General features: G+C 36.9%; 16 protein-coding genes and 3 long non-coding RNA genes across 37 annotated transcripts; 9 read left to right on the forward strand and 10 right to left on the reverse strand.

Annotated features, from left to right (window-relative positions):
• Positions 1–21,845: 21,845 nt before the first annotated feature.
• Positions 21,846–47,265, forward strand: LOC106083428 (limbic system-associated membrane protein). 3 transcript variants are annotated; one of them, XM_013246422.2, is made up of 8 exons: positions 21,846–22,277; positions 22,525–22,647; positions 35,927–36,136; positions 36,233–36,555; positions 42,719–43,114; positions 43,606–43,767; positions 43,867–44,062; positions 46,918–47,265. In XM_013246422.2, exons 2-8 carry the CDS (start codon positions 22,578–22,580, stop codon positions 47,100–47,102), a joined length of 1,542 nt encoding a protein of 513 aa, XP_013101876.2. In that variant the 5' UTR covers positions 21,846–22,277; positions 22,525–22,577; the 3' UTR covers positions 47,103–47,265. The 3 variants fall into 3 exon arrangements, with proteins under 3 accessions (XP_013101876.2, XP_013101875.2, XP_013101877.2); XM_013246421.2 differs by having other exon boundaries at positions 21,846–22,073; XM_013246423.2 differs by having other exon boundaries at positions 21,846–22,060.
• A 176-nt stretch (positions 47,266–47,441) lies between these two features.
• On the reverse strand, positions 47,442–61,157 carry LOC106083427 (immunoglobulin superfamily member 10). The gene is made up of 6 exons (XM_013246419.2): positions 60,773–61,157; positions 60,207–60,686; positions 50,994–51,443; positions 50,704–50,781; positions 47,892–48,026; positions 47,442–47,830 (listed from the first exon to the last, which is right to left on the reverse strand). The coding sequence occupies exons 1-6, from the start codon at positions 60,948–60,950 to the stop codon at positions 47,535–47,537; spliced, it is 1,617 nt and encodes a 538-aa protein (XP_013101873.2). The 5' UTR covers positions 60,951–61,157; the 3' UTR covers positions 47,442–47,534.
• Positions 61,158–74,057: 12,900 nt separating this feature from the next.
• On the forward strand, positions 74,058–88,475 carry LOC106083417 (pickpocket protein 19). Its single transcript, XM_059368984.1, has 10 exons — positions 74,058–74,128; positions 74,218–74,578; positions 75,556–75,692; positions 79,639–79,735; positions 80,192–80,382; positions 82,243–82,325; positions 86,451–86,498; positions 87,050–87,137; positions 88,102–88,202; positions 88,267–88,475. The coding sequence occupies exons 1-10, from the start codon at positions 74,058–74,060 to the stop codon at positions 88,359–88,361; spliced, it is 1,272 nt and encodes a 423-aa protein (XP_059224967.1). The 3' UTR covers positions 88,362–88,475.
• Positions 88,476–89,877: 1,402 nt separating this feature from the next.
• Positions 89,878–90,810, forward strand: LOC131997673 (uncharacterized). The gene is made up of 2 exons (XR_009398334.1): positions 89,878–90,368; positions 90,439–90,810. It is a non-coding gene; the product is annotated as an uncharacterized LOC131997673 (long non-coding RNA).
• An 851-nt stretch (positions 90,811–91,661) lies between these two features.
• LOC131997672 (uncharacterized) lies at positions 91,662–101,974 on the forward strand. Of its 2 annotated transcripts, XM_059368891.1 has the most exons (4): positions 91,662–92,039; positions 92,099–92,249; positions 101,456–101,532; positions 101,603–101,974. In XM_059368891.1, exons 1-3 carry the CDS (start codon positions 91,872–91,874, stop codon positions 101,482–101,484), a joined length of 348 nt encoding a protein of 115 aa, XP_059224874.1. In that variant the 5' UTR covers positions 91,662–91,871; the 3' UTR covers positions 101,485–101,532; positions 101,603–101,974. The 2 variants fall into 2 exon arrangements, with proteins under 2 accessions (XP_059224874.1, XP_059224873.1); XM_059368890.1 differs by lacking the exons at positions 101,456–101,532; positions 101,603–101,974 and having other exon boundaries at positions 92,099–92,371.
• On the reverse strand, positions 99,797–103,066 carry LOC131997674 (uncharacterized). Its single transcript, XR_009398335.1, has 2 exons — positions 101,917–103,066; positions 99,797–101,849 (listed from the first exon to the last, which is right to left on the reverse strand). It is a non-coding gene; the product is annotated as an uncharacterized LOC131997674 (long non-coding RNA).
• An 837-nt stretch (positions 103,067–103,903) lies between these two features.
• On the forward strand, positions 103,904–105,224 carry LOC106083443 (coiled-coil domain-containing protein 25). The gene is made up of 3 exons (XM_013246451.2): positions 103,904–104,025; positions 104,521–104,612; positions 104,682–105,224. The coding sequence occupies exons 1-3, from the start codon at positions 103,953–103,955 to the stop codon at positions 105,141–105,143; spliced, it is 627 nt and encodes a 208-aa protein (XP_013101905.1). The 5' UTR covers positions 103,904–103,952; the 3' UTR covers positions 105,144–105,224.
• Positions 105,210–112,752, reverse strand: LOC106083442 (G protein-coupled receptor kinase 1). Of its 4 annotated transcripts, none has more exons than XM_059369535.1 (16): positions 112,517–112,752; positions 112,044–112,308; positions 111,888–111,964; positions 111,739–111,812; positions 111,570–111,671; positions 108,281–108,355; positions 108,148–108,209; positions 108,023–108,074; positions 107,763–107,954; positions 107,529–107,684; positions 107,143–107,469; positions 106,894–107,003; positions 106,579–106,797; positions 106,288–106,494; positions 106,034–106,196; positions 105,210–105,883 (listed from the first exon to the last, which is right to left on the reverse strand). In XM_059369535.1, the coding sequence occupies exons 2-16, from the start codon at positions 112,154–112,156 to the stop codon at positions 105,704–105,706; spliced, it is 2,109 nt and encodes a 702-aa protein (XP_059225518.1). In that variant the 5' UTR covers positions 112,157–112,308; positions 112,517–112,752; the 3' UTR covers positions 105,210–105,703. The 4 variants fall into 4 exon arrangements, with proteins under 4 accessions (XP_059225518.1, XP_013101902.1, XP_013101903.1 ...); XM_013246448.2 differs by having other exon boundaries at positions 112,044–112,311; XM_013246449.2 differs by having other exon boundaries at positions 112,044–112,311; positions 112,503–112,752.
• Positions 112,753–115,555: 2,803 nt separating this feature from the next.
• LOC106083426 (serine/threonine-protein kinase Genghis Khan) lies at positions 115,556–138,983 on the reverse strand. 4 transcript variants are annotated; one of them, XM_013246417.2, is made up of 18 exons: positions 138,896–138,983; positions 138,147–138,371; positions 137,781–138,052; positions 136,474–137,715; positions 135,786–136,411; positions 129,310–129,452; positions 129,063–129,243; positions 128,879–128,985; positions 121,795–121,910; positions 121,537–121,678; positions 120,968–121,479; positions 120,198–120,903; positions 117,691–117,894; positions 117,339–117,524; positions 117,169–117,262; positions 116,885–117,099; positions 116,677–116,789; positions 115,556–116,487 (listed from the first exon to the last, which is right to left on the reverse strand). In XM_013246417.2, the coding sequence occupies exons 1-18, from the start codon at positions 138,906–138,908 to the stop codon at positions 116,437–116,439; spliced, it is 5,148 nt and encodes a 1,715-aa protein (XP_013101871.1). In that variant the 5' UTR covers positions 138,909–138,983; the 3' UTR covers positions 115,556–116,436. The 4 variants fall into 4 exon arrangements, with proteins under 4 accessions (XP_013101871.1, XP_059224968.1, XP_013101870.1 ...); XM_059368985.1 differs by having other exon boundaries at positions 117,169–117,259; positions 120,968–121,678; XM_013246416.2 differs by having other exon boundaries at positions 120,968–121,678.
• Positions 138,984–141,459: 2,476 nt separating this feature from the next.
• LOC106083409 (cofilin/actin-depolymerizing factor homolog) lies at positions 141,460–143,320 on the forward strand. The gene is made up of 4 exons (XM_013246372.2): positions 141,460–141,567; positions 142,579–142,769; positions 142,852–142,957; positions 143,075–143,320. Exons 1-4 carry the CDS (start codon positions 141,565–141,567, stop codon positions 143,219–143,221), a joined length of 447 nt encoding a protein of 148 aa, XP_013101826.1. The 5' UTR covers positions 141,460–141,564; the 3' UTR covers positions 143,222–143,320.
• A 2,797-nt stretch (positions 143,321–146,117) lies between these two features.
• LOC106083410 (THO complex subunit 5) lies at positions 146,118–148,347 on the reverse strand. The gene is made up of 5 exons (XM_013246373.2): positions 148,168–148,347; positions 147,376–148,095; positions 147,093–147,299; positions 146,498–147,034; positions 146,118–146,430 (listed from the first exon to the last, which is right to left on the reverse strand). The coding sequence occupies exons 1-5, from the start codon at positions 148,252–148,254 to the stop codon at positions 146,194–146,196; spliced, it is 1,788 nt and encodes a 595-aa protein (XP_013101827.2). The 5' UTR covers positions 148,255–148,347; the 3' UTR covers positions 146,118–146,193.
• Positions 148,348–148,905: 558 nt separating this feature from the next.
• On the forward strand, positions 148,906–151,409 carry LOC106083408 (UDP-xylose and UDP-N-acetylglucosamine transporter). Of its 4 annotated transcripts, none has more exons than XM_013246369.2 (6): positions 148,906–148,971; positions 149,479–149,570; positions 149,630–149,846; positions 149,925–150,056; positions 150,467–150,658; positions 150,712–151,409. In XM_013246369.2, the coding sequence occupies exons 2-6, from the start codon at positions 149,488–149,490 to the stop codon at positions 151,114–151,116; spliced, it is 1,029 nt and encodes a 342-aa protein (XP_013101823.1). In that variant the 5' UTR covers positions 148,906–148,971; positions 149,479–149,487; the 3' UTR covers positions 151,117–151,409. The 4 variants fall into 4 exon arrangements, with proteins under 4 accessions (XP_013101823.1, XP_013101822.1, XP_013101825.1 ...); XM_013246368.2 differs by lacking the exon at positions 148,906–148,971 and adding an exon at positions 149,024–149,047; XM_013246371.2 differs by lacking the exon at positions 148,906–148,971 and adding an exon at positions 149,058–149,372.
• On the reverse strand, positions 150,329–151,021 carry LOC131998126 (uncharacterized). Its single transcript, XR_009398588.1, has 3 exons — positions 150,936–151,021; positions 150,699–150,815; positions 150,329–150,585 (listed from the first exon to the last, which is right to left on the reverse strand). It is a non-coding gene; the product is annotated as an uncharacterized LOC131998126 (long non-coding RNA).
• Positions 151,410–156,497: 5,088 nt separating the features above from the next.
• LOC106083433 (E3 ubiquitin-protein ligase RBBP6) lies at positions 156,498–166,042 on the reverse strand. 2 transcript variants are annotated; one of them, XM_013246429.2, is made up of 13 exons: positions 165,728–166,042; positions 165,427–165,661; positions 165,194–165,370; positions 164,982–165,127; positions 164,759–164,920; positions 164,294–164,697; positions 163,709–164,127; positions 162,335–162,472; positions 161,886–162,239; positions 161,756–161,830; positions 159,110–159,175; positions 158,936–159,046; positions 156,498–158,870 (listed from the first exon to the last, which is right to left on the reverse strand). In XM_013246429.2, exons 1-13 carry the CDS (start codon positions 165,891–165,893, stop codon positions 156,713–156,715), a joined length of 4,611 nt encoding a protein of 1,536 aa, XP_013101883.2. In that variant the 5' UTR covers positions 165,894–166,042; the 3' UTR covers positions 156,498–156,712. The 2 variants fall into 2 exon arrangements, with proteins under 2 accessions (XP_013101883.2, XP_059225285.1); XM_059369302.1 differs by having other exon boundaries at positions 164,982–165,370.
• Positions 166,043–168,177: 2,135 nt separating this feature from the next.
• Positions 168,178–168,854, reverse strand: LOC106083415 (small ribosomal subunit protein eS26). The gene is made up of 3 exons (XM_013246377.2): positions 168,779–168,854; positions 168,445–168,622; positions 168,178–168,376 (listed from the first exon to the last, which is right to left on the reverse strand). The coding sequence occupies exons 1-3, from the start codon at positions 168,779–168,781 to the stop codon at positions 168,216–168,218; spliced, it is 342 nt and encodes a 113-aa protein (XP_013101831.1). The 5' UTR covers positions 168,782–168,854; the 3' UTR covers positions 168,178–168,215.
• Positions 168,855–170,954: 2,100 nt separating this feature from the next.
• On the forward strand, positions 170,955–179,920 carry LOC106083448 (23 kDa integral membrane protein). Of its 3 annotated transcripts, none has more exons than XM_013246468.2 (6): positions 170,955–170,971; positions 171,185–171,479; positions 171,994–172,182; positions 172,373–172,558; positions 179,207–179,407; positions 179,480–179,920. In XM_013246468.2, the coding sequence occupies exons 2-6, from the start codon at positions 171,414–171,416 to the stop codon at positions 179,693–179,695; spliced, it is 858 nt and encodes a 285-aa protein (XP_013101922.2). In that variant the 5' UTR covers positions 170,955–170,971; positions 171,185–171,413; the 3' UTR covers positions 179,696–179,920. The 3 variants fall into 3 exon arrangements, with proteins under 3 accessions (XP_013101922.2, XP_013101920.2, XP_013101921.2); XM_013246466.2 differs by having other exon boundaries at positions 170,965–171,054; positions 171,137–171,479; XM_013246467.2 differs by having other exon boundaries at positions 170,965–171,054.
• Positions 179,921–191,308: 11,388 nt separating this feature from the next.
• On the forward strand, positions 191,309–192,789 carry LOC131998034 (uncharacterized). The gene is made up of 4 exons (XM_059370005.1): positions 191,309–191,314; positions 191,394–191,522; positions 191,955–191,997; positions 192,315–192,789. The coding sequence occupies exons 2-4, from the start codon at positions 191,441–191,443 to the stop codon at positions 192,610–192,612; spliced, it is 423 nt and encodes a 140-aa protein (XP_059225988.1). The 5' UTR covers positions 191,309–191,314; positions 191,394–191,440; the 3' UTR covers positions 192,613–192,789.
• Positions 192,790–200,970: 8,181 nt separating this feature from the next.
• LOC106083441 (uncharacterized) lies at positions 200,971–234,985 on the reverse strand. Of its 4 annotated transcripts, none has more exons than XM_013246445.2 (6): positions 234,623–234,985; positions 222,899–223,082; positions 207,617–207,748; positions 206,504–207,401; positions 205,822–206,347; positions 200,972–202,583 (listed from the first exon to the last, which is right to left on the reverse strand). In XM_013246445.2, exons 2-6 carry the CDS (start codon positions 222,936–222,938, stop codon positions 201,531–201,533), a joined length of 2,649 nt encoding a protein of 882 aa, XP_013101899.2. In that variant the 5' UTR covers positions 222,939–223,082; positions 234,623–234,985; the 3' UTR covers positions 200,972–201,530. The 4 variants fall into 4 exon arrangements, with proteins under 4 accessions (XP_059225689.1, XP_013101899.2, XP_013101900.2 ...); XM_013246446.2 differs by lacking the exon at positions 234,623–234,985 and adding an exon at positions 228,850–229,097; XM_013246447.2 differs by lacking the exon at positions 234,623–234,985 and adding an exon at positions 223,368–223,444.
• Positions 234,986–237,646: 2,661 nt separating this feature from the next.
• On the reverse strand, positions 237,647–249,491 carry LOC106083414 (senecionine N-oxygenase). The gene is made up of 4 exons (XM_013246376.2): positions 249,023–249,491; positions 248,779–248,950; positions 244,094–244,629; positions 237,647–238,203 (listed from the first exon to the last, which is right to left on the reverse strand). Exons 1-4 carry the CDS (start codon positions 249,398–249,400, stop codon positions 238,036–238,038), a joined length of 1,254 nt encoding a protein of 417 aa, XP_013101830.2. The 5' UTR covers positions 249,401–249,491; the 3' UTR covers positions 237,647–238,035.
• Positions 249,492–251,636: the final 2,145 nt, after the last annotated feature.

Raw genomic sequence — 251,636 nt, forward strand, 5'->3', positions numbered from 1 at the left:
CAATATTTCGTGGTGTTACAAACGGAATGACTGAATTAGTATACCCTCATCCTCTCCTATGGCTATAAAAATCCGATATAAAAGCAATTTTGGTTATGTTCGCTCGGCTAAAACTGAAAAATTTCAAAAAAAAAAAAAAAAAAGTAAAATCGTGCTAAGTTCGGCCGGGCCGAATCTTATATACCCTCCACCATGGAACGCATTTTTCGAGTTCTTTTCCCGGCATCTCTTCTTAGGCAAAAAAGGATATAAGAAAAGATTTGCTCTGCTATTAGAGCGATATCAAGATATGGTCCGGTTTGGACCCCAATAAAATTATTATTCGTTGGAGACCTGCTTAAATGTCAGCCAATTCGAATAAGAATTGCGCCCTTTGGGATTTATATGGGAGCTTTATCGGGCTATAGACCGATTCAGATCATAATAAACACGTATGTTGATGGCCATAAGAGGATCCGTCGTACAAAAATTCAGGCAAATCGGATAATAATTGCGGATTAATAATAAAGCTCAAGAAGTCAAGATCCCAGATCGATTTATATGGCAGCAATATCAGATTATGAACCGATTTGAACCAAACCATGGCACAGTTGTTGGATATCATACCAAATACTTCGTGCAGAAATTAATTCTAATCGGATAACAATTGCGCCCTCTAGAGGCTCAAGAAGTCAAGACCCAAGATCGGTTTATATGACAGCTATATCAGGTCATGGACCGATTTGAACCATACTTGGCACAGTTGTTGGATATCAAAACAAAACACGTCGTGCAAAATTTCATTTCAATCGGATAAGAATTGCGCACTCTAGAGGCTCAAGAAATCAAGACCCAAGATCGGTTTATATGGCAGCTATATAAAAACATGGACCGATATGGCCCATTTACAATACCAACCGAGCTACACTAATAAGAAGTATTTGTGTAAAATTTCAAGCGGCTAGCTTTACTCCTTCGGAAGTTAGCGTGCTTTCGACAGACAGACGGACGGATGGACAGACGTACGGACATGGCTAGATCGACTTAAAATGTCATGACGATCAAGAATATATATACTTTATGGGCTCTTAGATGCATATTTCGAGGTGTTAAAAAACAGAATGACGACTTGTAAATCTTCATAAATATAAAATTTTTGAAAAATATTTTATAGAATTTAAACTTTGGAAAAAATTCCTAAAAAAATCAAATTTTGTAGGGAAATAAAATCTTAATTGAAATTTCACATATAAATCAAAATTGTAACAACAAATTGCTATACAAATGAATTTTTGACAAAACTTTGCAAAATTACTGATAGATATGAAATTCGTGATTTTTCGAGCATATAGAATATATTCGAGATCATATTCAATGCTTTATATTAGCAACAACAATAGCAAACAATTCATAAAAGTTAGGCAAGTGTCTGCTACTTTCAAAACACTTTAACTGGCATAGTGGATCGCGATTTCTGATACGCCATGTATATTCATCAATAACTTTTTCAAATTGATTAAGGTACCCTACATAGCCAACGACTATTGAGTATGATGTAGAGTACAAGACTCAATAAGTCCTCCAAATCTCCTTGGCACAGCAAGAGTGAAGAAAGCCTTACTTTCTACTATTCCGATGCAAACTAAGAACACATCAACATTTCAAAACTTTTTTTTGTTGCGCAAACAGACGATATGAAATTTTGACAAAATTTGACAGAAATGAAATTTTGACTATATTTTCAATTAAAATGCAATGCTGACAAAAACTCTATAGGAATAACATTTTTACAAAATTTGTATCCCCCGAAATATAAAGTTTGTTCTATTCACCAATATGAGGTAACTTTGTGTGTTCACAGGGGATCTCTCCTAGATGGTGTGAAGCTATCGCTCTCATTGCAATGTCAGGACTTTGACAAATGACACACTTACGTTTGATTTGTGCGGATGAGGTGGAGTTATAGGCGGTTTAGCACCTATTGTGGTACTGCTCCGAAATTGCGGGGTTATTTACAGGATTATGGCTAAATGAAAACTTTTTTATGTATAAATTATCTTCAGGTACATAGTCCTTATGCCATTCTTGACTCCTATAGCTTTAAATGGTAGATTGGAGGGAATTCTTCAGCCCGCCTGGCCGCTGTTTTGTCATGCATGTCGGCTCCTTTTTCATTCTAATGTCTGATATTGTACTGACGTAAATTTTATTTATGTTCTTTTGCGGTTTTTGAATCTTTTTGCGACGAAACAATGGATCTAAGGTCCCTGAGTGAAGCTTACAATGATGGAGGTTGTTAGATGCGTATCTAAGTTTCAGAACCATAACAGCAGAAAACACAAAAATCAATTAAAAAATATTTATTTTAAAGTCTATATTTTTGTAAGGCGAATTCAAAAATTAATTGGCATATCTAGTTCTATCAGCTGGGTTGATGCGGCCACCTTATAATTACGACTTGATTTAGACAAAGTTTCATATGAAAAAGAAATTTTCACAACATTTTCGTATGTAGATAAAATTGTAAGACATTTAAATAAGAACAAGTAACATTTTCAGACAATAAATCTAATTTGTATGGGATTAAGACCCTAAATTGGGCAGCTATATCTATTTAGTCTGATCTGACTCATATGTGGGTTCGATGTCGGGAGGCTTAACCCAACTCACTATTTCAAATTTCAACGAAATCGAGTAATAAATAAAGCTTTTATGAGCTTCAGACCTTGATCGGCATATTGGTCTATATGACAGCTATATCTAAATATTGGGTTGCCCAAAAAGTAATTGCGGATTTTTTAAAAGAAAGAAAATGCATTTATAATAAAACTTAGAATGAACTTTAATCAAATATACTTTTTGTACACTTTTTTTCTAAAGCAAGCTAAAAGTAACAGCTGATAACTGACAGAAGAAAGAATGCAATTACAGAGTCTCAAGCTGTGAAAAAATTTGTCAACGCCGACTATATGAAAAATCCGCAATTACTTTTTAGGCAACCCAATACATTCCAGTTTTTACTATGCAGCTTCCAGACCCTTAAACGGCAGATCGGTCTATATGGCAGCTATATCTAAATATAGTTCGATCTGAACCATATTTGAGGCGGATGTCGGTAGGCTAAAAACAAGTCACTGTTTTACCCTCTGTTTCAAATTCCAGCGAAATAGGGTAAAAAATAAAGCTTTTAAGGGCTTCAGACCCTTTATCGGGAGTTCGGTCTATATGGCAGTTATAACTAAACATAGGAGGCCTAAAGCTACTCACTGTTCCAAATTTCAGTGAAATTGGGTAATAAATAAAGCTTGTATAAATATTTTCCGATCTGTACCATTTTTGGGTCACACGTCGATAGGTTTACAGCAACTCACCGTTTTAAATTTCAACGAAATCGAATAAAAAATAAAGCAATTATGGGCAAATCGGTTTGTATAGCAGCTGTAATTTGGCCCGTTTAAGAACTTAACCAGCGTGTATCAAAAAGACGTATCTGTGCTAAATTTAAGCTCAATATCTTAATTTTTGATGGCTATAGAGTGATTGGGGTGATTAGAGTCGGAAATTGATATTTCAATGTGTTGCAAACGGAATGACAAAATGAGTATACCCCCTATCCTACGGTGGTGGGTATTAAAAAAATGTTGACATTATTTTCGAAATTGTTAAGTTGGTACAAATCATCCTTACCTTTGCCTTACCACTTTGCTTACTATTGTTATTGTACAGTGTAACGTATACTTTATAATATTTCGGTATAACAGTCCACGTTACGTATACGTCAACTGGTACATTTTATTGTGAGAACTTCTCATTTAATGTGCTTTTATGAGACCTATCTGATTTGAGGTTGCAAAATATAGAAAAGGCAAATTTTTGATTTGATCCCTAGTCCAATGTTGTCCTCCCCTCCTATAGGTGTGGGTGCCTTGGCACCTGTAGTCGAGAATAATGCTTCAAGCACACAACTAGTCGTCAGACTAATTAACGAGGAAGAGACAGATAAACCAGAGGGATGCACAGTTCGTCCCCAGCCTTTAAGTAAAGGTGGTGTTTCTGGCTCGGATTCAGACAGTGTTAATGAAACAGTCATCGCAGCCGAATCGAGAGATGTGGGCATCGGGATGACAGCAGAAGTAAGCGATGGCTTTGCTAAGCTCACAAGCAGACCGAGAAGTGCAGAATGCTGGAAGGGATAGAACTGACATTCCAAGCAATTCTACGGAAGCTGGAAAAAGAATCAGATATTACGAAGAGCATAACACTGCTAAAATACTGAAGAAGAAAAAGAGCTCCCCGCTTTCAAGTACTTTGGGAAAACCAAGCCATGGAAGGCTAAGATAGGCAAAGATCCTAATATTGAAACACCAGGCAGTGCAGGGAATGGAAATCCAATTAAGCTTAACAAACAGGGACTACCGACTTTATAAAAAGTCGGAAGACTAGACTAGGTAATGAACCTAAACGATGACATCAGGCAGTGCAGTGACAGGAAAGTCAATGCATTTTAAGAAACAGGGAGCAGACGATGAGATCATCACCTACTCCTAAGATGCCCATTTACTGGAGGACTAATGATTGAGGTAATCCAGATAAACCTCCACCGGAGCGGGATGCTTCACACGATCTGATGAAGAAAATCAGCAAGAGCAGATTCATATTGCCTTAATTCAGAAGCTTAATTCAGGAATATTGGTACCTTTCTTAATAGGATTATGGAGGAGGTAATAGATGTGAAGATATGTTCAGAAAATCTGATCGATGAGGTTCAGGATTGGAGGGTCTCCATGGAACACTCTTTCGCTGACCATCGCTACATTAGGTTTAGAACAGCACGGCAGCGCCGAATCCGATAAGCTTCCGATATAAATTGAAAACCAACTGGAGAAAGTTCCGAAGGCTACTCAGAAGAAGACTTGGCCAAGATAATTTAGATTGTCAAAGCATAGATGAGATTGACGAAAATGTCAACAGGATGACGACTGCACTGGTGGGATTCTTCGAAGATAGTTGTCCTCTTCGGGAAAGGAAATCAGCCCAACAAAAACCCTGGATGACCGGGGAGATTCACAATATTGGGAAAGAGGTTCGCAAACTTTTTGACAGAGCACCTCGTAAAAAAGCGGAAGTTTATTGGGATGTGCATTACACATGGCTCAAGGAATACGATAAGATTACCATGGCGACAAAACGTGCCTCCTGGAAACATTTCTGCGAACAGGTCGATAGCGTTAATGACGCCGCCAAGATAAAAAAGTTTCTCTCAAAAACCCATGTCCAAACTGAAACTTTAGTAGACGACATGAGAGTGAGAGCAGAGACAACGGAGCACATGTTGAGGCTTTTATTGAAAACCCATATTCCACAGTATACGAAGGGAGTCACGGAGACACCGGAATCTTGGAATAATGACGTTGATCGAAGGTTTATAATAATGGAATTTATGGAGAAGGAATCCTTGAGAAGCTTCAAACTATTTAAGTCTCCCAGACCTTATGGAATATTTCCGGCGTTACTGCAGAAAGAGGCAGACTATCTGGCGCCTCGTCTGGCCAAAATTTTCACAGCGTGCCTACGACTTTCATATACTCCGAAAGCCTGGCAGGAGGCAAGGGTGGAGTTTATACCCAGGCAAATTATGCGACACCAAAGGCCTACAGACCCATAAGTCTTACGTCTTTTCTACTCAAAACCATGGAACGTATTGTGGACACCATGATAAAGAGTATGACATCCAGCGAACTGCTCAAATACAAACAGCTTGCCTATGTCAAGGGAAGGTCGGTGGAGACTGCCCTGCACGAGGTTGTGCATAAAATAGAAGAATCCTTCGATGCCAAAACGTACTCTCTGGCGGTATGCATTGACATCGAGGGGGCTTTTAACAATGTGTGGAGCGACACACTGATCCAATACTTATATCAGTACTGGGTGGACCCGGTCCTTAGAGGCTGGATAAACCCTATGCTAAGAAACAGGTGGATAAATTATGTGTCCCATGGCATAAATATAAGGGAGAAAGTGGCACAGGGCACGCCAAAGGGGGCAGTTTATCGCCACTCCTATGGGTGACCACCATAAATGATCTATTACGGATGCTGACTGAGGAGGGATTTGAACCCGTCTGTTACGCAGACGATGTTATAATACTTCTAAGGGGTATGGATCCGAACGAGCTATGCAGAAGGGCCGAATGGGTCTTGCATATGGCATATGACTGGGCTAGACCCAGAGGTCTTAATGTTAACCCAGAGAAGACTGAAATATGCCTGTCCTCGAGGAGGACGAAGATGGGTCAATTTAACGCACCACGTTTCCTCAATGAGACGATTTCGATTTTTGACAAGGTCAAATACTTAGGTGTGATCTTGGAGAGGAAACTGAATTGGAAGTGTCACATTCAGGAGCGTACTGAGAAGGCTCACATATGTAGACGGGCGTAGGCTCGAAATGGGGCCTAAATCCGAGGATAGTCCACTGGTTCTACAGGAGCGTGATTAGAACAATACTAACTTACGCCTCAGTAGTTTGGTGGTCTGCTATGGAGAAAAAGTGCACCATAAGGACCATATAACAGGTTCAGAGAACATGCTGCCTTAGCATAGGCGGAGAGATTAGGACCACTAGAGCACTGGAGACTATTCTAGATATCCGACCCATTGACATACAGATTAAGTGTGAGGCAGCCATTGCGGCTATGAGACTTAAAGCGATGAGAGAATGGATTGAGGATGGGAGCAGCGCATACCATCGCGGTATAATCGAGACGACGATAGTAAACCTGGAAGGAAGGCAAGAGGTTTCCGATCGGATACCTGAGATGAACCTTTAAGTCGAGTGCGAGGCACTGCTTCTATCGGCACAGTCTTGTATTGACAGAACCCTAGTATTGCCATCTGGAAGATTATGTTACACTATTGGATCAAAGCTTGAGGATAGAGTGGGACTGGGGGTTTACATTGAAAACCCAGGGACTGAGATCTTTTTTAAACTGCCTGATCATAATACGGTCCTGCAGGCGGAGATCCGGGCGATCACGGAATGCGTGAAGTGGTGTGATGCTAACGCGAGGACGTTGAGTGTGAACATCTTTACCCACAGTAAAAGTGCCATAAGGTCAATAACAACCAGAACGGTAAGGTCACGAACAGTCTTGCAGTGTAAGTAGGAGATTAACGCCTTCTCTGAGGATGGCAAAATCCGCATCGTTTGGGTGCCGGGCCACAACGGAGTAAGGGGTAATGAAAGGGCAGACAATTTGGCGGTGAAGGCCAGAGGACTGCGGTCAATAAACTTGGTTAACCCAAAGCCTTTCGGCTCGACTCAGTCCGAGTTAAGGGAGTGGGCGACGAATGCGCATGCAACATTGTGGAACAGCGAAACGGTCGGTAGGACGGCGAAAATCCTATGGGGGGATCCAGATCGTGAGAAGAGGAGGCTATTACAGAAGGGAAGCAAGTAGGAGGTAAGTTATTGGTATCATAACGGGACACATAGGACTACGAGCTCACTTATGTAAAATCGGTGCGGCAAGTGGTAGCATGTGTAGGGCATGCGGGGAAGATGATGAGACGGTGGAGCATTTCCTTTGTCATTGTCTGGCTTTCGCGTCTAGCAGATACCGGTACTTAGGTGGAGACACAATATCAGACATGAACCAACTTAGGGGAGTGGTATTGAAAACAATTAACGGAATTCCTAACTTAAAAGTTTCTTTTTAGAGGTTACTTTTTTTATTTATTTTTTTATTTATTTATTTATTTTATTTATTATTACCAATACTAAAGATAGAATCTTATATAATAGTATTGGTGTACAATGTGGTAAATATATAATTGGTTAACAATACGATTTGAAATGAAGGTAAAATATAATAATAATAACAAAGTATAAAAGAAATGATGAGGTAAATTTTGAGTAAAAGAGATTAAACAAATAAGTGATATTAATTTACAATCTATTTTTCAGACATACAACTATAATTTTAATTTGGTTTGCATTATGTTAATAAAATTTAGTTTGAATTTAAATGAGTATGTAATAATGACTTAAACTGCCGTATGTTGCTGGTAGTTTGAATTGTTGGTGGTAGTTGGTTCCAAATGCGGATCGAATTGATAAAAAAGTGATTCTCAGATAGTTGTCTATTATGCCGTATCTGTATGATTCGGTTTCCCCGGTTAGAACTGAAAAAAGTTAATCGAGCAAGAAGATAACTAGGAGCTTGCTTGGTAATTATCTTATGTAGCATTGTAATCACTCTGAAACTTAGTAGATTTTCCAATGAAAGCCCAAAAATTTGTCTGGAAAATTCAGATATTCTGTCGCGTCTTCCTCTCCCAAAAACATATCTCGCAATATTGTTGAATGTTACATTTAATCTTCTCATCGAGGCACTGTCAGTTTTGGCAAAAAGTTCGCAACCATATAAGAGCGTAGGTATTAGGTAGGTCTTAGCAAGTGTCATTCGAATATGAAAAGGAGTGAAAAAATGCGAATGCCACAGATTCCTCAGCATTCCGTATACTCTACCGGTGGAGATGTTAACATGATTCGTCCACGTCAAGTGTTTATTAAATGTAATGCCAAGGTTCCTGGCTGATTCTACTACTTCAATATTAGATCCGCCTAATACTAGTGGATTATTAACAACTGGATTTAGGGCGCGTTTATGGACAATCAAACATTTAGATTTCCGAGAGTTGATGCTTAGACCATTGGCCCTAGCCCAATCGTGCACTATCTTGAGATCTCCATTAATCCTTTCTATACATTCATCAGATTTAGATGAGTCACAGCTGGCGTAGAGCTGCACATCATCAGCATACATATGTATTCTGCAAAAGTGCAATCGTTCAGGCAGATCGTTTGCATAAATGCAGTACAACAATGGCCCCAAAATAGATCCCTGTGGTACTCCCCGCACTAGAGGCAGGAAATCAGAAAGGCAGTCTTCATTGTACACCGATTGCTGCCGATTGTGGAGGTAGGACGTCATAAGGCGAATAGCTGGACTGGAAAATTTAAACATATTTTCCAGTTTAAAAAGCAATATCTCATGACTAACAGCGTCAAAAGCTTTAGAATGGTCTAGAAGTAATAGGAAAGCCATATGACCTTTGTCCAGACTCGAGCGAATGTCTTCTGAAACATCGAGAAGCGCACTTATGCATCCGTGTTTCGGGCGGAAACCCGATTGTCTATCCGTCAAGAGATTGTTATTCGATAAAAAGTTACTCATTTGATCATGGAGAAGACGCTCTAACACTTTCGAGAGGAAAGGTAAAATAGCAATGGGCCTATATTCATTCGCATCCTTCGGAATTGGTATTACCTTAGCGTATTTCCAGCCAGAAGGGAAAGTAGATGTCGTCACTATCCAATTAAAGAGGTTCGTGATATGCGGAAGTAATGTCGGTAGTATCATTCTAACGAACTTGGGATCTATACCATCCAGTCCAATGGAGTTAGACTTTATACCATTTAGAGCTCTCAATACCTCTCCAGAGCTAAAACAGGTGAATCCAAACATGCCTTCATCGATCTGCCCAGTAATCCCGCTGTAGTAATTCAAGTCCCCCGGCTGGAATGAAATGTTTGTGAAACGACTGTTAAGCTCGTCCACATTCTCGTGGACCTTAACATCTCGCTCTTTTCCTACAACACCTATTTCGCGTATTACCTTCCACTTACTACCAGAATCGATTGACTCTGAAAATCGCCCTTCAAAATAACGATATTTAGCCTGCCTTATTTTCTCCGTCACTCCATTCCGAAGTTGTCGATATTGCATATGAAGAATTGGCAGTCGGAAACGCTTCCATCTGCTATATGCTATGTCACGTTCTTCCATAGATCTTTTAATGTCATTTGTGAACCAGGGTTTCTCGCGAGTTGTCTTTCTTCTCGTTCTCAATGGAACTAGTTCGTTGTACAGATCTAATATTCTATCCTGTAGGAAGGATAGTCTGTCATCAACGGTTTGAAAGCTATACATTCTATCCCAATCTATGGTTGACAGGCGGTATTCCATCAAATCAATATCAATCCGTTTAAAATCGCGATAGGTATATGTCTCATCTGAAGGATTGGAGTGATTAAAAACATCGAGAGAACAAAAGACCAAATCATGTTTTGAAAAAACTGGAGCCGAAAGTTGCTCATATAACAAATATTCCAATTGCCTGTTTCTGAAAATAAGATCTAATAATGTATTAGAGGAGGCTGTAAAATGAGTGGGAGTAGTAGAATTAACCAGTGTGAGACCAATAGATTGCATTTCATCGACCAAAAACTGTTCATGTAGTATGTTACTGTTAAAATCGCCCGTTATGGCAATGTTTTCATATTCCAAAGTAATTGTAGATAAGATTGAAATAAGTGGCATGATGTCAACATTTCTATGAGGTCTGTATACATTTCCAATCAGCATTTTCTCACTTCCACTCTCTAACTCTAAAAACATATATTCTATGGAGTTACCTTGCGTCGATTTGTCTATTACCCTGCTTTTCATATGGTTAATTACGTAAATTGCAACACCTCCCGCATGCCCTTCTCTATCGGCGCGGTATAGCCGGTAACCCGGTATATTGAAGGCTTGACTTAATATATCGTTTCGAAACCATGTCTCCGATACACAAATTATATCAACGCATGAATTTTGAAAAATGTAACGAAATTCGTCAATTTTTTTATTTAAACTTTGTGCATTTATGTGAACTACTTTAAGACCGCTTGTCGCACTTGAAAGAATACGAATCATAGCATGTGTATTGCATTTGGAACTCCAACCATTATCATAGGATGCACTCATATAAATACGTTAATATATCAGCAACATAGGCATATTTATTCGCAAACAACATAAAACAATATATATAATAATAAGAAGAGGTATTATATCTATGACTTTCAAAATGAACTATAAAGCTATTGGCAAAGTTAAGACAGATAAATTGTGTAAGTCCAAATATATTTCCTAGTTTTTTGATATATTACTATTCTGGTTATTATCCAATGTGTGTCCTGAATAAGTTTGGAGATTATTCAGGTCGGTGATGGATGTTACTTGACATAAACGATCCGAACCACAAAGTTTTATGTTGACCAATCCACGCCTTGTGAAGACGGAGGCAATTATTTTTTGTTTTTTGAGTACCAAGGCTTGAAGGAAAAGTTTATGGTTCTTGGGAGTCAAGTTTTCGTTAACAAAGAACGGTGAGTTTGCATTAAGATCTGGCATGTTTAGCATATAAAGTTTTAATGGCTGTTTTAGGTTACGCACGCAGTTAAAAACTGATTTTAACATAAAATTACGTTCATATGGCGATTCTAATTTGGCAAGTATAGTCGTATCTGGGTTACTTCTAGTTTGTTGTGTGATTTTCAGGCGGTGAATGGATTTCAATTTAGGCGGATTAATATTAATGGTGTTGCATATGTTATAGAAAATTTCTGCCAGATTTTCATTTTCAATATATGGAATTCCGCTTATGCGTAAGTCAGAAGCTACTAAGGCATTATCGCGTTTATCTATTTCCATCTTCATTTGATTCAGCTGGGTTTTAAGCATAATAACGTCAGCCGACACTGTTTCCAGTTGTTCTACCCTTTTAGTTAAATCACATATCTCTCTTTGCATAGCATCAAATTTAGTTTCAAAAATGTGTACTATTCTCTTTTCACTCTCTTTAATTTTCTCATCTATTTTATTGCAAATCAATTCATTATGTTTTGTCATTTGTTTGTCAATAATATGCCAAAGACGTGAGTTGGAATCGTACTCAGATAGCTTCGGAGTTTTAGTTGTTTGTGAGACTGCGAGAGTATCGATTGCTGGTCTTTTTGGCGCGGACTGCACTTGTTTATTTATCTCATTCCTTAAACAGCTATCGGTTATTGGTGAGACACAGCTTGGTGACGATGCCGACGACATGACGTTATTGTTGTTGTTAATATTTTTTTTTTTTTTTTTTTTTTTTTTTTTTTTTTTTTTTTTAAGTTAATTTGTGCTTCTATGTTCTCGTATCCGCGGAGTGAAAACAGAAAGATAAATGAGAGTTTATGTTGAGAGTTATCTATCGGTAGAGATTTATCTTATTTTTCGGCAGAGCACATATATGTATGTATGTAGCAGAAGGCAAACGATTTGTTTATATTTATTTATTTTATTTTGTGTATTTTGATTGTTTTTTCTATATTCTGAATATCATTCAGTGTTGCCACTGAAGAGGAAAGTGGATATTTAGCGTTTAGATTATAGCACAGACACTAAAATTCTTTTTATAATTGAAACTTCGAGGAGCTTATTGAAACACGTCCGTTCTCTTCAATAGTTGCGTTCTTCCTTCATAGTTTTTAGAGTGCACAACAAGCCGATTAGTGGCATGGGGTGGATTAATATCTGCACCCTCTTTTCAACCTTACCTAACCTAACCTCACAAATGTTGCCAGCATTAGGAGGGGAAAACCACCGTTGAAATTTTTTTTTTCTGATGGTCTCGCCAGGATTCAAACCCAGGCGTTCAACGTCCTAGCCGGCCATGCTAACCTCTGCGCTACGGTGGCCTCCGCCTTCTAATTCTCTAATATTGGGTTGCCCAAAAAGTCGTATAGTATAGTCGGCGTTGACAATTTTTTTCAACGGCTTGTGACTCTGTAATTGCATTCTTTCTTCTTTCAGTTATCAGCTGTTACTTTGAGCTTGCTTTAGAAAAAAGTGCCCGAAATTTTGTTTACATTTCTTGGTTTGGCGTAAATTTTAATATGGGTACCACATGTATTGAAAGAAATTCATTTAACAAACCGAATCAACGATTGTGATATGCACCTTAAACGCAATGAATTCGATCCGTTTTTAAAACGAATCATAACTGGAGATGAAAAATGGATTGTTTAAAACAACATTAGTCGAAAACCATCATGGTCCAAGCATGGTGAACCAGCTCAAACCACTTCAAAGGCTGATATCCACCAAAAGAAGGTTATGCTGCCTGTTTGGTGGGATTGGAAGGGTGTGGTATATTTTGAGCTGCTTCCAAGGAACCAAACGATTAATTCGGATGTTTACTGTCAACAATTGGACAAATTGAATACAGCCATCAAGGAGAAGCGACCATAAGTGGTCAATCGTAAAGGTGTCATATTCCACCAGCACAACGCTAGACCGCACACATCTTTGGTCACTCGCCAAAAACTGAGTGAGCTTGGCTGGGAACTTTTGATGCATCCACCATATAGCCCTGACCTTGCACCATCAGACTACCATTTATTTCGATCTTTGCAGAACTCCTTAAATGGTAAAACTTTCGGCAATGATGAGGCTATAAAATCGCACTTGGTTCAGTTTTTTAAATTTGCCAGGAAGATGGCAAAAGGTTATCAAACAAAATGGCAATTATATATTTGATTAAAGTTCATTCTTTTATTAAAAATGCATTAACTTTCTTTTAAAAAATCCGCAATTACTTTTTAGGCAACCCAATACATCCGCCAGCTCGTATTCTGCACCTTCTCTATAGATTGTGCGGACATTCTAGGTGCAGATCCGCAAATCATGGTCCTTTTTTCATTTGCGTGGGTCGCTAACGTTTGGGGGTGGGGGTATGTTTTTACTGTTCCCTTGTTTCTCATAGTAGTTCTCATAGTTTTCCAGGGGTGGGTAACAAGCCCAGCGACCCAACCGCATGGGTTTTGTGGGATTGCACATGTATCCCTCGTTGTGGTGAGCCGCTTGTTCCAAGATTCGACGCTCACCTTCAACCGCCCCTAATCTGGGAACAGACGCTGATGTTGGCCATTGGTTATTTGAAGACTCCAATATCTCGCCTTGTCATCTCGAGTAACATAGACACTCTGTATTTAATTAAGGGCCAGTGTCACCTGACTCCTCAATGAGACTCTTCTCTCGAAAACCGCTGACTGCCCGCAGCCGCATTTGCAGCTACTCCGCATAAAGATGCTCATGTTGGCCATTGGTTATTTGAAGACTCCAATAACTCGCCTTGTCATCTCGAGTATCATAGGCACTCTGTATTTAATTAAGAGCCAGTGTCACCTGACTCCTCACTGAGACTCTTCTTTCGAAAATCGCTGACTGGCGGCAGCCATATTTGCAGCTACTCCGCATTAAACAGAGCTTTCCACCATTCGCAACCGGTGGACGTGCCCGGTAGCTTTCAGCTAAGCTATCCGTGGACGATGGAAATCACACAAGTCGGAGTTCAGTGTCGCCCAGGTTGAAATAGGTTTTTACAACAGATTTCCTTTATAGAACTGTCAAATAAACCAATTTGGAATCTACATTAAGTTTTGTGAGTACGGCCGTTAATATACATAATTGGCTTGTGAAATTAAATTTTAATCTAAATTCTAGTTTGCAAAAGATCATTATGGTACATATTATAATTCTCATGTCATTTTCACACCTCAAATCTCAAATGAAATGCCAACAATTTATTAATGACTAATAAAAAAGATGTTAAAAGAAAACAAAGCAATGAATGATTATCAATATTCGCTAAGGGTTTGTTGTTGTGAAAAATTGAGATTCTGTTGTTATGAATATAAACATTTAATATTTCAATATGTTTTTCTAAAATAATAAATGGGAGCTGGACAGCACCTCATTCAATAAACAACACTGAACACCTGCACCCCTATCTGTAGTCATAAGCGGCAAATCTTAATCACGATTTCAATACAAAAAAGACAGCATTATTTCCATATTGGCATAGAAGGTACCAATGTAAAATTAATTGAGGCTGTTTGTTGAAACAGAGGGAGAGTAATACCAAATAAACGTTTTAAGAAATTGTCTTCCTCCCATAGCAAAGACTGTTTTCGAGAGTTTGAGAGATTTGTTTCATTACCTCATAATCTACTATTCAATTTCGATTCTATTCTGCCACCTTCAATCACCTGCAAGAGGTTTGTTGTGTTTGTTGTTAGGTATCTTGAAATGCTAAGAGTCTCAGTGAAGAACTCAAAACGAATGTCATTTTCATGCGGCATATGTACCATAACAAAGCCGGCCAAAATTCAATTTTGCCGCCTATTTGTATTTGCCCACATCCAAACAAACCACATATGATATTAGCCAACACTTTACATCAGTCAGTATTTTGAACACTTCCTAAAGTTCCCCCACACTGTATTTGCCATTATGCTCCACCTCGTTGTTCACGCAGTGCTTGGACAATTGATCATAAGCGCTCAAAGCAATTTGTGTGCCAAAAAAAAAAAAAAAACAAGAAAAAAAACCCAATGTTGAAAATATAAAGCAATAGAATGTTATTTTTTTTTCTACAAATAATTATTTTAATAAATTGTAAACAAATCTACATAAATACCTCTATCCACATGCATACATACGTTCAGGTGTGTACACAACACATAAGTACACAAAGCAAGTATGTAGATATCTTGGAGACTCATTGTCGTTCTCTTCAGGTGCTACTGCACAAACAAATGAAACGAAGCAGTGCTTAGTATGCTTCTCAAAACACTGGTGAGTAAAAGTGTCAAAAAATATTAACAGCCTAAAATAGTTAATGAGGTTGAACTTTACGATAAGTAGAGAGGGTAAGTTGGAATTACGACTGGAGTTAACATAAAATGGAACTAAAATTCAAGTTTATAAGCATGAAGCCCAGCTGGGGGCGAATATTATAAACAAATGTAAAAAAAAATTTCGCGCACTTTTTTTCTAAAGCAAGCTAAAAGTAACAGCTGATAACTGACAGAAGAAAGAATGCAATTACAGAGTCACAAGCCGTTGAAAAAATTTGTCCGCAATTACTTTTTGGGCAACCCAATATATGAACTCCCTATGGCATGGACTATGGACTATGACTTGGAATGTATGTAGGAAGACAAAAACGAAATACTCTTGAAAAATTTAAGCTAAATTGGATAATAATTGTGTAATCGAGGTGCTAAAGAAAGCAATTCCGAAATTGGTTTAAATGATGAGAATTGGAACCACCCCAACTAAAGTACATTGACAAAATTTTCTATGAAAAACAATTTAACAAAATTTTCTACAAAGAAATTTAAAAACCAAAAAACTTGAAAAATTAAAGTATTCGGCAAAGCCCGGCCGGGATTCGAACCTGGGCACACGGAGCAACAGCAAGAGCCGTTGTCTAGCGTTCGAAGTCATCAATACTACTTCCAACAGATGCACAGCATCATGTGTACTACAGAAGTAGTGTAATAAACACAGAAAAAAAGTCTGTCATTACACATAAACACATGCATTGGGAAAAAGTACAGCTAATAGACAGGGTTGTCGAGCGTGGTTAATGTGGTAATTGTATCATAGGTGCATTTTCGCAATTAATACGATTCAAATACAACATATCTACGCACGGCCCTTGAAGCCATCACACCCAATATGGTTGAAGACGAAACGCGTCCCATAGTGGTTAGTGTGTGTTGGTATCTTTGGCTTTCCTTTTCCATTTGCAATCCCCGATCATTAAGCACGTCTCGAAAGAGAAACAAAAAAAATTTAAAACCCATTTGCCATAAAAATAAAATTTTGACAACATTTCCTGTCAAAGTACATTGACAAAATTTTCTATGAAAAACAATTTAACAAAATTTTCTACAAAGAAAAAAAATCAAATGAAAGTATTCGTCAGAGCCCGTCCGAGATTCGAACCTGGGCACACGGAGCAACAACGAGAGCCGTTGTTTAGCGTTCAAAGCCATCAATACAATTTCCAACAGATGCACAGCATCATGTGTACTACGGAAGTAGTGTAATTAACACAGAAAAAAGTCTGTCATTACACAAAAACACATGCATTGGGAAAAAGTACAGCTAATAGACAGGGTTGTCGAGCGTGGTTAATGTGGTAATTGTATCATAGGTGCGTTTTCGCAATTAATAGATTCAAATACAACATACCAACGCACGGCCCTTGAAGCCATCACACCCAATATGGTTGAAGAGTCTTCTGACCAAAGACGAAACGCGTCCCATAGTGGTTGGTGTGTGTTGCTATCTTTGGTTTTCTTTTTCCATTTGCAAGAAACAAAGAAAAATTTAAAACCCATTTGCCATAAAAATAAAATTTTCACAACATTTCCTATAAAAAATGTTGACAACATTTCCTATAAAAAATGTTGACAACATTTCCTATAAAAAATGTTGACAACATTTCCTAAAAAAAATGTTGACAACATTTCCTATATTAAAGAAATGATGATAAATTTTCCCATAGCAAAGAAATCTTGACAAAATTTCCTAAAACAAGAAACTTTGAGGACATTTCCTATAAAAATGAAATTTGGACAAATTTTCCTTTAGAAATGGAATTTTTAATAAAACATCATAAAGAAATCATAAATTTTGACTAAATTCCCATAGATATTAAATTTTCACAGCATTTTCTAAGCAGTAGTTGTAGTACACTTTTCTAAATAAAAATTTATTTTTGGTATCCTCGTAAATGGGAAAGAGTAGTTTTAGGTTCCTTGTCCAAGGGAAAGGGTATTTTTAGTTTCCTTTTCCAAGGGTACGGGTGGTTTTAGAATTTTATTTCGAAGGAAAAGGTTGTTTTAGCACCCTTTTTCAAGGAAAAGGGTAGTATTAGTACTCTTTTCCCTGGAAAAGCGTAGTTGTAGTACCCTTTGTCTTGTAAAAGCGTAGTTTTAGTAGATTTAGTACCCTTTTCGAAGGAAGTGTACACACACCAGGTAAAGGTATAGTTTTAGTACCCTTTTCCAAGGACAAGTGCAGTTTTAGTACTCTTTTGCAAGGAAATATGTAGTTATGTCCACTTGTCAAGGAAATGGGTAGATTAAGTACCCTTTTCAAAGGAAAATGGAAGTTTTAGTCACTTTTTTCAAGGAAAAGAGTAGTTTTAGTACACATTTCCAAGGAAACGAGTAGTTTCAGTACCCTTTTCAAAGAAAAAGCCTAGTTTTAGCACCCTTGGATTAGGGTTGTTTTAGTACCCTTTCATAAAAAAGGATGTCTTTTAGAAGTTTTAGTACTCTTTTCCAAGAAAAAGGGTAGCTTTATTACCCATTTTCAAGAAAATGGCTAGTTTTAGTACCATTTTCCAAGGAAAAGTATAGTTTTAGTACCATTTTCGAAGGAAAATTGTAGTTTTAGTACACCTGTCCAAGGAAAGGGTAGTTTTAGTACCCTTTTTCAAGTAAAAAGGTAGTTTTAGCACCCTAGGAAAAGGGTTGTTTTAGTACCCTTTCATAAAAAGGGTGTCTTTTAGTAGTTTTAGTACTCTTTTCCTAGAAAAAGGGTAGCTTTAATACCCATTTTCAAGAAAACGCCTAGTTTCAGTACCCTTTTCCTTGGCAATTGGTAGTTTTAATACCCTTTTCCAAGGAAAAGGATAGTTTTAGTACCATTTTCGAAGGAAAATTGTAGTTTTAGTACACCTGTCCAAGGAAAGGGTAGTTTTAGTACCCATTTTCAAGAAAACGTCTAGTCTAGGAGGAGAAAAGTGTTGCTTTAGCGGGAATGGGTAGCTTTGGTACAATTTTTCAAGAAAATAGTTGTTTAAGTATACTTGTCTAAGGGAAATTGTGGATTTAGTACATTTTTGCGGGAATGGGTAGCTATTTCCCAAAAAAGTGTACCGATTTTCAAGGTAAAGGGTAGTTTTAGTAAGCATGCCCAAGGGAGATGGTAGCTTTAGTACATTATTAGCGGGAATGGGTAGACAGGATCGTTTTAGTACTATTTTCCAAGATAATGGGTAGTTTTAGTACTCTTTTCCAAGAGAATGGGTAGTTTTAGTACCCTTTTTCAAGCCAAAGGCTAGTTTCAGTACCATTTTTCAAGAAAAAAGGTAAATTTAGTACCTTTTCCAAGGAAAATGGAAGTTTTAATACCCTTGTCCAAGGTAGAGGGTAGTTTTAGTACCTTCATCCAAGGAAAAGGGCTATTTAAGTACCCTTGTCTAAAGGAAAGGTTAGTTTTAGTACCCTTTCTCAAAGTTAATCATAGTTTTTGTACCAGTACCTAAAGTTCAGCATGGTTTTAGTACCCTTACCCTATTTTAAGCACAGTTTTAGTACCCTTCTTCAAGGGAATGGAAGCTTTAGTACCCTTTTCCAAGGGAAAGGGTAATTTAGTACTCTTTTCCAAAGATAAGGGTAGTTTTAGTACCCTTACCCTATTTTAAGCACAAATTTAGTACCCTTCTTCAAGGGAATGGGAGATTTAGTACCCTTATCCAAGGAAAAGGGTAGTTTAGTACTCTTTTCCAAGGAAAATGGTAGTTTTAGTACCCTTGTCCAAGCAAAGGTGACGATTTAGTTCCCTTGTCCATAGAAAGGAGTAGTTTTAGCACCCATTTCCAAGAAAAAGGATAGTTATAGTACCCTTTTCCAAGACAAAGCTTGGTTTTAGTACTATTTTCCAAAACAAAGGGTGGTTTTAGTACCCTTTTCCAAAAAAGATAGTTTTAGTACGAACGAAAAAAGTCGTTTTAGTACCTTTTCAAAGAAAAATGGTAGTTTTAGTACCCTTTTCCAGGAAAAAGGGTAGTTTTAGTACCCTTTTCTAAGAAAAAGGTTAGTTTTAGTACCCTTTCTCAAAGTTAATCATAGTTTTTGTATCCGTACCTACTTTAGGTAGCATGGTTTTAGTACCTTTACCCTATTTTAAGCACAGTTTTAGTACCCTTCTTCAAGGGAATGGAAGCTTTAGTACCTTTATCCAAGGGAAAGGGTAGTTTAGTACTCTTTTCCAAGGAAAAGGGTAGTTTTAGTACCCTTTTTCCAAGCAAAGGTGTAGATTTAATTCCCTTGCCCATAGAAAGGGGTAGTTTTAGCAGAAAAAGGGTAGTTATAGTACCCTTTTCCAAGACAAAGCTTGGTTTTAATACTATTTTCCAAGACAAAGGGTGGTTTTAGTAACCTTTTCTAAAAAAAGATAGTTTTAGTACCCTTTTCCACGAACGAAGAAGAGTAGTTTTAGTACCATTTCAAAGAAAAATGGTAGTTTTAGTACCCATTTCCAAAAAAAAGGGTAGTTTTAGTACCCTTTTCTAAGAAAAAGTGTAGTTTTAGTACCCTTTTTCAAAAAAGGGTATTTTTAGCACCCTGTCCAAAAATATAATAGTTTGATCGCCCTTTTTCATGAAAAATTTTAGTTGTATTGCCTTTTTTCACCAAATGCGTAGTTATAGAACCCTTTTTCAACAAAAAGGATAGTTTTAGTACAACAAAAAGCGTAGTTATGACAAAAAGTGTAGTTTTAGTACCGTTTTCTAAGAAAAAGAGTAGTTTTAAAGTCCTTTTCCAAGTAAAAATGTGGTTTTGGTATTTTTTTCAAAAAAAAGGCCAGTTTTAGTTCGCTTTTCCTAGAAAAAGGGGAGTTTAAGTAAAAAGGGTTGTTTTTCCAAGAAAAAGGGTAATGTTAGTACCTTAACCCAAGAAAAAGGGTAGTTTTAACAGTAGTTTTAGTACTCTTTTTCAAGGAAAATTTTAGTTTTGTTAGTAGTTTTAGTACTTTTTCCCTAGTACTGTCTTTAATACTCTTGTTTAATGAAAAGTGCAGTTTTAGAACCCATGTCCAAGGAATAGAGTAGTGTTAACACCTTTTTCCATAAAATAGAAAATAATAGTTTTAGTACCTTTGTCAAGGGAATGGGTAGAGTTAGTACTGTTTTCCGAAGAAAGAATAGTTCTAGTTCCCTTTTTCAAGGAAAAGGTTAGTTTGATTTCCCTTTATCAAAAAAGAAGGGTTGCTTTTGTACCCTTCTCCATGGGGAAGGGTAATTTTAGTATGGGGATGGATATCTTTTGTAACCTTTTTGCGAGGGGGAGGGTACCTTACGTACCCCTATCCAAGGGAAAGTACAGCTTTGATACCCTTATCCAAGGGTAAGGATAGCTTTAGTACCCTAGTTCAAGGTTAGTTTCCCTTTCCAAGGGTAAGGATACCTTTTAGGAATTTTTCCGGGAAAAGGAGTAGCTTTGGTACCCTTTTCGCGGGAAAGAGTAGTCTTGGTACCTTTTTCCATATAAAAGGTAAGTTTTGGTATCCATTTCAGGGAGAAGTGTAGATTTGGTATCCTTTTCCTGGGAAAATGTAAGCTCAATTACCCTTTACAAGTTAAAGTGTTACTTTAGTACCCTTTTCAAGTAAAAGGATACTAGGATATAGGAAAAGGATTTAAGGATAAAGTACCCTTTACAAGTTTAAGTGTTACTTTAGTAACCTTTCCAAGGGAAAGGGAAAAGGTATCTATAGTACCCTTTACAAGTTAAAGTGTTACTTTAGTACCCTTTTCCAAGCGAAAGGGTAATATCACTCCTACAAGAAATTTTGTCAAAAATTGTATTGCTATAGGAAATTTTTGGGTACATGGGTATTAAGGGTACGGTGAAATAGGTGGGTAAAACTACTCTTTCCCTTGAAAAAGGCTACTAAAACTACTCTTTCCCTTGAAAAAGGCTACTAAAGCTAATCCTTCCCTAGGAAAAGGGTACTAAATATATCCTTGCCCTTGAAAAATTATAATAATAAAAATATCTTTTCTCATGGAAATAATTTCCCATAATCTATTGCTTTCCAAAATGTTTTCAATTTTTAATTTTATTAAATATTTTTTGGTCTTCATGATTGTAAAATTTTCCCCATTGTGCTCCCTTTGACAGTTGGCAAAAAAAGGACCACCCAGATGTTTGTTAACCAACATGTATACGTCGAAAGTACACAACACTACCATTGTTTTCCATTTTCATACAATTTTGATCAACACTGTATGCGCACGGCTGTGCAAATTTGGCTGAATGGATGGATACATGTTGCTGGCCGGCAAGATGCCTGGCTGGCAGCAGAAAAATTGTTGTCGCCGTAGAGATAAAAGCCAAGTACCAATCAACAATTTCACTCTGATCTTATGTGAGTTTAGTCGGGTGTGTATGTGTCTGTGTGCGCTTACATATCAGTGCTCGTATGTAGAGATACGTTTGAACGACTATTACCGCAGTGGAGGAGTACTCGAAATAGTCTTATTGGCGCAATTACAGTTCAGTTCAATTCTGTTAGAGCGACCGAGTAGTGGTTAAACGAAACAAATAAAAATTGCTTCAGGTGCGACACCAAAGTAAGCGAGTGGCTGGCTGGTTTTCTCGATGAAATTGAAAGCTAAACAATATAAAAAACAAAAATATCAAATAGAAACAAATTAACAAATATAATAGAAAATACTAATCAGTAAAGCCTGAAACTCACGGGATTCAAATGAAAAACAAAACAACAAAAATAACTGCAACTGACGGAACGGCACGATAATCACGGCGGATGTGTTGTAAATGAAAAATAAATACCAGTATAATTTGCATATGATCGCTATAGCTTATAGTTTTGAATAGTGCATACATATTGTACTTCTATTTGAGAATAAATAAAAATGTGTATATAACCTATAAATGTCAAAATAAATAAAATAATTGCATATTTGTATGATTTTTTGTGAAAATTCTTTGGAGAAATATATATAGCACTCAATAGTGGTTTTTAAAATTCTACCCTTCTTTTCGCTTCGCTTTGTATAGCCTTCATGATTTTAGCAAACTACATAAGTTGAAGCCAACGTTATAAGAAGAGCATGACAATGGATAGGCAAACTGAGACTACGTTGTCGATTATTTGCCTAGTTTTAGGATTTATTAGCAATGGTAAGTGTTAAAATTAGCCATTCGATCATAATTAAAGGCATACTCATGCACAAACACTCACACACATGCATATGTATATATGCACTTACATATATGAGAAATGTGTGGAGGAAATGCAAAGGCCGCTGCTGCCAGCATAAGAACACAGAATATTGCAATTGTTTAAATTGAATCTAGAGCAATAACCCATACATTTGCAATAACATCATGCAGTCACACCAACATACATAGGTGCTCGCTCACTTATTTGACACTCATCGTCAACTCAACGTCATCATCCTCCTTATCGCATATATATCACTTATCTGCCTCTCACATAACTCTCGCTCTTCCTCTCCCCCCTTGCTCTTGTCATAGAATAACTGTTTGCTATTTTTTGACTTTACATTAACAACAGCACAATAACAACAATAATGGAAAGAAAAACTTTCAGTTTTCATTAGAAAATTTGTAGGAATAACAAAAAACAAACACACATTACATAAAAATAAAAAGAAATCACAAAAACACCACATATAAGATAGGTAAGGAAATTTAGAAAAAAGCTTAAAATGGAATGCTTTTTTTTCCAATTTTAATGCTTAAGCAGATATCAAACCAAACATTCATTCCCCAATGTTATCTTATCTCAGTTGACGCTTATCCGGTTCTCCTCTGAAATAATGTTCCCCCTAAATGACTTACTCCCCATGAGGCAGAACTTATCACACAGCGACAAACTCTTTGCTACGAGTGGTTTCATGCATTATAGGCAGCCAACACGAGCCACAATATGCGGACCCACAAACACCACGCACCATTTCTACCATTTCTACCAGTCTGCCAATAATGATTATGGTTTTTTGTTACACTCAACAAAAAGCACAAACAAAAATATTTACTTAGTCATTCTTTGTAGCGTTTTGAAGCCAAGTACATGGTGCATATTGTAAAGAACATGGCTGTAATCATGACATCACTAGGAAAATCTATAAGCAACAAGTCAAATCTCTCAGTCTCTCTAAACTGAAAAACGCCAAATGGGTAAAATCAAAAGGGAAATGTTGTAAAACGCCATTAACAACACATTATACCATGTTTGATTCAAATATGAAAGTTCAAAATTTAAAAATAATGAGAGGCACAGTGGGCGTTATAAATGGAAAACGGAGTAAAAATTAAAAAAAAAAAATAGCAAAATATAATAATAACATGGCAATTTTTTTTTTAATGACAAAAATTGTCCATTAATATAAAATTTCGACAACATTTCCTTTGGAAATGATATTTTGACAAGATTTTCCAAAAAAAAGAAATTTTGAAAAAATTTCCCATAGAAATTTAATATTGACTCAAATTCCCAAAGAATTGAAATTTTGACTAAATTTCCCAAAAAACAAAGTTTTTTCAAAATTTTTTTAATAGAAATGAATTTATGACAAAAATTCCCATGGAAGTGAAATTTTTACAAATATTTTTTGGGAAATGAAATTTTGACTAAAATTTCCAAGGAAATGAAATTTTGGCAAAATATCCCACACAGTTTTCTCATAAAAATCAAATTTTGACATTATTTCCCATAAAATTAAATTTTGACAAAATTTTTCTCTTAAATGAAATTTTTTACAAATTTCCCATATATATAAATGAAATTTTCACAACATTTCCTAAAAAACAAAATTTAAAAAAAAAAATCCCAAAGAAATAAAAATTTGATTAAATTTTCCATAGAAAAGATATGCAAAAAAATTACCCATAGAAATGAAATTTTGACAAAATTTCCTATAGAAATGAAATTTTGACAAAATTTCCTATAGAAATGAAATTTTGACAAAATTTACTAGAGAAATGAAATTCTGACAAAATTTCCTATAGAAATGAAATTTTGAAAAAATTCCCATTAAAATGAAATTTTCACAAAATTTCCTATAGAAATGAAATTTTGACAAAATTTCCTATAGAAATGAAATTTTGACAAAATTTCCTATAGAAATGAAATTTTGACAAAATTTCCTATAGAAATGAAATTTTGACAAAATTTCCTATAGAAATGAAATTTTGACAAAATTTCCTATAGAAATGAAATTTTGACAAAATTTCCTATAGAAATGAAATTTTGACAAAATTTCCTATAGAAATGAAATTTTGACAAAATTTCCTATAGAAATGAAATTTCTTTTTCTATAGAAATGAAATTTTGACAAAATTTTCTATAGAAATTAAATTTTGACAAAATTTCCTATAGAAATGAAATTTTGACAAAATTTCCTATAGAAATGAAATTTCTTTTCCTATAGAAATGAAATTTTGACAAAATTTTCTATAGAAATTAAATTTTGACAAAATTTCCTATAGAAATGAAATTTTGACAAAATTTCCTATAGAAATGAAATTTTGACAAAATTTCCTATAGAAATGAAATTTTGACAAAATTTCCTATAGAAATGAAATTTTGACAAAATTTCCTATAGAAATGAAATTTTGACAAAATTTCCTATAGAAATGAAATTTTGACAAAATTTCCTATAGAAATGAAATTTTGACAAAATTTCCTATAGAAATGAAATTTTGACAAAATTTCCTATAGAAATGAAATTTTGACAAAATTTCCTATAGAAATGAAATTTTGACAAAATTTCCTATAGAAATGAAATTTTGACAAAATTTCCCATTGAAATGAAGTTTTGATAAAATTTTCCATAGAATAGAATTTTTAATAAAATTTCCTATTGAAATGAAATTTTGGCAAAAATTTCCTATAGAAATGAAAATTTGATTAAATATTCCAAGAAATAAAAGTTGACAAATTTAAAGGATTTTTTACCCGTTTTTTGATGTTGTTTCTTTGTTGACATCATGCATCTTGCTTTAATTACTCAATTATTTGTGTATCTTGCACTAAAACTCCTACATCAAACTCTGAATTGCATCAAGACCATTTTTCATAAAATACTGCCAATGGAATGACATCAACTGTCAGAGTATGTCCTTGTAATAAAAATCGCTGATGGAGTATATGAACGCCATCCAGAAAAGATGAGGTCAGAACTATAATGTCCCGACTAAACAATAAAAGGAATGGCATTGTCGCCATTGAAGGTTAGATAAAGTACATGCAGAACACACACTTATAGACACACACACACACACACACATTGTGAACGATGCAAGGACACGAGTTGGTTAGAACCTGGAATGCAACAGCTTTATGGTGAATCATAAATTACCATCGTTAAGAAGTACACAAGAAAAGTTATTTCGCACATGTAATTGAGGATGACAGAATGTCCTTCAAAGTCAATATTGCATTAAATTTAAAAGGGAGCATGAAATGTTGGCAATATTTTCCATGGTGGTAAAACTTTGACAAAATAATTTATAGATATAAAAATTTTGCACAATATTTTCTATAGCAATAGAATTTAAAAAAAAAAATCTTCTATGCAAATACAATTTCGACAAAAAATTTTTTGCTGACTTTTTAATTTTTTTTTTGCTAAACAATAATCTAAAGCCGGACAATATCCTGCAATGGAATCTCAACAAAAATTTCTATAAAAATAAAGTCTTAAGAAATTCCTTGCACAAGTTAAAATTTAACAAAACACATTTAGGGCGCCCTGGTAGCCGAGTTGGTAGCGTGCTTGGATTACCAGTTCAGAGGTCGTGGGTTCGTGCCCTATTCCAAAACAAAAACATGCTCTACACCGTACTCTATGGTCGTTGGGTATGTAGAGCACCTTAATCAATTTGATAAAATTGTTGATGAAGTCACATGGAGTACCAGAAATCGCGATCCACCATGCCACTCAAAGTGTTTTGAATAACAGCACACATTTGACTAACTTTTATAAGTTATTTGCTATGAGCTTCTTTGAATACAAAGCATTGAAGAAAAAATAACGGAAATTTCTTTTTAAATTTTCAAAAATTTTCTGAAAACCGTTTTTGTGTCTTGGCAACCCACCACCATGGATTCTACTAAAATATGGGAGCTTTATCTGGTTCCCATGGATTCTACTAAAATATGGGAGCTTTATCTGGTTATAGACCGATTTGGACCGTACTTGGCACAGTTGTTGAGACGCATAACATAAAATTTCAGCCAAATCTGATAAAATTCACGGCTTGTAGGGCTCAAGAAGCTAAATCGGGAGATCGGTTTTTATGGGAGTTATATCAGGTTATAGACCGATTTGGACCGTACTTGGCACAGTTTTTGAAAGTCATAATAGAACACTATGTGCAAAATTTCAGCCAAATCGGATGAAAATTTAAGCTTCCAAGGGCTCAAGGAGTCATATCGAGAGATCGGTTTATATGGGAGCTATATCAGGTTACAGACCGGTTTGAACCGTACTAGGCTCAGTTATTAGAGGTCTTAGCGGAGCACCACATACAAATTTTCAGCAAAATCGGATGAAAATTTAAGCTTCCAGGGGCTTAATCGGGAAATCGGTTTATATGGATTATTGGACCGTAATTAACACAGTCATTTGAAATTATAGCCGAACACTATGTGCAAAATTTCAACCAAGTCGGACAAAAATTGCGGCTTCCAAGGGCTCAAGAAGTCAAATCGGGAGATCGATTTATATGGGAGCTATATCCAAATCTGAACCAATATGGCCCATTTGCAATCCTCAACGACTTACATCAATATTACGTATCTGTGCAAAATTTTAAGCGGCTGGCTTTACGCGTTTAACCGCTATTGTCATTTCGCCAGACGGACGGACGGACATGGCTAGTTCAACTTAGTATGTCCAGAGGATCAAGAATATATATACTTTATGGGGTTTTACATCAATATTCTGAGGTGTTTCAAACGGAATGACTAGATTAGCATAGCCCCATCCTATGGTGGTGGGTATAAAGGCTTATGGGTATTCCGATAAGCCTTCGATTTTTGAGAACAGGGGCGATGATTTTTTGTCAAAGTCATTCAAAGCGACTTTTCATCTCTAAATGGTCGTTAAATATTAAGAAAATAATATGATTTGTTTGTTGTAAACACAATCTTTATTAGGAAATAAAAAAAATAGGTTTACCTTTTTTCAAATATCTTAAAAAACCTTTTAATTAATTTTTTTTAAATTTTTAAACTTTTTTTGTTGCTTTTTTTTTATTTGTTTGTTGTAAACACTATATTTGTTAGGAAAAAAATACATGTTTAGCTTTTTTTCTAATATTTTTAAACCCTTTTTAATATTTTTTTTAAATTATTAAACTTTTTAAATTTTTTTTTTTTTTCAAAAAAAGTTTTCAAAAATTGGCTATGTGAATATAATGCCTTATATATTGAATACTTAACAATCAGACATTAGTTGGTTAAGGAAACCCTCCAAATGACAGCCTGATGCCGTCTCATCCCCGAATAAAAACAAGAATTTTTGCGGTGCACTGCAAATGCGATACACCGCTGCAGATCTATGATACCTCAGATATCCAAAAACCGCAAAAAAATACACCATTCACAAACCCTTAGCAGCTATATTGAAATATAGTTCGATCTGGACCATATTTAGTACTAATGCGAGGGGTCTAATACAAACCACTGTTCCAAATCTTGTCTGCATGGCAGCTATTTCCTATCTACACCAACTCACTGTACCAAATTTCAGCAAAATCGGGAAATAAATACCCATTTTTAGGTGAAATACCTACAATCGGTAGATCGGTATATATGGGGGTTATATCCGAAAATAGTCCTACTTGAACCCTAATAGGCCCGGACATCGCACTACATAACACAAATAGCTGCATTGTCTCAAATTTCAACGAAATTGGGTAATAAATTCGCCTTTTATTGGTCAAAGAACATTACCTTTGAACGCCCGATCCTCGGTTCCCTTGTCCGATTTTAATGAAATTTCATGTATTCATTATTTAGAGCATTTATATTGACGTAGTACGTTTTTTTTCAATTTTTCTAAGAAAATTTTTTTTTCATTGGATTTTTTTGTCCAGCTGAAACCAATTTGTTTGTTGTGTTTGTTTTTGTTTCTATTTAGATAAGAAAGCAAAATAAAAACCCTTTTTAATTTTTTTACGGCTTTCGTTTTGTTTGCTATTTTAAATAGAAACAAAAACAACCCTACTGGTTTCTGGATAAAACAAAAAAATACAACGACAAAATGAAACAACAAAATAAAAAGAAACTCCAAAAAAAAATATTTTTTAAAAACATTAAAAAAAAAATTAAAAAAAAAAAAATTAAAAAAAAAAAATTTGAAAAAAATTAAAAAAAAAAGTTTTTTAAAAAAAAATTTTAAATATTGGGTTACCCAAAAAGTAATTGCGGATTTTTAAAAGAAAGTAAATGCATTTTTAATAAAACTTAGAATGAACTTTAATCAAATATACTTTTTTTACACTTTTTTTCTAAAGCAAGCTAAAAGTAACAGCTGATAACTGACAGAAGAAAGAATGCAATTAGAGAGTCACAAGCTGTGAAAAAATTTGTCAACGCCGACTATATGAAAAATCCGCAATTACTTTTTGGGCAACCCAATAAAATTTAAAAACTTTTAAGAAATCCAACGACAAAATGAAACAACAAAATAAAAAGAAGCTCCAAAAACAAAAATATTTATTAAAAAAATTTGAAAAAAAATTAAAAAAAAAATTTTTTTACAAAAAATTTTAATAAAAGTTTTTTAAAAAAAATTTAAAAAAATTTTTTAACAAAAATTTTTTTAAGAAAAATTTTAAATAAAATTTAAAAACTTTAAAGAAATCCAACGACAAAATGAAACAACAAAATAAAAAGAAGATCCAAAAACAAAAATATTTTTTAAAAAATTTGGAAAAAAATTAAAAAAAAAAAGTTTTTTTAAAAAAATTTAAAAAAAAAGTTTTTAAAAAAAATTTAAAAAAAAAATGTTTAAAAAAAATGTTTAAAAAAAAGTTTTTTAAAAAAAATTTTTAAAAAATTTTTTTAAGAAAAATTTTAAATAAAATTTAAAAACTTTGAAGAAATCCAACGACAAAATGAAACAACAAAATAAAAAGAAGATCCAAAAACAAAAATATTTTTTAAAAAATTTGGAAAAAATTTAAAAAAAGTTTTTTTAAAAAAATTTAAAAAAAAGTTCTTAAAAAAAAATTTAAAAAAAAATGTTTAAAAAAAAGTTTTTTAAAAAAAATGTTTAAAAAAAAGTTTTTTAAAAAAAATGTTTAAAAAAAAGTTTTTTAAAAAAAATTTGAATGTAGTGTTCTGTTACGACTTCCAATAACTGTGCCAAGTACGGTTTAAATTGGTATGTAACTTAATATAACTCCCATATAAACCGATCTCCCGATTTGACTTCTTGAGCCCTTACAAGTAGCAAATTTTGTCCGTTTTGGCTGATTTTGCACATAGTATTGGGTTATGACTTCCAAAAACTGTGCCAAGTACTGTTTAAATCGGTCTATAACCTGATATAGCTCCCTATAAACCGATCTCCCGATTTGACTTCTTGAATCCTTACAAGCCGCAATTTTTGTCCGATTTGGCTGAAATTTTGCATACGGTGCTCTGTCACGACTTCCAACAACTGTGCCGAATACGGTCCTAATCAGTCTATAAACTGATATAGCTCCCATGTTTTTGCTGGTTTGACAAGAGTTTAGTATGTAGAAAAAAAGTATGCCTTTCATCTCAATTCGTATACATTTTCAGCAGAATCTATGGTAGTGGGTTTCCAAGATTCGGCCTGGTCGGACTTGGCCGCATTTATTTGTTTTATCTTATAAGTTAATTATTACATAAATAAATGTGGTACAATGTATTATAACTTAGTGCATTTGTTTGTAACCCCCAGAAGGAAGAGAGATAGACTCACTGATCGACTCAAATCACTTTCTGATTCGATTTAGCTTTGTCCGTCTGTTCATGTTAAATTTTGTACAAAGTACAGGTCGCAAATTTCGTACGATCTTCTTCAAATTTGGCACAGCCATGTTTTTCGGCATAGAGAAATTGGAAATTGGAAATTGGAAAAAAATCGGTTCAGATTTGGATATAGCTCCCATATATATGTTCGTCCGATTTGGACTAACATTGAAATAATGAGATAATTTTTTAACCGATTCTCTCCAAATTTGGCAGGAAGGATTTTCTCTTGACTTTCGACATTATTTGTAAATTTCATAGAAATCGGTTCAGATTTAGATATAACTCACATAAATATAAATCGCCCGATTTTCATCCCTAAAGCCGCCGGAAGCGCATTTATTAGCCAATCTTTCCAAAATTTTGTACAACTCTTTCCTCGACGACTACCGCAATATTTAAGAAGTTTGCTCGAAATCGGTTCAGACATAAATATAACTCCCATATATATGTTCCCGAAATTTGGCAGAAAAAAATTTCTTAGGACTCCTTATATTACCGGGTTGTTGAAAACATCCGCCGAGGTCCATCAAAATTGGTTCAGAATTAGATATAGCTCCCACTTTGTACTTATAGGGTAGGTGTGGGGTATTATACAGTCGGCACAGCCCGACTTTTGCCTTTCCTTACTGAATTTTTTTAAGAAAATGTAAAAAGCTTAAAGAGAGTATAGATTTGCTATATTTATTCTAAATACTCTCTCTTAATGTATACTCGACCATAGGATGAGATATACTAACTTCGTCATTCCGTCTTTAACACCTTTTAAGTCGATCGAGCCATGTCCATTCGTCCGTTCATCTGCCCGTCAGTCGAAGGTATGCTTACTTTCGAAAGAGTTAAGTTAGGCGCTTGAGATGTTGCACAAATACTTGTTATTAATGTAGGTCGAATGGGAGTGGGAAGTGGGCCAAATCCGTCCAATCTTAGATATCTCATATATTGTTATATATAAAAATCAATTTGTGTTTGTTTGTCGGTTTATTTGTTTGTTTGTGCCGTATAGACTCAAAAACGGCAGAACCGATTACCTTGTATAAGTTGATAAGTTGAAAGGAAACATAGGCTATATAAATTTTGATATCGGAAGGGGGACGTACCCTCCCCTCTTACCGCAAAGTACTAGCCACAAATAAAAGTGTACCGATCGGGACAATACGGGACTTAAATGAAAGGTATTCAGGAGTAGAGTACAAATTTCTAATTAATAATTGGGTCCATGTAACTGGGGGACCACCCCAACCCCAAAACCTCATAAAATGGGTTTATTGAACGATCATGACAATATGGGACTCAAATGAAACATATTCGGGAGAAGATTGTGGATAGGGACAGGAAGGAGTTGGTTGATATCGTAAGGGGGCGGACCCTCCCACGTTACCCCAAAAATACCACCCAAAATTAAAAGTGGACCGATGAGGACCATATGGATATTAAATAAAAGGTATTGAAGAGAAAAATACGGATATGACATTAAAAATTGGATCCAAGTACCCAGAAAGTCGCCCTAACCCCAAAACTTCTAAAAACAGACAAATTGAACGTCCATGTCTATATGGGGCTCAAATGAAAGGTATTCGGGAGTAGATTACGAATATGGCATACAAAATCAGATCGAAGCGTAGGGGGTCACCCCACATCCCAACAACGTCCCCAATGGGCATATATGGGACTCGGTTTGTTCCGAAGAATCAAAATGGCTGAACCGACTTTCTTAAAATATTCACAGCTTTTGTAGGTTTTGGTGGAGGGAAACATAGGTTATATAATTTTGATATATCGGATGGTGGCGGACCCTCCCCCATACCTCAAAAACGCCACCCAAAACCAAAATCGGACTGATAGGCACAATATGGGTATCAAATAAAATGTATTGGAGACTAGAAAATGAATATTGTATAAAATTTGGGGTCAAAGTACCCAGCGGGCCGCCCCAACCCCAAAACTCCTCAAAAAAATCCCATCAATATGGGACTCAAATGAAAAGTATTAGGCAGTAGATTACAAATATGGCATAAAAAATTAGGTCCAAGTAATGGGAGGTCGCCCCACCCCCAAATATCTCATATGGGCATATCAACCGACCATGGCTATATGGGATTAAAAATGAAAGATATTTGGGAGTAGATTACGAATATGACATTCAAATTTGTGTTCGAGTCTTTCGCTTTTCCTCCTAAAAATACGTCGAATAGGTTAATTGACCCATTATCGTAATATGGAACTCATATGAAAGGTATTTGAGAGAAGAAAACGAATTTCATAACCAATTTTGGAGCCAAGTGTTTGGGGGCTCCGACTATGGCAATATGGAGCTCAAATCAAAAGTAATTTTGAGTAAAGAAAGAATTTGATATCTACTTTCAGGGCAAAGTGCCGGTCGTCGCCCCAGCCCCAAAACACCCTCCAAACGGTACATATTAACCGGCCATAGCAATATGGGGTTCTAATTAAAGAGATTTAGGAGTGGAGCACGAATTTGATATTCATCTTTGAGTCGAAATGTCTCTCCTAAAAACCACTTCTGATTACCCAAATTTTCAAAAATACCAGATCCCGGAGATTGGTAATGCAATTCGTTGGAAATTATTTTGCACTTTCACAGTCACCAAAAACAAAACATGATTTCTATTGATGTGGTTGGGTGCCGCGGGGGCCGCCTAAACCCTCCGACCCTATAGACCAATCACAAGAATACAGAGCAATGTGTTTGGGGAGACGCCCCACTCCAAAATACTTCCCTATTATATAAAAGCTATTTGGGGAGGAAATCAATTAATTTTCGGAAAATTGACATTCATTGTCGGGATAGGACCCTTGGGTCCACCCCCAAAATACCCCCTAAACCGGAAATATTTACCAATACGGTATTAAAGGACTCAAAAGAAAGGCATTTGGGAGTAAAGTAAAAATTTGCCCAGGAACCGAACAGGGCCAAATTCCTCACACATCAATGAGTTCTTCCCGGCACGGCATGGTATCTCGCAAATGTCGCCAGCATTAAGAGGGGATAACCAACGCTTTAAATTTTGTCCAATGTTCTCGCCAGGATTCGAATGTAGGCATTCAGCACGAATTCTATATCCATATTCTGGGCGAAGTATCCCCACCCTCAAAGAATATTAGAGTGTTAACGAAGGCGCAGCGGAGCAGGCCTGTTTCGGCTAGTAGCCCTATTCCTTAAGCCTCTACAAAGCGCAATTCTTATTCGAATTGGCTGAAATTTTGCACTATGATTTTTCCTGTGACCTCCAACAGATGCATTAAGTATGGTCCCAATCGGTTCAAAATCTAATAAAGCCTTCATATAAACCGATATCCCTATTATACTTCTAGAACCTCTAGAACACCCAATTCTTTTCCATTTAGGTTTACATTTTACACGATGATTTCTCATATGATCTTCAACAATTATTTTAAGTATGGTCCGAATCGGTCCAAAACCTGATATAGCTCCCATACAAACCGGTCCCCCGACTATGGTTCGTTGGCCTCGGGAGAGCACAATTCTTATCCGATTTGGTTGAAATATTGCACGATGACTTTTCCTATGACCTCCAATAGGCGTATAAAGTATGGTCCGAATAAGGTGAAAACATGATATAGCTCCCAAATAAACCGATCTTCTGATTATACTTCTAGAGCCTCTAGAGGACACAATTCTTATCCAATTTGGCTGAAATTTTTCACTATAACTTTTCCTATGACCTGCAATAGGTGTTCTAAGTGTGGTTCGAAACGGTTAAAAATTTGATATAGCTCCCATATAAACCGATCTGCCTATCATACTTCTAGAGGACGCAATTCATATCCGATTAGGTTGAAATTTTACCCAATGATTACTCATATGACCTTTCACAATTATTTTAAGTATGGTCCGAATCGGTTTAAAACCTGATATAGCTCCTATATAAACCGATCTCCCAATTTTACACCTTAAGCCTGAAAAGAGCGATTTTCTCATCTGATTAGGCTGAAATTTAGCATGATGACAACTGCTATAATTTTCAGTATCAATATAAAGTTTGGCCAAATTTGACATCTTGAGTATATACAGAAAGCAATTCTTATCCAAACATTTAAACAAAACCACAAACGGTTTCCTTTGATGAGCTCCCATTATCTTTTTTAGTTTCTGCCTTTATATAAACAGAAACCATGCAAAGAACTTGGCAAACGCATTTCATGGTGCAGGGTATAAATGATTCAGTCCAGCCGAACTTAATACGCCTTTAATTGTTCTCTCTATTTCTGTTTCAATATTACCATTGCTTTAGATTTATCTTGATAATACATGCTTTCACTTTAATTTATTTATAATCTTATCGAAAAAAGATCGCTTGATGTCTTTTGATTCTTTACCGACCAATTGAAAAATATCAACCACTGTGCCACGTCATCAAATGCGATAATTGCCCAGCAACTCTCCAGTGTGCGATTTTTCCCAGTGTTATTGTTATGGTGTGTAAAGAACTTTTTATTGGTTTTGTACTTTTTTGCTATTTTGCGATATAGCCATGTTTAGCTCAATTATTAAAAAGTGGAGATAGACGACATGTATAGAAATATACACATGTACATATATCTATTAATATTAGTTGAACTCTATTTGAAAATGTTCCCCTAGAGCCCTCAAAAAAAAACAAAACAAAGATAGTAAACATCACAAGCTGAAACTATACAAGTACCACTTCACACACTCTTTTACATATATATACTTATAAAACTAGATAAATAAATTCTATTATTTGTTTATATACAGACAGTTAGACATACAAGCATATATAATTTGGTATTGAATTTGGCAAAATATTAAAAACAAAAATAAGCAAAATAGAGCAACCAACCAGCCAGCCAATGAGACAAAAAGTCAAGCCACCAAACCATAGCAGCCATTTAACCTTCATACCACACACTCAAGCAAGCACTAAACAATTCTTTTGCCGGCATAACGGCGACGACCTTGAAACAGAATTTGTATCTTGACAATGAAACAAGAGATAGGAAGAGAATGAGAGTAGTTTTAAAACCCACGCATTGTAACAAACACACACATACACACACACACACAACACACATACACTCATCCAATTCGACTCGCACTCAAGTGTTGTACTTGGTCATGCTTGCATCAACATCCATTGCCATAACCCCACTGCATAATTTCTTCCCTATTGAGTAGAAGTAGAAATAATAAAAAAAAATAAAAGGCATAAACACTCACAGACACTTAGACACAGTATGGCCACAGCTATACTTTGGCTATAGCCGCTCAGCATCTCATTCATTTCATTTCATAATAAAGGCAAAAAACGCTCTTTTCTTTTCGTTGTTTCGTTCTTATGCTTCTTCATCTTTTGTGTGCAAGTTATTGGCAATTGTGTGTTGGTATTAACTTCTTAACATCGACTCTGCTTTAAGCGCCTAGCCTGGCCTTGCCCGACAATGATCGTAGCCTATATCCCGATGATTACTATGACGAATTGGAAACCAGCAGTGGGGCGCCAGAGCCTTTAATAGACCCCCTGGGTACGGTGTTTGAGCCGCCATATTTTATAAAATCGGAAATTGAAATTTCGGCCTTACCAAATAAAGATGTTTTGTTACATTGTGATGTGCAAAATTTTCACGGTAAGTAACTTCCGTTAGAGACACCCAGAAAAAAAACACAGATTAAATATCAAAAGTCCCATTAATGGTTTTTTCATATCTTTTTACTATATTTAGCCAATAATGTCATCATGTGGTATAAGGATACCATTGCCATTGCCAGTGGTCAATACTCAATGAATGACCGCTACGAGAGTCAGAAAAACAATTCCTTGCTCTTGCGCCAAGCCCAACCCTCGGATAGTGGCGACTATTTCTGCACAATTTTACCTCAAAATATAACACAAACTATTATTTTGAATGTGGAAAAGACTTTAACAATTTATTGCGATGGTCGTGATGTATTGGGGCGTCAAATTACCTACAGACAAGGTGAATCTCATAGTTGTGAATGCAAAACTCCCGGAATGAAGTCTGGCAAAATAAAATGGTTTTGGAATGTAAGTAAAAAATGAAATTAATGTTTAAAGAAAAATAATGGGGTCGAACTTTATTTTACAAGTTTTCCATGAACACTGCATTAGAATCAAATATGAGAAGTTCTTGGAAATTGACATGAAAAACCCAGTAAGGAAGAACAGAAGTCGGACGGTGCCGACTGTATAATACCCTACACCTACCCTATAAGTACAATGTGGGAGCTTTGTTTTCAGATGGGTTATTAAACACTCCCTATCAAATTTCGGGCAAATATGTTTAAACTGTAATCACCACGGTTGACAAATGACAAAAAATTACCCAAACTTCTCAGATATTGTGCTAGTCGTCGAGTAAAGCGTTGTGCAAAAATTTGGCAAAATTGGTCAATAAATGCGCTTGCAGTGGCTCTGGGAGAAAAAATCCGGCGATATACATATATGACAGATATATCTAAATCTGGGCCGATTTCCTTGAAATTCGACAGTAATGTCGAGAGTCATATGAAAATCGTTCCTGCCAAATTTCGAGAGAATGGGTTAAGAAATTAGTACTTTATTGCAATATTTCTCAAAATCGGACGAACATGTATATGGGAGCTATATCTTAATCTGAACCGATTTCGAACAAACTTCTCAGATATAGTGGTAGTGGTAGTCGAGGAAAGCGTTGTGCAAAAATTTGGCAAAATTGGTCAATAAATGCACTTGCAGCGGCTCTAGGAGAGAAAATCCGGCGATATACATATATGGCAGATATATCTAAATCTGGGTCGGTTTCCTTGAAATTCACCAGTAATGTCGAGAGTCCATAGAAAATCCTTCCTGCCAAATTTCGAGAGAATGGGTTAAGAAATTAGTACTTTTTGCAAAATTTCTCAAAATCGGACGAACATATATTCGGGGCTATACATACATCTGAACCGATTTCGATCAAACTTCTCAAATATTGTGGTGGTCGTTGATAAAAGCGTTGCGCAAAATTTTGGCAAGATTGGTCAATAAATGCACTTGCAGTGGCTCTAAGAGAAAAAATCCGGCGATACACATATATGACAGATATATCTAAATCTGGGCCGATTTCCTTGAAATTCACCAGTAATGTCGAGAGTCCATAGAAAATCGTTCCTGCCAAATTTCGAGAGAATGGGTTAAGAAATTAGTACTTTATTGCAATATTTCTCAAAATCGGGCGAACTTATATTCGGGGCTATACATACATCAGAACCGATTTCGATCAAACTTCTCAAATATTGTGGTGGTCGTTGATAAAAGCGTTGCGCAAAATTTTGGCAAGATTGGTCAATAAATACCATTGCAATGGCTCTAGGAGTGAAAATCGGGCGATATATATATATATATAAGAGCTATATCTAAATCTGAACCGATTTCGATGAAATTCACCAGTAATGTCGAAAGTCATATGAAAATCCTTCCTGCCAAATTTCAAGAGAATGGGTTAAGAAATTAGTACTTTATTGCAATATTTCTCAAAATCGGGCGAACTTATATTCGGGGCTATACATACATCAGAACCGATTTCGATCAAACTTCTCAAATATTGTGGTGGTCGTTGATAAAAGCGTTGCGCAAAATTTTGGCAAAATTGGTCAATAAATACCATTGCAATGGTTCTAGGAGTGAAAATCGGGTGATATATATACATGAGAGCTATATCTAAATCTGAACCGATTTCCATGAAATTCACCAGTAATGTCGAGAGTCAAGAGAAAATCCTTCCTGCCAAATTTCGAGAGAATCGGCTAACAAATGAATATTTTACTGCATGATTACTGCAAATCGGAGGAATATATATATGGGAGCTATATCCAAATCTGAACCGATTTTTTCCAATTTCAATAGGCTTTGTCTCTAGGACGAAAAACATGTCTGTACCAAATTTTGAGTCGATCAGATGAAAATTGCGACCTGTATTTTGTACTTGTGGACAGACGGACATCGAATCAGAAAGTGATTCTGAGTCAATCGGTATGCTTAGCAATGGGTCTATCTCTCTTCCTTTTGGGTGTTACAAAACAAATGCAATAAATTATAATACCCTGTATCATAGCATTGGTGCAGGGTATAAATACGAACAAGTAAAAGCTAGCTAAGTTGGGCCGGGCCGAATCTTGGTAACCCACCACCATGGATTCAGCTAAAAATTTATGCAATATAAATTAAGTTGAAGGGCATCATTTTATTCTACATACCAAAATTCTGTCAAACCAGCAAAAAGCTTCTATGAACCGAACAAGGATAATCGAGAGACCGGTTTATATGGAAGCACAGTTGTTGGAAGTCGTAACAGAAACATCACAAGCAAAATTTCAGCCAAATCGGATAAAAATTGCGGCTTGTAAGGACTCACAAAGTCAAATCGGCAGATCTGTTAACAAGGAAGCTATATCAGGTTATAAACCGATTTAAACCGTACTTGGCACAGTTGTTGGAAATTATAACAGAACACTATGTGTAAAATTTCAGCCAAATTGGATGAAAAGTGAAGCTTCCAGGAGCTCAAGAAGTCAAATCGAGAGATTAGGGTATACGGGAGCTATATCGGGGTATATGGGAGCTATATATATATATCGAGATGAATCGTATATAACACTGTTGTTGGAAGTCATAACACTAAGTTCAAAATTTCAGCCAAATCGGACAAAAATAGAGGCTTAAAATACGAAAAAAAAAAATAAAATGCAAAACTGAGTAGTAAAACCAGTAAAGAAAGACAAAAGTCGGGTGGAGCCGACTATATAATACCACGTACATACTACTTTCAATAAATGAAACCTATGTTAAAATCTAGTCAGTCTTTAATTTTGTAGACCTATTGAATTATTGAATAGACCCTTGTAAGATTTTCTTACGATAGGACCTAAATTATGGCTACTACAGCCTTAAGGGTCATATGGGAGGAAAGATATATTTGGGAGTTAAATTTCTTCCGTCCGAATTTGAGCGCTTCTACATGTTTTATTTTTTATTATTTTTGTTTCTGTTACTTTGTTTGTTTAAATTTCTTTTTCATATTGTGCATGTCTTCTGAGTACTAATATCTTTTTATGTATCATACGCTCCTGTGCATTAAACGCTTCACGGTCGTATGATGGACATGAAGGTGATATTACTTATACGACACTCTGTGCTATGAAATGAAATTGAAGAAAACAAAAAAAAACCTAACAAACACAAGCATCTTTCGCAAAACTCTTTTGTTCTTCGCATGGCGATCGCCTTGCGGTTGATGCTGCCAGTGCTGTATAGCGCAAACAGACAAAACAGCGCTGTCAGCATCTACCGTTGGGCGATGATCGTGCGAAAAACAAAAGAGTGTTGTAAAAGATGTTTGTGTTTGTTGCTAATTGGCATCGTTGGATAAGTTGGATTTGAATAAGGGAAGTAAGATTCGATATGTTTTCCATTGCGATCGTGAAACAAGTCGTTTTAAAGAGCCCTGTTCAAATTCATATGTGTGCTTTACAATTTACAATGGATGCAACCGTAGCACAGAGGTTAGCATGTTCGCTTATGACGCTGAACGCCTGGGTTCGAATCCTGGCGAGACCATCAGAAAACATTTTCAGCGGTGGTTTTCCCCTCCTAATACTGGCAACATTTAATTGTTTCCATAGCGTGTTTTACCTATTTTTAGATTTGAGACCATGTGAGCAATATCATACGGAGTGACATATGACCAATATCAACTTCATGTACATCATACCACCGTAAATAATGCTTTCATTGAATAGAAACTTATTATTCATACAAAGATAATATTAATGCTAAGACATGACGCACAATTCAATTTGAAATAATCAAGCGAATAGAGACAAGATTAATTTAAAAACAAAAAAATATTATATAAAATTATTAATTGAAAGAAAAAAAATATTGGCATTGTCATAAAAATATAAATAATAAAAAAATTTAATTTTAAAAACTCAAATAATAAAAAAATTTATAAAAAAATTAATAATAATAAAAACCAAATTACAAATGAATTAATAATAAAAAATACCAAAATAAAAACAAAACAAAAAATTGCCTAAAATATAATTAATATTTATATATAAAATGAAAGCTTAAACGTTGTAAATATTAAAAAAAAGAATCAAATCGGTTTCCAATTTAAAATTAAAATTTTATTCATTTAGCTTAAAACTCTATTTTTTAACTGCTTTTTATGTTCTTGGGTTTGATTCCATGGCGCCTAGTGGCGTATGAGCAATATCAAATTCAGGTTCATCATACAGTCATGATGCCTTTATTTAAGGGGAGCGTATGATGCATATACAGACAATATAACTCATAAGACATGATGCACAAATTTAAAAAAAGGCTTTTCAACACGAACAGACACAGAAACAAATTCATTTTAATTTAATTTAAAAGTAAAAAAAAATTATTATTAGTAGGAAACAAGTAAAAGCGTGCTATGTTTGGCCGGGCCGAATCTTATAAACCCTCCACCATGGATCGCATTTGTCGATTTCTTTTGCCGGCATCTCTTCTTAGGCAAAAAAGGATATAAGAAAAGATCTGCTCTGCTATTAGAGCGATATCAAGATATGGTCCGGTTTGGACCACAATTAAATTATATGTTGGAGACCTGTGTAAAATGTCAGCCAATTCGAATAAGAATTGCGCCCTTTGGGGGCTCAAGAAGTAAAATAGAGAGATCGATTTATATGGGAGCTGTATCGGGCTATATACCGATTCAGACCAAAATAAACACGTATGTTGATGGTCAAGAGAGGATCCGTCGTACAAAATTTCAGGCAAATCGGATAATAATTGCGACCTCTAGAGGCTCAAGAAGTCAAAATCCCAGATCGGTTTATATGACAGCTATATCAGGTTATGAACCGATTTAAACCATACTTGGCACAGTTGTTGGATATCATAACAAAACACGTCGTGCAAAATTTCATTCCAATCGGATAAGAATTACGCCCTCTAGAGGCTTAAGAAGTCAAGATCCCAGATCGATTTATATGACAGCTATATCAGGTTATGGACCGATTTGAACCATACTTGGTACAGTTGTTGGATATGATAACAAAACACTTCGTGGAAAATTTCATTCCAATCGGATCAGAATTGCGCACTCTAGAGGCTCAAGAAGTCAAGACCCAAGATCGGTTTATATAACAGCAATAAAAGGTTCTAGACCGATTTCAACCATACTTCGCACAATCGATGGATATCATAACAAAACACGTCGTGCAAAATTTCATTCCAATCGGATAAGAATCACGCACTCTAGAGGCTCAAGAAGTCAAGAGCCAAAATCGGTTTATATGGCAACTATATCAAAACATGGACCGATTTGACCCATTTATAATCCCAAGCGACATACACTAATAAGAAGTATTTGTGAAAGATTTCCTTAGAAAGTTAGCGTCAGACGGACGGACGAACGAACAGACGTACGGACATGACTAAATCGACTTAAAATGACATGACGATCAAGAATATATATACTTTATGGTGTCTTAGACGAATATTTCGAGATGTTACAACGGAATATAAAAATATGCGTTATAAATCTGACAGCAATCCACACGTACTCCATGAGTCATCATTGCATCCCGAAGAAATTACAGTTTAGTGCGATTTATGGGCCAGCGGCGTCATTGGGCCGTACTTCTTCCGTGATGATCAATACCGACATGTTACAATACATGGGAATCGCTACCGTTCAATGATAACAGAATAATTTTGGCCCAATTGGATGATATGGATTTGCAGGACAGTTGGTTCCAACTGCCACTACCTGTAAATGAATATATCTTGGATCTAGACCAACAAGCCAGCCACGATTGATCAACTTCGTACGAATATCGAACGCGATATTGCGTTTTGAGTTTTTGAGAAAGGACATATTCCTAAAAACTTGGCTTCAAAATTGGATAGCAAATGGAATTCATCCTTCCAATTACCTTTCATATGAGGCCCATAATGACAGGGTTTGAGAGTGGGACGGTCCACCTAAGGACCCCACTCCACATTTGGATACCAATTTTTTTTTTGGGCTAATTTTAGTTCTCAAATAAAATTTCGCTTGAATCATCTATCCCATCTCCGAGATCTGACGTTTTTTACAATTAGGGTAAAGGAACTTTTGAATATATAATTTTTCTTTTTATTATTCTTAGTTTAAATTCTCTTTATATTCCAGAATTTACGTGCTGCTGATGCCGACCTGCAAGTGGTTAATAACATCATAATGCTAGACAATATTGATGCACATCATGCTGGTTTATATCAGTGTTTAGATGAGGATGGTTCCAAAAATCCCCGCAATGGCAAGTTTGAGCTAATGGTCTATTATGCACCAAAAGTGACAACCCATCGACATCATGTCAATACGGATATTGGTGAAAAAGCTGAACTATACTGTGATTATCGTGGTGAGCCAATTGCCACCACACGTTGGATGAAAAATAATAACATAGTGGGTTATTCGGAGAAACATATGTTAGGCCTTTCGGCAGATAAATTATTCAATCGCAGCACGTTGACAATATATGATGTAACTTTTGATGATTTGGGCGAATACACGTGCTTGGCAGAGGTAAGTACAATTATTTTAATCTTGAAAAATCCATTTCAAGGTGGAAATATGGAAGGTTCACTAATGGAAAGTTATGCCACTTCACGAAAACAAAAAGTGGAAAGGCCCCATGAACATTGAGGATGTCAAAATGTTTCTATCGAAAATGCCACAAATATGAGAAAACATTAACAAAAGAAACAAGTTGAAATCCTCAATAGCAAATATGGTCAAGTTTAAAAAAAAAACTGTATAACCCCGTTTACACTGCTCATTAAATCCGGATTTAAGGCTCTCGTCAGCTGATTTTATAAAGGCAAAACAGATGGTCGAGACATAAATCCAGATTTTAAGAGCTGTGTAAGCGTGGTTTATGTCGGCTGACCGCTTTACGCAAACTTACTTAGTGAACCCCGGCGTTTAACGTATATAAGGGGTATTTACATGTTGGAATTTATTTGTCATTATTTTTTTATGATTTTAACTTTAACTTTGTTTGTACTTGATTTCAGAATACCATAGGTTCCAGTGAGCTAAAAGTTCAATTAATTCTCGAACCCGAAAAGGGTCAATTTGAAGATATTAAAATTGACGGCAATGTGGTAACAATTTATTGGCTGGTGCGAAGTCTTCAGCCTCTGTCGGAGGCAATAATCGATTATAAAATGAACAGGGTATACATATATATGATGAAATCCGCTTTTTTTTATTTTTATAGCTAATCGCTGGCAAAAAATTTGCACATGTTTTTAAAGTTAATCTTATTCTTTTAGTCTGTGACTTGGAGCACTGCAGCGATGCTGCATACACATCGTCATGAGGGCGGTATATGGAAAGTTACCCATGAAATGGTATTAACGCCAGGAGAATGGCAGACCCGCATGAAGACCAAAAACACAAGGGGTTGGTCAAAATTCTCAACGCCCTATATTATTAAAATAGAGGATAAAGAAGGAGACAGTATTGATGGTAAGGATAACAAAGGAAAAGTCAACAAGTAAGAAGGTGTTAAGTACGGCCGGCCGAACTTTGGATACCCAACAACTCTGGTATATATGTAAACCACTTTTCGTCATAGTCCGGTGAAAAATGCATAATTTATGCCACCATAGCAGCTATATCGAAATATGGTACGATTTCGATCAAATTCGGCACAGACAATCAGTAGTCTAATAAGTCATTGTTTAATTTTGTAGAACAAAATATTGATCTTTTTGGTAGCTATATCCAGATATAGACCGATCTGAACCATATACGACACGGAAGAAGGTTTTTGAAGGACCTAAGACAACTTACTGTTCCAAATTTCGGCGACATCGGACAATAAATGCGCCTTTAATGGTTCCAAAACCTTAAATCGAGAGATCGGTCTATATGGCAGCTATATCCAAATCTGGACTGATCTGGGCCAAATTGCAGAAGAATGTCGAAGGCCCTAACACAACTCACTGTCCCAAATTTCGGCAACATCGGACAATAAATGCGCCATTTATGGACCCAAGACCTTAAATCGAGAGATCGGTCTATATGACAGCTATATCCAAATCTTTACCGATCTAGACCAAATTGAAAAAGTATGTAGAAGGCCATAACACTTCTCCCCCCAAAGAGGTGTGGCACGTCGTTCGGACTCGCTATAAAAAGGAAATCCCTTATCGTTGGGCTTAAAATTTGAATCGAATAGCACTCATTGATATGTGAGAAGTTTGCCCCTCTTCCTCAAGAAATGTTCATGGGAAAATTATCTTTCTCTCCAACTTAGAGGCATAGTTACAACGCGATCCGAGTTAGAATCATGGACGAGAGTAGCGTGAAAGAAAGAGGCTGTCGAAGGGTACCACCGATTGGAATCGGACATTTTACCAGACTTGTAACCAACTTAGGGTCATAGAATTGAAGAAATTAAAGGAATATGGGAAGAGCACAGAATACAGGCTACCGGCACAACACAGCTTGGAATTTTTAACTCTGATTTGTGTTTACGTAGGATATGTGTGAAGAGCATTTGGTAAGGGAGGCGAGACTTTGGAGCATTTATAGTGACAAAGCAAGGCTTTCACGAAAGAAAGGTCCTAACGATCGGTATCGAATATTATAACAGAGTTGAAGCAACATAGGGGCATAGTAACAACGCGATCTGAGTTAGGATCATGGACGAGAGTAGCGTACGTGAAAGAAAGAGGCTGTCGAAGGGTACCACTGATTGGAAACGGATATTATACCAGACTTGAATCAATTTAGGGTCATAGAATTGAGAAAATTTAAGACTAACTGTTTGATTCTTATTCTACTTCATAGATGACTGCCCAATTATTATTTTTTGAGAAATTCTTTTTTCAAAATTACTACCTTAACCTAAAAAAATTTAACATTTAAGGACACTCCTATTTGTAAGGCTATTTTGCGACTTTTACAAGGATTCACCGTTGTCTGGTCCCAAGGTCAATTTCCCAATTTTCAATGATATTAAGACGCAGAGTTTATGATTTATTAGTCTGCCATTTAAAATTAAAAATCCTTGAATTTAAGGAAATATTTTTCTCCAAAGGAAATGTTTCCTTAAAAAGTTGGAAAATTGATCATCTCGAATTTAAGTTTAATTTAGGACAAACAATTTTTAGCGCATATATGGGACTAGTGAAGCTGCGGGCAGAGCATGTGAGAAGTTTTTATTTTGGCTTGCAAGGCGAGTGACTTTTAACAACAAATTTCGGTCGTTGAGATTCAAAATAAATTGTTGCAGGAAAATTGACAAATTTCTTCGTCGGTTTTACTACAAAAGTTGTTGCTTTTAAAAATTATTGTTCTATGTGTAACCAGATATAGCTTACATATAAGCCTAACTCTTGACTTGACTGCCGTGAAAAAAACTTGACAAGGTATATAAGATTCGGACCCCCAACTTAGCACTCTTTTACTTTTCATAAATAGGCAGGATTCACTAATAGAAGGTTAGGTCACATGCAAAAACACAAATTGGATAGGCCCCATAAACATCATTAAGGATGTCAAATCTGACGATTGAAAATGTCATCATATAGGAGAAAACGTAAACAAAGAATGAATGTAAAAAGAGAACAAGTTCACATCCTCAATGCCAAGTACTGCCAAATATTAAAAAAAAAAGTATATCGGCTGATCGCTTGGCTTAACCTTATTCAGTGAATCCTGATAAATAGGGTAACCCTCGAAAAGGTTGCACAACTTTGAACTTTTGCGAAACATCCGCAAAGAGGATTAAAGCAACAGAGAAATGTTTGTGCTCTCAAAATTTGACAGCAAATGTCAAGCTTATAGATGTCGTTAACTATTTTATTTTTCTTCAAAGCAAGCAGCTCTATCGAAAAAATTAAAAAAACAAATTTACAAGAAAAAGAGAGAAAGGTACACATATTGGAAGCTTAGACTGCCGAAACCCTATATAGGTGCTTCAATAGTTTCCTTCAGGGGAAAAGTAATAAAGCATATTTAGAAAATGCAAACGACGCAAACAACATGATATTGTAAGCTGCTTGCGGCATATTCTTAGATAATTCTCATTTATCTATAGTCTTAAGCGCCACCAACCAGTCTAAGTGCGAAGTTAAAATTCTTTATCTCTATATAATTTATCTATTATCTAACAAGCCCGTTGACATCATTAAAAGGAACTTTTGTGGCGACTTTTATAGGGCTGGTAGGAAGAAGCACTGTACAATCAGAAGAAAATTTTGCGGTAGTCGGCTCTTAAAAAAATTTTTTTCTGTAACTTGTTTCATTTTGTAATCATCTCTTTTTCTTACACTTCCTCCTCTCTTGCTCTCTCTCTCTCTCTCTCTTTGCAGATTTTATTCATTCCAACGACATCATGGACACCAATGAGAAATTAGTCGTAGCTGGTTTTGGTGCAGGAGAGAAGAAAGCTAACTCAACAGATGGCGCTGCTAACTTGACGAGAGCTAACCTCCTATTACAAAGCCTAATATTATTGCTTGCAGCGTTTACCAGTAGCAGACTCATTACAAATTGATGGCCATACATCGAACAACAAACTAACTTTATAAATGTACATGTTATTATTACTATAATTTAAAAAGCCAAATAAAATATTCTAGTGCAAATTAAATTAAAAAGAAACAGAACAACCACAAATATACAACATAAGACGCTTATAATATAATAATAATAGACAATTGTGGTTTTCTTTGACAAAAAAAAAAAAACACATGCTGTGTCCAGAGTTTAGCACTGAGGCGTTAAATAAAATCTCATTAACCCACCACTCCCTCCACCTATGACCAAAACTTACCTTAATCCCCCATTTAAATGCAAGCCCAGCTTGGCAAAGATTGCCCCTAGGCCATTTGGATTAAACTTAAACGTTGTTTATTTCTATTCAACCTTATAATAACTAAATTGTAGTTTCTGTTTGGTGTGGTTGTTGTTGTTGTTGGCATTGTTGTTATTTGATACGGAATTTTTGTACAATTATGATTACAAAGGCATTTATTGTACACCAATTTAAGATGAGATCGTAGTTTGACCTAGCTAATGACGCCGCTGAAACCGAGGCTGACGATGATGATGACGAGAAAGCATACATGCTTGAATACAGTGTCTTATCTTTTTCGGCTACAATTGAATTCTCGGTAATATCGTTGTGTGTTATCTCTCCACCGTTGATATCGTCCCCACCATTGGCTAAATCATCATTGGCCCCATATCTATCCGACTCAGTTGAGTAATTGGGAAATTCAACTGAAATTTAAAAATTACTTTGTGGCCACTAAGAAAACTTAAAAATCTTAATCTGACATACCTTCACCACCGGTAGCAAAACGTAATATTTTGCTGCTATCACTCCAGCCAAAATGATTGCGAGCCAACACCACCACTTGATAAATACTGGCGGGATACAGACCATATAAGGTATAAGTTGTTGTGTAAATGGGCCCTTGAAGATAAAAAAAAAACAGATAAATTAAAAAGAGATTAATTGCTTTAATAAAAACGATATTAATTAAGAGGCAAACAGCAAAAGAGGGATAGAGAGAAGGAGAATGAGAGGGAGAGGGAGAGGGAGAGAGAAAACTTGTGAGCCTCTTTCTTTCACCACTTCACACAAGAACGGTATGAATTAAGCTGCTAGGTGAAGTAGGGAGGGATAGAGAGAAGGAGAGTGAGAGGGAGAGAGAAAAAATGTGAGCCTCTTTCTTTCACCACTTCACACAAGAACGGTATGATTTAAGCTGCTAGGTGAAGTAGAGAGAGAAACAAAACTTGTGAGCTTCTCTCTCTTTCTCTCAACACCTTTTCAAGGTTAGATGAGCATTGATAACGATTTGAAGGTGAGCATCAAAAATAAAATTCATAAGATAGACATTTCAACACCAATGAATGAATACCCAACTCTCTTGTGAATGATTATACAGTATTGTGAATTACAGCAGTCTCAAGCCAGCTGTTACAATACTTAGGTATAAGAAGCTAATAATCACATTGTTTTATTAGTTTAAAATTAAAAAAAAAGTAAGAGGTCAACTTGACCTAAATTAACAACATTCTCTTTTCTCGTTTTCTATATTTTGCTAAATCAGCTGTTGAAAAGAATAAAAATCAAAAAGTAGTGAAGTGGCTGGGCAACAAAGCAACTGCATTAAACTAATATGCAGATATACGAAAGGTCGTCGCTGAAGCACGGCTGAGACAGAACACGCTCTATACCAGTAGGCAAAAAAATCACTTTCTGTCCTAATAGAAAGGAGCAAGAAAGAAAAATGGGAAGAATTAAGAGAAGATAAACTGAAACCCTTGGGGCCTCGGACACAAAAATGTTATGAGACAAATTTGGCACACGGAGGCCAACAGCAATGATGGACGGAAGAATAATGGCAAATATAGTCCACACATTCTTTCCCCGTCACCACTGCAGAGAAGATGAAGTTCATGAAGAGCCCACCGACAACATAAGCCAATTTACGAAAGAGCAGGTAAGGAATGCAACCGCTACCTACTAAACAGAAAAGCCCCCGGTCCAGATGGAATACCGGCCGAGGTCATTAGGTTGATAGCGGAAAACAGACCGGGAATTTTTCTAGGAAATTTTAACCGGTGCCTATTTGAAGAGATTTTTCCAGAGTTATGGAAAAAACAAAAGCGAAGGTGATCCCACATCCCTCATACAGGCCACTCTATATGCGGTATACGTCCGGCAAGCTTTTGGAAAGACTTATAAACCCATAGCTCCTGGACGCCATCATTGATTGAGGTGGACTCTTTATGCGACAACATGGCTTCCGGGCAGGAATGTCCACGATCGGAGCTCTAAGTAGAAGCAGCTAGGCAAAGGAACCACCACTCTAAGCAGATTGTCCTATAGACCTTAGATGGTCTGACGTCCTTCAAGCACTCAGTGAGGACTTTAAAATAACGGCATTTCTAAGAAGAATAATGAGAAGTTACTGGCATAGCAGGGCAAAACTTATCACATATCAATGAGTGCTGTCCGATTCAAGTTCAAGCACAACAATAAAGGGCCTCGGAGGGGATAACGGCCGCTGAAAATTTATTCTGATATTCTTGGCAGGATTCGAACCCATGCGTTCAGCGTCATAGCATAACAGAATATCTATCTTTAACTCTCAGGATGGAACGAGTGAACATGAGGTCAAATTAGGAGCGGCGTAGGGCTTCATGCTTGGACCGGATCTCTGGAATACCAGTTATGATGGTTATACTGCGAACAGAAATGCCAGACGGAACCTTTCTAATGGGATATGCTGAGTATATCGCTGCAGTCATCACGGCAAGAGACAGTGCAGGGTGCAAACTACGATTGATGATGCTAAGGGCAAATGGCTGGCTGGATTCCAACGGCTTGCAAACTTACGATGTAGACGAACTACGTCTTTTACTCCGTCGCTACTCCTTACGAGAAAAAATGTTCCAGTGGGAGTGGATATGCGCATCGACGACATACTGGTGCAGACCAAAGGATCGGTTAAATATCTAGGGATCCGACTGGTTACAAAGCTGACCTATACAGAGCAAATCCGGTACGCGACGAAAAAAAGGTTGGTCTCCCGAGCAGGCACAGACTTAACGAATGCTCGCAATGGCATCCTCCTCAATGGGAGCGAAATATGGTGCCAGACACTGCAGACAGAATGCAGCGCGAAATCCCTGCTCTCGATACAGAGGACCGTAGTTTTAGGGGTCATGTCATCCAACTGGACAGTTGCGAAGCCCACAGCCCTTGTGACAGACGGAATGATTCCGTTAGTTCTAAAGGCTATGAAGCGCGCTAGGCTCTACACCGCCACACCCAGAGAGGACAGAATGAGATTCAAACGGACAATACTTATTTCCACTTATTTTTGTCCCATCCCACTGTGCGTTCGAGCATTTCTTATGTCATTGCCCGGCTTTCGCGGCTAACAGACACCGGCACTTAGTTGGGCACACCATACCAGACATAAACCAACTAAAGGGCATCTAACATTTTCTATGAAAATAAAATGTTGATGAATTTTTTACAAAAATTTTACCTTACAAACAAACTATGAGCATCTTCCTTTTCCCTCTCAAGCCATATGTTTGCCTTCAGTGATATTTTTTATGTTATTACTTACCTATAGATATATCCGATGGTATGGTCAGCTCTGTCCATTCAGGCCTATTTGCTAATGTTGTAAAAGACATTGCATTTTCTAAAACAAGAAATAAAACCCATAAAATTGAAATCAATTAAAAATTTGTTTAGTTTCGAAGCGCTTACAATCCACACACACACACCCACCCTCGCACTCTCAATTCAATTAATTAAATTGAATAATGGCCACATGTGTGCCAGCTAAACAATTGCGAGATGATTGCTGGGTGGCAGATCGTTCGCTCACACTCTCATACACTAACTACTCACCAGATGGTACTTGACGGAATTTCAGTTTAAATTCAACGATTGGCGAGAAACTTTCGGTCTGCCACACCAACGTATGCGATGTGGGACTCTGCATGTCGGGACTTATTTTAAAGGTGCAGGGCATGGGACGGAATGTTAGCTCCATATAACTACTGTGAACACCGATGGTGTTCTCGGCGCGACACTCATACATGCCCATATCACTTTCGCGCACATTCTTCAGCACCAATGTGTGGCGCATACTGGCAAAGTAGCGAGTTGGACTTGAGCCATTTATGGTGGCCACTTCAGCATCTTGACGGGTGTAATAGGGTCCCATGGTGATGAGTTTGCCCGCATGAAACCAACGCACCTTGGCCAATGGTGATGATTCTACAAAGCAATCCATTAAAATACGACCCCCAACTTTGGAGTAGTAAATCTTTTGTGGTGTACGAATTTCCGGTGCAACTGCAGTGGAATGTAGTAGCAAGAAGTGTTAAGACAAGGCTATTAAATCTCCATCACTCTTAGTACGTAAATGTATTCAAAATATTAAAGCAAAATTTAAAAAGGTTGTGGAGAATATTTTGAAAAAACTATTATTAAAAATGAAAAATTTGAAACAAAACTACATTAAAATGTATAAAAAACCATTTATATGTGTATGTTTGTGTGTGTGAAAACACAAATTGCCAAATCGTGGGTAATATATGCAATAGAAAATCCGTTACTTGAAATGGAATGGGAAGGGCTCTCCCTTCCATTTGGGAGTATATATGACCAACTATAAAATGTGGGCATGTTATGTGTACAAAACTCTCCTCTGTATGAGGAGAGTTACAAACATCTTACTATTAGCTAAGTAAAGCAGAAGATCACAATTAGATACTTAATACAAGAGAGATATTGAGAGAGAGAGAGAGAGAGAGAGTATATAGTAGTATGGTGGGTTCCACAATGTCGAGGTATATGCTACACATACAAGCGAGAGTTGCATTTAGCCTCTAACGGTAGTGTTTATTACAAGAGTGGTGTAGTCATGATATGCACACTCAGTGATGCCAACTTTGTTTTCGGTCATCAAAAACCCGAAAAGTTCAAAACGGAATAAGGACGCTTTTTGCATTTGTATTTAGAGCATTTTAGGTTTTTTTTTTAAATTTAAGGTTTTTGCTGTCGCTTTTATATGTGTATGTGTGTGAGAGCGCATTTTACTGGCGTATTTGATATACATTTTTTCACAAACTTTCAATTAAGAAATAGAACATACTTCTCTTATATCAATAAGTGCAGTCCGATTAAAGTTTTAGCCAAAAGATCAGGAACCACTTTTTTCCAATTTCGAACGGCGTGCTGTTTAACGATACCTCTTCGTAGAAAAGTCTTAGATGACCCTATACATCGCTAATGAGAGCAAAACCACAACTAAATAAAGGGAAACCCACTACTGAACATTTTTTCTAAGGTTCCACCTGAGATTTGAACTAGACACCTGAGATTTGAACTAGCGCTCACGCACGACTCAGGAGAAAATCACGACCCACGAATAACTTAAGAGTCACGGGTAAACAAATATTTTCCGTGAAGCAAATAATAACTTTTTTTCCCAAGAAGAAGATGAGCTAGACCTATTGTTATGCATACCGATTTTGTTCCGATCTTTGCATAAGATTTTTGATTTGACGTCTCAATTTGTGCGTAAAATCTCATTGAACTCCGTCTAGTTGTAAATATAGCTCCCATGCATATCCTTCATCCGATATGGCCTATTAGTGATACAGCATGCTCTTGGAATTGCTTAACAGTATCAGGTAGACTCGATGGTGTAGGGTATTATATGGTCGGCTACGCCCAACTTTTGCCTTTCCTTACTGATTTTAATCTTAAGTCGTGGTTTTCTCGTGAGTCCTGATTGGTATCGTGAGTATGATTTCACTCACTCGCGCTAACGCACAAATAATTTTAATTCAATCACACTCACGTACGATGACGTGATTGGATTTGGATCTCACCCACGAATCACGCGTGACACAACTCACGACTCACATGCACATCTCTAATTTGAACTAAGCGTTCCGACGGGTCAACCAAATCAACAGCTGGAAGATCAAAGCGAAAACATTCAATGGAAACGCTCCATTATATTGCGTCAAATCGTACACTCGTTGTGATCTTCTTGGATTTTTGACTTATTCCAAGAAAAAATTAAATTGCTAAGCCAAGATTTTTCAAAAAAGCGAAGCTTTTTTACTTTTTCTTATTAAAACAAAAATTTCACCGTTTTTTAAACTTTTTACAATGTTTGTTACGCTTTTTGCTAATAAATTGTTGGCATCACTGTGCATACTATGAACGTGGTAGATATTCCGACTGTATCTTGTATATACCCTGTGTGAACTTTTTTTCGAACGTTTCTTTAAGTCAACTAGAACTAGAAGAATAAAATTTTGAGTTATAGCAGAAGCCCACATGCAGATTATAATTTGATATTAATTAAGCTCTTCACAGTTTGAAATTGGTCGGAGTAAGTATCACATAAGAGGTGAGAAAGCATGCTTTATTATCAAAGTTGGTGTGGTGGGTTGTGAAATGTCGTGGTATGTACTATATATACAGGTGAGTTTTGGGTTCCTTACTAACATTTATGCTAGTAAAGGTAGTAGATTGGGGAATATGTCTATCAGAGGAAATATTTCCAACTATATAAGCCCACATGCACATTATAATCTGATAATAATTGAGGTCTTCAAAGTTTGAGATTTGTCAGAGTGGGTATAACATAAGAGGTGAGAAAGTATGCTTTATTATCAAAGTGGGTATGGTGGGTTGTAAAATGTCGTGGTATGTACTATATATACAGGTGAGTTTTGGGTTCCTTACTAACATTATTTATGCTGGTAAAGGTAGTAGATTGGGGAATATGTCTGTCAGGGGAAATATTTCCAACTATATAAGCCGACATGCAGATTGTAATGTGATAATAATTGAGCTATTCACAGTTTGAGATTTGTCAGAGTGGGTATTACATAAGAGGTGAGAAAGTATGCTTTATTATCAAAGTGGGTATGGTGGCTTGTGAAATGTCGTGGTATGTACTATATATACAGGTGAGTTTTGGGTTTTGAAGAGCCTTACTAGCTTTTGTGCTAGTAGATTGGGGAAAATGTCTGTCAGGGCAATTTTTTTAAATATATAAAAAAAGCAAAATCAGAAAAAATTTCAGCGGTGGTTATCCCTTATTAATGCTGGCGACACATGTGAGGTATTTGCCTCAGGTACTCAGCCGTGTTAACTTTTATGCTAGAAGATTGGGGAATATGTCTGTCAGGGCAATATTTTTAAATATATAAAAAAAGCAAAATCAGAAATAATTTCAGCGGTGGTTATCCCTTTTTAATGCTCGTTCGGAATCGGTTCGCAATTAAAAGGAGGTTCATTATCCTTGAGCTAAAATTTGTGTTCAACAGCACTTATTAATATGAGAGAAGTATCCCCACCGTTCCAATAATGGAATGTTCATGGGGAAATTTGCATATGGAAGCAGCTAATGTTAGTTGTGACCAACAAGTGGAAAGGAGGTTCATAATCGTCGTCATCAAGCAGGCTACTGTGTATGTTGGATAAATCGGAGAAACTGTTGAAGGATGTAGTGTTTATTGATATTTGTCTTAAGTCTCTGAATGTCATAGTGGGTGGGAGAAACATTAGCCGGAAGTCGATTCCATAATCGAACAGTTCGAACGAAATAAGAATTCTCCCTGTAATGCATTGTCCTCTCCAAATCTAGTTTTTCTGACAAACATCCTTACATCAAGAAAAAGAAGACGAATATCGGATGAGCACACTCCATGAAAGCACCCATAGATGAGAGCCAGACAACTGACATTACGACAATGTTCAAGGGAGCCAATAGAGTTGAATACCTTACTGTCTCCAATCAACGCCATCGCTATCCTCTGTACACGGCCCAGTTGGTCCAAGCTTGATTTTAAAGCTCCAGCCCATACATGTGAGTTGTACTCCATTTTGTCCTTACGAAAGTGGTCTAGATGTTAAGAAGATTAGTAGGAGAGAAGTAATTGTTGCACCGTTTAAGGAAGCCTATGCACAGGAATGCTTCTTTCGACACTTCGAAAACAAGTTAAGCCCAGCGAAAATCACTTTCTATCTTCATGTCCAGGCCCGCGACAGGCGGGGCCACTGTAGCGCAAAGTTTAGCATGTCCGCCTATGCACAATGTTTAAAGCAAGGGCCAGAAATCGGGAACCTCACACAGTGGGATAGAATCCAAAAAAAAAAAAACTAGTAAAACAAGTAAAATGGCTTTGAGTTCGGACAGGCCGAACTGTGGATACCCACTACCTCAGTTATAAATGGAAACCACCTTTCGTCATAATCCTGTGAAAAATTCAACTAATGCCCCCATAGCAGCTATATTGAAATATGGTCCGATTTGGCCCAAATTCGGCATGGACATTAAGTGGTCTAATAAGTACAAGTCATTGTTCAATTTTGTCCTAAATTTCGGAGACATCGGACAATAATGCGCCTTTTATGGGCCCAAGACTTTAAATCGAGAGATTGGTCGGTATGGCAGCTATATCCAAATCTGGGCCATATTGAAGAAGGATATCAAGGGGCCTAACATAACCCATTGTCCCAAATTTTGACGACATCGGACAATAAATGCGCCTTTTATGGGCTCAAAACCTTTAATCGAGAGAAGGATATCGAAGGATCTAACACAAATCACTGTCCCAAATTTTGGTCGTAATCGGACAATAAATGCACCTTTTATGGACGCAACACCTTAAATCGAGAGATCGGTCTATATGGCAGTTATATCCAAATCTTGACCGATCTGGGGCAAATTGAAGTACGATATCGAGGGGCCTAACACAACCCACTGTCCTAAATTTCGGCGACATCGGACAATAAATGCGCCTTTTTTGGGCCCAAGACCTTAAATCGTGCGATCGGTCTATATGGCAGCTATATCCAAATCTGGACCGATCTGGGTCAATTTGAAGAAGGATATCGGGGAGCCTAAACCAAATCAAAATTTTGGCAAAATCGGACAAGACCTTTAATCAAGAAATCGGTCTATAGTGCAGCTATATCCAAATCTGAACCGATCGGGACCAAACTGAAGAAGGATGTCGAGTGGCCTAGGACAATTCACTGTATAAAATTTCAGCAAAATCGAGTAATAAATGTGGCTTTTATGAGCCTAAGACCTTAAATCGGCAGATCGGTCTATATGGGGGCTACATCAAGATATAGTCCGATATAGCCCATCTTCGAACTTAACCTGCCTAGGGATCAAAAAAAGAATCTGTGCAAAGTTTGAGTTGAATATCTCTTTTTTTAAAGACTGTAGCGTGATTTTGATAAAGAGACGGATAGACGTACAGACGGATGGACATGGCTAGATCGTCTTAGATTTTTACAAGGGTCAAGAATATATATACTTTATTGGGTCGGAAATGGATATTTCGATGTGTTGCAAACGAAATGACAGAATGAATATACCCCCTTTCTTCAGTGGTGGGTATAAAAATCTTGAGAATGGATAGAGATAACTGTTTGAAATATTGAAAGTTTAGAGCTGGGGTGCTCAGGGATCATATGAAACAAGTAAAAGCGTGCTAAGTTCGGCCGGGCCGAATCTTGGGAACCCACAACCATGGATTCTGGTAAAATATGCGAACTGTATCTGGTTATAGATCGAATTGGACCGTACTTGGCCCAGTTGTTGGGAGTCATAACAGAACACAATATGCAAAATTTCAACAAAATCGGATACAAATCGCCAAGTCGGATGAAAATTGAGGCTTCAGGGGCTCAAGAAGTCAAATCGGGAAATCGGTTTAGATGGGAGCTATATTAGGTTATAAATGGATTTAGACCTTAGTTAGCTCGATTTAGAACTTACTTAGCTTGGGAGTCATAACGAATTTCAGCCAAATCGGACAAAAATTGCCGCTTCCAGGGGCTCAAGAAGTCAAGTCGGAAGATCTGTTTATATGGGAACTATACTCAAATCTGAACCGATATGGCCCATTTGCAATCCCCAACGACCTACATTAATATAAGGTATCTGTGCAAAATTTTAAGCGGCTAGCTCTACGCTTTCGACCCCCATCGTGATTTCGATAGACAGACGGACGGATATGGCTATTTCGACACAGAATGTCGAGACGATCAAGAATATATATACATAATGGGGTCCTGGATCAATATTTGGAGGTGTTACAAACGTAATGACTAGACTAGCATACCCCCATCCTATGGTGATGGGTATAAAAAGGAGGCGCTGTCCACAACTCCAGTATACACCCAGCGCATGACTGCGGTTTAAACCCCCAATTTTTACCAATGGCTCTCTTCCTGGTGTATAGGGTAACAGATACCCTTCTTGTCATTTCCAAAATGTTTGATTGAAATCGGAGCGGATGAGAATATATGAAGCTGAACTGAACTCCCAATCGAAATTCATTTTGAAATATTAGTCAGGACACAATAAGCATGACACAATTTCCAGTCTAGATGGATGTATGGACCGGTGTGGCAGATGGATTTTTAAGGTTTATCCAAGTCAATGGATCAGTAGGAAAAAAGTGATGTAAACTTCTATGTGAGGGAGTCAATATCCAGACACGGATACTTTCGTAAGTACCCTACGGGAAATGTGACCCAAAATGTCACGTGATAGGTCCTCTGGTGATAAGGACCGGTCCCAGTTCTCGTCCCCTTATATGAAAAAAACCTATCACTTTTATAAGAGTTTGTCGCTCGAGCTTACGAATTGTCACCTTTCTAAAAGGATAGGTCCTGGGACAGTTCGAAAAGGATGAGTACACTTTGCAAGTATTTTTAAGGGAGATATCATTAGTTAGCAAATAAATGTAACGGATAAACACTTTTAACACTTTAAAAAAATAATTAAGAATCATAAGTTATGAAAATTGAAACTTTTCAATTCCTGTAGGATATGTCCGGTGACAGGTAACTAATTCTCCCGTTTAGTACTGGTATATTTGGGGAAATGCCTACACATTTCCAGTAGGGTACCCACACAGAATAAGGAAGTGCATCACACTTTCTTTATCTACGAAGAAGAAGAGGTGGTTGATGATGCAGAGCATCTACACCGTCTGTTGCCGTTTATGCAACTGAAGCAGATATAAGAAATAAGAGTGTAAAGCTTGACAATAAGGATGTACAAAATAGAGGATAGCTGTAGTGCTGTATGAAGTTTTGACGCGACATTAGTAATGTAGCAATTGATATATAGAGAGGACACTTGGATGAGGTGACGTTAAAGGTGCCACAAAGTCATCTGCCTCGAAATAATGCGAGAGTGATGCCGAAGTGGTTTACATATCCCGATGGCATAAGCGTAGATAGACCTCTGGAGGATGAGCATTGGCTCCTAATCTTAATTTCTTCAAAAAATCGTAACGTTATAGCCTCTATTATAGCATTGGGGGTATACTAAGTTTGTCATTCCGTCTGTAAACCCAAGAAGTTATGGGTCCAAGACCCAATTGAAAGTTGTGACATTTGAAGTCGATTCGTTCGTCCTTCGAAAGCTAACTAACTTTCAAAGCAGTAAAGCTAACCGCTCGACCACTAACCGCCCGACCGCTCGTAGGTCGGTAGGGATTGTAAATAAACCAAACGCCCGATTATACGAGGGTTGCCTCTTATATTTCAGGATTGGACAACCCTTGTGTTGCAATCTGCCAACTGACAGTTCTATAGTAAAGCTTGACATTTTTAAGGTTATACGTTCTCAGAACGCTTTGACATACGAGCGCTATTTGTGTTGTTTACAGTAACTTAAAAGAATCATCTCGCCCAAAAAATGGTTTTAAATCGTGAACATTTTCGTGCGATTATTTTTCACAACTTTCGACGTGGATTAACTCAACAACAGTGCATCGATGACTATGAAGCTCCATCAAGGAGCAGTATTTATCGATAGTATGGTGAATTCAATCGAGGTCGTTGTTCACTCCAAGACGAATTTTGTTAAGGTCGTCCAAAATCTAATAGCTCGAAATTTTACATAAATCCTTCTTATTGATGTAGGTTGGTAGGGATTGTATAAAAACCAAACACCCGATTATACGAGGGTTGCCTCTTATATTTCAGGATTGGACAACCCTTGTGTTTCAATCTGCCAACTGACAGCTCTATCGTAAGCTTGACATTTTTGAGGTTATACGTACTCAGAACGTTTTGACATACGAGCGCTATTTGTGTTGTTTACAGTAACTTAAAGATTCATCTCGCCCAAAAAATACAATTAAATCGTGAACATATTCGTGCGATTATTTTTTACAACTTGCATACATTCAATATTGCTTGAACATTTGATGGTGAAAAAAGTTCGTTCGCGTTGGATCCCACACAATTTGCCAATCGCTCAAAAAAAGGCTCGTGTCGATTGGTCGAAAGAAATGCTCCAAAAATGCGAAACAACTACATTTTTGAGCACTCAAAACATCAATTTGATGAGTCATCCGCCGTATAGTCCAGACTTGGCTCCGAATGACTTCTTTTTATCCCGTACGTAAAAAATAAAATGAGAGGTCAACGTTTTTCAACACCTGAAAAAACGGTTGATGCATTAAGAATGCATGTTTTGGAAATACCCTAATCAGAGTGGCAAAAGTGCTTCGACAATTGGTTCATACGCATGCAAAATGTATAGATCTTAATGGGGAATATTTTGAAAAACAATTAAACGACTTTCGATGATTAATATTTCTTTTTATGTTCTCTAATCCCGAAATATAAAGGGTCACCCTCGTATTTAATAAGCTTTTTGGGGAAGCAATTCATATCCACTCAGGCTCAACATTTTGCACGATGACTTCTGCTATGACCTTTAAAATTAATCCAAGTACGACTCAAATCGATTCATGACCTAATGAAGCTCCTTTATAAACCTTTAAAGTGATCCCTCGGTTTGACTTGCACCTGAAGGAAGCAATTTTTATACAAAAATTCATGAGATTTCTTGTTTTGAGCTCCCTCTATACATTTTTAGTTTCTATCTATAAAGTGAAACCGTGCAATGAACTTGACAAATGCGATCCCATTCAAACTAAACACAAAAAGAGAATTATTTAAGGACGCTCCTATTTGTAAGATTTCTCTGTTCTATTTTCAAAGTTATTTCACACACTTTTTAAATTTTGCTTTTTTTCTTGTACTTACACAAAACCAGCAATTCCACACCATCCGATATGGGTTGACCAACACCATTGCGTGCCACACATTCTATGTTGCCGGACATGTTGCGAGATTTTATTTCCACAATATGCGTTTGACGATTGCCCACCAAATAATCGATTATGGTCTCATTGTTATAGGTCCAGGTTACCGCAGGCTGGGGCACACCTTCAGTTTCGCAAATTATTTCCAAAACAGCACCCACAGGTAACTCAATCAAACCGCTGGGCGTGGCAAAAACTTTTGGTGCATACTGTACCTCTATGGCATGGGCCTGCACCGCCTTCTCCTCAGCAGTAGATAACATTTCGCAATAATAACGTCCCGTATCCTCGGTTTGTACATCCATGACCATCAAACTGCCATTGCTCAGCAAATGATAACGATTCAATAGCAACTCCTCCATGTAGGGAGCTTCCATCAGTAGGTCTTCATCCTTTAACCAGCGTACCGAACGATAGGAAGCTACACAACACAACAAATCAATTTTGAAAACACTGAATTCGCGTGAGCCATGGATGATGGATGACACCACCTTGACATTAACTTACATTTATAGCCACATGGCAGTAAGACGGTATCATTTTCATAGGTTTTCACCGTAGTAGGTACACTGTAAAAATCACGCGTATATTCCACTTCAGCTTGGGCTGTGGGCAAGGAGTTTAAATTGTGGCCCGTCACAACAAAACTTAGCCACATAAGTGGCGCTAAATTTTTCACAAACATTTTTGAGCACCCAACAAAACACAAAATCCAAAGAGAACGCACACACAAAGTTTAAGCCAATTTTCAAGTTCCGAATGTTTAATTAAATAATTGAATTGAATTTCCTAAGTAGCTTTAGGTTTTTTTTTTTCCTTTTCTTGAATTTATTCCGTGTTTATGTGACCGAGACCAGTGTTCAATTAGAACTGCTCTTCAATTTTTGACTACCATCAGTCACTCAGATCTTGATCTTGTCACTGGGATGACCATGTTCTCAAATGATCATTTCTGTCTGTCCGTCTGTCTGTTCTTTCATATCTTTTGTATGGAGTACATAGAACACACACATTGTACTTTATACAGTGAGCCCCAAAAGAAAGTACACAAAATAATGAAAATGTTGCGATCTTGGATTTTGTAGCAGAAAAATATGTGAGGAAGGAAAAATTGAGAGAGTTTAATTTTCACTAAAGAACAAATTTCTATGAAATTTTCTCTAAAGACAAAATTTCCATGAAATTTTCTCTAAAGACAAAATTTCCATGAAATTTTCTCTAAAGACAAAATTTCCATGAAATTTTCTCTAAAGACAAAATTTCCATGAAATTTTCTCTAAAGACAAAATTTCCATGAAATTTTCTCTAAAGACAAAATTTCCATGAAATTTTCTCTAAAGACAAAATTTCCATGAAATTTTCTCTAAAGACAAAATTTCCATGAAATTTTCTCTAAAGACAAAATTTCCATGAAATTTTCTCTAAAGACAAAATTTCCATGAAATTTTCTCTAAAGACAAAATTTCCATGAAATTTTCTCTAAAGACAAAATTTCCATGAAATTTTCTCTAAAGACAAAATTTCCATGAAATTTTCTCTAAAGACAAAATTTCCATGAAATTTTCTCTAAAGACAAAATTTCCATGAAATTTTCTCTAAAGACAAAATTTCCATGAAATTTTCTCTAAAGACAAAATTTCCATGAAATTTTCTCTAAAGACAAAATTTCCATGAAATTTTCTCTAAAGACAAAATTTCCATGAAATTTTCTCTAAAGACAAAATTTCCATGAAATTTTCTCCAAAAACAAAATTTCCATGAAATTTTCTCTACAGACAAAATTTCCATGAAATTTTCTCTAAAGACAAAATTTCCATGAAATTTTCTCTACAGACAAAATTTCCATGAAATTTTCTCTAAAGACAAAATTTCCATGAAATTTTCTCCAAAAACAAAATTTCCATGAAATTTTCTCTACAGACAAAATTTCCATGAAATTTTCTCTAAAGACAAAATTTCCATGAAATTTTCTCTAAAGACAAAATTTCTATGAAATTTGCTCTAAAGACAAAATTTCCATGAAATTTTCTCTACAGACAAAATTTCCATTAAATTTTCTCTACAGACAAAATTTCCATTAAATTTTCTCTACAGACAAAATTTCCATGAAATTTTCTCTACAGACAAAATTTCCATTAAATTTTCTCTAAAGACAAAATTTCCATGAAATTTTCTCTAAAGACAAAATTTCCATGAAATTTTCTCTAAAGACAAAATTTCCATGAAATTTTCTCTCAAGACAAAATTTCCATGAAATTTTCTCTAAAGACAAAATTTCCATGAAATTTTCTCTAAAGGCAAAATTTCCATGAAATTTTCTCTAAAGGCAAAATTTGCATGAAATTTTCTCTAAAGACAAAATTTGCATGAAATTTTCTCTAAAGACAAAATTTGCATGAAATTTTTCTCAGATTCGATTATTGTCGTATTAAGGCTGGTACTATATTCGCTTTTCGCGATATTTTTATTACTTTTTTTAGATTTACGATTACTTTTTTAGATAATAGATTTTAAAGCAAGAAAACTTGCTGATTTCATTCAGAAGGACATTCCCTCATACTTATGGTAAAATTTTAATAATATTCGAATAAAAATGCAAAACGTCTAGCACTATGAGAGAGTTGGGGCGACTTTTCCAAAATGTTGTCCCGTAGAAGTGTAACGTTTTTTTCAGAATCGAAATCACCATAAGATTAAATGACATTCTTATATTAGTCACTCAGTTTATAAAATTAGGAAGTTTTGTTATAGTTGCGTATAAAATTTCAAAAATCTTTCCCCTTCTGTAAAGAAAGTACCAAATAGTACCGAGAATATTATTCAAAAAAATCATTAAGTCGCCCAATATATATTGTCAAGGTATATATGAATCCCAATTTTGAGCACTTTAGCTCAATTCTTAAGGAAAGAAGCATATGTAACGAAAGCACCAACTTTGGTACCAAAATGTATGAATATTTAATAAATCATTTAGCCACTCATTATATATTTCTTAATTGTGTTTACATACCAAATTTCCGAACTCTAGCACCATCTGAAAAGAAAGAACATAATGTACGAATTTTTAATAGATCATTTAGTAATCTATCATTTATTATTGAGTTCTAAATACACACCAAATATCGAACATCAAGCTCCATCTATAAAGAAAGTACCAATTTTGGTACCAAAATGTTCGATTTGTAAAAATATTTTTTAGTCGCCCATCATACATTTCTAAGTTTTACCCATAATCAAAATTTCAGACCTCTAGCTCTATCTGCACAGAAAGTTCCAAATTGTACCAATATTGGTAACAAAATTTACGAACTGTAAAAAGATCATAGTTACCCATCATATTTTTCCGAGTTCTACCTACATGCAAAATTTCAGACCTCTGGCTCCATCTCTTAAAAAAAAGGTAACAAATGGTACAAAAATGTACGAATTTTGGATAGATCATTTAGTCATCTATCATTTACTTAATCGTCCATCATATATTTCTAAGATTTACCTATAATCCAAATTTCAGACCTCTAGCTCCATCCGCACAGAAAGTTCCAAATGGTATTAATTTTGGTACCAAAATGTACGAATTTTGTATGGATCATTTAGTCTCCTATCATATATTTCATGCCAAATTTCAGACCTCTAGCTCCATTTTTAAGAAAGTACCAAATGGTACCAATTGCGGTACTAAAAGTACGTTTTCTCCCGTAACCAGTACTATTATTCCATTTTTTCTTTTCACCTTCATCCTTTTACACGAGATGTCGTTTAAGTCAAATTTTAGAATTCTACCTCTGTTCCTCCGTCCTCTGCAAAGTTCACCCATTTCGTACCTTTTTGGTACTTTTATATAGTCGCCCATCGTATATTTCCAAGTTTTACCTATAATCTAAATTTCAGACCTCTAGCTCCATCTGCACAGAAAGTTTTAAATGGTACTAATTTTGGTACCAAAATGTACGAATTTTGAATAGATCATTTAATCACCTTTCATTTATTTCCTTGTTATATCAACATGCGAAATTTCGGACCTCTGGCTCCATTTTTAAAGAAAGAACCAAATGGTACCAATTGCGGTACCAAATGTACGTTTTCTCCCGTTACCAGTACTTTTTTTCTATTTTTTCCTTCCACCTTCATCCTTTTGCACCAGATGTCGTTTAAGTCAAATTTCAAAATTCTACCTCTATTCATCCGCCATGTACAAAGTTCACCCATTTCGTATCTTTTTGGCACTTTTTTGTACCTAAATGTACAAACTTTCAAAATGTCTAATAGTCACCCAATAAAGGTTGCCATAGTGTAACTATGTTCCAAAATTCAGAGCTCTAGTTCATTTTACAAAGAAAGTACCAAATAGTACCAACTGTGGTACCAAACGTTCTAATTCTCCCACTTCCGGTACGATTTAAATTTTTTTTACCAAACCTTATTTTTTCGTGATGCCTTTAATTTGAGATCTTCTAGCCCTTTCCGTTCGAGCTGGGCAAATATGTATCATTTCGTACTTTTTGGTACTTTTTAGTACCTAAACGTACGAATATCAGCACATCCAACCTTATTCCGTGCCTATGACTAAAGGCCAACTTTCATGAAAAATTTCATGATTCTAGCTTTGGCCGTTTGCTCATTCTCTGGGAGTTTACTCACTCTCTGAATCTCACACTCAAAACTGCAGAGTGACTGTTATGCTGGAGCAACAACAATAACTGTTAACCAACTGTACACTGAATATGGTGGTGAGTAACCTACCACACAAACGATTACCATTAAAGGTGTGTTGAATTTCAGGTTTTACGAGGGAGTTTACTGATCCTAAGCAACAAGCTTTCGGAGGCCACCGTAGCGCCGAGGTTAGCTTGTCCGCCTATGACGCTGAACGCCTGGGTTCAAATCCTGGCAGCAACATCAGCGGGGGTTACCCCTTCCTAATGCTGCCAACATTTGTGAGGTACTTTGACATGTAAACACTTCTCCCCCAAAGAGTTGTAGCTCTGCGGCACGCCATTCGTACTCGGCTAAAAAAAGAAGGTCCGTTATCATTGAGCTTAAAATTTAATCGGCGCACACATTGATTTGTGAGAAGTTTGCCCCAGTTCCTTAATGGAATATTCATGGGAAAATTTGCATTTGAAAGCAACAAGCTGTCATAAAGAATCATCGGTCCAATTTAAGAAGTTAAAAATTTTTATTAACTTACCAAAATAAAACTAAAAGCTCAATCAATTAGGAAAATTGACCTTTACTCAACCAGGCAAAGCAGATATAAATATAAAAGCATTTTAAATATGGAGAGGAAATTTTTTAAAAATATAAAAATTTTAACATTTTTCAAATTGATTACTGAAGATTCACTTATGGCACTCACTGTATGATGGCATGTAACGCCTGTTCGCTCGCCTGCGCATTTCTTTTGCGACATATATTTTTTTTTTTGTTTTGTTAAATGGCTACGGTTATATATATTTGTTATTATTATTCAATTAAAGACGTGCCTTTGTTGCAGATGTGCAGATAAAATGCGATCTATCTGTCTGTCGGTCTATCGGCTACACAACAGTTCACAGTTCGGGGCTACATTATGTGAAATAAACGAACAAGCAGCGGCACTTAATGAGCACCCAATAACACATCTCTTCTTCATTTTTTTTCCAACTTATGTGTGAGTTAAGACTTTAAATCTAAATGAAAATGTCTTGAGCTGAAGGCAACAATGGCAGCCAGAGTCATACCTTTCGCGCAACAGCAACAAAACATTGTGCGGCCTAGCCCCATCAAAAAAATGAGAGAAATATACAACCGAAGGCTTGGTGTTTTATTCAAATTCTCCCCAGAAAAAGAAAAAGTTTAACATGAATATAAAGAATGGCCCTGCAACAAATACTGGGGAGACAATTAGCTACTTCCTCCAGAATCCAGGCAACTAGAAGCCTGCGTCTACTGGGTGACAATGTGGCAGTGAGCAAGAAAGAAAAGAAAGTTCTTGTGCATTATTGGGCGGCGCAGGGTAAACTAAACTGCTCGATATTAGCATACAAAAAAAAGCAAAAAAAACACAACGTTCATCAAAAAAAAAGTAAATCAACAAACAATGGTCAAACAATTTTCAAGAGTGTCACGAATTGAGGAATGGTAAATAATGTACTTTTAAACAGATCATATCATATAGTAAATACATATGGGACATTGCATAGAGACAAAACGAGTAGTTATTTGAGAATAACTACAAGGAATAATACAAAACAAGGAAATATTCATCTATGATCCTATAGAATATATATGTATATTCTTGATCATCCTAAAGTTCAAAGAGGTTTTAGCCAAGTCCGTGGGTCTATTTGTCAGTTGCAACCAAGATACAGTCTTTAAAATGAAGATAAGGTAAAATGATGTATTTTTTTTTTTGGTCTAGTAGGGGTCGGGCTAGTAGGAGTCGAAAAACACCCCCTCACTGGTAATTCAAATCGCATTCAATTTTGCAACTGGGATGGGGAGCTCAGGATGGACTGTAAGGGACTATATACGACCAATTCACCTTAAGCCCTTAAGTTTTATTTTGTATTTATACTTGAGCTTCTTTTCATTTTAGTTTATTTGTTTGGTTTTTATATTTGTTTTATTCTAAAATTTGTGTCATGGGTCAACAAAAAGTCTGTTTATACCCACCCCCATAGGATACATTAATTTAAAGTACTTTAACATTGACCACTAAATCCGGATTTAAGGCCTTTTCGAGATTTAAGTGCTAAATCCTGTGTATTTTTGCAGCTTTTACCATATAAAAATAAATTCTATTTTTACTGGATTTATTTTTAAATTTCAAATAAACCCGATTTCATGGCTGAATAATCGATAAAAGTACTAAAATATGCAACTGTTTTCAAGAACCGTGTATGGATGTGTGTGTGATATGCACATTCATGTATACGCATGTACGCTTATATATGTCACTTAAATTCCCAAAAACACAGTGTAAACGGACAGGATCATACAAATTTCAATGCAAACGTACAAATAGTCATTCCATTTGCCACACATCGAAATATCCACTTCCAAACTTATTTACATACACACAGAAAAAAAATAAAAATCGGTTTCAATCACGAATTTAATTGATCCAATCAATTTTTTAATTGAAACTGCTTCAATCACGAAAATGATAGTATCAATCACCGTTTTTGAAAAATTAATTGAAAACTTTTCAATTAAAAAATTTGCATATTGAATTAAAAAAATTATTGAAATTTTCAATTGATTTTTTAATGGATACTATTAAAAAAATTCTTGAAATTTTCAATTAAAAAATTATTGAAATTTTTTGAATACTCCAGTTCATTTTTATATTTGGTGCACAGAAGTTTACCTCCTGGAACATGGAATTGAGGTGCGTTGTTGGTTTGTGTTTTTGTTGTTGTCGTAGCAGTGTGTTGTGCACTGAGCCGTCAGCCCTTGACCGATGAAGGTCTCCATCGGGTTGATCCGTCACGTTAAACCGTCTGTCATGGTATTGCTATAGATTTGTCGAAATGTGGGACGTATGGGTCTTTGAAATCTCCTTCCCTTTATATTGTAGGGGACAAAATAGCCTTTAATTGAATTTACTTAAGCCCCAAATTGCAAAATTATTTTAAGATTCGATTAAAAAATTATTGAATCGACTAATTTTTTAATTAAAAGTTAAAAAAATTTTAATCACAATGGTGACTTGAAAAAATTTTCAGATTCAATTAAAAAATTAATTGAATCAATTTATTATACTCTACACCACTACTGAGGTACAGGGTATTATAACTTAGTGAATTTGTTTCTAAGACCAAGAAGGAAGAGGGATTGACCCATTACCCCATAAGACCCCATAAGTACACCGATCGACTCAAAAACACTTTCTGATTCGATTTAGCTATGTCGGTCTCATATATATGATCGTCAGATTTGGACTAATATTGCAATAAAGTGCTCATTTATCAACAGATTCTCTCAAAATTTAGCGGAAAGGATTTTCTTATGACAATTTTAATTTTACTGGTGAATTTCATTGAAATCGGTTCATATTTAGATATAGCTGCTATATATGTATATCGCCCGATATTCACTTTTAGGGGCACTGCAATTAAAAAATGATTGAAGCAATTAATTTTTTAATTGAAAACGATTTTCAATTAAATTTTGAATTGCAAATTTTTTTTGCGATATTTTTTCTGTGTATCGACTATATACACGTATATGCCGGTTAAGGGTCCTAAGCTCGTAACAGGCGTATATATTATCCAATTTCGATCAAATTTTAAACAGTGAGTTATTTTTCAAGCTTTCATCCGACTTAAATATGGTCCAGATCGGACCATATTTAGATATAGCTGCTGAAATTTCGAATAGCGAGTTGATTAAAGTCCTCCGATATCCTACATAAATATAGTTTTGATCGGTCTATATTCAGATATAGCTGCTATATAGAGCGATCTGCCGATTATGGGTCTTGACCTCATAAAAGCCGCAAATATTATCCGATTTCGATTTTCGAACTTCGATTTCGAAACAGTGAGATGCTTTAAACCTTCCGTCATCACACCTTAATATGGTCCAGATCGGACCATATTTAGATATAAGCTGCCATATAGACCGATCTGCTGATTTAGTCTTAAGCCCATAAAAGCCGCAATTATTATCCGATTTCGCTGAAATTTGATATAGTGAGTTGATTAAAACCTCTCGATATCCGACTCAAATATGGTTCAGATCGGTCTTTATTCAGATATAGCTGCCATATAAACCGATCTGCCGATTAAGGGTATTGAGCCCATAAAAGCTCCATTTATTACCCGATTTCGCTGGAATTTGACACAGTGACTTCTAGCCTCCCGTCATCCAACCAGCATATAGTCCATATCAGACTATTTTCAAATATAGCTGCCATATAGACCGATCTTACAATTTAGGGTCTTAATCCCATAAAAAGCGGATTTCTTGCCTATGACTTGTATAAGAGTTCTCGGGACCTGAATCAAATATGATCCAGATCAGCCCCCATTTGTATATCACTATGGATATGATAGTGCAGTTGCTATTAAAGAGAATGGTTATTTTATCCATGGTGGTAGTCACGGCACGGCCGAACTTTACACGTTTTTACTTGTTATACCCACCACCATGAGATGGGGATATACTAATCTAGTCATTCCGATTGTAACACCTCGAAATATTGACCTAGGGCCCCATAAAATATATATATTCTTGATCGTCTCGACATCCTGAGTCGAACTAGCCATGTCCGTCCGTTCGTCTGTCAAAATCACGTTAGCGGATGAACGCGTTAAGCTAGCCGCTTGAAATTTTGCACAGATACTTAATATTGATGTAGGTGGTTGGCGATTGCAAACGGGCCATATCGGTTAATATTTGGATATAGCTCCCATATTAATCGATCTCCCGATTTGATTTCTTGAGACCCTGGATGCCTCAATTTTCATCCGATTTGGCTGAAATTTTGCACATATTGTTCTGTTGTGACTTCCAACAACTGCGCCAAGTACGATCCAAATTAGTCTTCAACCTGATATAGCTCCCATATTAATCAATCTCCCGATTTGACTTCTTGAGCCCCTGGAAGCCGCAATTTTTGTCTGATTTGGCTGAGATTTTGCACATAGTGTTCTGTTATGACTCTCAACAATTGTGTCAAGTACGCTCTTAATCGGTCTACAACCAGATATAGCTCCCATATTTTAACAGAATCCATGATGGTCTAAATCGGTCTACAACCTGATATAGCTCCCATATTTTAACAGAATCCATGATAGTGGGTTCCCAAAATTCGGCCCTCTCAAACTTAGCACGCTTTTATTTGTTTTTATATATTTTCTTTAATTTTTAAAAATGTTATGAGTACTGTCGTAAAATTTTCATATTATCATGGAATATCCCATATATCCATATTTATGAAATCAACACCTAGGTATTAGACATCAGTGATGAATAATGTACTTACTTCGAAAAGAATATGCAAAACAGAAAGAAAGAAATAAAACGATAATCTTTTGATCTAAAACTTCCGGAGTGGAAATTTAGACATTGTTTTAAAATTAAAAAGAACAACACATTCTCTGCATCGGCGCAAAGGAAATATTAAGCAGTGTACAACACACTGCTACAACAACAACAACATAAAGCTGTGTAAAGACTTTCAATGACCTCTTCGCCAAACAAATCAACAATTAAAACATTTTCAAAATTAAGCTGAGATTTATTTAAAAGAAATGGAGGGTTGGTGGGTAGGATTTCACCAAAATCAGGTAATCATTATGACTTTTACGGGCCCAAGACCTTAAATGGGAAGATCGGTATATATGGCAGCTATAGATATCTAAATATGGTCTCATCTTTACCATACTCGTTACGGTTGGCAAGGTTCTAAACATAACTCGCTGGGCCAAATTTCGGCAAATCGGGTCATAAATACGCTTATGCGCATAAGACCTTAAGTTGGAAGATCAGTCTATAGAACGTGCGTGCGGAAAGATCTGGGCAATATTTTAACTTATTATCTTTATTTGTAAAGACAACAGACAGACTGACATGGCTAGATCGGCTAAGAATTAAACGGAATTAAGTGTCGGATTTGTAGGCTCTTTAGTTATTGTTTTAATTCATTTTTTTTTTTCTTGAGAATACAATATCCCAATTTTGTTTATCATGCAGTATATAAAATAACTTCGGGTAAATAGCGACCGCCATTGGCCATTCACTGATTAAGTCGATTTTCTAAATTCCATTCCATTGTCCATTCTTTACAACATTTCAATCGATATGTTGGCAATGGCGTGGTGTGCACGGAACTCAATCTGAGTTAATCTCTGAGAGAGATTAAGTGATTCATTGAGTCTAGTGGTGGGTGTGCTGTGGCTTCATTTTGCCAAAACCTCACGTTAGGAATTTAATATCTTGCAGGCTTGGAAGAAAAATTTCCTCGATCATATTCCTGTAACAAAGCGGAAGGCACGTTGCATATTAATAAGTGGGCGACCGTTAGGAAAGAAGATCTCGACCCCGAAGGCCCGCTGCTCCCTAGACCAGAGCATGATGGCAACTGACTGGAGAGAGAAACAAACTTGCGGACTTCAGCGACACTTAACGATCACCTAATAACACATCTCATCTTTTGTTTCCAACTTAAGACTTTATTTCCAAATGAAAATGTCTGAAGCTGAATGCAACAATGCCAGTCAGAGTCATACCTTTCGCGCAACAGCAACAAAACATCGTGTGACCTAGCCCCATCAAATAAACTGATTGGAGAGAGATTCAAACTTGGGCACTTCTCCCTCCAGATACGCGCCATCTCGATCCTCTCTCCGCTCAACTTCAAATAAGTAAGTTTCTCTTGCGCACCCTGTAGATTAAAGCAGTCATATTTGGAAATTTTCAAGTTTTTGCCTGTTAGGGCGAAGATCATTAAATTTTACCATTTTGGTTTGTTTCGTTATTTTCGAGACGAGCTCAAAGATCGGAGATTTTTTTTGCAAATGGAAAAGGAAAGCCAGAGATAGCAACACCCCGCAACCACTATGGGATGCGTTTCGTCTTTGGTTAGAAGGCGTGCGTTGTAATGTTGTATTTGAAGCATTTGGTTTTTGTGGTGAAAAACACCACCAGAGTTTTGTCCGGGTACACTCCAAGATCAATGCTAGTCGCCAGGTATCCATTGACGACAGGGCCCGTTTATTAAGTCACCCTGCAATGATGAAACGGACCAGAGACAACTGTCACCACATCGTTTGCATATTTTGGTAATTTGGTCCCCAAGTCTGGCAAGTATCTCATTGATAACAATAAGTCATAGCAGTGGTGAGATTACCCCACCCTGTGGTTTGCCGCAGTTGTAGTTGGTTTAATTTAATGATGGTCCTGAAAACAGATTGCGGATGATGGAACGCTTCGCAGATATGCAGAGTAACTGCAACTGCAGTCTCTCACAATCTACGCTTTCGAGCGGAGAGTCTCAGTGGGATTGCGGGCAGCACTGGCTTCCATTTAAATACTTTGTTACAGCCATGGTGCTCGGAATGACAAGGCGAGATGTTGAGATCTTTAAATAATTAAATACCACCATCATCAGCATCTGTTTCACAGGTAAGAGAACGGATCTTGTAGGAAGCGACTGGTCTTAGTAAGGAATGCATACGATCTCACGATACCTCCATGTTTTCATGACTGAAGCGCAGGGCTGGTAACTCGCGCTCAGAAAAAAATCTATCACTCTCAAGAAACGTAGAAATGAAAGAACGGACCCACCTTTCGTCAGGTGATGAAATTGGAATAAGCAAAAAGGGAATACCAAACCTCTGATGGAAAGACCAAGTGGAGAATCACATCTCACAACTGGGTGTCAGAGCTTGATGAAGGGACGCAATAGATAGAGGCGCTTTGAAATCTATTCTTTAATGGCATTTTCTGTTTCTGTTGAAGAGCGTCACTTTGGAAAATGCAAATCTCCAAACAATGACCACTCACAAGTAAAAGCGTGCTAAGTTCGGCCGAGCCGACTCCTGGGAACCCACCACCAAGGATTCTGCTAAAAATGTATGCAAAATAAATTTAGTTGTGGAGCATAATTTTATTCTATTGTACATACCAAACTTCTGTCAAACCAGCAAAAATTAAAGCTTCTAGGAACCGAACAAGGATGATCGAGAGACTGGTTTACATGAGAGCTATATCAGCTTAAAAACCGATATGGATCGTACTTGGCACAGTTGTTAAAAGTCGTAACAAAACACTACATGCAAAATTTCAGCCAAAACGGACAAATACTGTGGCTTTTAAGAGCTCAAGAAGTCAAATCGGGCAATCAGTTTATATGGGAGCTATATCAGTTTAAAGACCGATTTAAACCATATTTGGCACAGTTGTTGGAAGTCATAATGGAACACTATATGCAAAATTTCAGCCAAATCGCACAAAAATTGCGGCTTCCAACGGCTCAAGATGTCAAATCGCGAGATCGGTTTGTATGGGAGCTATATCTAAATCTTAACCATTAGGGCCCCAACGACCTACATCGATATCAAGTATCTGTGCAAAATTTCAAGCGGCTAGCTTTACGCGTTCGACCTCTATGGTGATTTCGACAGACGGGCGGATTGACATGGCTAGATCGACTCAGAACTCAGACTCTGGGACGATCAAGACGTTATGGTAATTGTTTAGAGGTGTTACAAAGGAATGACTAGATTAGTATACCCTTATCCTATGTAGTGGGTATAAAAACGCTACTTACGTGTGGCAGCACAGAATGACGCTCATTTTCAAGCGTCAAAACTGACACATTTTCAACTTTTCCGCGTAGCTTTTGTGGGATTTGTGCGCAGAGTTGCATTTTTGCAACGCGTCACTCAAAAATAAAGTTTAACGCGCTCACTATGTTTCGGTCTTAACTAATCAATTTCCTTAACTGAAATTATATTTTTACGTTCATAAAAAGATTTTTCTTCTAAATAATAAGACAAAAAATTAAAGATCTATTATACTTATTAATAAAAAATACTTTACTTCAAGAAATAAGCCTATAAATCTTTTACCAAAGGAAATAATTCCTTAAATAGCCTTAAAGCTTGGTTAAACAAATCTTCAAAATTATGCCATTATTTTTTTCCGTGTATACAAAATATAAATCCTTTATTGTGCCTGCCATTAGAATTAAAATTTAATTGCACATTATTTTCTGGTAACATAACTAACGATGGGAAATATTTTAAGTCATGGTCACTGCGCTGGGAATAATTAGTACAGTTTCAATTGACAACCAAGCATGGTGCAAATTTTAAGGCAGCGTTTAAGGAAATTCTACAAATGGTTTCAACAAAAAAGTCTTTATCATAGGTAATTTTCGACCTCTCAACTCTCCCTGAACACTTCAGTTGGGAGTATTTTTTTTTTTGTTGTAATTTTTCCTTTTGGTTCCCCTTTAGATTATTTTGGGGACTCATAATCGTTATATCAACCGGAATCATATTCTGGATATTGTGGCTAACTGTTACCCGTTTCTACGCTGATTCCATTAGCATAGACATCGAAACCACCTATCTACGATGGAACAACACATTCCCAGCTGTTTCAGTATGTATGACAAAGGGTCGTACTATAAATCAAAGTCAAGCCACTGCATATATTAAAGACGAAAAATTGATCTACGACGTACCGATGAAGACCTACATGAATGCTTTACATGATTTAATATTTACGAATCCGGTTAATATTCGTATCAAAACAGCAAACTGTGTAAATACAAATGGTACATGTGGCATTGATTATCACCAACTACAAAGAAAGGTAGGATAATTGATTTTGGCGTATGTGTGAGAATATACGAGGGCGGTCCCAAAAGTAGCCGACCAATAAACACAAAAAAATTAGGAAAAATATTCTTTAAGTGTAGTGTAACATAGCGGTAAATGGCGAATATGTATGGTAACCTGCGAAAGCACACGGCGGGATTTCTCTTTTCTCACGGAATGACACGAGTCATGTTGGGTCACGGTGACAAAGGTGGGTCAACTTGTTTCACGGGTTCGACATTGTTTGGTATTTCGAATCCCACCCAGACATGACTAGGATGGGATTCGATGTACCAAAGAATAGCAATCAAATCGAGGCTACATCAAAATCTGAACCCATATGGCCCATTGGCGATCCCCAACGACCTATATCAATAAAAAGTATATGTGTAAAATGTCCATGGGATATCGTTGTTCATTCTTTTAAACGCTATAATGATTTTAACAAACGGACGGAAGGTCAAGGCCAAAATATTGGGTTGCCCAAAAAGTAATTGCGGATTTTTTAAAAGAAAGTAAATGCATTTTTAATAAAACTTAGAATGAACTTTAATCAAATATACTTTTCTTACACTTTTTTTCTAAAGCAAGCTAAAAGTAACAGCCGATAACTGACAGAAGAAAGAATGCAATTACAGAGTCACAAGCTGTGAAAAAATTTGTCAACGCCGACTATATGAAAAATCCGCAATTACTTTTTGGGCAACCCAATAACTCAGAATGTCATGATCATTAAGATGATATATACTTTTTGGGGTCTTGGACGGACATTGGCAAAACACAACAGAATGTCGTGATCATCAAGACTATATATACTCTATGGGGTTTAGAATATTGTTCCAAGGTGTTGCAAACAGAATGACAAAGTTAGTATACCCCTATCCTATAAACTATACTATGATTTATAGGGTTTAAAAATATTATCTAATGTTTCATAGTTTATAACAAATTTTTTTCAATCTGCTTTTTCAGTTCTTACCTAGATCATGTGAATTGGTCTTCGAAAAAGTGACATTTTTGGGTGAAGTTGTGCAGAATTGCACCGATATATTTCGATTTCATGAACTAACAATGGGATATTGTTTTTTGGCCAATAACTTAATGGACTAGTAAGTAAATTAGACGTAACATTATTTTTCCATATTTGCGATGCCATTATTGTAGTTTTTTTTTGTATATCAAAATTCGGAAATAACATCAAAAAACTTTTCAAATACTTCTTATGGCGCATCCAAAAATTAACAAACTAAAGTTAGTTGGCTAACATCAAACAAATATCATATTAAAGCAGGATTAACTATTGGGTTGCCCAAAATGTAATTGCGGATTTTTCATGTAGTCGGCGTTGACAAATTTTTTCACAGCTTGTGACTCTGTTTTTGCATTCTTTCTTCTGTCAGTTATCAGCTGTTACTTTTAGCTTGCTTTAGAAAAAAAGTGTAAAAAAAGTATATTTGATTAAAGTTCATTCTAAGTTTTATTAAAAATGCATTTACTTTCTTTTAAAAAATCCGCAATTACTTTTTGGGCAACCCAATAATAGAAGGTTGCGTCACTTGCATGTATAAAATCAAAAGTGTCAAGGCCCCATTTACATTAAGAACGTCGAAATGTGCCAACAAAAAATTTCACAAATAGGTGAAAACGTCAACAAAAAATGAATGTGAATATAGGGAGAATAAACACTCTTAATGCCTGGCGCTGACTTTGACCTTTCGCACGAACAACTGTCAAAACGCTTTATAAAAAAAATGGTAACTAAGAAAATCACAACACATTCCGTAGAAGGGGTACTGAGTTCTATGAACAATATAGTAGCGACATGTCGCTGCTTCAGCATAATTTCTCTCCAATTAATTGCAAATGTAATTATTGGGTTGCCCAAAAAGTAATTGCGGATTTTTTAAAAGAAAGTAAATGCATTTTTAATAAAACTTAGAATGAACTTTAATCAAATATAATTTTTTCACACTTTTTTTCTAAAGCAAGCTAAAAGTAACAGCTGATAACTGACAGAAGAAAGAATGCAATTACAGAGTCACAAGCTGTGAAAAAATTTGTCAACGCCGACTATATGAAAAATCCGCAATTACTTTTTGGGCAACCCAATAAATGCTAACGAAATGATGCCTCAATGTTGTTGTCTTTGTTGTGTGTTGTTGTTTGACTTTTGTTTGTGTTCTGGCGAAGAATAGAGTCCTTTGGATTTCGCATTACTTTAATAGCATTTCGCTGCGAATGAAGTCAGTACTAGGCTTAATGACAAGAACTGTCAAAAATTCAAAAAAATTTTATGTCGGCTGATTTACTTTAATTTAATTGGTTGTTATAGAACATTTGTCTCATAAGCAGAACTTAGAATAGATATCCAAGCGGTTTGCGCACTTTCTTTAATTTCGGAAACCTAGCTTTGAGATGTCTTTCACCACTTGATTTTTACATCGGAGTTTTGGTTGTCCGGGTTGCGTATATCACAGAACTGTCTTCAAAGGAGTTCTTCGTTGGAGCTTCTTCATCATTCTGACAACATGTCCTAGCCAACGCAAATACTTTTAACTAAGCTGACGTCGCACAGTGGGATGGGAAAAAAAATAAGTGGAAATAAGTCTGCCATTTTGGAACGGATAGAGATATACCGCACATTAAGGCCTGTTTTTTGTAGGACTTTTTAAGCACATTCCATAAAATTTTTTTTTTTTGAAAATGGGACCATAACGCGCTTTTGACAGCCCGAACAAAATTTTGTAGGGCCGAGGTGACCGAGGGACTTCTAGGGCCTTTAAACTGGATAACATCTCAGCTATAACCATGTAAAATTTCATGAAGATATCTCTATCCGTTCCAAAATGGCAGACTTGTTTCCAATTGTTTTTTTCCTCCCACTGTGTGTCGTCATACAGTGTGTGGTTCATACGACGCCAACACTCCCCATCAATGCAAACTGGTTGTTGTTGTTGTAAAAGTTTATTGTGTTCTATCCTTCATCTGCTTGATTGTGTAGAGTATTCAGATCCAAGAACTTCGCTACTAAGATGGGATGCGTCCAGAATTGAGACGGCTGCATCTGCAGGATCGTAATTGAGCCAGAACTACTTTTATTTACCGAGTGGGGTTAATTTCTTCAGGTGCATTGGGAGGAGGTCCTTCTCCGAGGACAACATTCGTCCGGTAGCTATTTACCGCATCTGCTACCGTGTCTACATGAATGTTGTCTAGACCCGCTTGATCTAGAGGTTCTCTTTTGTTGAATGGAGGATAGGTTGAGGTTAAGCAATGCCGGAGTTTCACTCTACGGTGCTTCGACTTCTTATCCCAAAATTCCATAAAACACTGGCGAATACACAGATAATTCGCGACCCAGCGTTTCGCGCCTGGCTGGAAGGACGTGTTGGTGATGTCCTCAAATAGTTTGGCATGGCTGCAGTGTAGAATGCCTTCCATAGGTTCAGTGTCACGAGGGCCGTCCTATCACACGGCCTGGGCTGATTGAATCCGCGGAAAATGTGTGCGGTGATCGCATGCAAAGCAATTGTTGTACCATGCAGTTTTCGAAATTCATTAGCATGACGAATGGAAATTCTCCAACGAGATTTGGGAGAAGTAATGGATCCAGCTTCTTGGTTACTGCTGAGAGAAAGCAGATTGGTCTGTGCGACTGCCCTTTAATCGAGTCGTTCCCAGGCTTCAGTAGCGGGATCACTCTGCCCATCTTCCAGACATCGAAAACTATAAGAGTGATCAAAGACAGGTTGAGGAACGGTGTAAGGTACTCAACTCCAGGTAGATCTAGATTCTTCGGCATCAGTGCATAGATTCCGTCGGGCCCCAACGCCTTGGATGATTTGGCGCAACGTGGGGAAAAGCCTATGGTAAAATGTGATGGCTGTCCATCGGCTCGAAGACCACGGATACGACGGCCCTGTCACTCTCGGGATGCACAATAAATTGACGGTTGGACAACCTGGCGCATCTCTTCGTATCAGTCATAGTTACGTCGCCAAAAGTGACCGAGGTCCTGTCATCCCGTATACCGGGGTTCGAGAGTGACTTAACAGTAGTAACAGCTTGCCTAACCCGGTACCTAAGTTACATTGCTCCAAATGCTCCAGCCACAAACATATCGTGCATTAGCATTTTTATCGTCACTTTTCCATAGACAAAGAGTGGAAAGGTCCCCATGTTTTATTTGTTTTATTTAATTTTCCAAATAAAATGGTGCCAACTCATACAACTTGATGCTTAATGATGTTTATCAACATTTTGACAAACAAAATATTAAAGGGTTCTTTACTTTTTTGATGTTGATCAAAAACTTTGATTGACTACATGGTTAAATAATAAAGGTTGTCACACGGTAACAGCTGATATCAGCTGGCCAAATGTGGCGGTATTATCATAGCAAAACGTTTATGTTTTGACGTCTATTATGTTCGTTTACGTTTTTTTTTGCATATTATCTGTGCACGATCCAAACACAATTTTTTAAAGTCATCTTGATGATAATATGGCGGCTCGATCATATGATTTTTCTGTTGTTTTCAACCCTTATTATTGAACTCTGTATTGACTTCTGACTCCATAGAGGGCATTGGGAGTCTAAACCCCACCCAAGAGTCAATGTCATAAAAAATCGTTAGCGGCGAAACCAAATAAGAAGTACACAAAAATTCATTTAAACTGTATTGCAATTTTATCACTTAAAAAATTTTTGAAAATTTTTTTTGTAAATTTAACATTACCATGTTTTTAGTAAAATTCCCTGAAAAGTGTTGGCAACGTAACGAATTTTCATGAAAATGTGGCAACATTTGCAGTGAGAAATATACTGAGAGAAGAGAACATTGAGAACGACACTGTCAAAATAGAATATATCCTATTTCAGCGTCATGACGCTAGACTCCGATTCTACCCGCGGTTTTTTGCTTTCCCATATAAAATACTTGTAAAACAACTTGACGCTGATTCTTGACTCTTTGAATGGCTGTAGACTCTCAGCCAATACAAATTGATATGGCTCTAATACGTTTTTGTTTTTGTCTTTTCTTTTCTGTACAGCAAATCTGTAGAAAAATTGCCCATGAAATTTGATATTTCACACAAAGACAGAAGCCTTAAAGTTTGGTTTAAAAAGCCACACACATGGAAATATTCTGTAATATTCTAATAGACCTTTTTTCCATAAATCAGCATACAACAAAAGAAGGTAGCAGCTTTAATGGACTTGCTAAAATATGGCGATTGAAATGTCACAAGAAAACGAAAAGAAACAATAACGACCTTATCTAAATAAAAAAACCAGGATTCACTAATAGAAGGCCCCATGAACATTAAGGTGTCAAATCTGCCCATTCAAAATGTCATCTAATAGGAGAAAACGGAAACAAAGAATAAATGTTAAGAGATCAAGTGGACATCCTCAACGCCACGTACTGCCAAAAATTAAAAAAAAAATATGTGCCTTATTCAGTGAATCCTGACCAAGAACAATAACACTGTCCAAAAATTTGATGACAGCTGATGGCTTTCCACTACCTTCTTTTAGTGTATTCTGAGAATAAATTAAGAAAATAATTCCATAACTCAATAATGTTCTATCACCAATTTCTAGGTAGATGTACATAGTCCTGTTGATATGCCATATTTTAGCTCTAATTTTGGTGATTTAAAAGACTCAAATGAATTATTCTACGTCAACGTTATAGAGTACCAAAATAATGCGGATGTTAAAGCCGAGCCAGTTAAGCAAAGGTCATGTAAATTTCCCGAAGAAAGAGATCCAGGATCGCCATGGCATTACAGGTAAATTATTTGTATGGCAATTATTTAAAACCCCCTTTACACTGTTTATTAAAACCTGATTTAAGGCTCTCATCAGCTAATTTCAGACGATCGAGTCGTTCAATCCGGATTTGAAGAGCAGTGTAAACGAGGTTTAGGTCAATGTTGGGACTCAAGGTACACATATAGAAGGTAGCGACATTTGACAAAACCAAAAAGTGAAAACACCCCCATTAACATTATTAATTGTCCAAATATGCTGATTAAATGTCACAATTAAATCCTAGTACTAACTTTGACGCGTCGCCCGAACAAATGTCAAAACGTATAAAAAAAATGGTTACGAAGAAAATGCGAACATGTTCCGTAGAAGTGCAACTGAGTTCTTTGAAAAGATTAACAGCGACATGTCGCTGCGAAAACACAAATTTCGCTTCAATTAATTGCAAAGGTAATTAAATTTTGAAATTGAAATTTTGAACAAATACTTCTTATTGATGTATTGGGTTGCCCAAAAAGTAATTGCGGATTTTTTAAAAGTAAATGCATTTTTAATAAAACTTAGAATGAACTTTAATCAAATATACTTTTTTTACACTTTTTTTCTAAAGCAAGCTAAAAGTAGCAGCTGATAACTGACAGAAGAAAGTCACAAGCTGTGAAAAAATTTGTCAACGCCAACTATATGAAAAATCCGCAATTAATTTTTGGGCAACCCAATAGGTCGTTTAGGATTGTAAATCGGTCCATGCTTTGATATAGCTGCCATATAAACCGGTCTTGGGTCTTGACTTCTTGGCGCAATTCACATCCGATTTGTCTGAAATTTTGCACGAAGTGTTTTGCTGTGACTTTTTACAACTGTGCTAGGTGTGGTTCAAATCGGCCCACAGCCTGATACAGCTGGCATATATACCGATCTCGGATCTTGACTTCTTGAGCCAATAGAGGGCGCAACTCTTATCCGATTTGGCTGAAATTTTGCATGAGGTGTTGTGTTATGACTCTAACAACTTTGTTCATTATGGTTCAAATCGGTACATAACCTGCCTGATATAGCTGTCATATAAACCGCTCTGGGATCTTTATTTCTTAGGTCTCTATAGAGTGCAGTTCTTATCCAATTTGGCTAAAATATTACATGTTTTTGTTTGCTATGACTTCCAACAACTGTGCTAAATATGGTTCAAATCGGTCAGGTAATGATATAGCTGCCATATAAATTGTTCTTGGATCTTGAATTCTTGAGCCACTAGAGGGCGCAATTCTGATTTGGCTGAAATTGTGCGTGAAGTGTTGTGTTATGACTTCCAAAAGTTGTGCTAAATATGGTTCAAATCGGTATATAACCTGATATAGCTCCCGTATGAACCGATCTGGGATCTTGACTTCTTAAGCCTCTAGAGGGTGCAATTCTTATCCGATTTTGCTGAAATTTTGTACAACAGCTTCTGCCGTGACCTTCAACATACGTATCCAATAAGGTCTTAATCGATCTATAGCCTGATACAGCTCCAATATAAACCGATCTCCCGATTATGCTTCTTGAGGTTCCTACAAGACCCAATTCTTATCCGAATGGACTGAAATATTACCCAATGACTTCGACAATCGTCTTCAACATTCAATTCACTTATGGTCCGAATCGGACTATAACTTGATATATCTCCAATAGCATAACAATTCTTATCCATTTTTCCATTGTTTGTCTAAAAAGAGAAATTTGGTACTTTAAGTACAACCAAACCCTTCAACTAATTTCATTTGTGTACATATGCAGCAAAATCCATGGTGGTTGGGTTCCCAAGATTAGGCCCGGACGATCGCAGCAAGTTTTACTTGTTTAAAATTACGAGTAATCTATTGTTTCTTTTTTTACAGTTACTCATCTTGTATGTCGTATCTGGGTATACAGTTTGAAATAAAGATGTGTAACTGCACATTGTTTACATCTCCTGAAATATGTAAGTGTCAAAACCTCAAAAAAACATGAGGAATGTTTTATGAAAATTTGCTGTTCTCATAGAAAAATTGACAATAATTAGATTTTATTTGACAAATTCCTTGAAATTTAATATTTATAGAAAACTAGCTGAACAAAACCCGCTCCGTTGCGCTTTCTTTTACTCTATATAGAACAAAATTATCCTTTAAATATTTATTTTCGACAATTAAAATAGTATACCATGCTGCGAAAATATTATATGTATATCGCTTGACTACTCGACCAGAAACGTGTTCAAGCGATATACATATCGCTCCTGAAAACGGGTATGAATTTTGTGCTCTACTCCCAAATGCCTTGTATTTGAGTCCCATATAGCCATGATCGGTAAATGCGTATGTCCGATTTAGTGGTTTTGTCGGATGTGAGGTGGTCCTCCAGCATCGTGTTCTACTCTAATATACCATACCATTTATTTAAACCCCATATTGCCATTGGTTTAAGAGAAATTTATGGGAAAGGGGTAGACCCCCAGAAAATTGGTCCCGAAAGTGGGTATACATTTCATGCTCTTCTCCCCAATACCTTTCATTTGAGCCCCTAACTGACCTGGTCAATAAATATGTCCGATTTAGGTGTATTTTGGGGAGTGGGGTCGTCCCTCAAACACTTAGCCCTGAAAATAAATCAGCATCGTGCTCTACTCTCAAATATCATTTCTTTGAACCCTATATTGCCATTGGCGTCAATATTGGATATCAAATTCGTTTTCTAAACCTTCCATTCAAATCCCTTATTGCAAAAGTCGGCAAAATGTCCGGTTTGGAGTATGGATCCTAAAAACTATAAATATCGAGCTTTCTCTCTCTCTCTCTCTCACTCTCTTTAAGACCCAAATTGTCATGGCGAGCAAATACGTCCTATTTGGGGGTTGTTATAGGGCAGGACTTACTGTAGACTGCTGGTCCCAAATGTTGATATCATATTCGTGGTCTACTCCCAAATACCTTTCATTTGAGCCCCATATTTATATAGTCGGCAAACATGTTCGATGGGGCGGCCGTTCATAGACTTGGCCCTGAAAATAAATATCAGATTCGCGTTCTACTCTAAAATACCTCTTATTGCAGTCCCATATTGGAATTGTCAGCAAATACGTCCTATATGGGAAGTGTTATGGGGGTGAGGTGGCCCCATAGACACTTTTTCCCGAATATTGATATCAAATTCGTGCTTTACTCCTAAAGACCTTTCATTTGAGCCCCATTTTGCTATGGTCATAAAATTGTCCTCTTTTGTTTTTGGGAAGGGCGGCCCGCAAAACTATTGGCTCTTTATTTTGATATCAGATTCGTATTCTACTCGCAAAAACCTTTCATTTGAGTCCCATATTGTCATGGTCAATAAATAAGTCCGATTTAGGGGTATTTTGGGGTTCGGTGGTTCCCCTAACACTTGGTCCGACAATTGGATATCAGATACGTTTTCTTATCCTAAATACCTTTCATTTAAGTTCCATATTGTCATGATTGGTTTAAATATATATTTGGTAGATTTTGGGGGTGGGGCGTCCCCCCTAGGTACCCCATCCGAAATTTGGATACCAAATTTATGTTTTTAGTTTACTATAAGAGAGCAAACAAAATTTCGCTAAAATCCCACCACGCATCATTTGGTAGATTTTGGGGGTGGGGGTGGAGCCACTCCTATGGGTGACCACCATAAATGACCTATTACGGATGCTGACTGAGGAGAGATTTGAACCCGTCTGCTATGCAGATGATGAGTGGTAAGGAACCGAACGAGCTATACAGAAGTGCCGAATGGGTCTTGCATATGGCATACAACTGGACTGCACCCAGAGGTCTCAATGTTAACCCAGAGAAGACTGAAATATGCCTGTCCACGAAGAAGACTAAGGTGGGCCAATTTAACGCACAACGTTTCCTCAATAAGACGTTTTCGATATCTGATAAGGTCAAATCGTAGGTGTGATCTTGGACAGAAAACTGAATTGAAAGTGTCACATTTAGGAGCGTACTAAAAAGGCTTGAAATGGGGCCTGAATCCGAGGATAGTCCACTGGTTCTACAGGAGCGTGATTAGACCAATACTAAATTACGCCTCAGTAGTTTGATGGACTGCTATGGAGAAAAAGTGCAACGTAAGGACCATGCAACAGGTTGAGAGAGCATGTTATCTTGGCATAGGCGGAGCGATGAGGACCACGCCCCCCAAGACACTGGAGACTATTCTAGATATCCGACCCATTGACATACAGATTAAGTGTAAAGCAGCCACTGCGGCTTTGAGACATAAGGCTATGGGAGAATGGATTGACAATGGGAGCAGCTAATACCATCGCTGTATAATCGAGGCGTAGATAGAAAACTTAGAATGAAGGGAAGTGGTTTCCGATCGGATACCTGAGATGAATCTTGAAGTCGAGTGCGAAGCACTGCTGCCATCGGCACAGTCTTAGATTGACAGAACCCTAGTATTGCCATCTGAATCATGTTACAAGGATGGATCAAAGCTGGAGGACAGAGTGGGCCTGGAGGTCTGCATTGAGAACCCAGGGACTGGGATCTGTTTTAGACTGCCCGATCATAATACGGTCCTGCAGGCGGAGATCCGGGTGATCACGAAATGCGTGAGGTGGTGTGGTGCTAACGCGAGAACGTCGGCGGAGATCCAGGCGATCACGAAATGCGTGAGGTGGTGTGGTGCTAACGCGAGGACGTCCAGTGTGAACATATTTACTTACTTACTTTAATTGGCTATGACAGAATATTTCTTCCACTAGCCGAACGTAGAATAGCGTTCCAAGCGCCTCGATCTTCTGCGCTCATTCATAAATCTCTGACACCAAGTTTCGAGGTGTCTCCCACAACTTGATCTTTCCATCGGGCTTTTGGTCTTCCCGGTTTGCGTGTACCACCGTGTTTGCCTTCAAAAGACTTCTTTGCTGGAGCTTCTTCATCCATTCTGACAACATGACCTAGCCAACGCAGCCGTTGTATTTTGATGCGTGTAACTATCGTCGTCATACAGCTCATACAGCTCGTGGTTCATACAACGCCTATATTCTCCGTTAACGCAAACTGGTCCATACATTTTACGAAGAATCTTTCTCTCAAATACTCCAAGCACTGCCTCATCTGCTTTCACAAGTACCCATGCTTCAGAACCATATAACAGCATGGGTAGTATCAGTGTCTTGTAAAGTGTAGTCTTCGTCTGTCGAGAGGTGGCCTTGTTTCTAAACTGCTTACTTAATCCAAAGTAGCATCTGTTTGCCAGTATTATTCTTCGCTTTATCTCTTTACCCACAGTAAAATTGCCATAAGGTCAATAAGAACCAGGACGGTAAGGTCACGAACAGTCTTGCAGTGTAAGGAGATTAAGGCCTTCTCTGAGGATGGCAAAATCCACATCGTTTGGGTGCCGGGCCAATGAAAGGGCAGACGTTATGGCGGTGAAGGCCAGAGGATTGCCGTCAATAAACTTGGTTAACCTCAAGCCTTTCGAGTCGACGCAGTCCGAGTTAAGAGAGTGGGCGACGAATGCGCAACATTGTGGAACAGCAAAACCGTCGAAAGGACGGCGAAAATCCTATGGGGGGATCCATATCATTAGAAGACGAGGCTATTACTGAAAGGAAGTAAAAAGGAGGTCAGTATAGCTATTGGTATCATAACGGGACACATAGGTCTACGAGCTCACATATGTAAAATCGGTGCGGCAAGTGATAGCATGAGTAGGGCATGCGGGGAAGATGATGAGACGATGGAGCATTTTCTTTGTCATTGTCCGGCACTTAGGTGGAGACACAATACCAGACATGAACCAACTTAGGGGAGTGGTATTGAAAACGATTAGGGATTTTGAAAGTAGCACAGAATTCCTAATTTAAAATTTTCTGTTTTAGAGGTTACTTTATAGTTTTTAGAGCGCACAACAAGCCGATTACTGACTTAGGTGTATGTCCATTGTGGCATGGGCTGGATTAATATCTACATCCTCTTTTGAACTTAACCTAATCTACTTTCATGGAAATATTACTTCTTATAACAATGTTTTTGTAAAAAACTACCATCATTTATACTTATATACATTTATATATTTTTTAATATCTTTCCAGTTAAGTCACAATATTGCGATATTATGGGTATGGATTGCATTGCAAAAGGTAATAAGTTTGTAATAGGCGAATTGTTTCGTTGTAATATTGGGTTGCCCAAAAAGTAATTGCGGATTTTTCATATAGTCGGCGTTGACAAATTTTTTCACAGCTTTTGACTCTGTAACTGCATTCTTTCTTCTGTCAGTTATCAGCTGTTACTTTTAGCTTGCTTTAGAAAAAGTGTAAAAAAAGTATATTTGATTAATGTTCATTCTAAATTTTATTAAAAATGCATTAACTTTCTTTCAAAAAATCCGCAATTACTTTTTGGCCAACCCAATAATATACACAGGCCAAAGAATTGCATTTGCAATTCTTGCCAAGTTATCATCGTCATTGATGGTAACATGAGGTACTATCACAAATGTTGCCAGCATTAGGAGGGGATAACCACCGCCGAATAATGTTCTGATGTTCTCACTAGGATTCGAACCTAGGTGCCCTTTATAGTACTTTATTTTTACCCCTACACTGCTACACACAAACATACATACATACATATGTATTTGATTTCGCCAACTTATTGATTTTGTTCATTAACTAATAATTTTTTAAAGCGTTTATTGTAAAATTGGTTAATCAATACTCTGTGGATAATGATGCCTGCTGTCCATCATGTGTGGAGGCGAAAATTATAAACGTTGGGTAAGTAAATTGTAGTAAAAGAAATTTTGTCATCGTCGTCGTTGTCATTGTAACCACATTTTCATGTGGAGGTGGCGATCCTTGTCAAGATCCTGTAGGCGAGCAAACTTGTTCCGATCGCCGCGGTGGCCATTGGTTATTTAAAGGCGCCAATTACTCGCCTTGTCATATCGAGCATCGTAGGCACTCAGTATTTGTGCAAGAGCCGATGCCACCCGACCCCTCACTGAGATTCTCCACTCGATACCGCTGATTGTCCGCGACTGCAGTTACAACTACTCCGTATAGAGCATTCCACTGTCCGCAACATGTGGACGCGCCCGGTAGCTCGCAGCTAAGCTTCTCGTGACAGCAATGAACACCACACAGATCGGACCTCAATGTCCCAGTTTGTGTGGTGCCCGTGCCGGAATAGCACTTTGTACCATTTCACTGGAAAATAAAGCCCCGTAAAAAATGACCAGTCGACTCCCAATGAAAAAATTTTATGTTAAGAATCCAAGCTCTATTCGGAGAACATGGGTGTAATATGCTGTTTGAACATCATCGTTGTTTCTACTTGCTTAAAGATCCTGATCTACTACTAATGCAAACAAAATTTTAAGCTCCACACAAAGTGGAAAAATTTTTATATCGATATGATATGTCTTTAGATACTTCATACCCTTCCATAATGCAAATTGCAAATTTTGCCCATGAACATTCCCACCCTCCCATATTAGTCCACTATATAATTGTAAATTGTAACTGGTTTTGCAACGTCTCGCAATTAACCCCCGCTATAGTTTGGATCATGATGCGTCCGTACTGTGAGTCTATGTCAGACGGGCTGTGGAAAAGTTGATACTTTAAGCGGTTCCTTGATGGAGATGTGTTTACAAATACATTTTAAAACTTTGGATACTTAGCTTTGTCTTGTCTTTAAGAAGATTGAATTTTTTTTAATTTTATAATATTTTTATAGAGTCATTACGAACGCAGAGGCATCGTTGGAAGTAAACGTCATTAATGTACCTTCAGAGCGCTATAAACGAGTTGTTACTAAAAATTCCTTGGATCTTGTTGGTAGAGCAGCATAGTTAGCATGTACAATGAGCTTACCTGATAAACCTTTTTTCTTCTCACACAGTTGCAGTGGGTGGTGTAATTGGTTTGTTCGCTGGAGCGTCCATACTGAATCTATTCGAAATTGTCTATGTATTATTACGCAGAAAAATAAATTAATTAACATTCCAACATTCCGCTAAATACATATTTCAAATGCTTTAAATGTTCACTTTGTAACACACAATTGAAAATAAACTATTAAATGTTATTGAATTAAATGATCCTTTATAATTCGCACTATTTCATCACTGTTGTTTTATTGTTTGTTGATACGCTTTTATAACACTATATCTGGCGACACTTGTGACTGAGCTTTCAAAGAAAGTTTGTTAGTTTTTTGTTTCCTGAAATATATGCTGTGTTTTATTTTAGTACCATAACAATCTTCGTCTTTTCGCCTGAACAAAACGCGATATTGTGACGAAGAAAATGCGAACAAATTCCCCACAAGCGGTACTGAGTTCTTTGCGCAAAGTACCAGCGACATGTCGCTGCGCCATTACAATGTTCGCTTCAATTAAGCCTAGTACTATGACATAATTACCAGGTAGAGTACCGTTAACAGCTTCGTACAATTTTTTCTCGTCATGTATCAACGAGTTTGGTTGTGTGTGTATTATAATTAAGAATTAAGAACACAACATACACAAGCAACGAAAAGTGGTGCGAACTAGTTATATACTCAAAATCAGAGTTGCACTAATCACTGATTCTGACAGATAGTGAACACAATATTTTGTTGTTGGGCAACTGCCACTACCTGTAAATTAATATATTGGGTTGCCCAAAAAGTAATTGGGGATTTTTTAAAAGAAAGTAAATGCATTTTTAAAAAAAAACTTACAATAAACTTTAATCAAATATACTTTTTTTACACTTTATTTCTAAAGCAAGCTAAAAGTAACAGCTGATAACTGACAGAAGAAAGAATGCAATTACAGAGTCACAAGCTGGGAAAAAATTTGTCAACGCCGACTATATGAAAAATCCGCAATTACTTTTTGGGCAACCCAATATATACTCAAAATCAGAGTTGCACTTATCACTGATTCTGACAGATAGTGAACACAATATTTTGTTGTTGGGCAACTGCCACTACCTGTAAATTAATATATGTTGCCTAATACTGACTTCATTCACAGCGAAAATGTGTTATGTGTGCGCTTAGTCGGCGTTCGAAATGGCTGCCGGTTAGCTGTGGAGAGACAATCAGGGCTAGGGGCCTCAACCCGCCAAATCAAACCCTGCACACAAACATCGAAAATGAGGGGGCACTGTTTTATTCACAAACTTTACTGACTCATAATTACACACAAGGGAAAACATCAACACAGAGATCTTGGTGGAAGGATCTCACGCTAGCCCACCCAACCATGGTCCAAAAAGTCCGGCACATTAGATTATGTTGGACCCCGTACACCACACCTACGAAATCACACACTTACCACATTACTCTGCCCCCCCGAATTTATAAATTTACCAACACATAACTTTTTCTACTATAAACTAAGACATATCAAAATTTATTAAGATTTTTATGGGTTTGAAAATTAAAGATTTTAAATTTAATATTCTTTTTTTTTTTTTTTTTTTTTTTTTTTTTTTTTTATTTAACTTTCACTTACAATAATTAAATACACAACACAAAAAAAATAAAGAACAATACTGGTTAATTAGAAACTTTTCGGCTCACTCATTATAAGGCGAGACAAAAACGATAACCTTTATCCCTTGGCCTAAGACGCTGCTCAATTGGCGCGAATTAACAACTTGACCTATCTCCTAAAAGAGCTCTCTTAAAAGACCTTTTCTGCCCTTAGTTTGCTGCAGAATCAAATTACAACCAAAAGACCGGGAATTTAGTAATCCTCCTGGCTACCTTAAGCCTTATTATACGCAAATCCAAGTATTATTCTCTTCACACTTCTTTTTTTTTATCGTTACGCTATTTCCCATACATATTTAACACTAGATATCAATTATTTGTTTGTTTTATGATGAAAACTAATCGAATTTTTTTATTTTTTTTTTGTTTCCTCTCTTTTAGGTTTTTGGACGGCTGCCAGACAATATTAAAATCTCGCTTATGGGGACTTCACAGATATAGGACACAGACATAAATTGGTAAGACACAGCTTTTACCTTGATTCCGTTAACACATTGATTACAGATTGCCTTTTATTTCTTGTTTCAGGGCTGTTTATATATGGATGATCGCAGACAAAATCACACGGCTGCAGCACCTGGGTCAGGCCTCTTCAGCTCGAAGCTTACACAGCACAACCCTCTCAAGCTGAGAAATTTCGCAGCCGCCAGCAATCAGGCACAGTAAGCTCGGAAAATTGGGGCTCACTGGAGAACTTTTCCACCAATAAAAATTTCGCACTGGCCCCCTTATGCGTAGGTTGGCCAGTGCTTATCGCCACTACAGGAATCAATTTCTATTACACAGAAGAAATAACAAAAATCACCAGTCTACTTCAGATTTTACATGACATCGCCACTCACATTTAAATGTATTTACAGCAAAACACGATCAAAATAAAGTTGTTAATGATGTTCAATATTCTATTTGCCTTTACTGACACTGACAACACAGATATATTTCAATTAAATACACCGACTTTTTTCTTAAATTCACAGAACTAAGTTCGCACTATTACGTCTCCTTGGTTAATGGCTTCTCTCTCTCGCCCTGGCCAGCTTATATAGGCCCATTTTCCTCCCGCCAAATGCCAATTTTCCAAGATCGACCATTTTCCTCTAACTTTCTTTATGCCGCATTTTCATTCTTTCTCCAAAATAAACAAATTTCCTTTGCGGCCCTCTTCTCAAAGACAGGGCCGGTATTAACTATTGTGAATGCCCATTCGGAATCAACTCTGATGCCTCCCCATTTAAATAAACGGACCAACGACTTATCGGACAGATTGTCATATCTGACGGATTCCATACATATCTAAAGTCAAACACCCACTTCCATTAAACGTAATGGAAAATTAATAACGCCAAATGCGCTACGCGTTGTAGGAAAATACCTATCAAATCATTAGTCCTGGGTTCCATGAGCAAACATGTCGCTGCGAATATAAATGACATACAAATGCAATGTAATTTGTCCCGGTGTAGAAGAACTCGTCAGCGCATGATATCGATACGTGTTGTATCGTCCAATGGTATGCGGATGATTATCCTTGGAAAATTTCGGTTCTAAAGGCCTGATTCAGAACAACGTGTAACATGCCGAAGCGACATGTCGCTGCTTCCATGACCCTAGTACCAACCCTGACTTACGCCTGAGTACACGCATGTGCCGTACCATACGTTGAACACTAACTATGGCCAACCCTGTCAACCATTCATTGGACATGTGCAGCCAACCTAAGCCATTTCCGCAAAACCTCACACGCCACCACCACGACAAACCCCATACCGCTGACGAAAATTTCCATCCCATTGGATGAATATATAAAAAAAAACAAAAGGTGCCAATCATCGTCTGTTCCACCAAGGCAACAAGGTGGTGGCGTGTGTAGTGGAGACCAAAGGCGGTATCATAGAAACCCCACTCTTTGGTATTAGGCCACCCACCCCCCTTATCGGCATGACTCCCCTTCTTCTGCCTTCATGCTGTTGCCGTTCGCCCTACTGTGGCCTGCAACAAAACGTCGAGTCCGGCGAGGCATCGATGCCGAAATCGACGTGCAGGGCAATCCATCGAGCAACGTGGGGAACTCCCACACCCTGACTTGTCTCATGCCGGGCTCTACGCCGCATATGGAGGAAGGGAAAAAGGTAAGTATATTGATACCTCATCACGAATAAGAGTGTAATTGTCTCTCCTTACTTCACAGGTATGCAATAAAGGTATAAATGCCTTGACGTCGCCGTGTCTTTGTAGTCCACCTGATCATGTCCCCGTACATATATATCCAGGCACATATCGCCCATGCGAGCCTGTCGCATCACACGGCTGCCTCAAAGGAATGGCTGTCCACGACGCAGGTAACCGCCAATGTGGCCTTGGTGTAATGTAAACGTCCTGTAGTACATCTAAGTGTATGTGTGTTTACCCCTTTGTAAATCGTGCAAATATCAAAATAATAATATCCCGAACATGCAATATATCATGTGGTCTATTCTCCTTATCCATCCCAAACCATTCCGAATCGAATCAGACATGAATGTATTCAGGAGTATGCAAATGAATCCACTGCTTTCGTAGGGTATTTGTGATGTTAAAGACTCGTCATTAGGGGATAATAATATTAAAGCGCAGGAAGTGTCATGAAATGCCCAGCTGGCCATAAAAAGGATATGTATAAACGCATGCAAGTGCGAGTGTGTGTATGTGGAATTGCTTTGGCCAAACAGACCAATAATCGAATAAAAAAATAGCAAAGGTGGTATAATATGAAATTTGTTTGATATTGTTGTTGCCATATAAATCTTATGGAACATTTATGGCTAGCGCCCTTAGTTCAACCGCGTTGCCAGTTGACAAAAAATTGCATTACGGAAGCTACTTTCAATGGCAATTGCTAATACCAGTCGCTACAAATGGGATCTTTTGCCACCACTTTCTGTAGTTGCTCTGTTTTATCAGTAAATACGCGGTGAAACTAAAAATGAAATTATTTGTCTCTTTCCCTTTTTGGTTCAAATTGTTTGTCTGTCAGTCACAAATGTGTTGGTGTTTGCAGACTTCAATATGGTCAAAATCCCCACAAATCAACAGTGTCTGATGTAAAAAAAAACAAATGGAGACAAATCCACGTCCAGCCCGGGTTATGCATGTGCAACCAAAACAACACCGCAGCATAATCTTGAAGATCGTTGATAGTGTGGAAAATTTTTAACCCAAAGACAAAATAAAAACTAGCGGGTGATAAATGAAGAAAAAGGGAATCACAGGCCATTGATCATCGCCAGACGTGTCTATTTCCATTATACGGACGGCAACAAATATAAATATACATCTAGTAGGCAAGCTCTTTTAGTGTAAAAAAAAACAATTACTTGATTTGAAGAAGCATTGAAGAGGGAAGCAAATGTGACTTAAACTGATCATCTGCACCGTTGGTTTATCTATTTGGTGTCGTTGTTTACTTATTTATTTTCACATTTTCTTGCTGCGGGGCTGCCAAAACGCCATGGCCGACATCAATTGAGAGAAATTGCATTCGTCTATTTAATTAGGTCATTGCCGACGTTGGATATTACAAGAAAAACACAGGTAATAATCTCCTTGAACGTACCGGCTAGCCTTCCTATCGCCGTGATAGACCATCTGATTGATGTGGCTGCGAAGTTCGTCATAATGTATAACGACGGGTAGCTTCTCGTGAATTATATCCACGAACACGACAAAAACTGTATATGTGCAACCAGGTCCTATCCGTTGGTCATGATTCCTAGTCATCAGGATGCCCGTACAAATACTACAACAATTGGACGTCAGGCTGCAGGTAAAAAAAAAACTCGCATAGTTATAGTTGCGTAGAAGTGTGTAACATCGTGTGTGTGTCTGCCCGGTCCGACAATGCCAGCATCTGGTGCAATTAACGGTATTAACGAAATAAGGCAAAGGTGGTATACTGACACCCCACAAAGTATGTATATTAGATGGATCGTTGGAAATAAAAGAAATCATGTTCCTCCACGTTGCATCACAGCAGAGTGGTAAATACTTGCATGTAGGTATAGCGTTCGTTCACATGAATTCCAAATACTAAAGTTCCAACTGTTCAAAAAAATAATACTTTCCCATTACCGGGCTTACATATAAAACTGACTGATAGGTTTTGTGTTATCCAGATTAACTACCGTATTTTGGCGAACGTGGCATGCGTTACGTTAAGCCAAAAATAAAAGCTCGGGGAAATTTTTGACTGGCACAAGCCAGAAATGATATGTAAACTTGATAAATATTGGTAAAATTGATCGGATCGGAAAAATTGTTTGAAGGGGTAGAATTTTATCGAAATGATATCGTGAAACCTGTTGCAACAATGTTATTGGCATAAAAAACTGTTGCATGCGCCGTTGACATGGCAGAGCAACTATAATTGAGTTCCATGAGATCAAATAGCATGAACAAAAAAAATTAAATCAAACTGGGAAATTTTCCCCAGTTCCATTCAATATCAGCGTTCTCAAGCATCAGCCAATAAGAAAAATCGTAAAAAATATATACAATTCGACTCAGACATGAAAGTTCTATATACCTTTGCCTAATGGCAACACAATTGAAGTGGGATGGTGATCTATAGTTGACCTATAAATGAAGTGTCCCACGACGTCTTACCGAATCTAGAGAGATCCAACGTAGTTGTAGTGGCTACCTATATATCATTTATCTGTCCCTGTCCAGTTGGACTGGTGCGAAATCAACACCTAATTGAAGTAGTAACTTTCGGCATCATATAAGGTATGATCTTAAACACCAAAAAAAATTTAGGAAACCCGTTTTAGGAAGAAAGACACGATCTTGTGTGAGAGTATACCTGTTGTTAAGGGGGAAATTAATTTCGTTTACTAGTGAACTCTATCTTTTCAAATCTTTTACATGGCATACCCCAATGGGTTTCCCATTTAAGTCTTCAAGAGAATACATGTTGTTTCCTATGGGTTTGACAATGCGACATTTTATAAACTTTCGAGCGAATTTCGCATTAAAGTTTTTTCCAAAATCACTCAGGACATTGTTTCTCTTGTATACTTCCTGGCCAGGTGTAAAGCTGATTACTCGCGCTCTTGCATTGTATCTTTTTGCACTTTGTTCATAGGCTTGATGCATATTTGCCTTTATCTTTTCGCGAATAATTTCCATTTTGTCCTTTCGATTCGTTTGTGATATCTCATGATCAGTCATTGAGAGCAACTTTTTGGCCAGTTTATAATCGGAGCCATGGGTGTACATATTAAACCCGAACAAAGCGAAGAATGGAGTTACTCCAGTAGCACTATGCACCGATGTTCTTAGGGCACATTCGATCTCTGTTAGATAGAGATCCCACTCCCGATGATCTTTTTCCAGGTACGCTCTTATGGCAGCGAGGACCGATTGATTTACGCGTTCAGACGCGTTAGATTGAGGACCATATGGAGCGGTTTGCATATGGTTTATTCCATATGTGTCGATCATATTCTTGAATGCCTTTGAAATGAATTGCGCCCCATTGTCGCTGTGTACTGTCTCCGGTACACCAAACTTTCGGAAAATATCTTCTACCAGAAACTTTACTACATTGGAAGCCGTCGCCTCCCGCATCGCTTTCAAAAAGGTAAATTTACTAAAATGATCTACAACGATAAATATGAAAGCGTTGCCGCTTTTAGATCTTGGGTATTTACCTAGGAAATCAATGTAGAGTTTTTGAAACGGGCGTTCGGTTATGACTTCATTTCCGATTGTAGGCAGTGTGTGTTCGTTCACAGATTTAGTTTCTTTACATACAGTGCAGTTCGAGACGTACTGGCGAACTTGTTTTGCCATCTGGGGCCAATAATATTTCTCCTTTAATCGATAAAGAGTTTTGGCTATGCCACCATGCGCGGAAGTAGTTTTGTCATGTGCTTCTTCGATTAATATTTGGGTAAGTGATTCAGGTACCCATAATTTCCATTGAAATTCTTGACAAAAATCATCATTTGAGCTATGCCCCTTTTTCAAAATCATGTTGTCGATGATGCGTAGATCTGGTAGCTGTTCCTTGTGCCTCTCAATCTCTTCTCTCAGTGCCTTGTATTCATCACTCTCGAACTCTAGCCTCTCGAAATCGAATACCTGGTCCATTTCTATCTCGTCAGCGGTTGGCAAACGAGAAAGCATATCGGCCACTATGTTGTCCTTACCTTTACGGTGTTCAATATTGAAATTGTACCCTTGGAGTTGCAATGACCAACGAGCTAAACGGCCACTAAGGTCTTTTAGGTTCATTAGCCACTGCAAACTCGCATGATCCGTGATTACGGTAAACTCCATAAGTTCAACATAGGGCCGGAATTTTTTTATTGCCATAACTGCTGCCAGGCATTCTTTTTCGGTGACACTGTAGTTCTTTTGGCACTGATTGAGTTTTTGCGAATAAAACGCAATCGGGTGTTCATCCCCTTGGCTGTTCAATTGGAACAGTACCGCACCAATTCCATACTCCGAAGCATCACATTGTATATAAAATTGGTTTGCAAAATCGGCATGGCGCAAAACCGGGGCAGAGGTAAGAGCCTTTTTCAGATTTTCAAATGCCTCTTTGGCTTTCTCATTGATGGTAAACTTTACAGATTTCTTTAGCACATCTGTTAGGGGGGCCGAGATGGTTGCGAAGTCCTTTATGAATCTTCGGTACCAGCCAGCTGTACCAAGGAAACTTCTTACCTCTCTGGCACTTTTGGGTACTTTAATTTTTCGAATTGCCTCGATTTTCTCCGGATCGGTTCGCAAAACACCTTCCCCTATTATGAAGCCCAAATATTTTAGTTGCCGAAAACAAAACTGTGACTTTTTTAAGCCGATTGTCAACCCAGCTTTCTGTAGACATCCAGCTACCTCTCTTAGGAGCCTCAGATGCTCGTCGAAGTTGCCTGAGATGATCAGCAAGTCGTCCAAGTACACGAAGACATTCCCTTTCAATCGCTGAGGAATGACTTTGTCCATCAGACGGCATAATCTTTGTGCGGCATTGCACAAGCCAAACGGCATCACACGGAACTTGTACAATGGACGACCGGGGACCGTAAAGGCAGTATATGGCTTGCTATCTTCATCGAGCTGTATTTGCCAGAAGGCATATTTGAGGTCCACACTGCTTATATAGTGGGTCGCGTCAATACGGCTTAAAATACCATCTATATTTTGCAGTGGGTACGCGTCTTTTACTGTCAGCTTGTTAAGTTTTCGGGCATCAAGGCAAAAGCGGTTTTTGCCGGGCTTTCGTACAACGGTGGTTCGGTTGCTCCAGGGGCTTTCGCTCTCTTCAATCACGTTTAGAGCAAGCATATTATCGACCTCCTGGTAAGTTATCGCTTGTACTGCTGGAGACATCGGGTAGTGGCGATCTTTGACGGGCTCTGCGCCTTCAATCAACTTGATGGTGTGTTTTTCTAACGTTGTGCACCCTAAACCATTCTTCTCGTACGTACTGAACGCCTCTATAACCTCATTTAAACGGGTGGATTGTTCAGGTGATAATTCATGAGGGTTCAATTTATATTTCGCATCAGCGCTAGTAATTTCTTCGGTGATTTTCTCAATGTTTATTTCCGAAATACCCATTATATCGGGAGCTAATTGGAACAGACGCCAAAAATCAATACCCAGGTATAAATTTTGCTCCAAGTCGGGGCATAGACACAAATGCATCTCTTTTGTATTCTCTTGGTATCTAACTGAGACTTTTATTTTCCCCAAAACTCGGTAGTGTTTTCCACCAGCCGCGGTAACCCTGCTCGAGAGAGGTATAATTGGAATATCTAGTTCCTCGACGATTTCCCTGCAGTTTTTACCCAAAATGCTAACCGTGGCACCAGTATCTAATAGACCTTTAACCATTTTTCCCTCAATACAAACTTCCGCGAAAACTCTAGGATCACTTGGGGCTTTCATAGCTTTAGTTATTGAATCTATTAGGAATCTCCTTTGTTGCCGCCACTCTTTGGACTTTTCCCGTAATTTGGCAATCTTCTCGGGTACTGCTCGAGTCTCAGAATTAAATATTCTTTCTCTTACTCGCTCATAGTTCTGTGTACGCTGCTCCAGTGGGACATAATGCCTCTCTTCGGGTGTAAAATTTTGTAAATTAACCTTAATACTATCCTTAACTCTACGATCTTCATTATTGTTTACAATCTCTACGACTTTATTATCTAATTCTTTTGTTCTCTGGGGTTCTCGTGCGGACGTGGTTCCCCTGTACTCCCCACGCCCTTCCTCTGGTTTCCCAGTTGGCAAACGGGGCATCTGGGAGTCACAGTGTCGGGTTTTCCACACTTATAGCAAAATAATTTTCTAAAGTCCGCTGGGCAATCCATGAATAAATGGCCTGCCTCCCGACAGTTCCAGCATGTGACACGGGTCTTCTGCTGTGGGAAACAAAGAGCCGACACATTCTCTTCTAACTCAATGGGAGTGTCTCCTTCGGGCCGATCAAATCCCTGGTCACAAATCTCATTAACCTGCCTTAAGGGTCGTTGTGGCACCGGCATGGGTCTATTTTCTCGTCGTGGAAAATTTCGCTCGGCCTCAATGCATTCGATACGTAATTGTTCCACGGAGGATATCGTCATTTGATACACATGACGCTTGATATCCTCCCTGATGTTACTTTTCAAGATCTTAATCATCTCGTACTCGTATATGGGTTGCATTAAGCGCGAGCGCAATAGTCCCATTTCGTGAAAGTAAACATTTACTGCCTCATTGTGCCTCTGTTTCCTCTCAAGCAAGTCCCTTAATATGTCGAACTTCGACTGGGGTGTTTGATATTGGCTAAGCAACGCGTGTTTCAAACCGTCCCAATCGGTATTCATGTTATTCTGCCTATGGAGCCAATACCATTCTCTGGCTTGCCCAGAAACTAAAAATGAGAAATCTCTCAATACTTCAGCCCATGGTATGTCATACTGGGTTCTCATCTGCTCCAATCTGTAAATAAAATCATTCACCCTAAGATCTCTGGGATCACCGCTGAAATTGAGACCCAATTTATCAACTCTTATTCTGAGTGGCTCATTTCTAATCATAGAATACGAAGCTTGGCAATTGTCTGAAGAGGATGTTTGATTTGAGTTCCCAAACTGCATAATCGGGTAAGGATCGATATTCGACGAAGAACGCCTAGAATTATTTGGAACTCCCATGCCAACCTGCTGAGTTGTCTGGTTATTGGACACGGGTATATTCTGTATCGAGGGTGCCGATACTTGTTTGCGGACAACCTGGGACAATTCGTTCAGCCCTTTCGTCAGAGAATCTATCATCTTGCGAACATCTGCCATTTCATTTCTTACCACGTCTTTGACGTTTTCCTCAAGTGATCTCTGAATTCGCCCAGTCTCATCTAGAACCAAATCCCGAACACCTGGCGGAAAACCTTCGTCCGCGTCATTATTAGACCCTCCATTATTACTTGTGGATGGAGCTCCATTATTGTTCGTGGATGGGCCCGCCACATTCGCGTTATCTGGTTCCCTTCTTATTATGGAATTGGCTAGGTTGATGAACTGAAACCCATTCATATTAGTATTGTCTTCTGCCATTTCGTCTTCGAAGGCTAATCGCCTTTGCTTTCTTGTTCTGGTGTTATAAATGGACCTATTAAAGTCGAATGATTCGTTTCTCACTCTCTTATATTTCTTCTTAGAGCGTGTGTTATAGCTCATGACTCCAATTACCGATCAATAATGAAACTCGTAGACTGACGAGTTAATTTTTTCCCAATATTTGTTATTACTTAAAAGTTAATAAATATTCACAAAAATGTTTTACAGAACAAATATTAATTAATCACGAACATGAATTAAATTACTAATACATAAGACATAAACTACCATTTGTTAATAAAAGATACAGCAATTTTAATTTTATTTGACAATCAAAACATTAAAATATGGGGGCATTGTATTTTCAGAAGCAGTGTGGATTTCTTATGTGGTTTAATTTTCTGAATTCGGTTATAAATTACAGCGCCCTCTATTGAGGTGCATCGATGTTTTCCTAGACATTTGTATAACAAGCTAACGATGACATAAAACCAACACAAACATAACTTCACTGTCCATGACATTTATTTTTCCCTACGGGAAACAAAACAAAAGCTCCTGGCTTACGGTACTCGCAATACAACTGACTTTCGTGTAAGTCCCACGAAACGGTTATTGCACTTTCCCTAACTTGAAGTTATCTTTTGTCTATATTGATAAATAATCTATTGACTCTAAAACTATACATCAAAAAAAAAACTGGACGCGTACAATACAATCGTTGTCAAGTATCTAATCAACGAGCTATTGCACGTCCCGTAGTTGAAAATTGGAGAAAATATTCTCTTTAACCTATTGAAACAAAATATTGCACTTCAAAATCACTTGCCTTAGGCAAGGTTGGATGCAATACAAAATCACAGACTGTTAAAGATTCTAAACTATTTCCTTTTGGTCTATTTCTTATCTATTTAGTATTCTATTGCTATGTGCGTCGATCTCATTGCACAGATTCCCTTAACCCGCTATCACAGTGTTCAAAGGCGTCAGAATAATCGCCATTTTACAATGCGCATCAGGTACATTCTTACTTTTAGATTGGGCGCCATCTCTGTTATGTGTGCGCTTAGTCGGCGTTCGAAATGGCTGCCGGTTAGCTGTGGAGAGACAATCAGGGCTAGGGGCCTCAACCCGCCAAATCAAACCCTGCACACAAACATCGAAAATGAGGGGGCACTGTTTTATTCACAAACTTTACTGACTCATAATTACACACAAGGGAAAACATCAACACAGAGATCTTGGTGGAAGGATCTCACGCTAGCCCACCCAACCATGGTCCAAAAAGTCCGGCACATTAGATTATGTTGGACCCCGTACACCACACCTACGAAATCACACACTTACCACATTACTCTGCCCCCCCGAATTTATAAATTTACCAACACATAACTTTTTCTACTATAAACTAAGACATATCAAAATTTATTAAGATTTTTATGGGTTTGAAAATTAAAGATTTTAAATTTAATATTCTTTTTTTTTTTTTTTTTTTTTTTTTTTTTTTTTTATTTAACTTTCACTTACAATAATTAAATACACAACACAAAAAAAATAAAGAACAATACTGGTTAATTAGAAACTTTTCGGCTCACTCATTATAAGGCGAGACAAAAACGATAACCTTTATCCCTTGGCCTAAGACGCTGCTCAATTGGCGCGAATTAACAACTTGACCTATCTCCTAAAAGAGCTCTCTTAAAAGACCTTTTCTGCCCTTAGTTTGCTGCAGAATCAAATTACAACCAAAAGACCGGGAATTTAGTAATCCTCCTGGCTACCTTAAGCCTTATTATACGCAAATCCAAGTATTATTCTCTTCACACTTCTTTTTTTTTATCGTTACGCTATTTCCCATACATATTTAACACTAGATATCAATTATTTGTTTGTTTTATGATGAAAACTAATCGAATTTTTTTATTTTTTTTTTGTTTCCTCTCTTTTAGGTTTTTGGACGGCTGCCAGACAATATTAAAATCTCGCTTATGGGGACTTCACAGATATAGGACACAGACATAAATTGGTAAGACACAGCTTTTACCTTGATTCCGTTAACACATTGATTACAGATTGCCTTTTATTTCTTGTTTCAGGGCTGTTTATATATGGATGATCGCAGACAAAATCACACGGCTGCAGCACCTGGGTCAGGCCTCTTCAGCTCGAAGCTTACACAGCACAACCCTCTCAAGCTGAGAAATTTCGCAGCCGCCAGCAATCAGGCACAGTAAGCTCGGAAAATTGGGGCTCACTGGAGAACTTTTCCACCAATAAAAATTTCGCACTGGCCCCCTTATGCGTAGGTTGGCCAGTGCTTATCGCCACTACAGGAATCAATTTCTATTACACAGAAGAAATAACAAAAATCACCAGTCTACTTCAGATTTTACATGACATCGCCACTCACATTTAAATGTATTTACAGCAAAACACGATCAAAATAAAGTTGTTAATGATGTTCAATATTCTATTTGCCTTTACTGACACTGACAACACAGATATATTTCAATTAAATACACCGACTTTTTTCTTAAATTCACAGAACTAAGTTCGCACTATTACGTCTCCTTGGTTAATGGCTTCTCTCTCTCGCCCTGGCCAGCTTATATAGTCCCATTTTCCTCCCGCCAAATGCCAATTTTCCAAGATCGACCATTTTCCTCTAACTTTCTTTATGCCGCATTTTCATTCTTTCTCCAAAATAAACAAATTTCCTTTGCGGCCCTCTTCTCAAAGACAGGGCCGGTATTAACTATTGTGAATGCCCATTCGGAATCAACTCTGATGCCTCCCCATTTAAATAAACGGACCAACGACTTATCGGACAGATTGTCATATCTGACGGATTCCATACATATCTAAAGTCAAACACCCACTTCCATTAAACGTAATGGAAAATTAATAACGCCAAATGCGCTACGCGTTGTAGGAAAATACCTATCAAATCATTAGTCCTGGGTTCCATGAGCAAACATGTCGCTGCGAATATAAATGACATACAAATGCAATGTAATTTGTCCCGGTGTAGAAGAACTCGTCAGCGCATGATATCGATACGTGTTGTATCGTCCAATGGTATGCGGATGATTATCCTTGGAAAATTTCGGTTCTAAAGGCCTGATTCAGAACAACGTGTAACATGCCGAAGCGACATGTCGCTGCTTCCATGACCCTAGTACCAACCCTGACTTACGCCTGAGTACACGCATGTGCCGTACCATACGTTGAACACTAACTATGGCCAACCCTGTCAACCATTCATTGGACATGTGCAGCCAACCTAAGCCATTTCCGCAAAACCTCACACGCCACCACCACGACAAACCCCATACCGCTGACGAAAATTTCCATCCCATTGGATGAATATATAAAAAAAAACAAAAGGTGCCAATCATCGTCTGTTCCACCAAGGCAACAAGGTGGTGGCGTGTGTAGTGGAGACCAAAGGCGGTATCATAGAAACCCCACTCTTTGGTATTAGGCCACCCACCCCCCTTATCGGCATGACTCCCCTTCTTCTGCCTTCATGCTGTTGCCGTTCGCCCTACTGTGGCCTGCAACAAATGCCTATTAAATTATTGCGAAATCCGACGGACTGTTTTCTTTGTCAGAATACAAACAATACAAACAATACAATACAAACAAAAGCAGAGTTGATTCGGGCTATTTTGTGAGCGTTTGCAATTAAAATTGTGCGAAATTTATCATGATGCAGCGACACGTCGCTACTATTTTGTTCATAGCAATCAGTTCTACTTGTACGTAATACGTTCGCATTATTTTCGTCACCATTTCTTTTATAGTGCATTTTGACAGTTGTTCGTGTAAAAAGTCGAAGTCAGTACTAGGCTTTAATTGTAAATGTAATTAAATGCTCACAAACTGGATCCAACAAGCAACACTTTTTCATCATAATTGATTGATTTGATTGTGTAATGTCGTCCAATAGAATGCAGTATATTTCGCCAACAATTAACAGGTAATTTTCGTGTGAATGAAGTTTGTACCAGGCTTTAGTGTTAAAAAATGCATTTATTTATTTCACATGTTTTTAGTTTATTCCTTTTTTTATGGAGTACGACAGTTTTCGCGTGAACGAAAAGCCGAATAAAGTACCAACCCTTACGTCTAGTACTGACTTCATTCGCAGCAAAAATCCTGACCACTTCTATTGAATGAGTTCGCATTTTCTTTGTCACCATTGTTTATAATGCGTTTTGACCGTTGTTGGACCGAAAAGTCAAAGTCAGGACTAGTTTTAAGAATGAAAAAAATAAAAATGTTAGATTTCTAATCGTTATTCGTAGTTGCCATTTTTCATTGAGAGGCATGATCAGTCTATCATTAGTGTCTGTGGTACCATGACCACGCATCATGATGTGCAATGTAAACCCCCTTTCATTTATTTTAACTTAACTTTAATATCATCAACATTAATTAAACATGGTTTTTTATTTCAAAAGTAATGTTGTGGATCCACCAGCTCTTCTATATATGGGCAGAGATAAACATGAGAGTAAGTAGACTGAGAATATGGTAGTATAGCTGGCCTGCTGCAGTCCATCATCAACAGGCGGCTTTTGCTGCCAATTAAAGCCTTTGAAAACAAACAAAATGGTATGTTGTTGTTGCTGTTGCCACATTTTCATGTGGAGGTGGCGATCCTCGTCAAGCTCCTGTTTGTAAGCAAGCTCGTTCCAGTCCAAAGGGCTGATCGCCGCGGGGACGAGGTGACCGCTGATTGTCCGCGACTGCCATTGCAGCTACTCCGTTTGGAGCATTCCACTGTACGCAACATGTGGACGCGCCCGGTAGTTTGCAGCTAAGCTTCTCGTGACGGCAATGAACACCACACAGTCACAATGTCACAGCCTGTGTGGTGCTCACAGCTATCCCGTGCCGGGTAAATGATATGATCGTCCAGCTTGGCTAAATACTTTAAAAATTATAGGAATAAAAGCTACCCTTCAAATCCATTCAAGCATTCATGAATTACTTTTCTTTACATTAGATGAAGACTTGATAAAATGGGGATTTCCCGAAGATGTTTGGTTCCATGTCCACAATTATTCTTCAGCCCATGTGTATCTTCGTCTGGAAAAGGTGGGTAGCCCCCACAGAACAGAGACTTGTGTTATTTTAATACTTTATTACTATTTTTTGTATGTTTAGGGCCAAACAATCGACACTATCCCAGCAGATGTTATAACAGATGCCGTACAGCTGGTTAAGGCCAATAGTATTCAAGGCAACAAATTAAATAATATTGATGTTGTCTACACAATGTGGGAGAATCTTAAAAAGACTCCCGACATGGAGGCTGGCCAGGTTGCCTACCACAATGAGAAGGCTGTGAAAATGGTTCGCGTGGAACGTAAAAGAAACGAAATTATAAATCGACTGAATCGCACGAAAACCGAGGAATACCCTGACCTGCGAGTGGAACGTGAAAAACGTGATGCCTTGGAGCGACAGCAGCAAAAAGCTAAAGCTAAAGCACAAAAAGAATTGGAAAAGGAAATGGAAAAGAAGCGCCAAGAAGAGTCTGAACTTCGTAGCTATACAACTCTATTAAAATCAGAAAATATGAAAACCAATCACGACGATGGCAATGATTCCGATGACTTCTGGTGAATTTCTCATACTTTGTACATACTATGAACTTCTGTGTTTGTTTTTTGCTATAAAAATAAAAGCCAGTTTTTGATTACTTGATATTTACTTTATTACTGACACAAATGCGTTTTTTTTTGTTGGTTTAAGAGTTTCTTCTTTTTTTTTTGTTTCTTTTGTGATTTTTTGTTGTTAGTGTACAGGATTGTTTTAAGGTATTATTCATTTTTTCGTTTGCTTTCTTTTTTTTCATTATTTTAACCACACATTTAATTGGCATTTAAGATTTTGTTTATATATAAATTTGAAGAGAAGCTGTATGTATCATAATGTTCATTTTCACATGTTTACTTTTTTTCTTGTTCACTATGATATTTGTTTGTGTTATTTTTCGTCGTTACGCCTTAATTCTATGTTATTTGTTTTAATTTCTTATTATTTTTCTTTTTTTTTATTGATGTTTAATCCACAAATGCCTGGGACCTGTAGTTTGGGTATGTGGATGTGTGTAGGATTGTGTTGTTTATGGATGGGAGTGTGTGTTTGTGTGTTTAAAAACGTTAATACTACTAAAGTTGACGCTAATTTGCGCCATTTGCATTCTTCATTGGATTGCCTCCTAATATATACATGGATTTATTGCCATCACGTTCACTGCCATAAATTTTGCCGGCCTTTTTCGCCATTGAACCCAAAAGTTCTTGAGACACTTTGTGCGCGGAACGTAAAGAGTAGGCCCATTCTTTTAAACCGATTTCATCCTGGAAGAAAAGTAGTTAATCAAAGGCCACCATAGAAGCATGCAATTAAATTTAAATTTTTTGATCTTATAGGCAAACGATTGTTGGAATCAACCATTCAAAGTCAACTTCTTCCAGTGGATATAACATTAATCCAAAAAGAATACTCACGGGATTTGTTAATAAAATTCGTCCGTCTCTTGAACCATCATTGACCCGTATTTGAATACATTGTTCACCTTTGTAAGGTACAAAATCTGAAGATATATCCTCAATTTGATCCATAAATATCAATTCTGGTTTGTTGTTGCCACTTTCCGAATGTAATTCCAGGCTAAAAGATACAAATGCGAAGGCCAAATAAAGCAAAGCATAAAAATTGAGTTTAAAAGTTTTTGCAAATCATTTCTTAGGACAAAACTAACCGATTTGGATATAATTTGGCATATTTCGTTTGCCATAAGGAAGCAAACGAGCCACCATATTTTTTGATATAACCATGTAGAATACAATCAGACTCTTTTTCATCGGCATCGAAGTGTTGCTTTTGTTTGGCCTTCTTCTTTTGCTCGACTTTATCTGTTTCTTGATTTATGGTTTCATAAACAGTCTCTATCACCTCCTGTTGCCATCTGGAAAATATTGTAATATAAGTAACAATATGTATAGAGTACAATAAATGAGGATAATATGATGGTAGGTGGCTTATGCTTTACCTTTCCGATATTGTCAAATTGAAATTTTTATACAATTCCTGATCGGATTCTGTGAGTTTAATGCCTTTGGTATCCTCCTCATCGAATGAGCCGATATCAAATGCATCGGCTGCATTGACTTCGCCTCGCGGTGGTATTAGTGGTGGAGTATATTTGTGCATATAGACCTGATGCCAATCGATGCCCGAAAAGAAGGGATGCGATTTGACCTCTTCAGCTCTGTAAATATGAAAACACACACACAAACACACACATTAGCCAAGCATGCTCATTTGTTGACAGCCAATTAAGGAACTCATTAAAACGACACTATACCCATTACCCATGCAACCGAGACGCTTATCAACATCTCTTTGTAGCAGTAAATCTAATAAATCTTTCAGTTCGGGACTAAACGTATCGGGAAGTTCAACGTTCTGCACCACCTCAAATTTAAGTTGCAATGTTAGTTTCAAAAAATAAATAAAACAAATAAACGTAAGAGCAGAGATGCATGAATGAATGCAAATGGATTAATTGCCAAAACTTTGTCAAGAGTATGCTATGCAATGTTCCTATACTCACCATGGTAAGCGTCATTTTATCAATCTCATGTTTATCTTTGGTTTTATGCTGTCGAAAAGGTGAATGACCCTTGAGCAATTTATATAGCATACATCCAAAGCTGAACCAGTCAGCGCATGAATCATATGCGGTGCCTTTTGACAGCACCTCGGGCGCCATATAGCCATGTGTGCCCACTGAAGCATGCGGTTTTTTGCGGGAGAAATCACAAGCTAAGCCCAAATCTGAAATGCGTATGTGACCATTTTCGTCTAGTAAAATGTTGGCTGGTTTTAAATCTCTGTATACAATGAAACGTTTGTGCATATGTTCCAAGCCCAAAATGACCTAAAATACAAATGGAATTATAATTAAATTTAACATTATTGAATTAGATATAACCCTACCTCAGCTGCATAAAACTTCATTTCATCCTCATTGAAGACTCCATGTTGTGATAAATGATAGTGCAGATCACCTCCATTCATTAGGTCCAATATAAAACATAATTTATCTGGTGTATGGAAAGCATATGTCATACACACTATAAAAGGGCAGTCGTTCTAATAGACAAAAGTAGCAAAGAAAATATTTCAAGGTTAATGCCAAAATATTACCGAAACACTTCGTTGCCTACTTACACCAGTGCTAACCACTTGTAGCATGGAACGTTCGTTTAATGCCAGCATTTCACCCTGTTTCATTTTTATGCGTTTCTTGTCCAAACATTTCATGGCATACATTTTTCCAGTATCGGCTTTCCGGCAGCCATATACTTCACCAAACCCACCACGACCAATAATACGATGAACACTAAAGTCATTCATTGTGAGCTGTTAGAAAATTAAATTGCAGCGTTTTTAAAGTTTCCTTTTTTCGTTTATCACATATTTTATATTACCTGTATATTGAGTTCCAGATTTTTCCATTGACAGAAACGTGTAAACTTTTCACTAAAATTGAAGAAAAAAAATTAAAACTTAGCAAGATAAAAACTAAAGCTAGCCCTAAGTTTATGGTAGTTACCTTTCTGAGAACTTTTTAAAGGGCTTGCCTTTTAAATAGCTGAATATTTCCTCGATATATGGCTACGAAAATAAACAAACATATATTGGAAATAACGAATTGTATAGCAGCTTTAAGAAAAATACTTAATTACCTCAAACAAATTTGTGGGTACTTCATTTTTTAACAAATATTTTTGTACGCTTATAACTGCATCTTTGGAATAATCCTAAAATTAATTAAAAAAGAAAATTTTAGGTAATTGTTTTAAAGCAAAATATTTTTAACAAAGGAAAATGTTCGAGCAACCCCAGTAATTCCAGAGGTACGATCTCAAAACAGCGTAGGTGTCGTTTGTTGTAAACAACTAATAATGGAGAGTTTAATTACAGACAATTGGAAATCAAATTAATACAATATATCCACGTGAAAAAGGTGAAAATGCCCGGGTGGAACTCACAAGGCAGTTATGTACCTAATGGTCTATGCGCAAAATTTCAAATAGCGGATCAAAGTCGTAAGAGAACAAGATTTCAGCGAAATCTGATGATTGCGCCCTCTAGCGGCTCAATACGTATAATCGGAAAATTGATTTATATGACAACTATATCACTTTATTTGCCGATTCGGACCATATACGGAATTTCTGTTAGAAATCACAACAAAGTACTATTTGCAAAATTGCATCCAAATCGCTTCTAACTTTGCCCTTAGGGGCTCAAGATGTCAAATAGGGAGATCAGTTTATAGGGTAGATTTTTGAGGTTTTACCCATTTGCATCATGATGCTGGCTCTGCATGTTGGAAGTCGTCATAACAAAATATTTTATGAAAAAATTAAAAAAAAAATTAAATTGGGAGATTGGTTTGTACGGAACTTGTAGCAAGCATGGATTGAATCGGAACATACTTGACATGGAGTTTGGAAGTTATCCCAAAGCACTATGTGCAAATTTTTTGAAGCCACCGTAGCGCAGAGGTTACCGGTTGTTCGCCTATGGCGCCGAACGCCTGGGTTCGAATCCTGGCTGGACCATCAGAACATTTTTTTGCGGAGGTTATCCCCTCCTAATGCTGGCGACATTTGTGTGGTACTTTGCCAAGTAAAAAATTCTCCCCAAAGAGGTGTCGCTCTGCAGCACGCCGTTCGGACTCGCTTATAAAAAGGAGGTCCCTTATTATTGAGCTTAAAATTGTATCGGACAGCATTCATTGATTTGTGAGAAGTTTGCCACAGTTCCTTAATGGAATTTTCATAGACAAATTTGCATAGACGAATGCAAAATTGCCTAAAAGGTATAATAGTTGCGCCCTCTGGTGGCTCAAGAAGTCAAATCGGGAGATCATTTTACATTGGAGCTATATCAGGTTATGGGCCGATATGAATTATGATTGGCCAGGATATTTAAAATCATTAAATAACACTATTTGCAAAACTTAAATGAAAAGGATGAAAACTGCGGCCCTCTAGGAGATCAAGTACAGGATTACCGTTAAGATGTTTTGAAAAGGGTAAAAAAAGGGTCAAAGCCACTTTTAATTTTATCATCTTATTTGACTCATCTACACTGAAGTTGAGGGTCACCGTAGATCAGAGGTTACAACGTCGGCTGAACGCCTGGGTTCAAATCCCTGTGGAATATTCATGGGCAAATACGCATGCTGACATTGCCATTCTTTGGGGAAGATCCGGGAGATTCTTTTTACGAGTAATTTCGGTTGGTCAACATTTTTTTTACTTTGAATCAAGTGTGACATCTGATTCAGAGCCTGTTTTCCATTTATTCATGCAGATATTTTTCCAATTGATCACAGCCATCAGGGCAATTCACCTGTGTTTTTCAGCTGACATCGTAATAGACAGCACTACGTCGTTACCAGGCCTAAATCCTATGGCAGCCGGTTGTACGTACCGGATTGACCCGGTGGAGTTCTTCATCAGTAAGGGCTGCCGCCTCAGTGTATAACACACTGCTACAACAACAACAACCAGGCTTAAGAGGTATAAAGAAAGAAGAATTCCAGCAAAAATTAAAAAGAGCCAACAAAGGGTCAAAGTTCAAAACAAACAAAAATTACCATTAGGGTCACAAAGGTAACACTACGCAAGAAGTCAAATCATTAAATAAGTTTTATGGGATTATTTGAAAGGTTTTTACTACATCAGATAATAGTTGCTTCATCTAAGGGATTAAGAGTTTTATATGGAACCTATATCTTAACTTAGACCGAAAATGAACTTAAAATGTCATGATGATCAAGAATATTAATAATTTTTAGGTCCTTAGGCCAATATTTTGAGATGTTGAAAACGAAGTATCAAAGTTAGTATACCCCCATTTCACGGTGAAGGCAGAAAAAGCTAAGAAAGCTAGAGATGCGTGTGCAAACTTATGAGAGAGGGAGCTCATGAAACGAAACTGAAGCTTTTGAAAAAGGAAAATTTGTCTATTCTCTAACCTGTTTGGCACTGCAACATTTTCAAACAAGATTGTAATCAAAAGAAAACAAGATATTGCCCCGGCACGGAATAATTACTAGCACCACACGGTTTCGAATTTGATCCCGGGTCTGTTTGGTGTTCATTTTTATCATAAGAAGTTTAGCTGAGAGCACAGATGTTCAATAGGTATAGATGCTCCATCACCTCTTTTAAGAGGCACCACGCACAAAGATTAGAAATAAACTAAGAAAATTAAGAGAAGGGAGTATTTCAACATAACCGGATATGAACAATGAATGAGTTTTCAATGGATGGTGATCACTTTCTTGCTTTTAAACTTTAAATTATTTTTACAAAACAATTTTAAACTCTTTTGTTAGGTTCTTTTTTTTTTTTTGTTAATTAACTTTTTTTGCAGTTTTGCTACTCTCTTAGATGACTCTAAAGAGTGAAACAAAAGAAAATGTCAGATTTTTAATCGTTGTTCGTGGTTGCCATTTGGTTAAGAGAGTGAAAATTCATCTATAAGAATTCTATAGTCTATAGATGAGAGAATAGCAGCATCGAACAGCTGTTGTATTAAAAACAGCTGTTAAATTCAAATTAATAGTCAAAGAGGGTAAAGGTTGTGCTTACTCTACCGCAAATTTTTACTGGGGAATTTTTGTTTGGAAAAGTACACAAACAGGCATAATATCTAAGAGGGTCTATTTGGTTTTGGTACAAATTTCCATCTAGGTTGGGAATATCAATGTTTTTATTTTTTCGATAGTGGATTCCAAAGGTTCTAAGCTATGAGGAATAATGCCTATGATGATTTTCAATATTTGCTTGTCTAAAATGCTAATATTTCAAGAGAAGTTTCTGATATGGCAAGGACAGAAAATATCGCTTCAGCAAACTTAATATTATGTCCTGCTGGACTCTTTACTTTGATAAACCCTCGGTCGCAAATGGAATTACTCTAGGAAAACAATAGGCACTACATATAGGTACGTACATAGGTGTGCGATAACATTTCCTGCATTATAAAATTGTCGTAAATCTCTCGGGCCATTTTTTTACGTTCTTCGTAACATTCGGTTTTTTCAAATTGTTTTATCTGCAAATAAAAATGTATGTAAATAAATAATAGTAAGTATGCAAATACTTTTACTTAACCAACCAACCTGTTCATAAAATTTGAATTGCTGTATGGGTTCGTCCGAGTCATTCTCACAGAAATCTTTGAAGAGATTATAGCCTAAAATAAAATAATTAATTACCATCATTATAAGAACAGTACTAAATGCAAAAAAAAAACAAACATTTCACTCACCTATAACCTGATTGAATATTTTGTGGAATTCCAACTCATTCTCTTTCTCCAAATATTTGTACATGACTGAGCGAACACTGAAAAGGCACATACAACAAATACGGGGGGATTCTAATCAGAAAATGTTGATATTATTTTCTTATTGCAAATGATTACCTTGGATCTGGCAATATTAGTTTCTTACTAGCCCTTGCTGCCGGTGTGCACTTGCTTTTCTCCATGGCCATCAGGTAGCTAACATCTGCCAAAACAGCCTCTAAATCAGCCATCTCGAAGTGTTTTTATTGTTTTAGTGATGATTAGATTTTCAAAATATTTATGATGTTTTGGGTGGTGGCGGTGGTATGTATGGTATTGGTGTGATGAGTTGCTATTGCTGCGCTGCTTCCTTGTAATGATATTTTTTATTCCTTCGTTACTTCTACTGTATATATTGGCCGCCACATATCATTAAATTTTCAAAGCAAATTACATATAAAAAACACAATAACAAATTTATTTAATGTCCATTTTGCCATTACTGTCATAAATTGTTTAAATTTAAATCTCAAATAACAAAATATAAGTGTCCATTGAGAATTACTCTTTACTTTTCTGTAACATAGATCTACATACACATTCAAACTCACATATTTTCATTGTACACACTCAACACCTCAATTTCTGTTTTACTTCTAAACTTATACACTTCTACTTGATACACCAACAAAACTAGGATCTTTTGGCAGCGTCTTCACTTGTGTAAATTGTTAGCAACGTTTAGTTTTACATTTCAATTGCACATTGCAAATTAAATTTATAAATAAATAAATTTTAGTTATATTTTATCTCTCTATACTAGGGATCTCAAAGTCGACTTTCGACTAATCGTGTAATCGACATTTTGTGTCAAAAAGTCGGAAAAATCGAAGTCGACTTTCAATGAATAAAAACTCGAATAATCGATTTTGAAGTTGAATAATCGAAAAGAAAGCTGCACAGAGAAAAAAAAGCTGCACAGAGATACAATTTTTGCTTTGTTTATGTTGCTGCTAGGTGAGAAATGTTTCAAATTTTTCTGAATTCTGAATGAAAGTGCAACGATTTATTGCTCTTGGGTTTATTCATGTTGTCAAAAATATATTTTTAAAATTAAATGATTAAACGTCTAATCGTTATGTAAACAGAATGCAAAAAAAAAAATCATCATGACATACCAGACCATCCCACTTGCACAGCAGGTACATCATGTCTTCCTTGAGTGATTAAACGTCTAATCGTTATGTAAACAGAATGCAAAAAAAAAAATCATCATGACATACCAGACCATCCCACTTGCACAGCAGGTACATCATGTCTTCCTTGAGTGCAAATCTTTGGTTTTAGGTTCTTTCTGAGTTACTCACTTCATTCTTCACTTTTGTTTGCTTGTTTGGAAAACAATTTTTTTTTTTTTAATAAATGCTGGCGATACTTTTGAGGTATTTTGATTAGATAAACGTCAATTTATTGACCCGAGAATGAAAAGGCTAGAAGGGGAGCCATTAGTATATCTGTGATCTCCGTACCGCTGGACAGCCATCACAAATTACCGTGCAATCCTATGGCAGCTAGTTGTACGTACCGCATTTGCCCGATGAAGTCTTTCAGTGTACAACACACTGCTACAACAACAACATGGCAGCCGGTTGTACGTACCGGATTGACCCGATGGAATCCTCCATCGGCAAGGGCTGCCGTCTCGGTGTAAAACACACTGCTACAACAACAACAACAACAACAACAACAACAGTGCATGAAGCTACGAATGTCATCCGTGGCGCCAAGTCGGGCAAAGCGCTGGTTCCAGACAGAATCTCTACACTGAAGATGAAGAATCTGGATCTGCCTGGAGTGGATTACCTTACAACCGTCCTCAGCCTATCTGATCCCACTACTGAAACCTGAAGAGGACACGACCAAGGGGGAGTCGTACAGACCGATCTCCCGTCTCTCATCAGTAGCCAAGACGAATGAGGGACTATTCCTCCCGCTCCTCTCGTTTGACAATTTCCATACGCTGAGAATCAGCAAGCATTTCGAAGGCTGCATAGGACTACAAGTGCTTCACATGCCATCACCGTGTACAAAAGTACACTTGTTGTGCTGACAAAGATACCTTGGACTAACCATCTAATGCTTTTGGATATTATGGCTAGATAAATTGCTACGACCACTGATGTGAGGCTAAGCGAGTTTTCTATTTGGTCATGTGTGTATCCGTTCACAATTGGCAGACTAATTTGCACTAATTTTTTCTAATCCCACTGTGCGTCACTTGTTTAACTGCCCAGCTAGAACCACTCAATCCCTTGGCAGCATCTTCCCTCCTTAACATATTCAAAGGAACGGTGTTGATTTCATCGTAGCTCTCCGATGAGGATGATTCCATCTCTTCTTGGTGTCTGGAAGGATACAATGTTTTAATTTTTCAAGATTTTCCAATTAATTCCGCAAATTTTGCACTTACCTTCTAGTGTAGAATTCCCGGCTTGTGGTAAAATTACAACTTCATTTGTCGAGGTTTCTGTACTTGAACGCTAGCTGCTATATTTTTTTACTTACGTCTGCCTTTTTGATCCATTTTGACGTTAGCTTTTGTATTTTCATGTAACGGCTACTTTTCATAAAACAGCTTACCTTTACAAAACATCTGTTCAAAGTTGCACGCTGTTAAGACTCGGCAATAAAGAAAATGTCCCTTATATCTGAGCTTAAACTTGAATCGGACAGCATTCATTGATATCTGAGAAGTTTACGCCTGTCCCATAATGGGCAAATTTGCGATTTGCAGTCCGATAAATCATGTTGCCGATCGTTCCTCTGGACCGCAATAAGTTTGCTCACCTATAGGAGCTTGACGTGGATTGTTAATTCAGTGAAGTATCAAACGACGAAAATCTCTGTTGTAGCCACATTTCCATGTGGAGGTTGCGATCCTCGTCAAGCTCCTGTAGGTGAGCAAGCTCGTTCCAGTCCAAAGGACCGATCGCTGCGTTAGCAAGGTGTCATTGGTTATTTAAAGGCGCCAATAACTTGCCTTGTCATACCGAGTATCATAGGCACCTACTATTTATGCAAGAGCCGGTGCCACCTGGCCTCTCGATATCGCTTATTGTCCGCGACTGCGTTGCAGCTACTCCGTATGGAGCATTCCACTATCCGCAACCTGTGGGCGTGCCCGGTATCTTGCAACTAAGCTTCTCGTGACTGCAATGAACACCACACGTATCAGACCTCATTGATACAGCCAGTGTGGTGCACACAGTTTTCCCGTGCCGGAAGCGATGTGTTGTACACAGCCCTTGCCGATGACTGTACGCAGAACCAGCTGCTATGGGATTGGCAAAGAGCTCTAAATCTACGTTGCATTCCGAGCCGTTTTCATCGGGCTGTATTTTTCTCCCCGTGCAAGAAGCATTCAGACTGTTTGTCCATTACAGTAGAACTGTGCGACCAAACATCGTTGATGCTACAACCGAGTAAAGTGATGAATGTGAGAAGCAACCAAAAACTGGCCCGAATACTTTTAGACATTTGTATCTACATACATTTACTCGGCAGCTTTCTTTCTTTGTCATAAAAACGGTGATAAATTCTATTCGAAAGATATTTTACAGCCTGGTAGAAAAAAATAAAGTCACCAAAAATTTAACAAATATTGTTATTGTTATTATTCATTCTTTCTTTCTAAATCCAATTAAGAATACGTCTACTTTATTTGTTCTGATTTCGTTTTGTTTTCGTTTTTGTTTTCATTCAATTTTGCTTTGGGGGTTTTTTTAAAATTCATTCGCAACTCATTTATTAAATAATTATTAAGTGGATGCGGTAGAGGCTGGATGGGGTTTTGGGCTGCTTTGTTTTTTTATGAAAAGTGTAAAGTGTGCATTTTATTCCCTAGGAGAAAATATTTCATTCAAGGAAACCTACTTGTGTTGCCTGTATAAAATATCTTCCCTTTTTGGGTTGTGAATTTGTGTTTCACTCGTTTTTGTGTTGTGTTAGGGGTTTGGTTATGCAAAAATTGCCCAACTAACTTCAATTATACAATAGTATGTATGTAAATGTAGATTATTTTATATGTATGTATAAATATTTGTTATTGTTTTTTTGATCGTTCGTAATAGCGTTAATATGAAAAAATAATTATAATATATAATAATAATAATTAAATAACCGTATCATAATATTAATGTATAAGTAATATTTTATATGCATGTATATAAATATGTATGTAGTTCAATGTTTGGATAGCATTTCCTTTCTTCCTTCCTTCTTCGCCTTTCTTCCGTATTGATTTGAGTGTGTGTATGTGTGTGTGGGTGAATCTGTTTGTGAGTTGGGTCAGCATGATGACGAGATCAGTTTTGCATTCATCTTCAGCGCATTTGTGAAATGGTAGGAAATTCTTTTCCATTCACTCACTCATTGTGTCTTGGGGAGGCCAACACACAACACACTCTCATTATTGCACAAATCTCTAGGTATGCTGCTCAGAAAATATAGACAATATCGATCGTAATGAATGTCACTGCTGATTTCCCTCATTCATAAGTTGAGCACTGAATGATAATTCATCCTAAAATTAGATACATTCGATTATTAAGTAAACACAAGAATTTAAATTTTAGGCACACACACACACACGCTTACATACACACACGTACGTATTATGTACACATATGTATGTATGAATATATTAAGAGAGATATTGAATGGTGTGTTAAGTTAAAACAACAACAACAAAAAAACACTTTTGAGATCTTACATCGAACATGTCTTTAAATGAAGATGATTCATTGCCGTATGGACTTGGTGAACGAGATTCTGAGTAATTTAGCTCAGATTGCTGGTCATGCATTGTGCTTTTCTGCATTACTCCTGGGTAGTAATAAAGCGTTAGAATGAATGAACGTAAGACACAAATGAACTTCAAAATATGAAGAACTTCAACACAACAACCAAATAATACTTACCATTGTTGTGACCTATTTTAAGTTGCCGGAATTGTTTGAGAGAAGCCATATCGGGCTGTATCATACTTAGCAATTGACTACGAGATTCATTAGGACTTTCAATGGAGGTTGGTAAATCTAACAGGCGCTGATTTTGAATGCCATCACCAGGACCCATGTGCGATATATGATTAAAGTTGGTGGGAGCTGAAATCATTTTTGATCTCCTATCCGTACTGCAAAATTAAATGGGCCAAAATTAACTTAATAAGCAAAGAAAAAAAAATAAAATAAAATTCGCTTACTTTTTAATGGTTTTGTTGATTTCACGCATTGAAAACCGTCGTTTTGTATTGATACCACTAATACGCTTGAGATTCTTCGATTGGAAAAGTCCTTCTATAACAAAGAAAAACTGTGTTAATACCAGTACAAAGAAGAATACTTTTTTTTGTGGACATTTCTATCAACCTACTTGTATGTATGTTGGCTAGATAAACAACATTAGGCGTATCATTAATGTGTGTTAGAACAATGTTCCCTTGTTGACTTAGAGGTGAGGAGCGTTTCAGCCCTATTGACTGCACCCATTCCGCAGTTTGTGTATTGAATATATCTAAGTGCGTTTCGGAAAACACCAGCAAATGACCATCCGAATAAGCTTTACAAATATAGAAAAACATGAAATTACCATAGATTATCAATAATAAGGCTTATGGCCAGTGATGGGCACACTAACACATTTACACTTTATTGCCAAGCCCATGAGCCCATGTATTGCATTGTGCCTTGTGTGCCCAACACTGCTTTAGACCAATATGGCTTACTAATATGTGAAGGAAGAGCTGGATACATAATCTCTCGATCTCGTGACTTTCGTCCTTGTAAATCCACATATATGGCCAGCGTTTGGAAAACTAATAAATATTCGCCATAACCACCTCCAGCGCATTGTATTTCAATGACACGTATAGCATCCACACCAGAATAGTTGAGAAAGGCACACAGTTGGTTTTCAGGATGTATTAGAGCTGCAGATGAAAAAAAAATAAATAATGTATAATTAACCCATTAAGGACGAATAGATAGAAAAATATCCAAAAACAGAGCTGTCTTAGAAAAATTGTAGCTCAAGTAAGAAAAGAGGTATCCTAATGAAATTTCGACGGAGTAAAGTTCACGAATGAAACTAGTCAAAACATATTTTCCGTCATATAAGGTCATGTTTTGGTGAAAATTGGCTTGTCGACTTTTTTTATATAACAAAAAATCAAACAAAAATTTTTCTCAAAATTCTTAGAAGCAAGATTTCAGTAAACCTTTTCAGTGACAAGTTGCATTTGATGGTTTCTATATAAAAAAAAAAAATATATGGCGATAAACCTATTATTTTGGCAGCAGGTGCGAATGTTAAAATCATTTAAATCCAATTTTCTTCGCTAAACGGCCATAAAATATTAAGAAAATGATTTTTTGTTGTGGAAACATAGTGGCTTAGGAAATAAAAATATATATTTTTTTTAATTTATTGCAAAATTTTTTAAAAAATTATTTTTTTAAATTTCGTAATTTTTTTTTGTTAAAAATATTAAAAAAGAATTGCTACGTCAATATAAATTATTATTTATTTCAAAGTCATTAAAATTCATTTTTTTCGCTAAATGGCCATTAAATATTCACAAAATTATTTTTTTGTTGTAAAAACATAGTGGCTTAGGAAAAAAAATAAATTTTTCTTTTAATTTGTTTCTTTGAATATATGATATTTCATCAAAAACGGACAAGGCGCTAATGGGTTAAATATAAAAAGTATGTATAAAGTTGCACTAAACAAATATTTGGGCCTTATGTTAGAGCGAGGAGAAACAAACAAAAATTGTAAAATTTAATGATCTTCGCCCTAACAGGCAAAAAACTTGAAAAATGCGGTAGAGCCCGGCCAGGATTCAAACCTGGGTACACGGAGCAATAGCGAGAGCGTTCGAAGCCATCAATACAACTTCCAACAGATGCACAAAATCAGGTGTAGTACGAAAGAAGTGTAATTTGTCACAGAAAGAATTTCTGTCATTGCACAAAAATACACGCATTGTGAAAAGTACAGCTAATAGACGGGGTTGTCGAGCGTGGTTAATGTGGTAATTGTATCATAGATGCGTTTTCGCTATTAATACGATTCAAATAAAGCATACCAACACCCGGCCCTTGAAACCATCACACCTAATGTGGTTGAAAAGTCTTCTAACCAAAGACGACGGGCTGAGAGCTGAGAGCGCTCGGCATGCTGAAGGAGGATGTTTGCGGCCACAGTTCTATTCTGGGTGTTATGCATACGGAGGGTAGACTGAGGAGGATTTCCTATTATCTGGCACCAGTGTCGGCTGGAGTGAGGGCATTCGCGATTCATTTTCATTTTATGGTGTACTTGAGGAGGATGAGACCTTGATCTACACAGATGGCTCCAAGATGGTGTTAGGGGCTGGATTGGGGGTCAACTCTAATGCACTCAATATCAGTATGTCTCTGAGACTGCCGGACGAGTGTATGGTCTTTCAGGCAGAGGTTTGGCAAGGAGCTTACCGCCCTCGAAACTCAGAATTTATGTGGCCAGTATGGCGGCGCTCAAGGTCTTGGGGTCGAGGATGGTGAGGTCGAGATGAATCGCGGACTATTTGGAATCCTTGGATAGGCTCCGAGACCACGATGTGACGCTGACATGGGTTCCCGGGCATGTGGGGATTCCATGAAATGAGAGGGCGGACGTGTGCGCCAGTAGGGGTTCGTCCGCGCCGAGGGTACTACTGAACACAGTAGATGGGATGCGCAGGGCGGCGTCGGTGGTGAGGTGGGACACGGTAGATGGTTGCCAGGCTGCGAATGGAGGGAGTGGCTGGCGTTCGATAAGAGGTCGATGAGTACTTTGACAGGGGTCATAACCGGACACTGTGCCATACGCCGCATGGAGATACCTCACAATGACTTCTGTAGGAGTTGCCTCGATGAGGATGAGGATGACCTCTAGTACGAGGTCTCACATTTTCTTTTTTTTTCTTCCCTTTCTCTCTCTAGGGTACCACAAAGGGCCAAACTGACCTCCGAGTGACTGGCCTACCTCACCTTTGGTGGGCGACCCATTCAACCTAACCTAACCTAAACCTTTTTCACCAAATTTTGTTAATAATATATCAAATTTTCAAATTTTGTTTCAACAAATTTTTTGAAATGGTTTTGCATGCGAAGTGTTAAAGGTTAGTACTACAATAAAACTTACAAAGTAGTACCCATCTTGAATAACTATAAGTAATTTGACTACAATATTCAATATTTTACTTACACATGGCCGTTGCTTCTCCCTGCAGCAAATAGGCAGTGAAACCACTCTGATGGCCGATTACCAAACGCATATCGGAGAGTATTTGTACGCATTGCACCGTGTACGCCACCGTAAATTCGCACATCTTCTGATGACGCAGACGATTGCGATTGATCTCATATACAATGATCTGTGTTTGATTTGTGGGCTTCTTCAATGCGACCACAAAGCAGTAAACCAATGCTGGTACCCGTTTAATAATGCCAGTACATGCTGCCACACAATTCTTCGAATCAACCACTTTAATCCATTCCACATCACTGCACTCTAAAGCGCGTATGGGCAACAATCGAATGTGCCGCTGTTTGCCGCAAAGTAATACCAGAATATGTTCCTCCTCCACATACCAGATTTGTAAAATCTTTTTGCTATCACCGATACGAGCTATTTCGTATTGTTCGAAATTAATGCAATACAGGCCATCATCAGTGCCCAATAGCAATTGGTCGGGATAGACGATGAGGGCGCTCAGGGCATTGCGCATCAAAGCCAAAGAACTGTCCAATATCTCATTGACTTTGTATATAGCGGTGTTGGGTAGATTATTGCGCTTTAAGATGCGATGCAATTCGCTTAATGCCACCACCCATTTGGTTTTTTCCGATTCATTGTCGGCCAGCATTAGAGTATTTAGGCAGGGTCCACCCTCGATTAAGGACGTTTTTATCTAAAAATGAATTAATAAAAAAAATTATTTAAATAATGAGCATTTTGTTTTTCAAAATGTTTACCTTGAATATACATGGCACATCTTTTTTGGCGGCATGGATAACGTCACTTTCCCTTACGCTAGTAACCGCAAACTCCGTGTCCCTCATATCCAGCACTTGTGAAACATTCACACATGGCAATGCACTGCGATCGGCAGAGATATCATACAAAAATAGCTTGAAGTCGCACACTACCACGAACTGCCGCACCCATCCTCGTTTGACTACGCCCTGTTTCGGCACTTTGACATAGCCCTCATAGGCAGTACCAATGCCCCGCGTGGGATCAATACCCAAAGGCCGCTTTGTTTGATCGTTGGGTACTGGGCATATAGTAGGAACCTTTTGACAACAGTTCGTATGGCAGGCGAAACCACAGATTTCACATACAACACCCTGGCGTGTTAGGCCCACCATTAGGGAAGTACAATGGTTACATTTGGTGGGACTGCTGAAGGTACGAACCAGAAATTGGTGTATTTTTTGCTTATGTACGCTTGGTGTTTGCTGGAGCTGATGATGGTGCGGGGGTTCTGTTGATTTACAACTCAAATTACTTTTTGAACTGGAATTACGTATAAGAGCTTTACCCTCTTCCCCATACGATAAATTGTGTTCGGGGGATAAGTTCATGGGATAGTTGCCGCCTGCAAAAACGGCAGAAGACATTGGCCCCGCTTGCCTCTGATCCGCTGAGTCATCCGAGAAGAATATATTCGAGGAAGAGTTCATCTAAAATGTGGGATGGTTGCAAGGAAAGGGAGTCGTAGAATGTTTATTTCACATTTAATTGGGACACCCTCTTAGGCAGGGTCTTAAAGTATGTGCTCTATACAAATATAACTCACCACTGTATCGCCCACGGATGACAAGCCGCAGATGTTTGGATCAGATTCCTTGAAAATGCCTGCAGCTTCTTTATTGAAATAATTATAAGATACCTGTGAATTTGATCTTTCCAGAACTGCATACATTGAGGGATTGATGGATGGAATGATTTGTTTGTCGGTTTGCAAAAATACAAACACACACACGCAATGTTATGTGCAAGCATATGTAGGATGTTTAAATAAAAAAAGAACAAATACAGATTTAGTTACAAGAAGAACACCGGACATTTTCGGAAGAAAGGGAGTAAATGATTAAACTGCCCATAAACTCCATATTTAGGTGGTATGTACTTTTTAATTTTGCCCAATGAAGAATGATAATGTTGCAACATTGAAAAGGAACACACATTTAAAAATGACCAACGAAGAAAGCAGGAGACACAAAAGGCGAACCATTATCATCAAAAGGAGTTGGAATAAAAATAATAGGTAATGTCTAGTTGGTCAAAACTGGAATTTCTTTGTAATATTCATCAGGAGATGAAGGGAACTAGCTGGGATCCTATCACAGAACTACAATGAAACAGCATGTAATGAACGAACAGCAGCACATGGTAACTTAACAATATGAGAATGTATTTCACATGTAGATGGATGTTTAACAAAGCTTGAACAAATTTTAACGCATTAGTATTAATCTTGTCAATAGCATAGCGTTAAAAGTAATGAAAAGTTAAAATCAACATCTTAATTGCCAATGACAACCCAAATAGTGGAAGGCCGTAATACAAATCATGCCGGCGTGAACATTAGGAAAAAAATTTCAGCCGTAGTTACCCCTTAAAAATGCTGGCAACATTTGTAAGGCATCCGGCCATGTAAAAACTTCACCAACCGGTGAAGTCTCTAAGCGGCACGCACTACGGACACGGTACAAAAAAGGAGGTCCCATATCTTTAAGCTTAAACTTGAATAGTGCTCCACTCATTGATATGTGAGAAGTTTGCCCCTGTTCCTTAATGGAATGTTCAAGGGCAATACAAATCTTCAGTTTAAAATACAGCACGTTATATATGTATAAGGGCTATAAGGAAAAATTAGGACTAGTACCTAATCTAAAATTTCGGCAGGGGCTGATAAAGTGAAACGGAGAGATCGTGAACCCAAAAATTAAACGGGGCTTCCGGGGATCCTTAAGAAGTATTTATAAATTTGTCTTGATATATAGGGAAGGTTTTCTGTACGAATTCAGTTTCGCCGTTTTGAGCTTTTTCTACCAAATTTGCTCGGATGAACGGCCCAAATCGAATTTGGTAGATTTTCAATGTGATAGATAATTTTTTTCTATTAGTAGCATAGCGTAAAAATCCATTTGCAAAGAAAAACGCCGATCATTGAGCTCGTCTCGAAAGAGAAAAAAACAGAAATTGTAAAATTTAATGATCTTCGCCCTAACAGGCAAAATGAACTTGAAAATGTAAAATTTTTTTTTTGTTTGTTTCTCTTTCGAGACGAGCTCATTGATCGGAGATTTTCTTTGCAAATGCAAAAGGAAAGCCAGAGATAGCAACACACACCATACACATACTGTGGGACGCGCTTCGTCTTCGGTTAGAAGACTTTTCAACCATATTAGGTCTGATGGCTTCAAACAAAAATTGTAAAATTTAATGATCTTCGCCCTAACCTAATGATATACGCCCTACAAATTTCTTATTCAGAAATAAATTTATCACTTTTGCGTTTGGGAAATTGTTATCAAATTATTATTTAGAAACAAATTTATAAAAATTTTTGTCTTTGTGAAATTGTTATCAAAATTTTGTCGTTTTAGAGAAAATATCAAAATTTTGTCTAGAGTAAATTTTAAAGAAATTTAAAATTGTGGTCGGCTAGTTGTAGATTTGGTCGGAAAATATTTTCTGTTGTGGCAACAATGCTCCCATTATTATTCTCTTTGTTTCAGTCGTCTAACCAAGATATATTCATTTGCTGGTAGTGGCAGTTGCCCAACAACAAAATATTGAGTGCACTATCTGTCAAAAATAGTGATTAGTGCAAATCTGATTTTGTGTATGTTACTAGTTCGCGTCAATTTTCGTTGTTTGTATGTGTCATGGTTTTTAACTAAAGGGTGATTTTTTTGAGGTTAGGATTTTCATGCATTAGTATTTGACAGATCACGTGGGATTTCAGACATGGTGTCAAAGAGAAAGATGCTCAGTATGCTTTGACATTTCATCATGAATAGACTTACTAACGAGCAACGCTTGCAAATCATTGAATTTTATTACCAAAATCAGTGTTCGGTTCGAAATGTGTTCATTCACCGTAACGTTGCGTCCAACAGCATCTTTGAAAAAATACGGTCCAATGATTCCACCAGCGTACAAACCACACCAAACAGTGCATTTTTCGGGATGCATGGGCAGTTCTTGAACGGCTTCTGGTTGCTCTTCACTCCAAATGCGGCAATTTTGCTTATTTACGTAGCCATTCAACCAGAAATGAGCCTCATCGCTGAACAAAATTTGTCAAAATTTGAACACATTTCGAACCGAACACTGATTTTGGTAATAAAATTCAATGATTTGCAAGCGTTGCTCGTTAGTAAGTCTATTCATGATGAAATGTCAAAGCATACTGAGCATCTTTCTCTTTGACACCATGTCTGAAATCCCACGTGATCTGTCAAATACTAATGCATGAAAATCCTAACCTCAAAAAAATCACTCTTTACAATAAACACACACAACAAAACTCGTTGACAGATAGTGCACTTCGCGAGAAAAAATTGTATTCAGCTGTTTACGGTACAATACCTGGTAATCATGTCGTGCGTCTAACCAAGCCATAACAAATCACGCACAATAATGTCAACGCTGATTTTGAACGATGGCTGTGGGGTTTTGTGTGTCATCGATTCAGTTGCGACCCATGTGAGCATCGTGAGTATTGTTCAAAATGTAAAATTCGAACAACAATCATTTTATGCTAATTAGCAAAAACACTTAGTTGCTCAACGAATCATAAAATGGCATTCCATGTTTTGGTAGTTGAGAGTCGTAAACGACAACAATGATTGCTGCTATAAGGTGTGAGCGTGTCATTTACTTCATGTCTATCGTTTGCACTCATTTTAAAGTGCCTTCCCAGTGAGTAATTTTTGCCGAGTTCGTTATGAATTCGGACAGAATCTCTGCACAAGTTTCCGACTTTCCGAATTTTTTGCTAAATCGTAACGAAAGTTGTATGGGCGGTTTACACGAATTCTGAAGGTTTTGTCAGGAGAAATTCGGAATTAGCATCAGAATTGCGTAACGAATTCTTTAAGAATTCGTAAGAAAACTCTTAGGAAATTCTGTGGGAATTTTTGAAACTGCTCAGTTATTTCCGATGTTTTGTTAGATTTTCCTGACAATTTTAGACAAAACTCTAAAGGAACATCCGAAATTGACCAGAGAATGGGAGCATTTTCTGATGATTGATCCAAATTCCAAACAGTTGCGGATGTTTCATCGGAAAATCTGAAAAATTTTGCCCGAAAAGTTAACTGTGATCTAAAAAAAAACATCCGAAGAAATACCGAACCCCTCGGAGGTTTGTTTAGAAAATAATCTTCACATACTCTCCACATTTTCGAACATATAGTCCGAATATTTTTACTTTTGTCTTGAAAAAATCTTGGGAAATTCTGAGTATATTCTGATGAATGTTTAGAACATAACCCGAAAATCTCAAAATTTTCCCAATTTTTTTTTTTATTTTTTAATTTGTTTTATTTGCAAAATTTTGGCCAAATCGGATAAGAATTGCGCCCTCTAGAAGCTCAAGAAGTCTAATCGGAAGATAGGTTTTTATGGCGGCTATATTAGGATATGGACTGATTTAGACTATACTTGACGCAGTTGTTGGGAGTCATACCAGAACATTTCATGCAAAATTTCAGCGAAATCGGATAAGAAGTGTGCCATCTAGAAGCTCAAAAAGTCAAGACCCAAGTTCGGTTTCTATGGCATCTATTTCAGGTTAATAGCCGAATTCAACCATACTTAGCACAGTTGGTGGAATTCATAACGAACCACGTCATGTAAAATTTCAGCCAAATCCGATAGGAATTACGCCCTCTAGAGGCGCAAGAAGTCTAATCGGGAGATAGGTTTATATGGCGGCTATATTAGGATATGGACTGATTTAGACTGTACTTGGAGCAGTTGTTGGAAGTCATACCAGAACACTTCATGCTAAATTTCAGCGAAATCGGATAAGAATTGCGCCCTCCAGAAGCTCTAAAAGTCAAGACCCAAGATCGGTTTATATGGCAGCTATATCAAAACATGGACCGCTTTGGCCCATTTACTATCTCATCCGACTACACTAACTAAAAGCATTTGTGCAAAACTTCAAGCGCCTAGCTTTACTCCTTCGAAAGTTAGTGTGCTTTCGACTGACGGACGGACGGACATGGCTAGATGCACTTTAAATGTCATGACGATCAAGAATATATATACCATATGGGGTTTTAGATGCATATATCGAGGTGTTGCAATCCTATGGTGGAGGTTATAAAAAAATCCACAAGTTGCTCTTAGGAAATAATAAAAATTTTTACAAGATGCAATGGATGCAAGCAACAAATGGAAGAAAATTCAATAATAAATATTGAACATTACTAACAGATGGCGCCATGGCTTGTATATTACACCAGCCTATTTATAGAAACTCGCTCTATTAGCAAAGAAGATTATGGTAACTCAGGAGTATATTTAGTCCCAAAAGAAAAGGAATATGCAAAAATCCATGTGAGCGTATAAATAAACATCTGTTCTATGCTTAACACAGGTTTTCCTTATAAAGTTTGGGTTTAGGAGTCAAAGACTTCCAATATGAAAACTTTCGCCATATTGAAAAGCCAGTTGGGGATAATTTTGATCGCAAAAGTACATAAAGACTAACCTAGTTCATATGAGGATTAATTTAATCGATAAACATATTTATTTAAGAGCACACAGATGCAAAATTAAAGTGTAAATACCCAATTTTAGACAGACTGGAACTTTGAGCTCCAATCTGGGTGTTGCCTATAGCTGTCACGGGAGACTTAGCTGCGAGCTACCGGGCGAGTCCATAGGTTACGTATAGTGGAATGCTCTATATGGAGTAGCTGCAACTGCAGTCGCAAACAATCAGCGGTATCAAGTGGAGAGTCTTAGGGAGAGGCCGGTTGGCATCGGCTCTTGCATAAATAGTGGGTGCCTATGATACTCGTTATGACAAGACGATTTATTGGCTCGTTTCTTTAAAAAACCAATGACCACCATACAAATGTGGCTACAACAAAAGAATGGTTGGAACAATTTTTCACGAAAAGAAAAATCACAATTGAAATCCAATATCTTTAAATATTGCCAAGTCTTTGTTGGAGTTGTGAAACCAAATCCTTTCAACACGCATACACACACACACACTCATTTTCAAATGATCATATTAGTAAATGCATGATAAACAACTAAAATTTTTAAGGCAATGACTAGAAATTTCATAACCAAAAAAAAAAAAAAAAGAAATGAAAAAAGTAAAATGTAAAAAGAACATAAATAAGCAAACAGAGGACAAACAAAACAAAGTTAACAAGAAACGAAACAAAACTAGGAATTGAAACCAATGAGTAGTAGAAACTAATTTGAGATTAGAAATTTTGAAGCGCTGCAAGACAACAATAAAGCATAACCGCCGCCGCTTTCCAAATTGACAAAAAAAAAATACGCGAGGTTCCAATCCCTAGTGCAACATATACGTTACCGTCAGTAATGCCTTTGCATCTTATGTTGTCTATACGACGACTAAAACATTATTATTGCCCAAAGTGGAGCGTAGGTGGGAGGAAAACACTTAAGACTTTCATAATTTTAACCAAAATGAGATGAGAAATTTGGATGATGGTGGTGAGAATTGACAAAAATCGATATATATTTTTTCGTGTTACAAACATTCAATTCAATTCAAATCAATTAATTATTTTCAATTCAATTCAAATTCAATATAATTCAATTGTACTTAAGTGCTTTTTCTCAATTATCTATTGAATATTGTTGCGCAAGAAGAAATACAACATGCCGAGAAAACATGAAGTAAATCCAACCCAGGAGTAGACTGTATTATTGTGAGATTTTATTTCTTTCATTGTTTTTTTCGCACTCAAATGTGAAGAGGACGATGTTGCCGAGGACGACGACGAAGACGGAGACGACGGTGAAGGCGTTGATAACAAGGGTCTATCGTTCAATGCATCACTTTGGCTACAACTGAAGGAAGCAGCAGTAGCAGTGGTGGTGGTTGTTATGGCTAAAGATGGTTTAAATACTAGTTGTTCGTTTGTCGTTCGTTGCCTAATTGTGGAACCAATAAATTGCGGCGCTTGGTTCGTATCAGAAGAGCTGCTCACATCGACCTGCTCATTAATATCATTTTTAAAAGTATTTGCATTTATAAAATGTTCGCTTGAGCGCATATATTGATTGCATTTGGCACATATAGTAAATTTTGAACGGTTTGACTTTCTATCGGCGCTACTAATCGTACTTGTATTTCTTTCCAAATTCTTAAATTCATCAATACTCTCATCGATATTTGCATCTACAGGGTCTTTGGGTGTTGTTTTTTTTTTTTTGGGGTGGGGGTTTTAAGAAAGAAAAATCAAATAAAAAGTAAAATAAGTTTGTTTGAAGAGTTATTTGAATACCATTTGAAATTTGTTCAGACAGAGAGTAGTGGTGTGGTTTATGCATGCAGCGCGCGCTATTTAGGTATTATGAATATTTTGAAAGTGTTGTCTAGCAGTTCAAGATTTCATAATTAGAAAATTGCTTTAGCTTTTAGGCCTTTTGGAAAATAGAAGTAAACGACAGCAACAAAATCAATCATTTAAGCTTTCTCATGTGGGGGGTAAGTGAGTGTCAGCCATCAAACTCATTAAATGTGACTTTTTTTCTTCATTGGGTTAAGATAAAACTTTTAGAAAATAATTTAGCCATTTTGATTAAAATGTTTGTAAGACAAAATAGAAATATATAATGTAAATGAAATCTTTGGTTATACTTACATCCTTTTGACGACTCCAAACCCTTCTGCAGATCCCTTAGCTGATTTTCCTTATAGTGTAGCTCGTACATGGCCGACTCACAGCGTTTGCGATAATCATTCAAATCTCTGAAGTAAAAATTAACCAAAGACCATATTATTATGATTGATGAAGGCTACACTTTTGGGCTACAATTTTAACATACTTTTGTGTGGCCATAAGTTCGGCTCGAGTTTTGCTTAATTCATCGGAAATAGCTGCCTTAGCTTGAATTTCCGACTGCAGGGAAGATTGCAAGTTAAGTAACTCCATTTTATCCAATTTTTGGGATCGCCTGTTACGCCAATTCTTATTGTTATCATTGTTATTCTTTTTATAGAATGGACCTTTTGAGATTTTATTTGATTAAAAGCATTTACTAACAAATCCTATAACTACAATATTTGGCTTACCAGAGTGTTTCAGATATTCTAATTCTTCGGTCATTTTTGTAGCTAACGCTTGTAAGTAACTGCGCGCATCCTTTTCATCTGACACCCATTGGATGATTTCGGACATTTGTTTTTCCCATTGGCTAATGGCCTGACGTTTTGATCTATACAAATATTGGAAAAGAAAAATGTAAAATTATAAAAAAAAATTAAGCAGACAACAAAGCTATGTGACAATTTCAATTTAGAATATATGCCTAGCAAGGCGTATTTAATAAGGTGGGCCAAGGCGTATTTATAAGGTGGCCGCATCGGCGAATTGCTACAACAAAGCATCTTTTTTGGGAACTTGATATGTCAAAATTTGTAAACAGGGCGAAGAAAATTCAATTCGCCATGACATTTAAAATTTTCGGCAAATTTGTTTCGACCAATCAGAGCAAGAAGAAAGAAGTAAGAAGCTTAATAATTGTTGAGTATCAAGGAAAAAAAAAAAATTTAAAAATTTTCCAGTTTAAATAGTTTTCACCAAGTGAATGCCTTTAACATTCCACGGTAGACCAGGGTAGTTCTGGCTCAATTCCAATTGGGCTGGGATTGATTATAACTTCATAGACGTATGGACATGAGGATTCCTCCTGAATTGAGTTCAAACTATTTTGACGGCAGGGTAATTATCATTCCTCTACCAAAGGGCTGAAATAGGAATATTGCGACTAGAGCTCAATTACCACAAGGATGGTTTTTGCACCCCTTTTTGAGGCTCTTGAATATTTTTGGGATTTTCAGAACATTTGGAAAGGAAGGGGTTAAAGTTTGACGTTTACATCTTGGTATGTGGCCGTTCAGAGTGCATATAGTATGCTGCCTTGACTTTAAACCCCGAAAGATACAGTTAGTGTTATTCACCAATATGAGGCAACTTGGTGTGTTAAGGGGACCTTTTGTAGATGGGGTGGAGTTACCACCTTATAAATACGCCTTGATACCTAGTGTGCAGCGAAATCTCTGTTTTGTTGCTTGCTTTGTCCCTCAAATTTCATTCATAAATATTGAGTGTGATGTGAGCGCAAACAGGTAAGACATGCGTGTGAGTGTGGTCTTGCCACCCAACAAACCAAATCTGAACAAATTCTGAAGTCTTCCAACAAGATCTTACCGAATTCGTTTCCAATTTTGTTCTACATTCTGAGAATTTTTGTTCCGACAGTTCTGAAGAATTCTAACGATATCTGGCCGCCTTTTCATATGTTTTTTTTTTTTTTTTTTTTTTTTTTTTTGATTTTTATTCCGATAGTTCGGAAGGAATTCTGAACGATTTCTGGACTGTTTGTCTAAAAGAAGTTTTTTTTCCGACAGTTCAGAAAGAATTCTGAACGATTTCTGACCTTCTTTTAGTATGGTTCTTTTTAATTTTTCTTTCAACAGTTCGGAAGGTATTCTGCACTCTATGTCTGAAGGAATTTTTGTTCCGAAAGTTCTTGAAAGAATTCTGAACGATTTCTGACCGTCTTTTCGTATGGGTTTTTTTTAGTTTTTTCTTCCGACAGTTCGGAAGGAATTCTTAACGATCTCTGCACTCTAAGTCTGAAGGAATATTTGTTCCGACAGGAAAAAATTCTGAACAATTTTTTATATGGTTTTTTTTGTATTTTTTCTTCCGACAGTTCGGAAAGAATTCTGAACAATTTCTGCACTGTTTGTCGGAAGGAATTTTTGTTCCGACAGTTCTGAACGATTTCTGACCATCTTTTCGTATGGGGTTTTTTTTGAATTTGTCTTCCAACATTTCGGAAGGATTTCTGGACTGTTTGTCTGAAGGAATTTTTGTTCCGACAGTTCTGAAAGAATTCTGAACGATGTCTGAACATCTCGTCGAATGTTTCTTTTAATATTTCTTCCGACAGTTCGGAATGAATTCTGATCAAAGTCTTTGATATTGTTGATCTTGTTGTTGTACATTTTTGAAAACATAAGGCTTGAATTAAGTGCTCAAAAAATGTAGTTTAAGAGAGGGGAAAGAAGAAAATACAAATTTTTATTGTAATTAGGTTAAGTTGAAAAAGGGTGCGGATATTCATTTCGATGTTTCGATTCTGTTTCGATTTTTAACATTTAGAAGTATGAGAACATCGTCTTCGTAGTAGACTGGTCAAATCCCTACCCAAAAAAATCCCCCCTTTGGGGTATATGCTAGTCCTAGGCACGCTATGAAAATAGTGGCAAGATGCGCCGCCAGATAGTCGGCTTTCTTCTATAGTAACAACGAAGCCTGAAACATTACTCTCGACTACAGGTGCCAAGGCACCCAGACCTATGGGTAGGGCGGACAACATGCTACGATCCGATTACTTTCTTCGCAGATTGAACTCCAGCTCTCAAAACTGGGATACAGTTACTGCCTGACATATATCTGGCGACTAGTTGATTTTTGTTTTAATTACGAATATTTAATTTCTTTACAGATTGCGCTACACATCTCAAAATTGGATTGCACTTACTCCTTTACGGTATATAGGGCGACTAGAAGATTTTATTTTTCGAAATTCGAATTTTTAGGTAATAAAACATACAACATAGTACTATTTTTAGAGGTTAAGCTACAGCTCTCAAAATGGGACACAGTTACACCTTGACGGTAAATATTGGGAGACTAAGAGAGTTTTTTGAAATTGTTACATTTAGATACTAAAATGTACATAATTGTACTTTCTTTACGGATTTTGCTAGAATCCTGAAATTCAGGATACAAATACACATTGGCAGTATATATCGGTCGATTAGGAGGAAGGGTACCTTCTTTACAGATTGAATTTGAGCTCTCAAAATTGGTATACAATTTACCCCTTGACAGCATATATTGGGCGAGAAGGAAATTTTATTGAAAAGCGTGCGTTTGAGTGCTTTAACATGTAAAATGGTACTTTCTGTAAGGATTGAGCTAAATTCTCAAATAAGGATACAGTTGTACCTTTCACAGTATATATTGGGCTTCTAAGTCTTACCATCGGGGCAGCGACCGTGCCTATGCTAGTATATGTATAAATTTGTGTTTGCTTGTATCTTCGTATGTTTGTTTCTATGTGGGTTAGTTTAATTAGTTTGTTCGTATAGACTCCCCCTTACCCCTAAAGCACCACCCAAAAATAAAAGTGGACCAATCGAGACAATATAGCATTGAAATGAAAGGTATTCGGGATTACGAATGTGGTTTTTTAAAGCTTGGTTCCAAAAACCTAGGGCCATGCCACCCCCAAAACTGCCGTTTAAAGCCGTATTGACCAACCATGGGAATATAGGACACAAATGAAAGGTATTCGAGAGTAAAGTAGGCATAAAGAGTGATCATTATAATATGAGACTCAAATGAAATTTATTCATGAGAAAAGTACTAATTTAATATAAAACTGGCCTCACGTCTCTGAAAACGTCTCACTCCCAACAAAATCCTCAACAAGACATTTTAATGAATAGGACCAATATGGAAAATTAAAGCTTTTTGGAGGAAGGATAACGGGGGGGACAGCTCCACCCTTTTAATACTACTTAACCAATCCCATGGCAGCCGGTTGTACGTACCGGATTGACCCGATGAACTTCTTCATCGGCAAGGGCTGCCGCCTCAGTGTATAACTCACGGCTACAACAACAACAATACTACTTAACAGGACACACTGACCGTTTGGGATAGTATGGATGTCAAAGGAAAGGTTTTTATAAGTGGAGTGCGAAACTGATACAATAAATTCAACTCTAGGTGTCTGAGGAGCCCTTACAACAAAAACACCAACAGGACATGCTTACCTATTTGGGCAATATGAGTATCCAACGAAATGTATTTGGAAGAGTATAAATCTGTTTCACAAATTTGGCTCAAGCTATCTAGAGGCTACCCGCTTCCAAAACATACAGGCCGATCGAGTCTGTATTGGACTCAAATAAAAGGGTATTGGGAGTAGTGTACAAATCGAATTTATTAGTATTTTCGAAAAAGTGTGTGTGGAGACCGACCACTTCAAAAAATATCCTCAAACGGACATGTAGGTCGATCTAATAAATTTGTATTGAATGAAAGGTCGCCTTGTTTGACTTAAATCAAAAACCTTTGGAAGAAAAGAACAATGCTTATATAACTCCCAAAAACCCTTAAACGTATGGTATAGTTGGGTCGAAACAATATGAGTCATTTTGGGAGGTATGAGTCATTTAGGGGGTTGGGTCGAATCAAAATGAATCATTTAGGGGGTTACCGGCACGCTTTTTGTTAATAATAGGTGTTATATATTTCATATGACTGGTGCCTACCCATTTTTATGTGATTTTTATTGAAAATGCGGCACTATCTACTAATGCGCATATTAAGGCGTGATTTGGTGTAGGTATTGGAGGGTGTAAACATATTTTACATACAAAATTTTAGCAAACTCAAATTTTAGATTTACGGGCGCTAGAAGTTAAATTAGTAAAGTAAGCCACTTTTTCATTCAATTCTGCTCTTCTAAACAGAATATAATTTACATCGGTTAAGTAGTGTTAAAGTTGTTATATTCCCTCCACAGGTTAGGTTAAGTCTAAGTGGCAGTCTGCTCACAGAAAGATGCCTGATAGTTCCTAACGTTGAACCATCCACATCGCTTTAAAAAAGCCCAACAGATATTTCCAGATTTTGTGTCGTGTGTTGATTTTAAGTTTGAGTATCTGGTGACCATAATCGAGGTACACGATCAAGTTTATAACGCCGATTTTTGTTGTTGTAGCCACATTTGCATGTGGAGGCGGCAATCCTCGTCAAGCTCCTGTAAGTGAGCAAGCTCTTTCCATCCACTAACCGATCGCCGCGGGAACAGATTGGCCATTGCTTATTTAGGCGCCAATAACTCGCCTTGCCATATCGAGCATCATAGGCACTCAGTATTTATGCAAGAGCCGGTGCCGCATGGCTTCTCACTGAGACTCACCGCTCGATGCCGCTGATTGTCCGAGACTGCCGTTGCTGCTACTCCGTATGGAGCATTCCACTATCCGCAACCTGTGGAGACTCTCCCCACGATACCGCTGATTGTCCGCGAATGCCGTTGCAGCTACTCGGATTTGTATTATGTACTAGAGATGTGCGCGTGAGTGATTTTCCACTGAGTGATTTGAATTGAGTGAGTGATTTTCCAAAATGTATCAGCCATAACGACTTATTAAAGATTCGCACGTTACCGTATGATTTAAGAACGTGCAAAAAATTTGGTTTTTCATTATTTTTTTAACTTTAGCCGTTATTTTCTAGTGAGTCGTGAGTGTATCGTTAGTCGTGAGCATAATCTCAATCGCTCAGGCATGATCACGTGATTGGATTTGGATCTCACTCAAGAATCACATGACCCACGTATGACACGACAGCTCACGTGCACACCTCTATTATGAATTCCATTTTTCAAACAAGGCTCATATATTTCATCAGGGCACAAAGGACATATTTTTTACTTGATTCTGATAAAATGTTGACTGGTAAGCTGCATTAACTCTATTGTTTTGTCCCAAACATGGTACACATAGATTCACTTTTCGATCTAACGCAAATATAGACCGATTTTTTTCCTTAGGCCACGGTGGCCCTTACTATTGTATATGCGAAAAGTATGTTATAGTAGTATGTGAGTCGTGATTTTTTCGTGGGTGGAGTTTTTTTTTTATTGTCTGGAGTTATTAAGGAGCTCGTTTCTATTATTAACAATATTTTCTTCGTTAACACATTTTCTTTTTCTTTAATAGGATTTTTTCTTGAATACAAATTCACTTATGCCCGTTTCCTTTTGATTTAATGCATATGTACGTGCAATCACTTTTGTTTCAGGTGCACGCTTCTATATCGAATTGTAAAATTAGTAAAATTGTTAAAAGTATTGTTGTGTCCCCGGCACGGAATAGCATTGGAACCACACACGCCGGAAGATTGTGGTCTGATCAGTGTGATGTTCAGCTGTCACGAGAAGCTTAGCTACGATCTACCGGGCGGTTGCACTGGTTGCGGATAGTGGAATGCTTCATACGGATTATCTGCAACGGTATCGAGCGGAAGGTCTCAGTGAGAGGTCGGGCGGCACCGGCTCTTCACAAATACGGAGTGCCTATGAAGCTCGATATGACAAGGCGGGTTATTGCCGCCTATAAATAACCAATGGCCACCCTGTTACCTTGGCGATCGCTCCTTTCGACCGGAACGAGCATGCTCGCCTACAGGAGCTTGACGAGGATCGCCACCTCCACACTAAAATGTGGCTACAACAACAACAGTAAAACTGTTTAGATCTGCTCTGCGCAGGAAAGCTTAAAACCGCTAAATAATTATTAAAAATTGTAGCAGGCATTACACTTGTAGGGCGCAATGTAAAAATCATACTAAAAAAGGAGACTCCGTATTGTAAAATAACGAAGCATCATGCAATATATGTTTTCAATTGTTGCAAATGGTAAAAAAAAATAAGAAAATTTACACAATTACTTACTTTAGTTCTTCAATATTGTCCTCGAATTCACTTTGTTTGGCCTGCATTTGCATACTCTTTTGACTGTGAATTTCCATCTCCATGAGTAGTCGTTGCTTCTCTTCTATCCACATATTCCTGTCTTTGTCATAGTCTTCTTTCAGCTCACTTATCGTATCGGTTGTATCGCTAAGCGTATCCAACTTGCTATTCTCATATTTCTCTCGGGACTGTTGCAATTCGTTGAGAAGAGTTTCTTGATATTTTTCTGCTTCCTTAAGCTGCTCCCTAAGAGCTGATATTTCGAGATTATATCTGGCCTGCTGTTGATTTAATTTTTCTGTACATTGTATTTCAATTCTTTCGATTTCGTAACGAGTTGCTTCTGAATTGAAATTATTTGCACCGGCTGCCGCAGCTGCAAAGGATGAGGCATCAGAATTCTTTTTCTTATTAAGCTCTTCTTGCAGCTGCCGGCAGAATTCCTCAGCACGTTCCCTTTGTTTCTTTTCGGTTGCTTTATCAGTTAGGGCATCCTCAATGCGCATTTCCAACTCTCGGCGACTTTTATCTGATTTTCTCAGATCTTGACGCAAGACGTCGATTTTTTTCATAACAGTTTCGAGTTCTTCTTCTTTATCTCTTACCTATTTGCAAACGGGAGAAAATGTAAATGTGTCAACATTTGATAAAAATGCGTTCTACGAACCTGACGTGATAATTTTTGCTTTTGATTTCTCAATTCCGATAGTTTATCCGTGACCTCTGAGTATTCCATCATGGCCAGATTTCTTTGGCTTATTGCATCCTTTAACTCTGAATCCTGTTGTTTTATTCGATCAAGAGCATCGTTGTATTCCTTTATTATCTCAAGTTTCTCACGCTTTATTTCGTTTATTTCCTTGTCTAATTCTTGAAGACGTGCTTTCGAAATGCTGCTATCGACTTCCTTATCACCTGAGTTACTACTACTACTACTATCTAGTTCTTGTTTCTTTTTGGTAAATATTTTCAATTCGTTGAGGATTTGGCGTGTACATTCTGGAGATAGATTCTTCTCATTAAGTAGTTCTTGCTTCAAAGTATTGTAGAACGAACGGTCAATTCCTTCACTGCCATCTTTAGACGAAGTCAAGCTGTTTATATCCAATTTACCCAAATCAGACATGCAGCTATTTTGGGTAAATGTAAAACCCACAAAAGGTAAATGAAACCCTGAAAATGCTGGATTTGCGGCAGGTGGCACTGAATCAGAATGCCTTATCGCATTGTCGTCCACATCAAAGTTCGACGTATCTGTTGGGCTATCCACATCTGGAACATATGGTGCTGCACCCAGCCTTATGTGCTCCCAATCTAATCCCTCAAACCACGCATGCGACTTGAAGTCTTCAATGCCATTGCGGCCCAGGCGAAACTCTGGAGCACATATAAGACGCCTTATGAGGTCCTTGGCGGCATCGGATACTTTTTGTATGCCATCTTCAGGTGGAAAATCGAAACAATTCTGATGATTCATTATTTTTCCATATGTCTCCACTAAACTTTCCGCGTAGAATGGCGTCTCACCATAGAGCATTTCATACATGCAAACGCCCAGGGACCACCAATCACATTCTGCGCCATATCTCCCCTGACCATCCTCCATTGCGCGTAGAATTTCAGGGGAAATGTAATCGGGGGTGCCTACGGCTACATTAGATTGCACCTTACCATCTGCACCCAGACGCAAACAAGAACCAAAATCTGCCAAACGTATATGACCGTTTACATCAATTACCAGATTGTCGGGTTTGATGTCACGATGTACATAACGAAGCTGGTGTATACTATTTATAGCCAATATAATTTCGGCTATATAAAACTTAGCCATATCCTCCGGTAAACGATCTTCGAACTTGCTTAGCAGGGTCAGTAAATCGCCACCACAGTAATAGTCCATGACTAAATACTGCAATTGAAAGACATTACATGAAGATTTTCTTACAATTAGAAGGCATTTAATAGAAAGCTTACCAAGTTAGTGTCATCTTGAAAGGCATAATGCAAATTTGTTATCCACTGGCGATCGCCATAAACTAGAACATCCCGTTCCTCTCGGAAGCAGGCTGTTTCTGCTCGCTTTAGCATCTCCCACTTATTAAGGATCTTCATGGCGTATATCTTTTGTGTGCTAATCATGCGTACAACACAAACTTCTCCAAACGCGCCCCGACCAATGATTTTGATAATTTCGAAATCATCTCGTGACAGTCGCAATTTCTTCACCAATGTCACCACAGGTTTCGCTAAAGCCAAATAGGATACAATTAAAACAGGCGTACAGACCTACAGACCCATGACAAATTGTGGGAGTAATGAGATTCCCATAGAAAGTCGTACCAATTTTTATGAAATCCGAAACGGTCTTCTCTCGTCTAAGCGAAGAATTACAACATTCCTCGTAAAGCAATAGTAAGGCATCCAACAGTGTCTCCACTGAAATTGCTTTGCCATGAGGGAAGTTGTCTTCACCATCCCTATCCTTATTGTCTGCGGCCATGCCATGTTCCAATATGACAGATTCGAGTATTCTCAATCGCCTTGTACACGATTCTTCAAGAGATTCTGAAGCAAAAACACACAAGACGCAAAACCAAAATACATACATATATTAATTTCTTAAACAAAAAAAAATTATGAAATGGTGTCGTCGTTCATAGATGAGAAATCTAAATATACATATATATACAAGTGCACCACCACCACATATGATGTATATATATATATGTAACTTTGGGGATATTTTTCACAGCAAAGATCTAGGAGCTATGTCTCCTTATCTGAGGGGCTCCCACAGCTAAAATTCTGAAGTGTCGATTGTCAATCAAAGGGCTGACCTCAATATATTATGATATGTGGGACCCCAAATGGTGTGGATGGAATTCTTTTTGTTCATTCATTCATTGTGTCGTCGACGTAAGGCGTCAAAGGGAAAGGGGGGTGCTTTTTTCTTATGAATAATATTAGAATATTTTGATGTATTGTAGGCGTGTACACAATGAAAACTCATATTATCCATCTGGCTAATGGCTTCGTGCAATATTTATGCCAGTTCCTTTAATATTTCATTATTTCTGATAGATATTTACCACAAAAAGACATTTTTTTAATTCACATTCTCACATTTGACTAAAAATGAACAGAACACTGTGCCGAGTACAATTTGTCGGCAACGGCGGCTTGGTCAATATTTGAATCGGCGGATTAAATTGTCACTAACTTTGACGTCTTAACTAAGGAGATATAAAAGTATTTTCGATTTAATTTCATAATTCGTTTTTTTTTTTTGTTGCGGTTTATATGAATGCAACAAATGTGGGCTTCTATACCATTCCATTGTGGCCCTCTTTCATTTTGGAACTATACAGTCCTAATGTAGTATGAACATTTCCTATACAAAGTAACACTTGATAGTTATCGATTATGTCCCATAACAAATGATTTGCACTGTAAAGACCAAACACAAAACCTGGCCGATACAGTTGTATTTCATTTTAGTACTATATTATGGCCGTGGCTGAATTATTTAAGGGTTGTCTCATTTGCAAAACAAAAAACAACATGGTGAAAACAACAAGTACACACACATGGTGTGTGTGTGTACTTGTGCAGAAACTGTGCGTATAGGAGCAGATAATATGTGAGAAGGAAGATAACAACAAAGAGAATGCAAACAAAAATCTGACATCTTAATACCGTCAAATCTGGCCGGCTGTTAGCAACTTTCCGCCTGAGACCACCTTTTTAAATCCGCCTTGTATAATGGCATGATATCGATAACTATCAAATCGAACATTGAGCTGAAATTATATCAAGAACATCTGACTTGCACTGGATACGACTAAAATGAAACACAGCAATTATTAACTGGAATGATTTATTAAGAGTGTTCGCATACCCAAATTTATGCAAATTTGCATCGTTGTCAGTTGTTATCGCGTGACACCGATAACTGTATAAAATGTACTTTTTCCCGTGAACTTTGCACTGATATTATATCCAGAACACCTGACATGCACTGGATAGGACTAAGTTAAAAGGCAGCAAAAGTCTTACGTTCATGAAAATAAAACTGTATAAATTTACTTACAATCACCCTATTGTCCAACTAATATGAACTCTCTCTCTCTCATCCACGCCCGTGCGAACCAAAATCTATGTTTAATGGTATTCAAATTGCAAAACAAATGTTGTGTTGTATTGTAGTATTATACAACGCAAAACACGATTAATCGATTCTTCTTATCAGATATCGGTAACTTACCATTTCAACTTTGAACTGAAATCCTATCCAAAATATCTGACACAGAATATAAATATATATACATATATTCTATATCAAAGGGTTTTTTTTCGAATACTTAAATAATAACTGTTATACGCATTAATCAATAGCACTGTTTCCGATTTAATACATTTTATCTATATTAAATAAAATAGAATATAAAAATAATTGATTTTGAGGTTTACACAATTTCTATGATTATGTGTGGATGTATGACTTGACTCACATATAAAATCAGGCGATTTTCAATTCATAAGCGAATGAAAATCATTTAACTAAATGCAGGCAAACTCCATTAAAAGCCGATTGTACTTTGGCCAGTTCTTTGTAAAATATTCCTATATTAATTAAGTGTGATAATGCCATTGGAAAAAATCCAACAGCGACATCTAGAAATGTTTAGTCTATTTACAATATATCTCCAACCACTATTGTCAAACCATATGGCAACGTTAAAAGTCTGAAAGAAGTAAAGTTACCGGCGTAATTATAAGTATATAGGCATGATGCAGCAATTACTAACCTCATCATCACATACGACCGTACACTATGAAAAAAAGAAGTTGGATTTGTCTTATGCATTAATATTTTTAAACATATTTTGACCAATATGTATAGAAAGAAACTCCGGAGCTGCGGCAGCAACAACTGCCTGCTAACTGAGGGCGAAGTTAATTCATGAGGTATTTACATGTAAAGGCGGATCATCCAATTTCGACCATGGAAACTTGGCATGCTCTTCTCAAATTTTTTAAAGCCATACAGTGTTTTAAACTGTATTATTTTCAATAATGTCATCTCTAGACTTATTTTATATCATAGAATTCAATTTTTGAAATATATTTATTTTGTATAAATGCTCACTGATTGGTGTTGTTTTTTTTTTTTTGGTTTGTGTTGAACTCCAAATTTTATTTTTATTGTGACTTTTCATAATATATGTTACTGTTTGATTATGTTCAAATATGGTCAAACAATTCATCCTTAATTTAAGCAATGTTCTTTGCAATATCAGTAGACACTCATCATTAACAATTCAACAAAAATTGCTGTTTTAGTTTAGTCCTATCCAGTGCAATTAAGATGCCCAGAAGAAAATATGTTTTATGTTTTAATGGTAAGTTGTCGATAACATGCAATAATAAGAAACGATTAATAGTGTACAACACTGCTACAGCAGCCTTTAACAGAACAGTGATTTGCATTATACAGTACTAAAATAACACATAGCAAATGTATCAAACATAACTCAACTATTCTTATCGACAATTCTTTAAATGCAAATGACCCTTTATATTTCTGATAATTTCAGAGACGATAAAATTTAGAAAATAACGCCGTGATTAATGTTGTACTGGCAAAGGCAACACTCGAGTGAAAACCAACCAAAACTTCAACCGTTTCACACATTCACAACACGTCGTCGGTCGTCGCATTTCATATCGGTCTACACCCAAAAAAAATCTAAAGAAAATGGTAAGAACAATCAACTGCTGGAAAAATTATAATTAGCCGTTCGCAAAAGCAAATATGTATGTTTATTACATGGATATAATTCATCAAGAGGAACCGAAATAAAAACGTTTATATATAAAATTGTGATGAGAAAAAGTGAGAATCGCATATTACCAACAAAATGGCAAATGTAGACGGCAAAACGCACACACACTTTCATACGCGCGCAATATAGTTATACATACAAGCAAAACGCGAATGGAAGAAAAGACATTTTTCTAAACGGAAGAAGACCCCCTCTATGCGATTTGATCGAAGAATTAAAAATTTCCTCTTCTTTGGAGGTTATAAACATCTAAAAATACATATATTGTATGTTGTACCATACGTATAGATATATGAAATTCATAAATTTCGACGACCACACGCCGTTTAAAAATAGCCTTATAAGGTCAGAAATATCGTCGTATCGTAGAGGAGAGAGTACGACGCCTCTCACCATTTTGCAAGAATAAAAATGGCGAAATTATCATTCACGGCTTTTGCAAAAACAAAAAAGAGCCGTTTTTATGATTAGATATTTAGTAAAGTTTCTTTTTTCATTCACTTCATTAAGATTTCTATTGAAAAATTCGACTTGGAAAACTTTGTTCGCTGTATTAAAAGCGTGTGGTTGTCGTCGGCCTAGGTCTGCGTTTGGTTGGTTGGTTGGTTAGTGGTCTTTGCCGTCCGGCTAAATACATTGAAATGAAGATGAGCATTCATGCTCACATTTTGACAACTGTCAAGATCTGCCAAACGACCCGGTCTTTCGTTTGGGGGTGTTGCGAATAGTAAATATATATAAAATACATACATATGTACGTACATACGGACAATTATTTTACAGATTGGCATATGTATATACGCGTGCATTTCGTATGTATGTATGAACGGACTACAATCATAGGATAGGATTTTTGGGCGTGGTTAGAATTTAATATATCTTCCTTGTTTTGTTTTTTCCCTCCCTCTTCGATTACCCCCACAAAGGCTTCAGGAGTCACCGTATCAGACGTCTGCAAAACGACCTATGAAGAAATTAAAAAGGACAAAAAGCATAGATATGTTATCTTTTACATCAGAGATGAGAAACAAATCGATGTAGAGACTGTTGGTGAACGCAATGCCGAATATGATCAATTCTTGGAGGATATCCAGAAGTGCGGCCCCGGCGAATGCCGGTAAGTATACCTACACATGCAAACAACTATGATTTTTCGACACACCACCAACCCTCCCATTTCTGCTTTTCATTTGTTGTAGTTATGGTCTTTTTGACTTTGAGTACATGCACCAATGTCAAGGTACCTCAGAAAGTTCCAAAAAACAGAAACTTTTCCTTATGTCCTGGTGCCCTGATACCGCCAAAGTAAGTCTTGATGCTCCTTTAAATATAGAATGCACTTTGTTTGTTTGCATCCGATAGCTTGCATTTTCAAATGAAACTCATTGCGTTTGCCATTTGTTTCTTTCTCCCCTACAACAGGTTAAGAAGAAGATGTTGTACTCCAGCTCCTTTGATGCCTTGAAGAAATCCCTTGTTGGTGTCCAGAAATACATTCAAGCTACCGATCTTTCTGAAGCTTCTCGCGAAGCGGTCGAAGAGAAGTTACGCGCCACTGACCGTCAGTAAGATGAATGAGTTTTACCATTTAAACACCAACCACCACCACCATAACCCAAAATCCAATTACATCAAACACAAAACAATATTTGTATTTTGAAGCAGAAATATGAAAAAAAAACTATTTAATTTCAGCTTTTTATAAATAATAATTAATAATAATAAAAAAGAAAAGAATTAAAAAAAACAGACAAACCGAAGTACGTACATACTATTCTTCCATATACACTGAAGCAAAAAGAAGAGAGTATTCGTCAAGTAGTGAGTTGTGACTCACTTCGATTTGCTGCATGATGATGACTCATTATATTTCTTTACCCCATTATTATCCATCCACTATCAGACAATTAGTCACATTGTGGAAAAAGAGAGCAAGCATTCCAAATGTTGGCGAAAACGAAATTTGCGGCATTGCAATGTTGCGCTGAATCAGCACATCTTGCCAATGCACTGATTTTGAAGAGCAATTCTCGATGTCATTTCACAGCTGCTATGTTGATTATTCAGCCAAGTTTGCAACGTTGTGTTTTGTAGATGCAGATTATGCTCATATAATAAAAAAAACTCAAGTATTAAATGTGAACACATACTGGCTAGCCATGTTTGGGGTGAAAATAACAGGCATATACATATGTATCACAGAATATAGATTTAAAAATATCAAACTTGGTATGTAGGTTTAACAATATCGAATTATGCTTGGAAACAGAAGTTTACTTAAATTTTAATTCATACAAATGCGCTAGTTATTAGCCCAAGCCAATTATACATGTATTGTGGTCTAATCTTTTTTTTTTTGTCTAGGCCTAAAAATTATAAACATTGAAGCAGAAAAATGGTTTTTGGTCGCGTATATATGTATGTATGTGTGATTACTCTTATCGAAGTTATATTGTGAGCAGTGACTAACTGCTCTTGGCACAAGCAATTTTATTTAAATTTATCCGCCTATGAATGGGAACCCCTTATACCAAAAAAGGGTTTACCTGGTATTCCCAATCGACATACATAAAGTTATTGAGCGCTCTCCGGTATCGGATTGGTAGCATGCTGAGATTACCAGTACGGGGTCATGGGTTCGATTCCCACCAGAGGCTTTGGTGGTTGTTATTGTTGTAGCCATATTTGCATGTGGAGGTGGCAATCCTCGTCAAACTCTTATATGCGGACAAGTTCGTTCCGATCTATACAACCGATCGCCGCGGGAACATAATGGCCATAGATTATTTAAAGGCGCCAATAACTCGTCTTGCCGTATTAAGCATCATAGGCACTCAATATTTAAGTAAGAGCCGGTGCCACCCAGTCTCTCACTGATGCTGCTGATTGTTTTGTTGTTGTTGTTGTAGCAGTGTGTTATACCCTGAGGCGACAGCCCTTGGAGATGAAGGACTTTATCGGGTCAGTCCGGTACGTACAAGCGACTGCAGCTGCAGCTACTCCGCATGGAGCATTCCGCTATCTGCAACCTGTGGTGCACCCAGTAGCTCCCAGCTAAGCTTCTCGTGCCTCTCGTAACGAAGCCTGTGTAATGCTCATAATTACCCCGTGCTGGGAAGGCTTTGGTTGTTGTTGTTGTAGCAGTGCGCTATACACTGCGGCGGCAGCCCTTGCCGATGAAGGAATCCATCGAGTCAATTCGGTACGTACGACCGGCTGCCATGGGATTCGAGAGCTTTGGTTATTGTCGTAGCCACATTTTCATGTGTAGGTGGCGATCCTCGTCAAGCTCCTATAGGTGAGCAAGCTCGTTCAGGTTCAAAGACCGACCGCCGCGGCAATTGTGGCCATTGGTTATTTAAAGGCGCCAATAACTCGCCTTGTCATATCGACGGTCTCTCACTGAGACTCACCGCTCGATACCGCTGATTGTCCGCGACCGCCGTTGCAGCTTTTCCGTATGAAGCATTCCACTATCCGCGACCTGTGGACGCGCTTGGTACGCTTCTCGTGACAGCAATGAACACCACACAGATCGGACCTCACTGTTTCAGCCTGTGTGGTGCTCACAACAATCCCGTGGTACAACAATGGATAAAATATGTATGTGATTCTGTTCGAAATGACTCACTTATCCAATCTATTAGCTATTATAAAAGATCCAATACAAATAATGAATATTTTGTGAAAAACATTCCATTTAGGACAAAAAGAAACTATATGTGTGACAAATTTAAACTTTATTTTTATTTGAGGTGCCTATTCGTTTTGCATTCATGGTCAACACGGTTAAAAAAATACAACAGAGGGGAGAATTTGATGTTATAGAAAATAAATAAAGTAAAAATAAAATTTCACCGCAAAATCTCGACAAGGATGTCATGCAGACAGGCATTAAAAATAAAGCAGCAAATTGTGGGTTGTTAATAGGCCTGCGGAGTCTGACCCTTGACTCCTACGTCGGGCCAGAGTCGGAAACTACAGTTGTTTATTCCTAAAATAAGGAGCAATACATTGACAAGATCGTACTTGGTGAGAATAGCACGACGTTGGAATCGGCTTCTTCATGAATCACGCATTTTTTCTCAATCTAACAACGTTTTTCGACTAAAATTGCTAAAGTTGGTTGCCTCCGATGGTTAAATTAAATTAAATATTTGTTTCCGCTTGCATTGCTTTTCTGCTCTGACTAAACTTCTGTTTTTAGATTCTGATCTTGTGATCTATTTCTTGATTTTTGTGCACTGGGACCAATATTGTTACTCTCAACTTTTCGGCGTTATTCCGCAGTTTTTGGCTAGGTTTGGATGAGGGTTGATACCGGTACACAATCTCGACAGAGCGGGGTTGGTTTTATCCCAGACATTTAATATGCATAATACACACCAACGTGAACTGCTCGTTTCAGCCCAAAAGACCGATCGAGGTCACCTTATTAATTTGATTATAAAATCAAACAACGAAATTATAAATATATAAGAAATTTGAATCTGTATTTTAATCCTTTTCTGTAATTCCGTTTAATAGCGAATTTTTAAAATTTATTGTTTAAAATAATTTATTGAACCTCTTATTATACGTTTGTAGGGACGCATGCGTATACGTTTTGAAAAAGATTTAATAAAACTCTTCTCCTTGTTGTACTCTAACGGTTGATATAGAGGGCCTTCAGTTTCTAGGAAAATATCAAAACTGTACATGGTACGTAGCAATTGATGTCCCAATAAGTTTGTCATTGGCTTACTGTCTTTAAAGGAATTTGTGTAGTTTTCCATAATCTGTAAAGACATCCAAAAATTACATTTAAGTACAAAATATCCAAGCTAAAGACCATGCATTTCATACCTTAATGGAAGAATTATTCAGAGCATTATGGTGACCATTCCAATGTACTGTTATTGCCCATAAAGGAACATTCAATGGATACTTATTTGATATGCTTATCAAACATTCCATTTTCGCTGAGCTTAAAACAATTACAGCTCGGAAGAAACTACAATTTGAGTCTACCATTTTTTGACTGAGAAATGGCATAGTTGTTTGTGAGCTCTCATACTCCTCCCATGATACGGCCGACCATTGAACCAATGTGCAGTTGGGCTTCACTGTATTTCCCTTATCATTGATGCAGTCGTCAATGTTTTTATTCATAAAAGCTCGGATTTGAGCTATTAAATTAAAACGAATGTGAAAGTAATTGCGTATTCTTTTGACGCATTCTAAAGTAAAGTCTTTAAGCTTCTGGGTCTGCATATCGTTACAGCGTGTGTTGTTAAACGAAGAGTTTCCAATCATTTTTTGTAACCATTGGTATGGTCTACCCAGGTTATTTTTCGAAAGATTTTTTTGGAACTCCTCCAGATTGATGTTATGCTTCTGCAACTGTAGACAAGAAATACGTTTAAGAATTCATCTAGAAATCTGGCTAATTATTACATACATTTAAACTAGTTTCAGAATAGGGCAAAGATTCTCCCAAGTCATCATCGTTTACAAATTTTAAAAAATCCTGCAGCAAATTGGTTTCACTCAAATTTACACTGTTTTCATTTAAATGAATTTCACAGTGTGCTGTAGCTATCATAAGTAGGGGTAAAAAGTAAATGTCAACAACCACAAAGTCATCTGCCGATTCATCGTGTGCTATCTGATATTTAAGGGAATTAGAAAATGAATTAAACTGAAAGCATTATTATTTTTTGAAGGATTAATCAGAATCTTACCTTTATTTGCAGAGAAAGAGGATGAGGCTTCAAAAGAAATGACTGTTCCAGCTGTTCTGTTTTCTTTTGAATAATTTTGGCCTCATATTCTTTGGCTTCGTCTTCTTGGCCTACAACGGACAATTTAACGATACCCTCAAGAAGTTCGATGGCCCGCAAATTCACATAAGTCAAATAAAGGTTTTGTGGTAGCATATGCACCTTATTCTCCAACTTCCATTTTTGTTCGATGGGCAATTGTAAAGCATCCTGTAAGGGACGCGTTGCTTTAAGTAATGTTCGCAAAGAGGGTGCGAAGGTCGAAAGGTTTTCCATTTTGAGAATAATTTCATGGAAGACTTTGGCCTTTTCATTCAATAACATGGTGCAGTCGTTGGACAACTGTTTCCTAAGGTTTAACTCCCTTTCTAAACGAGAAATACGTTCCTTGTGACTTAAATGGGATTCAGAAGATATATTCTTAGTTTCTGGCGGTTCATAGATGTCAATATCCTCATCTTGACTTTTAAATTTGTAGCATTGTTTGATTTCACGCTTGAGGTAATTGACCTCATAAAGAAGATTCTGTAAATGTAGGCGATTACAATCCACCAGCGTCTTTTGAGCTTGCAACTCTTCACGACCCGAACGTACTTTGTACTTGACCAGCCGGTTAACCTTTTTGATCAATACAAACAGCAAAGATCCCGATTTAATTTTCTCCTCTAAATCCAAAGCTTTCTGTAAATTTTAAGACATAGATACAGGAATTAAGTTGGACATAAAAGTTGGCAATACTATGGTTTTTTCTACCGTTTCCTTATTGCTGTTTTTTGCTTCCAAACACTCTGTAAACAATTGCTTTAGCAAATCAAAGTTTTCATTAAGTATATTTGCCATGTTGCATACTATTTATTAAAAATGAAAGAGGCTTGTTTTTTTCTGACAATACTAAATTTACAGCATTGTATAATGCAGCTGATTTTAAATAAGTTATGGAGCGTTGTAAATGTCAGAGTATCTTATGAATTTATCGTGACACTTGAAGATTTATTGGTTGAATTGTATCGTTACCAATCACATTTACATCGAATATACAATAAATCAGCCATGGATGAATTAATAACGTTAAGCCACTTGCCCAGCTGATGGAATTTTGCAACTCCGTAGTTATATATCCCTCTAAAAAGTCAAATGCTCTGTTTGGATTTTCAAATGTTTTCACATTTTGATCCTTTTTCACATATCAAATTGTTTAATTTATAATTTAATCATAATCTTCTAATGGCTGCTACACATGAAAATGCAAATAAAAACTGGAATGTGACAAGCATATCGGGTAAAATCAAATTTACTGAAAACATCAATCGATATTCAGAAAAAAATAAATATCTTACCAGCTCTAGTCAGTATACAACACAGCTACAACAACAACATTGTAATATAATTACAATATATCGAAGTAACGTTATTAATTTATCGTTTCTTATTGAACGACAACATTAAGCGACAAGTCTTCACATCTGAATACGCCATGTATATGCTATCAAGTATTTTGAGCCATTGAGCCAAAGGCATGTTTCGTTGGCGACGTATTAACAGAGCATCAACACAAAAGTAATTTAAATAATAGAATAATAGTTAATAATTAATAGTAGTAATAGTATCACTCAACACTATATATATGGAACAGGTCTCTTAAAACTTGAAAAAAAAATTATTGTGAAGCTACACACATTGTTGTACCTGAATATTGCTCTAAAGATTTCTTGGAAGATTTTGAACTAAGTGGTCATATTATCTATCGCCTATTTCAGATTAGTGATTTATTATTTTTATTAGTTTCATAGTTGTGATGAAAATGTCTATAATTTTTATTACATAAGATTCCTTATATTAGTTTTTATTGAATATCCAATGCCACGATGAAGAGCATAAGCATTTTGTCTATTTGCAAATGTCTAGCTAACTAAAGAAATACAATAACAATGGCACAGGTCTGGTGCGGGTGAAGTGCGGTAATTGCTTGTGAACAGAACCAATTGTATAGATTAAGTAGAAATTCTTGCTGAATCACCTTTAACATAGCTTTATTACTAAACTAACTACTGAAAATCATAAAAGTTTCAGACAATGAATGTCAAGGCCTGGTCAGCGGTACTGGGTGTCTTCATCGGGTGCTGCAGCAATGTTATATTTCTGGAGCTTTTAGTCAAGTAAGTAGTTATATGAACTGCATAGATTCCTTCTAAATAGGCTATTTCGTTAATTCCAGGTATGACTCTGGTTCCGGCAATCTTATAACATTTTCCCAGTTTATTTTCATTGCCATTGAGGGCTTTATATTCACGTCTAAATTTGGTTCAGTTAAACCCGTTATTGGATTTAAGGATTATGCAGTACTTGTCTTGATGTTTTTTGTCACCAGCGTATGCAATAATTATGCCTTTGATTTTAACATACCAATGCCTTTGCATATGATATTCCGAGCGGTAAAGTAACATTCGAACGTCACTATTGTGCCATTGTTTTCAAGTTTCGCTCCAATAGTCATAGTTTTCTTATTCTAGGGATCCCTGATGGCCAATATGATTATGGGAATATTGATTTTAAAAAAACATTACGGAGTTTCAAAGTACGTGTCTGTGGTACTCATCACAGTGGGAATTATAACATGCACCATGGTATCAGCTTCCAAAGTGGTGAGTAAGAAACGAAAAATAAAAAACACTTAAAAATGATTCCCAACAACTGGCAAATGGGATACATTTTGTCTTCCATTCACAAATATAGTTTTGTTTTGACAACAGTACAAACATACATGTCTATTCTCACACGTAGGAAAGATACCAAACTTTGTACATAATATGTTGTTGGCTTTATAGACTGCCTGTCATGTGCTTCAAAATACAATATTATAAAATGTAGATTGGTTCATCTTATTCAACAAATATTTAAAGATAACACAATCGTATAAATCAATAAGTTAATCAAAAGTCTTAAGACTTTATTTTGAGAATTTCCAATATATTCAAACGTTCCGTTGCAGAAATATGTATAGGTCATACAAATATTATTTAATCACATCTAAACTTCTAAATCATTATTTCAGGAAGATACAAGCAATCCCAAACTAAGAAACGCCTCAGCGTCAATGGACGATGGTTATTCGGTAGTGTTTTGGTGGTGTGTTGGAATATCCATTTTAACCGTAGCCCTTTTGGTATCAGCCTGTATGGGTATATATCAAGAAGTATTATACAAGAAATTTGGAAAACGCTCAAGGGAAGCTTTATATTATACAGTAAGTCAACATTTTAAAACAATTTTTTTTCTTAACCTACGTTTTTGTTGCAGCATTTACTGCCTCTTCCCGGTTTCATGCTAATGGGAGCCAATATTTGGGAACATCTTGTAATTAGTGCAACCAGTGAGCCTCTTGTCTTCATGGGCGTCAATACCTATTTGCCAGAACAAATAATCTATCTTATTTGTAATATGATAACTCAATACGTATGCATAAGTTCGGTGTATGTCCTAACGGCCGAATGCAGCTCATTAACTGTTACTTTAGTTGTTACCTTGCGAAAATTTGTATCCCTGGTATTTTCAATTTTATATTTTAAAAATGCATTTACCGTCTATCATTGGATAGGAACAATTTTGGTATTCACCGGAACTATAATATTTACCGAATCGTATCCGAAATCTCTTTTCAAAGCCAAAGACGAAAAAGAGTCTAAAAAGGTTAAAGCTTCGTAGATATAAGCTCTAAGTTATATTTCTGAATGGGTTGTTACTATTTTATTGTACATAAATACGTGTTGGCAAGTTAGTCTAAGGTGAAACAACACTCACTCATTTAGTTGAACATGGTTGCTATGCCAAAAGGCCTGTAATTATACAAAAAATAATTTAAAAAAAATCCGGGTTGGAACCTTTTCATAGATAACTGAAAAACACTTTTTACGTTTTATATGTTACTGTTTAGCTAATTTTTACTTCATTACAACATTTGTTATTTTGTAAGACAATAAACCAAATCAATTTGTAAACTGTTTGTTTAATTTAATTGCCTTAGATATATTTTTTGGCGATACAATCCACTTCCTTATTTTGATTAGGATGGTTTTTTTATGGTTTTATATGATGAGCCTAGATTGCAGCTACCAAGGTGGGTAATGCAGGTTCCTAGTTCCGAGCTTCACGTTCGTAATTCTGGTGTAGTCTTAAAAGGGTAAGCATAAAGTATAAACCCTAAACTTTTGTCCAAACTTGGTTTATTCAAAGGAAAACATGCCTTGCGTCAGAAATATCCATTAAAAGTTGGCTAAGTTTCCGTCATATTGCCGTATTTAGAAACGGTTCAACTAGTGATCTAGTGGTAAATACATTGGATTTAATGAATGAGAAGTTGGCGCGTATCTCGTGGCACGATTTTAGAATCAGTCGTGTGTTCTGGGTTTCACTTTTTCCCTAAAATAAACTGCTTATCACGTTTATAAAGTTCAAAAATTTCATGAGATTTCTTAGATAAAACCAAAAAGGTTCTTACAACAAATAATTAATTTGGACTTTTCGTTTGCGTGATAGTAAAAAATTGATTTGAGAAGTAAAGTGAAAGTAAATCACAGAACTCACCAGAGGGTAGATTCCTTCGAAGTCAGTTTTTTGGACGATTTGGCGTTGCGATGTTTGTAGCTTCGCTTAGATTGCCATTTTTGATCGTGTTGTTGTTCTTGCTCGACTATGGGAGCTTGGAGGATAGCTATCTCCACATGCAAATGTGGCTACAACAACAACATTCCATCCAACTCCTAATGTGACTGAAGATCTGTTTCACTCTACGGGGCTTCGAATTCTTATCTCTTAATTCCAAAAACGACTGGCGATCACACTGGCCACGAAACACATCGGTAACAATGAGGGTGCTCAGGGAGAGGTACATTTTTTATTTCATGTACTTTAATACCGGTAATTCCAAGTCCGTCTGTACCAGTGTCGGAAGACATTTGTAACTTCGTCCACGGCAAATTGTGATGGTTGTTCATTGGCTCGGAAACCACGGATGGCTCTCCGCATTGCCTGCTCACTCTTTGGGTGCTCAATAAATTGACGGCGTTATAACCGGGCGCATGACTAAATTACTTTAAATCCGCCTTGAACCGGGCGCATATCTTCACTGTTACGTCACCAAAGGTTACTAAGGTCCTATCATCCCTTTTACAGGGCTTCGAAAGTGACTTCCGCCTTTTTGTTCATCGGTTCGAATAACGGATGCTCCTAATTCTACCACTCTCAATAAAATGGACGTTTGGAACCCTGGCACATCTCTTTCTGATAAGACACTGCTTTGTAGCCAAAAGTTACACAGGTGCTTTCATCCCTTCTGCCAAGATTTAAGAGTTATTGACATAGTATGTCACTAATTACAAGTGCCGGTACTGAAATTACAATGCTTCAAGTGCTGTAGCTATAAATAAAGCTTATATTTGTTAACCACTCTATAGATTTTTAGAATAAGTTCACTGATTCTAAGGTCTCTAGTATTGGACCAGTTTGTTAAAAGCAGGTGTCAGCTACCTTAATGATGTCCCGGAGGAGTTTTAATCTGGAATGCCGACATCTTCTTTGCATTGGTCTGAAGTGGAAGCTTTGGGGTTCGGTGCGTAGTCAAGTCGTTTATCTACATTACAGGTTAAAGACCGATTTGGAAGTGCATAATTTTAGACAAAAATGAGGATTCCACGGGTCCAGTAGTGAAATCGAGAGATCGATTTATATGGGAGCTTTATCAGGTTGTTGACCGATTTGGACCGTACTTGGCAAGGTTGTTGGAAGTAGTAACAGAATAATGCGTGCAAAATTTTAACCAAATCAGACAAAAATTGCGGCTTTTAAGTGTTCAAGATGTCAAATCGGTAGATCGGTTTATACGGGAACTATACCATGTTAAAGGCCGATTTGGAACGTCCTTGGCACAGTTGTTGGAAGTTGTAATAGAACACTACTCGCAAAAGTTCAGCCAAATCAGATAAATATTTCGGCTTGAAAAGGCTCAAGAAGTCAAACTGGGAGATATGTTTGTATGGGAGCTTTATCCAAATCTGAACCGATATGGCCCATTTGTATTCCCATCAATTAGAATTATCTGTGCAAAATTTCAAGCGGCTAGCTTCACGCGTTCGACCCCTATTGTGATTTCGACAGACGGATGGACATGGCTAGATCGATTCAGAATGTCGAAATGATCAAGAATATCACTCTTATTCCCGTTGTCGAATGCGAAAATCGACAGCAATCGTAGTCGAAGGCGAATTTCACATTTCATGATATTCTGCAACTTATTCGCCTTCGACAGTTTGATAATAGAAAAATATTGCGGTAAATAAAATAATCATATAAATAATCATAATAGGCGCGATGTAGTTTAGAATGGAATTAACTTTTATATTGATCGTTTTGGTCAAATTTGACAGTCGAATTCAACTTATGTATGTGATCCCAAATATGCAAACGAATTTTCGTCTTTGACAACCATACTACCATTTAGCAAAAATTTCGACATTCGACTACGCCATCGCCAACTGGAATAAGGGGATATACATTTTATCGGGTCGCAGATTAATATATCGAGGCTTTAAAAAAGGAATGACTATATTAATAGTATTTTCCCTTATTTTGATACTTTTTAGGTAATGCAAAAACACATCACTTTGTTCTAAACACACTGAGTAAATTTTTTTTTGCTTTTATAGTTAATGCTTTTTACCTTTTCGCAAGTTTTTTTTTTTTTTGGCAAGCACTCATTGATATGTGATAAGTTTGCCCCTGTTCTTTCATGCAATGTTCATTGGCAAATTTGCATTCCATCAAGGAACAGAAGATATTTTTTTCCTATCAATGAGAGTGCACTCTGATAAATGATTTTGGTCACTGATAAGGCAGCATTTTTTTGCTGAGTGTGAACGGCGTTCTGCCATCATTAATGAGGGGATAACCGGTGCTTAAATATTTGTTTGATGTTCGACCCAGGATTTGAACATTTCGTTCAGATGAGTCAATGAAATCGACAGCTGGGCGATCAAAGCAAAACATTCGAAAGCGATGCCCCATATTTGCGCGTCTATTCGCACTTTGATTGTGATTTTATTGGGCATACTTTGGTGTTTATTTGTACCTATATTGGTAAGGATTTTCTTGGCTTACTTCAAGATCTATCTAAATACGAATCCACGACTGCAAATATTTTCCATTAAAATTACATACATACCCATTTGCAACAATTTCCAAATATTAAATTTAGTACCTATTTTACAAAATATTTTGCTCGTTTTTACATTTTTTACATTTTTTGTGACCTTTTTTGCTGGTAAATTGTTGGCATCACTGATTTTGATCACAATAAAATCACGAGCAGCCGCATACATAGTTCAACTCTTTCATTACTGATATTCTCTACAGAGGACATGTTCATTACTCACATGATTTTTGTCGAATTTTTTTGTTTGAGTGTATAACGGTACTTTTCCTATATTTACATACCAATGGTGGAAAGTCAGTTGTATTTTGTTTTGTGCGACGCTGCCGGCAAAAAAGAACATTTTCGTTTTTTTCTTAAATAAGATTTAAATAATTTTGGTGATCTATTGCTAAATACAAACGGTGATTTTTTCTGAAAAAAGAAGTGTTGCTTGGAAAAATGCACTAAAAAAATAAATATCAAGCCTAAGGGTTGGTATTTTATTCTGCTTTCGGAATAACCGCTGAAATTTTTAATTGTTCCGCGAGCAGAATTTGACAGCAATCAAATGTTTTTATTTCCGTACCAAAACATGTTTTTTATCTGTACTTATTGTTTTCTCTATTTTACATATTTTTTTCTCAAATAAATAAAGAAAAACGAACCATTGAAACCAATAAAACAAACAAAAATGTTGCCAGCAATATTTTCAAGTGTTGCCACTATAATAGTTTTTTGCCATTTTCCTCACTTTAAACAGAGTACTACCTTTTCGTCTAACTTCAGCCAACGTTTCGCCGATGTTTTTTTATATGGAGCTGAACATAATACTTAGCTTCAGTGTGTATAGTGTATTCCGAAATAGTCATGTCCTTTGTAGGGGACATGACTATTTCCAACGGTAGTAAAATCTCAAATAGGTCATTATACCGTTGTATACCGATTTGGACCAAACTTGGCATGTATGTTGAGTCAGAAGTCATCGTGCAAAATTTCATCCAAAGCGGATAAAAATTGCGTCCTGGAGGGGCTCAAGATGTCAAATCGGATGATCATTATATATGGGAGCTATTATCGGGTTATAAAAAGAATTGGACCAAACTTTGCATGTAATTTTAAAGCCAAAACGGTATTCAAGCTGCAAACTTTCAGCGAATTATGTGTGGCCTCTAAGGGCATTAGAAGTCACATCGGTTGATCGGTTTATATGGGAGCTATATTCAAATATGAACCGTTATTGCCCATTTTCAATCCCCAACGACCTAAATCAAAAAAGTGTCTGTGCAAAATTTGAAGCCAATTGCTTTATTCTTCTAAAATACATTCATTGGCAATTTTTCGTTGGAGTGACTCCATTGACTACCAACATATATTCTCTAAAAAAGCATTTTTTGCCTCTTAGAACTCCCATTAACTAGTTTCGAAGAGAATTCTATCATTGCTACTATTAATTCGGTAGTGAAAGAGTTAACGGAATGAGTGATGCAAAATAGATGTCTGGCGAACTACTGCAACTTAGGTGGGGTATCCTAATTTACTGATATGTCAAAGCCATAGAGTATCTACTCTTAATTTTACAAAAAAACGCCGATCGTTGATCCCGTTGATTGATATGAAAATATGGAAAAAGCGTTTACCTTCAACTTTGAATAGGTATGATTTTATTGCTGACCGTACTTACATTCACATACTGATAACACACGGTCAAAACTAAAAGAATTGATTTACAAAGATAGGAAATCTAAATAAAAGATAAGTGTTTTCTCTTGCTTTTCTCACACTCACCATTATTTGCACAGTTACTTTTTTAAAAATAAATTTTGGCATACCAAAGAGCAAATTAAAAAAAAGGGTTGTTCTTGTTTTAACTGTTAAACATCATTGAAAATCCTGATGTTAGTAAGGTTTTGCTTTTTTATTAAAAAGAAAATCAAATTTCCTTAATATAAATTAAATATATTCTTTTTATATATGTATGTATATACGGTTAATTTGTAGTAAATTTCATTCTTTGTATGTTTTTTAAGATGGATGTTATGAAAATGTCCCAGTGTGAATACTGCAGCAATTTCATGTTCCAATATTTTGTTGTTTTTTTTTTACAATTATATCTATTCATTTTTTACTTTTCTTTTTTTTCTTCTTATCCGATTTGGCTTTCTTCTTGTTTGACTTTCGACTATCGCTATCTGGTGACTCTGAACGTTTTCGGGATTTCTTGTCAGTTTTGGCATGTTTGCGCCTACGTTCCTCACCACCATCGTCAGATTCGGAGTCAGATGTAGAAGGACTGCGTTTCCTATGCGCAACTGGCGAGTGATTCGATTGGCGTCGCTTATGAGTCGACGACGTCGAATTGTCGGCATCACGATGATGTTCCTTATCAGACTTATCCTTTGTTTTGCAGTCTTTACGTTCTTTGTCGTAATCATGATTCCGTTGGTCTCTTTCCCGATCTCGTTCGCGCTCTCTTTCCCTATCTCTGCCGCTATTGTGGTCAACTTTCTCACGCTGACGAGTTCTGTCCTTTTCCTTGGCCCGCTCTCTGTCCCGTTCTTTTTCACGCTCCTTCTCCCTTTCCTTCTCTTTTTCTTTTTCTCTTTCCTTTTCTCTCTCCCTTTCCCTTTCGCGATCTCTTTCGCGTTCCCTTTCTCTACGCTCGCGCTCTCTTTCTCCGCGCTCACGTTCACGGCTATTTTTGTCACCATCATTTCTTTTCGCAGAAGCTTTGCTATCACCTCCTCTGGTATGGCGATCGCTTTCCCGATGGCGCTCATCTTCTCGCCTTCCTTCACCAAAGTGTTGTGTATATGCGGGTTGATTGATTTTGCTGCCCAATCGATCTTTAATTGATTTCTTTTTCTCGGCAGAATTTTCATTCTTCACCTCCACAGATCTTTCAGTGCTAATATTTACAGGCAATGTGATTTTAATATTTCTTATATTATCGTGATCATCCGGATAAGCTTTTGACGATCTTTCCTTAGACGAAGACTTTTTATGTAACTCAATGGGCCTAATTGCATTGATGGCTCGAGCAAATATGGCCTTTTCGGCCCTAACAATTACATCGTTGGTAACCTTGGAATCGGAATTATTGTTGTAGACAAGATTGTCTTCGTTTTTGTTGTCTTCGATGGTATGACCCAGAGTATTAAGATTATCATCCAGCTCCCACTTAGATGCTTCAGGTACTAGTTTATTGTGACCTTCCTGAAGTTTAAAACTGTTATCATCGAAATCTGTTTCGTATTCATGAATATCCAAAACCGCATCGAAACACTTTATATCAGAGGGAGGAGTTTTCTCACCATGTTCAAGAGATTTTTGTTTCGGCGTTGTCTCCAATCGAGAACTGTCTTCTTTTTTGGGCGTGGAATTGGGCGGTAGTTCTTTTTCCACACTATGATATTCGCCCTCCTCTTCCAAGTCATCGTATAGGGGGAATTCTTTTTCTGGTGACTTTACTTCTTCCACACTATTCTTTGAAAGATCATGTTCCGATGTATGCTCATTATTTTGTTCTTCGGGTTCTTCTTCCGGATGATGTAACGAGGATGGTTTTTCCTCCGACTTTTGCCTGTGACGCTCTTTCTTAGCTTTCTTTTCTTTCTTTATTTTCTTGCGTTCACTTTTGTCCTTCCTCTTCTTCTTGCGATCTTTAAGCTTTTTCTCCGACTTCTTTTCAGATTTCTCCTCGGACGATGTTTGATGGGAATCACTGACCACTTTGTGTTCATGGGAATCCCGTACAACTTCCTTTTGCCTTGGTGGCGTCATACTACGACGTTTTATATCCATGTTGTCATGATGTTCATCCCTATCCTTTTCTTTATGCACATGACGGTCAACACTTTTGTGCTTACTACTACTACCACCGCCGTGTGATGAATAACTAGATGATCCCTTGTCCTTGTCTTTTTTGTGATGATGTTCCGTTGTTGGTTTTCCCTTCGGCGTAGTACTTCTTTGCATTTTTCTACGTTTTTCAGCGGTTCTTACACTTGATCTGGAACGTGATTTGGTTCGCGATCTAGATCTTGATCTTTGATCGCTTCTATTAGATGTGTGTGTGTACATTTTGTTCTCTTCCAAGTCTTGAGAGACACATTTCTCATATAGATCGGGAGTCACATTGCGTTGACATCTTATCTCTCTTAGATTTGAGGAAGGTGAAGAAATAATATTACTATGGAATGGGTTGCGAGATGTTTGGATTTCAAAACCTGGTGGTGGTGGTTCGGAGTTTTCATCATTTAAACTGTAATGTTTTCTGAAGTGCAATAAAAAATTGTCAAATAACATATATCCATGCGATTGCTGCTTTTTCTCATGTACCTTATGTCGGACATTCTGTCTTCATTTTCCATATGCATTTTATTGCCTGCTCCTCTAGAATCTAATGGCTTGGACATATTTAGACGACCTCGGCTGCTTTCTCTTTTATGTCTGAAAATAATTACAGATTTTTAGGCATGTAATACGATATGTAATCAACATCTTTTTAAATACCTGTTGCTGTGCAGTGAATCTTCATGTTCCTCAGGTCTTGATTTTTGATGATAATGATGAGGATGCCTGCAACGACGAATTTAGATATTTATTTGAATTGAAAAGATGCGAAGATATGAATACAAAATATAAATGTGACAGAGAGAAAACTTCTTTATATCGATAAACAGCGTGTGATAATGGGTCTCCACCGGAGGCCACCGTAGCGCTAGCATGTCCGCTGAACGCCTGAGTTCGAATCCTGGCGAGACCATCTGAAAAAAATTCAGCGGTGGTTTTCCCCTCCTAATGCTGGCAACATTGGTGAACAGGAGGAACAAGCCAAACTTCTCACCTATCAATGAGTGCTGTCCAATTAAAGTTTAAGCCCAATGAAAATGGGCCGTCTTTTTATTGCCGACATGCCGCAGTGCAACACCTCTTTGGAGTCCTGGCACGAGATAGCTGTAAGCAGCCTGTGTTGTAACATTGTGGTCCGATCTGTGTGGTATTCATTGCTGTCATGAGAAGCTCAACAGGTTGCGGATAGTGAAATGTTTCATACGGTGTAGCTGCAATGGCAGTCGCGGACAAACAGTGGAGAGTCTCAGTGGGAGGGCGGGCGGCACCGGTTCTAGCACAATAACTGAGTGCCTATGATGCTCGATATGACAAGGCGAGTTATTGGCTCCTAGGCCAATTTGTTTCCGCGCGATCTGTCCTTTGGACTGGAACGAGCTTGCTCTTCTATAGGAGCTTGACGAGGATCGCTACCTCTACATGAAAATGTGGCTACAACAACAACCTCTTTGTGAAGAATTTAAAAGGCATAGAACTTCACATAATTGTAAAATTTTCAGAGTTTTAATTTTTGCAAGTAGCACAAATGATTTTAAAACAAAAAAATATATGGTGTTGTCTAGCTCCATAGGTGAGCAAACTTCTTCCCATCCATAGGGCTGAATGCCGCATAAACTGAAGGGCGCCAATAACTCGCCTCTTCATATCGTGTATACTCACGTATTTAGCAAAGAGCAGGCATCGGCCTGCCTCTCCACTCGATACCACTGATTGCTCAACTGTGAATAAGGAGCTTTTCACTATCCGCAACCTGTGGTCGCGCCCGCGTAGCAGATAAATGTATCGATCAAGCTATTCGAAGATTTATAATATGGATGGAGGAATGCCGTGAAACCAGGCCCTGGACCCTTATTAAATTAGATTAATATAAAATTATTTTTTTTGGGTACAATCGGCGGCAACTTGAACAGTGTACCACTTAAACCTTAAACTGTCCTTTCAATTTTACAGATTTCGGGCATAGAAGTTTAGTGTTTTTGATTTTGTGTATTCAGTACCCAATGGTAACACATTATGGAGAACACTTGTGACATTTCTACAAGCCGCTTTTAAAGGAGTTTTTAACCCTTTTCCTCAAAGTTAGACCAAATTGATTCAGACCTTCTTCTATGACCTTCAACAAACGTGGCTAGTATAGCTTAAATCGGTCCATGGTCTGATATAGCTTCCATATAAACCGATCTCCCTATTTCTCTTCTTGAGCCCTAGAGGGCGCAGTTCTGATTATGGTTAAATTGTTCACAACGCCTTCTCTAATGACCTTTATCCTACGTTCCAAATATAAGCTGAGTCCATAACCTGATCTACATATAAAGCTTCAATAGCATAGCAATTCTTATCCATTATTTTTCGTTTGCCTATAAAGAGATACCGGACAAAGAACTTGACAAATACTATTCATGGTGAAGTGTATGTAGGATTCGGCCTTGCAGAACTTAGAACACTTTAATTTGTTATAAATTATGATCAATTTAAACATTAGCGTTGTTAAATTTCAAAAATTCTCGTTCTATAGAGAAATGCATAATTCACAATAGAGATATCGAACGATTTTATTGCTGTTGTGGTTGTTGTAGCAGTGTGTTGTCACTGAGGCCAATCATTCTGGTACGTACGACCGTCCGGTTACCATGGAATTCAACGAATTTATTCGTTCATGTACGCGGTAATTCGGCCCATGTATTTTGTTTGTATTCCACAGTGTTGTTGAGACTTTGGATTGTCTCAGTTCATTAACTCTTCAAGTTGACTGTACTTCATGATCGTCTGTTTTGGTGGTCAGTGTTTTTTTTTTCAAGATAAGTGACCGGCTTTTGATTTACTAAAAATCAATTGCCATATCAACAACGGCACCAATTAACTGATTGACGTTATCGAGTAGATAAAGCTCTTTGTCAATATCATTTTGCGCATATTCCACGCTCCCAGTACTTAACCCTTCGATATGTTGTAATTTATAGCTACATTATGTGAACTTTTCAAATACACTTCAAATAACCAAAAAGTCTAAGGCCCACTTATTACCAATTTGTAAGTTTTTCTTTATAGTTTTTTAATTCTTCTATTATTTTTGCAAAAAAAAAATATATTTGTCAATTCCTCTTTTTATTCGCTATTCAAGTGCTTCGAGAGTTTTAAACCTGTTTTTGCAATTTGCAGTTTTGTTATTTCTTCTAAGACTTTGCAATTATTGTTATACTTAAATATATTTTGTATCATTGTGATAGCTCATTAAATTTTAAATAGTGCATTGTTTTTTTTCCACTTAAAGGAGTCGAGTTATTAATAATAACAAAATCTACTTACTTTTCTGGTACAGCATGACTTTTAATATTTGAGGGGGATCTGTAACGTTTGTTTAAAGGCGAATGGGATCTGGATCTGTAATAAAATGAAAGTAATTTACTTGCTCAAACTTTAGTATAGCCATACAAACCTCGAATTTCTTTCAGGAGATTTTGAACGTCTATTTCTGTAGACGTGCTCCTTGGCTCCTCTTTCGCGTTCTCTCTCCCTTTCCCTCTCCCGTTCCCGTTCTCTTTCTTTATCTCCAGATTTCTCATAGCGAGGCCAGCGGCGTTCATTTTCACGCTCACGCGAACGTCCTCTCTTCTCATGATAACCGCCATGATCTTTAGAATTGCGATTATTATATGGAGAAGTGCGAAAATTACCTCGATTATGACGTTCTTTAGATCTCCTACGACGATCTGGCGAACGTCTGTCATCTTTTTTCTTTTCCTTTTCTTTCATTATACGATTGAAGGCCTCCAAGGGGTCATCGATAATGCTAGATTTTGCGAAAAAGCAAAAGTGTAAACCATACCAATATCAAGCCCATTAGTTATTGGTTTAAAGACTTTCGAGTTTTTTTTTTCTACTTACCCAACACCTACTTTGGCCGCAACGGTTTCATATACCGACGCTATATTATTGAAGGGACGCATTTGATTCTGATTGTCCACCTCTCTGACGGGATAATTGAAACGATTTGGCATATTTGTGGAAGGAAATCGTTGATATCTGTGAAATAAAAAAGCACAAGGGAATGGTACAAAACCTTAACATAATTGGACAAAGAGAAAAGGATCTAAAATCGCAAACCGAATTCCAAATCCAAGTGAAATCTTAGCCAAACGCTACGTTTGCGTCGTTCGTGTTCCAAAAACGATAACAGCTGCTTCTGTAAAGACTTACCAAAGGTATGGTATGGCATGGGGGAAGACACATACATACATATTTTGCACATACATAGCTAAATAATAGCATGACAACCAATATCATCTGTAAATATTATTATGAAAATAGCTGAAACTTTGGTATAGCTTTGAAAGCATTTGGAATTGGTAGCGCTTTGTTCAAAGCTGTTGCAGCGAATGCTTTGCTCTCATCAGCATCTCATCTTCTCCACCATAATTATGGTAGTTATGAATCTCATCCTTCTCAACTACATGCATCTGCTTGTTGCTCCTTTTCGAAATTTGACTATGATTGATATTTGAGTGAGTGAGGCAAGGTATTGGATTCTCCAAAGTTCTTTCGGGCTAAACTATAGTTACAATTGATTTGGAAGATTTGTGGTGGTACATCTTTCTTGACTTTCTTTTTTTCGATATCAATAACAAATAATTAAGAGTTCAATCAGTCTTTTTATTGCATTATTTAAAGACATGGATAGACAATTTATAAAAATGAAATCAGCAAATCCTTAAATAACTTGAATAAAACTTGTATAGTAGATATGTTTTGCTTATAGCTTAACTAAATGACTATAATTTTTTGAGTTCTTACAATTTAAATTGAATTCTACAACAACAAGGAGTTAAACGAGATCATTTCATCACATTCTTTTGTTTCTTACAAATAATGTGTGCCAAAAAGAGGTTAAAAATTGTTTATGTTCGATTTAGCAAATATTAATACACAATAACAAATAGTTGAACAGAAGTAATTGCACTTATTTTCCTAACAGGTGTAGTGGTGTAGTGGAAGAGTCAATGTTACTTTCACTTTTAATAAAAAAAAGATATCTACACAAAAGCCTTATAAAGGTACATACAATAATGTAGATGGGAATGATCGTTTCTTAAGTGGCATAAACATGCGCTTTTTTTGTTCCTTTCAAAGGAAATTAAAAATAAAACAGCCATTTGTTTGGTCTTATGTGTGTGGGTGTGTACGTTGGCTTTTTCTGGTCCAAATGCGTTAAATACGTTTAAGAGAAATGTCAAACTGTTCTACAATGTGACTCACACTTACCCTGGTACCACGTTGCCCATGGGATTGTAACCTTGCTCATATGAATTCATTGCTGCAATAGGCATACGAAGAGGCGGATGTCCTACTTGCGCATGATGGGGTGGCATATTCGGATGGGGATATAGTGGTGGACGATGCGGCATATGATTGTGAAATCCTCCGTGCATATTCATTGGTCTAATGGTTCTTTGTTGCATCTCGTATGTTTGATGAGGAGGATAAAGGGGAGGTACTTGAGACGTACTAGCTCCTGGAGGCTGAACACTATCCAATGGCTTAGCTGTAAGTGGTGGTCTGCTCTTTTCATAGCCATAATGGTCTGTGGCCACATTATCATGATCACGGGGTGAACGATCCCATTCTTTGGAACTTGTCCGATCACTTGAACGATGAGAATTACTTTCATGTGGATGATGGTGCTATATAAATTTGAAATAAAAGTAAAAAAACAAAAGAGAAAAAACTCAATAAAATCTTGAAAACAAATTAAATATATCGAGGCTGTTGAATATTAATTTCCATCACAATCGGATAAATTATTGGAATATAGCGGCGTTCAAATATACACAATTTATAAGGAAATACCTGTGATTTGCCCTTGGGTGAACTCGGTTCCAAGCCTGGAGGTTTCGGATGTGAAGAATGACGACGACCCAAATACTTTTCAGTACGCGTGTCTGAGGCCGACGGCACTTTTACCACAATATTATCTTCATAATCAGAATCATCGTGCGTAGGACTAGGATTGCTGGCCGTATGATGATCTTTTTCGTTTTTCGGCTCAATATTTTTGACATCTTCCTCCTTTTCGATTTTACTTGGAACTTCCTTGGACACAGGCTCATCTTTACTCTCCTCCTTACTATCCTTCTCTGAGTCAGGTTTTATAGGGGGTGTATCCTCCTTCTTTTCTATCTTCTTAGGTGCATCAACGAGGTTGTCATCTTCGGTTTCATTGTTATTGTTGGGTGGCGGCTCTTTGTTGATTTCTGAAAATGACCAATACCAGTGTAAGGAAATTGGTTTCTCATCTGACATTTACAAACCAACCTCTTTTTGCCTGACTACATGCCTTATAGCCTGTACGGTTCTTAAAAGCATTTACAGAGTTTCTTAAGAACCGATTTGGTATAAGTGATCCAGGAGAGCTGCCTTTTTCTTTGCAATCCGGGCATTCGTTGTCTTCAGATTCAAGCAAAGCCGTTCGAACGCCTTACATATGTTTACAAATTTTGATTATATTGTTGACTCGAATATAATTATAGATACTTACAATCGTCACAAAAAGAGCTTCCACAACAAGGTATCATAACAGCATCTACAAAGAGATCGTTACATATGCTACAAACCAAATCCTCGGGTATTTCCTGTTTCTTTTCCTCCTCCACCAATGGTTCTTGGCTTTCAATCATCATGGCTCTGCTTACAGAAAAAAGTGATACAGTGATATATCCACTATTTTTCTTATTTTCTTTTTTAAAATACCTGTCGTCTTTATCTCTAAAAGATTTCGGAATTCCTGTTGTTCTTTTTACCTCTGTATGTTCTTTGCTGACATTAAAGGGACAGTTTTTTATCCAGTGACCTCCTTTCTTACATTTATTACACCGGTAGGTTGGTGGCACTTCGCCGGTCTGAGAATAACCTCTGATTTTTTGATAACTGAGAAAGAATTCACATTACAACTATGAGGGCAATCTATGTGGCATTAAATCTACCTTTTTGGATCGTACTCTGCTGTACTTTGCATCATCATGGCTTGGATTTTGTCCTCCTCACTGCCCTCCATTTTTGACAGATCAAAATCGGCCTGTTCTACCGGCTTTGAAACAATGCGTGGCTGTACGGGTTTATTTGCTGCATCCCATAACTTTTTGGCCTGATTTGTCAGAGGTACGCGAGAGATTATCAATGAGGTATTTTTCGGTATCAGGCTAGAATCATGTGGATACTCTGCACAAAAGAAAATTGATAATCCTAAGCAAACAAACGCACTACACATAAAGTAGCCATACATACCTTCCTTCGTTTGTGCATTTATTATTTGCAAATCAAAGTCTGTAATTTTACTTAGCCGCTTTTGCTGGAGTATGGCTTTCTTTAGATCCGCCACCGAAATATGGAGACCATCAAACGTGATGGTATCATAATCAAGGGTACTCTTAAATTTATAGTGCACAGACATGACCTATGCGCTAAATCTTTCGGAGCTTTCACAAACTGGTTACTATTTTAACCAAATCCCTCCGTTTTTGGGAAATATTAAAATAATTTTTTTCTTCTACCCACTTTTCTAGTTTTCTTTAGCCTGCAAAATTGACCACCTTTTTTTAATTGTCAGTTTTGCTTTGACGTTGTTCGTTTTCACCCCCATCCGAGTCAACCAAAAATTGTGCAACGGCGTTTAAACTACCTCATTGCCTCATTTGATTTTTAGACGAAGTTAAATAAGAGCCCCCTGTAACTGAGCCGAGGGAGTAGAGGGCCAATTTCCAACAAAAGCAGAGTATTTTGTTCAGCTTTTCAGGCGGAATGCTGTCAAACTCCATATAAAAAAAGCTGGAGGAAAATAGGTGGAAAAGTAGTACTCTGTTTATAGAGAGGAAAATGCCAAATTTCTTTGTGTGTTGGCGAAACGTCGATCAGCATGATGGCAAGATGGCGGATTGCACCATATGTTTTATTGTTGTTGCACAAATGAGATCACCTTTAATTCTTTCGCCATGGTATCACACGCTGTGTACAATTTTCCAAGTTGCTACTTTTGAAATTACATATGGCATCACTGATCGTATAATGCCAGTATAATTTGTTCATGATACATGATTTATTAAACTTAAAACTAAGCTTTAACCTGAATTGCAGTGGATAGAGCGACCTATTTAGAATTGATCTGGAAGAAATTTTAAAATAAAATATTAGTCTTTGGTCGCTTTCCGCTTCTTTTTGTAAGTGTATCTTGGCACAATTACTTGAGTAGAAACACATTGTCGCAGCCACATATAGCACGGTTTAAACAATATATATTTATCATGCCTTGACCGAACATTAGCGCCGGTAAAACTAAATATGCGACGATGTGCCGGCGTTATTCAATCTAATACTCACCTTACTTTCGTGACATATACAGTTTTGTAAACATCACTGCAAACCCCATATCTCATAAGCTGCCAAGATATTTGCAATTCGAGAATGAGTTTAAATGTAAAGGATCTGCACTACTTTTAAAAATATAAAATTTGGTTTCTTTTTTATTTTGTTGTCAATTATTCATATTATATTGAATTTTAGATTAAAAGAAAATTTTATTGAATTTTAGAAAAAAAAAATTTAGATACGCCCTTTGAAATAGGCGGAATTTTTTAAATACTTGATATTAAACAAAAAGTTTAGCTCACTTAGCGTTGCTCTTATTGTTATAGTTGACACATATTTATATTTGCATGTGGATTTAGCGATCCTCGATAAGCCACAACAGATGAGCAAGCTTGTTCCCGTCCCGAACTCCGCGAAAACGTTAGGGGCATTGGTCTGTATTTAAATACGGAGTGCGTATACTTAAGCAAGACCGGTGCCGTCTTGCCTCTCACTGAGACTTTCACTTGATATCGACGATTGTCCACGATAGCAATTGCAGCTTCTCCGAAAAGGGAGCATTCAGCTTGGCTTTTCATAATAACCATGAACACCCATAGATCGGAGCTCATAGTTTCATCAAGGGTTGTGTCCATATTTATCCCGTACCGGGTAGTAGTGCATTAATAGTGTCGACTTGATTTATTTATATTTATGGAATTATGTCAATTATGTTGTTGTGTTTGTAGCAGTGTGTTGTACACTGAGGCGACAGCCCTTGCCGATGAAGGATCTAACGGGTCAATCCGGTACGTACAACCGACTGCCGTGGGATTGTCAATTACGTTGCTGTAGCAGTGTGTTGTACACTAAGGTCTTGCCGATGAAGGACTCCATTGAGCTAATTATAGTTATTAAAATCAGCAGAGCCATACTAGGGCTTAGTAACGCGGGTCAGTCCTTGGATTTACGTTCCCTTTTCCCCATGGAAACAATTTGAGTTTATGACGAGAGAATTTTAAGTTTCCTAATAAAAACAAAAGGCATTAACGTTGATATTTCTCAAAAGAAAAATTAAGAACAGGTCCAATTAGTGGCCATTAAAAACACCAACTTTTTGACAAAATGAATATTTTCATTTAAAGATTTATCTAAATACATTTTTTTATCTCGTTCTATCCCTGTTTTAAAGCTGTAAAAACATTATTTTTCGACCACGCATCTAACAGATGCTGCATTTCTTCTACACACTTTTCAGATCATACAAAACTTGTTTTAAAAGCCGTTTATTCTCCCCAAGTTGGTTTTCTTTCATCGTTTCGATAGAATCGTAATGTAAATAGTTTAACTGGTTCCCATAACAGCCTTCTAAAATCAAAAACACTAGATTCCTCTTTAAGAAGTAAAATTTATTAATGCTCTTCTATAGCATTTACTTTCTTGGTTGATTACGAGCCATATCCTTGGGGAAGGTTCTGACTGGAGGAGTACGAATACGACGGGCTTCCTTCGATCTGTTTCTTACGACCTTAGAGTGAATAGCGCAGGATACACAGTAGTGCAATTTGGCATACAATTTGGGTAGAGTGTAAGCTAAAATATACAAATAACACATTAAGCATTATGGCCACTTGCTGCACAACTGTAAACAATATACGTACATTCCCAAATGGAAGCCTCAGAAATATCACGAACAGCGGCAGCTTCGACGATGTTGCGGATAACAAACTTCTTAATGGCCTTATCCTTGGGCACACAGCGAGCACAGTTAGTGCAGCGAACAGCCTTTACATGGCCTCTATTGTGCTTGCAGCGACCTCCATTACGACGCTTCTTAGTCTGGAATGTCAAATTTTTGAAATTAGCAAAACTTATAATAACTGCGAGTCACAAACTATAGAAAAACAAAACACGGCGCACAATTGGCATTGATATTTAATTGAATTTAATGATTTTCTTATCGAAAAACTAAAAAAATTAGTAAATACCACGCACCATTTTGTCAGTTTCCTTGGGCCGGAAGAAAGAAAAAGAAAGAAATCTAGCAAGTGAAGTTGGTTGCGGTTTCTGACATTTTGACGTTTAGCATATTGTAATAGACTTGTCTTTTGCACGTGTGGCTCTATTACAATTAGCCACTTTGTGTCGATTTATCTTTCAAATATGTCTTTGGTAAAGAGTTGCATTTCTTTTGAGAAATATAGCTAAAGGTGCTTTTAGACGACACTACAACTTTTTGTACCCGCATGATTTTCTTCCCAGCATGGGATAGCTGCGAGCACCACACAGACTGGTGTTCATTGCTGTCACGAGAAGCTTAGCTGCGAGCTACCGGGCGTTCGTTTTGCTGTGATTGGTCACCAGCAACAACGGCTCGGCTTCTTTCATTGGTCTGATTACACAAGATATATTTATTTGCAGGTAATGGCAATTGCCCAACAATAAAATATTGAGTGCACTATCTGTTAAAACAGTGATAAGTGCAACTCTGATTTTGAGTATGTTACTATTTCACGTCATTTTTCATTGTTCGTGTGTGCTATGGTTCCTAACTATAATGCACACACACACAACAAAAATTCGTTGACAGATAGTGCACTTCGCGAGAAAAAATTTACGAAGCTGATGTGTCTGGTGATAACACCTTTAGTGTAAAACCAGGATTCACTGAATAAGGTTAAGCCAAGCGATCAGCCGATATACTTTTTTTTTAATATTTGGCAGTACTTGGCATTGAGGATGTCAACTTGTTCTCTTTTTACATTCATTCTTTGTTTACGTTTTCTCCTATATGATGACATTTTCAATCGTCAGATTTGACATCCTTAATGATGTTTATGGGGCCTATCCACTTTGTGTTTTGCATGTGACCTAACCTTCTATTAGTGAATCCTGTGTAAAACCCTTATTAAATCCGGATTAAAGGCTCTCATCAGCTGATTTTATAAAGGGAAAACAGATGATCGAGCCATTTAATACGGATTTAAAGAGCAGTGTAAACGGGGTTATAGTCTAGTACTGATCGCCCAAACAACTGTTTAAACGAATTATAAAAAAATGGTGACGAAGAAAATGCGAATACATTCCGTAGAAGTGGTACTGGGTTCTATAAAGAATCTATTATAATGCATGTAGTTGTCTTATGACAAATCAAATTTAGCACAAGTCGTGTGAAACAAACGAAACTGACATATGAAAATCACTTTTCAAAATAGTACATGTGATTTTTTTTGGTAAGATCGTGCTCTATTCCTTCTGACAAAAACATAAGGAAATCAGCTGTTTTTTGTTGTCAGTCGAATGAAAGCAACCCCAAATTAAATCGTTTTCTTAAATTTATGATTTAACCGGCTTTCTCACAACTTTAACAATTATTACACATAGAAAAATCAAATTTTGCTAAAATTTTTAGGTTATGTCATACGAAAATAACATACAAGTGTGATAGCAAAAATTATGATTCGTATGTAAATTGAAAATTTTGACAAATATTTTCAATTACATGTGAATAGAAAAAGTGACATGTCATAAGACATCTACATGCCATGTGATAGCGCCTTGAGCAAAATAAAGCGACATGTCGCTGCGCCAACAACAAAGACAACTAGTTTCAATGATGTCGTCTGTGTTGTGTGACAAATATTTTGTATTACATGTGAATAGAAAAAGTGACATGTCTTGAGACATCTACATGCCGTGTAATAGCGCCTTGAGCAAAATAAAAGCGATATGTCGCTGCGCCAACAACAAAGACAACTAGTTTCAATGATGTCGTCTTTGTTGTTTGACTTTTGTTTGTGTTCTGGCAAAGAATAGAGTCTGTTGTATTTCGCAATAGTTTAATAGCCATTTTCGCTCTGAATGGAGTCATTAAAATTGTGCGAAATTTATTCTGATGCAGCTACATGTCGCTACTATTTTGCCCATAGAACGCAGTACCACTTGTACGGAATGCGTTAGCATTATCTTCGTCGTCATTTATTATACTGCATTTTAGCAGTTGTTCGAGTGAAAAGTCGAAGTCAGTACTAGGCTTTAACTTGAATAGGTTGTTGCGCGTCAAGAGAAACTTCGTGTAAAACCAACTAAGACGCCAGAGATGCCACTTGTTCTGTCGTAGAACTGTCAAAAACATGCACGATATGTTACATCTCTTTCCATCGCCTTCCGTTTAAACAGGACATAACGGTATGTTCCTTTGTTGTTTTGTTGAGGGGGATATTTGCGTAAATTTGGTTATAGATAATGCGTTGACTGTTCAATGCGAGCAGGTATAAACAATGCCACATAAGAAAAAGTCTGTTTACTACTCGAATCAACTGCTTTCTTAAAATTTTTATTACTCTACTTTAGTTCAATCGAATTGTTTTTATAATTTAAAAATTCAATTTCAATTTGAAGAGAACCAGTCAGTGGCCATATCATTCATACTCAAGGCACAGAGTTTGTTGAATGCATTATGTGAGAGTTAACGGGGACAACGACGCAAACAATAACGACGAGAAAATTAAGCGAGGAATATTCAATAAAACCTAATAAAATTATTTCTCCCAACACCCTGAAATCGAGTTGAGCCAGCTAACGCCGTTGCTGTTGGTGTCGCACAAAAACAAGCCAATTTTCATGTGAAATGGCTTTAACTAAACGTATAAAATGTTTCAAGTATATGGTGTATTGTTACATTGTCCTTCTAGCGGTGAGTAGATCCAAATATAAAGAGCAAAAAAACAAAAGTCAACAAGAAATTTTCTTTAATGTTTCTTAATTTATCAGTGCTAAATTGCCCACGCACACCCACACACACACATACACAAACAGCAATGCATCAATCTGTTTTGAACAACATCCTTTTCTAAACATTGTGAAAAGTATGGAAAACTTGATTTGATGATTGCGCAACTTATAACCGTACATACATTTATTAATGCCCACATGTGTGTGGTCTTGAGTTTGTGCGTGTGTAGGTGGCCAGTGTGTATGTGCGTGACTTCTGAAAAATGTAAATAAAAACATTAGGAAAAAAACTGATAAGCACATCGTACAATAATCTGCGTCTACCATTGAGAAGTATTGTCATTATTGTTGTCAATTAGCCTTCTTCAGAACTTGGAGAAGACCCATTGAACTAAAAAACAATTTATAGTACTTCCTCTGCTTTGTTCTTTTCTTTTTATTTCTCGTTTACTTTGTGAACTAATTTCGTCGTCTAGATCACGGGTTGTGCACAAATATTTTTGGGCACATCCCTGCTGTGGGGACATTCAGGCCATTATGGAGTTGTTCAAAATAGACTGTGGGCCCCCGCAGCTTTGCTATTGTGCTTGGGTCCTGGCACATTCATTTTGTGCTGGATTGGTTGTCAGGCCACTAATCAAAAGAAACGCTGTCTTTTGGGCATGGTAAGTATTGTTGTCATCATGTATTCTCCATCAAACGATGGAGTTGAGTGCAATGGTCTAATTAACAAATGTCCTTGTTTATTATGCTTTGCTTTTCATGTCAACACCACTGCTGCTGCTGTATGTAAACCATTGTCTGATGATAACTGAAACCCGTACCAACAACGACAATAACAACCACAATAACAAGTTTGCCACATTCCTGGTGATTAATATTTTAATACAATTCTTATTGTGTGGCTGGTCATTGGCCATGCGAGAACACTTGCCATCATCTGTGGAGATATACATCGATGATTCATTCGTTGAGTTTTTGGACAAATTCTCCAGGACCAAGGTTGATAACCTACATTTGTGGAATAGAATGCAATCACAGGTAACCTTGACACACACAAACACACATAGTATGCTTGCTTGTATACACACTTTCTCTCTTACATACGCATATTTTGCGCTGAAATCCTCTACGTATATACTATATATATGGAGTATACATACATAATTATGTTTTTGTACAATCTAGGGTGTACCGAAAACGAAATTTTTGTGTGTGCCAAACAAAGAATGCACTCAATGTCAATTGTCATGTTTAGGCCAAAAGTTCAAGTTATCATCTTTTGCATGCAATACACACCTCTTCAAGGATAAAGAAAAATACACTTGGTTTGCTTTTTCCTGGTGAAATCTCATTTTCAAAAAGCAAATTATGAATGAAAATAGTACATACACCCCATATTGAAATATCTTAAGAAACAACTTAAAAAGTAGTTAATTTTGAACTGTTAGTAAGATAATGTAAACCGAACACCTGAACTCTAAAGCCAACTCAGGGATTCCGCTAACATTAGATTTGAATAAAATATCGTTAAAGATTTATGTAAAGGATGGTTAAATTTTAAGGGCCGATGTTGATTTTGAATAATGTACTGCCTTACTTTCTTGCAAGTCTTAAACCATTAACGACAAATAAGTGGAAAAATACCCAAAAATAGAGCTGTTTAGAAAAATTCTGACTCGAGTTAGAAAAGAGCTATCCCAATGCAGTTGTCATTGGCAAAAAGTGGACGAGTGAAACTAGTTAAAAAAAATTTTTTCTAATAAGGTTGTTTTGGGGGAAAATAAGCTTAGCAAATGTCAGCAATTTTTTTTAGTTAAAAGTTCAAACAAAACCTTTTCTGAAAATTCTTAGGATTTAGATTTCTGGAAAATTTTGCGGGTTTTATTTAAATGAAAACGTAAAAACTAGCCAATTTCAGTCGGACAGAGTTTTGGAAACCCATAACAATGTACACAAAATGAACTTAGTTAAAGGACTTGATTAACCTTAACTTATCAAATCTCTATTTATGGGTGCAGTAGCCATTCTGGATAATACAAGCAAATGGAAAAATAGCCATTTGCATCAATCTCTACGAGTTTTGTTTCGAGTCATTTACGAATAATAGCCAACTAGGATTTCGTTCCAAATTACTTGTTACCAAACGGTTCATTAAAGTTATATTTTAGCGAATTTAATACAGAAATGAAATTAAGATAAAGAAAAGGGGTATATAATCCTGTGCCGGCCTGTCCAATTTATTGAGATATTTTTTCGAGATTGCAGAAACAGATGAATTCTCTTGTACCCCTCCATCGGTTCGGTTTACCAGTCTTGCTTTCGAAAGTTCGGGAAAGCTATTCCCAAGCTTTGGGTTTCTGCTTCACGGCGACAGCATCCCATTTATTGTTTTCAACAATTAAACGGTTCTCCTCAATCAGAAGTTTCTCTTTTTATACCCTCCACCATAGGATGGGGGTATACTAATTTCGTCATTCTGTTTGTAACTCCTCGAAATATTCATCTAAGACCCCATAAAGTGTATATATTCTTAATCATCATGACATTCTAAGTCCACCTAGCCATGTCCGTCCGCCCGTCCATCTGTCTGATTGTAAATGGGCCATATCGGTCCATGTTTTGATATAGCTGCCACATAAACCGATATTGGATCTTGACTTCTTGAGCCACTACAGACCGCAATTCTTATTCGATTTGGTTGAAATTTCGCACAAAGTATTTTGTTATGATTTCCAACAACTGTGTTAAGTATGGTTCAAATCGTATGGTTCAATCGGTTCTGGAATCTTGACTTCTTGAGCCTCTAGAGGGCGCAATTCCTATCTGATTTGGCTGAAATTTTGTGCAACGGTTTCTCCCTCCCATGACCTCTAACATACGTGTCAAATATGGTGTGAATAGGTCTATAGCCTGATACAGCTCCCCTATAATCCGATCTCCGTATTTTACTTCTTAAGCCCCTAAAGGGCGCAATTCTTATTCGAATTGGCTGACATTTTAAACAATGACTTCTACTGTGGTCTGTTACATTCAATTCAATTAGCCTAGCAATTTTTTTCTTTTATCCTTTGTATGCCTGAAAAGAGATACCGGGAAGAGAACTCGGCAAATGCGAACCATGGTGGAGGGTTTATAAGATTCGGCCCGGCCAAACTTAGCAGATGGTCTGGATAGAATTTCAGTGCAAAGTTGTCCTCGATAGTTTTGAAATATCATGCGATAACGGTAATAAGCCATTAATCGTGATTTCAAGGGGAGGTTTCTACCCACGATTATTACATTATGTTCTAGTAACATTTACGTGGTGAAATTGAAGGAGCAACGGACAAAGTGTTTTTATTATTGGGTTGCCCAAAAAGTAATTGCCGATTTTTCATATAGTCGGCGTTGACAAATTTGTTCACAGCTTGTGACTCTGTAATTGCATTCTTTCTTCTGTCAGTTATCAGCTGTTACTTTTAGCTTGCTTTAGAAAAAAAGTGTAAAAAAGTATATTTGATTAAAGTTCATTCTAAGTTTTATTAAAAATGCATTTACTTTCTTTTAAGAAATCCGCAATTACTTTTTGGGCAACCCAATATATGGGGAGTTCAACTCATGGGTACCATTTTGAATGAAATAACTACCATTGGGAATCATATTAGAGCTGGCAAACTATCGATAATCGCAACATTCGACATTTTCGATAGTTTTAATAATAAATATCAATAGTATCGATACTATCGCACAAGGCCAATGAGGAGAAGTAAAAATCAGGATATCGATTTATATAGAAGCATTATCAATGCACAGACCAAATAAAACCAAGATTAATAAAGTCAGTTAGAAGTCATGAGAGAAATCATTGTACAAAATGTTAGCCTAATCGGATGAAAATTGAGCCTTCGATAGGCGCAATGTATCTTAATGGATGCATTCAGTGTCGCATTGCTTATTTATGTTTAACTTGCAAAACATTGAACTTTTGCGATAGTATCCTTTGGAAAAATATCAATCGATGTTCAGTCAAAAAATTAAATATCGATAGTGCCATCGATATCTTGTCAGCTTTAAATCATATACATATGTGACCACGGTGGCCCATATAAACTGATAAGGAATCACCACATACATGATCGAGTACGCTTTCATATCGAATGAATTTTTATTTCATATTTAATTGTTATTCTGCCCCTGAACTTCCGATTAAACATCTTAAGCCTATAAAAATCATAGTTTCTATCCTATTTCGCATGCCGTATGTGGTCCATATCGGTCTAAATTGAGGTAAAAATCTCACACGAAGGGGTACGTTTAGGTGAATTGGATTTTGGGTGTTCTCCAACCTTAATTTTTATACCAATTCTTCTAAGATTTGGTATGAGACATGTTTTTGGCTTAACAAAAAAATATTCTCAAACATGGACTTGGAATGGATCAATAATTTATAAGGGGGAGATGTGAAGCTGCGACGAGTTTAAGTTAGATAGGATCCTAGTTGGCATATGTGTTGTACATCATTGAAGAGTTATAAAAAATTTCCTCTAAATGAAATTCGTATATATCCCACATTAACAGATATGACTATTTTTCTTCTTCAGCCCCTAGAATGATCAATTTTTATTCGATTCAGATGAAATGATGACTTTTGCTATGACTTTTAATACACGCAAAAAAATAATTCGTTTGGCTTGAAGCAATGTAATCTTCTTTTCTGAAAAACTTTAGACTTTGTTTACGATAAAAGCAGACGTTATTTGCGATAAATTCTTGCAAGAATTAGTGAAAAAAAATGTTTTTACCCTGACAATACCTTTCATTCTTGATATTTAGGACATAGAATTCGTGTTTTCAACTAGTTTATCTTTATTTATAAATTAATTTGATTTAGTGTCCTGCTCTTCAGTTTCAAAATAGAGATCTGGAAGGATTGTTCTACGAAAAACAGTTCTTGGGTATGTGTTGTATACCATATTAAAGGTGCTGATCTCCCTTTTAATTTGGTGTACCCACTTTTTTGAACGAAATGCATTTATGGCTTCCAGATTGGATTTTGTGTCCTGCCTTGCAGTTTCAAAATAAAAATCTGGAAGGATTGTTTTACGGAAAATAGTTCTGGGATATGTGTCGCTCACTAAATCAAAGGTACTGACCTCTTCTTTATTTTGGTATACGCATTTTTTTGAACAAGGTCCATTTATGGCTTCCAGACTGAATTTTGTATCTTGCCCTCCAGTTTCAAAATATTGTAAAAATCTGGAAGGATTGTTCTACGAAAAACAGTTCTGGGATATGTGTGTCAAACGTTTGAAATGAATTGTGCAAATTGAAAATAATGACATGTTCAATTCGATGTTGTAACATAATTCAAACTCAAATTTTAACGAATAATAAGCAGCTCTCAGTAGGCAATTCAAGCTCTTTCAGAGTATTTTTGGATTTATTTCGATGTTATGATAAACAATTTTATTAAAGGCCTTCCATTTTCTCACAACCCATTATGGTTTTGTAATTTGATATACTGTATGCTATAAAAAATATGTTGTTATTTTCGCACATTTGAATACCTACTTTGTGATGGATATTTCTTTATCGTGTAAACGTTAACAAACAATATATGTGCCATAGAAATTCTTGTTGTTTTTTCTTGTACCTGGCAGCCATATGTGTGATGCTCTAATCAATTTTATCAGTGGACATATCTGACATTCTAAATCGAGCCATGTCCATTTGACCCTCTGTCTGTCAAAATTACAACAGCGGTCGAACGAATGCAGATATCTTCTTGAAATTTTGCACATGTATAAAACTAAATTTCCCATCAACACTCCATTGGAGAACATGGGGTACTTTTCTCGTATCAATGAGTGTAGTGCAATTAGAGTTTAAGCTCAATGATAAGGGGCCTCCTTTTATGCCGAATCCGAACGGCTTGCCACATAGCGATACCGCAAATGTTGCCAGCATTAGGAAGGGGATGACCACCGCTGAAACATTTTCTGATGTTCACGGCGTGGTTTGAACTCAGGCGCTCGGCGGACATGCTAACCTCTGTACGACGGTGGCCTCCAATGTTATACAGATACTTCTTCTTAATGTAGGTAAAGTCGAAACCGGATAAGTGAAACGGTAAAAAAGCGATTTTATTTCAGTTATCCGTAATTTTCACTTTAGAGTAGTTCGAATAAGTGAAATTTGTTTCCTGTTAAGCGTTATAACCATAAGTGCAATCGAATTTTCATGTCAACGGACTAATTATGTATGAGTTAACATAGTTGCAAAAGAGCAATGCTCAGTAGAAATAATTAAAAGTAAAAGACAATCATAACCAATATATCAAAATATTTTTTAAAGAATTTTATTGATGAGGCGAATTTTTAAAAATTCCAGATAATTTACATAGAAGTATCTTTTTCACTTATGAGTTTTAGGATTCACATGGAAACGGAATTTGTGGTGTAAAACCTTTTTCGATTAGCGGTATTTCCAGTAAAGCGATCTTCATTTAGGCGAATTCAATTGCATTGCATAACACCGAAAATGGATGGTTAAATCCATCAGGGTTCACTTAAGCGGGATTTTTCACTAAAGCGTATTACAGTTATGCGATTTCGACTGTAGTTGGGGAGCGGAGCTAAGAAGGCCACCGTAGCGCAGTGGTTAGCATGTCTTATGACGATGAACGCCTGGGTTCGAATCCAGGCGAGCACATTAGAAAACATTTTCATCGGTTGTTATCCCCTCCTAATGCAGGCAAGATTTGAAAGGCACTATGTCATGTAAAAACTTCCGCCCAAAGAGGTGTCGTAAGGCACGCCGTTCGGATTCGGCTATAAAGAGGAGGCCCCATTTCATTGAGCCAAAAAACGAAAGACTGACTATCAGCACAAGGGTTACTTTGCACGATTTTTGGCACATTAGCTTCATTATCTCGATTTCAGTACTACTTACGTTCTTCCTTAATGACAGACTGACCATCAGTACATGGGTTACCTTGCACGTTTTTAGGGATATAGACTCCATTATCTTGAATTCAGTACTACTTACGTTTTTCATTATTGAACATAAAATATTAAAAAAGAGAAATTTTGCACGTGGTGTTTTGGTGTTACTTCCAACAACTGTGCTGAGTATGGTTTAAATCAGTCCATAGCCTGATATTGCTGCCATATAAACCGATCTTGGATATTGAGTTCTTGAGCCGCTAGAGGGCGCAATTCTCATCCGATTTGGCTGAAATTTTCCATGTGGTGTTTTGTTATGACTTCCAATAACTGTGTAAAGTATGGCGCAAATTGGTACATAACCTAATATAGCTGCCATATAAACTGATCTGGGATCTTGACTTCTTGAGCCCCTAGAGGGCGAAATTCTTATCCGATTTAGCAGAAATTTTGTACAATGGCTTCTCCCATGACCTTCAACATACGTGTTTAATATGGGTAAATCGATCTATAGCTTGATACAGCTCCCATACAAACCGATCTCCCGATTTTACTTTTTGAACTCCTATGGTCCGAATCAGACTATAATTTGATACAGCTCGAATACCATAACAGTTCTTATTCATTATTCTTTGTTTGCTTAAAAAGAGATCTTTGTTTATACTAACATGAATACCGTATTTAAATATGATTTCTCTATTTTTTGGCAAATTATCTGCAATCACAAGTATTTATTATTTTTTTTTATATATCACTTATATAGCTACAATGCTGTGGTGTCGATGGACCTCTCGATTATCGTCGTTTATCCTTGCCCTGGTCCTGCTGCTCGCGACCTGAATCTGCCTATGAATCAGCCTGCGATACTCACTACAAGCGTGGCTGTTTGGCCGTTGTCTCCGAACAAATTAAATATACACTATTAATAACTGCATTTGGTGCTGCCATTATTGCCATATTCCAGGTTAGTTAATTGAAATACCTTATAAGTGTATCCAAGCCTCTTAAAATTTCCTTTGCCCTTGTGTTGTTACAGAGTTTAGGCCTATTCTGTGTTGTTCATTTGGCCATGCTCTATGGCAAAAACGAAAATGGCTATGATAATAATAAGCTTAGCAAGAAACGCCAGCAACAATTTATGCCACTATCCATTCAGGATAAACGCCAGGATATCCCATCACCATTGAGTTTGTCACCCACAGCACCAGGGCATCGGGTGCTAAAAACTTCCGCTCCCGGTGGTAAAAAATGACAGACGATTAGCTTTTAAGTGTTCAATTGAATTAAAAAAAAAAAAACAAAAACAAAAAAAAAACAAAAAGTGAAGAAACAAAATGTTTTAGATTACTTAAAGAATATATCTAACAGATATACAAATACAACAAAGAACAACTACTAAATAACTAAACTAAACTAACACACACTCACACTATATTATAATTTGAGATGGAAAATAATAAATGTGGCCCTCAATTTATGTTTGTTGTTATTTTGTCATGTTCAATGTACAAAACAAAAAAAAAAAACAAAAAGAGAAAAAAATTTGAATTTGAAAAAGAAATAAACTCAATCTCATAGAATTAGAACGAAAAATTCATTAAAATTTAAAATTTAAAAACTAAAAAACAAAAACCAATACTTCTCCTTTCACATAATCCTTGCGAGTGTAGTGCTAGTTTATGGTGGTAGTGTAATGCTTTAGTTTGCAGTAGAATCTATGCTAAATTCATGATAAGTGCTAGTTAGACTTATAACTCTATCGAAATGGAATTAATTGTCCAAGTGAGTCTGATTGTAAACTGCCGCTATTAACTAGCTAAGATTAAGTAACAAGGGCTTTCCATTCCTACACACTTGGATAATTCCTAGTTCATTGTGATATCACAATAGCAACAGAGCATAAGCCTCTAGTTGCAATTGAACTCATGATATCCGCACTTTTTTACCTAGCTTCCCTAGAACTCAGCTAACTGATAACTCCCACTGTCATCAAACCTTTAGAAAAATTTTAAATCACATTTTTAGCGATTTTTATTTTGCATGGTTCCTTTCAAAACTTACCATTGGGGTCAACAAATCAAGAGCAATTGTGATAATAAAGTAGGAGCAAGGTGAAAATAACCATGAAAAAATGTTTGATATCCACAACGAGATTTTAACCTACGAACCATGGCAATCCTTTAGCTTTACTGCCAATAGGTTTGTCCGCGTACTTTTTCAGTAAAAATTTGCAGGATAGTAAGAACAGCCATTAATCTCTTTTGCTATTTATTTGAATTTAACAGCTGGTTTTCATAAAACAGCTGTGGGATTCTGCAAATTTCAGCTGAGAAAAAATCCTCCAGTAGAAATTTGCAAGCTGTCAATTATCAAATTCTCATCATTTTGCTCCCTCCCACGCACTCTCCCGCTCTCTTCTGCTGACAAATATTAGGTGTGTTCACGTACTTTTCCCGTAAATATTTGCAGGAGAGTAAGAATAGCCTTTAGGCTCTTTTGCTATTTATTTGAGTCAAATAGGTGGTTTTCATAAAACAGCTGTTCGATGCTGCAAATTTTTGCTGGGAAGAAATCCTAAAGTACTCTCAACATTTTGCTCCCTCTCACGCACTCTCCCACTCTCCTCTGCTGGCTAATTTTAGATCTGTTCGCGTACTTTTCCAGTAAAAATTTGCAGTAGAGTAATAACAGCCTTTGCTATTTATTTGAAATAAATAGGTGGTTTTCATAAAACAGCTGTTCGATGCTGCAAATTTCTGCTGGGAAAAAACCTCCTGTGGAAATTTGTAAGATCTCAATTACCAAACTCTTAAAACTTTGCTCACTCTCACACACTCTCCCGCTCTCTTATGCTGGCAAATAAAGTACGCGAACGACTTTCAGTAACAATTTGGGTAAATTTGCACACATACTTATAGTACGCGAACGACTTCCAGTAAGGAATTCATTTTGGAATTTAAATACGTTAATCCTGAACATTAAAACCTGTTTTAATGACTAATCATATATTTTCCCTTTATAAAATCAGCTGACGAGGTTTATAAATTTGAAATTTAATGAGCAATGTAAAACTCCGTTTACACTGTGCTGACTAAAATCGGATTTAAGTTTCTCATCATCTGATTTTATAAAGTGAAAATATATGGTTGAGTCATTAAAACAGGTTTTAATGATCAGTGTAAATGTAGTTTAAAGGTGCTCTTAGGCGGTATAACAAATGCTGAAAAAATTATATCTGATGTTTTCACCAGATTTGAAACCAAGTGTTATAGGGACATAGGGGATTATATTAACATCTGCCTTAGGGTGGACGTTAATATCAAATTAATTTCATCTCAACTTGAAGTTTACATTCAAACTTCAACTTAGGGAACTGTTACAGTTTGCCAATAATTTTTTTCGTTGGTTTCATTCTCTCTCTCCCATAAAGACTGATCCCTGGAAGCCGCAACAATCGTACCAAGTATGGTCCAAATCGATGTATAGCCTGATATAGGTTGGGTTGAAAAAGGGTGCCGATATTAATACGCCTCCTGCCAATATGGACATACACCCAAGCCAGCAATCGGCTTATTGTGCGCTCTAAATACTAAAAAGTAACATCGAAAAAGAATTTAGAAATTCCGTGCTGCTTACAAAATCCCTAAAATTGTTTTTCATACCACGCCCCTTGCAAATTGCAAATTTTGCCCATGAACATTCCACTAAGGAACAGGGGCAAACTTCTCACATACATATCAATGAGTGCAGTCCGATTCAAGTTTTAAGCTCAATGATAAGGGGCCTCCATTTTATAGCCGAGTCCGAACGGTGTGCCGCAGTGCGACACCTCTTTGGGGAGAAGTTTTTACATGGCATTGTACCTCACAAATGTTGCCAGCATTAGGAGGGGAAAACCACCGCTGAAAATTTTTTTTCTGATGGTCTCGCCAGGATACGAACCCAGGCTTTCAGCGTTATAGGCGGACATGTTAACCTCTGCGTTACGGTTTAGTTGGTTTATTTCTGGTATTGTGTCCCCACCTATGAGCCGGTGTCTGTTATCCGCGAAAGCCGGTCAATGATATTGGAAATGCTCTAACGTCTCATCATCTTCTCCACATGCCCTATACATGCTATCACTTGCCGCACCGATTTTGCATAAGTGAGCTCGTAGTCCTGTTCTGTTATGATACCGAAAGCTTTTCTGACCTCCCGTTAGCTTCCTTTCAGAAATAGCCTTGTTGTCTCACAATCCGGAGCTCTCTATAGGATTTTCGTTGTCCTGTACACCGTTTCGTTCCGTTGCGTTCGTAGCCCACGTAGTAATCAAGTTTGTGACGGCAGTTCTCTGGCCAAATCATCTGCTTTTTCATTCCCTATTATTCCACTATGGCCCGGCACTCAAACGATGCGGATCGTGCCATTCTCATAGATCTGATCTCCCTTTTTTTAGATGATGACCCCCTGGAAGCAGCATTTGTTTTCCGATTTGGCGGAAATTTTGCACGTAGTATTTTATTATGATTTCCAACAGACGTGGTAAGTATTGTTCAAATCAGTCCATAACCTAATATAGCTCCCATGTAAACCGATCTCCCGCTTAGACTACGTCCCCAGGATCCGTTCGGTCCGGCCGAACTTAGTATATTTTTACTTGATTTAATTTCCTTTTAATGATCTTAGGACAAGGACTTATCCTAAGACCCATTCTATGCAAAATGCCTATGATATGCTTCAATTAAAACAGTCAGTCAATAAGTCTATGTGTCGTATTAAGTATAGAAAAACAATTAAAAAATTACATTGCCTCAAAGAGATTTCGTCTTTAATACATTTCATCTCAAGTAGAATCATGCAAATTCCCAAATATGCGTTCCAAGTTTATATTGAATCTTTAATTTAAGACAGTGTTGCCACTTACTAATCATTCCTTGCTTTGCTTTTTCTCTTCTCTCTCTCTCTCTCTGTCATTTTCTCATATAAACCTACTGGCAACATTCCCGTTATGTATTTATGCTGCTGCTTCCTTTTTAATGCATCTACTATTACATATTTCCCAGTTTTTGCCTTTACTTTCAAGAAATTAGTTCAAGGCTAAGTTATACACATATGTAGGTTTGCACATGCATACATACATACGGATGAAGTTATCATCCTTGGATTTTTTTGTTATATAGCAAAAAAAGCATACAAATTGCTTTGTAATAAGTCACAAAAATCTACTTTTATTTGACATGCAACAAAATCAATCATGGCCTCGTATGAATTTGTTGATTCACTTTAAGTAGCATAAATAACCTCATGCATATATTACCCTCTCTCTCTCTCACACACACATACACACACTCTATCTCTTACTGAAACATTCAGTCTTGACAATGTTATGCTATACTCACTTTTTATTTACAAACAACAATGAGTTCAAGGATGAGGCGGGTACATTGGCAATGTATGATGTTTATGCTGGTAAACGAACTCATACAAATGTACTAAGCCGACACAAGTACTTGTGGTAATAAATGAAATATAAAAAATACATAGTATATGTAATATATTGTACATACATACATATTTTTGTACACAAGTATGCTTTTATTATTAATCAAGTTCATTGGTTGTCTTCTAGCAAGCATACAAGCGTTTGTATGGGGGTCGTTGGAAAAATATGTGACCAATTCTGGACGTACAAGAACATCTACAGAAAAGCTTTTGTAAGTGTTGCTAGTCTTTACATGAATTGTCTTTTGTAAAGTTCAGATGTGAATACGTACACTGCGGCGTATACAACATGTACAATGTACAAATTCCGGTGGTAGTTGTGCTGGAGGCCATCGTAGCGCAGAGGCTAGTAAGCATGTCCGCCTATGACTTTGAACGCCTGGGTTCGAATCCTGGCGAGAATACAAGAAAAAAAATTTCAGCGGTGGTTATATATTCCTATAGCTGGCGACATTTGTGAGGTACTATGCCATGTAAAAACTTCTCCCCAAAGAGGTGTCGCAATCCGGCACGTCGTTCGGACTCGGCTATAAAAAGGAGGTCCCCTATTATTGAGCTTAAAACTTGAATTGGACAGCACTAATTGATATGTGAAAAGTTTGCCCCTGTTCCTAAATGGAATGTTCATGGGCAAATTTGCAAAATTTCTACATGTGCCTAGTTAATGGCCAGGTTTACAGGCCCTATATTGGAGGCCTTCTGTCTGACCATAATTACCTGGTTCTAGGAGACTTTAATGCGCATCATTCTCCCCTAAGTAACGAGCAGAGCAGGTTGAAGGCTCCACGTTCTGCATGGTGAGCAGAGATGTCCCCATTAGGATTACGAGGAGCTTCAGCAGCTCGCCAGACATTTCCATTACATCCCCTGATCTCCTGAGTGGCGTATGCTGGCAAGCTGTCATTTCTTTGGGATCAGACCACCACTCCATAATACTCACCATCGACTGACCACCCGGCTTTATAATCTCTGACCGCCGGACGTTTATCAATCATGGACACCACTAACCTCGGAATTAGCGAGCTAAATGTGGAAAAAACAGGGTGGTAAACGAACATAAGCGGAATTTTTGGTTGGAACACTTTGAGAAATGTGTAGTTAATCTGCGGTCTACTGTTAAGCCACTCTCGATAACCGGTAGAAGGTATGAAAGGACCTTTGTCACCTTTGGCGAAGTAACTGTGACTGATCCAAAGAGATGCGCAAGGGTGTTCAACCGTCAATTTATGGTGCATCCCGAGAGTGACAGGGCTAGGAGGAAAGCCATTCGTCGTATCCATGGTCTCCGAGCGCCCAGTCATTCAAGGCGTTGGGGCCCACGGAATCTCTATATTGATGCTAAAGAAACTGCTTTACAACTGTCCTTAAACTCTTTTATAGTAGCCGATGTCGGGAAGATGGGCAGAGTGATCCCTCTAATGAAGTTTAGGAAGGACCCGAGTAAGGGGGAGTCGTACAGACCGATCTCCCCTCTCTCACCAATAGCCAAGACGCTTGAGGGACTACTCCTACCGATCCTCGTTGGGGAATTTGCATTCACCGAGCGCCAGACTGCATAGCACAACAATTGCTTTGCATGCCACCACCGCACACATTTGCCGTGGCTTTAATTAGCCCAGGCCATGTGATAGGATGGTCTTGGTGGCACTGGACCTATCGAAAGCATTTGACACGTTCTGACATGCCAAACTATTTGAGGACATCGTCAAAACGTCGCTTCAGTCAGGCCTGAAACGCTGGGTCGCAATTTATCTGTGTGGTCGCCAGTCATATCTGGAATTCAGGGAAGTCGAAACATTGAAGAGTAGAACAGGGAGTTATCCTAAACAGGGTGATATCTGCGGCACCTCTACCTATCCTCCAGGCGGTATAGAGATCTTGTCATATGCGGACGATTGTAAGAACATGGCATTAGGCCACCCCCCCCCTAGTATGACAACTGCGATAGGTTAAACGTCTACCTCAACGAATTTGGTGTTTATTTTGCTGCAAGAGATTTGAAGATATCTGCCACCAAATCCTCAGCCATATTGTTCACTACAAACACGCGTTAGGTGAATAACAAGCTGAATTTGAAAGTTGATTAAGTAATGACTCCGACCATCAAGTGTCCTTAAATACTTGGTGTAACATTTGACAGCTCTTACACAGTCTCCCCACATGCCACAGCAAACTGCGATAGGGTCAAAAGTAGAAAAAGGTGCTCAAGTCACTTGCCGGCAGCATTTGATGTGAAACCTTGTTGACTACATACAAAGCAATTGGACGGTCTGTGGTAAGTTATGTTGTGCCAGTGTGGTCTCGTCAGAACGCCTCTCTTTGAACTGCCACGGACTGTCTCCTCAGTTAACACGTGGACCAGGTCCATCAACAAAGATGCTAACCAAACGAAGACATAATTACATGCTGTCCAAGCAATACCTTTTGGGTAGCTATCGCAGAGACCATCCAAATCATAATCTTGTGGATAGGTATCCACTGCCCAGAAACCTGGTTGTAATATGTTGCCTTTTCTTCAATGTGTCTGCCACCCATGCGTATACGCAACTAAATAATCAGCATTCATATTAATTATACGCTATGAGTGCCTGCCAACAATTTCGTTGATAACACTGTGGAATAAAAAAAAAGTTTCAGGAAAACCCGAACAGGTAACACGTGTATCAGCGTTTTGAATGTTTCAGTCGAGTAGTTTTATAACAACAGGAGAGGGGAATTTCCCCTTCTATGGAAATTTTTGAGTATATTCGGCCTGCGTCTACTCAAAATCCTTAAATTTTTGGTATACAATGGCTTCTGCAATACTATTGATAACACTACGATTAATATTTTTGTTGAAATTTGAACCTCAAATGATTCAAAACTTTATTTGAATCGATAGTACGGTCCATATAATTTAATGTTCAATCGGAAAACAGGATTATGTGACAGCTGCATACAAATATGGCCAGATCTGGTCCATACTCAAATGTTGAGAAGTCCATGTTATGCATGTAATGGATAGTAAAAGCGCATTTAAATCGGCACGTTTGTTTATTGAAAACGGGTTTAAAATATGAGTTAATGAACTCAAGATTTCTTATCGGGAGATCAGTATAAATGGTGCTATAGCAAGATGTATGCCATCTTTGATGGCCATATCCTTTATGAATAACGACGAGTTGAAAATGTATAATTTGATGTGTTACAAAAGAAATCTGCAAAAGGGCCAACTCTCCTGTGGTTAGTATAAAAACATATACCGCAGTTTTGGCTTGTAGAACATTTGGTAAGTTTTGGTCGGCTTTGGTAGGATTTTTTTGAAATTTTGGTAGGAAATAATTTTCAAGGGTGGCAACACTGGAAATATGATAACTGGTTTTTATTTCTTTCAGGCATTGTATTGACCCAGAGGCGTAAACCCAGTCAAATACAAGGCCTTCAACAAAGCAGCAATGAGGTACGAGAAAGTGCATTGAAACGGATCTTCTTCAATCGGGTGCTATTAAATCAGAAAAGAGGAAGAGTTCACAATGAATCACAATGGGTCACATGATGACCTGCGTGGATAGGTTAGGTTAGGTTAGGTTTAAGTGACAGTCTGCCATCAGACTCACTTAGACGTTTTCGCCCATTGTGATACCACAGGAACAGAAGAAGGAAGATGCCTTCTAGTTCCTGCCGATGAACCATCCAGATCGCTTTAAAAAGTCCAATAACTTGCGAATGTTCACATCTGCTAAATCGGACAGGTTCTAAAATAGAACTCCTTCTAACTGCTAGTGCGGGACTCGCACACAGAAGGTGTTCAATAGTCTCTTCTTCCTCGATGTCCCTACAGCTTCTGCCAAAGTCATTGCTGGGAACCTTCAGTCTGTCAGCATGTTCTCCGATTAGACAGTGACCTGTCATGACGGACAAAATGACTGAGACGTCTGTTCTAGCCAATGACAGCAAAGAAGTGAACCTCTTCAAGTCTAGATTAGGCCACATAGTTTTGGAATTATCACAGCCCCCTCTTTGTGACCATCTATCATTCGTTGCCCTTCGGGCCTGGTCCTGAGTATTTAGCTTACATGTCGCAAGACAAATGCCCACAGATTCCAGTGTAAGGTAGTTCCTAGTCTCGCAAGCTCGTCCGCTTTAGAATTCCCTGGGATATTTCTGTGACCCGGCACCCAGAACAGGTGAATTTTGAACTATTCAGACATCTGGTTTAGTTCTGCGACAGATCGAGGGCGGTTTTTGTGTTCAGAAATACGTTCTCCAGGAATTTAATGGCTGCCTGGCTGTCTGAGAAGATATTTATCCCAATTGTCGTTATGACATTATATCTTAGCCATTCCACCACTTCCTTAATTGCAAGGATCTTTACTTGATACACACTGCAGTGGTCGGGTAACCTCTTCGATATGACCAGTTCTTTTTAGATCCATAGATCCCAAGCCTGCCGTAATGCATCTTTTAGTAAGTAAATTATTAATAAACTTCTTACGGTGGAGCTGATGCCTAGAAACTCCAACTCCTTAATGATTGACGTCGGTTTTTCATTATTGAAAGCACCTTCAATGTCAAGAAATGCTACCATTGTATATTCCTTGACAGCGAGAGAACCCTCAATGTAGCCGGCTAGGTCGTGAAGGGTTGTTTCGGTGACACAAGCGAGTCATTCAGGGCCTTCGTGATGCGCTTGACCACTATGTCTATATCCATCGTAGTTTCCACGTCCTTTTCTAGTCTAGAAAGGATAGTGGTGCAGTATTTGTGTTTAGCCGAGGGACCACTACTTCAGTATTTTCTCCAAGACTAAAACTAATATAACGATGATCAGAGAAGCTGTGGTCATGCAACACTTCCCAGTCGCATATTCTTCCACTTAAATCTTCCGATACAAAGGTAATTTCTATTGGGTTGCCCAAAAAGTAATTGCGGATTTTTTAAAAGAAAGTAAATGCATTTTTAATAAAACTTAGAATGAACTCAAATATTCTTTTTTTTACACTTTTTTTCTGAAGCAAGCTAAAAGCAACAGCTGATAACTGACAGAAGAAAGAATGCAATTACAGAGTCACAAGCTGTGAACAAATTTGTCAACGCCGACTATACGAAAAATCCGCAATTACTTTTTGGGCAACCCAATAGTTACTCCTGCCTGCTCCTAGTAATAAAGGTCGGTTTATCCCCTTTATTATAAATCGCCAGATTGCAACTTATAATATATTCAATAAACAGCACGCCCTTTTCCTTGACATCCGAATTTCTCCATATCTGGTGATGTGCCTTAGCATCACTTCCTAAAATGGGGATTTTCTTCTCTACAGAAGCAGCTTTAACCAGCGATTTAAGGTTTGAAGGCGGCATCTCTGAATCGTGTGCCATATATAGGGAAGCCAGCCAGTAATGAGACTTGTTTATTTCAAGGCTGGCTACTACTAAATCTTCAGTGCTTAGCGACGAAAGAAGAAACACACTTAGACTGCCCTATGCAAGGTTCTGTGTCTCCCATTGCCCGTTCCCTTGAAGTTTAAATCCCGGAATTCTTAGTCCACGTACGATTCCTCCACACACCCATGGTTCCTGGATAAGAATTACATCAAATCCCCTAGCCATCAGGAGGGCCTTTAGTGCCACCGAAGCGGCCTTACAATGGTGGAGATTTACTGGACCATAATCAGGATGCAGAACTTCCACCACTGTTGTGTTAGCCTCGTCTTCTGACTCCATCCTCACAAGATTTGTTAGAGCTTCACATGATGAGCTTTCGTACGCATCCAGGGGCAGAAAGTAGCGGAACCACTCTTCCTCAGGACACTGGGCACTTGAGGTGTGGACGATTTCTCCTTAGATTCTTCACTAACTGCTTGACGTCATTCTTCACTTGAATCTTGACATTATTCTCTTCCAACCGAACCCAACATAATAGGCAATTATCATCCAAATCGACCTGATAAAGCTCCTATTTAAACCGATCGTCCTATTAGTCTTCTACGACCCCTAGAAGCTTCAATCTTTGCCTGATTTGGCGGAATTTTGGTTCATTTAATTCATTTGTTTAAATGTGAATTAATTGTGTTGGGTTGCCCAAAAAGTAATTGCGGATTTTTCATATAGTCGGCGTTGACAAATTTTCAATAATTCATTTGTGTAAATTTTTAGCAGAATCCATGGTGGTGGGTACCCAAGTTTTGACCCGGCCATACTTAGAATGGGTTTAGTTGCTTCCCACATCAGCCTTTCACCGTACTGTTGTACAAAACTAGTAAAACGCTCATTGTAGCTGTTTGAATACAGTTATGAATAATACATCCTGTTTGATCTTTAAGGCTGAAATAGGATGTATCATTCATAATTCTAAAACTCTATATTCAATTCAAAAAGTTTTTCCTTTTCAAAAAAATGGTTTTGTTGCCTCCTGCCTCTTGGTGTGAGTTATGGCATATGTAACAACCTTATGAACCAGAAGCTGCATAATACATAATACCCACAGTAGACCATACAGAGTATGCGACATAACCAAAGCTTTAGGGCAGCAGTAGTCCCACTCACTACAAACTAAATGGTTAATTGTAATGAATTACTTAATGATAAATGACAACATATTGGACTAATGGAATTATTATAACGGAATGGAGGTCGCCATCAGCCTTTAGACGTCACATAGTTTGTATTAACTTCCATTGTTTCATCTATGATGCCAGAATGGTGGATATAAGCCGGCAGCAAAAAAACAAATGCTATCTAGAAATCAAGTAAGTAACCACAAAACATCTGTAAATGGGAATTTTAAGGGTATCATCACAAAGCAACCACCAGTTGCCGGTTAGCATTTGGCCATCATCCACCCACAGACCAAACAACCAACCATTCTCACTGCTCACTGCTCACTACTAACCACTAATATTTAAAATTATTTACACATGATAGTTAACACCAGATTGTGACGATGGTCTATGTTGTTTGTTGTTTGATCATATGGCTCTTTGGCAGGGATACAAATCCCTAAAACAACACTTCAGTTCATATTTTATGGGAGGGAGGCCACACTCAATGGCTACATTCTAAAAGTCAACCGTTGAATGGTGTTATGTACCATTTCGATAGGGATTTTTTGCTTGTGCCTCAATGGTAACATTCTGTGTATAAAAGCTAACGGCAAAAGTGAAAATTCAAACAGTTTTTGATTCCCAGTGAGCACAGTATAAGGCCCAGCAGCCAAAGTGAAAGAAATATCTAAAGTGATTTTATCTTAAACAACCGTTCCATAATGAATTTTTATTTATTAACAGTATTAGTTTTGGTTGCCCATGCCTTGGCCATGCCATCAAAGGTATGTTAAGAAGAAAAAAGTAACACCTTAAAGAAAAAATATCTAAATTTTTATTTTTTTTTTTATTCTTTTAGACACCTTCATGTAAGTATATATCAACGATTATTGTCTGAAAATAAGTCAGTTTATTGTATGTTACACCGTTATTCTGTTTTTTGTTTAGCTTCTGAAGAAGAATTTGGCACCGCACGTGGTAATGCCTTAGGCCAAATGCATGATCGCTATCCATTGTTTGTTGTGGCACCCGTGCGCAGCGATGACCATCAAAGGCATAGCTTTGACTCACTACGAGGTTTGAATGACAATGATTTGCTGTCATATTTGTATAACAAAAGGATGGCTGAAAAACGAAGCTTGGATAGTATTGGTGGAGGCCATTTAATTTAAGTTATTTTCTTGTTTTCTGTTCTCTTAAAAACAAATTTCAGTTACAGCCATAATTTGAGTTTGAATTTGAACTTTTAATTTGCTTAAATGAAAAAACAAAAACGGAAATGAAACGGCATATCGCATGTGATTAACAACGATATAAATATTTATAATAACAACAACAACAGTAATAATAGCATAAGAAAAATAAGCATGTATTTGTGTGTATTACTATTACTATGACTATTGCATGACAATATTAGTGTTAAAACCAAAAAAAAAAGAAAAGAAAAATACAATATATAAAAGAAAATGCATATATATAAAGCAATGGTTTACTTATTTAATTTTCTAGCCTACTTTAATAGCCCCAACACGGATTCTTCCCAAATGTTACGGTAACAAATATACTTTTTTTTTTAAATAATTTTTATATATAGGGTTGCCCAAAAAGTAATTGCGGATTTTTTAAAAGAAAGTAAATACATTTTTAATAAAACTTTTTTTTTACACTTTCTTTTTAAAGCAAGCTAAAAGTAACAACTGATAACTGACAGAAGAAAAAATGCAATTACAGAGTTACAAGTTGTGAAAAAATTTGTCAACGCCGACTATATGAAAAATCCGCAATTACTTTTTGGGCAACCCAATACAATTATTATACAATATATTCATATTTGTTGTTGTATTTGTTGTTTTCTTTTTGGCCTTGTAGCAAATTATTATTATCCAAACTAGTTGCCCAGTGTGAAAATCAAAATAAATCTTATCGCACTAGTTTATGCAATCATTTGCTGGATAATGTCTTCTATGCTCCCGAGGTCCAGCTACCCTCCGATGCTGCCAAGATCAAAAAGAATTTCGATGAAATCGACAAGGCCTCTGCAAGTTTTCGCATATTTGATGATGTCTTTCTAACTCCCGAGCTACCAGTGGATGCTGCCAAGATCAAGAAGAATTTTGATGAAATCGATAAGGCCTCCGCAAGTTTTCGCATTTTTAATAAAATTTAGAGACTTATAACCTAAGTAAGCCCACGGAGAAACACTACAAAGATATTAGGCAGCTATGACTAAGGATTTTAAGGATGGTGTCTATTGTAATATTAGCAAAGATCAACTTATATATTTCTTATATTTTACAACGTTGTGAATTTAATATAAAAGAATAAATAACGAATTTTAAATGAATTAACAAAATCACGAAAAAGGGGTTAATTTCGTTCGGGCTGCATCTAAGATACCCTCCACCATAAATCACATTAAGTCAAGTTTTTGAAACGTAGAAAGTTATTGCTCATTTTTTCACACCATACTTTTGATGCAATATGTCATTGCCCAAAAAATTATTGCGGATTTTTGTAAAAGAAAGTAAATTCATTTTTTATAAAACTTAGAATGAACTTTTTACACTTTTTTTCTAAAGCAAGCTAAAAGTAACAGCTGATAACTGACAGAAGAAAGAATGCAATTACAGAGTCACAAGCTGTGAAAAATTTTGTCAATGCCGACTATATGAAAAATCCGCAATTACTTTTTGGGCAACCCAATACTACATGCCAAATGTAAGCATATCCAAAATTCTACACTCCATCAAATTTCTTATCAAATCAACAAAAATGTTTGCTAAAACAGCAGTTTTTGTCTGCTGAAAATGGGAAAGCAGACATTACTGATGTTTCAGCAAACATGGGGCTGGAGTATTAGCAAACATTTCGTTCAGCTGCAAACAGCAAACAAAATCTGCTGTTTTAAGTACAAAAATCTGCTGAAAAATGCTATACTATTTTTTATATTTGCCTATTTTTACAAATTTTTTGGAAGAGATGATTTTAGTTTGTGAAATATTACTGTAAAGAAGCTACATGATCTATCCATTGGTATACAGTTCGAAATGTGCCTGAGCTGGCTCGCATTTTTTATACCCACCACCGAAAAATGGGGGCATATATTCATTTTCTCATTTCATTTGCAACACATCGAAATATCCATTTCCGACCCTATAAAGTATATATATTCTTGATCGTCGTAAACATCTAAGACCATCTAGACATGTCCGTCTGTCTGTCTGTTGAAATCACGCTACAGTCTTCAAAAATAGAGATATTGAGCTGAAACTTTGCACTGATGCTTTTTTTTGTCCATAAGCTGGTTAAGTTCGCAGATGGACTATATTGGACTATATCTTGACATAGCCTCCATATAGACCGATCCGGCGATTTAAGGTCTTAGGCGCATAAACGCCACATTTATTATCCGATTTTGCTGAAATTTCAGACAGTCAGTTGTGTTAGGATATTCGATATCCCTCTCTAACTTAGTTCAGATTGGTTCAGATTTGGATATAGCTGCCATATAGACCGATCTCTCGATTTAAGGTCTTAGGCACATTAAAGGAACATTTATTGCCAAACGTCGACGAGTTGTGTTAGTCCCTTCGACATCTTTCTGCAATTTGGCCCAGATCGGTCTAGACTTAGATGTAGCCATCATATAGACCGATCTCTCGATTTAGGGTCTTAGGCCCACTAATGGAACATTTATTGTCCGATGTCGCCGAAATTTGTAACAGTGAGTTGTGTTAGGACCTTCGACATCCTTCTTCAATTTGGCCTAGGTCGGTGCTGATTTGAATATAGCCGCTATATAGACTGATCTCTCTATTTAAGGTCTTGGCACCATAAAAGGCGCCTTTATTATCCGATTTCGCTGAAATTTGAAACAGTGACTGACAGTAGCTTTTTGATAACCGTGTCGTATATGGTTCAGATCGGTCTTCATTTGGATAAAGCTACCAAAAAGACCAATATTTTGCTCTACAAACTTGATCAATGAATTGTTCTTCTTAGACCACTCAATGTCCGTGCCGGATTTGGTCTAAATCGGACCATATTTCAATATAGTTGTTATGCGGGCATTAATTATGCATTTTTCACCGGACTATGACGAAAGGGGGTTTACATATATACCCGAGGTGATGGGTATCCAAAGTTCGGCCGAGCCGAACTTAACGCCTCTTTACTTGTTGTTATTGCCCTTCTAATGTGTTCATGATTGGCATGACCTTTTGTTTCTAAATTTAAAGAAATACCAGTAAGGAAAGTCAAAGTCGGGAGGAGCGGACTATATAATATTCTACCCCATACCCTACAACTATAAATTTGGGCAATAGATGTATGTATATGAGAGCTATATCTAAATCTGAACAGACTTTTTTCGAACAGATCGTTTGAAAATTGTAGTTACTACAGCCATTAGAGTGCAAATTAGGCGATACATATATAAGGGAGCTACATCTAAATTTGAACCGATTTTGATGAAATCTTGCAGATATGTTAAGATCAATAATAAAACAATCCGTGCCAAATTTTTTTGCAGATCGGTTGAAAATTGTAGTTACTACGGCTACTGAAGTGCAAATTGGGCGATACATATATATGGGAGCTATATCTAAATCTTAACCGATTTTGATGAAATCTTGCAGATATGTTAAAGTCAGTAATAAATTATTTCGTGCCAAATTTTGTGTAGATCGGTTGAAATTTGCAGTTACTAGGGTCATTTAAGTGCAAATCAGGAGATATATGGGAGCTAAATCTGATGAAATCGTACAGATATGTTAAAATCAGTAATAAAACAGTCCGTGCCAAATTTTGTACAGATCGGTTAAAAATTGTTACTACGGCCATTAAAGTGCAAATCGGGCGGTATATATATATATGGGAGCTACATCTAAATCTGAACCGATTTTAATGAAATCACGCATATATGTTAAAATCAGTAACAAAACAGCCCATGCCAAATTTTGTGCAGATCGGTTGAAATCTGCAGTTACTACGGCCATTGAAGCGCAAATCGGCTGATACATATATATGGGTGCTATATCTAAATCTGAACCGATTTTTATAAAATCTTGCGTATTGGTTAAGATCAATAACAAAACACTCCGTGTCAAATTTTGTGCAAATCGGTTGACAATTGTAGTTACAGCGGCCATTAAAGTGTTAATCGGGCTATACATATATAGGGGATAAGAATTGCGCCCTCTAGAGGTTGAAGAAATCAAGATCCGAGATCGGTTTATGTGGCAACTATATCAAAACATGGACCGATATGGGCTACTAACTAATAAGGAGTATTTGTGCAAAATTTTTAGCGGATAACTTTATTCCTTCGAGAGTTGGCGTTCTTTTCGACAGACACAAGGACGGACATGGCTAAATCGACTTAAAATGCCATGACTATCAAGAATATATTGGGTTGCCCAAAAATTAATTGCGGATTTTTCATAAAGTTTGCGTTGACAAATTTTTTCACAGCTTGTGACTCTGTAATTGCATTCTTTCTTCTGTCAGTTATCAGCTGTTACTTTTAGCTTGGTTTAGAAAAAAAGTGTAAAAAAAGTATATTTGATTAAAGTTCATTCTAAGTTTTATTAAAAATGCATTTACTTTATTTTAAAAAATCCGCAATTACTTTTTGGGCAACCCAATATATACTTGATGGGGCCTTGGACGAATATTTCTAGGAGTTACAAACAGAATGACGAAATTGGTACACTCAACCAAATTTGTTATTTAAAACAGCAAAAATGTTTGCTAAGACAGCAGTTTTTTGTCTGGTGAAAATGGGAAAGCAGATATTACTCCTGCTTCAACAAACATGGGGCTGCTGTATTATCAAATATATCTTACTGCTATTTCCACTAACAAAATCTGCTGTTTTAAGTACACAAGTCTGCTGAATAAAATTTTATGCTACCTTTTATAGTTGCTAATACAGCAGCTCTATGTTTGCTGAAACAGCAGTAATGTCTGTTTTCCCATTTGCAGCGGACAAAAACTGCTGTTTTAGCAAGAATTTTTGCTGTTTTGTATAAAAAATTTGGTCGATGTCACACAGACAAACCATTCTTTGTATCAGATTCACTACTCAGTCAGATTTAATACTCAATCAAGGTTGGGTGGATTTGTTTTAAGTGCTATCTAGCAAACCACAAAATCATATGACAATATAAGCCATACAACTTGTCCTGCTTTAAACCCCCAACGATTATCAATATCCCTCTTGCATGCTTAAAGGAATAGAGTTGCCTTTTTCTTTCATTAGACATTAGGTTAAATTTTTATGCACCAGATATTTTTCTCTTTCAAAGTAAGTAGGTGCCACTGTGTGCATCTTTTATCTCCTGCTTTTCTGTTTTAGATGGATTTTGTTCTATTAGAATCACTTTCGAATTTTGGGAGTCCAGTTCGCAAGTATTGCCGAATCGCTGTGGAAATAACAAAGTGTCTGTCTTTCTCTCTGATTACGCTAAGTCCTTAACAATTGAGATATTTAAATGTAATCTTGCATAGATTTGACTTTTGTCCACACAAATGGTTAACTTGTCCAGTTTTACTTTGCGATTCAGGACTTTCTACATGTTTTTTTTTATTATATTCTTTGATGCTTCTTTTATCATAGTGTAGGCTATAGCATTGTAACAAATTTCACAATACCCCATGTGCAAAAACATGCGGCAGTAGCAGTACAAGTCACTACAAACTAAATGGTGCATTGTAATGAATTTCTTAGAAATACATAAATGACAACATATTGGACTAATGGAATTATGAAAACAGAATGGAGGTCGTCAAACAGTCATTAGACATCCATATTGTGTATACTGACTTCCAACGCACTATACGTATTTATGCTGCAGGATGGTGGACAGCAGGAGATGGTATCTCAAAATCAAGTAGGCAACCACAAAACATCTGTAAATAAGAAATTTAGGAGTATCACAAGGCAACTACAGTTAGCATTCGGCCATCATCCAACCTAACATATTCACCACTAACCACTTATATTTCAAATTATTTGCAAACAGTAGTAAGGACCAGATTGTGACGATGGTCTTTGTTCTTTGATATATATGGCTCTTTGGCAATTATACTAATCCCTTGAACAATACCTCATTTCATATTTTCTGGGGATTGAGGCAACGCTCAATGGATACATTAAAAAATTCAACTTTTCATTGTTGCTATAGCTCTTGTTGCTTGCTTCTTAATGGACTGGAAACCTTCAGTATATAAAAGATAACAGCCAAAGTGAAAGCCACATTGCTTTCGATTCTTAGGTTGCAGGATAAGACCAAGAAGCTATAGTTAACGAAATCTTCAAAGTTAGTTTATTTGAAACTATTAACCTATAATGAATTTATTAACAATGTTAGTTTTAGTTACCTATGGCTTGGCTATCTTCCCACAGGTAACTAAAAGTAAATTAAAAAAAAATTGAAGACCGACAAATATTTTTATGCTTTTTTTCTCTTCCTTTCAGATAACTTTACGTAAGTATGAATGAATTTTGTTAATTCATTCCAAGAAAGGTTAAAAATGAAAAGGGTTTCAAAAAAAAATTTATATGTATATAAATACTTTTAAACGACAACCTTAAAAACGCAAAAAAAACCAAAAAATTCTTTTTTAAGTAATACACTTTTTTTAATTTATTACATTTTTGATAACATTTTAAAAGGGTTTTATAAAGCCGATTTTGTGATACATATTACGGCCAAACGACTGAATGAATGGATTTTAACGAAATTAGCATCAACCGAAAGATATTTTAGAGAGATGTGGAGAATATATTATTTAAAATAATGTTCATTGGGAAAAGCCTCTGAAAATAAAAGAAGAAGAAGCGGAAACACAGCAAGTTGTTGTTGTTTTTTTACTTAGGCATCCGTTATGTGTGTGAATGCTATGCCATACTGAGAGAGCATAAGATAAATGAGAGTAATAGAAGCAACTGGTAAATGTGCGAGAGAAAGAGGGTTTTTATGAGTGTGATCCAGCAATGTCCAAAATGAAAATGTGACTGTATGTGTAAAATATTAAAATACTAACCCCCTGCAGACATTTTCTATCGTGCGAGTCACTAAATCTGCACTCAAGGAAGGGGAAACCATCTCAGACACCTCTGTGGTACACGCCTTACTTGATTACAGAACGCTAAGTAAACATGCATTTACTTATGTGTAGGGATTTTTGAGTTAACGTCACAAGCAACAACAAAAATAAATTTTTATACCGTCCACCATAGGATGGGGTATATATATTCTTAATGGTCATGACATTTTAAGCCGATCTAGCCATGTCCGTCCGTCTGTCTGTCGAAAGCACGCTGACAAGCTAACTTTCGAAGGAGTAAAGCTAGCCGCTTGAAATTTTGCACAAATACTTTTTATTACTGTAGGTCGGTTGGGATTGTAAATGGGCCATATCAGCTGCCATATAAACCGATCTTGGGTCTTGATTTCTTGAGCCTCTAGAGTGCGCAATTCTTATCCAATTGGAATGAAATTTTACACGACGTGTTTTGTTATGATATCCAACAACTGTTCCAAGTATGGTTCAAATTGGTCCATAACCTGATATAGCTGTCATTTAAACCGATCTTGGGTCTTGACTTCTTGAGCCTCTAGAGTGCGCAATTCTTATCCGATTGGAATGAAATTTTGCACGACGTGTTTTGTTATGATATCCAACAACTGTTCCAAGTATGGTTCAAATCGGTCCATAACCTGATATAGCTGTCATATAAACCGATCTTGGGTCTTGACTTCTTGAGCCTCTACTGGGCGCAATTATTATCCGATTTGAATGAATTATGGCACGACGTGTTTTGTCATGATATCCAACAACTGTTCCAAGTATGGTTTAAATCGGTCCATAACCTGATAAAGCTGTCATATAAACCGATCTTGGGTCTTGACTTCTTGAGCTTCTAGAGGGCGCAATTCTTATCCGATTTGAAGAATTTTAGCACGACGTGTTGTGTTATGATATCCAACAACTGTGCCAAGTATGGTTTAAATCGGTTCATAACCTGATATATTTGTCATATAAACCGATCTGGGATCTTGACTTCTTGAGCCTGTAGAGGTCGCATGATAAAGCTGTCATATAAACCGATCTTGGATCTTGACTTCTTGAGCTTCTAGAGGGCGCAATTCTTATCCGATTTGAAGAATTTTGGCACGACATGTTGTGTTATGATATCCAACAACTGTGCCAAGTATGGTTTAAATCGGTTCATAATCTGATATACCTGTCATATAAACCGATCTGGGATCTTGACTTCTTAAGCCTGTAGAGGTCGCAATTATTATCCGATTTGCCTGAAATTTTGTACGACGGATCCTCTCATGACCATCAACATACGTGTTTATTATGGTCTGAATCGGTCTATAGCCCGATACAGCTCCCATATAAATCGATCTCTCTATTTTACTTTTTGAGCCCCCAAGAGGCGCAATTCTTATTCGAATTCGCTGACATTTTACACAGGTCTCCAACATATAATTTAATTGTGGTCCAAACCGGACCATATCTTGATATCGCTCTAATAGCAGAGCAAATCTTTTCTTATATCCTGTTTTGCCTAAGAAGAGATGCCAGGAAAAGAACTCGACAAATGCGATCCATGGTGGAGGGTATATAAGATTCGGCCCGGCCGAACTTAGCACGCTTTTACTTGTTTTTCTTTTTCTAATATTATTTGTATTTTTTATACTCTCCACCACTCCTCGAAATATTCATATCAGACTCCATAAAGTATATATATTCTTGATCGTCATGGCATTTTATATCGATCTAGCCATGTCCGTTCGTCCGTCTGTCTGTCGAAAGCACGCTAACTTTCGAAGGAGTAAAGCTAGCCGCTTGAAATTTTGCACAAATAATTCTTATAGGTGTAGGTCGGTTGGGATTGTAAATGGGCCATATAGGTCCATGATTTGATCTTGGGTCTTGACTTCTTGAGCCTTTAGTGGACGCAATTTTAATCCGATTTACCAAAGCACGTGGAGTTTTGGTATCACTTCCAACAACTATGCTAAGTATGGTTCAAATCGGTCATATAAACCGATCCGGGGTCTTGACTTCTTGAGCCTATAGAGAGCCCAATTCCTATCCGATTTGGCTGAAATTTTGCATGACGTGTTTCGTCACAACTTTCAACAACTGTGCCAAGTAGGCCTGATAAAAGCCTGATGTGCTCTTAAAGTCAAAAAGCGTTTCTATGGGGAATTTATCAAGACACATATATTACATGCAACCGAAATGAGTTTCAGAAAAGCACCCCATACAATATTTAAAAGTTTTGAAAAATAGTCAAGATATTCAAAATTTATTTTTCAACAATTTTTAACATTTATTTGAGCTCCAATTGGTAGAAAGGTACATTTACATATAAACGATACTATACATACATACAATGTGTCAAAATTTTAAATTCGGTTTCTTGGTGAAAAAAATCCAATTTTTTTATTTTCATTTTTATAATTTTTTTATATATAATTTTTTTTTTTCGTGTCATATAATAGATTAGGTACTATTTTTAATTATAATGCGAATAATTGTCATGCATCTAACACTGTACACAATTAACTGATATGTAGTAATGTAGATTTTTGTTTACTTTTATATTGATATGTGAGAATGTATTATTATCAAATGATTTGAGTTTTGAGTTATTTTTAATAAATTAAAGAAATTTACAGGGCAATGGATTCGACGAGAGATGTGTGATATGAATTTGTGAAAATATTGAGTATTTTATACAAAACAAAGGAAAAAACTTAAAATTAAGCAGTAAACGAGTTCGAATAGTGAGAGCGAGAGAGTGGGTGGCGAAAGGGGGGAGTTTTCTATATCTCTTCAAATGGACTGGCAAGTAGAGACAATTTCAAAACTAATCAGTTGCTTGACACACGGCCCTTGTGTGAGTTCTACAGAGTTGCCAACACTTTAAAATGACATATCAATCAGCCTGCCAGAATAATGTCTTCAGTGATTTTTGGGAATAATGAAAGTTTATGTGAAATAATATTGTACATTAAAGGCATATAACGGTACATGACATGCTTGCCGCCCGGGGTGTTAACCCAAATAGGCAAACGGATTATATGCTGGCGGATAGAAACCTTGGAAGGGGTTGGCGGTGGGCTGAACAGGCACCGACGTAGTCACATACATAGTTTGCACAGTGGGCACCACTTGGGTTGAGTATAATGTGGTGTAGGCTGTTTTTGCACCAAAGGTCAATTTCAAAACTTTACTCTCGGTTTGTGTTACAATGGTCTGTTGCACCACTGGTGTGGTTATAGTTTGGAATTGTTGCAATTGTGGCAATAGGAATGGATTTATCGAGGTTGGTGGCAATATGGGTGTGGGCACTGTGGTTGTATCCACCACATATTCGGTTCTCTCCACCACACCCTTGGCCTTGGACAAAGTGCGATAAGAGGTGGACTGTCCATTGGTTATGGGCACAACATATGATTCCCATAAGGTTTCCAGCTTCACAACTGGACGTGAATTTGTTATAACATTAGGCATTAAGGGATTCAAGCTCTCCGTGGCCAAAGTGGGTAATATCAGGGCTGTCTTGTTATTATGTCCCAGACCTTCCAGATCCAAATGCTTGTTATTCGTCTCATGGCTTGAATCATGATGATTACCTTCGTCACCAAATTCCAGATCTAAATTGATTTCCGAACCTGCCTCATCTAAATTGCCTACAAAGTCTTGGAAGCCATTAAAGTCCTTGGTCTCCATATCGGGGGATATGGTTTTCACCACAGTTATCAAACTGGTTAAATCGATGGTTTGCACTAGCGTATGATAGGTGGTCTCATTCAACACTTCATTGATAATGGGCAATATTTGAGTTTTCAACTTTTGATTAACCACACTAAAGGATTCTGTTACTGTTTCCAAGTAAGGCGTGTAAGAGTCGTTGTGTATGTAGATGGGTGCCAGTGTGATAACACTGCCCATTAAAATACCATTGTTGGGCTTTTCAGAGACAGCTAAAATGTTTTCCGTTAGGGGTTCGTTATCGTTGCGCGGCTCAACAGAGGCTTCGGATGTTAGGAATTTCTCAATGGTGGAGGTTACCGTTATATAGCGGGTCTTCTTCAAAATGCCGGCCTAAAGAAAAAAGAAAAAAAAAACATTGGTAATACATCAAATATGGATGAAAAATAGTAATTGGTTGGGACATGTCTGCTCAGATTTGGATATATCTCCCACAAAAGTGATCCTTCGATTTCACATCTTGAGCACCTTGAAACCGCAATTGTTGTGTGATTGGGCAGAAATTTGGCAAGTAGTATTCTGTTACGACTTCCAAAAATTATGTTCATCTGATATAGTTAAATTTAAGCTCAATGATTAGACGCCTCCTATTTATAGGCAAATTCGAATGGTAAACTCCAGTTATAATGAACTTTTAGTTTTCCCTAATTGATTTTTTTACCCTCCTACTTGTTCTTAAAAATTGCCCAAATGAGAAGTCCATCGGATTGGCATCTGACGAATTAAACATTAATTGTGTGGGCGAAATAAAGTGCGGAACATATTTTTTACCTATTTTTGGTTTACACCAAGATTCAACAAAAAAAAAATTTCTGACATGTGTTAACATTCACAATAGGCAGATTTTGACGTTCTTAAAAATCTATCCACTTGATGTTTTGCCAAGTGACTTAACCTTCCTTAGTGAATCCTGGGTTTACGTGTGCCTAATGTGAGGGTGCCGAGTCTTGTTGGTACGTTCATGGTAAACCTGAATTTATTTAAGCAGGTTACGACAAGCAATCAGCCTACATACAATTTTGATTCCCTCCACCATAGGATGGGGGTATACTAATTTCGTCATTCTGTTTGTAACTTCTCGAAATATTCGTCTAAGAACCTTATATTCGTGATCGTCATGACATTTTAAGTCGATCTAGCCATGTCCGTCCGTCTGTCTGCGAAATCACGCTAACTTTCGAAGGAATAAAGCTAGCTGCTTGAAATTTTGCACAAATACTTCTTATTAGTGTAGGTCGGTTGGGATTGTAAATGGGCTATATCGGTTCATGTTTTGATATAGCTGCCATATAAACCGATCTTGGATCTTGACTTCTTGAACCACTAGAGGGCGCAATTCTTATCCCATTTGGCTGAAATTTGACACAAGGTGTTTTGTTACGACCTCCAATAACTGTGCTATGTGTGATTTGAATGGGTTCATAACCTGATATAGCTTCCATATAAACCGATCTTGGATCTTGACTTCTTCAACCACTAGAGGGCGCAATTCTTATCCCATTTGGCTGAAATTTGACACAAAGTGTTTTGTTACGACCTCCAATAACTGTGCTAAGTAAGGTTTAAATCGGTCCATAACCTGATATAGCTGCCATATAAACCAATCTTGGATCTTGACTTCTTGAGCCACTAGAAGGCGCAATTCTCATCCGATTTTGCTGAAATTTTGCACAAAGTGTTTTGTTATGACTTCCAACAACTATTCTAAGTATGGTTCAAATCGGTTCATAACATGATGTAGCTCCCATATAGACCGAACTTGGATCTTAACTACTTCAGCCACTAGAGGGCGCAATTTGTATCCGATTTGGGTGAAATTTTATAAAACGGCTTCTTCCATGACCTTCAACATACGTGTCCAATATGGTCTGAAGCGATCTATAGCCTGATACAGCTCTCATATAAATCTCCCGATTATGTTTCTTGAGCAACTAAAAGGAGCAAATCTTATTCGAATGGACTGAAATATTACTTAATGACTTCTACTATGGTCTTCACCATTCAATTCATATATAGTCCGAATCGGAATATAACTTGATATAGCTCCAATAGCATAACAATTATTATCCATTATTCTTTGTTTGCCTAAAAGGTGATACCGCGCCAGGAACTCGACAAATGCAAATAATGGTGAAGGGTATATAAGATTCGGTCCGGCCGAATGTAGCACGCTCTTACTTGTTTTCTTTGTAATTTGTTGACAATCAGCCTCATAAACGGTTAGACGGAGTCAAACGAAATACTATCAAAAATAATTGTGTTTTTCCTCATCTAAAAAGCTGAAACGATCCGGAAGGTTAGGTTAGGTTAAGTGGCAGTCTGCCATCAGACTCACTTAGACGTTTTCGTCCATTGTGACACCACAGGAACAAAAGAAGGAAGATGCCTTCTAGTTCCTACCGTTGAACCATCAAGATCGCTTTAAAAAGCCCAACAACTTGCAAAGTTTCACATCCGCTAAATCAAACAGGTTCTCAAAGAAATGAGAACCTAAAGTGTGGGACACACACACACAGAAGGTGTTCTATAGTCTCTTCTTCCTCGATGTCCCTACAGCTTCAGGAAAAATCGTTGCTGGCAACATTCAATGTGTCAGCATGTTTTCCGATTAGACAGTGATCGTCATGACGGACACAATGACTGAGACATCTGTTCTAGCCAATGACAGCAAACCAGTAGACCTCTTCAAGTCTAGATGAGGCCACATAGTTTTGGAATTATCACAGCCCCCTCTTTGTGACCATCTATCGTTCGTTGCTCTTCGGGCCTGGTCCTGAAAACTTAGCTTACATGTCGCTAGAGGCATACCCATAGATTCCAGTGTCCCTGGAGTGTGTAAGGTAGTTCCTAGTCTCGCAAGCTCGTCCGTTCTCCAGGGATTTAATGGCGGCCTATCCGAAAAGTCATATAAAAATATTTTTAATTGATTCAAATAATTCTAAATTTCAGAATTCATTCACTTTTGCTCGATATGACCACCTTTTGCCTTGACTATGCTCCGAGTTGGCTAAAAAACGAGTTATAAGCTGCACGAACGTGGTACATCTAGATTATTTCCATACATTATTGTCATTTGAATAAATAAAAAATATTTTCACATAAAAAAATATGGTCTTTTGTATTGTAAGCATTTCGTGTCAGCTACCCTGTACTTTTATACTATGTGCTATGAAATATGTGCTGTATTTGCTGTGTATTATTATTATATTTAATTTAATTGGTTTTAAATTCATTTTTCCATTCACAATAGAGGATTTCTGCGGATGGCCACACTTATTTGTGAATAACATATCACACATGGCAATCCTGATGACAGATGTTCTACACAAGCCTGCACTGGTAATTTATCCAGAACTTCGTTGTCCTAGATAGTTGTCATGTTCATACAAATTTCATTGCACTGCACTATATAGTACTAAAATAAAACACAGCTGTTTTACATAATCAAACGAATCATCCAAATCAGCTGTTTTTCATTATAAAATCAACAAAAGAACGAAACCTGCTGGTTCGCTTGGCCAAGACTTCGTTATGAGTGACTATTTTTGTCTGCATTAATGTTTTGATTTACCTGGAATATAAAAGGTTTCTTGATAGTCGCTATCTCATAATAGGTATCCCTGAAATCAGCCGGTGTAGATATTTCCACATTGATGGTCTCGGTGAAAAATTTCGCTTGTTTTCCCTCAGGATCGATGTTGTTAAGTATGGCTCCGTTTTGTGAACCCTCAAAATCCAAGTCACTCTGATTGTATATGACATTTTGATTGAGGAAATTCTCATTCAGCGGTGGTGGTTCTGGATAAACGTTAATCGCAGATACATTGCCCAAACCCAAAGGGCCATTTACTTCGACCGAAGGTTTGCGTATCGATACTCTGGGCTTGGGTGATGTTTTGTATTGCCAACGACCGGGTGTTCGATTTAGTTTCGTAATGTGTAAGTTATTGTTACTTTCCAAATCGGAATTTGAAATTTGAACTTTGGGTTTAAATGCACGCTTCACAGCGGCCTCAGTGGTTGTAGTGGTGGTGGTGATGCCCGCCGAGCCACTATATCTGGGCTTTGAAGTGGTTGAATGTTTGTTTTTATTTTTCCTAGAAACAAGAAAGAAACAACAAAACACAGAAACCAAAACGGAAGGGGAAAGGGAGAAAGCATAAACAACATTTAATAAATTTGATATTATAATTTTTTTTTTCTCTAAATTATTATATCACACTTTTGTATGAGTAGTGACAAAGCAGACACACCTTTTGGGTTTGCTTCTGGAGGTCGATGACGACTTGACAATTACCACATCTTCTTGAGGTTGCGGAGTGGTGCTGGTGGTTGGGGCTGAACCACGATGACCTTTTTTGCTGCTTTTTCTTGATGATGTGCTGCTGCTGCTACTGCCGCTACTACTGCTACGGTGACTGGTTACCTTAGAACTGGCGCTGATTTTCGGATGCTGTACAGGAGCGGCCGTTTTTAGTACCTGCAAAGTACTTGAAGGTCTTACCTTGTGCTTTTTGTTTTTATGCGATCTACTGCTGGAGGAAGAGGCCAAAGCGGTGGCTGTCACCTTTGTGGCCAGCACACTGCTGGTGGAGGGTGCATGTTTTTCGGGGGTTACCACCACTGCTGGTCTTGTGTGTTTGTTGCCGCCCGGCCGCAAGCTGACCACTCGATAGTTTTCTTCCACGTATTGAGGTGGCTGTCGCGAAAGTAAATCATATTCCGGATCATGAACCACATTGTCAATTATCGGTGACGAAGAGGTGGTCGGTGTTGGCGGAGGTGATGATGACGTTGTTGATGGCGATGAATGTGTTACAATTTTTGGTGGCTGAGCCGGTTTCTGGGGTGCCGGCGAGCTGGCTGGCGTTGATGGCGGTGCAGTTTCATGCAATGTTGTTGCTGTGGTTGATGTTTTGTCTTCACTCACTTTCGATTTCGTTGTGGTCGTTTCTTCTACACCACTACCTTTACTAACACTAGCACTACCACTACTACTGCTGCTGCTGCTTGCCTTTACCGTTGTGGTAGTAGTGGTTTTCAATTTTGTGGGACTAATCGTTGATTCGGGTTCTTTTGGTGCCACCACAGATTCCAAGGGATTCGTTTTAATCACTACAGGTGGCTCGGTTACCACTTCGGGTTGCAATGCTAAAAAGCAGGAAGATAACATGTCATAAGTAAACCAAATAAAATCGTGGTCTTAGAATTATGTAACACACTACTTAGGCCCACTTTCTCCATTGCTGTTTATAATTTACAGCGACATGTATGGGACAATAACATGTAACAATGTTTTATTTAAGGCAAGTAGCATTTCTATTGAGGAGAGCAGTTTGAGAAAGTGGTCCTTCTTATCAATTTACCTAAAGGAGGCGGTGCACTTTGTGGAGAAAATACCATCACTGTATTTCCTATGGTCGTTGTGAAATCCAGAAAGCCATATATGGTTTGTGTTAATAGCGGCACACCATCACTGCTGGAGAGACCAATGTGAGCTGTTGCAAAAGACAAAACATTTTTATTAGAAAGAAATTGGGAGATTTAATTATAGCAAAATTCTTAGTAGAGCCAAAAATGGTTAATTAAATGAAATCAAACCAAATGCAAAAACATAAATGGAAAGTGAAACAAATTAAAAATCAAGAGATGACATGACATCAACATTCAAACATAATCCTAATGGACAACGTAGAAAGAAACTAAGATTCATCGGGAATGGGGCAGGATTGCAGAGCCCCAAAAACATACAATTTCCTCTAGACAAAAAAAAAAAAAGAATAACACAAATTATAAATGTATTCCCTGATGGAAGGATGTTGGCAGCAATGATAGTTAAATTTAAAACAGTATATACAGGGTAGCTGACACAAAGTGGGAACATATTTTTTATACCCACCACCATAGGATAGGGAGTGTGTTCATTTAGTCATTCCGTTTGCAACACATCGAAATATTCATTTCCGACCCTACAAAGAATATATTTCGGATTGTCGTAAAATTCTAAGGCGACTTTACGATGTCCGTGTGTCTGTCCATCCGTGTATCCGTCAGTTGTAATCACTCTACAGCCTTCAAAAATTGAGATATTAAGCTGAAATTTGGCACAGACTCGTCTTTCTTCTAAACGCTGTTTAAGTTCTTGAATGGGCCAAATCGGACTATATTTGGATATAGCTGTCATATAGACCGGTTTGGCGATTTAGGGTCTTGAGCCCGTAAAAGCCGAAATTTTTGTTCAATTTCGATTAAATTTGAATCTGGAAGTTGTACTAGAGGCCCCGATATTCAAACCGAATATGGCCCATATCGGACCATATTTATTGTACATAAAGCTGCTATATAGACCGATATGCCGGTTAGGGTCTTAAGCCCGTAACAGGCGCATTTATTATCCGATTTCAACTAAATTAGAAAGACCGATCTGCCCATAAAAGCCGCAACTATTATTCGATTTCGCTGAAATTTGAAACAGTGAGTTTTTTTTAAGCCTTTCGTCGTCACACTTAAATGCGGTACAGATCGAACAATATTTCGATATAGCTACCATATAGACCGATCTGCCGACTGAGGGACTTAAACCCATAAAGGCCCCATTAATGATCCGATTTCGGTGAATTTTGAAATTGTGAGTTGATTAAAGCCTCCCGATATGCGACTAAAATATGGTTCAGATCGGCCTATCTTCAGATATAGCTGCCATATAGACCGATCTGCCGATTAAGGATTCGAAGCTCATAAAAGCTGCATTTATTATCAGATTTTGCTGAAATTTTATACAGTGAGTTGTTTTAAGCCTTCCGTTATCCGACACAAATATGTTGCAGATCGGACTATATTTAGTTATAGCTGGCATACAGACCGATCTGCTGATTTATGATGGCAAAACCCATAAAAGCTTTAATTATAACCCGTTTCCGCTGAAATTTGCAACAGTGAGTTATTTTAAGCCTCCCAACATCCAATACAAATATGGTGAAGATCGAACTATATTTAGATATAGCTGCCATTTAGACCGATCTACCGATTCCGGGTCTGAAGCGCATAAAAGCTGGATTTATTATCCAATTTCGCTTATATATGTTTCAGATTGGACTATATTTAGATATAGCTGGCATATAGACCGATCTGCCGACTAAGGGTCTGAAACTCTTTATGGATTAAATTATTACCCGATTTCGCTCCAATTAGTTGTTTTAAGCCTCCCGCAATCTGATCCAAATATGGTTAAGATCAGACTATATTTGGATAAAGCTGTCATGGAGACCAATGTTACAATTTAGGGTCTTAATCCCATAAAAGCGGATTTATTGCTTGATTTCGCCGAAACTGTAACTTGTATAAGAGTGCTAGGGACTTGAAAAAAATTTGATCCAAACCAAGCCCTATTTAGATATAACTATCCATGGTGGTGGATATCCAAAGTTCGACACGGCCGAACTTAACACATTTTTACTTATTTTTGATTCAAATGGCAAATATGTGTGGAAGTAATCTCAATTTTTAATTTTATTAGACTCCATATTAGAAGCAACTGATGCTAAGGCAGCCTATGGCTGGGCATTAACGACTTCCTAGGAGACATAGACTACGCGGATGACATATGGCTCTTTGCGCATTGCTTCAAGCACATAAAGCTGAAACTGGAACGTCTGAATGAAAATGCTGCCAAAGTATGCCTGAGGATAAACATAGTTAAGACAAAAATGGTGAGGATAGGAACATCAAATCTGACATCGCTCACTATAAACAACCATATCATTGAAGACGTTGAAAACTTCTCCTATCTTGGCAGCAAAATAACAAAGGACGGAGGATCGATGGCAGACGTCTTTCTTAAATTCAACAAAGTTTGAAGATGCAGTGAAATCTCACATAATACAAAAGTCAGGATCTTCAACAGTAGTGTGAAATCTATTTTAAAAAAGTATTTCAAATGAAGAATTGCAAATAAGAACAAACACTTCCCGCATCGATGCAGAAATACAGAAGAGAAAATGGACTTGGTTGGACCATATCCTATGCCGAGCGCGCGATGATAAAGAGAGACCATAGATTGGAACCCGCAAGGACATCGAGTGAGGGGATGTCCGAAAAACACAAGGAACCGCTGAACGAAAAGGGAATAGGAATCAAGCCATACATCGTGGAATCAAGCCAAGACTTTGGCCAACGAAGAGCTTGATGGAGAGAGCTTATTGATGCCCTATTTTCACACTGAATAGTTTACTATTGTCTATATTTTATAGTTATATATTTAATATACTCCAATTGTAATTAAAGAACAGATATATGTAATCTTAATTTCAAAATCGATTCACTTTTCCTCAATATGACCATTTTTTGCCTTGAAGATTGCTCTGAGTCGGTCGAAAAACGAGTTACAAGCTGCACGAGTGTAATCTGCCGGAAGTTTGACCTATTCTATACATATGGCTTTCTTTAGCGCATCCACACTGGTATATTTTTATACCCACCCCACCAACATAGGATGGGGGTATACTAATCCAGTCATTGCGTTTGTAACACCTCGAAATATTCGTCTAAGACCCCATAGAGTATATATTTTCTTGATCGTCTCGACGCCCTGAGTCGATCTAGCCATATCCGTCCGTCCGTCTGTCGAAATTCATGATAGCGATTGTACGCATAAAGCTAGCCGCTTGAAATTTTGCACAGGTCCTTAATATTGATGTAGGTCATTGGGGATTGTAAATGGGCCATATCGGTTCAGATTTAGATATAGCCGCCACAATTTTTGTCCGATTTGGCTGAAATTATGCATTTGATGTTCTGTCATGACTTCCAACAACTGTGCTAAGTACGGTACAGATCGATCTATAACCTGATACAGCTTCCATATAGACCAATCTCCCGATTTGACTTCTTGAGCCCTTACAAGCAGCAATTTTTGCCCGATTCGGTTGAAATTTTGCATGTAGTGTTCTGTTTTGAATTCCAACAATTCTGCATAGTACGGTCCAAATCGGCCAATAACCTGATATAGTCGCCATATAAACCGATCTCCCGATTCGACTTCTTCAGCCCTTACAAGCCGCAATTTTTGTCCGATATGGCTGAGATTTTGCTTGCCGTGTTCTGTTATGATTTCCAAAAACTGTGCCAAATACGGTCCAAATCAGCCTATAACCTGATATAGCGATCATCCTTGTTCGGTTCCTAGAACCATTAATTTTCGCTGGTTTGACAGAAGTTTGGTTTGTAGAATAAAATTATGCTCTTCAACTAAATTTATTTTGTATAAATTTTTTGCGGAATCCATGGTGGTTAGCACGCTTTTACTTGCTTGTATTTGTTTATTAACAATTCTTAAAATCAATAATCGAAATAAAATGAGATTAAAATTATTTTTATTGGTTTTTTATTTTGGTTCATTAGGGGGTGGAATATTCGTGGAATAAAGGTTAAGTATTAAAGTCAATAGCGGTTTGGAATTAAAACCAATAACAGATTGGTATTAAATCCAATACCAGTTCGGTCATAACGCTAATACCAAAAGTTACTAATAATTTAATATTTCATCCTTGGTATTACTTTGCTACCATACGGTGTTGCTTTACTATCAATACCGTATGGTACTGAAATGAGCACGTTTGGTATCAACTTTTCTCTGGTCGTACTTTCTAAATATTCATTTTTAAAACTCCTATTTTGTATTGTCTTTACTAAAGTTAAGTATATTTTATACATCTATTTGAGAAAAATTCCTTACTATCAAGTAAAAATTCTTGATCGAAGTAATATTTTACTTAAAAAAAATTAAATTTCAAATGTTTAATTAATTTTTTTTTTATTTAGGACAATTATATATAGGTGGTATTACAAAATTTCCAATATTTTCCACAAACCATTTGCCAATCAGAAACTGGGAGTAAACTTTTCACATATTAATGAGTGCTGTCCGATTCAAAATAAAGCTCAATGAAAAGGGACCTACTTTTTTATGGCCGAGTACGAACGGCGTGCCGAAGTGCGACGCCTCTTTGGGGAGAAGTTTTTACATGGCAAAGTACCTCACAAATGTCGCCACTATTAGGAGGGGTTAAGCACCGCTGAAAGTTTTTCTCGCCAGTATTCGATCCCAGGCGTTCAGCGTCATAGGGGGACATGCTACCCTCTGCCTCAAATATTGCAAATTTCAGCCAAATCATGTTTATATGGATCGGTTTATATGGGGGCTATATAAGTTTATAGACCGACAAGGATCGTACTGGCATGGATGTTGGAAGTCATAACTCAAGTCTTTGTTCCAAATTTTAGCCAAATCGGATGAAAAATTAGGCTTCTAGGGGCTCAAGAAGTCAAATCGGGGGATAGGTTTATATGGGGGCTATATCTCCTTTTAGACCGATTGGGTTTATACTTGAAGTGGATGTTGGAAATCATAAATCAAGTCTTTGTTCCAAATTTCAGCAAATGGACACCTACTCTATAAGCGTTAGTTAGTCAAAATCATTATGTGAACGCTCATCAAATTCTGAACCGAATATTTTGTGGTTTGATTTTCATTTTGATGCATGATTACATACCCGGTTCAGTCCGACCATTGCTTTACCTTACTTGTTAGTCAAGCATTGGTATGTAATTGTCAGTAATTCGATTTAGTAAATGTTTCAATATGCCACTAAAGTGAATGGTTTTTTCTGATATTGCTAGATCGATGTCAAATAGCAACTGTTTCCCTTTCATTGGCCACCTTTCTCTTTTTGCCCACCTCTCTCTATTACAACTGTAAATGTTGCACACATAACGGATCTAAGTCACAAACACAGCACGTGCTGTGGTGGGTTTTGGTTTAACCCAGTAACCACTTTTCACAATTGCAACAGCAATTTCAAGCGGTTTCTTGGATCATAAACAACCAATTAACAGAAAAAGTGTGCATATCAGAGTTAAAAAAAATAAATGTTGAGATTTAGGGATTTTTGTTCAATACACGATTTGTCTTCGAATTTCGAACTGCGTAATGCTGCAAAATTTTCTAAATTCGAAAATGAAGGAGTTACAGTGTTTTCGACCTTGAAAATGACCTCAAAATTTTAGGCCTAAAATATATCGATTTGTACGATTTCTTTATGCGATTTTTAGCTTGTTTTTTGAGGAAACAACACAGGAGTAACGTCAAACCTCATTTTTTGCTATAAGCTTGAAAGCTGCGTACTCAACTCAAAAATTTTTTTCGCTTTAAAAATTAAAAATTTTGCTAAGGTTACCCCCTTTGCTAAAAAAATGCAAAAAAAATAATTTGCTAAATTTTATGGTTTTTTGTTCATTACACGATTTGTCTTCGAATTTCGAACTGCAGAATAGTGCAAAACTTTCTAAATTCGAAAAAATTAAGGAGTTACAGCGTTTTCGACCTTGAAAATGACCTCAAAATTGTAGGCCTAAATTAAACCGATTTTTACGATTTCTTTATGCGATTTTGAGCTTATTTTTTTGAGGAAACAACGCAGGAGAAACGCCAAACCTCATTTTTTGCCATAAATTTGAGAGCTGCGTACTCAACTCAAAAATTTTTTTCGCTTCAAAAATTAAAAATTTTGCTAAGGTTAAAAAAAAGCAAAAAAATAATTTGTCAAATTTTATGGATTTTTGTTCATTACACGATTTGTCTTCGAATTGCGAACTGCGGAATGCTGCAAAATTTTCTAAATTCGAAAAAATGAAGGATTTACAGCGTTTTCGACCTTGAAAATTACCCCAAAATGTTAGGCCTAAAATAAATCGATTTGAACGATTTCTTCATGCGATTTTGAGCTTATTTTTCTGAGGAAACAACGCAGGAGAAACGCCAAACCTCATTTTTTGCCATAAACTTGAGAGCTGCGTACTCAACTCAAAATTTTTTTGTCGCTTCAAAAATTAAAAATTTTGCTAAGGTTACCCCCTTTGCTAAAAAAATGCAAAAAAATTAATTTGTTAAATTTTATGGATTTTTGTTCATTACACGATTTGTCTTCGAATTTCGAACTGCGGAATAGTGCAAAACTTTTTAAATTCGAAAAAATTAAGGAGTTACAGCGTTTTCGACCTTGAAAATGACCTCAAAATTTTAGGCCTACACTAAATCGATTTTTACGATTTCTTTACGCGATTTTGAGCTTGTTTTTTGAGGAAACAACACAGGAGTAACGTCAAACCTCATTTTTTGCCATAAACTTGAGAGGTGCGTACTCAACTCAAAAATTTTTTTTCTCTTCAAAAATTAAAAATTTTGCTAAGGTTACCCCCTTGCTAAAAAAATGCAAAAAAATAATTTGTTAAATTGTATGGATTTTTGTTCATTACACGATTTGTCTTCGAATTTCGAACTGCGAAATGCTGCAAAATTTTCTAAATTCGAAAAAATTAAGGAGTTACAGCGTTTTCGACCTTGAAAATGACCTCAAAATTGTAGGCCTAAAATAAATCGATTTGTACGATTTCTTTATGCGATTTTGAGCTTATTTTTCTGAGGAAACAACGCAGGAGAAACGCCAAACCTCATTTTTTTGCCATAAACTTGAGAGCTGCGTACTCAACTCAAAAATTTTTTTCACTTCAAAAATTAAACATTTTGCTAAGGTTACCCCCTTTGCTAAAAAAATGCAAAAAAATAATTTGTTAAATTGTATGGATTTTTGTTCATTACACGATTTGTCTTCGAATTTCAAACTGCAGAATAGTGCAAAACTTTCTAAATTCGAAAAAATTAAGGAGTTACAGCGTTTTCGACCTTGAAAATGAGTACCCCCTTTGCTAAAAAAACGCAAAAAAATTAATTTGTTAAGTTTTATGGATTTTTGTTCATCACACGATTTGTCTTCGAATTTCGAACTGCGGAATGCTGCAAAATTTTCTAAATTCGAAAAAATGAAGGAATTACAACGTTTTCGACCTTGAAAATGAGCTCAAAATTGTAGGCCTAAAATAAATCGATTTGTACGATTTCTTTATGCGATTTTGGGCTTATTTTTTTGAGGAAACAACGCAGGAGTAACGCCAAACCTCATTTTTTGCCATAAACTTGAGAGCTGCGTACTCAACTCAAAAATTTTTTTCGCTTCAAAAATTCAAAAATTTTGCTAAGGTTACCCCCTTTGCTAAAAAAATGCAAAAAAATAATTTGTTAAATTGTATGGATTTTTGTTCATTACACGATTTGTTTTCGAATTTCGAACTGCGGAATAGTGCAAAACTTTCTAAATTCGAAAAAATGAAGGATTTACAGCGTTCTCGACCTTGAAAATGACCTCAAAATTGTAGGCCTAAAATAAATCGATTTTTACGATTTCTTTATGCGATTTTGAGCTTGTTTTTTGAGGAAACAACACAGGAGTAAGGCCAAACCTCATTTTTTGCCATAAACTTGAGAGCTGCGTACTCAACTCAAAAATTTTTTTCGCTTCAAAAATTAAAAATTTTGCTAAGGTTACCCCCTTGCTAAAAAAATGCAAAAAAATAAATTTGTTAAGTTTTATGGATTTTTGTTCATTTCACGATTTGTCTTCGAATTTCGAACTGCGGAATGCTGCAAAATTTTCTAAATTCGAAAAAATGAAGGAGTTACAGCGTTTTCGACCTTGAAAATTACCTCAAAATTTTAGGCCTACACTAAATCGATTTTTACGATTTCTTTATGCGATTTTGAGCTTGTTTTTTGAGGAAACAACACAGGAGTAAGGCCAAATCTCATTTTTCGACATAAGCTTGAGAGCTGGGTACTTAACTCAAAAATTTTTTTCGCTTCAAAAATTAAAAATTTTGCTAAGGTTACCCCCTTTGCTAAAAAAAATGCAAAAAAATAATTTGTTAAATTTTATGGATTTTTGTTCATTACAAGATTTGTCTTCAAATTTCGATCTGCGGAATAGTCCAAAATTTTTTAAATTCAGAAAAAATGACGGAATTACATCGTTTTCGACCTTGAAAATGACCTCAAAATTTTAGGCCTAAAATAAATCGATTTTTATGATTTCTTTATGCGATTTTGAGCTTGTTTTTTGAGGAAACAACACAGGCGTAAAGCTAAACCTCATTTTTTGCCAAAAGCTTGAGAGCTGCGTACTCAACTCAAAAATTTTTTTCGCTTCAAAAATTAAAAATTTTGCTAAGGTTACCCCCTTTGCTAAAAAAATGCAAAAAAATTGATTTGTTAAGTTTTATGGATTTTTGTTCATTTCACGATTTGTCTTCGAATTTCGAACTGCGGAATAGTGCAAAACTTTCTAAATTCGAAAAAATGAAGGAGTTACAGCGTTTTCGACCTTGAAAATGACCTCAAAATTTTAGGCCTAAAATAAATCGATTTGTACGATTTCTTTATGCGATTTCTATCTTATTTTTTTTGAGGAAACAACGCAGGAGAAACTCCAAACCTCATTTTTTGCCAAAAGCTTGAGAGCTGCGTACTCAACTCAAAAATTTTTTTCTCTTCAAAAATTAAAAATGTTGCTAAGGTTACCCCCTTTGCTAAAAAAATGCAAAAAAATAAATCTGTTAAGTTTAATGGATTTTTGTTCATTACACGATTTGTCTTCGAATTTCGAACTGCAGAATGCTGCAAAATTTTCTAAATTCGAAAGAATGAAGGAGTTACAGCGTTTTCGACCTTGAAAATGACCTCAAAATTTTAGGCCTACACTAAATCGATTTTTACGATTTCTTTATGCGATTTTGAGCTTGTTTTTTGAGGAAACAACACAGGAGTAAGGCCAAACCTCATTTTTTGCCATAAACTTGAGAGCTGCGTACTCAACTAAAAAATTTTTTTCGCTTCAAAAATTAAAAATTTTGCTAAGGTTACCCCCTTTGCTAAAAAAATGCAAAAAAATAAATCTGTTAAGTTTTATGGATTTTTGTTCATTACACGATTTGTCTTCGAATTTCGAAATGCGGAATGTTGCAAAATTTTCTAAATTCGAAAAAATTAAGGAGTTACAGCGTTTTCGACCTTGAAAATGACCTAAAAATTTTAGGCCTAAAATAAATCGAATTGTACGATTTCTTCATGCGATTTTGAGCTTATTTTTTTGAGGAAACAACGAAGGAGTAACGCCAAACCTCATTTTTTGCCATAAACTTGAGAGCTGCGTACTCAACTCAAAAATTTTTTTCGCTTCAAAAATTAAAAATTTTGCTAAGGTTACCCCCTTTGCTAAAAAAATGCAAAAAAATAAATCTGTTAAGTTTTATGGATTTTTGTTCATTACACGATTTGTCTTCGAATTTCGAACTGCGGAATAGTGCAAAATTTTCTAAATTCGAAAAAATGAAGGAATTACAACGTTTTCGACCTTGAAAATGAGCTCAAAATTGTAGGCCTAAAATAAATCGAATTGTACGATTTCTTCAATCGATTTTGAGCTTATTTTTTTGAGGAAACAACGCAAGAGTAACGCCAAACCTCATTTTTTGCCATAAACTTGAGAGCTGCGTACTCAACTCAAAAATTTTTTCGCTTCAAAAATTAAAAATTTTGCTAAGGTTACCCCCTTTGCTAAAAAATGCAAAAAAAAAATAATTTGCTAAATTGTATGGATTTTTGTTCATTACACGATTTGTCTTCGAATTTCGAACTGCAGAATAGTGCAAAATTTTCTAAATTCGAAAAAATGAAGGAGTTACAGCGTTTTCGACCTTGAAAATGACCTCAAAATTGTAGGCCTAAATTAAACCGATTTTTACGATTTCTTTATGCGATTTTGAGCTTATTTTTTTGAGGAAACAACGCAGGAGAAACGCCAAACCTCATTTTTTGCCAAAAGCTTGAGAGCTGCGTACTCAACTCAAAAATTTTTTTCGCTTCAAAAATTCAAAATTTTGTTAAGGTTACCCCCTTTGCTAAAAAAAATGCAAAAAAAATAATTTGTTAAATTTTATGGATTTTTGTTCATTACACGATTTGTCTTCGACTTTCGAACTGCGGAATAGTGCAAAATTTTCTAAATTCGAAAAAATGAAGGAGTTACATCGTTTTTGACCTTGAAAATGACCTCAAAATTTTAGGCCTAAAATAAATCGATTTTTACGATATCTTTATGCGATTTTGAGCTTATTTTTTGAGGAAACAACGCAGGAGAAACGCCAAACCTCATTTTTTGCCATAAACTTGAGAGCTGCGTACTCAACTCAAAAATTTTTTTCGCTTCAAAAATTAAAAATTTTGCTGAGGTTACCCCCTTTGCTAAAAAAATGCAAAAAAATAAATCTGTTAAGTTTTATGGATTTTTGTTCATTACACGATTTGTCTTCGAATTTCGAACTGCGGAATAGTGCAAAATTTTCTAAATTCAGAAAAATGAAGGAGTTACAACGTTTTCGACCTTGAAAATGACCTAAGAATTTTAGGCCTAAAATAAATCGATTTTTACGATTTCTTTATGGGATTTTGAGCTTATTTTTTTGAGGAAACAACGAAGGAGTAACGCTAAACCTCATTTTTTGCCATAAACTTGAGAGCTGCGTACTCAACTCAAAAATTTTTTTCGCTTCAAAAATTAAAAATTTTGCTAAGGTTACCCCCTTTGCTAAAAAAATGCAAAAAAAATAATTTGTTAAATTTTGTTAATTTTTGTTCTTTACACGATTTGTCTTCGAATTTCGAACTGCGGAATAGTGCAAAATTTTCTAAATTCGAAAAATGAAGGAGTTACAGCGTTTTCGACCTTGAAAATGACCTCACAATTGTAGGCCTAAACCAAATCGATTTTTACGATTTCTTTATGCGATTTTGAGCTTGTTTTTTGAGAAAACAACACAGGAGTAACGCCAAACTTCATTTTTTGTTTAATTTTAAGAATTTTTGTTTTTTTACACGATTTATCTTCGAATTTCGAACTACGGAATACTACAAAATTTTCTAAATTCGAAAAAATTTAAGAGTTACAGCGTTTTCGACGTTTAGCCCAATGTTGTGTCAATTATCTGTCATACAATACAGTCGATGATAAGACTTTCAATTGTAATGCTGTCGATAATGTTATCACCATATGTATCATCGCTAATGTACATTGAAGTCTCCTTCCGTTTTAGATTATATTCAATGCCATTCAATGCTATGGTAATGGCATATTTTGTGTTTGAAATCGAAACTATTATTATATACGCAAACAGCAATTAATCATCACTGAAAAAATCTCAATATTTTTAAAAGTGTAACAAATATATGCTGAGGCAATTATCTCGTCCATTTGTTTGGTCATTTTTATTTTTATTTTCCAACTAGATCATCAACCAATAGCAGATCTCTTGTGATCCAAATGCGACTTCTTATGTCATACGACACAGGCAGCCAAAGAGCCAAACTAAGAAACCCATTCAAAGGTCACAAATGGTAAAGACAGCCATACGAGTGTTACGAATTAACTTTAATTTACTTTTGAATACCTTAACAAAAAAAAAAACATTTTGATCTATAAATTACACAAATATTACAAACAAATTAGGTTCATTTTTAATTTATGTCTTTGTTTTATTGTTTTGTGGCCTTATGATATGCTATCGCTGATAATATCGGATTAATTGTGTTAAGACTATTGAGATTTTAATTTGAATTTTTCTTGTTTATTGTTTAGGGAGAGGCATGTATTATGCTTATGGTCATTTTTTTGTGACGCCGCCACGAAAGAGAAAGGCCATGAAAGGCATTTTGTGCAAAATGTGAAGCATTTAACCGATTTGTTATGACAGCCATTTCACTAATCGCAACCCAGACAGACACTTATTGCTTGTGATAATGGTGTTGCCATCTGATTTTTTTTAGATGAAGCTAAACGCAGTCTAATCATTAAGCTGCCACACAGTGGGAGAAAATAAAAAAAAATATTAGTAAAAAAATATGCCTTGAAAGAACGATTAGAGATATCTCTTTTTGAAATTTGGAATGCTTTAAGCTGACCTCACTCGACCTCAAGGTTTATCTCCATATAGACCGGTCTGCCGATTAAGGGTATATAGCCCATAAAAGACGCATTTATTACACGATTTCGCTGAACTTTGACACAGTGAGTTGCTTTAATTCTCCCCTCATCCGAACCAAATATGGTTGAAGTCGGATCATATATAAATATAGCTGCCATATAGACCGATCTGCTGACATAGGGACTAAAGCCCGTAAAAGGCGCATTTATTGTCCGTTTGCGCTGGAATTTGAAGCAGTGAGTTGTATTCAGAAACCTTATATCCGACACAAATATGGTTCATATCGGATTACATTTAGATATCTGCCATATTGATTGATATGCCAAATTTCGGCTTAACATTCTCTAATGACAAAACTTCAGCCCTGGCCGGACCCCCCTCAAAATTATTTTTTTTTAAAGAAAAAATGTTTTTCAATTTTTTTTTTAAGAATTTTATTTTTTAAGACGAAATTTTTATAAAAAAAATAAAACTTTTTCTTAAGACTAGAATTTAATGACTACATTTCAATGAAAACTCTCTAAGCAACAACCTCGAGATTATTTTTTATTTAAAGCTAAAATTTCAAAAAAAAAAATTTGTGCCACATTTTTCCTATACATTTTTAAAGTCTTTTTATTATGCCTCTCTGTCCCAAATCACATTTTCCTAAAATTCCACTGAACATCCACTTCTCTCATATCAATGAGTGCAGTCCGATAGTCCGATTAAAGTTTAAGCTCAATGACAAGAGGTTTCCCTTTTTTTATGCGAGTCGGCATAGCAACATCATTTGGTAGAGAAGTTTTAACATGGGAGAATACCTCGCAGAATACCATGGCAGGCAGCATTAGTAAGGGGATAACCACCGCTGAAAATTGTTCTCACCGGGATTTGAACCCAGGCGTTCTGCGTCATAGGCGGACATTCTAACCTCTGGTGGCCTCCAAGATAAGTAATATTCGCACTCTGGACCCAAATACCTTTCATTTAAATCATATATTGTCTTCGAGCGGTCTATATGTCCGCTTGGGAATTTTCTGTCCCTTCTCTAATATATCTATCGCATTCTTAAAAATAAAGGTAAAATATGTCATCATATTGTGTAAAAAAAATTTATAACGTTTTTGTTTTACAAAAAGATATTTGTAACTTTTTAACCAATATATTTGTAAACCAGTAAGGAAAGGCGGCCGGTGCTGACTTTATAATACCCTACACCTTCCCCATAAATGCAAAGTGGGAGCTATATATAATCCTGAACCAATTTTGATGGACCTCTGCGTATGTACGCGTAAATTTGATACGGGGATTTGAATAACTCATTTGAAAGAGTTATTAAAATCCCCGTATCAAATTTCGAGCAAAGCAAAAATTACCCAAAAACTGACGAACATATATATGGGAGCTACATCTACATCTAAATCGATTTTTACCAAACCCCTTAATTATTGCGGCAGTCGTCTAGGAAAGCGTTGTGCACAATTTTGGCAAGATTGGACAATAAATGCGCTTGCAGTGGCTTTAGAAGTGAAAATCGGGCGATATACATATATGGCAGCTATATCTAAATCTGAATCGATTTCTATGAAATTCACCAGTCCAGGTACTTGGACTCAACTTTTATTATGAAAATTGTACTCTACTCTTGAATACCTTTCATTTGAAACCCATATTGTACCGATCGGTCCACTTTTATTTTTGGGTAGTACTTTTGGAGTAAGGGGGAGGGTCCGCCCCCTCCAGATATCAAAAACTTATATAGCCTATGATTCCTTCCCGACCAAACTACACAATCTGTCAAAATTCCAAGGTAATCGGTTGAGCCGTTTTTGAGTCTATACGGAACAAACAAACACAAATTGCATTTTATATATAAGATGCGTTTTATTGCTTAAACGAAAGACCCGATTTTTTTTCTCCGAAATGCAAATTTTCCAACAACTTAATCTGGCAGCTCTGACAGAAGTGTAGACAAAGTGGTGAGAGCTTAAGGCGAATTTTCTCACTATTTCATGTCATATTGGGTGGCAACTTCCAATTTCTTTTATGACAGCTTACTATGATTTTAGTTATGAGCCCCAAAACCAATCTAGTGGGAGTGCAATGAAGAGAAAATAGCTTTATAACAGTAGGATAGCCAACGGGTTGTGAATACTTGTCATATCATAGGCTTTTGTAGTGACCATCATTGATTGCAAAACTTTTTATTTTCAAATTTATGGTTGTGGTACTCCAACAACTATTCATTACCGCCCATTGTCTTCTCTTCGGCTTGAACATCACGATTAACTAAAAATACTTCCCAAGCTAAGGAGTGAGTGGTTTTTAAGACATGAATTCATTAATGAATTACACAAATTATTTGTATGTGTGCTGTTGTTATGGTGTTGAATGGACGAACGATGTCGATGTTGAAATAAGAAATTTGCAAAACAAAAATTTAGTGTTATTTTAATTTAATTATCAAAGAATTTCGGAACAAGCCATAAATTTCAAGAGGTGTTAAATCATCCACAACGGAGGCCCTCAATAAATAGCTTGACTTTATGCGTGGGCTTAAGAGATTCTTGAAATATTTAAAAGACAACAAGAAAAATATTGAAAGCGAAAACATTTTGTATTAATATGGTCCATTAAGTGGTAGACTATTTCTTTGTTTGTTTTTGGCTCTACTTGGCTTCTTTTTTTTTAAATTAGCATTTTTATAGCTATCATTCAATCTCAATTTGTCAATAACTTACCGTTTACTATTAGAAATACAAAAATTGTTAAGTAATTCATTGTGAATGTTGTTGTTGGAGTTCTCTGCTGCTGCTGCTGCTGCTGGATAGGGGTCGCCTTCGTTCGTTGATATTTGCTGGCGCTTTTTTTAATGATGGACGTTTGAGTTAATGCATTTGGCTAAACGAGAGTTCAAATAATTGCCTGCGCCAGACAATGAAGAAATTCATAAAGCAAAAAAAAATCAACAAAGCAGATAGACGAAGAGAGAAAGAGAGAGAGGGATCATTAAACAATCTTAAAATCATTATTTATTATCATAACATAACTATGTATTTCATACTATTATTAGCCAAGTTAAAAAGCGTATAACAAAGCTAAATGCTGTGTGTGGGTTATGTTGTTATATGGATTGTCGACCACACACAAATCAAGCCGATTGACCTATCGATTGTTCAAAACCCTGAGGTCTTATCCGTAGGTGATTACTTAGAAGCTGGTATTGCTGGTTGGGTTTTTGTTTTTTTTCATCGTTTCTTTATCTCAAGCTTTTGCACGATCTTAGCAACATAAGAACCGAACTGAACTGAACTGCTACATACTTAAGATTTTTTTTCAACATTTTTTTTTTTTGCATTATAATGTTAGGTGTTGTACTTTAACACTGTTTGATGTTGTTGTTATTGTTGCTAAATATAACTACACATTTATTGTTATTATTACTTTTTGTTGTTGTTATTGTTTTCTTTTTATACCAGCATTGTGATTTGTTTCGCCGTTGTGTGTGTGTGTTTTTTTTTATCTTCAGTTATAATTGTTACTCAGCTCAACATTAACTCAAGGTTATGTACTTTCAAACATATGACCACACTTACAAACATACATACATACGTACATTTCATACTCTGTATATGTACAATATCTTTATTTCTATAATTTTTGGTTTTTTCTTGTCGTTGCTGCTGTTGTTTTTATGTTCATTTTCAAATTGAAATATTAACGTCAACTCACAAACACAACTCTCTGGCTCTGTCAAATATCAGCCACACTTACGACTTTGGGCCATTATGAAGACAATGTATAAGAAAAGGAAGAAGCAGAAGAGCTGGTACACAGGAAAAAATAAACATATAGGGGCCACCGTAGCGAAGAGGTTGGCATGTCACAGAGAGGACCATTTGCAAAAAAAAAACACTTTTCAGCGGTGATTTTCCCCTCCTAATGCTGGCAACATTTGTGAAAAAACTCTTAGGAGAAACCAAAGAGGTGACGCACTGCGGCACTCCATTTGGACTCGGCTATGAAAAGGAGGTCCCTTATCATTGAGCTTAAACTTGAATCGGAATGCACTCATCGATATGTGAGCACTCATCAAAGAAGGGCAAAATTTGCAATTTGTATTATAGTAACACAGCAGGATTTACTGATAGTAGTAGAACCCCTATACACACTGATACTGTCAAAATATGCCGATAAAAAATATCATAAATAAGAGAAATACAAATAAGGAAAGGCTAAAGTCGGGCAAAGCAGCCTATATAATATCCTACACCACCGAGTCTGCATTTTACTTTTAGTACATGGAACCTATTCCTAAATCGAGGCTACTGCAGTCTTAAAAGCGCATATCGGCTAAAATTATATGTGTGAGCTATACTTAAATCTGGACCATATCAGATGAAAGATAAAAACATATTGTGCATGATTTAAAGATCGAAATAAAATTGTGATAACTATAGCCATTATAATTCATATCAGATGAAAGATGCATATGAGATCTAAATCTTATCCGATTTTGTTCAAAATCAATAGCGTTTACACTTGGACCAAAAACGTAAGTTGTGCAAAATTTTACAACGAAAGCCAGAAATTAACATTAAGACTGAAAGCTAAATTTTCTATAAAACAGTGACTTAACTTAGTGCATTTGTTTGTAACACCTAGAAGAAAGAGAAATAGACCCATTGATAAGTATGCCCATCGACTCAGAATCACTTTCTGATTCAATTTAGCTATGTCCGTCTGTCCATGTTAATTTGTGTACAGATTTGGTACGATCATCTTTTTTGGCGTAGAGCTTCATATACACTGTCGGACAAAATAAGGTGCGGTTGAGTACCCTTCTTCATTAATCCTCAATATTTTTTATTTACATGTACTTTTTACTGTTTTTTTATTGTCCCCTTATTTGTTGGAGTGCCTCAATTATTTCCATAAACATTTGAAATTTTTAAACTCGTTTGTTCAGGTTTCTGATGTAAAAGTATTGTAGTGTAAAAGAAGTCTTCACGACATAATAAAGTGCGTTTTTTATAAATCGTAAAAATTATAATTAATTCTTGACAAAAATTTGTGGAAAGTTATTAAAACAGAATAATTATTAGCAAAGTACCTAACTTTTTCTATTACTAAAATATATAGAAAATAAGCATGGACCATTACATTTTCAAAATGAGGCCCTAAACCGAAACTCAAAAAGACATGTTGGTACAAGATCACGAAAATGGGATGAAATTGGAAAATTTGAGTTCCAAGTATAAAATGTCAGAATCTGGGGTCAAAAAAATTATTGCTTTGTATAAAATAAGGAAGTCAAATAAAAGTTTAAAAAGAAATATGTGGCAGAAAACGTAATACGACGAAGCTTGAGGATGATCATATTGCAATTTTAGCAGCCAGAGATATAAAAGAGAAGCTAAAATTAACTATTTCGACTCGAACTGTCTAAAGAAGACTTAATGAAAGGGTTTTGAAAAGTGTCTTCGCTAGGAAGAAACCTCTCCTATAAGCAAACGATTGGCTTTGGCAAAAAAGTATATGTCTGACTTATTTTGGAATAAAGTTATTTTGACAGACGAGTCAAAATATGAACTAAAAATTGCAAAAATCGGAAAAGAGTGTGGTGTGAACCAACACAAAGGCTAAAATCGAATAACCTTATACATACTGTAAAACCTGGTGGAGGAAACCTGATAGTGTAGGGATGTTTTTCCTCTTCAGGAGTTGGTAGGTTAGTTAAAATTGACTCTAAAATGACTGGAGAGCACTATGTAAATATGTTGTCACAAAATCTTTATAGCAGTGCGGAGGAAATGGTCTTGGGGGACCCATTTCCTCCGCCTCCAAGCACACGAGTAAGGTCGCCAAAAAATATTTTAAAGAAAATTACGTTGAAAAATTAGAATGGCCTGCTCAAAGCCCTGATCTAAATCCCATAGAGCATCTTTGGGCTATGCTGGATAAAAACATAGCTAAATCAAATGAGAAAGTGATTCTTAATCGAACGGTATACTTATCAATGGGTCTATCTCTTTTTCTTTTGGGTGTTACAAACTAATTAATTAAGTTATAATACCCTGCACGACAGTAGTGGTGTGGGGTAAAAAAATTCTGATGGAATCCAGATCAAATCTTCAAACATTTTGGGAACAACTACAAAGTGAATGGAGGGCAATTTCGACAAACAATTTGAAGAACCTAGCTTTAAGTATGTCGAAAAGATTGAGAGAAGTCATAAATAACAGAGGGGGAGCAACACTAAATTTTGAAGTTATTTGTGCCATATACAATAGTTTGTATTATAAATAGAAAATATGAAGTAAGAATTCAACGTTAAGTTCATTATTAGATTTAATATTAACCGCATTAAAAATCCTTCTGAGGACTGATGAATTTCATAGAATTTTTTTCAGATTTAGATATAGCTCCCATATACATTTGTTAACCAATCTTTACAAAATTGTCGCATGAGGGTTTCTCCTATAACACTTCTGATTATTGATGAATTTCATAGAAATTTGTTCAGTTTTAGATATAGCTCCCATATATACACATCTCCCGATTTTCACTTTAAAGTCCTTTTCCTAACGCATTCATCAATCGATCTTCTCAAAAATTTGCACAACGATTTACAATACTTTAAGGCTGCTACAATATATACGGGTTTTGATCGGTAGTCTGCATATCAAATCTAAGCAAATTTTAAATTCGACGACTTACCCTGTGTATCCAATGTGGTGTAGGGTATTAAAAGGTCGGCATTGCCCGACTTTAGCCCGATTATACTTATTTCAACCTAGCCTAGCCTAATCTAGCTCCCAGGCTTCTAGGTTACGAAAGATTCTAACCTCCACACCAATTAATATTGGAAAGAGAGAGCATGTAGAAATAGTGTCTAGTGAGGAGACACTAGAACCACTTCAGTATACACATCTCCCCTGAAATTCTTCATCAATGTGGTGCCGCAAGAGGTTGTTTATAATTGTCCTCCCATTTTTACATTCAGATTCCAACTCAACTCTCGAACACCTTATATTTGAATACCATATTATACCGATCGGTTTTTATATCTGCTTAGTGGGGTTTTAAAGATAAAAGAAAAATTTGAGGTTAGGATCATTGAGGTTAGGATCACCTTTTATCTGATTTTTATATAAACTTAATTTTTTATCATAATTTTTTTATACCCTCCACCATAGGATGGGGGTATTCTAATTTCGTCATTCTGTTCGTAACTCCTCGAAATATTCGTCTAAGACAACATAGGTAAGGTTGCCACTATGGACATACACCTAAGCCCCATGCCACTATGGACATACACCTAAGCCAGTAATCGGCTTGTTGTGCACTCTAAAATTTAAAAAGACACCGTAAAGTATATATGTTCTTGATCGTCATGACATTTTAAGTGGATCTAGCCATGTCAATCCGTCCGTCCGCCCGTTCGTCTGTCTGTCGAAAGCACGCTAACTTTCGAAGGAGTAAAGCTATCCGCTTGAAATTTTGCACAAATACTTCTTATTTGTGTAGGTTGGTTGGGATTGTAAATGGGCCATATCGGTCCATGTTTTGATATAGCTCCCATATAAACGGATCTGGGATCTTAACTTCTTGAGCCACTAGAGGACGCAATTCTTATCCGATTTGGCTGAATCCATGCGGTGTTTTGTTATGGTTTCCAACAACTGTGTTGAGTATGGTTCAAATCGGTTCATAACCTGATATAGCTGTCATATAAAGCAATCTGGGGCTTGACGTCTTGAGCCTCTAGAGGGCGTAATTCCTATGCGATTTGGCTGGCATGACGTGTTTCGTTATGGCTTCCAACAACTGTGCCAAGTATGGTTTAAATCGGTTCATAACCTGATATAGCTGCCACATAAACCGATTTTGAATCTGGACTTATCTACCCACTAGAGGGCGCAATTTCCATCCAATTTGCCATGAGTTGTTTTGTTATGACTTCCAACAACTGTGCAAAATATGGTTCAAATCGGTCTATAACCTGATATTGCTGCCATATAAACCGATGTGGGATCTTGACTTCTTGAGCCTCAAGAAGGCCTCATTATTATCCGATTTCGCTGAAATTTTGTACAACGGCTTCTTCCATGACCCCCAACATACGTGCCAAATATGGTCTGTATTGGTCTTTAGCCTGATACAGCTCCCCTATAAACCGAACTCCTTATTTTATTTCTTGAGGCCCAATTTTTACTCGATTTTACCGGGAAAGAACTCGACAAATGCAATCCATGGTGGAGGGTATATAAGATTCTGCCCGGCCGAACTTAGCACGCTTTTGCTTGTTTTTATTTAACTTTTTATCCTCAAAACGATTTATTATTTCGTTCTGTGTACCTGCTGTGCAAACGCGAGTACTTGACTCGACTTGAGCTATGGTGGCTATAACAAGAAGCCCATAACATCAAATGCCAGAAATTCACAACATTTGAAATGGTCCGTTCCGTTGTATGTCGTTAAATCGGCCATAACACTTTTTTTTGTTTCAAACGCGATTTTGAATGGTTTTCGTTTTCTTTTTCTTGTTGCTTTTGCTTTTAGGCTATATTTACTGCTTGCCATTTGTGTCTTTGTTTTGGTTGAAAGCCCCAAGAATGTGTCTATGTACCACACAAATGGTTAGAGGGGCAGTGGAAGGTAATATGCAAATTAGCAGAAGCCTTCTTACCTTCTTTTGTGGAACAAAATAACGGCTGATTTATTTATTAATTTATTTTAGATGAAGACGAGTAAGACAGAGAGGCACATGCATACATTAAAGTAAAAGTGTAGTTGTTGTAGTTGTTGCTGTGGCCACCTTAATTGCTGGCTTCTAATTTTTCCTTTTGTTAACAAGTAACAGGTAGTAGGTATGTCTCTTTTTATTGTTATTAATAACTTTTTTCTTTAACACATTATTTTTTTTTTACTTCTTCGTTCATTGGCTATTTTTTTTTTTTTTTTCTTTGTAAGCTAGGGAGATGTTGGGGGTTGGTTGTATGTTACTCTTTGTTTTAAGCGTTGATTTTGCGCGCTTGGTTTTGTTACTGTTACTACCGCGCTTCAACTGTTTGCTCAAAATATCAAATGTGGGGGGATCAAGTCCCCAATGGAGTAGCAGCAAATGAAATAACCAATACACAACAACACCAAACATCTCAAAGACCGTTGTGACTTGGTTGCTCTCAATAAAGCCAAAGCGTTGACGGACGGCTGGTTACAACATAAACAAATTGCAGTCACTTTGTGTATTGTTGTTGGTGTATAGGTAACAGTTCAACTGAGAGAGCTCTCGTTGCCCTCCACAGGCAAGTATGTGTGTTGCTAAAACTTTACTCAGCTATGGTTAACGACAAAGAGTAGCAAACAACAACAACATCTGCAACTCAATTAAAGGTATTTGTGTATGAACTTAAAACTGCGCTCTATAAGTCAGCAGCCAGCATTTGATTGAAGTTGAAATCTGTTGCTGCTGTTGGGTTTATATTTCTCAGCAGCGGCAGCAATACTTGTTCATATCTTAAAACTAGACATGCGCGCCGCCATCTAGCCAACACAAAAGAAACAAAAATTGTAAAAAAATTAACAAGAACACATTCCAACAGAAAAAAAGAGTTTTTTGTTGTTTTACCTTTATTTTTTGCAAATCCATGGTATATGCCAAGGAATTTCGGCAACAGTTTTAATTTTAAAAGTTCAATAAAAATACATTATGGTTATGGTCCAAATTCAATCGTTTTTTTAGAATTAAATCGGCTTTTCTTGGATTTAAATGTCAAGTGCTTCTTAATTCTTTTCAAGCATTGGTTTTTATAATTCTCAAGAATTTATACATGAAATTGACCAGATTTAATGTGTGATCTTAAACTTGAGCTTATGTCGAAATCAAATGGCCGAGCATAAGATAACTGTCAACAGATTTCAACATAGTAAATGCCATTGATAATAACGGTTGTTCTTACTCTCTGAAAATTAATGGCAAACTTAAATTTGACAGTCGAATAATTTCAAGTATTTCCGTTACAAGGTTAACATTTTTGTAACTGTGGGCAGTTATCATGTGTTTTCTGCTATCGCATTAGAATAACAGAAAACTACTTGATGCAGCACAATGAAGATTTGAAATGTTATTAAAAACATTTTTTTTTAAATACATAGTAAATTTACAAAATTTTCTATGAAAATCAAAAGCAAAAAAAATTTTTGGATGAAAAAAAAAAAATCCAATCAAATGCTAATAACATTTTTATAAAAAAACAGTAAGGAAGGGCAAATACCCTACACCTACCCTATAAATGCAATGTGGAAGCTGTATCCAATTCTGCACCAATGGACCTCGGCGAGCAAATACGTTCAAACTGTAATAACTACTGTTGCCAACGACAACATTATTGTAAATTACCCAAAATCTGACGAACATAGTTATGGGAGCTATATCTACTTCTGAAACGATTTCGAGCAAACTTCTCAGATATTGTGGTAGTCCGCGAGGAAAACGTTGTGCAAAATTTTGGCAAGATTGGTCAAACAATGCGCAATAGCTCTTGGGGTGAAAATCTGGCGATATACATATATGACAGCTATATCTTAATCTGGGCCGATTTCTATGGAATTCGCCAGTAATATCGAGAGTCATAAGAAAATCCTTTCTGCAAAATTTCGAGAGAAAGGTTAACAAAAGACCATTTTATTGCAACATTATTGCAAATCGGACGAACATATGGGAGCTATATCTAAATCTGAACCGATTTCGAGCAAACTTCTCAGATACCGTAACGGTCGTCGAGGAAAGCGCTGTACGAAATTTTGGGAAGATTGGTCAATAAATGCGCTTGTCAGAATTTGATTAATTTTCAATAATGTTGTAATTTGTCAATCGCAGTTATTGGTTGGACATATTTACTCGAAATTTGATAAGAATTGCTTCATAACCCATCTAAAACCATCCGGCGAGGTCCATTAAAATTGTTTCAGAATTAGACTTAACCCCCAATTTGTACCTATAGGGTAGGTGTAGGGTATTATACAGTTGGCACCGCCCGACTTTTGCCCTTCTTTACTGGTTTGATATGAGTTATGAGTGACCATGGTGGCGTATGACTTATGTTGTATGTAGGTATAATTAAAAAATAGTAATCATACGCAATCATGTCCGTTAAAATTAAAGAAATTATTTTAAATGGTTGGTTTTAGAGGTCTGTTCAAGAAATTTTGCGTTCTCGTTTATAACATCAGGCGCAGATCTCTAGTTAAAGTCATCTTTAGTGAGACAGTATTGAAGAAGTTGTCGCAGTGAATAAAAGCCGAATGTTCGAAAAAGCAATAATAATTTTTTTAATATTAATCAGCAAAAGGAGTGTATACAAGACGTCTTCAAAGATGGCTTGTGCAATCATAGATGTTGCGAACTTTATAGCAGAGGAAACAGTCAACATTTTCTATATTGTTGGTGAGTGTAATCGATTGTCAAACGTTTTCAAATCTTTGTTAAAAATTTTATAAGAATCAATCCAATTAAAAATTTATTTTCATATAAAACAAAATAAAAAAGAATTTTGAAAATCGGACCTTAAATGAATATTAGGCAGCCCGAATAGTTTTTCGAAATGCGGAGGTGATCAAATTTATGGGCCTGCCAAGAAGCGCACGGACCACCTAGTGCCTTGAAATTTTGCACATGATCTCGATAACATATCAGCTTTAACCATTTCATTGAGTACGTTTTCAAATGGCATATTTTTTACTTATTTTTCCGATTTTCTCCCACTGTGACGCCACAACACCTGGTTTCAAGTCCTGCTGAGAACATTAACAAATTTTTCTTCTTAAGTTATCCTATTTATCGACATCTGTGAGGTATTATGCCAAATAAAAATTCTGGATTTATAAATAAGGTCCCATGCTACGGACAAAACTCATTGATATGCGTAAAGTCTCTCCGCTGTCCCTAATGGAAAGATAGTTTAGTTAAGACTAAAATCGTCTACATAAGAGAATGTGAGTGCCCATATTTCTGCGCGCTAACACCCTGCACTGAGAGAAGGAGGATTCTAGGAGGTCTGCTATCGAAACCATTCTGTCTTGTCACTGTTTGTACTAAATTAAACCAGTCCAATTCAAGTTTAAGCTCAGCCGAGTCCGAACGGCGTACCGCAGTGCGACACCTCTTTAAAAAGAAGTTATACATGGCATAGTACCTCACTAATGTTGAAGGCATTAGGAGGGGAAACCGCCGCTGAACATTTTTTCTGATGGTCTCGCCAGTATTCGAACCCAGGCGTTAAGTGTCATAGGCGGACATGCTAACCTCTGCGCTACAGTGGCCTCCAGTTTGTTTTTCTCTCTATCCCTTATTTTCTCTCCATTTATCTCTCTCTCTCTCTCCCACCTGTTTGGTCAATTAGTTTTTTTGAATAAAAACCAGTAAGGAAAGGTAAAAGTCGGGCGGAGCCGATTTTATAATACCCTACACCTACACCTATCCTATATGTACAAAGTGGGAGCTATGTATAATTCGGAAACAAGTTTGAGGGACCTCGCCGGATGTTTTCGGATGGATTATTAAACAATCGGTATCACATTTCGAGCGAATATGTTCAAACTATAATAACTACGGTTCACAAATGACAACATTATTGTAAATTACCCAAAATTTGAGGAACATATATGTCTAATTCTAAATTTGGTCGAGAAAAGCGTTGTGCAAAATTTTGGGAAGATTGATCAAAAATGAGCTTACAGTGGCTCTAGAAGTGAAAATCGGGCGATATACATATATGACAGTTATAGCTAAATCTGAACCGATTTCTATGAAATTCATCTATAATGTCGAGAGTCAAGAGAAAATCCTTCCTGTCATTTTTCGAGAGACTCGATTAACAAATGACCATTTTATTGCAGTATTACTGCAAATCGGACCAACATATATATGGGAGCTATATCCAAATCTGACCCGATTTTTTCCAATATCAATAGGCTTCGTCTCTAGGCCGAAAAACATGACCATTCCAAATTTGAAGACAATCAGATGAAAATTGCGACCTGTAGTTTGTACACAAATTAACATGTACACACGGACAGACAAACAGACGGACATAGCTAAATCGAATCAGAAAGTGATTCAATGGGTCTATCTCTCTTCCTTTTGGGTGTTACAAACTAATTCACTAAGTTATAATACCCTGTATCACAGTAGTGGTGTAGGGTACAACTATGATAGTCTGAAGGGCCTTGGGATGTTTTAAAACATATACGGCATGAACATTATTGTGAAGGGGGGTCCGGGGTGACTATAGTCCTTTATTGTTTTGAAGTTCATAACTTACGCTTTGGTATTAAAGGCCAATAGGTTTGTTGAAATCTCTCTTACCTTTATGCCAAAATTTGAAAAGAATTAATTCAAAGAAATACAATTTATGTTTTGTTATTCTGCGATTAGAAATTAAACGTGTTTGAAAAATTGCCTCCAAATAAAAGACGGCCTAGAAGATTATATCGCTTTATATTTGTATTAAATTTAGGCGCAAATTTGTCTTTTAGGCTATGAGAAGGTGGAAGAGGGTTATTAAACGGAGAAATTGCGTTATCGGCAAATTTTAAATCTACGTTTCAATCTTAGAGTTACGTACCATGTGCTGCTTACCATTTCTCTGCTCTCTTTCTCTGTCTCTTTGTGAAGAGAGAACAATTGCAATGCTAAAGTGACAGCTTAATTTATCTTAGCCATATGTATAAATCAAAGTGATTTGTTTGCTGTGTGTGTGTTTTTTTTAATGTTTGATCTTCTTCATTGTTTAAATTTTGGGGAAAGAACGAAAGAACGTTATATAGATCAATCATTGTGTAATGAATGCACACAGAATATGAGATACCAGGAATGGTTAAATGAATCAGACCATCAAATGGTTTTTGGTTTTGTCCATGAATATTATTGGCATTTATTAGGAATTCTAAACGCGTAATAACCCCCCAAAAAATAAATAAAAAAAAACAAAAACAATATCATTAACAGCTGCAAACAATGTACATACTCTAGTGTTGAGTTTTTAAAATGATCAAACCCAACGCCTACATTGCAGAATTGCACAGCACAATGCATTATCACATTTTTTTGAAAGAAAAATCATTGTTGGTCTGTGTAATAAAATTATTTAAAAAAATATATATTTATAAACAAAAAAGAAAAAAACTTGTTTAACCACTTGTATAACACACTTGTACATACATATATGTTTGTCCCTACATACTATTTACAAATGTGCATGTACGAACAAATATGTTTGTTTTGTATGTATGTATGCATGTACGTACGTGGGTAACCTATAACACTACACAAAGTATTTCTCATTCTAGCGATTTTTCTTTTTCGTCAATGCTGCTGTTTTTAATTATATTTTGATATTAGTATGTAATTATTATCTCATCTTTTGTAGACATTTTCTTATATTATTCATAGAACTCACATTCACTATACACTAGGTTTTGTTTTGTTAAGTTTTTTTTTCTCAAAATTTTAGCCAATTATGAAAGCATTAAAGATACCAGAAAAAAACACTTCATTTTCTTCGTTTCTCAAATATGTTTTTGTTATTTCTTGGCTTAGTCTAAAAGACTCGCGTATTTCCGTTTCGTTACGTTATTCTCTGCAGCACAACACACGACTCATTACACGGCGGCGCACAATATAAAATCAATGCCTAGGCTTTACTCAATCTCAATACTCAAGCCGCGATTCGTTGCGATGCGATGCGACTCGGCAATTCGGCTCGATTCAAACACGAGCAACAAAACTTCAATCTTCCACTTCACTTTGGACTTTCAGTGCAACTATCAACAGTGCCGCCACCAACCAACAACGCACCAACCAATAAACCAAGTCAGCAACAACCAACAACTACAATTGTTAACCAAACTGGTTATGTTAAATACCTTTTTCAAAGTTGGTCATTTAAATCAGAAGAAATCACAAGCAAAAAGTAACAATAAACGTTTGCTGCCAATGTAACACTACAATTCACCAACAACAACAACAACATTAGCTAATGGCAATGTGAAAAAGAACCTGTGAGGGGCTGCTGCCACTCTAAATTTAAACCTCTTTAGACTTAACAAAATTCTGGCTTAAAACAAAACTTGCAAAAACTGAGATACTGAAAAATGTTTATATTTATTTTCTTTGTATTTAATTTTTGGTACTAACAACTTTTTATATGCTTGTTGTTCCATTTTTGCATGGATCGTTGCACCTTCCTTCTCCATCTATGACTCAATTGTGGCTAGAGATGACTATGCGCAGAGGGATTTTGGCAAAAGTAAGAGAGATTTAAATATCATAATTTCGGCATTTCAATTTTATAACGTTTATGCTAAAAAGACTGAAAAAGCAGAGAGAAATTGTTTCTCGCTTTACAGTGCGTATATGTAGATGTTTGCATATTAGCAGTACAGCAGATGAGTGTAAAGAGTGATCACGGTTTTGGTGGGGATTGAGAAATTGTTTCTCACTGCTTTATGTGCGGCTGTTAGTGTGTGCATGCATATTTGTAGAACAGTACAAGAGAGTATGCAAACACATCACAGTTATTGTGGTGGGTAAATTGTTTTATGATACATATATAACAAATTACACTGTGCGAATGGTGAGATATGGGAGAAGGAGAGTATGCTAACAGTTATATAACAGTTGGTAAAAAATAAGCTCTCACTGAATTAGTGTGGTGGTATGTACGCAAAGCACATTAGTTGTATAACAGTAAATGGTTGAAAGACAGTTTGCTATCATATCACAGTTTTTGTGGAGTGTAAAGCAGAGTATTCTGTTCAGCTTTTGAAATTGTTGCGAAAAATTTGAACAAAATATCATAATTTTTTTAAACATAACTATTGGGTTGCCCAAAAAGTAATTGCGGATTTTTTAAAAGAAAGTAAATGCATTTTTAATAAAACTTAGAATGAACTTTAATCAAATATACTTTTTTTACAATTTTTTTCTAAAGCAAGCTAAAAGTAACAGCTGATAACTGGCAGAAGAAAGAATGCAATTACAGAGTCACAAGCTGTGAAAAAATTTTTCAACGCCGACTATATGAAAAATCCGCAATTACTTTTTGGGCAACCCAATACATAAAATTTTTTTGTACTAACTCGGATTGATTTTTTTAAGTGCTCCTTTTAAGCCATTAGCTTAAAAACAATTTTATTTATTTCACATGTATTCATCTTATCCGTTTTTTTATACCCACCATCGAAGGATGGGGGTATATTCATTTCTTTTTTTTTTTGTCCATAAGCAGGTTAAGTTCTAAGGTGAGCTATATCGGCCTATATCTTGATATAGACCGATCCGCCGATTTAGGGTCTTAGGCCCATAAAAGCCACATTTATTTCCGATTTGGTACAGTGAGTTGTATTCGACGACATATTCGTCGACATTTTCCTCAATTTGGCCCAGATCGGTTCAAATTTGGATACAGCAGCCATATAGACCGATCTCTCGATTTAAGGTTTTGGGCCCATAAACGGCGCATTTATTATCCGATCTCGCCGAAATTTGAGACCGTGAGTTATATTAGACACTTGGACATCCTTCCTTAATTTGGCTAAGATCGGTCCAAATTTGAAAACCTTATACCGATCTCTCGATATAAGGTTTTTGGTCATAAAAGGCGCATTTATTGTCCGATTTCGCCGAAATATGGAACAGTGACTTGTGTTAGGGCCTTCGACTTCCCTCTTTAATTTGGCCCAGATCGGTTCAGATTCGGATTTAAGGTTCTGGGCCCATAAAAGGCGCATTTATTATCTGATCTCGCCGAAATTTGACACCGTGAGTTATGTTAGGCACTTGGACATCCTTCCTTAATTTGGCTTAGATCGGTCCAGATTTGGATATAGCTGCCATTTAGACCTTTCTCTCGATTTAAGATTTAGGGCTCATAAAAGGCGCATTTATTGTTCGATTTCGCCCAAATTTGGGACAGAGAGTTGTGTTACGGTCATCGACATCCCTCTTCAATTTGGCCCAGATCGGTTCAGATGCGGATATAGCTGCCATACAACCGATCTCTCGATTTAAAGTCTTGGCCCCATAAAAGGCACATTTATAATCCGATTTTGCTCAAATTTGACACAGTGACTTATGCTAGGCTTTTCGACATCCGTGTCGTACATGGTTCAGATCGGTTTATATTTGGATATGACTACCAAAAAGGCCATTATTTTGTTCTACAAAATTGAACAGTGACTTATACTTATTAGACCTCTCAATATCTGTGTCGAATTCGGTCCAAATCGGACCATATTTCGCTGAAACTGTTATGGGGGCATAAATTATGCATTTTTCACCGGATTATGACAAAAGGTGGTTTACATATATACCCGAGGTGGTGGGTATCCATAGTTCGGCCCAGCCGAACTTAACGCCATTTTACTTGTTTTTTTTTTTTTTTTTGAATCCCCCTCTTTTTCCAATTCAAATCTCAATCGACAACCCTATTTTAAGCTTTATTTCAGACAAAACAGTCCACACAACATTACAAAATTTATGGAGCACACGAACAAAAGGCACTGAGAGTTGAATTTTGTGTTTTACTCTTTTGTTGAATTTCAGTAAGCAAAGACTTTTTTCCTTATTTTGTGATCATAGAGCTTTTTTCCTGCTTAAAAAAACTTACAAATAAACCAGGCGGCTGGGCGCAAAAGCAATTGAACACATTCTTCCACCTTATTTTGCACCGAAATAAAACACAACAACAACAATAATCAAAAAACACACAAATGCAATAAACAAAATTAAGCAGAGTACGACAATTCGTAAAAATAAATGTCATGGCATTGCCGTCGTTGCTGGTAGGTAGTGCTGCCGACGTCTCGGCTGTTAATTTATCTTTACAAAGCTCTCATTATCGACTATGCGAAATACATCTTCACGAAAATGTAATAAATCATCCAAAAATCTGCGGCTACTTTCGTTGTGCAAGTAGGTCATAACAGGTTTTATATTTTCTATAGCTGCCGTCTCCGCCAGATCATTATAGTAGTCGAGCTGCAATAAAATTAAAAAATATAATAATTACTTAGAGGGCATCACTTACTTACACACTGACGGAATGACTTAGCCAGACTAGGTCAATATACACATAAGTTTATTCAAGAAACGCACTACACAAATTTGCATATATGAGGCTAGCTTGGAATAAAATATAAAAATTAGCCAAAAATAAACGAATTGAGAATTTCAATGAACATTTTTTCGCATAACTGTTTGGAGACGCTTTAACAACAATTTTAACTCCCTTTTAAAAGTATGGCATAAAAATCATTATGGTCAGTCATCTTTTATTAGATGCCATCAAGTCATTAAAAGCTGTTCAGCTGTGACAGATTTTTACGTAACTCATGACAATACTTCTTTGCTGATGATTAATTGATATTTTGTCAAAAATATCACTTTACTACGGTTAAGGGATTACTTTTTGTTAATTGAGATTCATGTGGCATACTTACATGCATACGTATATAATGAACTTTTTCAAAAAGAAGATAATAAGATCGCTGCAAATTGAACCTTAACCCTCAAAATAAAGTTTGACCTAGGTTTGAAAAATTCATTTGTTATGATTTTGTTTTTGAAAAAAAGTGTTGCTCTGAGAATGACATTGTCACAAGAATGCCGCTTTGCTGTTCCAAAAGCAAAGAGAACTTATAAAAAGAGAAAAAGTTGGTAATTAAAAATGAGAGAACTTAAGTATAAAAGCCTATCAAAAAATGTGTATTCAAAACCGAAAATAATCGACAGCGGTGAAATTAAATAACATAAGGAAGAAGGAGTATGAATGATTATGAAAATTTGACTGAGTAAGAGAGAGATAGATGGAGAGTTTGATGGAAGAGAGAGATGGAAAGTTTGATGTTGTTAACTTTGCCAAAGAGGATAGAAATAAGAGAGGAATTCAATTTATCTCAAAATTTGACAGCAGATAACAACCTTATAGGTGTCGTTAATTATTTTATTTTTCTTCAAAGCAAGCAACTCTGCCGAAAAAATTAAAAAAAAAATCGAAAATTAAAAGGCCATAAGGCTTATAGGCCTGTAGGCCTTTAGAGTCGCATAATTTGCCTTGTCGGGCTTGGGTGCCTCTGTTGGAATATGAACCCACAACCAGTACAATGGTAATCTGAGCTGATTGGCAACTCTTCTAGTGTTCGTAAATTCAGCACACAAATCTGCATTTTTGAAAAAAATGTAATATTTTCAGCTATGAAATGTTATCACATTTTAGCAACGATTATCGACAAGTGTACAAGTTAGTTTATATGGGTAACCAAAGCTGGGAAGTTCATTTTGTTCCACTCTTTATGGGTCAGTCGAATGCAAGCATTTTCACTTGTTGTTATCCATTTATCATAGCGTATACTTTATATTTTCACTGTAATTAATATCAATCATACTCTCATGCAACAACAACTACAAACTCATCATAATTACTAAAAAAATAAACATTCCATTTATAAATTTTTTCCAAAACTCCAGCCGAAAAATGTATATTAATCAGAATTTCTTTTTGCTTGAAAGAATTTCGAGCCAATATTGACAAATGCTTTACGACCACATAAGCATGCACCATCTGTTTGTTGTAATGTGTATGTGGCTTAACTCAACCCAAATGTTGTGTAAAGGTAGACTTTAAAATAGATCAGGCTAAAAATCAGTTTTTAACTTATATGCAAAGAGAATTTACATAAGGAGTACATTTTACTCTCAGCAAAAGAAAAGAAGAAATTTGTTAGGTCTCTCCCAAATAAAAAAGAAAAGCTATATTGCATACATAAAATGATAAATACAATACAATGCGATGCAAATTTTGTGGAAATGATATCTTTATAGTACAACGAAGTTCTGTATTTGTATCCGGTGGTGGCTCATGTAGTACATCCATAGATAAATTATATATAGAAGAAATTCGCACCTAGACTGGTTGGCGGCGCTTGTGAATATAGATTAATGAGTGTTACCTAAGAACTCAAGCAGAATCCTGACCTCTATCTTTCTTTTATTTATTCTTTTTTTTTTTTTTTTTTGCTGTAAATTTGACTTTTTCGACGGAGCTGCTTGCTTTGAGCTTGACATTTTCTGCAATATTTTGAGAGCACAAACATTTCTCTGTTATTTCAATCCTCTTTGGTACATTTGTCTGCAGGGTTGCCATAGTATGTTTTTTTATAAATGTGTGTGGCCAACTGAAGAAATACATATATTGTGAATAGCAGATGTATGCAAAGAGAATTCATGCAGGGAACAAATTATAACCTTTCAAATTAAGACAGCAAAAAAAGAGAAGATGCTAAGGCAAGCTACCCCAAAACAAACAAGTAAAAAGGCGCTTAGTTCGGCCGAACCGAACTTTGGATACCTATCACCTCGGGTACATATGTAAACCACCTTTCATCATAATCCGGTAAGAAAATGCATCATTTATGCCCTATAGCAGCTATATCGAAATATGGTTCGATTTGGACCAAATTCGGCACGGACATTGAGTGGTCTAATAAATACAAGTCATTGTTCAATTTTATAGAACAAAATATACGTGTTTTTGGTAGCTATATCCAAATATAGACCGATCTGAACCATATACGACACGGATGTCGAAAAGTCTAACATAAGTCATTGTGTCAAATTTCAGTGAAATCGGGGGCCTTTTATGGGGCCAAGGCTTTAAATCGAGAGATTGGTCTATATGGCAGCTATATTCAAATATGGACCGATCTGGACCAAATTGATGAGGATGTCAAAGGGCTTAACATCGCAATATTTCTCAAAATCGGACGAACATATATATGGGAGCTATATCTATATCTGAACCGATTTCGAGCAAACCTTATAGATATTGTGAAAGTTTTCGGGGAAAGCGTTGTACAAAGTTTTGGGAAGATTGGTCATTAAATGCGCTTGCAGTGATGCTAGCAGTGAAAATCGGGCTATATATATATATATGGCAGCTAAATCTAAATCTCTCCAGTAATGTTGAGAGTCGTAAGAAAATCCTTCCTGCCAAATTTCGAGAGAATCGGTTAACAAATGACCATTTTTATGCATTATTACTACAGTAGTGGTGTAGGGTATAAAAAGATGTCGAAGAGCCAAACACTACCCACTGTCCCAAATCGGACAATGGGTCCAAGACTTTAAATCGAGAGTTCGATGTTTATGGCAGCTATATCCAGATCTGAGCGATCTGCGTCAAATTTAAGAAGGATGTCGAAAGGCCTAACACAACTAACTGCCCCAAATTGTAAAATTGGACAATAAATGCGCCTTTTATGGGTCGAAGACTTTAAATCGAGATGTCGGTCTATATGAGAGCTATATCCAAATCTGGATCGGTCTGGGCAAAATGGAAGAAGGATGTCGAGTGGCCTTACACAACTCACTGTGCCAAATTTCAGCGAAATCGGAAAATAAATGCAGCTTTTATGGGCCTTAGACTTTAAACCGGCCGATCGATCAATATGGGCGTTATTCTTGATATATATAATCCGATATAGCCCATCTTCTAATTGAAGATTGCCTATGGACAAAAAAATTAATTTTTGTAAAGTTTCAGCTCAATATCTCTATTTTTAAAGACTGTAGCGTGATTTCATCAGACAGACGGACGGACATTGCTAGATAGTCTTAGATTTTTACGACGATCAAGAATATATATACTTTATGGGGTCGGAAATGGATATTTCGATGTGTTGGAAAGAAATGGCAAAAGGAATATGCCCCCATCCTGCGGTGGTGGGTATGAAAAGTGAAAATCAAATATCCATAAATTTAAGTGAACAAATCGAAAAAAATTTTATCAACTACAAGACCCACATGTTTTATTTACAAATATCTTTGCAATATCTCGGGCATCACGTTTCATGGCATTCTCCACCAAGTAGCGACCAGCTGAGCATAGCTTCGGCAGAGTAGATTGAAGCCTCCACGCTTTACATGGTGAACTAGGATGTCCCCACTAGTATTACATGGAGGTTCAGCAGCAAGCCGTCACTTTCTTTGGGATCCGATCATCACCCCACAATACTCGCCTACGACTGACCACCAGACTTCATAACCTCTGAGCGCCGGACGTTTATCAATCAGAAGAAGGCTGAGAGTAGTCAATAAGCTTGAGGGACTACTCCTCCCGAGCCTCGTTGGAGAATTGCCACTCGCGCAGCATCAGCATGGGTTTTGAAGGAAGCATTCGACAAGGTCAACCAAGCGAAACTATTTGAGGACATCGTCAACAAGACCCTCCTGCCAGGACTGAAGCGTTGGGTCGCCAGTAATTTGTGAAATTTAGGGACAAGAAGTCAAAACATCGTACAATGAAACAGACAATTTCTCAAGACTGGGTGATATCTCCGGCAAAGTTTAACCACTATATATAAAATTTTCAATCGGTTCACAAATAATCCCACAATTTCAGAAATACTGACGACACCTTACTAAAATTTTCAATAACCCATAAATCTCAACATTGGCTATGCTAAGTTTCACGTCCATATCTCTATCCGTTCAAAAATTCCAGAATTATTTCCAAAAATTTTTGACTTCAACGAACTTGCCGCTAATTTTACTGCAAGATATTTTAAGATAACTCCTAAATGTTCAGTTTATAGACCGATTTGGAACATACTTGGCACGAGCATTGGTAGTCGTAAAAGCACACTGTGTGCCAAATTTTAGCCCAACCAGATGAAAATTGCGATTTCTAGGGGCTCAAGAAGTCAAGTCGAAGGACCAGCTATATCCAAATCTCAACCGATATGGCCTATTTTCAATCCTCAATGACCCACCGCTATCGTGATTTCAACAGACGGACGGACAGAAACAACTAGATCGAGTCATAGATCAACATTTCCAAGAAGCCACCGTAGCGCAGAGGTTGGTTGGCATGTCCGCCTATGACGCTGTACGCATGGGTTCGAATCCTGACGAGAACATCAGAATTAATTTTCAGCGGTTGTTGTTGTTGTCACATCTTCATGTGGAGGTACCGATCCTCATCAAACTCCTGAAGGTGAGTAAACTGGTTCCGGTCCAAAGAACCGATCGCCGCGGGAAAAGAGTGGCCATTGTTTATTGAAAGACGCCAATCTGTGCCGTGCGGTGGTTATCCCCTCCTAATGCTGGCGACATTTGATACGGCAGCCATGTAAAAACTACTTCACAAAGAGGTGTCGCACTGCGCACGCCGCTCGGACTCGTCTATAAAAAGGAGGCCCCTTCTCATTGAGCTTTGACTTGAATTGGACATCACTCATTCATATGTGTAAAGAACGGAATGTCTAGATTAGTATAACCCCCATCCTATGATTTTGGGTATAAAAAGAGTACCATAGTCTACGCTTCATCAACGTCTATACAGTTTCTGCAATATACGGGATTTTCGTGTCCCTGAATAACACACTGAACGTTATCAAAAGCCAGCAGCTCTTTAGTACACTTTCGGTCGACGTTAGGCCAGAGTGTTCTGGCTGTCAGGCATGCTTGCACATATTCGCACATCGATTGAAAACCAAATTATATTATAATCTGTTAAAGGTTAAACGGGCAGCCATTAATTAGGTTATATCCCCTTCGAACGATATGTGTGTATTTGATCTCCTGCTGCTTTTCTGTTCATAATTTCGATTTACTGTTTATAACATTTTGTTAATTTATTACAATTTGAAATAAATTATTAATGAATAAATATCATTTCAAATAAATCTGGTTAAACGGCATAGCTATAAGGTAGCAAAAGACCTATAAATTCGGCTAATCATTGTTAAATTTTTCAATAAAGGTTTATATTAGCATAATTAAACAAACAAATACTGCGTTTCTTTCAAAACAAAAACTGTATTAAAATTTTGTATATTTACCATACATATGTATAAAAAAAAAATCTTACCTGATCCTCGCCCATCATGTGAGCTTGACGTTTCCTAAATCCTCTCGCAAAACGTTGATCCATTAATCGGCGTGTATTCTGCAGCATTTCCTCTTTACTGGGGAACTCTTTGTTGCCCTTCCAATATTCCAAAGTAAATCTCGATTGCAAATCCATCATTTGAGCTGCACAAACATAATAGGGGATGCCAATGAACGACATTGTGGGATACTGGATATTAATGACTTGCTTATACAAAGGTTGTACATAATTATCATCAACATGTATGCCACAGTCTGCCGACAGAAAGGGAAATGAATATTTGTAACCGGTGCAATAGAATATAATGGTGTATGTTTCGTATTCGCCATTGGTGAAATAAACACGAGAACCCTCTATGTGGGTGACATCGGGTTTTTGATTTACATTAGGCTTAAATGTGGTTTTCGGTGTCTCCGGCATGTGATGACTGAGTGTAACACGCTCGGCGACTTTTGATATTTCATGACACAAGTCCATGCCACTGGGACCAGCGCCAATAATTAGGACTGTTTCATCTGGAATGAAATATAGGAAAAGACAAAATATTAAAGTTTTCATATGGAAAACCTTATTCAGCCAGGCTGAATTAAAGTTTTCCTATGGAAAACCTTATTCAGCCAGGCTGAATTAAAGTTTTCCTTATTCAGCCAGGCTGAATTAAAGTTTTCCTATGGAAAACCTTATTCAGCCAGGCTGAATTAAAGTTTTCCTATGGAAAACCTTATTCAGCCAGGCTGAATTAAAGTTTTCCTATGGAAAACCTTATTCAGCCAGGCTGAATTAAAGTTTTCCTATGGAAAACCTTATTCAGCCAGGCTGAATTAAAGTTTTCCTATGGAAAACCTTATTCAGCCAGGCTGAATTAAAGTTTTCCTATGGAAAACCTTATTCAGCCAGGCTGAATTAAAGTTTTCCTATGGAAAACCTTATTCAGCCAGGCTGAATTAAAGTTTTCCTATGGAAAACCTTATTCAGCCAGGCTGAATTAAAGTTTTCCTATGGAAAACCTTATTCAGCCAGGCTGAATTAAAGTTTTCCTATGGAAAACCTTATTCAGCCAGGCTGAATTAAAGTTTTCCTATGGAAAACCTTATTCAGCCAGGCTGAATTAAAGTTTTCCTATGGAAAACCTTATTCAGCCAGGCTGAATTAAAGTTTTCCTATAGAAAACCTTATTCAGCCAGGCTGAATTAAAGTTTTCCTATAGAAAACCTTATTCAGCCAGGCTGAATTAAAGTTTTCCTATAGAAAACCTTATTCAGCCAGGCTGAATTAAAGTTTTCCTATAGAAAACCTTATTCAGCCAGGCTGAATTAAAGTTTTCCTATAGAAAACCTTATTCAGCCAGGCTGAATTAAAGTTTTCCTATAGAAAACCTTATTCAGCCAGGCTGAATTAAAGTTTTCCTATAGAAAACCTTATTCAGCCAGGCTGAATTAAAGTTTTCCTATAGAAAACCTTATTCAGCCAGGCTGAATTAAAGTTTTCCTATAGAAAACCTTATTCAGCCAGGCTGAATTAAAGTTTTCCTATAGAAAACCTTATTCAGCCAGGCTGAATTAAAGTTTTCCTATAGAAAACCTTATTCAGCCAGGCTGAATTAAAGTTTTCCTATAGAAAACCTTATTCAGCCAGGCTGAATTAAAGTTTTCCTATAGAAAACCTTATTCAGCCAGGCTGAATTAAAGTTTTCCTATAGAAAACCTTATTCAGCCAGGCTGAATTAAAGTTTTCCTATAGAAAACCTTATTCAGCCAGGCTGAATTAAAGTTTTCCTATAGAAAACCTTATTCAGCCAGGCTGAATTAAAGTTTTCCTATAGAAAACCTTATTCAGCCGGGCTGAATTAAAGTTTTCCTATAGAAAACCTTATTCAGCCAGGCTGAATTAAAGTTTTCCTATAGAAAACCTTATTCAGCCAGGCTGAATTAAAGTTTTCCTATAGAAAACCTTATTCAGCCAGGCTGAATTAAAGTTTTCCTATAGAAAACCTTATTCAGCCAGGCTGAATTAAAGTTTTCCTATAGAAAACCTTATTCAGCCAGGCTGCATTAAAGTTTTCCTATAGAAAACCTTATTCAGCCAGGCTGAATTAAAGTTTTCCTATAGAAAACCTTATTCAGCCAGGCTGAATTAAAGTTTTCCTATGGAAAACCTTATTCAGCCAGGCTGAATTAAAGTTTTCCTATGGAAAACCTTATTCAGCCAGGCTGAATTAAAGTTTTCCTATGGAAAACCTTATTCAGCCAGGCTGAATTAAAGTTTTCCTATGGAAAACCTTATTCAGCCAGGCTGAATTAAAGTTTTCCTATGGAAAACCTTATTCAGCCAGGCTGAATTAAAGTTTTCCTATGGAAAACCTTATTCAGCCAGGCTGAATTAAAGTTTTCCTATGGAAAACCTTATTCAGCCAGGCTGAATTAAAGTTTTCCTATGGAAAACCTTATTCAGCCAGGCTGAATTAAAGTTTTCCTATGGAAAACCTTATTCAGCCAGGCTGAATTAAAGTTTTCCTATGGAAAACCTTATTCAGCCAGGCTGAATTAAAGTTTTCCTATGGAAAACCTTATTCAGCCAGGCTGAATTAAAGTTTTCCTATGGAAAACCTTATTCAGCCAGGCTGAATTAAAGTTTTCCTATGGAAAACCTTATTCAGCCAGGCTGAATTAAAGTTTTCCTATGGAAAACCTTATTCAGCCAGGCTGAATTAAAGTTTTCCTATGGAAAACCTTATTCAGCCAGGCTGAATTAAAGTTTTCCTATGGAAAACCTTATTCAGCCAGGCTGAATTAAAGTTTTCCTATGGAAAACCTTATTCAGCCAGGCTGAATTAAAGTTTTCCTATGGAAAACCTTATTCAGCCAGGCTGAATTAAAGTTTTCCTATGGAAAACCTTATTCAGCCAGGCTGAATTAAAGTTTTCCTATGGAAAACCTTATTCAGCCAGGCTGAATTAAAGTTTTCCTATGGAAAACCTTATTCAGCCAGGCTGAATTAAAGTTTTCCTATGGAAAACCTTATTCAGCCAGGCTGAATTAAAGTTTTCCTATGGAAAACCTTATTCAGCCAGGCTGAATTAAAGTTTTCCTATGGAAAACCTTATTCAGCCAGGCTGAATTAAAGTTTTCCTATGGAAAACCTTATTCAGCCAGGCTGAATTAAAGTTTTCCTATGGAAAACCTTATTCAGCCAGGCTGAATTAAAGTTTTCCTATGGAAAACCTTATTCAGCCAGGCTGAATTAAAGTTTTCCTATGGAAAACCTTATTCAGCCAGGCTGAATTAAAGTTTTCCTATAGAAAACCTTATTCAGCCAGGCTGAATTAAAGTTTTCCTATAGAAAACCTTATTCAGCCAGGCTGAATTAAAGTTTTCCTATAGAAAACCTTATTCAGCCAGGCTGAATTAAAGTTTTCCTATAGAAAACCTTATTCAGCCAGGCTGAATTAAAGTTTTCCTATAGAAAACCTTATTCAGCCAGGCTGAATTAAAGTTTTCCTATAGAAAACCTTATTCAGCCAGGCTGAATTAAAGTTTTCCTATAGAAAACCTTATTCAGCCAGGCTGAATTAAAGTTTTCCTATAGAAAACCTTATTCAGCCAGGCTGAATTAAAGTTTTCCTATAGAAAACCTTATTCAGCCAGGCTGAATTAAAGTTTTCCTATAGAAAACCTTATTCAGCCAGGCTGAATTAAAGTTTTCCTATAGAAAACCTTATTCAGCCAGGCTGAATTAAAGTTTTCCTATAGAAAACCTTATTCAGCCAGGCTGAATTAAAGTTTTCCTATAGAAAACCTTATTCAGCCAGGCTGAATTAAAGTTTTCCTATAGAAAACCTTATTCAGCCAGGCTGAATTAAAGTTTTCCTATAGAAAACCTTATTCAGCCAGGCTGAATTAAAGTTTTCCTATAGAAAACCTTATTCAGCCAGGCTGAATTAAAGTTTTCCTATAGAAAACCTTATTCAGCCAGGCTGAATTAAAGTTTTCCTATAGAAAACCTTATTCAGCCAGGCTGAATTAAAGTTTTCCTATAGAAAACCTTATTCAGCCAGGCTGAATTAAAGTTTTCCTATAGAAAACCTTATTCAGCCAGGCTGAATTAAAGTTTTCCTATAGAAAACCTTATTCAGCCAGGCTGAATTAAAGTTTTCCTATAGAAAACCTTATTCAGCCAGGCTGAATTAAAGTTTTCCTATAGAAAACCTTATTCAGCCAGGCTGAATTAAAGTTTTCCTATAGAAAACCTTATTCAGCCAGGCTGAATTAAAGTTTTCCTATAGAAAACCTTATTCAGCCAGGTTGAATTAAAGTTTTCCTATAGAAAACCTTATTCAGCCAGGCTGAATTAAAGTTTTCCTATAGAAAACCTTATTCAGCCAGGCTGAATTAAAGTTTTCCTATAGAAACCCTTATTCAGCCAGGCTGAATTAAAGTTTTCCTATAGAAACCCTTATTCAGCCAGGCTGAATTAAAGTTTTCCTATAGAAACCCTTATTCAGCCAGGCTGAATTAAAGTTTTCCTATAGAAAACCTTATTCAGCCAGGCTGAATTGAAGTTTTCCTATAGAAAACCTTATTCAGCCATGCTGAATTAAAGTTTTCCTATAGAAAACCTTATTCAGTACCAAAATCTCTTAAATAAAACCCTTATTTTTAGCTTACCCTTGAAACGTTGAGTATTCTTATAATCATGACTGTGTATTTCTTGACCCGTAAACGTGTCTGAACCTTTGATTGAGGGATACAAGGGGGTATGATAGTGTCCGTTACATATCATTGCGTAATCATACATAAGAAAGTCTACACTTCCGGTTTGAAGATTTTTGACCACCACCTAGATTGGAGTAAAAATTTGTATATATAAACGGTCTACACGCGCCAATTAATTCCTTATACCAACACTTACCTGCCATTGATTATTTTTGGGCATTATTCTGATAACATAATGCAAAAATTTGATATGCTGCCTTAGCTGATGCTTCTCACAAAAATTGGCCAAAAAGTTTTCTATGGCCTTGGAGGGTACATATGACTCTTCGTAGCCCTCAATGGCAAAGTCGGGATAGCCCATAACCTCTTTGGGTAGATTTGTACGCAAACCTTGATACATGCTGCTGTGTACATCAATGCCATATTTATTGGTGCCCACTTCGTCTGTATAGACCCAGGTTCCGCCTATATCGCCGGTCTGCTCATATATGGTTACTGAAAAACCACATTCCAATGCACGCCGAGCTGCACATAGACCTGCTGTTCCGGCGCCTACTATTACTATTCGTTTCATTTTCGCAACTGAACATATTTTTCCCTTCCATTGAATGAAATCGTTTCGCCTAAAGTATGAGATTACTGGGCTTGGCTGGGCCGGTCTGACCGACTGACTGACTGATAACCAGAAACAAACAATTATGATTAAATGCAATTAAAAAATGAGAATGGAATTGATAAGAAGAACATGGAATACGGTCATACAGTGTCTGATCCAGCTATCTCGCCCATAAGGCGAGAGATGCTAATAGTCCCACACTACTTGGTGATAGTACATTGAACGGGAAACAAGATAAACCTGTGTGTTCTACGTAAGAACGTTCGTTGGCATTAAATGCTACGAGGGGTATTTAGAGAATTTTAGTTATACAAAATGCTCTACGAGAGTCTAGGGACTGCATACGACCCATGGTAGGAAAATATTGTTACTAGTTTTCAATAGAGAAAAGGGGAAGGAAATTTCCCTTGAAACGTCTTCTCTTCTCATAGCAGAATATGTAGAGTAGAGAAATTTTACTTTGCTGAGTGCCTCACACCAGCCAGCATTACGGAGGGGAAAACCATCACTAAAACGTTTTCTAATGTTTTTGCCAGTATTTAATCCCAGACCTTTCGCCTCTTAAGGTGACTCGCTCGTCAATGCATTGCGGTGGCTTTCAAAGAAAAAATATGGTTAGAGTAGCACAAGATACCGCCATCTGAGTAATTATAAGGTCACGAGACTGTCTTCAAATCCTGCAACTTGAAACTCAATCGATAAAGTTGTGATTGTGCATGAAATCCCGTCTGTTGGACGAAGAAACGATTCGAGTACAAATTTTCCCATGAACATCCTATTAAGGAACAGGAGCAAACCTCTCACATATTAAGTTTTAAGCTCAATGATAAGGGGCCTCCTTCTACAGCCGAGTCCGACTGGCGAACTACAGTGTGACACCTCTTTGGGGAGAAGTTTTTACATGGCTGTCATACCATGTTTTCAAATGGCATAGTTCCTCACAAATGTCGCCAGCATTAGGAGGGGAAAACCAACGCTAAACATTTTTTCTGATGTCCCGCCAGGACTTCAGGCGTTCAGCGTCATAGGCGGACACGCTAACTTTTGCGCTACGGTGGCCTCCAAACGATTCGAGTTGGCAACCCTAATTCGGTTCATTATCTTGTAGCAGCAAATGTTTGCACTCGTTTAAATTTAAGCAATCCTAGAATTGGATACTAGACTCAGATAAGCTGTATACACGTTCTAGAAGAATGTAATGGAAAAAAAGAATGAGACAGATAACCAGACACCACTGCACGGTGCAAGAAACACAAAAACAACACAGAAGACAGAAGAATAAGAACCTTTACCGGCGAGAGTGTGGTCCAGTCAACCATTTAAGACCTCAACAGAACTCCAGAATGACAATAGAAATAAGTGTCTGGATATAATTCAGGCAAGGGAAGAGGTGTTCACCAATTGTCCTGTATCTTCTAGCAAATGGGAGCTAGTGACACAAAAGTTGCCCAATCGTCTTTAACTCCTTCTCGTTCCCGCACATCTTGCAGATGTGTTTTGAAATGTTCTACATAAGCCTGGGGCTCAATTCTATTTCTATGAAAACACAAAAAGAGCATATTTGATTCCTGTTTTGGGTAAACACAAAAATAAATATACATTTTGTCGGCATGTTTTCATATGAAAACATTTTTTCATTTCATGTTTTCATAAGAAGAGAATTGAGCCCAAGCACTGGTATTTTATCCAGAACATCGTTCTACTAGATAGATGTAATTTCCTCACAATTCTCGCTCTATTGCACTGAGTAGAACTAAACTAAAATAGGGCTAATATCAGAGATAGCAATCTCAATTCACTTAAGAGAAAACTTCTTATACACCTCACGTTATTGCTGTCCCACCTTTTGGTGTCTGTAATTGAGATCAAGTTCTATATTCGTCCGCCTTTTGAAAGCAGAAAATTTTCTTTCTTTTCTTGTTTCACAAACTCAAGATCACTGTCAATTTCATTTGTGCCCATGCCAATGAATTAAAATCACATTGATGTTATATTTAGATTATTAAAATAAATGTGTTTTGGTATCTATTGTTGGGAAAGGTTACAACTGCTGCAGAAACTAAAATATTTTATTATACATAGGTACGGCAAATTCAATCAAAAATTCAAGCTCCAACAACAAGAAAGTTGAACTGTCTGCATAGAATCTTTACTTCTGCTGTCATAACTAAACTTTTTTCTCTAAAGACAAAAT

The sequence above is a fragment of the Stomoxys calcitrans genome, chromosome 5 (genome assembly GCF_963082655.1).
Source record: "Stomoxys calcitrans chromosome 5, idStoCalc2.1, whole genome shotgun sequence".
Taxonomy (NCBI): domain Eukaryota; kingdom Metazoa; phylum Arthropoda; class Insecta; order Diptera; family Muscidae; genus Stomoxys; species Stomoxys calcitrans.

Coding starts and splice junctions, on each gene's coding strand:
- LOC106083409 (XM_013246372.2), top strand. Junction 142,770..142,851: donor TGCGGCCCCGGCGAATGCCG/GTAAGTATACCT, acceptor CATTTGTTGTAG/TTATGGTCTTTTTGACTTTG. Junction 142,958..143,074: donor GGTGCCCTGATACCGCCAAA/GTAAGTCTTGAT, acceptor CCCCTACAACAG/GTTAAGAAGAAGATGTTGTA.
- LOC106083426 (XM_013246416.2), bottom strand. Junction 129,453..135,785: donor GACAATATTGAAGAACTAAA/GTAAGTAATTGT, acceptor ATATTTGTATAG/ATCAAAACGTCAGGCCATTA. Junction 117,525..117,690: donor AGCTCTTCCTTCACATATTA/GTAAGCCATATT, acceptor ATATTTGTAAAG/CTTATTCGGATGGTCATTTG.
- LOC106083410 (XM_013246373.2), bottom strand. CDS start 148,254: ATGGCAAATATACTTAATGAAAACTTTGATTTGCTAAAGCAATTGTTT. Junction 148,096..148,167: donor AAAACAGCAATAAGGAAACG/GTAGAAAAAACC, acceptor TAAAATTTACAG/AAAGCTTTGGATTTAGAGGA. Junction 146,431..146,497: donor TGAATAATTCTTCCATTAAG/GTATGAAATGCA, acceptor ATGTCTTTACAG/ATTATGGAAAACTACACAAA.
- LOC106083441 (XM_059369706.1), bottom strand. CDS start 222,938: ATGAATTACTTAACAATTTTTGTATTTCTAATAGTAAACG. Junction 207,749..222,898: donor TGTATTTCTAATAGTAAACG/GTAAGTTATTGA, acceptor CTTTTGCAACAG/CTCACATTGGTCTCTCCAGC. Junction 206,348..206,503: donor TCCAGAAGCAAACCCAAAAG/GTGTGTCTGCTT, acceptor TCTTGTTTCTAG/GAAAAATAAAAACAAACATT.
- LOC131997672 (XM_059368890.1), top strand. CDS start 91,872: ATGCTGTTGCCGTTCGCCCTACTGTGGCCTGCAACAAAACGTCGAGTC. Junction 92,040..92,098: donor ATATGGAGGAAGGGAAAAAG/GTAAGTATATTG, acceptor CTTACTTCACAG/GTATGCAATAAAGGTATAAA.
- LOC106083414 (XM_013246376.2), bottom strand. CDS start 249,400: ATGAAACGAATAGTAATAGTAGGCGCCGGAACAGCAGGTCTATGTGCA. Junction 244,630..248,778: donor GAATACTCAACGTTTCAAGG/GTAAGCTAAAAA, acceptor ATTTCATTCCAG/ATGAAACAGTCCTAATTATT. Junction 238,204..244,093: donor ACATGATGGGCGAGGATCAG/GTAAGATTTTTT, acceptor ATTTTATTGCAG/CTCGACTACTATAATGATCT.
- LOC106083443 (XM_013246451.2), top strand. CDS start 103,953: ATGGTTTTTTATTTCAAAAGTAATGTTGTGGATCCACCAGCTCTTCTA. Junction 104,026..104,520: donor GGGCAGAGATAAACATGAGA/GTAAGTAGACTG, acceptor TCTTTACATTAG/ATGAAGACTTGATAAAATGG. Junction 104,613..104,681: donor TGTATCTTCGTCTGGAAAAG/GTGGGTAGCCCC, acceptor TTGTATGTTTAG/GGCCAAACAATCGACACTAT.
- LOC106083442 (XM_059369535.1), bottom strand. CDS start 112,156: ATGGCTGATTTAGAGGCTGTTTTGGCAGATGTTAGCTACCTGATGGCC. Junction 111,813..111,887: donor AATATTCAATCAGGTTATAG/GTGAGTGAAATG, acceptor ATTTTATTTTAG/GCTATAATCTCTTCAAAGAT. Junction 105,884..106,033: donor GAATTTTATTAACAAATCCC/GTGAGTATTCTT, acceptor CTTTTCTTCCAG/GATGAAATCGGTTTAAAAGA.
- LOC131998034 (XM_059370005.1), top strand. CDS start 191,441: ATGCATGATCGCTATCCATTGTTTGTTGTGGCACCCGTGCGCAGCGAT. Junction 191,523..191,954: donor TAGCTTTGACTCACTACGAG/GTTTGAATGACA, acceptor TTAATTTTCTAG/CCTACTTTAATAGCCCCAAC. Junction 191,998..192,314: donor GATTCTTCCCAAATGTTACG/GTAACAAATATA, acceptor TTGGCCTTGTAG/CAAATTATTATTATCCAAAC.
- LOC106083448 (XM_013246468.2), top strand. CDS start 171,414: ATGGCTTTAACTAAACGTATAAAATGTTTCAAGTATATGGTGTATTGT. Junction 171,480..171,993: donor GTTACATTGTCCTTCTAGCG/GTGAGTAGATCC, acceptor TTCGTCGTCTAG/ATCACGGGTTGTGCACAAAT. Junction 172,183..172,372: donor AACGCTGTCTTTTGGGCATG/GTAAGTATTGTT, acceptor CACAATAACAAG/TTTGCCACATTCCTGGTGAT.
- LOC106083427 (XM_013246419.2), bottom strand. CDS start 60,950: ATGTTTGTGAAAAATTTAGCGCCACTTATGTGGCTAAGTTTTGTTGTG. Junction 51,444..60,206: donor TGTGGAATTGCTGGTTTTGT/GTAAGTACAAGA, acceptor ATTCCACTGCAG/TTGCACCGGAAATTCGTACA. Junction 50,782..50,993: donor ATTCCGTCAAGTACCATCTG/GTGAGTAGTTAG, acceptor TTCTTGTTTTAG/AAAATGCAATGTCTTTTACA.
- LOC106083433 (XM_059369302.1), bottom strand. CDS start 165,893: ATGTCTGTGCACTATAAATTTAAGAGTACCCTTGATTATGATACCATC. Junction 164,698..164,758: donor ATGTAGTCAGGCAAAAAGAG/GTTGGTTTGTAA, acceptor GGTCATTTTCAG/AAATCAACAAAGAGCCGCCA. Junction 158,871..158,935: donor GACAGAATGTCCGACATAAG/GTACATGAGAAA, acceptor ATTGCACTTCAG/AAAACATTACAGTTTAAATG.
- LOC106083417 (XM_059368984.1), top strand. CDS start 74,058: ATGGTGCAAATTTTAAGGCAGCGTTTAAGGAAATTCTACAAATGGTTT. Junction 75,693..79,638: donor GCCAATAACTTAATGGACTA/GTAAGTAAATTA, acceptor TTTTCTGTACAG/CAAATCTGTAGAAAAATTGC. Junction 82,326..86,450: donor GTTTACATCTCCTGAAATAT/GTAAGTGTCAAA, acceptor ATATCTTTCCAG/TTAAGTCACAATATTGCGAT.
- LOC106083428 (XM_013246422.2), top strand. CDS start 22,578: ATGACAATGGATAGGCAAACTGAGACTACGTTGTCGATTATTTGCCTA. Junction 22,648..35,926: donor TTTAGGATTTATTAGCAATG/GTAAGTGTTAAA, acceptor CTCTGCTTTAAG/CGCCTAGCCTGGCCTTGCCC. Junction 36,556..42,718: donor AAATAAAATGGTTTTGGAAT/GTAAGTAAAAAA, acceptor TTTATATTCCAG/AATTTACGTGCTGCTGATGC.
- LOC106083415 (XM_013246377.2), bottom strand. Junction 168,377..168,444: donor TGAGGCTTCCATTTGGGAAT/GTACGTATATTG, acceptor TGTATATTTTAG/CTTACACTCTACCCAAATTG.
- LOC106083408 (XM_013246368.2), top strand. Junction 150,057..150,466: donor TGGTATCAGCTTCCAAAGTG/GTGAGTAAGAAA, acceptor TCATTATTTCAG/GAAGATACAAGCAATCCCAA. Junction 150,659..150,711: donor GGGAAGCTTTATATTATACA/GTAAGTCAACAT, acceptor TTTTTGTTGCAG/CATTTACTGCCTCTTCCCGG.